The 284,514-nt window shown below is 50.9% G+C and overlaps 7 protein-coding genes and 1 long non-coding RNA gene across 11 annotated transcripts in view; 1 reads left to right on the forward strand and 7 right to left on the reverse strand.

Moving 5' to 3' along the window:
• Positions 1 to 44,663: 44,663 nt before the first annotated feature.
• LOC128151086 (uncharacterized) lies at positions 44,664 to 50,112 on the reverse strand. Its single transcript, XR_008238277.1, has 3 exons — positions 49,891 to 50,112; positions 44,990 to 45,124; positions 44,664 to 44,740 (listed from the first exon to the last, which is right to left on the reverse strand). It is a non-coding gene; the product is annotated as an uncharacterized LOC128151086 (long non-coding RNA).
• Positions 50,113 to 56,065: 5,953 nt separating this feature from the next.
• PMP22 (peripheral myelin protein 22) lies at positions 56,066 to 75,966 on the reverse strand. Its single transcript, XM_052808102.1, has 5 exons — positions 75,839 to 75,966; positions 74,673 to 74,773; positions 73,394 to 73,484; positions 62,281 to 62,421; positions 56,066 to 57,663 (listed from the first exon to the last, which is right to left on the reverse strand). Exons 2-5 carry the CDS (start codon positions 74,748 to 74,750, stop codon positions 57,497 to 57,499), a joined length of 477 nt encoding a protein of 158 aa, XP_052664062.1. The 5' UTR covers positions 74,751 to 74,773; positions 75,839 to 75,966; the 3' UTR covers positions 56,066 to 57,496.
• Positions 75,967 to 83,202: 7,236 nt separating this feature from the next.
• Positions 83,203 to 135,393, reverse strand: TEKT3 (tektin 3). Of its 2 annotated transcripts, none has more exons than XM_052808094.1 (8): positions 135,269 to 135,393; positions 90,266 to 90,873; positions 89,628 to 89,711; positions 87,993 to 88,063; positions 87,600 to 87,743; positions 86,122 to 86,344; positions 85,033 to 85,187; positions 83,203 to 83,933 (listed from the first exon to the last, which is right to left on the reverse strand). In XM_052808094.1, exons 2-8 carry the CDS (start codon positions 90,842 to 90,844, stop codon positions 83,717 to 83,719), a joined length of 1,473 nt encoding a protein of 490 aa, XP_052664054.1. In that variant the 5' UTR covers positions 90,845 to 90,873; positions 135,269 to 135,393; the 3' UTR covers positions 83,203 to 83,716. The 2 variants fall into 2 exon arrangements, with proteins under 2 accessions (XP_052664054.1, XP_052664055.1); XM_052808095.1 differs by lacking the exon at positions 135,269 to 135,393 and adding an exon at positions 107,478 to 107,566.
• Positions 135,394 to 140,246: 4,853 nt separating this feature from the next.
• CDRT4 (CMT1A duplicated region transcript 4) lies at positions 140,247 to 168,335 on the reverse strand. Its single transcript, XM_052808101.1, has 2 exons — positions 168,227 to 168,335; positions 140,247 to 140,635 (listed from the first exon to the last, which is right to left on the reverse strand). The coding sequence occupies exons 1-2, from the start codon at positions 168,333 to 168,335 to the stop codon at positions 140,247 to 140,249; spliced, it is 498 nt and encodes a 165-aa protein (XP_052664061.1).
• Positions 168,336 to 190,419: 22,084 nt separating this feature from the next.
• Positions 190,420 to 197,044, reverse strand: TVP23C (trans-golgi network vesicle protein 23 homolog C). Of its 3 annotated transcripts, none has more exons than XM_052808099.1 (7): positions 196,934 to 197,044; positions 196,125 to 196,207; positions 195,094 to 195,238; positions 194,522 to 194,611; positions 193,104 to 193,235; positions 192,887 to 193,015; positions 190,420 to 191,902 (listed from the first exon to the last, which is right to left on the reverse strand). In XM_052808099.1, the coding sequence occupies exons 1-7, from the start codon at positions 196,934 to 196,936 to the stop codon at positions 191,870 to 191,872; spliced, it is 615 nt and encodes a 204-aa protein (XP_052664059.1). In that variant the 5' UTR covers positions 196,937 to 197,044; the 3' UTR covers positions 190,420 to 191,869. The 3 variants fall into 3 exon arrangements, with proteins under 3 accessions (XP_052664059.1, XP_052664058.1, XP_052664060.1); XM_052808098.1 differs by having other exon boundaries at positions 196,925 to 197,034; XM_052808100.1 differs by lacking the exons at positions 196,125 to 196,207; positions 196,934 to 197,044 and adding an exon at positions 195,560 to 196,113.
• A 4,938-nt stretch (positions 197,045 to 201,982) lies between these two features.
• On the reverse strand, positions 201,983 to 214,159 carry FBXW10B (F-box and WD repeat domain containing 10B). Its single transcript, XM_052808103.1, is given in 13 exon segments — positions 201,983 to 203,138; positions 204,670 to 204,855; positions 205,777 to 206,045; positions 206,936 to 207,094; positions 207,830 to 207,972; positions 208,918 to 209,066; positions 209,611 to 209,732; positions 211,316 to 211,519; positions 211,972 to 212,084; positions 212,634 to 212,756; positions 213,735 to 213,862; positions 213,963 to 214,076; positions 214,079 to 214,159. Coding segments are annotated over 13 exon segments (2,625 nt in total). The 5' UTR covers positions 214,107 to 214,159; the 3' UTR covers positions 201,983 to 202,251.
• Positions 214,160 to 234,202: 20,043 nt separating this feature from the next.
• On the forward strand, positions 234,203 to 264,172 carry ARHGAP44 (Rho GTPase activating protein 44). Its single transcript, XM_052808195.1, is given in 23 exon segments — positions 234,203 to 234,426; positions 246,146 to 246,185; positions 248,900 to 249,004; positions 249,086 to 249,162; positions 249,662 to 249,773; positions 250,541 to 250,617; positions 251,430 to 251,547; positions 253,035 to 253,103; positions 253,188 to 253,269; positions 254,107 to 254,234; positions 254,380 to 254,491; positions 256,251 to 256,332; positions 257,238 to 257,318; positions 257,404 to 257,517; positions 257,655 to 257,746; positions 258,039 to 258,219; positions 258,832 to 258,849; positions 259,138 to 259,359; positions 261,265 to 261,395; positions 261,498 to 261,586; positions 261,588 to 261,695; positions 261,697 to 261,865; positions 263,251 to 264,172. Coding segments are annotated over 23 exon segments (2,415 nt in total). The 5' UTR covers positions 234,203 to 234,373; the 3' UTR covers positions 263,406 to 264,172.
• A 1,932-nt stretch (positions 264,173 to 266,104) lies between these two features.
• Positions 266,105 to 284,514, reverse strand: part of USP43 (ubiquitin specific peptidase 43) — a 19,916-nt gene continuing 1,506 nt past the window's right edge. The window contains exons 3-16 of the mRNA XM_052807000.1: positions 281,467 to 281,607; positions 277,609 to 277,709; positions 273,627 to 273,719; positions 273,157 to 273,292; positions 272,944 to 273,067; positions 272,003 to 272,165; positions 271,776 to 271,887; positions 270,691 to 270,794; positions 270,242 to 270,319; positions 270,004 to 270,133; positions 269,450 to 269,798; positions 268,794 to 268,952; positions 267,559 to 267,696; positions 266,105 to 267,463 (exon numbers count right to left, since the gene is read on the reverse strand). Of these exons, the coding sequence (XP_052662960.1) occupies positions 266,748 to 267,463; positions 267,559 to 267,696; positions 268,794 to 268,952; positions 269,450 to 269,798; positions 270,004 to 270,133; positions 270,242 to 270,319; positions 270,691 to 270,794; positions 271,776 to 271,887; positions 272,003 to 272,165; positions 272,944 to 273,067; positions 273,157 to 273,292; positions 273,627 to 273,719; positions 277,609 to 277,709; positions 281,467 to 281,607 (2,544 nt within the window). The 3' untranslated portion in view covers positions 266,105 to 266,747. The remainder of the gene's footprint in view (positions 267,464 to 267,558; positions 267,697 to 268,793; positions 268,953 to 269,449; positions 269,799 to 270,003; positions 270,134 to 270,241; positions 270,320 to 270,690; positions 270,795 to 271,775; positions 271,888 to 272,002; positions 272,166 to 272,943; positions 273,068 to 273,156; positions 273,293 to 273,626; positions 273,720 to 277,608; positions 277,710 to 281,466; positions 281,608 to 284,514) is intronic.

Below are 284,514 nucleotides of genomic sequence, written 5' to 3' on the forward strand. Positions count from 1 at the left end.
CACATAGCACATTCACACTGCAGCAGTCAGCCCTGTAGAAATGCTAAGGAGTTAAAACTCTTTGCTCCATTTAATCTCCAGCCAGAAATACCTAGAGATCATGTGAGGGTTTTCTCTGGAAAGTACATACTGCTTTTGCTGTCCGCAACCCTGAATGAGGACATCTTGCTGTCAGCCCGGGCTGGACCAGTAGGTGATATTCTGGTTTGTGTGCGCTCCAGGGGCCACAGAGCTGTGACTGTTACCAGTAACAGCACTGGTGCATCCTGTTTCGACAGTGCCGTGGGAGCAGTGGTGCCTGTCTGAAGTAAAAGGGCATTGCCCACAGCATCCCACATGCCATGGCATTAGCATGAAAGACTGCAAAGGGTCATGCTGTATGGCATTTCCACGCATAGGTGCAGAGTTTTCCTAACTCCAGTAAAACCCATCTCTTTTTCCCAGGAAAACAATAATTGAAAATTTCTGATTTGACAGTGTCTGTGTGGGAAGCAGTGAAAGGCAGAGAGGGAGGAAAATAGCAAAAGTGTGCATTTCCCAATGGAAAATTTTGATTTTGCAAACAGGACACTTTCCTTTAGTTAATTATTCCAGTGGAAAAATCTCCAGCTTAGCTCTAGTACTTACCACAGTCCTGGCACTTAATGATATGGCTTATGGCAGCAATCACTTGTAACACCATGGCATGCTGTCGGAGGGGATTTTTATTGCTGTTTGTTGTAGCATGAATTACAGTGGAATAATATAATGTACTCTGAGCTAGTGCCCATTGCAGAAAATGAGATCTCCCATTTGGGATCAAGGTACAACGATATAAAACCAGGATAGCTCGCATTTTGCAAAAGCATAAAGCTCCAGCAAGGCAGCAGAGATTTCTCCTGGTGTAAGACAGACCAGAATCTTACCCTGCTTGAAAGAAACCCTGCTATGCATTTCACAGAATAAGCTTTTCCTACCTTCCCCACCTGTTTGAAAACATTCCTTTTGGGCTTCTCTAAATGAAAACTATACATGTGCAATATCCAATATATACAAATAACCCTGCTTGACATTGACCTGGCATTGAAATTTAAGCGGAGTTCCCATTGGGTTACAAGCAGCGTGGACTTTTCATGTGCTGTCTCTGGTCACGTTTAGACTCTAGAGCCAAAACAGCCTGAAAACCTTGTGGGAATTCGTTGCCCCCCTTGCCACTCCTTCCCCCTCTGCTGCTTTGGAAACCTCCCGGCTGGAGGCGTTTTGATAGAGCACAAGCGGGACTGACAGCCCTGCGCAGTTGTTCCAGCTGCTGGAACACACTCAGTAACCTTAGAAATGAGAGAAAACAAACCTGGGAGTCCCACAGAGCTGGTTTTAAGGTTCCCATTCATCCCCAAGCATAAAACTCACAAAATGCACTTTAAAAAACTCAGCCCCTCTTCCCGACCCCCCCACTCCCCCATCTGTCCAAATCGAGCTCTTGGGGCCAGATCCTGCGGCGTGCTTAGCATGGCCAAGCACCAGGCTCCTCTCCGCAGCTCTGCAAGGTGCTTGGCCATTGGGGAGGAGGCGCCGAGCCCCCCCAGGATCAGGCGCTGCCAAAAGACGGGAGGCAGAAGCGGTAGCACTAGCAACAGGGAGACAAAAGTCAATTGTTCACCAACAATTCAGAGGGAGGGAGCCCTGAAGTCCCTCCAAGCCACTTGATTTATGGCTTGCAATAATATGTGTTGGAGCACCACAACCCAGAGTGCTGTGCGGCATGACCTATAAAAATAAGTCTATTAACCCTAATCAATCTCCCATTATCCACCCTCGTCCACAATTTAGCCAGCAAAGGAGTCACCAAGGCCTCTCAACTCGGTTTGAACTAATCCCATTGTCTTTCCTAATCAGGGACCATGAAAGAGGAGCAGCTTCTTCGCCACGCAAAATTATCACTTGGTGTTTAAGGAAAAAAAAACGGGGGGGGGGACGGGACACACGAAGGCTCTCCTCTTTCATCTTTTAATGAGAAAATAGAGAATTGTTTTCATTCTAAATTGCCAGGGCTAATTGAAGCCCAGGGCTCTGGTCGGGTTGCGGGCCGGTGGGTATCGGTTCCCAGGGCCCGCAGGGAGCGCCGGGCACAGCAGTAGGTAAACTGCTCTGACAAAACTTCCTGTTGCAATTAGTAAAAGCATGTATTCAGATTAAGTGCTTTATTAGGGAAGCTAATTATGAAGTTTATCGGACATGGGGTGCGGGTTGGCTTGGTGCTGCGGCACACCTCCCCATGCGAAAGGGGAGAGCTGCTCTAGCCTTTGAAGGACAAAGGGATCTGGCTTGTCGCTTGTATGGACTAATGGTAATGGATTCAGCAGAAAATGTCACTTGAATCCAGACCAGGAAAACCAGGAATACAAAGCCTCTTTCTGACTGAGGTCTTTTCTTTCCTTCCCATCCCTTCCCCCCCAGGCTTTTAAAAAAAAAAAATAAATAAAAATTGGAGGTCCTATCAAACTGACTGTGCCCAAAATAGCAGTAAATTAGGAAACCCTGTGATGTCCCCTGTTGGTGTCTCATACAGCAGGATAATACTCAGCAATCAAAATGTGAAACATCCACTAAATTAGTCCAGTAGCAAGTTAATTTTCTTTTGCTCTTTTACGTTAATCAAAAAGGAAAAGACAAAGTGGGGACATTATCTTGCCAGAAATTAAAAAAATCCTTGCAAAATTTCCCCCTTTCACCATGAATTAGAGCAGAAGCAAACACACCACAGGGCTCCAGCAGATCTTTCAGGATTAATTATTATATTCACAGGATTAATTATTATATTCACTAGCAGTTCAGCAATTTCTTGTAAAATTAAATTTTTCAAAACCCTCTCTCGTGCGCGCACAAGCCTGTTGCCACCTTGCAGTGTCCCCACATGGCTTGAGGACGAGATCTCCCATGGCTTCAGGGTGTTTCTCTTTCAAGGGTGCATAAAAAACCTCAAGCAGCCTCAGAGCAGAGGGATGAACTTCCCAGATACCACCACTGTCAATGGAAGGCATCTCCATAAAACTGGTCAGCTGGAGTCAAGGCAGAAACTGAGTGTCGCAGGGACACCCTCCCCAAGGAAGCCCAAAGGGGCTCAGGAAGGTCTTCCAGCCCCAAGGACCACGGCAACAGCCTTGAATCTGCCCTTGCTCCAACCTCGACTCCAAGACAGGAACAAGCTCCCTCCAAAGCCACGATGGAACGATGCCCAGCCCGAGCATCCCCCTCCTCACTCCAGCATGCTGGTAGATGGGTTTCATCACGGCTTTGGGCGAGCATGAGTTATTGCACGGTGCAAGAGGGGAAAATCTCGTATGCACAAAAATACCCATGTATTTTTGTGTATAGCAGACAATTTGAAGTATGAAGGTTCCCAAATAGGAAGAAAGAGGGACAGATACAGCAATACTTGGTAACGCTCTTTCTCTCTCCAAAAGGAACAAGCTCGAAGTGAGTCATCTGGACTTCACAAGGCGTTAGAGGGCCCATGTCAGTGCACGAATGACTCCAGTTTGATCTGTTTGATTTAGGGACAGGCCTTCAGGCAACCAGTCGACATGAGAAATTGTACCTATTTATGGAGCTGTGGGGACAGGGGCTCTCCTGGAGTGACAGAAGATATCAGGTCTGGCCCACATATACTCCAGCACCCTCCCCACAGCACTGTGTGTGCTTCAGATACATGCATACACACACTTTGCTTTATATAGGTGGGGAGGTATAGATAATTATATCTGTGCCTATGCGATGCACTCAGCATATGCCTCAAAGGAGAGGAAAGCACTGACACCCTTTTTAGAAGGAGCATTGAAGATACTGTGTGTTATGGATTGGGTAAGCTATTAGATTTATTTAATGAATTAAGATCCTGACATGTTATTTACAGGTTGTCTTTGGAGATAGAGTTGTTACTCATGGCCTGCCATGGGAAATTCTCTGCACCAAGGCCTTGAGGAGAAAGCATTCATTTTTTTATGGTGTCTGTTGGGGAGGGAAATTAATGCTAAGAAGGCAGTGATAATTTGCTGCTTTATAGGACTGAATTATCACCCTGTCAGCACTGAGACGAGAACCCTGAGCCATGAACAAATATACCTTTGCACCTGAAGCTGGCTGGATCAGCTACCGTGAGCTCACATCACTTTGCATTGGCTCTGTTCTTCCAGTAATTAATTCTGAAGGCTCCTGGATTTCACCTTGTCCTTTCGTTTGCTGGGCATGCCTTAATTTGGCACTCCGGTATTCCATGCTCCTTCTCCAGGCTCATAAATCACACGCAAACCCTTCCTGAAAATAGAAAGGGGATCTGTTCTCCTCTCGATGCACATGCACAACTTCCCGGAGAGTTAATGTGAGTTTGGCATGTGCATGGGAGAGGTGGCTGAACCCCCTGGACCAAAAAGTCATTGACATAGAAAAATAATTGCAAGAGAAACAGCTGTCCAAAAAGCAGGAGTATTGTGATTTTGAATCAAAAACGTTATGCCGTATTATAAAATAGTTTTATTTAGCATTATCTGTTCTGCGTTTGCTGGAAGGTAGAGTCCTTACCTGTGGTCTACTTTTCCTTGCTCCATTTCTTACTGTCCCTTTTCCCCACTGCATTTATTGACATGGGGAAAGGCATGGATTTTTTTCTAATTGCTCCCAGATGTTGAAGAAAGGTCTTTTGTCCTGTAACCACACTGGGGTCAAAGGGATGTGGAACAAGAGATGGGGTGTTAAGGGACTCCCATTGGTGAGGAGGTGGTTATGGGCCTCAGTCTTCCTCAGGCTGAGCAGTCCCTACTGATGGGCTTGACCATTGCCTGAGGACTTCTGGACTTCTACTCTGGATTCCCAGCATGAAAAGGCATGGATTTATCCTAGAGGCAACGGACATCCCTCTTTCCTCCAGAAAAAGCTACAGCCGCTGTTCTTTTCTCTGAAACACGTCTGGCTCCTGGGCAAGAGCTTCTTCAGCACAGGCTCTAGGCTGTCTCCGACCTGGAGGGCAGATGCAGGTGGGGACAAACCAAGCTCAATTTTACTAGGATGCTGGGCGGGTAATTAATCTAATACAGTTAAAGCACCCACGTACATGCTCTCAGCACCCTCCCAATTATGTACAGAAGAGCAATCAATTTTGCTTTTCTGTCCAGAAGCACCATATCATTAAATAACAACATGCTCCCACATAGCACAGGGACCATGCTGGATGAGGACAAGGCACCCCTACACCGACATGCATTTACAATTTTCTATGTCCAGGTATAAGCCTGGCAGCCCAGCCGCCTACCAGCACATGGGATTTTCCAGTTGTCTGTATTGGCCTGACGTTGCTCCCACAGCAGGTAAATACTCAGGTCAGTGGTGTGTACTTTGGCCAATTGCACCTTCAACAGCAAAGAGACGTTTTACTTGAGCAGGCAGAGAATACAGCCCAGGATTATTGCTCTTCTTGTTTTTCAGGGCAGGAGGAGCAGGGACATCTCTGTCACTTTGCTGTTCTGCAAAGCCAACGGCTCTGCTAGAGCAAACTAGAGCTGATCAAACACTTTCTGATGACCTGAGTTGCACCTTTTTCCCATCCCCAAAATGCTCATTTGTCAAAAGTGCAAATTTTGCTAAACTGGGCCAGTTGCAACAAGCCAGGCAATGTTTAAGAAAAGGACTGTTGTGACATTTTCAAATTGCTTCACTCAACACAACTTAGTCTCAGACATCTCAGGCATTTCTACAGCAAATGGCTATGAAAAAAATAGGTTTAAAAGGTTTATTTTGATGAGTTATTTTTCATGTTTCAGGATATGAGTTGTATGTGCCCATTTGGAATTGGAGTCTTTTTCAAAATCCTGGAAATTCTTGTGTGTGTGGAGGGGGAAGCCATGTCCTCCCCAACCCTAACAGCAACAAGGAGGGATTTCAAAATGACCACGGAACTGGTGGAATGGCTACCCACTGCTTGGGGATCGGGGAACAATTGCACTTCATTCATCAATATTTGCAAAACGCTCTGGTATCCCTGGATTCATGCAGCTCTAGATGGGTCATGGGTAATTATTTGTATAAAAAGAACCAGTGGGACAATGTTGTTCAGCCCTGAAGTCATTGAAAGATGTTAGTGAGTTTCTCTTCGAGGGTGGTGGAGAGGGAGTGTGAAAGCCGATTATCCAGCTTGGATTCTCCCTTGAGTAATTTCCATCGTTGCCATTTAGCTTTTATTTGTTCTCTAGGAAGCCTGATTATAAATCAGATCCAGGCTGCCTTCAAACACATTTTCAGACAGCCTGCCTGCACCAACAGGACAAAACTCAGTAATTTATCTGTGCGGCTGGTAACCATGATATCATTTGCTACGTAAAATCCTTTTCTCCATATTGTACCTCTAAAAGGTTCTTGCTTTAGAAGGATTACTGTACAAAACAGGCATTTCATAGCAAAAACCCCATCTACATAAAGAGGCATTGCCCAGAACGCAGGAAACAACCCCTTATATCAGTGCTAATCCACCCTCTGCCCTATCCCTATGGATAACCAAACAGCCATAGAAAACAAGCGTTCATTAAATGCTAAAAAAAATTAACAGCACAAGATTACATTACCCCTTTCTGCAATTTTTAGTCTCACTCAATAATTACTGCATTGACTGAATGTAGTGCACAGAGGCAGATGTAGCTATTCAGGGAGGCATTTCATTTTACATCTTGGCCCCTATGCAGTCACTGGTAAATTTTCTAAGAATTTCAACAGGGATAGTATTTATCGTTATCCTTATTTCACCGCAATACAAAAGTAGTCACATTGCTTTCATAGCTGCATCTGCAAAGCTGAAGGAAAACCCAGCTTGGTCTCAGAGATGCAGGAAGCAAGCTGGATAAACCATGCCACCCTTCCACCATCACTTTTCTGCCCATCATTTATTCCAGCAGTCAGATCTCACTGCATCACAAGACCAAGAAATTCCTATATATCCCAGCAGAAACTCAAGAAAAAGGGAAAAAGCAGTTGCTGCTCCATAAGAAGGTCAAGGTCTGACTACCCTTCAGCTACACGTCCCATTCATCATCAATCCTTGCCCAGCACAACATTCGCGTTCTCTATCTGATCACCTTTCATGCTGGAAAAAATAAAGCGGCATCCACGAGAACAAGGAAATGGTGATTGGAGGGGGTTATCCGGACAGAAATACCGCATCCATCCATCATGAAGACAAGAATAACTCTGGCACTCCATGTCACGGTGGCTGCAGGCAGGAGGCTGTTGGGAGTTTTGGGGTTGCTCTGCAGAGGAGCAGTGGCTGGCTGCACAGCTGTGGCACCCCAAAACCACCCAAGCACACAGCAATCTGCCCTTTCAGGTGTCAGCAGGGACCTGATCCGCTGGCCTAAATCTGAGGCAGGGCTTCCATATGCTTTCTGTGGGCTGCCTGAACACTGATGTGTCTGTAATGCAGCAGCACAATGTCATGAAACCTCTATTCTCTGTTTCACTAAAGGATTTTGAAAGCATTTGTGCTACTGACTGTCCCAAAGTTCTGCAGAGCTAATCTGTTTTTCACACATCATCAGGATGGAGAAACCAAGGCACAGCTACAAGACAGGCTTCCAAAGCACCTCACTATGTACAACCCAGATGGTCCCTCTCTAACCTGCAAGAGCCCAGCACTTCTTCAAATTTCTGGGCAATTCCTTTCTCTGAGGCCCAGGGCTGCCCTTTAAATGCAGAGCTCGCTCTGTGGTAGTGAAACAGTTCCCATTGAGTGGGAGATTGACTGGAAAATGGTCTGGGTTCAGGGTAACAGCAGCCCTGAGCATTGCTGCAACAGAGTAATTCATCTCAGAGACATTTTTCTCTGTCAGAATAAATGTAATTATGTATGTGATATAAAGGAACAGCTCCCCAAGCGGAGAAACCAGTTAAACCTGACTTGTGTCCCCAAGGATGAGTTTCCCTGTGAAGTTTCTGGTGTCTACTAATTAAAGACGGAGCCTCTGCTGGTTTTCTCCTAGTAGGGCCATTGCTAGTGTCTCTCTTCTGTCTACCTGCTTATTCTCACACAACAGAAACTCTGTATCTCGGGGCCTCCCACCTCTCTGACATATGTTACAAGGGAGATTACCATTGCCAATGGCTTCCAAAAATCCTGGGGAAAAGGATAGTGCTTTCTGTCTGAAATCCCTGGGGTGCTGCCATGCTCCCCTTCAACCCTCTCCCCCTCCCCCCCCAAAAAAAGAAAAAAAAATAAAATAGAAACATAGGAAAGGTAGTGTAGCAGATCAGTCTTCCTGCATCTAAGACATGGGGGATACAGAAGACTTGTATTCTGCTGTCTTTTTCGATCTAAGGCCCAGGATTTGGCTAGGACACAGAAAAACTTGCTGAAAACCACACAGAAAGGGCTTCTATCCGCCAGGGCAGACTCTAGATCAGGGCTGTCCAACTCCTTGGGCAAGGATCCTGTTAGATTTTCAGCAAAGAAGCAAAAATCAATGAGCACAAGACAAATTTTGCAGCCTTGTCCAGCTACAGCTAACGATACTTATTGAATATACGGACACTGAACGCCCTAATTGGCACCACTTCCCATACTCACACAACATTCCCTCTCATTCCTTCCCATGCTTTTTTCTACTCCCATCCCTTGCAGGGCAGGACAGGACAGAGCATGGAGAATCAATTCTCTGAGCCTGAAGTGGAGGGTTTGAGGAAGAGGATTATAGGAGATGCCTGCTCCTAATGGAGCATCAACAGAGGGAGGAAAAGGAAATCACCTCCAGACTGGTATGGCAGAGCCAGAGGTACCAAAAATCACTGTTGTGGGTACAAGCTCCCTTTGCAGCTTCTCCCACTCCCAGCTACTCCATATAGCCACGGAAGGAGAAAAACATCCTGAATATTGGACTCCTAGTTCACACAAGGATGGCTCAGCCCTGCATGAACGCCATGGGAGATGATATACCACGGTGTCCTCCCCAGCAGAGGAGAAAACTGAGTGCAGACAACCTCTAATGGAGCCAGTTTCCTGAAATTCCCAGAGAAGAAAAATAACTCATAGAAAGTCCTCAGTGACTCCTTAGGTCTTGCTAATTTTGAAAGATATATGCCCAGATCTTCAGCCCTAGACATCACTAGGTCTTTGCTGGACCTGGCATCCCCTACCCCAGCACAGGACTCACCCCTCGCTGCAGCGGGGGGGGCCCGGGTGTGCATGCAATTGACTGCAAGATCAAAGCCCAAGTCAGAGAGCGCTCTGTGGTATGAGGCTGTCTGGCCAGCTGATGCTAACCACATGTGTAAAGCCCAGCAAAAATGCCTATGACAATAACCTATTTGCTATAACTTGCTTCTCTGAACTTTGAATTCTCCTTTGTTCCTTTGTTTTGGTTTTGCAGCTTGGCCTGACAGCTTGGGTGACTGGCTTAAAGCCTGCCTTTGGGCTGCATTTTCTTTCACTAAAATCCCACCTACCTTGTCTCATGTGTTCCTCCCTCCTGCTTTGACCCCCTTTAGAAGTGTCAATTCCTTGTGGGATAAGGGATTCGCTGGGACGTGCTTGTTTAAAATGCAAACAAAGAATTATGAGAATTGCATTTCTTACAGTCTATAATGTTAATTTGATCCTAAACCTTGGCCAGGTTGGCTACAACTGTTTTGTACTTGGCTTGTGTTTTTCCCAATGGACCAAATTACCTGAAAGGGGGAAAGCAGAGTGAATGCCTGTCCAGCACCTCTCCGTCAGAGCTTGGACTCTGTGGAGTCCCCATGGGAGCCACACGGTCCCTGCCAGAAATGGTGATGTCCCTCTCTGCCATGCAGCCTGAGGTGGGGCAACAGGCAGGAATGCTCTCCCCGAAGCTCTCCCCAGCATCCTGTGGCTCGAGTCTAAGAAAAGAATCACATTCTAGCCATAAACTACAAATGATAAAAATGACCTCCCAGCACAACACAACTTCCAGATGGAGGACCAGAGATACCAGTGCATCTTACTGCTGTGGGCACGTTGCTAGCCTTCCTGGTACCAAACCACAGAAGTTCTGAGCTGTAACAGTACATCTTCCCAACATCTTTAATTTCTGCTTTTAGCTCTAAGGTGCACGATGCCACTCAAGAGGGGACAACACTTACAGTGATACAGAGGATACCAATGGGAAGAATGCTGCCCTTCCAAAGAGCACAGCCTTGTGAGGTTTGCGCCTGGTGTTACATATTTCTGGGAACGGTCAAACATCTCCAGTGACATTATAGTTTGATGGATATAGCACTCAATAGTTAACCTTCTCCTACATGGACAGGGATGCCGCCTTTCTGCATGACCCACAGCAACACTTGTAGCTCTAGGCACAACCCTGCTCACGGCCAGGACCAGCCAGGCTGCCTCATTGCACCAGTGACATGCTGGCCAAGTTAGGAAGTCAGGTGTTTCTTTCTCCAGTCACTGCTGGGTATCTACAACTTTTATGAATTAATGAGTCCGAAAAAACCCAAACTGGGCCCAGCCTTCAGTTCGTGTAAATCAGCGTGTACAGTATAAATCACTACAGAGCAACGCTACATACTTCTCTGGTAACCTTAATTACCAGGGTGGGATTTCATTAGCATAAATGAAAGGCATTTACCATTAGGTCTTCCTAGCTTCTGAATCCATCAATATCATCATGCATACATTGATTTTAGGCACAGATAAAGAGGCCAAAACTTCTCCACCAGATGTCTGATGGGCATTATTTTTCTATTAAATAATGATACGGTTTAGGGAGGGACGCACTGTGCAGCATTACCACATCCAGGCCTTTTGGGATGTAGGGACTCAGTGAAGATTCAATTAGAGCACCTCTGTGGGTCTGGGAATACTTACTGCTGATCTGCCACAGACTACTCTAATTGTCTTGTTCATGCCAAAAAATTCACCAGTTCTGCTTGTTAACACAGCAGCTGCACCTTTTACCTTCCTAAGGGAGAAAGCACAGGGAACAGAGACATCCTAACCAATTGCATTCACCCGGGAGCATTTGAGGTAGGCAGCTCCTTTGAGTGGGTCAGCGAGCACCTGATCCAAAGCATATTGAAGGAAATGAGAATTTTTCTGGAGACCTCAAGGGATTGACACGAGGTCCCAAGGCAACAGTCCACATTAACCTGATCTTGCATGAACTGTCTGTGGCTTGAAGCTGGAAAGACATGGTCTGGCCCTTCCTTTTCCTGTATCTTTGGAGTCTTTCCTTTCCAAAGTGAGCTGGCATTGACTGAACTATCCAGAGGCTCTACAAGTTTTCCTGATAGCCATAAAGCCCAGGATACCTACACAGGCACCTGAGGACCTGAAATACAGTCCATATTCTTCAGAAGTGTCTGGTAGGATTAAAGCTAAACCAGCAATGTTATTCCTGCTAAAAAAGTGACCAACAAACAGGATCTACCAAGAAAAGCCCAAATTAATTGCAGTCTAATGCTAATGAAGAAGCTGGATTGGTTTTCCACAGTTTTCCTGTGTTAGCTTCACTGTGCCATCCATCTGTAGAGCTCTCGTGCGCATGTCCCACTGGACAGCACTGCTACTTATTGCTGGCAGGAACAGAGACATCCTTCAGAATTAAAAGATCTGGCCTATCACAAAAGATGTGTTTTCATTTTTGACAGTCAAAATCAAGGCAAAAACATTGGCCCAAATTTACTGAAAACTAGGTCTAAAACATTTCAGCCAAATGCTTATTTTGCTTATTGGCTTATTTGCTTCCAGTCATCTTTTACAAGGGGAGGGGGGGGGAGGAAAAAAAAAAAAGAAAAAAAAGGAAAAAAAGGAAAAAAAGGAAAAGGAAAAAAAGGGAAAAAAGGAAAAAAGGAAAAAAGGAAAAAGGAAAAAGGAAAAAGGAAAAAGGAAAAAAGGAAAAAAGGAAAAAAGGAAAAAGAAAAAAGAAAAAAGGAAAAAGGAAAAAGGAAAAAGGAAAAAAGGAAAAAAGGAAAAAAGGAAAAAAGGAAAAAGGAAAAAGAAAAAAAAAAAGAAAAAAAAAGAAAAAAGAAAAAAGCCTAAACCCCACTCAATTTCCAGGAAAAATCTTAGTTTCTTCGTCAGAACTTTCCATCACAAAAAAAGTTTCAGGCACTTTACAACCAACCAACATGTGAATCAGGGCATAACCTCTCACATCACCCAAAGAGCTTCCCTAAACACATCTGATTCATAATGCTTCTACTTCTAAACTTCATCCATTACTCTGAGACTGGTAGCTTTCTTCCATTGGCAGCAAATGAGGGCATCACCTTGCTTGTGTCTTCTGTGCTGTGACGGAGGGATCAGAGGACAGTAACGGCTCAGGGCACCACTTAGTCACCACAGGCAGTGGAAGGGGCAACCTCAAAACACAATGGGCTCTTCTTAAGGGAAAAGAATAAATTATATCATGGAGAAGAGTCAATGTCTCCTCCGGGACACAGGACACCAAACCTTTGACCCTCCAGGTCACCTTTCAAAGCCTTGGGCCAGGAACTGCTGAATGCCATTACCAGGAGCCATCTCCATGCACGGGGTGAATGGTGACCCCTCTCTAGCTCATAGGTGCGCTGGTGACTATGTTCAAGGACGACTCTGGTGGTAGACACCAGCCCATTCTCACCAAATGCTGCAATGTTAGCAAACCCCCTCACTGGGGACCTGGAGAATGGCTGTGTCCAGGTATCACCTTCATGGACATTGAACACAAAAGGACAAAGTGGTATTTTACTTCCTTCTTTCCTAAAAATATGTCTGTATACACCCACGCACAAATGAAGTCAGGGTCTGTCAGGGCTGTTGACAAATACTGATCCCACTCTGATTTAGGTCCTTGTCAGTTTTAAGGAAGCTCCTTGGGCAACTTTAGGTTCCTGAATGTTATTTCAAAACAAAGACAGTTTCCAGAGGCAACTGTGCCATGTAGACACCTGATTGCTACAGAAAAGCTATGGGATTTGGGCACATTGCCATCTCTAGTGTCCATGAATGCTTCCTGCTTAGTAGCCTGCAGAGACCTGCTTTAAAACACACAGCTTTTCTGTCATCTCAGGCTTCACCAAAAAACGAACACGAGTGTGGTACCTTTTTGCTTCCAGCTCTCTGAACATCAGCAATGCTCAGTCCCTTCATAGCCAGCTTTGGTGAGACAGCTGTTGAAAACCCCAAGGCCATTTTCAAGTCAAACTCTTGCAAATCCCCAAAGGCTCTGTTTGCATCATTGGCCTCCTAAATCTGTTTGCAGCTACTTAAGTCACTTTATAATGAGACTGAGAACATAGGAAGATGTTCTTCCTTTCTCTTCTCCTGCAGTCCCAGGGCATTTCTTTCCCCCTATCAGCTCTGTTGGGACAGACAGGGTTTGTCTTCCTGCCCTGCAAACTGAGAACCAGCAACCAAACATTATATTTCTGAAACCATTGCTTACTACTGCCACCATGGACTGAAACATGGAGGAAAAAGGAAGAAGTTCAGAAGAGGCCCAAAATAAAAAATAATTTAGATTATTATGGAGATGGAAAAAAAACCCAATTGGTTTAAAACCAGATGAGCTGCAAAGGGGAAATATTAACTGGCTAAACAGGGAGTGAGGGCTGAGAGGAGGGGAAGATGTCCCTGCTTAATATTGGAGGTGCTTTGAATGAAACAAGAAAGCAGCAGAGGCTGGGAGAGAAAAACATCTCTCTGAGCCGGGCCCTTTAAGAACAGTTGCAACTGAAGTGGAAGAATTAAGAGCACAGCAGCTGAGGGCTGGAATAAGATTGATTTAAGACTAGATACAATTTAAAGGCAAGACAGAGGTGGAAGCAGAGGCTGGAATGAAATCAATTTACACCAAGATGTGATTTAAACTGATGAACTCAGGATGTGGGAACTGGATCTGTGGGCGGGGGGGGAGTCAGGAACTTCAGGATACACGTGGTATGAACCTGCTGCAAAGGTGCTGGGGAGGGAACCAGTGGGTCTGGGTGCTGCTTTTGCTGGAGGACAAAGGGCTGGTCCTGAAAACCTACACAAACCCAAAATTTGGTAGGTAGGAGACAAGACAGCCTGCAAGGGCTGTCTGCCCTCATGAACTTGAATAGGCACAAAAGGACGGTGTTTAACTAATCCCAGCTGGCCTGGTGATGCCCAAAGTGTTCCTTATCCTAAACTATGATTATCATTTAATAGTGATACAGGACTTTAAACACATTGATGTGTGTGAGATGGGTGAACTTGGGCAAGCAACCAAAAAGACCTCCATCTCAAGGAGCCCAGCACCTAACAGCACAGGTCACAGCTTTCCCTAAGATCTTTTCTAAAATCAGGGGGTTTGATAGGACATTGCTCAATTGTTCTTAAATTAGGACTCAGCTGAACATGTTTGCAAAGACCTAATTTTGAGGTTCCTTTAAAAACAAAGAAGTGTGCATCCACTATGAAGGGACTAGTTTTTGCCACTTATTTCTACTCTCTGTTGCCATTCCTATGCCAAAGTTTGTCCACATAAAGGGAAGTGCTACAAGGACCAAATTCAACCAAGATTTAGTGATTTTCCAGGCAAACTGAAAAAACCCAGCGATTCAACACGAGGATCAACCGTATGTTTTCCAGGCTTCTGCAAGATGGCTTCTGCAGGTACCTAGCTGCATTCTTGCTTGAAGGCTGCCAGTTGCTTTTGAGGAGTCATAGGGCATCCAGCCCTGTCTGCACCAGCAAGTCCCACCTCTGGACCATTCCCACCCTCACCACCCCAATGTCACCGTGTGGGACGCACACTGGGTGGCTGGGTGCTCTTGGTGCTTTCTGGGCACCTGCAGCAGGTTTGGCAGAGAAGAGCACCACAGGTAAAAACCTCAGAGAGTGGGTCTGGGTACAGCACTGGAGCACATCCACACTACTGCTTCACCTGCTTGATCCCAGGTGGGAGCACAGGCTGGGTGCTCATAACTGATGTGCGAGAAGAAGGTCTCCAAATTCCTGCAATGGGTAGGAAGCCATAAAGCAAGGGGCAGCTTGTGTCTGCAACGGCCTGAACCCATAGAGGCTTTTGTGTGATCTGAATCAAAATACATTCAGAAATATCAGTGGATTTGCAAGGGAACACAGGAGGCAGGATTAAGACCATGGTTGCACCATATTAAATGGCTTTGCTTAAAAATTCAAGCCAGCCTGTTGTACCACCATAGATCAGGAAAGCGCCATTGGAATCTGCATTGGTGCAGAGATGTAAAAGAAGCCTGGCTAGACACAGATACTGGATGTGGAACAGCAAAAGCCAGCCTGGGATGAGACGACTCTAGATCCAGTGGGTACAACAAGGACAGACCCTTGTTCTGCCCTTTCCCATGGCACCTCCCTGGGCTTCCCACCTGCTTGAAAATAATAGCTAAAAGGCCTGATCCTCCTCTTACTTACAGAGGGGTAATTCAGGAGTATCTACACCTTCCAGCCAATGAAAAGGAGACTTAGAAAATAAATTGTGCCTACCCTTTCTTGCCAGGATGTTTCTGGATTAGTCCTTTCCTCTCCTTCTCCCATTAACAGAGGGGGAAAAAGGACAACTATGTGTTTCCACATTTATCTCCTATGATGATTTTTTTCTTTTTATATATACACCCCAGACTTTTCCTTTCTAGTTACTATTGATTTTGTTGCAGCTTTTTTTGTTGGTTTTGGGGGTTTTTTTGTTGTTGTTGTTGGGGCTGTAACAGCTCCAGGGTGGCAAAAGGGGAGCTATACATGACAGAATAATTGCAGTGTTTTAGAAGGTCCCTCTGTAGAGCACATCTGCAAGCAGGAAGAAGTGTGGGTGTGTAATGTACTGGAGATGCCCTGTAAATAAAGCAGGGGATTGCCTGGAGGAAGAACAGGGAACAACAAAGGCTGCACAAAATAAAGTGGCTGCAGAACATAACACACTAAACCTGAAACTCAGCAGAGAAGGGACTGGATGTGGAAAAAAAAAATAAAGACAAAGAAACCTTAATACCTTAGGGAGGGGAGATGTTTACATTGCTAAGTCATTTATGGAAACAGAAAAATTTATTTTAAGTCAAGGCAGGAATAATTACTGGTCCATCTAAATGCTCACTGGGCAATCTGGATGTAGTTCAGGAAGAGCAGCGGATGCCGTGTGTTATTCTTGTCAAGATCTAAATTTATTCCCTTTATGTACATTTCAACCAACAATGCTGTAATTAAATGAATGGGTTGGTGGCAGTGTGTGTGGGGACATATTGGCCTTTCCACAGAGAGGCAAACACTCAGATAAGTACTGTACGTTATAAACTTTATCCCTCAGGTCACTGGAAGTTTTGGGGCCCTGGTAATAAGAGACATCACCTCTTCCCTCCATGTTATTCATTGTGATTTGATTCTGGCAAACAGACCAGACAGTTTCTAGGCCAACATGAAATATGGTGGTGAGCATCCATTTCATTGCTGTAGAGGGACAGCAGTACCACCCCAATGGCACCATGACTGGCTCCAAGGGCTGATGTTGACGTACAACTCTGAGTAAGGCATCCTGGATCCCACGGGATGAAGCACACATCACACGACTGACCTGCGGGACTTGGGCACTGGCACGTGAGAAAGGGAAGATCGGTCTCACACAGGAAAGCCCAGCTATGGCCAAGGCCAACTTGTGTGCAAGGTGCCAAGTGAGAGGCAAAGAAAACCAAGAGGGAGAGAAGATCCAACTGGCTCAGAAGAGCTACAAGAGTAATGTTCAAGTGGGAGTTCCCATATCACCTTGATATTTAGGGACCTCCTTGAGATGCCTCAATTGGAGCCTGATGCCTGAGGTATCTTTCTTAGTCAGCTGAAAGTCACCCAATATTACCTTCCTTGGAACTTTCTGCTGAGGAATGAGAACACAGCTGGATGTGTCCCATTTGTCCCTGGCAATGCAATTGGGCTCTTAAGTGTCTTAGCAGGTGACATGGATTGAAACAAAAAACCAAGATGGTGCAAGTACCATTTCTTTGGCATTGTAGCACATCAGCTGAGAAACAGAGCCCACAGCTCAGGTCTTCAAGGAGCAGTAAATATCTCCTGGAGAAGGCAGAAAGACAGGCACTTTAGCAGTGGAAGGGACTAGATGGTGCCCTTGGCCTCTCCAAGTCCACTGCTGCACAGCCCAGGGGCCATGGAAAGGACAGCCAGAAAGCTTCGTCTACTTCTCACCAGCTCCCAAAGGGTGGAGAATAGATTTGCTCTAAAAAGGTCCCGTGCCTCAGGCTCCCAAAAAAGCCATTTCACATCTTTGCAGGGAGAGAGGCAATAAAGGTAAGACAGCAGTTTGCACAGGGCTCAGCAGCCATGCCTGAAATACACTCACTGGGGGCTGCGGGTGCGTCAGCACACGTGCATAAATACCCACTGTTTGCCATATCCCAACTCCAGTAAATCTATCACCAATCCATGAAGTCGCCGCGCCACTAAGTCTAATAGTCTAGACTAAACAGAAAAAAACACGGAGGAGTTTAGCCCTACACACTTCCCAAAGGATTAACTGACTCTACAGCGGGTAAGTTTGAGCTAATGCAGATATATGGAGTGTAGCGCGAACAACTGGTGTCAGCCAGCAAAGCGTTGATGTGGAGAGAGAGCACTGCCAGCTTCCCAGCCCAGACACTCCCCACGGGATGGTGTTTGAGCATATTCCTGAGATCACAGGCTTGCTTTCATAGATGCTGTGAACACCTCTGTGCATGGGGGTGCACCCTCATCCCATCACCCAGGCAGGGAAAGCCAGTCACCATTGCACAGCTCATGGGGCAACTGCCTATATACCTGGATGACAGGGGGGTTTGTATCAAATTGTTTCAATACTGCCCCCACCCCTCCCCAGCATCCCATAAATAAAAAAGAACCTTTTTTCAGCACTTTCAAAATAAAGCATTTTGATTTTTTTAGTCCATCAGCTTTTTGTTGCCATATCTACTCTTCTTGCCTTTAAAAAGGTATTTAGCAAATTCAATAGTGATATAAAAATCTCTTTATTTCATAACCATCCCCCTAGCCAGGTAGATTCATGGACCAAGCACTTGCTGCTAAAGGTGAATCCTTCAAATTCTCATTAAAAAAAAAAGATGAAAGCAAAGGAGTTACCTTACTCAGTATGAAACAAAGATCAGTTCTCACCACCCTAGCAGATTGAACCAACTGCTGTTCCCCTCCTGCCAACCAAACCCCAATGCTCCCTAGGACTCCCTAAAATAGGATCTCCTCCCTGAGGTTTCCATGGTCCACAGGTGACCACACGTGGTGGTAGATAGCCTGCACCTGCTTCCCAGCAGCCTACCCCCATCCGGGTGTTTTCACTTAGTATCATGATGAAGAGAGTGCAAAGTTGTCTGCAAGAAATGCTGGCAGCTGACAGTATTAGGAGATTTCAGGTGTTCCCCATCTTTGCTGGCAATTAGCAGATCAAACATTTAATACCAGACTACAGAAAGGGGCCAAAAAGCCCCAGGAACATCTGGAAATGGTGGAGCTCCAGCTTTGGGCTGTCCCTACCTGGCTTTGTGTTTGCTGAGTGTCCTGGGGGAACTGGCACTTGTTAGCACCTGGCTGGTTTGGGGTCACTGTATTTCCTCAAGTCCATCTCATTCTCTTTTCAGGACTTGCCTCAAGCGTCCACTCAGCTTTCAATGCATTTTAAACTCGCCCTAAAACGATCAGTCTTGTGGAGACCAATCACTAAACATAGGTCTAACACGTAAAGAAACCACCTCTGTCCCTCCACAGTGATCTGACACAGTTGCTCAAAAATCCCTGTCCACAAGTGAGCATCAGCAACGTGCGAAGGAATCCCTCTCCCTCATGTCCCTTTTCTCAGCTTGCGAATGCAAAGCACTTTTCTTGTCCTTTGTTGTTAGCTTGATTTTGAACAGGCTGAGAATGAAAGAAAACCAGACATTTCCAGTACTTTTAAGCCCCATTTGGTCTGATTAAAGAAGTCTTTAAAAAAAGAGAAAGGAGGGGGAAAGCAATAACTTTTTAAAACTTGTTCTGAATGCAAAGGAAAATGGAGTCCACTGTATGAGTAATTCAGGATTAATTGTAGAATTACGTTATTCATGCAATGCTGGTTGAGGGAAAGAATAAGCACTCTTGAAGTCATTAAAGAAAATCCCAGTAAAATATTACTTAGCTGATGTGTGTAGTCTTATTGGCCCTTAAGGGAATGTGTGCAGCAGAAATGTCCAATTTATAGCTCAGCGTCTGTCCATAAATATGTAGTCCAAAGCTACCTCTCTTTGTAGATCCAAGGAGGGGGGAAAATGTTTATCTGCAGGATATTATGGCTGACCTAAGACCATGTTTCAGGAAAGCATCGCTATTCAGGAAAGCATGGGGCACGTAATTAATTTAAAGTCACTGAGATTGAACTGAGGCTTCAGACCACAAGCAGTTTCTTTCTTCTCCAGCAATTGCTTATTTGCCTGCGTGACATTTTTTACACAAAAGTGATGTAAAGATGTCTGAAAGTCACCCTGCTATGAGCATAGTGCTATGAGCATTGGGGACAGCATCATTGCACTGACACACCTTCCCTCCTGGATCTTCTGCCTGCAGCAACAATGGGGTTTTCTCAGTCAGGTCACATCACTTTAGGCATGGGGAAGGGACTTCTGATCTGCAGTGAAACTGGAAAGCAGTTTGACTGTGTACAGGGCAGATTTCATCACACGCAAGAAGGGCCTGGGGAGGTGGAGGAAGGGAGTTGTGCCCAGACATGTTGCTGGGGGGGTCCCTGGGGGGCCAGGCTGAGCAGGGCAAGGGCTGGGTGATGCTTCTGCTGGGCTGGAGCCTGCTGCCAGGGCCGAAATTGCAGCCTCTGCTTCAGTAGGAACAGCAGTCCCTGTCCTCCAGCTTTACCTACACTCTCCGCTCCCCTCTTCAGGTGGCAGTGGGTCCTTGTCCAGCTTTGTGGGAAAGAGGTCTAGTTTTGGCTACTCTCCTCCTCTTGCTATTTCTCCTTATGTTTGTCATCTGTGATTTTTCCTCCTGATAGTTCAAAACACAGAGTTGTTGCCACATAAATAAATAGAAAAAGAAAACAGGAAATAGAAAAAGACAGCGCTTGCAGTACTATCAAGCTGAAATAACATTTAATCCTAACACTGGGGTGAAATCAAAAGCATTTATGCCAATACATCCCAGTATCAGCAATTGTGCAAACAAGAGCTCGAAATCAGATGGTTGCAGTAGCTGCAGACCCAGCTTCACGTGTTTTGGCAGAGATGGGTGATGGCTGGAGGAGCTCCCTGAGCTGTGGCTCTGGACCGATGGGCACTAGCAGAGTGTGCAGGAGACCAGTCAGCCCTGCAGCCCCAGGACATATGTGGGGAGTGTGGGGTAGGGGCACAGCCTCCGTCCGACCACAAGCAAAAAGAAAATTCCCATGCAATTGGCCAGGCTCTTTTCGGTCCCAATGTATCTTAACAAATTTGAGCATACTGAAAATATATTATGTCACGGTATGGAATGGATTTTAAACGCAGCAATTGGCTCACTCTGTAACATTTTAAATACCTGTTAGAGTGCTGCCACATGGCCCGGCAGGGTGTAACTGTGGGTAATGAGATGAAATTGAGCAAAGGAAAATTAAGGCCAAATAACAGGAGCAAATTCCTCAAGAATGAGGTCTCCCGTTCCCAGACCACATCCAGGCTGGAAAGCCGGACTGGGACAGCTGAACTTCAGGGAGGGCATTTCAGTGCACCCCAGTGCCAAGCACACCCATCCCAGCACAGCACCCACAGCCCCACATGCACTGCGGGCTCCTAATGTGGAAAGTCAGCAGGGCCCCTGCACGAGCCCAGAGCTGGCTGAGCGCAACACTGCGTGCAGCACCCCAGGATAAGCTGTATCACTGGGACCCCCATTATTTTACTGGCAACTCCCTTGAGTCCCAGTTCATGCCTGCAAACCAGAGGCCAGGAGAACTTGGCACTTTTTCAAGAAAGCCCTTCAACAGAGCATTTTGCAGCTTATGGTGGTGCTGTGTGAGGGCTGGGGAAGATCAGTAGTCTGTCTGAATGGAAAGTAACACAAAAGGAGATGCAGAAATGCTAGCAAACCAGTTATAGAGCCTCACTTCTCTTTACCAGTACTTCTAGGACCATCTGACTATGAGGAGCCACCCACATCGTGCAGTCTGGACCTCCATCCTCACCTGTAGCCATGGAGAAGATGTTTAGACCTGATGGGTCCGACCTTCAGGATTCAGCAACTAATAGCAAATTTGAGATCGCAGATCAAAAGCTGTAAAAGCAGCATGCTACACACAGGCAGGCATATGCACTATATGGGCAACTTCAGGCCCTATCCCATTATCCACTGACTTCTCTTGTATCCCCCTCAGCTATTGTCCCACAGTTCCCTTGCTGTTCCCTTCACCAGATGTCCACCGTCACAGCAGGCAAAATTTCTTGCTCGTGAGTCAGGGACCCTGATGGAGCATTTCTGTCCTTCCTCTGACTTCACACCCTTTTCTGCCAAAGCTTGTTTCTGCTTTCTCAGGTGTATGAGGGAACAGCCCATACCTAATTTCCATTTGGGATTGACTCCCGGAGTCAATTTTAACAAATATGGACACTTTTGCCAGACTGCCATGGTACAGTGCAAAGCATGACAGCATCTGGAGAGGCAACCTGTGTCCTGCAGAGATGGGGCAGGCAGAGGTGTCCTGGGGTTTGCATCTCATCCAGTGATGTTGGAGTGAAACACGCACAAGCTGCACAGGGCTTTTTTGGAGTAGGAATGTTGCCTCCAGGCCTGGATGGTGCTGAGCAGTTTCATCACCTGTTAAGCCCTTCTCAAAGCCCAGCCATGTATTTTAATGAGCGTTCCAGTTGTGCTATAGAAAACCTTTGTAAAACTCTGGCCAGCTGCCTAGAAAATGACTGAATGAGAAACCTCTGTTTTCTGGCTGTGGAGTCATCGGTTACCTGGCTATCTTTGACTGCTCCACTGCATGTCATCGAAGGACAATTCATTCATTCATTCATTCATTCATTCATTCATTCATTCACCACAAACTCCATTAACCTCCTAGATGAGCCAAAAGGGTTCTGAATCTTGAAGATGCCCCATGAGTCTCTCCATGACACCAGCTAATTATCTCCTCATTAACAACAACATTAGCATTCCATTTCATATATACAAGTTAATTTGTTAATTGTACTTTAATTACAAAGTTATTAAGAGCTCAGAGGCATTCAACAGAAGATTGCAATTAACACAAGCTGCAAAATTGCTCCCAGCAATTTGGAGATGTTATCGGAAACTGATTCTCTGCATTCAACTGAAGATGGAAAAGAGACAGGAGATTTATGGGCTGACATCATGAATTCCCTCTGCTCCCTCTGAAGATGCTTTCCCTCGCACCCTGGGAAGCACCAGGAGCTGCCATGTTGAGATACTCTTCATATAACTGATTTCTCTGGCTCATGTTTCGGAAGCTCCACTCCTTGCTGTGCACCCAGCAGAGGAGGGAGGGACGGAGGAAGGAGCATCTCATCCAGGGGCTGAGCGGACTCAATAACTCACATGAAGGATTTGCATCTCGCAGATCAGGCCTGCACATAGACACAAACCTGCAGGTGCTGCCTTCTGTTGTGGAGAGCCTATAGTAAGATCTTACTCCTCTCCAGTGTTGAATCATGCCTACACATGACATGGGTTATCACCCGCACTGCTGGAGATGGCTGAACACCTCCCGGCCATCAGTTCAGCAGAGTGACTCGCATCTGCTCCATGCAGCTTCCTCACTCAGCCTCCTCCCAGAGCTCCTGTGTCAGGGAAGGCTCTGTTTTGTCTTATTAAATGTCCACACAGGTCGTGTCTGGGCAGTTAGCCTTGGACTTGGGTGCACTTGGGTGAAAAGTGGAGACTACGGATCTCCCACCAGGCAGCTCCACCATAACTGCAGAGGTCTCCCAGGGATGAGGCGACATCTGGCGATGCTCCATCCCGGCGATGCTCCATCCCAACCCCATGTGCACCGGCATCTCTTAGATAGGTTGCCTCCAAACCACTGAACTCTGAATGACGGAGACCAAGCTCTCCAACCCTTGCAGCTACAATGATTAAAAAGAAAACAACCTGGTGTAACCAGGCGTCATGCACCGTATAAAATTAAGGCTTTGTCTGCTCCTTCCTAATGTGCTGGTGTTCATGACTAATGCCATGATCTGCCTTGTGCCTCCTGAAGAAAACCAGGCAGTGGAGGTTCCCCTGGGCTTGATGAGATTTCCCGTTCTCTTTTCTTTCTTTCCATTTATCTGAAGTGTCCTACTGCGACATCATTCTTTAGATTAGCTGTCAGATCTGCTGGAAAAATGCACCGGTGAATATGGCCATTATCCACCCAACCAGGCAGACCAGAGCTCTGTCACTCCTGCATAAAAGGGGCACTGTGGACAGGGAAAAGCAGGACATTGGCCGTAGTGCATGCCAGAGCCAGAAATAAATGATAAATATAGAGGATTTACAAATGGATTTAAAATAAAATTTCATTTTCCTACTGGCCTTACTAATGATGAATTTCTTAAATGCTTTCATTTCGTACCTTATGAAACACTGTGAGTTATGAAATGCCAATGGCACTTTATTAAAAAGGCCCCAAAGAAATTTTCTAACTTCTTTGAAAAAGTACTTGTAGGGAATAATCACCAGCCCAAGGATTAGGACATCCTAAAGAATGGGGGGGGGGGGGGGGGGGAAGAGAATTACATACCTGCTAGAGAAATCTATAAAATAGTGTTCAGAAACCATGCAGATACAGAAAGGAATTTATTCCCTATAAATTATATATAGGTAGGCTCATTTCTACAGATCTGTATTATGCTCATTTCAGCTGGTCTCTATTCCTTTCATCCCAGTCTGGTTTTATTGCACTGTTACCTTTGGGAATCCATCCCACTTTTGCAATATAAAACACATCTCTGGGAGTACTGAGTTTTCCTCACTCAGACAGTCCCTGTCGTTACCTCTGGATCTGAGTGTTTTTCCTGTTACACTGCTATCACCCCTTTTTGTTCAGATTCCCTCTACCTTCAGCTTAACTATGCTGACATGTGCCAGCTAAAGACTGGCTTGGTGAAAGCTGAGTTGCATCAGGATAATTTACTTGATTTCATCCAACCTTACGTTTCATAGCCATCATCATCACTTTTCTCCTCATGGTGACTCTCACCCACCTTTTCCAGGGGGGAAACTTAGGAGGACTTTGGAGATGTGAGGAGGTAAAAAGGATTCTAGTTTTTTGGTCTATCTTTCCAGATAACTGTTATAGGAGTTTCCTAACAGCCAGATCAAAACTCAGCTAAGTGTAATAGGAAATACAGCAGTCCAAATGGTGACTTCTAGGGAGAAATGTGCCAGTCTTGAAAATGCCATTTTCCTCATCATATTCCCTTCTTATACCTCTTTTAATACACTGTTTGGCTTTGCCAGAGCAAGAGCGGGCTGTTATGGGGTTTGTGTGCCAGCCAGGCAATGCACACACCCCGTGCTCTCGAACTACATGAACTCCCTGTGCAGCACTACAGCAATTACTGCGATGCACCACGGCACACCAGCTAGACAAGATTTAATGTCAGAATGATCCAAACTGAAATACTTAAGTCTGAGTTTCCTAGCAGCAAATCAAAATGTGTCAGCAAGAGTCAAATCCCTAAATTAATTGTGTACAAATTGGAGAATTAAAAAGTGATTCCTCCTGTTTGGCCCATGGTTAGAGCAGGAATAAAACAAATTATAAATAAAAATTAGCTCATAAGCAAAACCCTAAATAAGAAAAAGTTCTCATACTCATTTCAGTGAAGCTACAGCTCCTCAGACTTCTGATGCTAAAGCACTGGTGGGCAGCGCAGGGGGAAAGCAGTTCCCAGAGGGGAGGACTCAGTTAATTTTGCTTTGCATTTCACTGTGCTAAAGGAATCTCATTCCAACTAGTATGAAGTTATCAAAGCTGGAAATAATATAGAAGAGATTGTAATAATAATAATTATTACGATTTTGAAAAAGAGCTAATTCCAGCAGAAATGTGTCTTTGATGAATTAAAAAACTATTCTTGCATTCATCAAATATTTCTATCCAAAGGAGGGGAAATATATTCCTAAAATTATGATGTTTCAAAGAATCGTCTAGACCTCCTTGGACAGGTGCTCACTGATTTTGATGAAAACTGGGGGGAAATTTAAGCAAACAGAGGCCAGAGGGGTTCCTGGACCTCCGCTCAGTAAAACCATAACCATCATGCACTGAGGGCACTCTGTTCCTTTGCCATAGGCCAGACTCCCTGCAGGCAGCCTGCACACACGTGATGAATAGAATAGAATAGAATGTTTTGGTTAGAAGGGAAACTACAACTATCATCTAGTCCAACAGCCTGACTATTTCAGGGCAAATACAAATAGAGAAGAAAGGATGCTGACAAAAATTCAAAATAGTGGGTAAAAAAGGGATAGTTCAGGATAAGAGGTCACCAAAGGTAAGGACTGCATGGAGTTGGTGGGAGACAATTGGGGGATTCCACACCTAGGGAAGGGGAAAGAGGCCCATAGAGATACCTTCTCTCCCTTCTTCAGCTAATCAGACATGCTGCCATGCCATGGGAAGGGGACATATGTCTGTGGGAGCCCTAGGATGAAGCATGGCCCTAAGCATGATGGAGTGAAGCAGGAAATAATGGCATGGTGGGGAAGAGGAGGATGCCAAGAGCCTCTGGTGTGGAGAGGACAAAAGTCTGAAGTCATAAGAAAGATAAGGGACCAGCGTGGAGGAAGGGGTGGGAGGATGCTGGGGGGTCAGAGGCTGGCATGAATGGAGGTAGATAGGGAGAGCATGATGTGCGAGCAAGTCTTTGGGCTCAGCATCCTGGGAAAATTCATTTCTTTAATTAGTGTATTCAGCAGGAAACTGAGACCAGCCTTTTTATGTTGGCATCTCTGCAAGGCCGGGGGCTCCTCCTTGTCCATACGTGGGTGTCTTTCTGCAAAGCACCCTAGTGCAGTGGTCCAAAGCTGTTGCTCTCACACCTTCCCTCGAATTTTGCAGCAGGTAAACAGAGCTGTCGGACACCAGGACTCTATTCACACTAAATATTAAGTGTGAATATTAAGTGCCCCAGACTTCCCATGCGCTGGCTGGAAAAAATAATGCCAGTGTTAAATAGTTTGGCACTGCCTCTGAGGGCTGCATTTGAGTCTCCAGAAAAAAAAAAAAAAAACCAACTCCCAAAAAAACACCCTTGAAACTGGCAAAACTTGCCTGTTTGCAGGGAGATTTAAACACAACCTCAGCTGCCTGAGGTACACAAGCTGTTCTGAGGAAAAAGGCATGGGATTGAGTAAACCTGAGAGAAGTCTGGATTTCAAGCAGCAATGATGTTTAGCCTGGAGAAGAGAAGGCTCTGGGGAAACTTTATAGCAGCCATCCAGTACCTAAAGGGGGCCTACAGGAAAGATGGGGAGGGACTTTTTACAAGGGCGTGTAGTGACACGACAAGGGGTAATGGCTTTAAACTGAAAGAAGGTAGATTTACATTAGATGTAAAGAAGAAATTCTTCACTGTGAGGGTGGTGAGGCACTGGAACAGGTTGCCCAGAGAAGTTGTGGATGCCCCATCCCTGGAACTGTTCAAGGCCAGGCTGGATGGGGCTTTGAGCAACCTGGTCTAGTGGAAGGTGTCCCTGCCCATGGCAGGGGCGTTGGAACTAGATGATCTTTAAGATCCCCTCCAACCCAAACCATTCTATGATTCTATGAAACCCAGCACCTGGTCTGCCAGCTGGAGCTGGTCAAAACTTTCAATTCAAGGCATTTTTAAACCACACTCATTTGACCCAATGGAACTGCTCATCCTGATGATATTCTGAGGGTTTTCTATCAAAGCACAAATCTTTCAGGACTTTGACAGCAGAAAAATGAAATATGCCTATCAATCAAAGGAAAAACTCAGTAAATCCCATCTATTTTGACCATGCAGCTAATACTCTTCTATTTGAATTGCCAAAGAACTGCTTGAAATATTTAACTTGTCAGCTGACAAAACCCAGGAATATTTGGTCTCTAGCATTCAGACAAAACTCAACTAATTTTATCTACAATTGATCAACTTTTTGTCCCCCAGAAATTGTCTTAATCTCGTCCATTCTGAATTGAGCTGGGGTGACTGCATCTGCTGGAGACTGCAAAGGCTTTAATATTTGTTGTTTGCAGAGGACAGCAGCTAGCACAGAGCAGATCCTTCCCGCACAACCTGGGCCTCCTGAGTAGACAGAAACGTATGTGCAACGTGACCCTGTTCGTAGCAAAAAGCAGGATAAAAGTGAGTTTTTCAGGTGAATGGCATTGACAGGACATCAGCCATGGACATGTGCTTAGGGGGGTTGTGTCCAGGAAACTGGGATACAAAAATTGCTTGGAAACCTGGTAGGATGGTTGAACATATGAGGATGCTTTGCTGATTTTCAGCACAAAGATGAAACTACCGACCCTGCTGCTGTCTGGCCCAAATAAAATCAAATTATCAACATCACATGAAACATCACCAGAAAGTAAGAAATAGGGGCAAGCATTTGCAGCACTGACTCAGTGTCAAGACACCCAGGGTCAAGCCTAGAGATCAAACCAAACAAAGGACAGAGCTGAGTTTACCTCCTCAGATCCCACAAGGTGCCCTATGTGTTCAGCCCCAGGGAATTTGCTATTCAAGCAAAAGAGCTTGAAAAATCTTTTCAAGTTTTTCAAGACCAGCTAAATTCCCATTACTGTTTCTGCTCCGGTTAAAAAGCAAGCTTCCAATCTCCATCCTGGGCCTCTTTAACAAAACACTCTGTCCATGCTTTTGTGCCCAGGTCTTTCGGAGTCAGCAGGAGCCTTCACCTGCTGAAGGACAGGACCACGTTGGGCTAATGGAGACCATCAAGGCCAGATTGCTTGCCATGGAGGCTCTTGGAGTGGTCTGCTGTAAAAAGGCAGGCAGTGACTTCTTGCCTCCTCCAAACAAGCTCTGCAATGGCCAGCCCCCCCCGCAATGCTTCCACTTTGGCTGAACCAGCTTTCTAAAATTCGGTCGTGTGAGCATCTTGTCTCAGCAGCAAGACCCTGTTCTGCTTCTGAAGCTGCCCTGGTCTTTCACTCCGGCCTTCTTCTCCAGAAGAAGGAGGGACGGTTCAGCCTAACGATGCAGCTGCTGTTTGGCCGACGCAAGCTGGTTCCTGGGGAGGGGAGCGACTCGGAGCTCACCCGAGCTCCCTGCACAGAGCTTGCGGAGGAATGTGGTCGAAAGCCAAAGAGTTGTCAGGCTCTCTCCCACTGCAGATTTGCCAGGAGGTCTATAAAAATGTCATTGTCTCTCAGCTGCTGGTGATTATATTCCCCGTTACTGTGGCTGCTGGTAATATGTATGTGTATATATAAGGGGGAATATCATTTCTGCACAGTGCTGGCCTCCCCCTGGCCTTTTTCAAACAATAATAGACTAAATATAAGGAGACAGAAGCCGTTACTTGGCTCTTTAGCTGGTGCCAAGGAAAATGAATAATTAAGAGCATATTACTTGCAATGAATTTATACTGATGCTTTCAAGTTAGGACCCACTAAGATCTTTTTTAAAATACATCATTCCCCCTTCATGTTTCATACAGATTTCATATTCCAACCTAATGCTTTATAGCAGCTACTGTTTAGATCTGAGTTACAAAAAGGCAGGCTTTAGGTTTCCATTACAAGTCAGGAAAGAGCTTGGGCGTAAAGGAATGAGGCAGTTAATGTTTTGTCTGTATTTTACCTGCCTGCAACTTCACATCTCATCAGCCAGAAAGGATCACTTTGGGATCTTCAGTGCAAGTTGCCAGAAATGTGGTCCTAAAGAGGGAAGGAATTGAAGCCCCCACTAGCAAAACTCACTTACATTGACGCTGGTCCCAAAGACAAAGGTGCTGGGGAGCCCCTGGTCCCAGAAGAGTGCACAGAGGCTATGAGCTCAGCTGATGTCTTCCTCCACACACGCTTTTTGGGGGGGAATATCTCAGTGTGAATTCAGCAGATACCCAATTCAATGAGGTTTTTTGGAGAACAGGTACATCACTCTCCTCTTCTGATGCCCAGTCAAGGTTAGTACTAGCAGCAAACCTGCCAGGGAATAGCCTGGCCACAGAGGGACACTGTCCCTGTGCCTTTTCTGCTGTAAGACCAAGGCTGCAGCATGCCGGTCGAGCAGCCTGGAAAAAGAGTTTGATGGCTGGGGAACCCCAGGGGACCTTGTTTAGTGGAGGGCTGTAGTCTTTGGGGCCACCCATTTGGAACCAACACAGAATTAATTTCTCAAGGGGAGAAATTGGTACTGTGTATTAAGGAAAAAAATAACCCCCTCTGCCACCTTCCACTAATTGGATGGTCAGATGAGGATTTGGTAGGCAGCTGTCCAGTGTGGGAAGCTTTGTGATGTGAAACAGAGATGACAGCAAAGGACCAACAGTGAGAGGTTTTGGATGCTCTGTTTACTGACCTTATTCAAGAAAAGATCAGAGAAGTGACTTGATCACAAAACCTCCAGAGAAGGCTCTGAAACCAAGAGGCAAAGATGCAGCAAGGTTTAATGGCTGTCAAGGAAAAGTTAAACAAAACTGTCCAGAAATAAGTACAAATTCAGAAATCTTAGCTAGCCGTCTCTACACCTGTGTTCAATCCTGCATGAGCACCTTAACACAGAAATAATTTGTGGGAATCTCAGACCTGAATTATGCAGAAAGTCAGACTGGATCATCCCCAGGGTCCGTTCTGGCCTTGCACGGTGGGTTTTTGCAAAAGGCACCAGGTTAGGTTTATTCCAAATGTGAGAACCCAGCTGTAAGGTCTCCAATCAGTGACAAAAACACAAGGCAAATACGTAGAAGTTAGTGGCAATGTAAAGCCATGGCCTACACTTCCGTTCAATTGACTACTCGGCATTAACGATATGCCAGTAAGAGTATCTGACCATTTTGAAAGGAAGTGCCTTTCAGCTGGCTGCACGCCTTCTCAAACTCACATGTTTGCCCAGGCCATTGAAGGTATGGAAAAAGACTGTAGGAAGTGCAAAAAGGACAGAAAAGTCCCTTTTTCACAGTCATTTCAGCAGCAGGCCCTTGTGATTGGTGCACTGTGGTGCAGTTATAAACATGTAACTGCCATTAATTACGAGGCCTTTGTGGTATTTCTCTGGGTAACTCCCTTGCTATGCTCTAAGAAGGTACATGTAAATAGCCATCGTTAGAGAAAGCCACAGAAAGCTGTAAAGTTACAGTGGATTTGTACTGACAATCCACCAGATCTAAGATAATAAGTTTTCATGGGATCCAAAAAACCTTCCAAACTTTTCCCTTTGAAGTCTACTACAAGGCTAATAAAGAGACTGCTCTGCTACTGAGATTTGTACTTTCAAATGTGTGGTGACTTAGCTTACATAAATGATAAAGAAAATACAAATTACAGCAGCCCTTCCAGAACAGCAATAAAATTGTTCCAAATTACATTTGTTTTCATTTGAAGAAACATTTGTGGAGCATCGTAGGTGACCACCAGAGATCTCCCACTCACAGCTGCTTTTTGGCAGCTCCGCGACAGCAGCCAGCAAGTCCATACATTTAATGGATCTGAGTCCAGCAGGTCTCATGAATCAAAGGTTTCTCATGAATCAGCCTCTTGTTGGAAAACACAAGTTCATTAAGCCCCCAAATGTTTTGTCTAAAACATCTCCCCTTTGAAAGAGCTCTCATTGAGCTTTCTTTCCTTCCATTCAGCTCCACCTTTCTTTCATCTCCATTCAGCCCTGGGAAGTGCCTGCACTAGAGTGATGCTTCCCAGGCTATTGATTGGGTAGGTCTAACCTAAATTCTTATTATTTTTTGCCATCATCCCAAGGAGAACCTGTCCTACAAAAGGCCGGACAAACAGGGGTATCCCACTCATGTGGGACACTGGTAAGAGCAGGGGACTGAAAGGGACACATCTGGGTTTGATACTAGCTTGGTGCTCTTTAAAATGTTGATCTTCCTGTAGCTCAGTTTTCCCTGATGAAAATAGAGTTGAAAACAGGAAAAACTTCAGCCAAATTCTCCCACAGCCTAAACTGCACTGAAGATCTTTGCTCTTCAGGTCCCACAAACTTCTGAGGTATCATCTGTGCCCAGGAGGGATGTGGAGACTGGCTCAGCCTCCCAAGAAAGTGGTGCTTAGCATGAAGAATTAACCCTCTCCTCATCCCTGAGACAGGCGATCTTGTGGCTCTTGACCTCCCCCCAGAATCAGCAGATTAGTGGGGTAATGCAGGGAAAGCAAACCCATTGCTGCTCAGAGCGCCCCAAATCTACTGAGGGGAAAGCATGCTCAGGGTGTAAACAACACACTGCTGAACTCCAACAGTTGCAATTTTTTTTTTCTTTTTTTTTCCCAAAGCAACTTCATAATAAATGAGGTCTTAAACTGAAATTGCTCTTTTGAGAAAGGAATTTCCACTGGGTGAGTTCGACACACAGGAGCAGTATTTGCAGGCACTCGATGGCTCTGATCCCAGAGGCGTTAACCACACAACCAGTACCCAGGCAATTTTAAATTTCTGTTTGAATATTCCTACAAGTGCCACTCCTGAGTTGATTTAACACCACGGCTGTGGTGTCTAATAGCTCTCCAGTGATTAATAACAGCCATTTGTTCAAAGCTAACAGCCCCAGTGTGACAGTAACAGATAAATTAGCAACATTAAAAATATGCTAAAGAAAACATTTATGTACTGGATCAGTGTAGTGTGTGATAGTAATACACATCAGTAGTGCCAATAACAAGCTATTAATGATGAGTGCTATATGTTTAAGCATTTTTTGTCCAGTTCTCCTGTAATTGTTCTGACATTGTTCATATTTAGCTTGATGAGATGGGCCAGTTCTTATGGACATTAATGTTTTTTATGTGCTCAGGCATGAATATTGGAAGCAGATGGTGGGAGGAGCAAGAAGAAGGTATGGCATTGTATCTCTATCAGTTCCGTTTGTCACGGAGGAGCCAATGTGCCAAGTAATATTTGGGCATAAATTACAAGGCTGTTTACCAAATTACATCGCCAGCATTAGATGTCATGCAAAACATTTTAATAATGCAAATTAAAATTCTTCTGTTCAACAGATCCCGAGACGCTACACTTGCCTACCAGAAATCACTGCAACACACTGCTGTCCCCAGGGATGACCAGCAGCCAGCTGAGGGGAGCCAAGCCCACACCTTGCATCGCAGCCCTACTCCCAGCCATATTCCAGCCCAGCAAAAAGCTAGTTATCCTAAGGTTTAATGGAAGCCTGAAGCTGGCTTGAGCCATGCCCTCAGGGCAGGTTGAGAAAAGCAATCTGACACATCTCCACTTGATCGTCTGGAGCCTGCAGAAATAATCCCAGGGCATCACAGCACCCATCACGTAAAGAAACTGCCAACCCAGCTGGGTGCACCCATTTTGCTCTTATTGTCTGCTCATGACACTAAAGGAAAACATCAGACTATCACGTTTTGATCAGCTGTTGAGGCAAGAAAGGAAGGTCCTTTTGTTTAAATTACACATTGCAGTACCAAGCCCCTGAAGAAATTTGTGTATTATTAGGATGGGTTGGCTTTTGTTTCTTTTATTTCTTTTGTTTTCACCACTGATATTCAGGTGCATGCCATGGGACGGCACAATCTACAATTTTCCCTGTACATATAATTCACAGCATGCAATAGATGCTGCCAGTTGCCTTGGTTTTGGTGCAAACAAAAATGAGTGCTGTTCAGGTGACAATATTCCTCAGGAAATCTTGCAAGGCAAGCACAAAACCTTAAATTTAGGACTAAGCAGTAGAAAACCTTGAAAACAGTCCAAACCCCGTTCCCAGATCTGTACATACAGGCTCCAACCATGCGAGCAATGACTGCTCATGTAGTCTGAGAGCAAAATCTACCTGCAATGTGCAATTCTGCATGGCCCCTCAGGAGATGTGTCTCCAAACGGCTCCAAGTATGGGACCGCGCTGTCAGCATGCACACATGCGTGCGGAAGTTGGACACGGAGGCCGTGCTGACAGATACATGATCTCATCATTTTGAGCAAGTTGTTATAGAGTTCAGCCTCTGCTCAACAGGCCCATTGCAACTGAGATGTTCAGGAACTATTTATCTCTCTTGTCAAAAAGTAATGGACCAGTATGATTATGCTTGTTTAATTTCATCTAAACACTGCTTCCAAGTTATGTCTTGCTTTTAGGTGTTTGTTTAAACGCTCCCATTTTCCATTTTGAAATTTTTTTGGAAAAAAACCCAAACCATTTTCAACCATAAGCTTCCCACTTAGCTGATAATTAATTTCTTATTTAAAAAAAAAATATTACTTTAGTGAAAAATTTCCAACTACCTTCGATGTTCTCCTCCTTGGGTCTCTGGTGTCTTTTGCAAGGGAAGGATTCAGCTGGGGCTGGCAAGGAGCACAGCCTGCAGCCCATCCACACCACCGCTGTCGAACAGAGCCACCTGCTCCCCGTGAGCCTCGCCAACCCGGCCGAGTGTGAGCTCATGGGACAAACATCCCCTTTCAAGCATGACCTCACGGCTTAACAGCTCCTTGGCTTCAGCATGTGGGAAAATGTGAGAGTTTCCCTCTGCTCCTCATTTTTAAAGTCACAGTTCTCAGTCTTCCCCAGGAGCCAAAACCACCCCTGATGACTACCAAGGAAGTAGTATGGTCTGGTGGACAGAGAGACAAAGACCTTCACCTGGGTTTGCTGTGATTTATAGCAAGGAGCTTCCTAACCCAACCCTGATTTTCCCCACTGGTCGCAATAGAAGCTTCTCCACAAAGACTTTGCAGCCTTGCCCTGCATAATGCCTCAATACTGTTATTTACAGGTGCGACCGGTTGTCACTGCCTGTTCCAAGGCTGTTTCTGCAGACACATGGAGATGTCACCTGAAACTCACTCTTGAGTTACACATTATAAAATCTGGGATCTGCTGTCCCACAAACACCAGCTTACAGCCCTGGAGCAGCAGAGGAATAATAATGAGTCACATCAGTGTCAATGCCTGCATCCTTTCTATAAACTGTCATACAAGCAGGAGAATCATATCTGAGAAGATCTGATTTGAGGCAGAAAAAGGCAAGGAAATATATTTACCTAAGGAGAGAGCATGGGAACAATAGGCCAAACAACAGCTGGGTAAATGAACATTTACAAATTACTGGGTTACCCAGTTTTAGTCTTGCAAACGCGGTTAGACAGTTCTTCTTCTCGATTACATGACTCCAAGTCTCTTTGAAACCAGTGGTTCTGCAGCTTTGTTTTCCACCTAGGGTTTCTGCCCAGACACAATCCAGCATGTCGAGATTTTGCAGTGTGCCAATAGTTTGCCATCTACCTAGCAAAACCTCCGCAATTCCCCACCCCTCCCCAGCGCTGAAAGGGGATGCCCTGTGATTCAGCATCTCTGTTTGCTGTCATGGAAACTTGCCTTCTGCTCCCATATTTCACCCCACCCCAGGCTGTTTGTGTGCAGTAGAAACGTGTCGGGCTTTTTTTGCTTGAAAGATACCTCCTTAGCAATGCATCCCTGCAAGTCCTGAGCTGCAGGGAACTTTCTGACACATCTCACAAAATGCCTTTTACGGATTAATGCGGGGCACACGTTTTGGCTGAGGTCATTTGTTTGCTGTGGCAGATTTGTGGGAAGGGCAGCTGTGATCAAAAGGATTTGGAGGGGGTATAGTAGCAGTTGCAGAACCTTCTCCAGATTTAATGGACATGAGGAACTGCACTGAAACTTGGCAGTTTGGTTTTGCTTTGAAGGCATGAGTTATGGCTTGTTCCCAAACAAGCAGGGGCAAATGTATCTCTAGATGCAGATGGTGCCAGAACTCAAGCCTAAATAACTCATTGCTGTTGCTGACCATGGCTTTAGCTGACTGACATTGGGAAGAGAAGGGCCAGAAGTCCCTGGAGGTCACTGCTGTGCAAGCGAGACAGGCACGGACTCAGATGGCAGATGTCTACCTGGCTCTCAGAAGCCTAGTCCTGCTATGCCTTTATTTTGTCTCTATCAACCCAGCCAGAAGCTGTGGTTGGCTGTGCTGCTGCTCAGAAGAGAATTACAGATTTCATTCATTCAAGCCAAATCTCAACCTGGGTAAGAAAACACGGAGCAATGCAGATCAGGCCTATCAATCACTTGGATTGGCTTTCACATTTCATGCAGGCAGCAAAAACCTTAATAAATATCAACTGCTGGAGATTTCTGACATTGCTGGAGAAGTTTTCCAGGTTGCTGATGGAGCAGAAGTTAACCAGAACCCAGTGTGTATGCTGGAGCCCCAGGGCTAAGGAATGGAGGGGACCACAGGGAACTGAGTAGCAGCCAAGTGTGCATAAACCACCCAGAGACTCGTGGTGTGCAGGAAGGGAGAGGAAAGCAAATAGCTAAAAAGGCTGGAAAAAGCAGCCCAAGGAATTGCCTGGTGGCATTGGAGGACAATAAAATCCAAAATGTGCTGTTCAGAGTCAAGTTAACTCTTCATTGCAAAGAAGATGGAGTCAAACTTCTCCTGCCTTCAAGAGGAGTCTGTCCTTTAACCCTGAGCCCCTGAATGGTGAATTTAAGCTTCTACAAGTAGCGAACTCTAGTGACCCTAGAAGCAGCTCACTGGACCCAAGCACAGACTCAAAGCACATATCTGTGCACCTGGCCAGAAGGGATTTTATGCCAAGACTGTTCAAGCTGAAGCATGTTGCCTAAAAAACAAGGGAGACCTAAGGCACACCTGTAGTGTTGCCAAAGCTCAAACACATGCATGAGCAAGAGCTGTAGCTGGAAAACTTGGGCTGGAGGAGCTTCTGCTGCAGCAGCCCCTTGCCACCCCTAGCAGCCCAGTCTCCATTCTTTTGGTTCACACATAGGAATTGTAACACGGCTGATCAGCAAATGCCCAGATATTTCCTTTAGCGTTATTAGACAGGAAATCTGCCTACATTAGTGATGCCAGCTCATGTTGCAGACCTTTGCCCTGATGGTGTGAACATTGCACTTTCCCTCTTTCCCCATCACTAGCTCCGCTCCGCATGTGAGTTGGTGCAAGATGCTTATTCTTTTCTGGCTTATTTCAGACCAAGACTCATTTGCAAGAGCCCAACTGTCATCACATTTATTTTTCTTCCTCATGCTTTTCTTGGCTTGGTGTGCTGGGCAGTGACGGTATGTGGACCCATGGGACCCCAGATGTGCTATGAAATGATGCAGAAGCATCAATATTTTCACTTTGAACGGATGGGGTTTTCTGCTGATTGCCAACTCGTTGCAGTCAAGGTTGTTTAAGGGCTTGGACAAGAAGAAAAGCACTGATGGAAACAAAGGAGGGAAGAAATGCTTGAATGCAATGGTCTAGGGGAGATGACTTGGTTTTAATAGGGCTGATTACGATGCAGAAACGGAGTTGCTGAAAACCAGCTCCCCTGACTTCGCTGCTGATAAATGTGCTTCACTATGAATGACGCAGGCAGCAAATCTGACAGAGGCACGTTCCTTACAGCTTTGTTTTAAAGGCATTGCTTCTACAAAGTGCGCTCTGAAGGCTCCGCGAAGATGGGGCTCGATCCTGCCAAAACAGATTCCTGTGCCGAGCTGTGACCCTGTGACTACCCCCACAGGGGATGCAGATGAGTGTTTTCTGGTACAGAGCCAGAGGTGGTATGTTAAAGTGAAAAGGAGACAAGGGTGGGAGGCTCAGGGGCAGGTCTGGAGCTCAGGTAGCCCAGTGGTGCGAAGACCAATGGCAGCAGCTGCTCAAACTTTGTAAAGAAGATAAAATCATTCCCTCTCACAGTATTGATGGATTGACCAGAATAAAAGCAGAGTAAGCAAGTCCTGAAAACTCCTCAGGGTTACAGTCACACTAACCGCCTTGTTTATGATGAGACTAGTTTGGTTCAGCTAAGGTAAGGCGCAGCTGTGCTAGGTCCTGTGCAGACACACCAGGACCCATCCTGCCCCAGCTAATTTATGCCATCAAGACAGAAACGAGGTGGGAGAGAACACTTACCCTCCCAGGTGACTTGGAGGCATGCGAAGTCTTTCCCATGCCTCAGTTTCTCATTTAGAAAATGAAGATAGCAATACCCACCAATTTTTAGCAGATACCAAAAAGCACTGTGCCATATTCATGTGTTTTTATCGTTAGCACAATATTGGCACATTCTGGTTCAAACTGTGGGAAAACAGCTATGCTGTAATTAAAGCAAAATTAAGTATAGCTTTGATATAGCTATAGAAGATATAGGCATTCTCTCTTGAAAGAGGAATTGATGTTCACATAATATGGCCCTGCTGATCTTCCAGGAGCTCTCAACAGCACAGGGGAACTTCGAGTGAGCCATGTGATGCTTTCCATCTCCAGCACTCCTCGGGTTTTAAACCAAGCACCCTCGGTGTGATTTCTTTTGATTTACTTATTATAGAAGTTTTTTTAAAAAACTCTGATCATCTGGTTTTCATACATTGTGTGACACTGGGGAAGAGAAATTGGGGCTGTGCAGCATACTTCTAATGCAGTTCCAGGACACATTAATACCAAAGGCAGGAAAGCATTCCTAAGCAGTAATAATTGTTAAATAAAAAGAAGAGAAATGCCAGCCAGAAAATGGAGAAACAGAAGTCTATCAAAAATATCATTAATAAAGGAGAACAAATACACTAAACAGACTCTTTCAAATGGAAAAGCCACAGACACTGTGAGGCACTTTGCCTGCTTGCAAAAAATGGAAGGTGTCATGAATTGCTACATGCCATCAAGGAGAGCAGGGCAGCGTGAAAACACTGGAGTGCAGTGAAAGAAGGCTTATGCCCAGAGCCAGGTGCTTTCAACAAATGTTTATAATTTCTCATTCATTGTTAAATTTCTCCATTTCTCCCTGCGCTGACAAGGACTTCTATGGGAACAGACCAAACTTCACCCACTTTGCAGATGGTCTCTGAAAGAAACTTCCCCTTCCCAATCAGAGGCTTTAAAAAAAATAATAATAAAAATAAAAATCAAATAAGAAATAAATACAGCTTTCTTGTTGAGAACAAAAAGGTATTTTGAGCTCCCACCTGTAGACAGGAGACCAGCAGTCCTGTGAACAGCAAAGCAAACGTACTCTGTTTTCCTACGGATGTGTGTCTCTCCTTTGACTGATTTCATAACTGAATTAGGCTAAGATTTCTGTCATCTCTGCCCATGCCTATAAAATTCCTCTCTTGTTCCTTTTGCAACTCCCCTCGCAGGACAAGTTGGCTGTGACACGTCAGCTGCCGTGCTCGGCTGTGGGAATCGGGCCAAAGCCATTAGAGCAAAATTGAGGCTGTCCAAACCTCAACAGGGTTTGGGTTTTTTTCCTCCTCAGCAGCCACTTTTCCATATAGGTACACAGATTTGTTATTTAGATATTTACCTTCCTGTCAAATTCAGTTGAAATCAGGCAGGGCATTTGAGCATGAGAAGGGGCATGAGGACAGACAGAAATACATGTCCGTCGACCAACCGACTGCCTGGACACTCTTTCCCTTTCCCCAGGCAGACTCGAAACATGATTTTCTCCTGATATAGGGAGAAATTTTTGCAGGAAGGTCTTTGGTCTCACAGACAAAACTCTGACAGTTGTAAGCATCCCTCCTGGAACTGCAAGGGGTGCTCCCTTGGCTCCCAATGTCTGCAACATCTTCAGACTTTGTGGTAAAATGCTTTTTATCTGCAAACAGCATTTCCCAGAGAAGAGACAGTTTCAAAGACCTTGTTTTTTCCCAAATGATGAGAATATAGCATGCAGGGCAGACAAGACACCTCATGTGCACCCAGGGCCCATCCCACCCTGTATGCAGTGTCCATCAGTGCCCAATGCCTGCACCTAGGAAAGGTTTATAGGAAGCAAACCAAGAATACAGCCCTGCCTCTCCTGGACAGCCCTGGACTCCCAGTTGTCACCAGGATGGGAATTTGTGGAGCTGGAGGCTGTCTCTGAGCCTCAGCCCCTGCATAGGAAGAACCCTAGAAGCTGGGTTGCTCCCCTTGCTACAGGAAGAGGCAAACAGCTCTTATCTCGCTTGCCAATGTGACTGGGGAGATGGGGATGGGAAGGACCCTTCCCAAAGCCAGATTTGATGTCTGGTTTCAGCAAGCATCCAAACAACGCTCCCAACCGCACTGCTTACGCACCATAACTCACAATACAAGGTTTTCATTGACAATGTATTCTTTGCCCTGCAACATCATTTTGCGTAACTCTAGCTTAATCTTCTTGACCAAAAATGGAAGTGGGAAAAGAAAAGCTTCCTCTTTGAATGAGTGGCTCATGCCTGGCTTACCAAAAAGCGTATTGCAATCCAGTAATATTCATCACAAAACTGTAGGGAAGGAAGTGGGAAGGAACTTGGGGATATCGTTCCTCAAATATTTTAAGCCAAAGGTTCATGTCACTTCCATGAGAATAAAAGAAGCTATTGACCATTTGATGGTTCCTCTTTATAATCAATTCAGAATTAGGCTTTGAATATTCATTTGTTATTTCTGCTCCCCACATTTCGCTTGCTTGAATGGAAATGCATAGAGAGGACTTCTGTGTTGATTTGCTGTCCCTTCACAAAGCACCTTCTGAAACCCTACGACCAGGAGGTAGCCAGGGACCACCAGACTGAAAATACCTGAACCAGTCTGTTCTCCCTTGTTGCAGCCCAGGACTGACTTAGTATAACCCATTCCTGACAATTATAAAAAAAAAAATAAAAAAAAAATCCCCCAATGCCAGTTGCTGGTGGGTATGTGCAACTTCTTGTTTCCCAGCTATTCAGCCAAACAGCCCTTTCCATAGTCTCAGGCTGGAACAAGTCCTGAGCAGCCAGTTTCTTTTTTGTGTGGCAAGAAGAAACATCATTTTTTAAATCATGCAAATGAAGAACAAGATCCATGTATAAAATAAACAGACAACCCATTTTTCACCTATAATTGTTTCTTTGCCACATTAATAAAAATATGGTGTGTATTATGGTTAATGAATATGTAAATGAGAGATGATTAATAACTCATTTGGAAAGAAATGGGAAGATTCATTTACCTTCTGTAATTCCTCTGTGCTTCCCATCTTCTGTTCGATGTCCTTCCAGCTCCCGTCTCTTAATGCCTGAACGGGGTCCCTTTGACACAACAAAACAGTAGAAACAATATTGCTTGTATTAAACTCGAGACCATGCCCAAAGCATTTGTTTTTTTCATCTCTTTGAGGGCAGCGATACCATGCATGGAATAAAATTCCAGTCACCCAAAAACACTTGAGCTAAACAACCTGGCCTAGACATAAAGGTTTAGGATCTGCATTCCAGCTGGATAAATAAACCCCCTTGCCAAGGTGTCCTCCCGCGGGAGAACCATGGGGTGTGAGTGTGGGCTGGGCAAAGGTTTTTCACCGAAAAGCTCCTTTGATAGGTGCCTTTTTCCACCCTTTATGACATCCTTGTCTATGGGCAATACCCCTTTTTTTGACAACATGATGGGATTTTGGTTTTAATCTGGAAGTTTTCTCTAGAAAATGTCTAATGGTGACACATTTCCCTCTTTCCCGCCCCATTTTTTACAAAGTACCTCCTGTCTGTGCTGCCTGTCCTGCACAGACCCCATTCAACCTTGTTCCATACTCTCTGGCACTGCAACCACAGTACAGACCCCACCAAAACCCTCAGCCTTCGCCCTGAAAACACTAATTTCCTGAGAGCTGGGGGTGAGATCTGTCTGAGCCCCTGGCATGAAGTTTGCTTCCCTGGGCACCAGCTCGCATTTCTCGGGCAGCTGAAAGCCCAAAGGAGTGTCTAGCTTGGCGGGGGGGGGGGGACGGGGACGGGGGGGGGGGGGGACACACGACACTCCCCTCCTGCTCATTATCATCTCATATGTGAGGCCGCTTGGGCTGGAGTCCATTCGCAGAGTCTCCCACATCCTCCCAGCATCACTTCTTTACCTTTTCTTTCGTAGAGGAGTGAGAGTCCATTTGCCTGCTGCTCTAAGAACAAACAATGCAGCTCGGCAGGCAAATCAGGCTACTGAGTCTGTAGGAGGCATCTGTCATCAGCTCGTGATCAGGAACGCAGCACGGTCGTGTCTGCTCCCAGACATCTTCAAGCTGGCAAGGCTGTGCAGGAGGAGGCCCTTGGAGTCTGTGTAACAGAAAAAATGCAAACCACTTCTCAGGGGAAATGCTGTGAATTTTTTTAAAAGCTAAATGCTTCTTTTCTTTCTTCTTCCTAAATTTCCCTTGCTTTCCAGGCTATATTTTAAAGGAAAAGTTGAATGATCAGGAAAAAGCGCTGCTTGCTTCTCAGCAGAACTCTTGCAGCTTGTGACGATGCACAACTGCACACAGGGCATCTTCCAGGATCACAGCAGCCCACCCATTGCAGAAGAGGTCCCTTCTCTCTACATTTAAGCAGAGCTGTTACAAAAAGCCAATTGTCCCCCTGAATTACCAAGATTTCACCTGAACTGTAGATTATCCCCTAGCTTTTACCAGCCTACAAAATTCAGGGTCAGCACATGCTGGGACAGTTGCAGCACACCCAGGGCTTGACTCCGGAGCCATCAGAGTGAGCAGGAATCACACAAGCTGGTGCCTCCTCCGCAGCACGGGGCTGCTAGAATCAGCAAAGACTATTTTTGGGGGCCACAGTGTCGAGCTGGGATGTAGCAGAAGCAGGCACAGGACTGTTTGCAAAGTCCTTTGGCGATGCCCAAGGCCTACACAGGGAAGCCAAACTCCTCTGAGCACTGGTGCATGCTGCAAGTTTGCCGTGCTTGGCCAGTCTCATACATCAGTGCACCAACCTCACAGCTATGCAGGACAGAGGAAACAGTCCCTCCAGTTTTCTGCTCCAGCATTCCTGTTTGTTCAGTGTTTGCAGCATTTAGCAGTCACCCCGTTAACACACGCTTTTCTGTTGGAATAAAACATCCACACTGGGACCGCCCTGAACTGCTCGGTACAAACCAGTCAAGTGCAGGCACCGGGGTCAAAGGATTTCTCCTTTGTTTCACTACAGTTTGGTAGGTTAAACTGGACTGAAACTGGTGCTTGGCAGTGATTTTTTTTTTTTTCTTTCTTTCTTTCTCACATTAACTGACTGACTCTACAGAGCTCTAAGAGGCAACTGAGCTGGTTGGGGTCTTGAATTTCCTCCCAGCTCCTCAGGACACACAGACCTTGGCTGCACAGCATTTCCGAGGACCTTGCACTAATTCCTTTGGATGCTCTTTCTGCACGCTGCAAGCTCGACTACAAGGACACACGCACCCTCTCGTGGCAGCACTTTCACTTTCAAAGAGCCCAGGCTCTGCTTTTGTACCGGCTTCGGTGTCTCCTTGATGCTACATCTGCAAATGAGGAAGGGCACCAGCGTGGGACAGACCTGCCGTATCTGTCATGCTCATCCTTCCCTGTGTTCCCGCAGCCCCGAGACCCTTTGCAAAATTAGGAAAGTCTTCCTGCAGCTGCTGGGAATAGCTTGTTTGGGCTGTGTGGTCTTTCGGGGGAGTTGCTGAATGGGGTGTGTGTTACCTGAAGGACTGGGGGTGCTTCATTTCTGTAGAATTCAGGGTTTGATTCTGTTTTGGAAAGAAGCCTTCCAGTGCATATTCACATCTACCCCTTTCCTCCTAATCCCCAGGAGGCCGCTCATCCCTACGGAGCCTTCAGCCCTTTCCCAACCGTCTCCCACTTCTATAGCCAATGCTGTGGGCCTATCACAGGCCTCCTAATAAGTGCTTTCTTCAGCTTCCAGAAACAGGTAACTCCCCAAGAACCTCAGCTTTCCAGAAACACACAAAACTCATTTTTAGCTCTCGTAGTTATTGGAAAACACAACCCAAAAGGCAGCTCCCAAACGTCGCTTGGATAACTGCCATTTGCCTGGGCAGAGGTGATGGCACCAGCCCTCCCTGCAACTCCTGGGCTTGCTGCAGTGTTCCCAGCTCCCGGACAGCAGGACATGCCCAAGGTCACAGGGGGAGAGCAGAGGGAAGACTCAAAATATCAGCTCCAAAGCCCTCCACCTGATTCCCTGCAAGGCACTCGTCCCTCTGTCCCACCGCCCTTCCCTGGTGACACATCTCCCTTTTGCTCCTGTGAGGGAAGGGGGAGGACTGTCATCCCGCTATTTCATGAGGGTTTCTGCCCAGCAGCAATCAAAAGGTCCCACACAATCAATGGAGATTAAAAGCATAAATAGATGCGATGGGAAGGTTTCTCCCAAAACTCGATTTAAGGTTCTCAGAGATACACATACAGATACAAGCCCATGTCAGGGCTTATTAACAGCTTGGGGCGGGGGGGGGGGGGGGGGATGGACACAGCTTTTCCCACCCAGCTCCATCCGTAATGGACGAGGCTTCAAAAGCCCACGAGGAGCCTAGAAGGCAGCTGCTGCGAATCCCTGCTCCTGTGCCGCTGGCAAAGGAAGCAAATGATCCAAGGACAGGAAGGAAACAGGTCTTTTGTCCATCCCCTTTCAAGGGGGATTCCCTTTGAAGTGAAAAAAAATAATTATAATAAATAAATGGATTTCTAACAGCAGCCTGGTTCAGTATTGTGCTACACTTACTTGTCCATGTGTGCTTTCCCCGGCGAGCCATGCTCCCACACGCTCGGCTTGAACACGCTGCGCTGTATGGCCAGATATTTTTAGTTGGAACAAGCAGGCGCAGGCCATCCCTTGTGTAATTGCTTGCACCCTGCTGAGCCAAGCAACCTGCAGTGTCGCAGATTGAACCCGGACATCACCTGATTTCGTGGGTGAGCCCAGGCAGGCAGAAACTCAGAGGCAGAGCTGGCTGTGCACTCGCCATCAAAATGGAAATTTGGCCGGAGACATGTCACTGGAAATTAAAATTTTTGCAGGGAAAAAAAAAATAAAAAAGGAAAAACTATGATTAATCATTTGTTCCAATTTTTCATTAAAAGCAAGAATTTTCCTTAAAGTAAATGCTGGTTACAGAAAAGCAGCTGTTTGTTTTGTTTTCTATAACCAAAACCAGAAGATTGGTCTTGAAAAAGTTTTTGAAAACCAGCTGCTTTGGTCAGTAAAGCTAAAACAAAAGGAAACTGTTGCAACAACTAAAATAAATGTTTTTCTCTGAACTTCCAAGAATATAAAGAAAAGACATGATTCAATTGATTGTAGTCAGTATTTGAGTCACTTGACGCTGTTGCAGATGATGAGTATTTGCTGCCTGCAGCATCACAGACCTCCACAACCCCTTCCTGCTCCGGGGGTGCCAGTCTCAGCAGGACGGGATAACAGCTCTCTGCTAGCAAAAAAAAAAAAAAATTCCTGTGCCCAGGCTTTCAAGGACCAAACCCCCCTCGGGACAGTAATTGGCTTGTGCAGGTATTAGACCTGAAGCCCTTCTAGGCAGTCACCCAGCGCTATGTGCATGGGGAACGTTTGCATTGCTGCTGGGTGCAGAAGGGACCCTTGGAGCCCCAAGCCCGGCTGTGGTCGGGCACAGCTAGTGGGGACACATTGGAGAAGAGGCTTTGCAATAGCCGTTTGCAATCACTTTGCGTTTTCTTAGCTACCTGGATCAGTGCTTCCATGTCCCCCACCTTGAGCATGGCTTTGTCTTTCCGAGGCAGATGTTGTTAAGCAGATCACTCTGATAGACTTGTCTCTGGCTTACTTGGACCATTTCAGCTACTAGGAAAAGAAAATAAAATTAAAAAAAAAAAATCAAGATGTCTCTCTGGATCTTAGGTTATGTATTGATTTTTCAATGTGGGCAAACGAAGCGTCATTCAAAACCAAACATCCTCATTAATGCACCTTTGCTGAATCAAGTTGTATAGCAATCAATTAACACATAAATAATTAAAACAACATTTTAGAATAAAATGTTCTGTCCATAAGAAGGCCTGCAGTTGTGAATTACAGGGCATTAATTCATACCTAGTTTTCTTAATGGACCTCGACCTTCAGCCTCATGTCTACCAACAATGAAGTGTGAATTAATCCACCGTATTTCACGCACTGTCAACTCATCCCATCTAAATGGAGTTCAGCCCCCTGGAAGGTCACCTGAATCTGTGGGGAGAGCAGATGTGGATGGTGTCAGCTTTACTGCAGCCCTTGAAAAGCTTTGGGGTCTGCTGCATGGCGTGCCCCAAGGCTCCAGTGGCACCAGGCAAAGCCTGTGATCCTCTCCCCTGCACAGCCCTGGGCTTTATTTAACTGAACACCAGGGCATACGGGCTTGGGACCCTCTTGCAGGGTAAAAATGCCATCAGCCCTCCTATTGCTTAGGCAGAAGCTTGCCTAATGCTTTAGCCTGGCCTCTCTGGAGCCCTGCAGGATCCAGGCATGGGCTACTCTTCGGGGGTCTCCCACCCCATGCCAGCCCCACCACCCAGGGCTTCACATCCCTTGAGGGCTGGGTGAGCAGCAGCCACCCTTTTGCTCTGCATCCCATGCACTGGGTCCATGGCCATCATGGGAGGAGCAGAGGTCCAGAGCTCAGACCTCCGGTCCCTAGAAAGCCCGCAGCTTAGAGGACACTGGCCCCATGGTCCTCTCCGGGCAGCAGGTTCACTCTGCCTTGTTGGAGGGATGCTTCAAAGTAAGGATGCAAATTCTATTACCCATCCCTCAAGGTTTCCTCTGTTAAAAATCAAATCCGGGCTGGGAACATGTCTGTGCTCCTGCACTTTGAGATGAGCTTTAATTAAGAGGTAAAATTATTAAAGCTGCAAGTTATTATAGCCTCAGGACCCCGGCCCAGTGATATGAAGCAGATGGTCCAGGGGCAAGCGAAAGCCCTTTAATAAAGAAGCGTTTGCAATTCATGAGCATTAATTATGTCCACTTCTCTCATTTTAAAATGTTATGCTTGTCAGCCCTGGTATTGTGTGGAAAGCAAGCATGATGAATTAAGCAAACCCCTTCTGGTTCAGGACATATTCTTTGTGTGACGAAAATTAAAAGTATTATCTCCCAGAAGATAGAGTGATTAGAATATTTAAGTGCTAGGGGTTGCCCACCCTTCCTCAACCTTTCTCCCCACTGCCTCAGCTTCCCTTTCTGGGTTTTGGAGGGTGCTGCTGGGACCCAGCCATCCCCGGGAGACAGCGGGGGATGCATCACCCCGGTCCCTGGGATGTGTCACCCCAGTCCCTGGGATGTTGACTGAGGGCACTGGGGTGCTCCAAACAGCTCTTTAACAGGGAACCAGTACCATCCTGGGCAAGTCACTTATCCTTTTGCTTCGCCCCCTGCCACCCCATCTATTTTTTATAATAAGACTGTAGCACATCAAACAAAGGGTGAAGGAGAGGGTTGATCCACTGAATTCCCTGCTCTGCTGCAGTTTGCCATGATCACCAACATGCTTTTTCACCTGATTTCCACGGGTGTGAAGTGCCACACTGCAGTCAGTACCTGCTTGCCAGATGCTCTGTCCTGCCACCAGATCCCTGGCTGGAGCTGCAGCATTTCCACGGGACCGTGCACAGCCAGAGACAGCCCTGCCTGCTGGGGAAACCAAGGTGACACCATATGGTATAGCAGTCAGGAGGCTAAGATCCCAGCCTGGACCTCCTAAATCCCCACCCACAGTTGCAGTGCCCACCTACACTGCTCACCTGGGTGGTACAACAGCTTCAGGGCTAAAGGCAGAGCACCTGGGGGCTGTTAGGAGAGGGCAGCATCCAGGATCCAAATGCATGGACAGCCTTGAGTAAGAGCAGCTCTGCAGCAATTGCTGTCACTCTGCTTTTTGCAATGAGAGCCATACCTTAAGCTTTTGCTGGTCCAGGGGCAGGGCATGCCCTGACATCCCTGTAACAGCAACTGAGTCTCCAAATCCCAGCACACCTGCACTGCTTGGGAGAGGAGGCCAGAGCTTCATGCAGCACTGCCCTCAGGCCAGTCCAACTCCATTTGCTGCAGGCACAGCCTCTGGCAGTTGAGTAATCCCAGATTTTGGCCTCTCAGAAAGGGAGGAAATATTGAATGTGTGCTCTTTTTTTCAGAGAACAGCCATGGCTGTGTGAATTCAGGTAAATGCATATATGAGACCCTCATTCAGGATGCAACAGATAGAGGAATCTTGCTGTCCTGCTGGGATGAAGCTCTGCCTGAATGCCTGGACCTGTGCCAGGTGGGCTCTGGTTGCTCCTCACAGTTATTGATAGACTGAGAGAGTTGAATCTATTTGTCTTGGTGGTAAAAGGTAGGTTTGAGACTGGTTTGGGCTGGAAGAGATGGATCAAGGAGGTGTGGGAAGCACAGGGAGTGCTTTGGAAAAACAAGTCGAATGCTCAGCCACCAACAGCACTGGCCATGAGCACATGAAGCTCGAAAACATGGCATGAATAACTGGTCACCCTGGCACATCAGGAAACCCTGCAAAGCCGTGTGAAAATGCCAGTCTTTCTTATTCTTGTCCTTTGCTTTCTCCCCTCATCTCTTTTTCCACTGAGCGCTTGAAGCATTCAGTAAGACCACTTAAAACATAACAGCAAATAATTCCTCCTACCACCCTCAGCAATGAGAATTTCCTTTTCGTTTTCACAACTAAAAAGCCTCTCCTTGCATTTTCCTAGGTAAAAACTCAGGCTTTCCATGCAGGGGAGGTCTCGCGCCATGCCTGATATTACAAGCCTGGTGGGAAAGGGCAAGGGATATTAACTTGCTCAGACTGCTCCCCAGCCCCGGAGGGCATCAGATAACCCAGTCTGACCTTACAGTGTGAAGCTGCCTGCCCTCCCCGTAATAGCTTCACCCACTACACAGCCTCGTTTAAAGATGACATCGTTTACATTCATAGAGATTTATTGGCTCTTCCTTTTGCCCTGAATTAAACTCCATTGTGGGACCATTTGATTTTTCCAGCCTTTCGTCAGAGAAGCCCAGGACTGGAGGAAATCATCTGTGCAAGTCCCTCACAGAGTCCCAGCAAGGGCTGAGAACCAGGCTTCGGGAGAGTGTGCATCCACTCTGAAAATGGACCAATTCATCCCAAAAAGTGATCCCACACACTGTGCTGACCACTGCTAAGCACCAGTCTGAGCTGGTCTGTGTTGAAATGACTCCGCAGCCTAGAGCCAGAAAGTTGACGCTTCAAAGTAAAATTGGTCCTGCCTGTGAATCCTTACACACAATAAGCAGAACCAAATGCTTAGGTTTGGCTCTATTCAGCCAGCCCAGAGGAGGAGGAGGAGGATGCTACGGGTGCTTGTTCAGTACAGCGATGGCTCAGTGCAATGGGTGGCTCATACCTCGGTGCCTCTGCATTGTGCCAGAGCCTGGGTCAGCCTCGTGACACCCTTTGCCTCCCCCACGCAGGGATCCTGGGGGGCAAGCCCAGGCTCCCACCATGCAACACAGGCTGACAGGTACACACTGCTCCTACCTGTGCTTTGCAAGTGAGGAAACAGAGGCAGCACCACAGAAATGCATTGCACAGCACTGTTTTTAGATTGACTTTGTCAAATGGATCCACAAGACCGTGTGGATGCTCAGCTCCACTCCAAGATGAGCTCTCTCAGGACAGGAGCTCCCTAGGACCCTGAACCCAGTAGCCTGCTGCAAGTGCTGCAGGAACCTACCGCCCCCTCCTGCAGAGATCGGGGATTTTGTTTGTTTGCCTGTCAGCTTCATGGGGTTTTATTTTTGCTTCATGATTTAATTTGGCCGTGATTTATTTATAGCCACGCTTATAAAATATGCGGCCCCTTCTGAAACCTCTGTCCACATGAATGCTTGCAGGCACCGAAATAATTGCCATGTACGCTGCCAGGCAAGAGCGGCCCCAGTGGTAATGCTCCCGGGCTGCTGCAAGACTGCAGAGCATCCTCTCCTAGACCAGGACATTCAGTCATGCAGCCCTTTGGCATTAACAGAAAGTGTCACGCTTGTGTTCCCATCCCTTCACTGGCCACGTCCACACACTTCTGGTCACTCCCTGCCAGAAGAAACACAGCTGTTGCCACCTTCTGAGTTCAAAGCTCTTTGGAGACTACTGCCACTGCATGAAGACAGCTCAGCACAATCACAATTGTCCCAAGGAGGTCCCCGAGGTTTGCTCTGAGACCTCTCAGGAAAAGGGGTGGCTGACCTTGCTGCAGGTTTCTCTAGTGAACCCCAAAATGGTGTCAGCGGCTCAGGGGCATTCAAACAGGCCTTAAGGGCAGGTGTGGGAAGCATCTAATGCAAACTCCTCTCTGGCACAGATCCTGCCCAAAGGGCCGTGAGCTAAACCTGCTAGGAGCACCCGGGCAGAGCTCAGCCCCGGTGTTTGCTCCCTGCTCTCTCCTGGGAGGGACCAGTCCTGCAGCCATCCTTCAAAGGGCACTGAATGTCCCTGGAGAAGCAGCTAACAGACCATGCCCAGCAGACACCCAGGGCTCGGTGCAGACTCAAGGCTCATCCTGGTGCCCAAGATCCAGCCAGGGCTAGGATATGTGACTCGGGACCTCCAGGAGGGCAGTGCATTTTTGGAGCAGCAGCTGGAAGCCAGGTAGGGCTCCCCGTAGTGACTGGAGCCAGCCCACAGCACAACTCCCCTAGCACCAAAGCATGGGCCTCCAGCTGCTGAAGGATAAATCAAATATACAGTTACCTCCTGCCACTGGTAGGTTATTTGCATATGCAATGCTTTCCTTGCATGTGCATGCATATAATTTGCACATGCAGTTATCCCTTGACATGGGTATCTCTCAACTGCCATGCTGTGAGCCTGCCTAGCAGGACACAGGAGCCAAAGGAGGCTCAAATCCCCCCAACAGTCATTTCCCCCTCACACACAAAAAAAACCCCACCACCTTTTTTGACTGAGTTAAACACCAGCATACCTCATCCCAGTTCATGGCCAAATTCAGCTGGTTCCTTGACTCCCGGGTCAGGCACGCAAAGGGCTGCGCAGGGCATTAGGAAAGCACACCCCACAGAGATTTAATAACTGTCAGGGCTCGGGAACCTCCTGCTCCACCTGCTCCTCAGCTGCAAAGAGGTCAGGTGCAGCTCCACCTCCACCAGCACAGCCGGGGGCACCGGGGCAATGCTGGGGTGCCCCTGGGCTCAGGGGGTCTCTCATTAAAAGGGAATAAGAAAAAAAAAACCAAAATTAGATACTGAACACAAGAAAAGGGAGGTGGAAGGTAATTCATTATCCCAGCTTACTCCCAGGCCTATTAAATACTACCCATCCCCTTGGTGTGGGCGGTAGGAAATCCTGCCCTGCACAAGGGCAGATGGGATCGCCTCCAAATCACCCCCAGGTGTTTCACGGTCAATTAGAGGCGAGCGTGGAGCAAGGGAGAGGGGTTAAAGATTACGCAAAGGGCCAGGCCAGTGACACAGCAGGGAGCTCCTCTGCTCATCTATATCATAGACACTAATTTGGTTTAATTTACTTCAAAGACTTTCCTGTAGGCTGTGGCATACGCAGGGTTGGGATCTATTTTTCTCAAAAGAGGTTCGAAAGGGGGCAGGGGCCTTTCTCTTGAAAGCATCCCAGGGAGAGTGCTTTGGGTTTTGATTTTTTTTTTTTTTTTTTTTTACAAGGACTGTCTCCAAAGGCAGATAAGAGGGAGCCATGGGAAATGAAAGCCAAAAAAGTATGTATGAAAGGAAACACAACCGACAAAGACTGAAATGAAGCAGTTAAAGCACTTTAAAATAAAGCCTCTCCCCACCCAGTGCCTGCAGAGAGGCAATAAAACCGTCCTGCAAGTGCTAGCCAAAGATTCCCCCAGGAAAGCACACCCTTTGGGGAAAGTTAAAGATGTTGAATTATCCCCCAGGAAGCGAATAAACCAGGGACAACTCGGTGCTTTTATCCTTTCATCAGTCCAGGAATAAGTGGCTTGTTAATGCTGGGAGGCTTAAGGAGAATGTAAACCTAAGTGAACAGCCATGGGGCTGCAGGGCACGGAGCAGGACGGCCCCTTGGCAGGCAGGGAAGAAAGCGGGAACACCGGGTCCTGGGCCGCAACCACCGACCTGCTCCCTCCCACGTTGTGGACGAGGCAGAGACCAGAGCCTGGGAGCTCCGCCAGCTCTCAGCCCAGCTCTGAGCATCTTTCTGCAGTTTTGGGCAATCACAGCCGCCCTTTCTCCATCCCGTTCCAGGGAAGGGTCAGCACCCTGTTGGGTGGAGGCAATGCCGGACCCAGCGAGGGCTCAGGGGTACCAAACCACACCGGGGACAGACCCTGCGGGAGCATCCCCAGAGTTGTACACTTTCAGCCCCAGCATAGATTATCCTTGGCTGAAATCAGGGTTAGACCCCCCCCCTAAACACTTTTGGGTGTCTCTGCATCATCTCAGGCACCTCCTAACTTTAAGGCAGGGGACTTCAGTGCTTGCACACACTGATTCGGTGCTCAGCATGTGGGCTAAAACGGCACCTCCTGACCGCAGCCCCTGATGGGCCTGTCCCTGCGAGGGGAGAGGGGAGCTGCAGCAGAGGAAGCACTCCATAAATCACCGCAAAAAGGTTGTGTTCAGGGAAGCATCAATAATCACGTTAAATAATTACGGGGGGAAAAGTTGACCAAGTGAGAATAGGAGGGCTGCAGGGTCAGCGCCGGAGGGCAGAGACAGGAGGGAGAGGTTTGAGGGCAGGCTGGAGGATGAGGACAGCGGAGGGACAGGAGGGCTCAGGGGGTGGCTAATGGGATGCAAAGAAAAAGCGTTGCTAGACTCGGAAAGCAGGCTGAGACTACTCCAGTCAAGTCCTGAATAGATCTAATTACACATTCACTAACTGTACCCCAGCTCCAACCCATCCGGGGAAAATCCAGCCCTCAGCACCCCTGTACGTGGGAGAGTTTGGCAGGGGAGGTCTGGAGTGGATGGTTTTACTCAAAGCCCAGTCATAGTGGTGGTGGTGTTATAACATTTGTTTTTACTAACCTGATTACAAAGTAGCAATAAAACCTGTTCAAATCAAGTGTGGTTTGAGTCCCTTCTTCTGCTAGTCTTGAACAGGGCTGAAGTGGGCAGCTTTGGAGCCCTCCATCCAGGACAGGTTATCTGACACCATTTGTGTCACCTAAAAATATAGAAACAGTAGAAAATAAATTGCCACCCAGCTCAGTTCTTGCTGAATGGCAGCAACAAATTGAATGTGGATGTGGTTCATCTTATTTAGTTAATAAAAACAGACTAAGCAGCCAAGGTAGAAAAGAAAATGAAAACAATGATTTGTATCAGGGCTGTTCAATTTACAGTGCCAGGGTCACTTGCCCACACTACTTCCTCCATGCTGATTGTGTAGGATAATTAATTGCATCTTGCTAACAAACTTTGCCACTTTGCTAATTGACTTGAATTTGTCATGAGGATGTCTGATGCTTTCTGCAAGGTATTGGCTCTTGACATGGACTTATACTTACAGATGCTGGATTTGCTTCAGGTGTCTTCCTTGTTCATTAACAGATTCCAGCCAGGAGGATGAGAAGGGACTGGAGCATCTTTAGCTGATTTTGAAATGCCCCCAAGAGCCTGGGTCTCTGCAAAGAACGATGCTCGCTCCCATTCAGTTCATCTTCCTGCACCTACAGCTGAGCACTCCCTGGCTGAGTCACTCTGGAATGAGCTAACTTGTTCACCCCTCTTGCTCCTTGTCAGCCACTACAGGCTGAAGGAAACCTTCCCAGCGTGAATTAATGCAACATTGACCAAAGAAGTCAAGCCAGAATTAAGTAGCTGGCACTTAGTGACAGCTGTAGCAGTTGGATTTCCCAGGTGTGGTCAGCATGCTAGCACCTGCCTTATCTACACATGCAGAGACCATGTTGGTGCCAGAAGAAAGAGGCCTTCCCAACAGCAGCCCAAGAGCAGCAATGGCTAACGTGCCCTGGAGGGATGCCCAGGAGGGGAGCACTGCCGCAGGCTTTGTAAGGAGACTCGGCTGACACCCTGGTCAAGGAGACCCGGTTGACAACCTGGCCAGTCCCGCCTGGATCCGTAGTGTGGCCAAGCCTGGTCCAACCACCCTCTGCTCAGGGCTGCAGGGAAACCCGGCTGCTTTGCCAACTGCTCCCGCCCGGGCTCAGCTGCTCCTGCCTGCACGGGTTTTCGAGCTAGGTCCTGCACAGGGACCGTCTCCCACTGCACCTCCGAGGGACACACGTCCCTCGGGGCAGGGTCGGTGGCAGCAGCAGGGCTCGGGGTCCGCCGCTCTCCCCTCCCCGAGCCCGGGAGGGCTCCGGGAAACGCGGCCCGGAGCTGCCCCCGCCCGGCTGCAGCCGGGAGCCGCACCGGGCTGAGCGGGGAAAGGGGGCTGCGACCAAAACAGCTGCTCCCAGGCACCGAGGGGTTTTTTATTCCTACCATAATTTTTCAATTTACAAGGCAGTAAATGAAAGAGGAAGATGAGATTTGCTCAGCGCATTTTTCAGAAGTATTTACTGCTGAGAGCACTAGAAAAGCCATTTAAACAATTGCTTTTATGATACAACACACATTAAAGAAACTTCCCTAATATTTTTTTCATCCCTCTGCCACTTCATACCACACTGCTGCTGTTTTGTTCAGCTAGCTGTTTTATGGGCTGCCTTGATTTTAATTGGGCTGTAGCCCCAGGGTGCACTGAAATTTTTGAGTCTCATTTAGCTCCAAGTGTGCTTACTGCTGATCAGGCAGAAATGCTGAGTCCGGCCTCAATGTCTTCTGTCATCTTGTGAGTGGTGTGTGGGAATGGAGCACCCAGTGTGTGTGACGTACCTCTAGCCCAAGTGCTGGTGGTCCCCACATCCCTTGTGGAGCTGGGTTCCTTGGCCGGGGTTTAGAGGATGGTCACTGTGGCCATTTGATGTAATGAGGGGCAGATTAAGGCCTGGGAAGTTTAGGCTGATGTTTAGGAAAGGCTTTTTCACTAGGAAGGGAGTGTCAGGGACTCTCTACCCCTGGAGGTTTTCAAGGCTTGGCTAAACAAAGCCCAGCCCAGTCTATCATTGGTGACGGTCCCACCCCAGGCAGGAGCCAGGACTAGAGACCTCTGGAGCTCCCTCCACTTTTACTATTAATTATTTGCACTTTAATCAGCCGTTCCCGGTGGGCAGTAAGAGATACCGGGGCGGGGGCAGCCCTCCATGCTGCTAAGGCAAGGGCTGGGACCTGCACCCCATCGCCCACCGGGTGATGCTCCCACCCCGGCGGGGGGGTGACCCCTTCAGCCCTGTCCCCAGTGGGACACCCTGACCGTCTGCCTTAAGAAATCTCCCCCGCCCCAAGCGGAGAGCGGGGTGACCCCCTGCTGCCGGGGTGCACGGTGGGGGGGTCCCTTGCAGAAGTCGGGGCCGTGTCCCGCCGTGCCGCCGGCAGCCACCGGGCGGCGACCGCGCACCGCGATCGGGGCTGGGGCCGCGGGTCCCCCCGCCTTCCCCCCGCCCCCGGCTGGCACCGGAGAGGCCCGGGTTGACTGAATTAAGGCAAAAAAAACGTCAAAAGAGCCCGTTCGAGGTCAGCGCGGTGCTGCGAAAGGGACCTCGGGGGAGGGAGCAGGCGCAGGTGCCAGGTCTTGGCCAGCAGCTGCCGTCCCCACAGGCCCCCGAGGAGTGGGGCACATCTGCGGGCATGGTTGAGAGCCGGGGTAAGAGGTGCTGGTGACCTCCAACCCAACGGAGTCAACCCAAATGAGACAGCTGGGGGGGGGACATGGACGACATTGACTCTGGTGTGCATGGGTGGCAGTTCCCCTTGGGAGCCTTTCCAAAAGGGATTCAAACCTTCACGTTGTTTCCACTTCAAAAGTCATCTTGTTCTGCTGCTTTCAAAAATGCATCCCCAGCACGAAGCAACTATGCAACACTGAGTTGTGGACACGAACTGATGCCGCTCACTTGTTTACGCCTTGAGCGGACGAAGAGCACTGTGCTGAGACACAAAAATGAAGCAGTCAGTTTTTTGGTGCCTTCTGAGATGCTGATCCAAAATGAGAAAACCCATCTTTAATTTTCCCACAGGAGTGGCAAAAACCACCTGTGTTCCTACCTGCTCCTCAGAAGGGAAATATTTGTCCCCTTTGCCAGGTACGCGGTGCCAAGCCCGGCAGGACCCGGGATGACCACATACCCCAGTGCTGCAGCTTACGGGGGCTCAAATGCTGCTTCAGCAAGCAAGATACCCTCCTGGGCTTAGTTGGAACTCAGCAAAGTGAGCCCATGGGGAAATACTCCCAGCTGGAAGACCATGACCAGAAGCCTCAGCCATCAAGTGAGGTGCCAGGGTGGCCACTCTGCGCTGCCCAGGCTCTGTGCTGAGCGGCCAAGATGATGCGAGACAGCTCCTGCTCCTTCCCTTTGGGATGTGGCTGGGTTGAGGGCTTTGGGATCTGGCCTGATGTTAATAACTGGCTTCAACAAGCGACCTTGCAAGAGCCATTGTGTTTCTGCCAGCACCGGTTGCTACATCAGCTCGGATATTTAATAGCCAAATGAACGAGCAAACGGAAGTGCGGACGCTTCTGTGCCAGCCATTAAGGCTGCGCATACTGCGCACAATGTGCTAATCCCCCCGGCTGTAATTGCACCCCCAGGCTCTGGGTGTTTCGGCGCACAGGACAAAAGTCTTCTGCTGTTTGTGCCGGGTGGCAGAGCCGGCCGGATCCCCCTGGGGCAGCTGATGCTGACCTGAACCGTCCCTGCTCAGGAGACTGGCAGTGGAGAAGTGCTGTCCTGCCAGCTGCTGCCTGGCTGCTGTCTTTGGGAAGTTGGTGGTCACACCCCGGGAGTATCTTAGGACAGAGGCAGAAAGATGAGCACACACCAGCACGACGACATGGGCCCTGAGCTCAGTTCCTGGCCCCAGCACTAACTCTGGTGCAGTCTTACCCCTCCGGCACAGGTACATCTGCCACGCAGGCAGCCCAGCAAGCTCAGAGCCTCTCTCAGCAGCATGAATTATCCCACAGATCTGCTACATGGCGTCACGGAGACCTTCTGTGGGATGGCCGTGCAGGCAGGCTGGTGGAGTGCAGCCTGGCTCTAACCCGCAAAAACGCCAAAAAGCAGAAGCAACTGAGTTATTCTGACTTTTATTTCATTGCTTCTTAGTCCACACAGTCGGTATAAAATCAGAAAAGCAAAGCAAAAAAAAAAAAAAGAACCAAAAAAAACCCCAAAACGAAACAAAAACGACAACAGCAACACAGTGTCTGGAGTCCTCAGAAGGCAGCCTGGGGTCTGCACAGGTGCCCATTCAATTCATGGCCAGACACATCGCTGACGCACAGACAGAGGACAGACATCTCGCTCTGGCAGCAAAGACCGACAGGGCTCCACCCAGAGCTGTTTCTGTTCCTCTTGACCACGGGGGGAAAAAAGGAACCTCAGTTATAAATGCTTTATTAAAAATAATAGTAAGAGCAAGTCTAAGTACAAAAGCAGTTATAGCTCATTTATATTACACAGAATTATTTCTCATTTCTAGCTTTGTTGTTTACCTCACGATTGTTAACTGAATTTCCAGTGAATAAGGTTAAATGGCTAGCAATATAAGGAATGGTAAATAGATAGCACCATTTCATATATCTGGTATTTGATTTCATAGATATACTGGGTTTGCTTCTTTCTCATCGGTAGTTTAGCTCCACGGCAAGGAAAAAGCACGTTTCACGGTTGGGAGCATCAGTGCCCCGGCTGCTCGGCACGGCACGGCACGCACCCCAGCCCTGCTGGCACAGGGGGCACCCCCAGAGCCCGCCCGGGCGAAGGAGGACAGCCCTTGCTGGATTGCAAGTCAACCTAAGTGATTTAAAAGCCCAAATTCCCAGCGGGTGTGGTGGCAAGGCAATGGGACTTAGGCACATAAGTCATTTAGGCACTTGGGGCAATCAAAGCCTTTGCTCCGAAATCCTTCAAACCTTTCGGAAGCATCTCCCGTCAGATCTGGACGTGCACTTTGGTTACCAGGATCACAGCACATGGCAGGAGCGGGGACCAACCCTCCAGCTGGCATAAACAGACACAACTCCAATTTACGCCAGCCTAAAACCAGTCAGAGCTGGGGTTTTCTGAAGGTTCGATACAGGCTGGGATGGGGAAGGAGAGTTCAGCTCAAAGAGGATTTTGCATGAGAGAAAAATCACCGCGCTCTTGTTACACTGTTAGGAGTAATAGTTCCTTAGGCACTTGCTTTAGGCTTTAAAACATAGCGTATGGTCAACAAAAGCAAACAATACTATGTACATATATGTAAAAAGTGTTATAAATAGGTTTTTTAAACCATAGATACTATATACATCTTCAATTAACAAGTAACCCTTTGAGTGTTTCCTTTTGGGGTCGGTTGGGTTTGGTTTTGGTTTTGCTGGGAGGGTTTATTCCTTTTTTTTCTTTTTTTTTTTTTTGGTTAATTTTCTTTTCCGTTTTCTCGTCTATTTTCCCCCGCCTCCGTCTCCTCCGTGGACGTCATGAGTGCCCTTGTCACGCCACGCCGCCTCCCGCGGCATCACTCGCGCTTCCGTAGGATGACATAGACGATGCCACTGGCGAGGGCCAGGGGGAACGCCAGCCATGCCAGGATATAGGCGAAGCCGTAGGAGGTGTCTTCTGAGGCTTGGTGCCAGTCCGTGTGCCTCACTGTGAAGATGGCCGCGGCACTCATCACGCAGAGCCCTGCCAGGGAAGCGCATATAGGAAGGGGTTAGAGATGCCACGCAAGGAGCAGTTCCCTGCTGGAAACCCAGAGCCAGAGAGGATAATAGCCAATACCAGCATAGGAAACTGTTTTAATTTTTGCCCCCTTGTATCCCATCTCCTGGAAAACTATGGTAGGATTTGGGGGGGGGGGGGGGGGGTGGTCTCTGCCCTGGCTGCAGGTGAGTGGGGATATCTCTGCCAGGCTCTGAGCAAGCAAAGCCAGAGCCCGTGGGGCAAGCAAAGCAGGAGCCCCTGGAGCAATCAAAGCCAGAGCATCACCTGGGCTAACCCATCCCTCAGGCAAGCATCGGGCATCCCCCAGCTCTGGGCTGCTGCTCCGGACCAGCCCCACTCGTTTAAAACCCAGACTGTAGCCTGAACCACCCTACCAGAGATGCTGCAAGAGGTCAGACACAAAACCCCATTTTTTTTTTGAAGCACAAAAGTTTCTTTATCACCTGCCCAGGCAAACACAGCTGGGGGCCACAAACGCTCTGGCCAGGCAGGGTCTGTGCCCTGCAATCCCCCGTCCTCCTCCCAGGCTGCACAAGGAGCTCAGCTGCAAACCCTGCTCTCTGCAAGCCCTGCTGTGCCCAGGGCTTGTCCCTCTTCCCCGGCTCCCGGCGTCCACCCTCGCCTGCCAGGGGCCAGCGCAGGTCCCCGAGGGCTGTCCGGCCGGGCCCAGCTCCGGTAGGCAGCGTTTAAGCTTTGTTGCAAAAACAACCCATCAGCATTGGGGACTGCCCAGAGCTAACACAAAGCCACCTCTATTTCTGCCTGAAAACAAGCTCTTTCAGTCAATCCCAGCAGTTCTATTATACAGTCGTGGGGCTGTTGTCGGAGCTGAGTTCCAAATCCCCTGCACGGACCTCGGGACCACCTACATTTAACCACCGTGATATTTGAGCTGTAATTCCACTTGACACTGCTCCTTTGTTCTGGGAAAGTGCAGAAGTGGGAATATGTTTCATTAACGCGTCGCTGGTGCAGTTTACATTCTCTAAGCAAGAGAACCAACTCCCACTGCCCCAGCCCATGCAAAGAGAGCACAACAATTGTCTGCCGATGCTGGTGGGACAGAGAACAGGCGTGCAGCCACGCTGGTCACCTACAGACAGCAGAAAATACAGCCGCTATTGTCCACATAAGGAATTTGGCAAAATGGAGGCAACTGTTACGACTGCACTTCTGCAGCATCTGCACTGGTTTTGGCCTGGAGAACATGCTTGGGAAGTGAAGGACAGTTGCATTCAGCTGCTTGCACCAATGTAAGCAGTAATGCATCACCACTTTAGAGCCTGATTTTAAGAACACGCTCTAGTCTTGCTTTGACAGGCCAGGAGGGCAAATGCTACCTCATCTCTGTTCCTGCAGGTTTGCACATGCTGCCCCAGCCCTGCAGACGAACCAGGCTGGGTGCTGGTGCATGCTCAACGTTAGCTCTCCAATGCAGGTTTTTGCAAATAGCTGTGGGATATGTGGAAGGCACAGCCCTTGAGGCTGAGCCCACCCTCTCCAGCCCATGGGGACAGCAGCTCTAGGGCGGGAGGGATGAGAGATGAGGGATAAGTGATGCTGATGCTGGAGAGAGTGATGGAAAAGTTGGGTCAAACCCTGAGAGGCCCAAACCAACGTCTCTGTCATGCTCGGCTGTCATGGTTTAACCCCAGCCAGCAACTAAACACCACGCAGCCGCTCACTCACTCCCCCCCACCCAGTGGGATGGGGGAGGAAATCGGGAAAAGAAGCAAAACCCGTGGGTTGAGATAAGAACGGTTTAATAGAACAGAAGAAACTAATAATGATAATGATAACACTAATAAAATGACAACAGCAATAATGAAAGGATTGGAATGTACAAAAGATGCGCAGTGCAATTGCTCACCACCCGCCGACCGACACCCAGCCAGTCCCCCCGAGCGGCAATATCCCTGCCCCCACTTCCCCGTTCCTATACTAGATGGGACGTCACATGGTATGGAATACACCGTTGGCCAGTTTGGGTCAGGTGCCCTGGCTGTGTCCTGTGCCAACTTCTTGTGCCCCTCCAGCTTTCTCGCTGGCTGGGCATGAGAAGCTGAAAAATCCTTGACATTAGTCTAAACACTACTGAGCAACAACTGAAAACATCAGTGTTATCAACATTCTTCGCATACTGAACTCAAAACATAGCACTGTACCAGCTACTAGGAAGACAGTTAACTCTATCCCAGCTGAAACCAGGACATTGGCTTACACAGCTAGGAGAAGTTACCCCTGGATGTGATGGACGCAGCAAGGATGGAGCAGAGCTGTTGAGGGCCTTTTGATGCCTTCGCGATGGCTGAAATCCCCTCAGAGCAAATTCAACTAGACTTCGGGGCATGTTTCCAAGCAGTGTGGAGAAGGTGCTGGGGATGCATCCTGCCCTGCTGCTACACAACAGACCCAACCGACCTCGTGCATCTCCTCTTGCCCTTACCGCTGCTCCCCAGTTCCCCTGAGCCACAGCTGAAGTCGTACTGGAGACGAGCCCCTGCCCCTCAGGCACCGCTGCCCGGTTCTACCACCCAACCCCTAGCACCCGCTGGTTCAGGTCCAGCATTGCTGTTGCTCAGGCTCCAAAACTGGAGACCCTGAGCTTTGCCAAGCTGCATCACCCCAGGAGGAGTTGCAGGGTGATGGAGAGCTTCAAGAAGAGCCTTCTCATCCCCTCCCAGAAGGAGGGAGGTCCTCTCCAGCTCTGCTGGAGACAAGAACAAAGCACTCAAGCAGGTAAGACCCCGTCCCTGGCAGACCTGCAGCAGGACTTTGTGGTGCTGGGGCTTTGCAAGGTGTGGAGGAACACCTGCAAAGCCTGAATGCCACAGGAATTTCCTCCATTGGCTTTAGACAGCAGTGGCCTTCCACAGCAAGCTGCAAGGAAACCACATCAGGTTCAGCTCCTTTGACCAGAGCCATCCATACCTCCAGGTGGGATATCCTGGCAGCGCTGGCACAGCCATGTTGTGTTTCCTACCAACCACCCTGAAATTTAGGGTCACAAAGACCACAACTGCCCTGAGCCCCCTCCTCCAGCCCTGGCCAGGGACAACAGCAAGGATGGCCACCAGTGCCCACCTCTGCATGGTCCATCTGGACTCAGACCTCTGCCTATGGGTCCCCCAGGCCATGAGGAAGCTTCAGGGGGATCAGGTCACACTTTTCCTGTCCTTCATACTAGTGGGGGATGGATTTGACCCATGTCTCAAGCCCAACAAGGAAAGAGATGGTAGGTCTATGGCCTGACCCTCCATCCCCTTAGGACACCCAGCACAGCATGGACAGGAGGGTTGCAATCCCATTTTCTCTTCCTCTGAGAATGAGGAATCACCAACAATCACTCAGGAGAGAGAAGCCTTCTGCTCCCAGATCTATTAGACAAGCTCTCAGGCAGATAATTGCATTATTAATGCCCATTTCCCCTCCTTGACTCCATGGCTGTAATGGATTTCTACACAGCTATCTTTCCAGAGACAGTGAACTGATCTGAACTCATCACCTGCATTATGGCCAAGCAAATACACTTACAATAGATTTCATGCCACACTTGCTAAGAAAGGTTAGCTCTAAACTTTTCCAAGGTTTGTGAAGGCCAGTCACTTAGAGGATGCTCAGAAACTCTGTCTGAATTCAGTGGATGAGTTTTTCCACAGATTCAGTGGCAGGACTGAGGGTGGCTTTTAGTTTAACATCTAAAGCTCTAGTAAACAATTAGTCTCCTTCCCAGACAGTCTGTCATAATTTAGCCAGAACCTCATTGCACAATTTAATTTTTCTAGTCCGAATGCTTGAAAATCCTCTCCACTGTTTTCATACGTGGAAACGTAAATGGAGGCAGTGGCTTTACAGCATCTATATTTGGAGAACTGCAACGTAGGACACGAACCATGGCTCATTTCCAGGGCTGAGTTCTTTAAGAGTTAAAAATAGTAGCTGACAGTTCAAAGTCAGCTGGCTCACCCTGCACGCACCAGTGGCTCTTTGCTGATGTGGAAAGCACCAGGCCCCCTTATGGCAAGTTTATAAATAATCCTCGGATCCTCTTTCACCAAAAGAGGATCGTCACTACTTCCCCCACCCCGCCTGCAGCTGCGGAAACCTCGCCCAGCCCAGTGCAGGTGGGTCCCAAAGCCAGCGCAGCCACTCTGGACCCTCAGCGCTCCACCCCGAGCCACGGGAAGAGCGGGCAGAGCCCCCGGTCTGGCAGCCCCCGCACCCTGCCTGCCCCACCGCCCTGGACCGCTGGCACAGCTCTGCCTCCGGCGGGTCTGGCACTGCCCCTCCAACACCTCCCCGGCCGGGGCAGCTACCCTCTTGCACCTTCCATGATGCAAGGGCAGAAGAGCTTGGACGCCTAACGCCCTGACAGACAGATCCCATCCCAGGGCATGCGAGACCTCAACAGACACAAATTATTCACCCCCTCTTCCCTTCACTGAGCCACGCGGGAGCCAACTCCGTGATCCTCCTGCTTCGGTACCCAAGAGCGTGCTCATTTCTACCATTGGCCTCTCCTCTGCTTGAAAGCCCTTTCCCCACTGGTGACAGCCCCATCAATCAGCCCCCACTTACCGGCAAGGATTTGGAAGATTCCAGTAACATAAAACCGCCCGCCCTTGGTGAGCGTGAACAGCTGGCAAAAGAACAGGAACAGGGACAAGACGCTGAAGATGATGGAAAGGATCATCATCGCTTGGACAGACTGCAGCCATTCTGGGGAAAGACAGACAGACAGAAACCTCAGTGTGGGCACCACAGACAGCAAGCCCCCACCACAGCCCGTGGCCTCGGCATCATCCCCCGTGCCACCATCCCACCCCTGGTTCCCATTAAGTTTCTTAACAGCTGGGGGATGTGGCCACATCCAGCAGGTGAGGTCCTCAGCATGGGCACGATGCTGCCCAGGATTTAGGATGACGTGTGCATGGACCAGCATGCTGGGGTAAAACGAATTGCAGGGCCACATGCTTTCTCAGGGAGCATTTATAATAAAATATGAGCAGCAATATCAGTCCCAATCTGAAGTCTGCAGAAACCAAGACAAAGCCTCTCCCCCAGCTTCATGTCAGGCCCTGGGAGTTCAGCTGTACTGGAAACACAAAAGCCATGTGCAACAAGCCATGAGACATCGAGCTGGCCAAGCTCAGAGGTAAAATAAATACATAGCTAGTGAAAACACCCTCTGCCCTTGTGGAGTCAAACTTTTTGGAAAGAGCCTTCACCAGCTGCCAAACACAGCTGCCTCCCAGAGCAGAGCAGACCAGTTAAACCAGCCCCTGCATGAGTCACTGCCCAGCTATTTCCAGGCTTCGTGGGTGTGTAACTCCCCGCGTTAAAAAAAAATATAAATAAACAAGCAAAATGCAGCTCCATCCCATGAGCTTGACAGAAAGAGGCAGTGCCTCACAGCAGCGGGAAGGGGCTGTGCTTACAAGTACCTCTGCCCTTCCCTTTCCTTATAAAGTTTGAGATCAAAAGGAGTATTCGCAGCTTTCCTCGAGAGGTCTTTAAGGACGTGACATCAATTAATTCACCACGAAAGCCAGGCAGGACTTGGCAGAGGTAAAGTGAGGCACAAACCGCCCAGTAAAAGGCAGAAAAATCATGCTTTGGACTGGATCCTCAGACAGGCAAGAATTAGGCAGCACTGAAGTCTCAGTCCCAGTCCCATGCTCGCACTGCAGTTTTACTACCACCAGCTTCGCTCTCCTGGCTGCACACTGCAAGAAACAGCTTTCTGCAGCAAATAGCTGAAACATAGCAAAACTTCCAAATAAAGCTACACTTCAGCTTAGCAACCTTCAATACTTGGTGCAGCCAGTGAGGCCATTTGGGACTGCCCAGAGCAGCGTCTGCTCCCAGAGAAGCGATCACACTTCCCCACCAAATCCTCACAAGCTGCAATCATGGAGGTGAGAGAGGAATTTGAACCGGAGAGTGAGGTACGGCCTTCAACTAGGACGGCAATGACGATCCACGCCTGTGCCTTTCCAGCAAATCCATGCCTGCGGAAAACATCCTGTGCAATTTAGTAACGTCTGGTGTGTTTGACTTCGGACCGTCAATTCTACCTCTTGTCTTTGCATCTTGCCTCCGGACATTCACGCAACGGAGCAAATTCAGGCCCTGCTCACCAAAGCAGACTGAAACCAGCCAGAGAGGCCTCTGCTCATTGCAGACAGCTTTTTCCTTCCCCTCCTTTTCACACCTCCCATGCCAAACTACTCTGCAGCATTAATGCACCCTGCTAAAGAGCTGCTGCGCTTCACTCGTTTCGGCACCACCAGGTTTACATCCATGCGCACCAGTTGCTGCCACTCCTTAGGAAGGAGCAGCTATCACTGCTGTCACCTCCAGGAAATCCCAGTGTGGTTTTCACACTGATGTGCACACAAAACATCCCTTATGTTTCACCTATCTCAGCTAGCCAGGCAGGGAAACCCCCCTGCCTCGACCCCACCTGACCCTTCAGCTCTGGCCATGCTCGACCACTGTGCAACAGAGGAGATAAAGCAGCTCAAGCGCTGCTAAAAATCAAGTCATAAATCATTGCTCAGGTGGGGTCATAGAAGTATGGTTAGAAGACGTCCAGCTGCTGAACTGCAATCTCCTTCCATGCTTCAGCACACAAAGGGCTCCCATCAAAGGTCTGGGAATTTGAGCTTTCAGCTCACGCCTTCCCAAGCCCTAAAGCTGTGTCCAGCTCCGTGCACCAGCTGAGCCAAAGCCTGCCCGGCCCCAAGACCTGCAGTTCGGTCCAGGACCCAGGAAGCCAAGTCTTTTGTGATTTCAAAGGCCACGGAATCCGGCCCAGAGAGGAGCCCTTTCTGCTCGGAGGTGGATGCTCCAAGTGCCAGTTATTTTAAGAGAAGGCTGTCTAGACGGAAAGCTGAGCTGAGCTGCCCTTTTAATTGCATCCGCCTCCCCGTGCCTCTTTTTTGGTTCTGAATGCAAATGATTTATACTGGCTTTGCAAAATTCCATTGTAATAAAAAGCCATGTCAGAGGAATATAAAGGCAGGCACTGAGAGAGAGGGGAAAGCCCTCGGTGACCGGAGGGGTTTCGGCAGCCAGCCGCACTGCCCCGCTGCAGCCAGAGAGCAGCAGCGGCACGAAATTGTGAGTAGGGAAATCAAGAGATGATCGCACAGACCAGAGCTCCGGGCCTGCTCACATCCAGCCCTTTGCTGACTTTTATCAGCCTCCTTTGTAAAAACAAGGGGCAGGATCCCCAGCTCATGACTCAGAGACCCACAAGTGCAAGCTGCTATACTCCCATTAAATCCAAGTCCAGCTGCCCACAGACTTCAGCTGTATTAGGATAGCTAATTGCCTTTAATTCATTTGAAAACACACTATAACTGCAGATAGTATTGCTACCTCCTCAACCCCATATGCTTTTAGGTCCTTTGCTATTAGTGCTGTGTCCTACCTACAGGCTTTTAAAAATAAAGCGCATTTCCCACAGGGAAGTCTGGGCCCTGTGAGTTGTATCGCAGGGCTGTCAGCACTGTTTACTCCCAGACTGTTATTTGTGGTTTCCCCTGGGCAGCAAGTCAGTTATTCCATTTTTCTGCTGCATCTCTTCAGCTCCGTGTTTATATCTTTGTTCTTCAGGAGGAGGAAGAAAAGGAAACAGAGTGGAAAGGACAGATAACACCCTGCATACCGCTTCCGGAGCGGACCCATTGGGAGTGTTTTTAGAGCCCTTTCAGGCAGTCAGAAACAGAGTAAGAAGTTTTTACAGAACAAATTTGAAAACTTCCCTAAGCTCTGCAAGTCCTGATGTGCTCACGCTACCACTTAAAACAACAGGGAAAAGACTTCACCCCTGGGATGGTGAAGACCACATTTCACTGCCCTGAAGTCTAACATGAAAGAAAGAAACCCAGAGCAGAAATTGAAACCTAGAGCAGGAATTGCAGCTGAACCCCCCCAGAAAGACAATAGCTAACCCAACCCCTTCCAGCAAAGCCCCAGCCCTGTTTGCAGGAGGGGGTTTATACCCAGACAATGGGTGCAGCTGAGCAGGATTGATGGGGCAGGCACAAACATGTCCTTGGCCACGAGCAGAGGGCCTTAAAGGACAGGCATTGGCTCCCCAGGGTTTCATTCACTGCTCTGTTGCAGACACCCTATCCTCTTTTGACCCAGCCAAGGAGAAAGAATAAAGTACAAACTGAAAAGAAACTTATCTGAGCAATCAGCTTATACACTCGCTGTAAGGCATCACTAAATTAGTGCTATGCATTAAAAACACCTGTGTGCTGTGACCTGCAGCTGATGGTAACGTTTTGCGCATATAGCTTTCCCTTTGCAAAATGCATATGCACTGTACACTTAAAAAGCAACCACTTCTGGGGAAGAAAACATCCACTAAGGAGGTAACTGTAGCATATAATATCTACAAAACTAAAGGGAGGAGAAATTCATGACCACATCTGCATGGTAAAACCTGCTCCTTCAATGCTGCAAACTAAATATCAGCAGGGTCAGGAACAGCATGTGCATCTACAGGCAGAAAGGTACCAGCCCAGGTCTGCCAGGAAAAGACGTATTTTCTGAGCAGAGTTTTTCCAAAGCAGACTCTCGGCCTTCAAGGTCTGACCAAGAACCTGAACCCAACTTGCATCCTCGCCTATGAAGCAGACAGGTCACATCACAAGCACTGGGGCTTGCAATGATTTTAAACCTTGATATTCAAACACCCCTTAAGAGGATTGAAAAAGGGTGAAATGAAGATGCAGAAATATTAGCTCAATTGCGTCATTCTTCTGGGCCTGAACTTCAGGCTGCTGCCCCTTGGCAACTCACTGTAGCAACCCAGAAAGGCAAAAAAGCTCAGCTACCTGCAGAGCTATTCCTGAGCAGCACAGACGACCTCCCCCGCGACCACCCACAGCCCCACCGCTCAAAGTGAACATATCTCCTGTTGAAGAGAACAGCCTCACAGTTCGTCAGCCGCACGCAGCAGACCCGCTAAGCTCTCCTAAGGAAAGAAGAGCTCCGTGACATTGCAACTTTCTTCTGCTTCAGTCCCAGACCTCCCACCAGCCTGAAGTCAAACCTTCCCAGACCACGCTCTGGGCTGCTGGATGCTCAAGCTGGGAAAAAGCAGGTTTTTCACCCAACAGTTGTTCCTTTCCTGTCCTCCTATGTCTACTCCCTGGAGAGACTGTAGGGTGTTGGATCAAGGTATTCCTGGGAATCCCACCAGAAAAGGGGGATTTTAAAGAGCTGCCAAGGTATTTGTGAGGGCCAGGGGATGCGCAGGTGGGAAACACCTGAGGTGTGGGGAGGCGGTGAATGAAGACGATGCTGCAATTCCTGCCCGAGACTTCCTGGTCCTCTTCTGTAGCTCCCTTCAGAAGGAGATGAAACCCTCAAAGCCCCCTTTTCTCCTCTTGTCCTCTTTTCCTCTCAGCTGTCCTCCCTTCTGCCTTCTCCTCGAAGCTCCATCCAAGAAGTCCCTGAGGCCAGGAGGTCCGTAGCTCTTCAGAGCTGCCACATTCAGACGTCCCATCAGACCGTCAAAGCTCACGTCACACAGAGGCAACTGCTGCTGCTGCTGAGGCAGCAGAAAGCTGCTGGCACCATGAAAAACACCTTCCAACAGCTCCACAATGCCCAAGCCAGCTCCTCTGCAAGACCCTCGGCATGGTGGCTCTGACCTCCTTTTGGTTTGTGTGTCAGAGCAAGCTAAGGTGGTAGATATATCATTTCAGACTTAAGTCCTCCAAAGGGCTTGGGTATCACCTCACACTGATTTCAAGTCCAGGCACCAGGAACAGGGATGGGGAGCAGTGGTGCCCTGACCCACAGGCATGTCACAGGGGTACACTCAGCCTGTGGCCACAGGGACACCCAAGAGTCTCATCAAGGCCAAAAAAAATGTTGGATTAAGAGTTTTCCAGCACTGCACTCTACAGTGGACTTCCCCACCCATTCTTCTGGTTTTGCAGTCATAGTTTGCCCGTAGGGTTGCATTCTTCCTTCCTTTTGGTCCTCTCCTATGGGCCAAAGCTCCCCACCCAGCAGGGAAGGTTGGCTGACCCCCCCTTAGGCAGAAATAGGGGAGCCAAAGAGCTCTGGAGCAGCCGAGAGCAGGGAAAACAGCACTGGTTCCCTACCTTTCCTTATCAGATGCTCTTTGTGAGAAGAACAAGCAACAACACAAACCTGGTTTTAAGCAGAGGAAATCCCTTTCATATCACAGGGGACATGGTTATGGCAGAAACTGGTCTGAAGTACAAAATATTCTCCTGGAATACCCCACAGTTTATTTTAGACAACTAAGGGGCAAGCTACAGTCACCCACAAGCTGGCAGAGAGGGGTCCAACCCTGCCCGAGTTAAGCCAATGTTATCTGTCATTAATGACAAAGCGGGTGCCACAGACCCACAAACCACTGAGGTTAAAAGCTGGCTCTTTGCTACTCTGCTGCAAACTGTAAAGACTCTGAAAAACCAGAGATGTCTCCAAATCAGGATATCTGTACACGTGGTCCATAAGCTGAATGGGGCCAGCTGATGGCTAGAACCTCAAATACGAAGGCTATGCACTATCACACAAAGAAGCTATGCATTATTTACCGCGTGGCTTCATTATAACAGATTCAGCATCCTTAAATACGGGTAATTTCTTGCTCATTTGCAGCTGCCCAGCAGAAATAAAGCAAACAGCTGCAACAGCGCTGTGCCCGCAGACTCAGCAAGACCCACAGCATAAGGGCAGAAGGTAACTTTTGCATTCAATAAAAGGCTGACATCATGTTCTAAATCTTTGAATCTTTAAATCTTTGAACTTCTAATTTGCAGGGGTGACTGGACTATCTCCTCCATCTCACTCTCCTGCGCTAGGAAGTGTTCCCTCACCAGTGACAAATTCTCCAAGTCTTGACCTAATTGGTGCAGTCTTGGTTCTTCCAGTGGGCTGGAGGGGAATTTGCCCCCATCTCTTTTTGTTCAAGTACTCTATACTCACTATCCATAATGGAATTAGACATCGAGAAATAATTTTCCTCAGTGCAAGGCTTCAATGCAGCCTTGCAACATCATTTTCAGCCACAAAAAGGATTACAGCAAGTTAAATGGCACCTCCATCTCTCCATACCCTTTCTATGTCATGCAAGTCCATCATTGCTGGAAGAAAGAGTCTGAAAGAATAAGGGCAGCAAAGCCACTCGGGGGGGCTGACAGAGGAAAAGCAATCGGTTCAGATGTTTCAGTTATACATTTTAAAGTGGAGAAGCAGCAGTGCAGTTCCTCCTGGGAACAGCTGATGGGTCAGGGCACAGACGCCCCTGCCTTGTGCCAGGGACGAAGATTTTTCCTGCCTCCTCCAGCACAAAGAAAATGCATTTCAAGCACCAGCAGTGCTGCTTAGGGTCCCATCTGCCAGAGCAAAGGGGCTCTGGAAGAGGGAAGGTCAGTGTGCAGAAGAGCAGAGCAATCCCCCACTGCATGGCAGTGCCTGCCCCATTGATGGGAGGTCCATCCCTGCCCACCCGGGTGGTCCAGGGCAGATCTTTGCTCTGGACGACCCACCTGGGCTTTGCTTGTGGCCACCAGATCAGCAAATCATCAGGATCATACAGCTCACGGCACTTAGTAATCCTGTGGATTGGCAGCCTGCGCATTTCCCAAGGTTTGGGGTTTTCTTTTCCCTTTAAAAAAGCCAAAAAACATCAGCCTGCCTGTGAACAAGCCAGTCATGCAAAAGCCACAGAGCAGCCACAGGAGAAACAGTAGGAAGACAACAGGAAAAATGTCTCCTGACGTTACAGAAGGATGTAGGGATCTCCACGAAGGTCCCCACTGCTTCCCCGAATTCAGCATTCCCACCAAAATCAGAGGAAGAGCAGTAGAAAGTAGCAGAAAAAAATCTCCTTGCCTGCACAAGAAAATCAGTTGTGGAGAGAAAAGGCCATTTTTGGAGGAAAAAAATATCGCTGTCTGGAAATTTGGGGTGGAATCTACTCAAGAGCACTTGAGCAGCTCAGGTCCGGCCATGTGCCCCGTGTCTGCAGTGGGATCACACAGCTGGGGGCTGGCGCACAGCCGTGCCGACACACAATTCTGGGATTCAGAGCTAAATTCTTGAGATAAGTCTTTTCCAGGAATGTCTGACAGCGCAAACGAAGCAAAGATTGCAACATTTTTTCCATAGTTGTCGACCTCTTGAAAAAAAAAGTCATTATCTAACAAGAAAATGCAGAAATCAAAGCAACAAGCAGGCAGTTGTAAAAGGCAAAGAAGTGGGCATCTGCCCCCGACCTGGCGTTTCCTCCTCCCTCCCAGCGCTTGCTCCCATCAGGACCACTCAGCCCTCACATACACAGGGGGTTCAAGCCGTGCCAAGAGGCATTTGGGAGGTGTGAGGGGTTCAAGCCGTGCCAAGAGGCATTTGGGAGGTGTGAGTTCAGCCTCCGCTGAGGCCAGCTCCATCCTGTGCCCGAGGTCTGCTAATGTCCCAGGGAGCCATGGTCCAACAGTCCTCCTGCGGTCAACCCTTGAGTTGTTTTGCTGCTTATTCCACCCCCATGGGGTAATCTATAAGGTTAGAAGCACGGTCCCAAACCTGCCCCAGCATTAAACACAAGCAAATCTTGCTGGCACCTGGTTGTAGCAAGTTCAGCTTCTTGTTGGGCATCCACGTATGGGTCATGTAAACAAAAGGGTCCCTGGGTGGCAGGACAGCAGGCAAGAGGAGGTTCATCCATCTTCACCATGCTGAGACCAAGGGGAGCATCTCAGCACAACAAACCCACCGCTCTGGTGCTACGGCAAAGCCCCCACCCATGCTGAAAACACGAGACCCAACCCTACCTGATTCCACATATTCCGAGTACTGAGTACCACTCCTTTTCAAAAAGAGAAGAAAAAATAACTGCACTACAGCAGCTGCTGCGATGGCCGGAAGAAAAACTGCCTCTACGTAAAGATCGAATTCTGCCAAAATTCCCGAACGAGGATTTCTTGCTCTTAGCCCAGAGCAGACCTTGGCACTCTGCGATTAACCGTTAAGCACTGTCCTTGGCACAGGCACAGAGAAACAAATTCTTAAGGCTTTCTACAACCCAGCGTAGCATGTACAGCCTGTGTTTTGAGAGAGATTTAAATGAGAACGGTTTGTGGTATTTGGTATAGGATCTTTCATATTTTTGAAAGTAAGCATATTCCTAGCAAAGAGAGTTTGAGGAGAATAACAAGGACCAGGCAGGGGACGAGCATAAGCCTTGGAGCTGGCCCTGCCACAGCATCCTTTCCCCACGTCCCCACTATCGCTCCAAATAGTGGTCGACCGCAGCTCCCCTGGCAGCGCAGGGGCAGTGGGACCAAGGGGCTCAGAGACGGGCAGCGGGGAGGGAGGGTGCAGGGATCCACTGGGAATGATGCTGCGTGATATTTTTATTCTGTTTTTACAAACAGATTTTAAAAGCCTTGCGTAAGCCTAGGAAATATCTTTTGATTTTGTGTTCCTACAGCACCGGTGAGCTCTGGATCCTGCATCCAGGATCCCACCAGATGAAGACTGGTCCTCAGCAGCACTGCTCCCACACCCCTGCCATGGGGTGGATGGGGCAGAAGCTTTTGCCCAAGCAAAACCCTCTTCTCCTGATGCCAGAGCAAGGCCTTCATATAAATAAGAGCTGGCAGAGAGCTCTTTGAGACTTGAGCACAACGCACCTCTACTCAAAGAGCAGCCCACTGGGGCACCTTATCAACCAAACTCAGTTGCTCGACCGCATTTTTAGCAGGGCCATCTTGACTACAGCCCCTTTAATGTTAAAAAATCATTGCTGGAAGGGATCCGGAGGGAAGCCCCTCTTTGAGCAGCTTCTGGGAACGGGGCAATATAGACTCACAACACCCAGCAGGACAGTCAGACACGGAGGAAACCATCCCAGCCGCATTTTGGACAAGCCCCTCTCAACACTGACAACTCCCCAACATACAGCATCCTGCAAACACCCAGAAAAAGCGGTGCAGGTTTGAAAAGCAAAAGATTTGGGGAGGCTTTACAGCCCTCAGCTCTGGGACTCTGGAGGGGCAATCGCTGCCTTTTATTTCAAAGCGCAAGGTCAGCAGTTTTGGAGCATGCATGAATGGCCGTGAAGCAGCCTGCCTACGCTGCAGATAGCCAGCACCGGCCAACTGCTGATGAAGGACATGGCTCCAGAAGGCTCCTCGGCTGGGATGGGATCCAACCGCTTCCCGGCCGGCCCGGACACCACCAGGCGTCAGCAGAGACCCGCAGCGGTGGCTTCGCTCCCACCGAAACCAGAGCCTGGGCCCCTGCAGGGAAACACGCCACTGATTTCAGCCCAGGGAAGATAAGAGTTTTGCACCCAGCGGGCTGGGGACTAGGGTGACCTGAACCTCCAAAAACCTCTGACAGTCTCCCATCACCACGAGACCCTTTGAAATGATTTAGTGCTCTCCACTGCAGTCATTCCTGCCTTGCCAAGACCACGTGGCATCGGTTTGCTCCTACTCCAGGACCACATTTCCAGGGTAGTATGACCGTGCTCCCAGTGACATCGGTATGATTCACAACTGGTTTCACTGGGGGTTACACCAGAAGAATCTGTTTCCACAGGAAAGCAAAAACCAGGCTAACTGAAAATAAACGCTGGACACAGCACTGCTGGCATTAGCCCCATCTTCTGGGGAAACTGAGGCACAGGCTTGCCTGACTCCCTGAGCACAGATTTCGTGTTACTGGTACCACCAGGTGCCCTGGAAACTCTGTGTAACGGCTTCTTAGCAGCACTCCTCCCCTGCTGACCTCAGCAAACAGCTTGCTGGGTGATGTCACCCAGCGTGACATCAGCCTTCACCCAGCTTAGTCCAGAGGTAGGTGTTCAGCCAGCCCAGATGTGCAGGTGCCACGGGGGCCATTTCAGCAGCAGAACAAAGAAGGACCCGAGCACTCTGCACATCCCACACGCGGTGCTCGGCAGCAAACCACAGGGCGAGCAGTGTGCCCGAAAACTCAGCCTGTCACAGCAGCAAAAAGCATGGCAGATCTCTAGACAGGGGACAGGGTGTCCTCCAGAGACACGCCATCCTCGGGGCACCATGTGCATCTTTAAAACCCTCTCACAACCACAGCAAGAGGGACGTGAGCTGAAAATGGCCTGTCCACTCCCAGCACTGCAACAGCCACCCAGCAAACCCTGCTCCAAGGGCTGCCCTGCATTTGTACATCCAAGTGTAATCAAAATGAGCTAATAACAGGAGACTGCCAAAAAGCGCTTGAACCGGTCAGCTCCGCTGCAGCTGAGTGTGCCAAACCCCCTGCCACAGTGCCACTGGGAGCTGCCCCACAGCTCAAGGGCAACAGGGCAGAGCAATGGGCATTGGGTCTGGTACCCACGCAAAGCTGCATCGCAACTTCGGGGACTGCCAAGGCCGGGGGGGCAATCCCCCTGCTGCTGGGCCAGCCCTGTGTCCCCCCGCCAGGACACTGGGAATGCAGCGGAGTGCTGCCCCTCCATGTGGGGACGGAGCAGATGAGGCAAGGGGAAGGGGTGGAAGGGAACAACTTGGGGGCAGTGCAGGGAAAAGCAAGAGGGAACCACAAATAACCTGTACAAGCAAATCTCCCTTGATTTCATAAGTCTGGGGAGAAGAATAAAAGCATGAGGCAGCAGCAGCCCTGATTCCCGGGGAGCACTCACCATTCGTGGATGATGTCAGGCAGTGGAAGACGCTACCGGAGGTGCAGTTCTGCCAGAGGTCCGCCGTGTGCCCGCCGTTCACCAGCCATTGCTGCAAAGAGATGCAGCCCTGTGAGCAGGGCCCTAGCAGGAGATGGCAGGCAGCTGCGTGCCCTCCCCCAAGGATTCGGCACCGAGAGGCCCCAGTGCGTACCAGCACGCGTGTGCCCGGCCGGGCGCTCCCAGGCACACGCTTTTCTTTAGAAAGTGGTTTGGAAAGTAAATACTGGTATTTGCTTTCAGCTGCTTTCACCTCAACGGCAGAAAAACAGAAGCTCTTTATTCTCTTTAAGCATGCACCAAGTCCCACGGGGGACGTGCACTTCCCTCCCCTCTGCCGTCCTCGCCTGGTGCCTGGCCGGGCTATTTGAATGCTTCCACGTGATTTCTAACAACTCGGAAGATTTTTGTAACGTCTTCTACTACTATTACCACGCCAAAAAAAGAAGGAAAAAAAAATACGGGAGAAGAACCTGGTGAAGCAAGCCTGGAACTCACCAGCTCCACACAACTGCTGCCTTGAAACCAAGTCCAACCTCTTCCTAAGTAGATGACGTGTTAACTGGGCTCTAGACCAAGGACAGTGCTGGGAACCCTCTGTGCAGCATGCAGCTCTCAATATTCCCCCTGCTTGCAAAGCTTAAGCCTTGAAAATTGCCCATCCAGGTTAGGAGACAGAGGCTGTGTCTAATTCATACCCTCAAAGGAGCAGAGCTGGAGAGCAAAACTGCTGGTGCTGAGGAGCCAGTGCCCAAACCAGCCCCTTTTCAAGGGGTTTTGCTCAGACTGGCTGTACTGGTCCTGGGGGCTGAAGCCCGTTAGCAGGTGGAGCTCCTTTCGGAAAGGGGAGCGCAGTGTCACCCCCACGGAGGGTGTTTTGGGTGCTCTGAGGCTGCTCCCTGATGTGAACCAGCATGGGGATGATGAGGAGACGGGCTTCAACAACGCTCTCCTCTGTGCGAACAGGGATGCCCTGAGCATCTGCTACAGCACACAACCCGGCGACCCTCCAGTTACACCTGACCGCACAAATACGGGGAGAGCTTTCTGTGCAAAATGCTCCAAACCCCCACTGTTAGCAAGACTTGTAAACGGCAAGTAAAGGTTCCCTGCTAAAAGCTAGGCTAGAAAATAAAACCCAAATAAAAATAACACCTTCTGGTCTTGTCATGCCATGCCACGCCACCGGCTGCTCCCTGCCTTGCCGGTACCCCGGTGCCAGAGGGAAGTCCGTACTTACGCTAACGATGGTGGAGACGAAGAGGAGCACCAGCACGGTGACGTGGAGCACGATGATCCCCAGCAGCAAAAGCAGCATCTTGGCGGTGGTGGAGGGCAGAACTGGAGGGGGAGAGGGATGCTGCTGAGTGTGCCTGTGCGTGTGCCTGTCTGCCTGTGAAGCCCGGCCCCGGGGGCAGCAGGAGGCGCTCCGGGGGCGGCAGGGGCGCGCCCGGCTCCGGGCGATGGTTGGGCAGCGCCCAGCTCCCGGGCTTCTTCCCTCCGGCCCCACCGACGGAGCGGGGGGGGGGTGTGTCCCTGCCTTCTGCCCGGACCCACTCCCGGACACCCCCGGGGGGTCCGCCGAGCCCTTCCCCTGAGCCTGCTTCCCCAAGCCCTCTCACCGAGGGGGCTTCCCGGGTCCCCTCCGCTGGGGACCCCCGGGGGGGGGGCTTCCCCCAGGCGGTCCCCCAGCCCGTCTCCTCCGGGGGGGGGGGGGTCCGATCCCTCTCCCCGGGGGAAGCGTGCGCTCCTCGGCACCCCCGGGGGAGGGGTCTATCCCGGCACATCTCACCCAAGAGGGCTGCCCCGGCCCCTCTCCGCCGGCAGGGGGGTTCCCCTGCCCACCTACCCACGGGACCACCGGGGATGACTCTGTCGGCCCCTCTCCCCATGGGAGGTTTCCCCGGCCCATCTCCCCTGGCGACCCCCGATTGGGGATGGGGGGCGTCTAACTCGGCCCAGCTCACCCGACGGAGCTACCTCGGCCCCTTTTTTCCGGGGGTTTCCTCGACCCATCTCCCCTCGGCATCCTCAGCAAAGGCTCTCTTGGACCCTCTCCCCCGGGGAGGGCGGGGGGGGTGGTGCTTTCCCCAGCCCATCTCCCCTCGGGACTGCCAGAGAAGGAGGGAGGGGTTGCCCTGACGCCTTCTCCCTAGAGGACCCCCGAAGCGGTGGTGGTGGCGGTGGTGGCGGCGGGGGGGTGTCCCCCCGTCCCTCTCCCCTGCGGACCCCCGGAGGGTCTCTCCGGCCCCTCTCCCCCTCGGGTGGCTGCTCCTCTCCCCGGGAGAGCGCTCAGCGGCTGCGGCCCCCCCATCAGCCACCCCCCACCGCCCCCCTCCCTCCCTCCTTCCCTCCCTCCCCAGCCGGGCTGGCGGAGCGGCGCGGCCCGGCCCGGCCCGTACTCACGTCGCGGCGGAGCCGAGGGGCGCCGGGCGGCGGGAGCGGAGCGGGCGGCGGGAGCGGGCGGCGGCGCTGTCAAGTTTCCCCTTTAACCGGGGCCACCGCCCCGCTTGCGTCTGCGGGACGGGGAGGGCCCCGCGCCGGCGCCCGGCCGCTCCTCCTATAAAGGCGGCAGCGCCCGGGCCCCGCTCCCGGCCCCGGCCCCCCCCCGAGCCGAGAGTCCCTCCTGGCCCCATCCCCATCCCCAGCACACACGCACGGCCGCGCCCGCCGGGCAGCGGGGAGATTTTGGGCGGGGGGTGCCTGCTTGTCTGTCTGTCTATCTATCTATCTGTATGTCTCTCTCGGAGCGGTTGCCGCAGCGGAGTGCGAGGCTGTAGGAAGCCGGGACGCTTCCCTGGGCAGGATCCGGCCCCTGTCCCGCGGCTGCAGCGCTGGCAGCTGGGTGTTTTCCTAAGCAGATAAGTAACGCCGGGGTGAGGGCTGGCAGGGAGCTTCCCTCTCCCAGGGCTGCATGGGGACGGGGCGGGGGCATCGTCAGCAACGAGGTTACGGGGAGAGGACAGAGAGCTCTGCTGCATCGGGGGGCTCCCCTCGCCCCGGCGGAGGCAGGTGGTGTAGCCCCGGACTGGGATCCGTGGGACAGGATTTGGGGAAGTCGAGGGGAACATCGTCTCCGATTTACGCTGCACGGCTGCGTCCAGGAAAGTGACACCTTTGCAACTTGCTCCTGCGATGGCAACGTGATTCTGGCTCTTGGGCTGGAGATTTTAGCACTTGAAAGCCAAATTCTGTGGAACTGAGCAACTTCACACTAAATGGAGGGTGAGATTTTCCAAAATCTTAGGTGCTCAGAGAGGAAGGGCTGGCTGCACTCCAGTACGGCAGCCTTCACTCATGCCTCAACCACAGCTAATCTGTTGAAATAAACCTCCCCCCCCCCCCCGCGCCAATAGTCCCCACAGGAGACCTGCACGCTCCTGGGAGTCTTAAGCACTAGCACCAACCTCCCCATCACCTCTCCCCTCTTCACGCACCAGCTCCAAACTAGTCCTGCTTTGTTGCAGAGACGAGGGAGTTCGGCATCCAGCCACCAAAACTGTAAATCTTGGGAGAAAAGAGGGAGAGAAGCGTGCTTGGCTCCTTCCTCCTGGCAAGCACAGGCGTGTTCCCTGCAGCACGGGCGCTGGCTCCTCCGCACTGGTGTAAGTGGTCCCATCACATGCATTAGCCAGCAAGTGGGAGTTCAGAGCACTCTCTGGGGGTGTGGGGGGGAGATGGGCCAGCAGCTGAAACGAAGCCCCTGGCCTCACACCCTGCTCAAGCCCCTGTTTCAGTACATGCCTGCACGCCCCGTCGCCACACTGCCGAGCCAAACTCTACTCCAGCAGCCCCGGCTCTGCCTCACGCAGGTTTGCCCAGCCTGGTTTCAAAGGATGCCATTTGCCCTCCCCTCCAAAAAATACCCACCCATTTCTCTGCTGCTGCCACCCCCCTGCCCCCTGTGACGCTGCTGCCTGCCGCTGCACGTGCTGTCGGGAGCCAGTGCCATCCGTGACTGCAAGCCCCAGAGGACTAAAACATCTGGACCGGCATCAGTACATTCCTCACTAATGAGGCTATTTTGGGCTGTCTTGCCTCTGTGGGTTGAGCGCCTGTGCTGCTTGCAGAGCAGAAGGAGCCACCATGCTCGGGGCTGCGCAAACGCAGAGTGAGAAGGGTCTTGTCTCCAAGGACTGCGATCTAGCCTGCCGTTAGAGACAATCTTCTGATTGAAGTTTGTAGGTCTGAGATCTCAGCTGCTGCATCTCTGAATAAATTATCTGACTCATTCCCCCAAAACGGAGCGGGGAGGTGTAGGGGTTGCATACTGCACCCGAGCTCCTCTGCGAATGTGGGAGAGCAAAACCACCTCGGCTCCAGTTCTGAAAACCGTGCCAAAAGCAGCTTTTTAAGCACGGGAGAAATATCTGAAACTCAAATCAGGGCAAAGAGTAGCCTGAGGGTAATGAAGCCTGTTTTGGCTGAGAGTTGCAGATTAGAAACGGTGGAAGAAGCCTGGAGAGAAGAGCACATCACTCCCATGCTCCTCAGACACTTCTCTTCTTGGAAAGGTGCAACATCCAAACAGAGCAGGGCTTTGGAAAAACACGTGCTATCACGGCAGCTCTGCTGACGGGGGACCATGCTGCCCCAGGGAGCACAGTGAGTTCTTGTGATAGCACTGGAGACAAAGCTCCTCTCTGCGCCTTCCATCAACCGGAGGTGCCGGATGGCAACTGTTCAGGCCAGGAGAAGAGGAGGTGAGAAAGTGAAGATGTTCGCAGCAGAGCCCTTGAGGTTTTGCTGGAGAGACGGCATCACCGCCCGACCTGGCGCAGGCCGGAGAATTGCACAGTGCTCCCATCAAGGGGCTCGAAAGCTGCCCGGCTGCCCCAGCTCAGTCTCCATACGAGTGTGGCTAGCAGTGGTTGTCACAGCCTAAATAAAAGCAGGCGCCACAATAAATTTGAAAAATGTTTTGTGTACAAACAAGATTCGCCACAGGCTGTGCTGGGAATACTGTAAGATTGATGGGTTGTATAAACACTGGGTAAAAAAATGTGGATTTCTCCCTTTGAATCTATTCCATGGGATCACTTAAAACTGTAATGATGCTTCAGCTTGAATTTCTAGAATAAAATAACCAGAATTCAGGAGGGAAGGTGGGGTTTATATCACTTCAAGGGGCTCAGATGCTAATCTGACAAGGCAGTGACGACTTTGAGGACTTTGCTGAAAAGGGTCTAGGCCTCATTTGACTGTGTCTGTGGCATCACCTGAACCAGCACATCATGGGCCCTGCTGCCATCGGTCTAGCATACATGTACACCATCTCCTTCCTGGTGTTAGCCCCAGGCCAGGTGAATGAAACCACTCTTAGAACAAGCATTTTCAAGCTACACAAAAAGACAAGATTTTCTCTGTATGTCTTCTTGTGGATGAACTTGTTTAACCCCAAGATTTTGCTCTGTCACCACAATTTTAGGGAGTCGCTTCCTGTTCCCTACCCTGGTGATGGACACCATTAGCAACGGAGGATTTGAAATGCAAAGAGGAAGGGGCAGAAATCTGCACTGCCATCAGTGAGCCTGCAGCTCACGTCGGGCTGGGAACAGAACAATGGGGGAAGAAATCCTGGTTTCAAACAACTGTTCAACTAGGGAAAGGAGAAGAGCAACATACAGTTTGACTCGCATTTTATGGAGAACTTACAGTGCTCCCCCAAACAACACACATGCACATATATATAAAAATACACACACCCACAGAGAAATAACCATCTAAAGAAGTATTTCCAGCTGAAGGGTTGGGGGAAGGCTCTCCATCTTGAGAGCACGTCCTCAGCTGGCAGCGAGAGCGGGGCCCAGAGGGCTGCCAGGATCTTGCCCTTTCCCCAGCACATGGAGGGATGTGCACCGAGCGCGGCTGGGTCTCAGCCAGGCGGCCGGGGAGGAGGCGGACGCCGTGCCCCGGGAAGAGGGGCTGCTGCGGGTTACTGAGCCACACAGCTACTCCACGGCAGGGCTGCAAAAGGAACAGGCCTTTTCTCCAGTGTAAAATGCTGTTTGTATCAAAATGCACTGAGAGGGTTTTTTACCTTTTCTGATAAAACTGGTGGAATGGCTATTTGAAAAGCCATTTCAAGCAGAAAAAAAACCAGAAGGGGAGACATTTAAATTCATCAGACTTCTAAAACAAGAGGTCTAATACATCTTGGAGACATTTACTTACTTTTCCTGACATTTGTTTTCCACCAAACCAAGAAGAATTTATAAAATATTTTAGTCCTGGCTGCATTCATGCCCAAAAACCAACTTCGTCCAACTTTTTACTTTCAACTCCAAGCCAGTTGTCATCACTGATAGAGTCGGGCTGAAATCACTGGAGAAAATCCCACTGGCTTCAATGAACCCAAAATTTACCCAGAATCCAAAAATCAAACAAAACCCCTATGGAGCTTCCCAGCCGGGACATGACTCGGTGTCAACATATTCAGATACTTTGAGAAATTGTGATTCATGCTCATCTCCTGCATGCTGGCAGCATATGAAAGGACCCAACCTGTCGTGAGCTCCTGTGTTGAACCTACAGAGGATACAGATCTAAACCACCTTTGAGCCACCTTTTTGCCCAAGCTATTGAGTTCAACACCTTTGGCTTCAGCAGTCCTAGGTCTGGCCCCTTTTTCAGTCTCCTGCAGGGTCCCAAGAGTGGCCACTGATGCTCTGAGGCTGACGATGCTCCGTCCCCTGCAGCTCCCGGCTGAGGGACACAGCGGATACTGCAAGTCTGCACGGGCTCAAAGAACGACTGGAACAAGACCATGTGAAACAAATCCATCGGGGGATATTAAATTCAAGGACAGCCCTGTCAGCTCAGGAAGTCCTTGAGATACTAATTGCTGGAAGCTGGGAAAGTAGACTGGGAAAGTATCACAGGGTGCTTGCCTTGTTCTGGTGCTTTTATCTAAGCATCTCCTGTTGGGTCTGTCAGAGGCTGAATCTGGGCCTTGCTGGACTTTGGTCTGAGCCAGCACAGCCATTTCTATGATCCCACACTGCCCAAATTTTCCTTAGCATTTTGCCAAAGTTCCCCCCCTTTTTTTTTTCTTTTCATAATAGCAATGAGCTTGGGTTTTTTTCTGACTGCTGATGCTGTTTTGGGAATTCTCTCTCCCTCGAGCATAATAATCTGCATTAGTTATGCAATATGCTGTTAACATGTTTTTTGGCAAGCTCTCATTTCACCCAAATTCATATCAGATTCCTCCAGGACATTCAGTGATTTTTCTTTTCTTAGACAACAAAAACACCCAAGCCTCCTTTCTGAATAGCTTCTTGACAGACTGGCCTTGACTGTTCAACTGGATCCTGGACAGACATGAAGCTTAACTTGCACGAAGCAATGCTGTCCTGGTTTTATTAATTTATTTTCTTTCCTCCAATCAGTAAACAATTAGTTTACAAACCCAGCTCTGCAGGGTTTATTGGAATGATGCAGGAGGGTGGGAATATGGCTATGGGATGCTAAGGAATTTCCACAAACTTCCACTTTCCAGCAACTTGGCTGATAAAGCCAGCAATAAGCAGCAATAAAACCAGGCACATCGTTCTTTAGATCGAAGGCATTTAAAGAAAGGAAACATCACATCAGTGCGGAAAGGCAGCCAAGGCAGGCGGGGATACTCTTTAGAAGTGATCTATGAAGGCAAATCATTTAATGGTACGAAAGCAAAGGCATCTCACACATCAGAAGCAGGAAGGCAGGACAGTTGTTTAATGCACCTGGTATACATCAAAGATAGAGGCTGTTCGGCTGCAACCCCAAAACCAGCCCTGCAGTGATCGAACCGAGCAGCTTTACTCATCAGCAGCTCAGTCATGGGAGGCAAACCCAGCCCTTTGCAGGAGACCCTGCCACAAACCACGTGTCTATTGGAATTTCACCCAACCTCCTCTCCCTAGGGACCCATTTTACAGGAGTTTTGTGGCAGGGCTGGCTCCCGTCATGGGATGTGCGTAGGACACACTGTGAGAGGGGAAAAAAAAAAGACTCAAACTGAAGCACACACAGGATTAGACAAAGTGCTTGGGGAGGATTTCAGAGTATCGGCTACCAGAAGAAGTAACATCAATATCATCAAGTTATGGAAAACTGGTGTGGAGAGAATGAAATCCCAGAGGGACCTGGGAATTCTCTAATGTCTGGGAAATCTGCTGCAAGAAAGCGGAAAGTATTTGTGAAAGAAACTAGAGAAGCTGCAACTGAAATTCCTCTGGGCATGGCTCAAACAGAGGAAAGAAATGCATTGCCAATATCGTGTAAAGGAGCATTGAGAGGGTAGGACAGCAACATAAAATTTAGTCTCAGATAATTGCAACACCACATAAACACTGTCAATTAGGAGAAAGCCTTAGAGGAGTTGGGCTGGTGGGAAAGATGAGTGTTTGGGCTACTCTGAAAGCAAAATTGGAGAAAATAGACTTTGGGTGCTGACTGTTATTGGTGTGCCCTCATAGTAAAACGGAGCTCAGATATTTTTTTTATGTGACTCAAAAATGAAGGTGGAAGTGAAATGGATGTGAAGCTGTTGCTGATGCCAGGACTTTGCTGAAGTTACTTAAAAGCCTGAGCCTTTCGGAAAGGGACTGTGGGTGCCCCACTTCCCAGCACTCAGCTGGGGACAAATTCATGGGGCTCATTTCTCAAAAAATTAAACAGGCAGCTTTGCCTGAAAACCAGCCATCTGGAGCGGGGCTTCAAAACAGCAGAGCAGCCAAAATCACCAGGGTTTGTGGAAGCCTTCAGTAAAGGAACATTGGGAGAGTAACAGCACAAAGCAGCACAAATGCTAGCGAGGATGCTAACAAAACTGGAAGTCCCTATGAGTTCAACATGCCACTGGCTTATTTTGGGGTGGGAGATACATGGAGAAAGGGAAGGCATGATAAGTTAGACAGTTTTTCCTTCTGATGGTTGTATCTTCTCTTTAGAAAGGGTGGCTGCTGTCTCCGACAGGCTCCGGCTCCAAGATACACACAAAGTAGAGGAAATCTATTTTTAGTCTCCATGAGACAAAAGTGCTAGTAAAAAAAAGGTTAAAAAGACAATTGCTTCCTGTTTAGGGCTGCTGCTGTGAAGAGAGATCCTGCCAAGATGCTGAGGCTGGGGCAGGACCTCGGCACAGGTTATGGCTCTTGGGGGCTGCCCCGGGGACAGTCGGGAGGGCAGGCAGGTCTGTCTGGACCTGTGCTGTGAGATGGAGTCCTCTGGGGATGCAAGACAAGAAAAGATGCTCTCAGCTCCTGAGAGCCCCCATGCTGGGCCAGGAGGTCCATGCCCTGGATTCCCGAGGGAGAAGAGCTTTGGCTCTTTTGGGGTTCTTGGTGCCTACAGGCTTTAGGCTGAGCTCAACTCTGCTTAAGTTAAATGATTCAAGAGTGTCTAAGTGACACGTGAGTCTAAGGAGACAATTTGCAAAGTGACTTTCACACTGAACCTCAGATTGATTAAAGACTTATCCCTCTGAAAATTCAAACATTTGGCAAAATAGGTCTGATTTACAGCAAGAAAGCAGATAGTACAGCAGTCAGGATGGCTGACTCAAGGACTGATTCATTTTTTTACCTTTAAAGTGCTTTGGTTCTTCCACCAACAAACTACATGCAAGAGGTTAAATTAGGAACCAATCCATACTCACCAAAATTAAACCCACAGCATTTTCTTCAATTAACTAGTCAAAAGTATTTCCTCGGTTTAAGACCCCAGCACTGACATTTTAGATGACATTTAAAAATTATCAAAAGCAAGAAAACTATCATTAGAAATCAGCTTAAAATGCAAGTTTTTCTATTTAGGAACAGAACATGCTGCAACGGTTTACAGGATAGTTTGTGTTTCTGCTGCTGTACCACTAAAAATACCTTATGGATGTCAACAGCTAATTACTCTGACAACTAGCTTTAGTTCCCCTTGTGCTTTTTCCACATCAGACAGACTCAAAAGGAGGAAGACACAACAGTTTTTCTCCTAAAGTCACAGACTGAAAGGGTAGGAATGAATCCCCGTGGGTGGATTTACTCTTAGTCACATACAGGATATTTTCAGCTACTTTCTGGCACACCGTGAAAGAGCAGTGGAAAGAGAAAAACCAAAGGAAGAAAAAGTCCTGGTAGACCAAGTAACACACAAAGTGATCATTTAATTTCTACTCAGGGCTTTCATCAGGAAGTGAAAGCCTAATCATGTATTTTCAAAGCATCTTAGCAAAACTGGGAATGCATCCTAGCAAAACTGAGAATACCTCCTGCAGCAGATACCGTGAGTTCAGCTGACCCCAGCCTAAACGTAACCCACCAGCCGCGCAGTGCTGGGAAAGGTCTTGCGCATCCCCATGCACTTCTCCTGGTCAATGAAGAGTGAGTTGGCTTTGACGGTCAGGTCATGTTCCAAGACTGACTTGGCACGAACCAGCATTTGCAGCGTGTCCTCGGCGTCTCTCAGCCGCTGCTGAAGGCTCTGGATCGTCTCATCAATTTCATGGACCTCATTGACAAGGCTGGAAAACAGCAAGAAACCCCCGTTAACAGTCCCGTCACGGGGTGTTTTCTAGCATGGTGTTGCTGACATGCCCCTTGGGCACAGGATTTCCCCCTTCACAGTGCTCAGACTAACTCAGACGCCCCATTTCTGGCAAATGCATGGGAAATCCAAGGGCAGAGCTCCTCCAGACCTCAGTGGGGAGGCATAGTTAAGTTTGCTCTAAGGCTTTAGCAATGTGCAGCCACATCTCCTGGGGCAGCTCTCGCCACCGGGAAGAGGGATGAGCAGCTGTGGTTTCCTGTTCCTCTTTGGTTTTGCGGGTTTGTTGGTTCACCCTCATGGATTTCCCTGTGCAGGCGTCCTCCCCACGCCCACGGATGCACACACAGCAAAACAGGACAGCTGGGAGAGGCTAAAAGTGAATGTGAAACAAGTGGAGTATGGAAAAAACAATGGTATGCGAGATGCTAAACAGGCTCTGGGGCTGGCTTTAAATTGCTTTTAAAAGACTTCACATGGAATCGTGCCCAGAGGGCTCCCAGGAGGGGATGTGAGGTGCGGGGTGCCTCACAGGGAGTGCTGCTGGGCACTCAGGGCAGCCTGCTCCTCCACAGCCCCTTGGGGTGCAATCCCAAAGAGCGCACTACCTCCTTCAAAGGATTTCCAGGGTCCCCAGGGGAAGGGAGGACAGCCCTTACTGCTTCTCCATATGGTGCATCCTTTCTTGCAGTTACCCAAGAGGAAGGAACTAAGTGCTGTCAGTGCAAGCCAGTCAGAGAGTAAAGGGCTTATCCTTCAAAACTGAGCACATCCAGCCACCGGGAAGCAGGCAGGAGAGAAGGTGAGGTTTACCCAAGTGGGAAAAATCCAGCCCCTCATGGGGTGGTATCAGGCTGTACCCAGCCATAGTGTACAGCCTCCTTTGCAGGTGCAGAGCTCTCCCAGCACCCAAAGGCTGGGATACCTGCTCTTTGCTTTTGATTATATCAGTGCACTAATGGAAGGACTATTTAGAAAAAAACAAACCATGATTAATTTTGTCATCCAGTGATGCTCCCGAGTGCAACCACCAGTGACTCCTCAAGGACCCTGCCAGCCCTGCGCTCCTGCCTTACCGGAGCTGGGCAGTGTCCCGGCACAGCTCCACATTTGGTCTCCGCGTGCGCTCATCCAGCCGGGTCTGAGCCACCTTTAACGGAGGCCCTTTGTCCCTAATGGCTTTTCGGATGGCTTCTATGTTCATCTCAATCTGGAAGATTTCCTGCAGTGTCTGGCGTGAAAAAGAAACACATGCATAAATTAAAAAGATATTGCCAAGTGACCACATCATTTCCCTTTTCTCCTGTCTGTTTGCAGAAATAACCAAGTTCAATAAGCAGACCCTGGGCTCAGACCACTGTCACTCTGCCACATATTGAGGCACAGATCCAGCAGATATTTCTCTTCAGGGAAAAGCCTCTCTCTGCTGCTGCTGCTGTCACATCAGAGGAGGTTTTGGAGCAGTGATGGATCTATTGAATTACCAGCTTCCCAAAATTACTGCTTTCAGTAACTGATCATCCATCAATAGCAACTAATAGAGGGAAAGTTTTTAATGGATCCTCATTTAAGGACATGGCATCAGCCTGCAGTGCTGCAAGCCCAGTCTCCGCTCAGTTAATCAATACTGTGTCGAGCACTTTTCAGGAAGCTTTCCATGAGACCCACCGGTCCGAGCCAGGTGCCCATCGCTGATCTCCACTTCCTCTGCTTGGCAGAGCAATGCAGGAAACACACGGGTAACCGTGTAGCAAACACAGACCGCTGAGACTGAAAGCACGTCCTTGGAGGAGAATCGGGCCTGCCAACCCCCCGGCAGGCACCCCAGCAGAGGCCCAGCAAAGACTTTCTGCAGGGCAGCCAGCATTTCTGAAGTAACTACCAGGAGATGCAACCAGCATTTACATTTTCTGCTGGAAATCCCTGTGCTGCCAGGCTGTCAGCTGGGATGCACTAGCAAAATACAGTATCCCTTGAGATGAAGTTAGAGTGCCAACTCATCCTGCTCCAAGAAGAAAGTCCCCAGTACTTTGAGTTTCAAACAGGAAACAATACTATAACCAGCATCTTGCGGCGACCGTTCCTCTTCTTGGGCCGGGTCTGCATGGAGGGTGGCGTCACCGGGAAGTGACGGTGTCACACCGAAAGGGAAGGGTTCAGGCTACCTTGGCCAGGTGGGTCTGAATCTTGCTCTTGGCGTCGGCTGTCTCGGCGATGCGGTTAGTGAGGGCGATGTTCACCGCGTTGAACTGGCGCCACATCTCGTTGGCCGTCACCACCAGCAGGTTTTCGATGTTGTCCCGCAGCTTGGCGGAGGCTGCCCGTTCGCTCTGGGAGCGGAGGATGTTGTCATCTGTGAACTTGGCCCACGATTCCGGCACCGAGATCCTGGGAGGGGGGAAGGAGAGGCCCCCGGTAAGCCCGTGCTGCTAAAGCTGGCTGTGGGCAGGCAAGCACCCTGCCAGGGAGCAGCATGGATTAAATGTAGATTAAATCTATGCTCTTAATTTGACCACATGAAAGTGAAACATCTGGACACCATTTGTTCAGTAACGCTTATCAAATGATGACATGTTCGTGAAGACAACTGTGATACTTATGAAAGCTCAGACAAACAAAAGATTCCCCCAGAAAAACAGATTTTAATCAGACCTCATATTTAGACGTTCAAGGCATTTAAGTGCCAAGTGATTCACAGCTTCACGACAACACGCAGATTGCAGTCAATTCATTTTGCTCATAACTTATTTCAGTTTCATATGAAACTGAATGAGCATTAGATAATATTCAATTCCCTGTCTGTGCATTCAGGATGAAGTTCACGCCTGTGCAGTAGTCCAGAACAAGGTCAACAAAAGACTTAAATACCACATAAGCTCCATTTAAAACATGCTGATCCTCGGCACATTTTACCCCCCTCTGAATTTTAGTGTCAATCCTTTGCAATTCATTTGCCTGTCTAAATATGTCTGAGCTCTACTGTGAATAATTATTCAAACATTAGAAAAATTGAATCAATCTATGCCCCTCCATTAGCTGCATGCAGCTGTGTGAGCAGTAGATTTATTCCCTCAGCCCTTTGCCACTTAGGGCATATCTCTGCAAGTGCCGGTTTAGGTCACCATTCATTTACTGCAGAGCCAAAGCCGAATTCCTGGCACCCAAAAGCAGCTGAACTCTGTCCCAGGACCATGCTCTCTATATCTTCTGTGCCATTTCGGCTCCTTGCCAGGCCCTCTCCACGCAGGGGTGAACCCCCCAGACTTTACGTCAATGAAGAGCACTCAGGCAAGCACTGACACATCTTTGAAAATATGCATAAACTTAATGAGCTGTGCAGAGGTGCTGGACTGAATTCATTTTCAGGCTGATCTCTGAACCCTGATATAATGTTTAATTAGGTGGGACTCGCTTTCGCCCGCTGGATGTTTGGCATCCAGCTAAAAGCAGAGGGTTGTTCTCCCTTTATGGTGAGCGGAGAGAAATGGCCCTTCCGAGGTGGGCGTCTCCACGCAGGATGGATGTGCCATGCAGAGACACATGCCTTTACAGTGGGCTGGGGAAAACCAGCTCCCTGCCAGGGAGAGGCACCATGCATCCCGGGGACGGCTCGGTGCTCGTGTGCTGCCCAGCGTGCACTCACGTGGCATCAACCCGCTCCACCCCTCGGTAGTAGCTGATGCCATCAGAGGTGTTCCTCAGGTGGTGGCACTTGTCATCGATGCGGTGGGCCACCTGCTTGTTGGCCAGGTCCCTCTCCAGCTCATGCTGGGCTGCCCTGTTGGACCTTCAACACACAAACAACAGCCATCAGTGGGGATGTACGGGTGGAATGGTTTCCTCCCCATCCTGCTTGCCCACAGCTCCCATCTGGGCAGCCATGTGCTCCCACGAGCATCGCTGCCCACTTCCCATGGAGCCTGCACAGGTTTTATGCCAGCAGGCTCTGGGTGGAGGTAGGGGTCTGCTGGGGGTTCACATTACAACTGCAAACACACATCAGCCCTACAGCATGAGATAAGAGGCTCCTCCTTACGCGAGCTGGGCTTTCGCCTTATCCAGGTACCGCTGCATCCTCTCCTGGCAGGACCTGACGACGTCAACTTCCTGGGCAAAGGCAAAGCATGACCCCATCAGTGTCCATACTCAGTCATCCTGGTCACACTCAGCCCCTCGGGCCTCTCCAACTTTGCACATAGCAAGAACTTGCCTGCTTGTCTTTCTGCCCAAGGCAAACAGAGAGTGGAGAAAGTGCCCCCCAAGCCCAGCGCACTTGCTCGTGCAGCTGAGCCAGCGCGCAGTGACCGGGAGGGGACAGAAGGGTGCTGTGGCCACAGCCATGGCCTCTGAATTCACTTTCAGAGTGGGTCGCCAAGCGTTTTTTCATCTTGACATCAATGTCAAGTGCTGGGCAGTTCCACTATAGGGAGACAGGGACAGATCCTGATCAGATACAGACAGACACAGTGGTTCCCTGGACCAGCAGCGCCACACATCCCCACCCCCAATCAGCATCTCCCCTTTTACTCCCAAAATGTTTTCCTCCCCAGGGAGAAATCTCATCTATATGGGACAAGAGGAGACAGACTTGACTTTGGTGTAAATCCCCAGTCATTTCTAAGAAACATTCAGCTCCACCAGAGGAAGGCGTGTTGCTCTCAGCTCACTTCACTTCAGCACAAATCTATTGCATTTGTGAAGCCCCAGCTACTGGAGGCAGGTGATTAGTGCTCCAAACCCAGTAATTTTTAAGCCCTTCTGTCTGCAGGAGCCAGCTGAAAAGCACGGCCTAAATGTGTCCCAAACACTTAAAATCCAAAATGCCATTATGGAGATACCAGCTCTGATTATTTTCCTAAAATCTCATGACCTTTAAACTAATCTTTTAATTTTTTAGGGCCTGACTCATAAGAAAAAATATTCTAACAGAGCAGTGGCTTCACAGTCCCAGGGGCTGCAATTTCCTTCCCAGTTTCATGATGCCTTTGCAGTGATTGTATTTCTCTGTACCCTGTGTTAGGATCCCATCTTCTGTGCCAACTCTCATCATGTTTGCTTTTTATTCGTAATTTAAAGCAGACTATATAAAGGCAGGCAGGAGTGCACGTTTTTATGATTTCTATAAAATACATTGCCTAAGCACACATAGCAGCAGTCCTACTGCAGCCACGCTGCTCTGAGCAAAGCAGAGCTGGGGGTAGATGTAATATCTTTTATTAGACCAAGTAATATAGTTGGGAAAACTAGACAAGCTGTCGGGCACACGCTGCCTTCTCCATATCTGTGTGTGCATATGTGTGTAATATATATAGGTATGGGATATAGATACAGAGATACATCATACATATGTGACATAGATACATATAGATCCTGTTCTGGCAGGGCTCTGGAAGGCAGGACAGTCTCACAAACTCCTTGAAGAGGGACAAAGGACCCCGATATGCTACATAAACACTGGTTTTCAGCTATTCCTTCCTCTGTAAGGGCAAGTCTTACCCACACCGTGTGGGCATGCTGCTGCGGGGGGGAATGCCATCCCCTGGCCCAGGAGGTTTTGGGGGTTTGCAGAGTTTAGCACCTTACCAGCTCTAAGGAGCCAGTGAGGGAAACGGGCTGCAAAACCTGGTTAGGGTAGTTTAGGTTAACACCTGATCTGTGTTGCCAAACTTACTGTGAAGAGCTGTTTCTCCACGTCATCATGGACTAGGTCAATGCCCATCCTCTTCTCCCGGTGAAGCAAGCACTCCTGAGCGACCTGTTGGGGACATGGCATAACTGCTGGCTGCAGGGTCAGGGTTCCCTACAGGGATGGTCCCCATGTCACGTAACGTAAGAAAAGAAATTATAGGTGGGCACAGAGATGACAGCATGGGAAAAAAGCACCCAGGGCAGCTGGTTTAGCTGACAACGAGCAGCCGAGCTGCAACATCAGCATTAAATCAACATGAGGGAGCACACGTGTCCCTGGTGCAACCACAGCTGAATGCAGGGACCTGTGTCAGCCTTGATGCTGACCTCACCTGAGCCTCGTAGTAAGACATGGGCTTTTGTCTCCCAAACCAGGATTTTGGATATACCGCTTACAAAAATATTTAGTTAAGCAAATACTGTTCTGATGTGCTCAGCATGTGCTGATAGGGGATGCAGCAGATGGCCAGGGATTTGTTTATTACTAACTTAACTAATGGTCTCTTAATAAAAACTTTCTAGACATTACGGAGCTGTAATGAAACTTAATTAGACGTTTGAATGGCTGCAGATGTTTCAGCAGCAGGCTACAGCTTGCAGCCCACTGGACAGCGTGCTTACCTGGAGAGGGGCCTCTGTCTCAGCCAAGGCTCTCTCCAGTCGTTTCTTCATGTCTGTGAGTGCATTGGTCTCCCCGATCATCTCATCCAGCTCACGGCAGAGCTCTGACTTCCAAAATTCTATATCATTGACACGCTCTCCCAGGTTTTTTGTGCTTTCTACTTGGGTTTTCTTTGTCTGCTGATATTTATCCTGAATCATGCGGGAGGTATCGACTCTCAGACGCTCTGCATTGTGCCGGGAAGTCTCCGACACTTTGTAGTTGGTCAGGTTGGACCTATACCAGTCATCAGGGGTGTACCGGGTAAAGAGGGTTGTTCTGTTGGAAACAAAAGGAAGCATCTTGCTGGGGGTTAACACCTGGGAGCTTTTGGAAAAGGGAGCCAAAGTTGGGTTGATGGCAGCTGTTTTATAGTAGGCACTGGGCATCCAGGGGAGGCTGAAGCTCTGAGGCAAGGGGTAGTAAGGAAAACGGTTCTTATAGCTTGAAGCCATGGTGCTGATGGCAGGCAGAAACTTGGTAGGTGTGGATCTTGGATGGGCATATGTTGCTGTTAAGGGAGAGCCAACCAGCTCCATTCCTGAACGCTGCTATTCAGGTACGTGTCCTGCACAAAGGACACAGAAGAAGACAATCTCACTCAGTAGGCTCCTGCACTTGCCTTACTTCTTACAGCAACACATGCAACTTATAATACAAACAGTGATGCACACAGCACCCACACATTGCCTGTACAGGCCTAAAACTCTTGAAAGCAAATCCCTTCTGACAGCATCCCAAGCATATGTATATATAAGGATTTGACTTTGTTGTTAGTATCTAGCATCAGCTCTTGAAATGCAGAGAGAAACAAATCATGGCTGCTAAGGAGAATGACAGATATTATGCCTTCATTTTCCTTAAGTCTGTCAATCCAGTGAAACTGTAGTAGCTGATTCTCTGCTGTTCATTTGTTTCTTTTGGCTGGCATATCTGCTGATCTTATAATACTTCAGATACAATTTTCTCTTTAAAAGTTCCATTACCAGCCCCATAGCTTTGGACACACAGCTGCTACCACCTCAGCACCATTTGTGGGCAAGGGACTCCATCCTCATCATCTCTATCTTCATTTGCATTAAATGCTCAAGTGATGAGTCTGCAGGTGAGCCTAGCTTTGCAGGACTATATCCAAATTTGAAAAAAACCCATCTATTTCAACCTAAAAAGAACAGCCATGTCTTGACTTGCAAAGGAAGAAAAATGCCTATGGCTCACACGATATAAAATAAATGTGCTTAGACAGGAGATATCCCACAAAGTCTTTTCAGAGTGGCTCATAAACGCCAGCCTTACAGTAACCCTAGGAGGAATGGCCACACAGGAAGATTTTGCTACCAATAACTGCATACGGCACTGTGGGTGCTATTCTCTTTTCAGATTGAGGTTATCCATCAATTATTATCAGAAATATAATGCAGAGGGCCACCAAAGGTACCTAACACACCTAATCTGAGGTATGTTGTGCTCAGTGTGAAGTTGTTGTGTGGGGTGTCACAACAAGACAGAATAAGTCCCCATGGCTGTTCTAGCCAGCTGCCATGTTGCAGGGACCTGTCCTTCCCCTAAAACCATCCTGTCCCCACTGCTCCCAGCCCAGCTTAAAGCCCCAGTGAAAGGTTAGGACACTGGTGTGCCACAACAAGATCCCTGCATGGGAGGGGGGTTTGACATGAAGCGTGTGCTAAATCCTATTTGTTACAGCATGAAATCAACTTTATTCCTTTAAAAATGTTCACATGATGTTCACATGAAATAAACTCACTTTTACTCTAGAAAAAGTATCCACAGAAGCAATCACATGACTAGAGGTTTAATTGCTCCTCCTGGGCTACCCTGATCACTTTGCACATGTAGGCAAGCTGATAGAGACTGGCTTATTTTTAAAATCATAAAACCCTTGGGAAAGAGAGTTTCTTTCCTTTTACTCACCTGTGCAACAAAGAATGCCTCTTTCTGGACAAGGGCAGGACCAAGGATTCACACTTTCCTACTGGAAAGCTTAAAAGGCGATAGATGGGAGACACACAGAAACAGGCAGGCTCTGCCTGTGAGCTGCTGTTACTGTACACCGATGGTAACCCTCTTTAATACCAGATGCTCGCAACCCGTTGACTCTCTTGGAGCCATGCCCATTTACACCGGGTGATGAGCAGACAACTCATTAAACTGCACGTTTTTCAACATCCAGGTATGGGGACAGGTGACCTAGAGACATTTTGCGTCACCGGTGCCTGTAACTGTTTGATGCATTCAGATGAACAGTGTCTTGAAATGCAGCTGTTAAATAAACGAATGGCAAATGCAGGAGAATAACAGGTCCTTTAGCTAGGGCAAATTGGAGAAAAATAGGGATGAGTCAGAGGGGAAAAGTGCACAGCCTGCAGCTGGGAAATCACTGAACTTTGAGGACTGTATTTTCAAGCCTTGCCCAATTTTGGCCATGCTGGCATGGGCTGCCCCAGTACCTGACTTGAGAGCAGCATAGCTGTGGGCACTGAGTCTCGCCCCAGGATCCAGCCTGGCCGAAGAGGCTGTGGGATAGGCAGCGGGAAACTCACACCCTCAAATTTAGCAAAAAAACTTTCACAAACACGACCCTCTGAGCCAGTTTGGCAGAATCGAGGACAAAATGTCTGTGCTCAGGTCCAACAAAAACCACTGTGTGTGCCGGTTCCCACAAATCAGTCATTTCAGCCCTTTTGTCCCTGCTAGGGATAAATGACTGTGCTTTCCCTAGCTCCACACCACTTATTTATACCTGAGAAACAGCATTCAGAGAGTGAGAGACGGCTTCCCTGGCTCTCACCCCTGCAAATAAATTATTCTCTTTCAGATGCTGACAGACACACGTTTAAGAAAGGGAGGAAAAAACCTTGGGAATGGACTGGAGTTACTTTTCCCTGCATTTCCAGCTGAAATAAATGCCCCTGCATCCCCCTCAGGATAAGCCATCCCAGGGTGACACTTTCTACCTCCCCTGAACATGGACACACGCTGGGAGCCGCCGAACACCTAGTTTGGGTATGTTTGGATGATGTAAGAGATATAGGGGGATGGGGAGGGGATTAGGAGAAATACCTGCTTTTTTAGTCCTCCCCTCCCAGTTAAGGCACACACTCACCCTTAGCTGCCTAGATGGAGGGTGCGCTCCGGAGACTTGGGGGTGCCCGGGGGGGCTGCTACTCACCACTGTGCTGTCGGTCTCGGTGGCAGTACTGCCAGGTGCTGCAGCATCCCCGGTGCCTGTGTCAGTGACACAGGGGAGTGTTGCCACGGGCACAGGGTGCTCAGTGACCGGGTTCTGCCTGGGCAACTCCCCGCAGCTGCTATGGCAACCTGATGCAGCCATTGGGCAACCCAGTGCTCTTGATGGGCAACCCAGGGCCACTCTTGGGCAAGAAAATGCCCTCACATAGCATCTTAGTTCCCGCCCTGGACAACCTACTGCCCTCGCTGGGCAACTTTGTGCAGCCCCTGGGCAACCAGGTGCAGCTGTTGGGCAACTCTTGAGCAGCTGGACAACACACCTAGTCATATGGTTTAGTTTTAGGTAGTCCGGCAAGGAGTAGAGAGTTGGGCTCAATGATCCTCATGGGTCCCTTTCAGCTTGAGACATTCTATGATCCTGTGAACTCAGTGCCCTCAGTGGGCAACCCAGTACCACCCCTGGGCAACTCAGTGCAGGCTCTGTGCAACCTAGTGCCTTTGCTGGGCAACTTGATCCCATTCCCAGACAAACCCTGGTGCCATCAGTGGGCAACCCAGTACAGTCCTTGAGCATCCTAGTGTCACACCTGGGCAACTGAGTGCCACCCATAGGCAAACCAGTGCCCTCATTGGGCAACCTGGTGCCAGCACTGGTGCTCCTGGGCCAGCCTGTGGCCAAGCAGAGGCCTTGCTGGGGTGGGTGGGTGAACCAGGGTGGGGGTGCTGGCACCCCAGGTGAGGAGATGCACGGTGTCCCCAGGAGCCTCACCACGGCACAGCCTGATGCAGGACCAGGGCATCGTGCACCAGTCACCCAGCAACATCGGTAATGTCTCCTGGGAGAGGGTCCTTCCCCATTTATTTCAGGCTTTAGCCTGAGAAAAGGCACTGGAACAGGAGGAGCCCAGTAGTGCCGGTGGTGGTTAGCACAGCCACTCCAGCTAACCCACGGGGGTTTCTCTCCAGCTTGTGAAAACACCCATCAGGTCTGCTGTGAGGACCTCTGTGTCCCACTTTATCCAGAGGAAAGATTGTCGTTTGCTTCATTTTACTGCTTTAGATTAACTGTGAGCTGTGTGGATGGCTCATCAAATACTCAGGCTGATACATCTGTCTTCTCATAGCCTTTTTCAATTTCCTCTCCTTTTCCCAGCTATCACAGCTGCGGACTGAGACTGTACCAAAATGTTTTACAGCTTCTTGTGAGGGCAGTGACACCCTGCCCCACTGCTTTCTGTGCACACACACACACAGAGCTGGCCTCCATGAGAAAGCCATGCCTCTGTTGCCAAAGATCTGAAATAAAAAATAACTCAAACTGTTTTGTGTATACAAAGTTTAGCACACTTTGATTTCTCTTTAAACACGCATCTTGCTTTAGCCGGCTGAAGAATCAGCTTAACCAAACTGAAATAAAAAGTTCAGCACACAAGTTGCTTTTCTATAGCTAAACCAGATAAAATAATTTCAATCAAAGCAAGCCAACCTCTGCCCCTTGGCAGGACACGCACACACCCTCGGACCAGTCCTGCTCTCTGGTCCTTGCACACTCCCAGCCTCCATCTACACCCGCTCTCGCTCCCTGCCTGGAGCTAATTTTGTTCAGATGAATCACTGCACGATGAGGGACACCACTAATTGTTGTAGGCAACCACATGGTTTTTAAAGTATTTGCTAAATTAAGCAATAATAATTAGATAATATTGTAAGTGGCCCACGGGTGCTCTGCAAAGCACACAGACCAGGACTTTCTGGGGAAGCACCCACAAGCACCACGATGCAGAGGGACAGCAGGGGACATCAAAATGGATGAAGCTTTGGTCCCACCATAGCACTTGGAGTGCCTTTTCAAGTGAAGGGCTAATGACATACCTAAAAGCTACAAAGTCAAGGAGGATTACCACGGGTAAAACAGTCAAATTTGCAAGCTAACTGACTCAAGCAAGAAGTTATCAACTGCACACAGTAAGCTGTCCCCAAACCCTCGTGCTCTGGGTACCACACCGAATTAAGTAGACTATTCACATCCCCTCCATTTATTCAAGTAATTAATCTGCATTCCTTAATTGTGACTACAACTCCAACAGCAGGAAATTCACTAAAATTGCAAATCTGCCACTCCTGGTTCTGGTGGGGCATATCCAGTTTTGATGGACATGTGAGAACACAGTTTGTCCCAAAGCCTTGACCATTTTAGCTCAGAGTCAAAAAAGAAAAACAAGGGTGAAAACGTGAGGCTGATGTTAAGCAGGGGTGCCAATTTTCAGCACGTCAGCTCAGGTTTGCCTAGTTGACTAAACTGGAATTTCAAGGGATACATTTAGATACCTAAGTACAAAATCTACTGCCAAAAGCTGTCAATCTTTCTGTCACAGCTCTACATTCTCGCTGCCTATTAATATAGCATTATGCTGGATCATAAGCTGCCCTTCTGAAAATAACCAGATCCAGATCTTTTATAGCATCCGTCATGAGTCTACATGTACCCATAACATTGCCCAGTCACAGTTTAACACCACTTTTGAATATTCCTCTCTCTCCTACAAACATTATACCTGCCTGAAAGGGATCAATTGTCTATTCAATAGCAGAGTAATTTTCAAAAGTCACATTAATTCATGGAGGATTAAAAGAAAATTAAACTGTGTGGTGCATCCCATGCTGTCATGCTGAAGGACAAGGATGCTCACAGGCAGCACACGCTCCCATCTGGCCCAGGGCTACTTCAGGGATTCAAACAGGTTTCAAGATTTTATCTATTTATGAAACCAAGGCTGGCTCCTAGGGACAAGCTGCACATACATGGGCATGGTCCTGCAGCAGGCTCCATCTGGCTGGGAAACACATGAGACTTTCCAGGGTTTTACTGGGTTTCCTGCATTCTGGTGAAAATTATGAGTTGATCATAAAACACAGAGTGCCAAGGACTCTTGAGGTGAGGCCTGGGCTGCTTTGATCTCTGCACATGGCCGGTGGAAAAAGATGGTTATGGCCATCACTGAGCCCCCCACTGCTACACCAGAGGCTGGGACTGGCAGGAGGAGGGCTGGGGGGTTCGACACTGAACCTGGAGGAGAGGGAGAGGAGGCTGAGCAGGTTGGCAAGGAGAAAGAACCAGCTTTGGACATGGGCAGCCACTGGAGATCATGTGGGGCTCTCCCTTTCTCTGCCAACTGCCTCTAGAAGAGCTCGCATCCTTTTTCCATGGTTGGAGAAGCTCAGGTGTTTGTGCCAGCTCCTCCACAGCCCCATGCAGCACTTGGAAGTGCCACCATCCTGCTGGTTGGACTTCTTAGAAAACCCAGCTCCCCAGTCTGCTGGCAGTCACCTCTCTGTGCTCTGCAGGCAGACAGCTGAGCCCCAGCAGGGCAAATACCCATGTATAAATAAGGGGCAATACCAAATTCAAATTTGTGGTTAATTCCAACTCATTTGAGTCACTTCCTCGGTATCCTTGAATGGCTACAAAAATGCAGTTCATCAACAGGTTGCCCCAGCAGGACCTGACTCCTCTCCCTTGCTCTGGTTTAAGGTGGGATGACCTCTGCAACATCCATAAGCCTGTAGTGGAGTAAATATAGAATCATAGAATGGTTTGGGTTGGAAGGGACCTTAGAGATCATCTAGTTCCAACCCCCCTGCCATGGGCAGGGACACCTTCCACTAGACCAGGTTGCTCAAAGCCCCATCCAACCTGGCCTTGAACCCTTCCAGGGATGGGGCACCCATGGCTTCTCTGTTCCAGTGCCTCACCACCCTCATAGTGAAGAACTTCATCCTAATATCTAATCTAAATGTACCCTCTTTCAGTTTAAAGCCATTATCCCTTGTCCTGTCACTACATGCCCTTGTAAAAAGTCCTTGTAAATATAGTATAAGGTAGGAAGGAATCAACCCACAGTTAATGCTGCAATGCAGCCGGAACTGTCTGCACGTGTTGGCAAAGGCTTGAGAAACCACCTTGTGCTGTCAGCACATCAGTATGTGCATTCCCATCCTGCACTCAGTTCTGACACAGGAGCTATTAATAGAAAAACTATTAAAAATGTGTGTTGTGAAACCTTTCCTTTCCCTGAGGTGGAAGCATGCTGTATGTATCCTGCTGCCCTGAAAGAGGCATGAGCAACAAACAGTCCAACTATTTTGCACAAATCAGTGACAGTTGGCTAAGCGTATCATTCCTTAAGTATGTGTTTCATGTGCTTTTTTTTTTTTTTTAACATTCTTGAGGGGTTTAGTGATTGTTTTCCCAGAACCTGCATATTCTGCCGAAGTTCACATCTCCTTTTCCGCCCTGACTTTTCTATCAATAAACTAAGGGGATATGTTTAAGCCAACTGCAAGTGCACAAGGGCAGGCTGCAGTGAGGGGAGGCAAAGCAAAACCTCTGCCCTGTCCTGCCCACCACCTCCTCATTTGCCAGGTGCAAAGGCAGGGGTGGCCATTCCCACCCCTCTCATACCCTCATCCTGATGGAGCAAATACATCCCACCTCCGGCCCTGCCTCAGAGCTGAGGGATTGGCTCTCATCTACAGGAAAATATTTCACCAAATTTCTCAAAGACACTGGGAAAATGATGGAGTTAAACCAGCGAGACCCGCCACGTGGAGACGCAAATGCCACTTTACCCTGACATACCTCTGTCCTCACACAAAATTTCCCTGGAGCTCAGGAGCTACACATGACATTTAATAGGAGCCCACTTGCCCCAGTTTGGCCTGTGGGGGACATGCTGAACAGGAGTCACCTCACCTAAGTTTAGACATTGCAACCTAAAAAATTTTCCTTTACAGTCAGTAGGAAGAAATAGGCCTCTCCAGAGGCCATTATCTGTATTATCTTAGATGACTTTTTTTACAATTAGGCAAACAGTGCAAGAGAAGGTGCATTTCTTCCATGTCCCATAAGAGATACACAGTGATACCTAGACTTGGACGTCTAACTGACCCAAGGCAGATGAACCGAGACTCTCTCAAAAACATCCTTAGTCCTTCACCAAGGCCAGACCTACTGAAAATCTTCCCTTGAAGTTTTGGTTTCCAAAGATAGAAAGCTTGGAAAATTGCCTCTAGACTAAAACGATCTTCACCTCCAAACATGAGGCTCTTAAAGAGAGAAACCAATGAAGAGATCAAAAGCAGACTGGCAGATGAATTATTCAGTCTAACCATAGTAGCATTTGATTGAGCTTTCCAAACAATAAATGTGGCATGAATAAATCATTACAAATCTCTCCTTGAGCTCTCATGATGAGTCACAACCACCAAACCACAGATGCTCAGGGCAGGCTGCTCTGCACATCCACAAGGTTAAGACACAGATAACTCATGTAATCACAGCAGTCGTGATCTCAGAAGATGTACTAATTTACTGGTGATATTCTCAGCAGTGCCCAAGGAACTATCGGAAATAAAACCCAGTGATTTTGGGGAGACCGTCTGTGTAGCCACTTCAATACACCATGGGCTTTGGCAGGGGGGAGTCTGGATTTTCCTCTGTACATTGGCCTCACCACGAAGTCCAAGGCTGTAGGGAGGGTGTGCTTTAAATTGCATCCAGCAAGCAAAGAGGTTGCTCACACCATAACATTCAATCAACTACACAAACAAATGGGCATACAAGCAAGTAGGAGACAGTCCAGACCCACTGAATCACAGTCATATAAAAGATCTAGACATTGGCATGAAAAAAGATGAACGCATGCCCAGAGCAGAGAATGCAGAGCATCACACTACATCTCTGGCTCCCTGGGACCTGCCAGGAGCCTGACGGGAGTTTTGTTCTTCCAAGCAAGTTCACACGAGGTCACATTTTGGGGTCACCTCCTCGGCACACAGAAAAGACCTTATGAAACCGTCCCCAGCTAGTTTTCCTTTGTATATCCCATCTTGCTGAAGCCCTTGATTTATCAAAGGTGAAACCTTCAAACCACCCCAGGGGCTGACTTCTTTCCAAGGAGGCGGCCAAGCAAAAACTGTTCAGAGCTGACAGCACTGTGGTCCGATAACTGATGGAGGGGGAAAAAGGGAAATGAAACCAGTTTCTCTATATTCACCTTGAAATATCCCACCCGTGAAAGCATTGGACCATGCGCTGTTTATTAACATCGCAACCAACCCCATTATTTAAACACGAACTTAAAATTGAGCCCCAGCATCTGAGATCTGCTGAGTAGAAATAGATGGCTCACGTGGTTGATGCTACGCACATGCTTTTGTGCTTAGCTGAAGTGAGTTATTGGTGGCCTCTCCATGCTCGTATACACTCCTCATTTCTGAGCCAGATGTGAAAGCAATTAGCACAATGGGATGACTATCTTTAAGTCTGTGGGGCTTTTTATAGGTTAGTGTTTATTTTTGGACCTACTTTCTTGAGGTGAATTTTGGCAGGCTGCTCAAGGACTGGTTTATGTCATGACTGGCTATTGTTTAAAGGTTTTTATTGCTTTGGCAAGGGCTTGGGTTGGAAAGGGAAGGGGAGAGTTATTGTATTTTTTTTTCTCTGTCATCATATTCAGGCTACTATTTCACAGACAGCAAAAGGATGACAAAGTCTGCAGAGCCGATAGGAACGACCTCAGCTTCTACCTCCTCAGGAAATAGTGAGGGCTGAATACAGTCCCGTTGCGGAAGTGCCCAGAAAGCTCATGTGGAAAAAAAAGCAGCCTTCATGGAAATTGCTTTTAAAAGGAAAGAAAAAAAAAAATACCTCTCTCCTCACTTTTCAGTTCCCCTTGCAGCACTGCCAGGGTGCTCTTTCCATGGTCATATAAAGACTCTTCCCAGTGGCAGTAAACTTTCACATTCCTCCGCACTGTCCTGCGGCACAAGGCCTTGGTCATCTTTTGCTGCTGTTCAGAAGGACATGGCCAGAGAGGAGCCTTTGCTGCAGAAAAGCCCCTGATTCCTGGGCTGTAGGGCTTGCCTACATGGGGAAATAATACCAAATAATCCCAACAGACCAGCTACTCCCGAGACTGCTGGAACTCCTGAAGAGAAAGGTCTGTGTAGCAGTTCCATCAGTGCAGCGTGGTGCTAGCAAGGCACTGGGGAGGTCTGTGGTACCCTTCCCTGCTGCTATCACACTTGTCCAGCTCAGGGGGAAGAAAAACATCTCCCAGTGCACAGTCACCTCAGTAAATACTCAGCAAATGTTCCTTGCAGGAATGGTTGCAGCAAACCTGCTGGGCACAGCATTGAGAGCCACTTGATGTTGCATTTAAGCTCCCAGAGTGCATCCGTTCTCTTTCTGCAGCAGCAATACCCCACGGCTGAGCCGTGAGCAAGGCTCTGCTGTGATACACGTGATACAGCTAGGTTTGGAAAAACACAGCCAGCTCAGGGAAAAAATATTCTAGATAAATAAGGCAAGACGTGGGTGTGCGGTGACCTGACTCCCCCCAGGCCAGGGGAGAAGTTGGCCAGTGCTCACCCCATCCTTTCTCCCGTGCCCTCTCTCTCAATGGGCTCAGGATACAACCAGCTCTTTGGGCTTGAGTGCGCAGATGAGAAAAAGCAGAGGGAACACCTGCTCTGCTCCATCCCCATACATCTGCCCAGGGGACCTCAGAGGCTGCAGCCAAAACACAACAATTTAGATGCTAGTTGCTTTTATTTGAACTTTCCAAAATACAAGTGGCCTTGGCTGGTCTGTCCCTAACATACACTCAAAATACGCTAAGTGCTTGTGACTACAATTTATTTTAAAACACCACCCAGACTGTGCTTGACTGATTTTAACACTTCTGCAAAGAGATCACCTACAGTGTTACTTCTGCTAAAAATGAAGCAATAATTCCACGTTTCAGTATCACTTATTATTCAGGACACTCAAGGGATTGTCTAACTCCAGGTGAAATTTCCTTTTATCAGATTTGGCCACTGAGAGCTCTGATCAGCATAAAGTGTGTGCTTAAGAGCCATTTCAATACGCGATATGAAAAACTCCAACTACATTTAATTGCTGGATAAGGACAACAAAGTAGTCTACCTTGCTTGGCCAATATTAGGCTGGAATTGGAGCCTGAATGAATCTGAACCATCTTTTCCTTTCAGAAAATTTGGCTTTCTTACCACATTTGTGACTGGCCCTTGTAGCTGTCCCAGCCCAAGCCAGGATGCCAGAGATGGATCTGCCAGCAAAGTATGGGATGAATTTGGATCCACTCCCAGTTGCAGCTTGTGACACTCAGGGCCCTCAGTGGTTTAGGTCAGCATCGCTCTCTGGTTTCCATACATCAGCAGCCGCTGGGGTTTGAGGATTACAGAGAATGTTTACTACTTCAAAACAAAGGGAAACCATGTCCATATAAAGCTGACAAATAATTAAGACAGCTGCAATCAGATTAGATCCTGTAAATTACTTGATATCATTTGGTAGATTTTTTTTTTTTGCTAGAAAGGGCAGATCAAATTTCCTAATAAAAACCCCTTTTTTCCTACCCCTGTGAGTGTCTTTCGTTGTGCATCTGTCCGCCCCTGTGACAAGCCAGCAAGAGGAGCATTTCTTTTCTGCCATGCCCTGCCACAGACCTTTAGAACTACCATTACGATTTCATTACATAAATATTTTGCCTGATTCTTTATCTCATATTACATGTAATTTTTATCCTTGGAACACTGTGGTCCACTTAGTCAGATGGAGTACACAGTGCCTGCTAAAGAAAATGGAAAAACAAGGTTGAATTGATGGGTTTCTTCCCCTGCAAGTGGCAAATATTTTCAAGCAATTTAAGCAAAAGGTGTTTTCTGATTGTATCCTGAGCAGCCTTCAGAAAAAGGTTAATTCTGGCATGCTTTGGAGAGATGAATGGTGCTGAGACTAATAGGTAAGAGGATGAAAGTCGTTGGGGTCTCTGCACACAGAACCCTCATAAAGGTTTGCTCCAAAACGCACTTACGGGCCGTTTTGGTTTGGGGTTTGAGTCAACAGCCGGGATTTTCACCTGCATCCCCAAAAGTGATGTGCCAACCTCTCAGTTTTCCTCTAAATCTCATGGCTTCTTCCTGAATCTTGCCTTACACAATTACAATACAAGGCACAAAGGCTTTGCATCAGTCCTGGGACACAGAGAGGGGTGAAGAGCAGTTGGGGAATAAGCAGCCTCCTCAGAGACGCAGCCCACAGGCTTTACACACAGGTACCACAAACCTGAGGACAGGACTCCTTATTACCACAAATTCCTCAAAGCCACCTCTCTGTTGGCCTGTGGGTATGCAGTAGGATTTGTTCTGCCACAGCTGCAGGGAGCTCTGCAAAACCCATCCCCGGGGTAAATTCCTTTGGATAACTGGCTGGTGCATGAAAAGATCTACAATGACCCCAAAGCCCCTTCCTCCATGTACCTCCCCAAGGCAGATGGGGGAAGCTGTGCCCCGTATCTGCACACCATAGGGGAATCATGAGGCTGTCCTCATGGAGACAGGCTCCAATTCTGGTGCTGGAGCCTCAGCAGTGTACCTGCTGCACAGGTCCTTCAGTCCTCACTGCTCAACTAAACAGAGATTTGCAAGCTGGGACTTGTACCCGACCCAACACAGACGGGCTATATGGTAGACCACCCATTCTGTACTTCAACCATTTTTTTTCCTAACCTGTATTAAAAAACTGCACATAAATGCTTTCTGCCTGAAACCATACAGCACTAACAGAAGTACAAGTCTTTCCCAGTAGCAAGACACTGATAACTGATGTTGACAAGAGCATTCTGCAGCCTCTTCCTTACTGTTTTGCACCTACTCCACAGCAGCTTTTCCTGTGACCTGAGAGCCAGGCTGGGCTTTCCCAGTGTCACCAACGGTGCTGAGAAAGAAAGAGTTGGACAGAGATGTGCCTGCACTCAGAAACTCATCATACAAGTGAACCTGAGGGTGGGCAGGAGGGACGCTGGTGCTGGTGAGCTGGAGGCAGAACATGGTCTACCTTCGCCCGTCAGTCATATGAAACAAAACAAACCACCCTGATTTCACCTTAGAACAATGAAAATAGATAAAAACTGATAAAGATAATGACACAAATAACAACCAGAAGAGATTTGCAATAAATCACGAAAGCCAGAAAAGTATGCCAGGAAACCTGCATTTTCCCACTCTTTGCCGAGAAATGATTTCACAATGTGCTTGCCCTGATCGTCCGCAATCACTAACACCTATAGGAGCTAGAGCACCTATGGAGATCAGTAACACTTGAGAAAGCAGTCACAAAACTCAGGGCTTTCAGTGGGGCCACTACTCGTCTGAGCACAGCGAGACCTGTGGGAGGTTTCTCAGCAATGCCGGCTTAGCAGCAATACCTGCTGGGGCTGGAGCTACGGGCAGTGACTCCTTAAAAAGAGATTTCTAGGCTAAAACAAAAAAAAAATGTTTATCCTGAGCCAAGTAGCTATAAAAACCCAGCACAGGAGTGTGGGGTCACACGCTTTGTTTGGAGGAGCCCTTCACACCCCCTTTTCAGGGACAAAATATAAGAAAGAGAGGCACAAATACTGGAAAAATGAATAATTTATCTATTGTGTTGCAGGCTACAGCTCTGCATGCAGATGGGCTCGTGTGAGGCTGGAGACCACGAGCACCGTGTTATCCCACCCTGGGGGGGCAAGGAGGGATATTTTCAGGAGCTCAGGAGAGCAGAGAGATTCCCGAGTACAACAGAGGCATTGGTGAATAAAACCTGGGCTCAGAGCGGGGGAAAAATAAATGGTGCGTGGCTGGGTGACAGCAAGAGCCAGGCATACGTGCTGTGGCCACTCCTCTGCTGTACAGCTCTGCTCCCTCTGACCGTATGTGCTGGGCCTGGTTTTTTTATTTTGTCTCCTGGGGGATCTGCAAGGGAGAAGTACGGAGGTAAAACTGACTGATCTCCTGCAGATGATTCCAAAAATACAGAAAAGAAGGGGACGGAGGGGATCAAAGGAGATAACCTGACACTTTCATGTCTTTGTTCTCCCAAACACACTTCAGCAGCTAGGCCTGAAAACAAGGGCAGGAGCATCACATGGATCAAAAACCTTTAGCTGCTTCTATCATAGAATGGTTTGGGTTGGAAGGGACCTTAGAGATCATCTAGTTCCAACCCCTCTGCCATGGGCAGGGACACCTTCCACTAGACCAGGTTGCTCAAAGCCCCATCCAACCTGGCCTTGAACACTGCCAGGGATGGGGCAACCACAACTTCTCTGGGCAACCTGTTCTAGTGTCTCACCACCCTCACAGTGAAGAACTTCTTCCTTACATCTAATCTAAATCTACCTTCTTTCAGTTTAAAGCCATTACCCCTTGTCCTGTCACTACATGCCCTTGTAAGAAGTCCCTCTCAGCTTTCTTGTAGGCCCCCTTTAGGTACTGGAAGGCTGCTATAGGGTTTTTCCCAGAGCCTTCTCTTCTCCAGGCTGGACAATCCCAACTCTCTCAACCTGTCTTCATAGGAGAGGTGCTCCAGCCCTCTGATCATCTTCATGGCCCTCCTCTGGACTCGCTCCAACAGGTCCATGTCCTTCTTATGTTGGGGGCCCAGAGCTGAACGCAGTACTGCAGGTGGGGTCTCACGAGAGCAGAGTAGAGGGGGAGAATCCCCTCCCTCGACCTGCTGGTCACGCTTCTTTTGATGCAGCCCGGGATACGGTTGGCTTTCTGGGCTGTGAGCACACACTAGCGGGTCATGTGGAGCTTCTCATCAACCGACACCCCTAGGTCCTTCTCCTCAGGGCTGCTCTCAATCCACTCATAGCCCAGCCCGTATTTGTGCTTGGGATTGCCCTGACCCACGTGCAGGACCTTGCACTTGGCCTTGTTGACCTTCCTGAGGTTTGTGCGGGCCCACCTCTCAAGCCTGTCAAGGTCCCTCTGGATGGCATCCCTTCCCTCCAGCATGTTGACCGCACCACACAGCTTGGTGTTGTTGGCAAACTTGGTGAGGGTGCACTAAATCCCGCTGTCCATGTCGCCGACAAAGATGTTAAACAGTGCCGGTCCCAAGACCGATGACCCCTGAGGAACGCCACTCATCACTGCTCTCCACTTGGACATCGAGCTGTTGAGTGCAGCTCTTTGAGTGCGACCATCCAGCCAATTCCTTATCCACTGAGGGGTCCATCTGTCAAATCCATGTCTCTCCAACTTAGAGACAAGGATGTCATGTGGGACAGCGTCAAATGCTTTGCACAAGTCCAGGTAGATGATGTCAGCTGCTCTTCCCTTGTCCACCAATGCTGTAACCCCATCATAGAAGGCCACCAAATTCGTCAGGCATGATTTGCCCTTACTGAATTGATATTGGCTGTCACCAATCACCTCCTTATTCTCCATGTGCCTTAGCATAGTTTCCAGGATAGCACTTATTCCTTTGGCACAGCAAACTCCAGCTGGCATCGCCCTCGCCAGCAGCACCCTGAGCAAAGATGCCCAAAAGGGCCATTTTTGTCACTAAAATGAGACCTTTGCATCCACACAGAGCAGAGAGCTGCAGCTCCAGGACCTATCGTTGAAGGTGGACCTCCTCCGCTGACGGGCACACAGCATGGACTCACAGAGGCATGTTTGAAGCTGTATCTCGGAGGAAGGGTTTTTTCCTCTCTCATCTCTGCAGAGGGTTTATTCCTTGGTGTGTGTGAGCAGCAGGAAGGAGGCAGCTCAGGCTGGACCAGCCCTTTCCGCAGCAGAAAGTTTGGCAGGAGCTCAGCTCCTTGGCTTGATTTTTCACAAACAAGCACCAAAGGGTTTCAGGTTTGCAGCCTGGTGGAGCTCACATTTTTCCACCTTATTATTTTTCCCTCTTTCCGGACCACGAGATTCAGCTCCTGGGGGCTTTTCAGGGTTTGTGCAAGCTATCTTTCAGATTTGGGTTTTTGTGGTTTCGTTACACCCACCTTGAGTTTTATTTGAGAAGGGCCCAAAATACAAAGCAAGTAATTGGCCAAACCCAGCGGGTTTTGCCTGGTTTTAGGCCAACATTTTTCAAACCCACCTGAATACATAAATCATCTCAGTTGTAAAGCTAGGCTATAAAAGTAGAAGCAGTTCATTCACTTTCTTATACCTTTAATACCATCACAGCAGGGAGTGATTCTGCCCCAAAATCACCTTTTTCTGTCCACTTAGTGCCAAGGGAGTCTACACAACCAGCTTGCATGGAGACACTTGCCCTAGATATGAACTAGGACAAATGACACCCTCCACCAAGCACATTGCAGCCCTCAGAATATTGTTTTTAAACTAAAGGTGCGATTCTGTAAAGCCAGTATCATGATATTTAAGGTCTGACACACGCTCCTGAAAAACTTGGGATTGTGCTATGTAGTGTTGAGTATCACCTGAGTCTGGTTATTGACTTCTGGGGGAAAAGCTCAATTCAAACACAACACCAGTGCCGCACAGAGAAAAGCTTCAAACACAGCTCCTGGAGGGGTATACCAGGAATAGGTATAATATATAGGAACGGGGAAGATGCAGCTTGCACCTCCGAGAGATGTTAAGCTCTCAGAATCTGAGGGTGTTTATAACTTGTGAGATTTAAATTCCACTGCCAGCATTGAAAGAAAGGAAATGAGGGCAGAAGGACTTGCCTGTGCCGTCAGTTTTTATTGTTTCGTTAGGACTTCCATGAGAATCAGTATTTTTCTTAAAGCCACAATTCCTGGTGTCGTAAGGCTATATGAGAAACTCATCTCTCGCTCCAAGATTCCTCTCTAAACCTCATATTTGCATAGAAAATGTGACCCCCAAAAGGGGAATATTAAAGTCAAAACTGTTCAAGTGATGCAAACCTATACTGTCTAGGGAAAAGGGGGTGGGACTACAGACTCCATCCATTCAATCTCTTTTGAACTTCATGGGACTTGGGGTATTCCAGCATTATTGCACTTTAAACCCAAAGAGACAGGAACAAAAGTCCTCCCTACCCCAGACATGCACAGCCGCACACAAAAGCCTTCCAGCTTGGTAGCCCCTGAATATAGGATAACTCACAGTGGAAGAGACTTCAGTAGGTCATGCCGCCCAACCTAATTTTTTCCATGGGACACCTTCGCTTCTCTCTGCCAGGACACGCCGAGCACAGCTGGGGCATCCTCTCCTTGCTCCAGGACGCAGCACTGTGGGTGTGCACCCTCCCCAGCTGGACGATGGGCTCTGACAGCAGCAGGGTGGAGGATGCCAACGCGTGTCCACTGCAGGATGGCTGGCAGGTCTCTAAGGAACAGCTCCATCAACCCAAGGAGCCGGTGAGCTGCTCTGGTCCCTGTCCAAGGGGCCGTTGGCAGCTCCAAGCCACCTCAACTCTCTTGGATGCGCCAGGGGCAATCACCCGCAGTCAGAGTTGAAACCCATCACTTTGCAATTACAGTCTGGCTATTTAGGGAAAGCACTTCTTGTTTCCCCCGACCCTTTTTCCTCCTGACGGCATCCTGCCCCGCAATGGGGAAGGGCTATTCTTAGAGATGTCTATTTTGGGTTGGAATGCTGGAATTAAGATCCTTCCTTCCTTTAAAGAAAACATGCCAAACGATATTTAGAAAGCTTCACCCCAGTTTGAAGGCTATATTCTGGCTGCTGAGTAAAGCAGATTTATTTGTTAGCTTAACATTTACCAGGGGCTGTGACGTGCCCTGCCCCACTGCCCCAGCACCAGGACCACCCAACCACTCTCCTGAGGCTCTGGGAAGTTGGGTGATATGTCCTTTAATGTGCCGAGTAGCTGCCACAGGGTTTATTCATTCCCTCTTTCTTGGCAATGCTTTATATCAGCTTCAAATAGGTTTAGTAAAATATTTTCCATCAAAACCTTTTTTGACAGAAAACAGCTTTTGGACACAATGGAAACTTTTGTGGAGAAGAAAAATTAAAATAAAACCTGCTCAGCTGATGTTGGAGACCTTTATTAGAAACTCAAAATTGTTTTCCTCCTTGAAAAGTTTTTGGGAAGGTACTGCTGATACAAAAGAGGCTATTTTTTCAAGGTGACTACAAGTTTGTTGTGGAATTACCAGAACAGTTCTCATGCAATTATCACTCCTGGACCAGGAATCACTTGTGAGTGGGTGAATCTGATAGCAGCAGCTCCCAGGCAGAGCTGGGAGCGGACCCTGGGGACGTCTCTTGGCTTTACAGCAGTGTTTGCTGCCCCAGCACAGGTCCCCTGCCCTCTGCAGAGATCAGGCAGGAGGCTGGAGGAAAGAGTCCCACCAACTGCTTTTCCCTCCAGGCTGGACCATGCTGTCACAGGCTCAGGCACTGCAGCCTCCAGGCTCTCCTACCCCATCCTGGGGCAATAAGGCAACTCTGTTCCTTCTGCATAACACCACTCAAAGCTTAAACCGAGGATGAAATGCACGTTTCCTCCCTAATGCAGGTTGCCCCCAGGGCTACAGGTTGCCACAGGGCTGCATCCTAGATGCTCAAAGGTGTCTCGAATGCCAAAATAAACGTGGCTTTTCACAGATAACAATGCAATAAGATTTCTGGAAAACTGCATAAAATAATATGTATTCACCTTGCCTTTCAAGTCTATTATTCCGAGGACCTGGAAAGGTCGCTAGTTTTATACAGCAGCTGAGATGCTGAGGTAGCCACAGGACTCCCAGATCCTGGGACTTGAAAGAAACAAACCCAAACATCTCAGTGCTTACCATAAAATCAAATTAGCTGGTAATGAAACCTTCCTTTGAAATAGCTAGAAGAAATTACATGGCAGAAACTTGGAGGCAGCAAGTTTTGGACCAAGGAAGCAGCTCTGTTTGCACAGGGACTGTATCAAACTGCCATGTTTCCTTCACAGAAGCCTCCTCTGGTCCCCGTGCAGCTGGCTCAGCACCCATCCTGTAACGTGGCAGCTGGGGCTTGCCTGGCCCCAGCAAAGCCCTGGCCCTGTGCAGTACTGGGGGACCCTGGGCTCTCACTCCTACCCTCCTCCACATTTTCCCTTTCCAACAGCAATGCCAGTGCAGCAATTTTTCTGGAAACCTTGAAAATAAATTCTTGCTACTGCCTCTTTCTCACCAGGTGCTGGCGAGACCCAGTGCAGGACAAGCACACTGAGGCTGTGGGTGCCTCCTGCATGCTCCCCGTCACCGGACAACGTTCAGCCGAGATGAGTAACCACCACACACATCTTCCCAGGGGTCCCCCGTGCAAACCAGCATGAACTGCTGCTACCTCACTTGTACGCACGCACACTCTACAAGGATTTCAGTATTTTGCTAAACGAAGCAAACGAAAGCTGATTCTGGCTTCTGGCAGCAACAGCACCGTTATTACTTTAGCAGCCGCAGGCTGAACATTTGCAAGGCAGAGCCAAGAGCCACGACGAGCTGTTGGGCTCTTCAGCCCACGTCAGGGTTTTGTAGCGTTCAAACTGGGCCTCTACGAACACACAGAGCTACGGCGTCCTCCAGCCCCGCAGGGTCCGAGACACCCACCGCCCCCTCCACCAGCAGACCATGACCGTCCATCCCCAGGCACTGTGAGACGGGCATCCTCCTTTGCTCCACGTCCAGCCTGGGGATGTGACATGACATTAAAGCAGTGGTGTTATCCCAGGTTTCCTCTAAGTTATCTCCTATTATATCTGACTCTGATGAATAATTAACACAGACTACATCCTGAGCAGAGCTGGCCGGGAACTGCAATTTCCATTACTTGGGAAATCCCGACATTAAGGGAGAGATTGATTCTGATTCTGCATAAAAAGCTAGAATTCTTGTGTTTGCCAAGAAACAACACTTCCTCCCAGCAATCAATTTAGGGCCATTACAGTGTGAAACTTCAGTGACTCTCTTCATTATGCCTTTTGTTCCTATGCATTTCTTAAATTATGCACTACATGCGTGTGGAATTATACAATCTATAAAGACAATACAGTATTAAAATTTACGGCCTACATTACATGAAATTAATTTAAGTGACAGAACAGAAACATTCTGCTTCTGCTGGAGTTTTGATACTGTCCAAACAAAATATTTCAACTTCTTTTTTGCTGCTGGAAAATGTTGTTGGAATCAGCACATTTCTACTACATGGCTCAAGTTCAATTAACCTGCTTTTTCATATGGAAAGTTAGACTGAGAATAATTTTTCAGTGGCTTTAGTAACTGAGATACTCCCATCCTACTCATCCCCAAAACACCCTCACCTATCTTTTATTTGTTGATGTTAAAATGCTGTGCCAACAGGTAAGCAATGAAGGCAGAAACTGATACCATGTTTTTCCAGCCTTATACTCCAATCCTTAAAGGTGGCACAAAAAGGCTACTGAGAGGCTCAGAGCAATTTCATCCCCATTCATTTCTCCATAGGCTACTCTAGATTAAATAACTAACTTCTGCTAGGTCTGACGGGCAAAATCTCTACTTCTCTATGCCAACAAAACATGCAATAGGCCTTTTACGTGACTTGACTGTACTGGATGCAATGTGATGAGAAATATGTATGTATCGACATATAGATAGATATACATACCCACAAGATCTTTTGAATACTTTGATTTCACAAGGAGACATGGGGGGAAAAGGGAGTGCAGAAAGAGCAGAGTCATTGAGGGGGATTTGCTGCACTTTGGGATCCTGAGGATACAAAAGATGATGAAAGCCACCTCTGAATGGAGTGGGACTGCAGGCTAATTAGTTGCAGTGACTGAAAATGCTACTTCTGTTTGCTCTACAGCACCTGGTGCTTGGTGCTCGCTCTGCCTTCAAAGGGTTTTCAGTAGCAAATGCCACTTTGTCAGAAACACTCCATGGACAAGAGGGGAGGGCAAATCTTTTGAGGGCACCAGGAGGTATCTCGGTGTCTCCTTCAGGGCTCAGGTGGGCCCCTGGGGCTCGTTTCTGCAGGACAGCACAGGTCTTCCTGCCCCTGCCCTCTGCCATGAGGGCCTTAACATCCCACACCGACCTATGCATTACAGGCCTTTTTACAACAACAAAAATGCTCTTTTTTTCCAGCAACTATTGATATTTGGCACTCAGAGAGCTACATTTTTCACCACCTCCAAAACAAGCTGCCTTTCAAGTAATGCTCTTGGTATTTTACCCCTGGCAGCCCATTGCCCATGACCGCAACATGGGCCTCATCTGCAATGAGAAGACCCACTACCCCTAAAAACCAAGAATGATGTTTCCAAAAGCACCTGTGCAACAGCTGGTGCGCAGGATGGGGTAAGCCACAAGGCAGATCTGCACCCTCCCCTGGGCTACTCTAGGGCAGATGGGATTTTGCCAGAGGATGCCAGACCCCGGGCCCCTGCATCGAGCATCACCGAGCCAGCCAGGCACCAATGGTGCAGAGTTCAGCAGAGGCATTGCACTGGGACCCTCTCACCAGCTAACATGCTACATGGTCTCCGCAGGCTTGACGGCTCAATAGTGACCTGTGTGTCTGTCTGTCAGCCTCAGCCATTTGTAAAGCTCCCTAGTAGCAAGATCCAGACATTGCACTTAAAAAAAAATTACATTAGGCTGGATTTGTCAGGGTCAGGTTGAGCGAAGCCAGGCCAGGCTGGTGCCTTCCAGGAACCACCCTGCAGCACAACCCATCCATCCATCCCACTGACGTGCCTGCTTTGCCCCTTCCCCAGCCACGGGAGATCTTCCTTCTCAGCCTGCGGCTAAATCTTTATCTTTTGCAGGAACCAAGTATGGGTTTGGTTTTCTGCAACTTATTGCAGCTGCTGACAGATATTCCTGCATTAATCCTAGGGAATGGAGAACTGGGAGCCACTCTCCAAGGTTGGGTTGATTTGGGTGCAGCCCAAACACAGCAGCACTATGCCAGCTCACAGGGACACATTGCCCGCGTAGATTAGCTTGGTGACCAGCCAGCCTGAAAATGGAGACAAGGATGGAGTGCAAGGCAGGGCCCAATCCTGCACTGCCTCTAGGAAAATCACATTTTGCAGCAAAGGCAGGATAAAAGCAGCCTCTGCCTTTCTGCACATGGAAAGATGCCTGCAGCCCCCAAAGCAACAAACAGCACAGCCCCAGCAGGGCAGCACTGTGAACCCAGGCATAGCTCTTAACCAGGTGAGGAGCGCAATGTCCAAGGGTTTTTATAAGCAACCTATGAAAATAGAAACATTGGCACAGAGCTTCACTCGGACGCAGTCAGGCCTGCACACTGCGGTGCCAGGGAGCTTGCTGAAAGGCAATGTGGTCGGATGTACAAGAGGCAGTGGCCCAGCCTTGCTCATCCCAACAGCTAAACCCTTCCCTGGAAAGCTTCCAAAAAGAGAAAAGGGAGCTGACACACAGCATGAAAAATGTAAAAGCTAATGGCCACGCTTTGGCAACATTATAATCAAATAAAAACATGATGGACATTGTTAGGCAAACACAGCCAGAGACATTGCTATGAGCCCCACCTGCAATAAAGCCTAATCTCAGGACTAGAGAGAGCTTATTTTGAGGGCTCATAAAGTGCCAGCGTATGTACAAAACACACTGTAAGGGCTTGGGAGCAATGCCAGAGCCAATGTCACTTTTACCTTTTGTGCAGAGAGGAGTTTTGCCCCGCTGAGTTCCCCTCTGCCTGCTCAGCGTGCTCTTCAGGAACGACAGAAAAACACTTCCAGCAGAGCACTCCCCACGCTGTGGCTGCCTGGCCCCTGCTTTGGCTTGATGGATTTTTAAACATAGAAACAAAAGAGCGCATCACCCTGACCCTCCCTCCTCCCCACGGTGAGGACACATGTCCTAGTGAAGGGGACCGCAGCGAGAGGTTTACGCGGGGCTCTCACGTTCAGATCTCAGCAGCCCATCTCTGCGCAGAGGCGGTTTTTAATAACTGAAGCAGCATCTAGGGGCTCTGAGAGCCCCAGCATGGTCAGTCTGGCACAGAGCGAGCTCATCCATATCAAGAAGTTCTCTGCTGTTGTCTAAGCCCAGCCACCTCCGCAGAGACCCCTCTGCCCGCATGACACAGCCACCCCTTTCCCGTCCCCTCGCAGTAGACCTGCAGGCGTGGGCGCACCCAGCCAAGCCACCAGACCACGTACCCATGGGCTGGCTCTCTGGTTCTTGCACACACTCACTTTATTTCCATATATGTGGCTTTCTGCAGCCAATGCCTTCCACTTCTTGAACCACAATGCAAAAACCTGAGTGTTTGCGAAGGGAGCCACTTCCAACATGCTTGGCACAAACTTCCCAGAGTGACTTAAACTGTCCTTGCCACAACCTGCACGTGATTTTGCTCCTTTTCCCTGGGAAAAGCCGCTGCATTACCCTAACTTCTTTTTGCATCCTTTAATTTCCAGAAAGCTGCCACTAAGTTGTTTCCTGCTGCTCCAAGTAGCGGTGTTTGGGGATTAAAACAGGCTGCTGAAGTGTTCCACAGTCCTGGTGAAGTCACAGCACATGGCTGTGGGATGCTTGTGCCATTGCTCAGGCCATCCACAGCAGTACTCTGCTATGTATGATCTCCACTGGGCCACGGAGCCAGGAGGAAGATCACAGCAACCTGCCCAAATGCGCTGGCACAGAGATAAAGGAAATAATGCTGCCTCAGCAAAAACTGTAGGTAAAAAAAAAAAAAATCTCAGAGCAAGGAGTGCTGCTGAATCATCAGACACCGGGGAGCCTGGTAAACATGACAGCAGTAGATAGCTGGTGAGCACAGGGTATTTTTGCTTAAGAAAACTCCTTGGAATTTCAGGTAGCATTATTCAAGGTAGACTTGAGTGAACAGCCCTCTGTATTTGAGAAGGGGAGGAGGAGGAAATGCTTTTTCCAGGCAAGCTCTTGGCATGCCCCAAATATGCCTTTTAAGTAGAACAGCACGAGAAAAGATAAATCTAAGTCCTTTGCAAATATGCTAGGAGTGTCTGCAGAGCACACAGCAGAAACCGCTGGGAGCGTTTGCATGGGGCCTGGGAAGGATCAGCACAGCCGTGCACAGCACCGCACAGAAGCAGCTTTTGTTGCAGCAGCAATTAGCGCATTCCTGCAGAGCCCCGGGGCCCAAAAGAAGAGGCATCCCTTGTCCCAGCCTCCAGCCCCATACTCCTGCTGAAAAAGCTAAGCCAGTGTGGGGGGATGATGGATGGCATTCCAAAAGCAGGCTCAGGATGCTGCCTCTGCCAGTGAAACAACTCTGGGAACATGAGGAGGACACAGCGACAAAGCATGGGGGAGCATCCACAGCTGTGCTGGGGAGGGAGGGATGACACGGGGCTCCATAGGGACAGAGCCCTGCCTAGCCAGCCCTTGATGGAAAAGTGGGGTTCCCCTCTCCTACCTTGGGCCACCTGCAGTGAAGTCTCACGTGTCAGCTGGTGGCCCAGTCCCCAACGTCTCCCATCCTGGTAGTGTCCACCAGGAGACACTTGGTAGGTGTCTAAGAAATGGATAGAGGTACCGGTCTCCTTCCAGTGACTATAAAGTGAGTCCAGAAGGGTAGCGTGGATGAGACATCCAGCTCTGAGGTAGCTAAATCAGAAATACTTCATCCCTCTGTGCATTTAATGTCATCATATAAGGCAGCACCCTCCCACAAGCACAGTGCACTGCTTTATCTGATGGGTGCAGGAGGTCCCAGTCCTGCCATGCACTCAACACATCTATTTGACAACAAACACAGCGGGACTCCCACTGTGCCCAGCAGAACCAGTCTCTGGTGTAAGTGGAGCTGCTTGCAGAGATGAGATCAGGCAAAGGGCCGGGGGGTTCTGAGCTGCTAACGCAGAGCCCTGCCTCCAGAGGCTGGAGAGAGATCGTCTGCAGAACGTTTAGGAATCCCCAATGGAAAGCATGTAGAAATGCACTTCAGGGTGGAAAATATTATGAAGCCCAAACTCCTAGTGTAACTGAAGATGCTCTGGTTAAAAAGACACATATTTGGCTTCTACTTACCTACAGTATTAGTGAAAAAGGGGGGTTTTCTTCCGCTGGGAGGTGCAAACCCTGTACCACCCTCCCCTCTGACACGCACACAGCCAAGTGCCAAGCGCCAAGCATGCATCCACCCACTCGACCCACCCGAAAACACAGACACTGGTAAACTCTGTGTCATTCCTTGCCCGTGCTTCTCAGCAGCAGACCCTCCAGCAAATCAGTAGCACAATTCCCACTTTATATGGGGAGAGATCTCTGTCTCCAGAGCAAAAGCAGACACATTTTGCATTGAAACAGATTCTTCAAGGTACTCAGGTGTACTATGTCAGCCGGGTCAGGGCACAGGGAGCAGGGCTCACAGCTCCACCCCGGGAGCCCCACATGGTGGGTCACCTTGGCTTCCAGCCACGACCTTCTCCAGGGATGACTGTGGTGTGTAACAAGCAAAATAAGAGAAAGTAAGGGCAAGGCCCTCAGTAACGCTCACAGAGATGCACCCCGGCTGTCCCTATGTGATTCGCATGTCCCTCCATGGCACAGAGATAGGCTGAAAGGTCTCTGCCAACCCAAGGTAGCACTGAGGTCAACCTGGATAGGTGAGCTCAGCACCTGGGCTGTGCCAAGTGGTCCCTAACACTGGTCTTTCATAGGAAGAATGAAAGCAGCCCCTGGATGCTGCCCAGCACACATCTGCCACAGCTGCAGCCCTGAAGTGTCACCCACATTTCAACCAGCTACATGGGAGCATCACTTTAACGCTGTTGTCTCTAACATGCCTTTAAAGCCTTCGCTGCACCAAAGCTTAACCACCGTCACCACCAGGAAGCTGAAGGCCATTTCAGAGGGGTTTGGACTTTCCCAGGCTTTGGGAACTTTACAGGTCCTGTGTAGCTACTGCTGCCTGGGGTCACAGCCATCACTCCTGACTGAATCCCACGCATGGCATAAGAAACACATTGACCTTAAAACAGTTGTCAAGGAGGGAAGTTCATCTAATACTGATGTATGGGAAACAGAAGAACAATGCTGTCCCCATAGGCATGTCTCAGGTGTTGGCACAGTGGGTGACACCTGAAGGTAAGGCTGGGGATCCACGCGTGGAGCTATTCAGTCATGTAACAGGATTTCCCTGTTTAGGGAAAAAAATTAAGCTACCTTTATAGGAAAGTGGTCTGTGATGGCCATAGCATACATGTGCACACCCCTTTTTGCAACCTCGTTTTTCAGGTAGGTTCTTGTGTGCTCACAAAAAGGGGCTGAGCACCCAAAGCATGGCCTTAGGATGCAGATTGGCATCCAGAACTCCATTCACACAGAACAGATCTAATTATGCCACTGATTTTATTTAATTATATTCTTGCTTTCCCTAATTCACTTACACTCTACTTTGCTATCCATCACAGGGCTGCAATTGCAGCAGGCAGTGCCCTGGCAGGCAGCAGGCTGCCTGCAATTAGTATCTGAATCAATGCTATTCGAAGCTGCCTGTGGGTGTTGTACTGCCAGCAAGCAGATTTTTGTGCAAGCCCTTTCTAGCTGACCAAAATGCAAATGAGGGCAGAGACAAGTCCAGAAGTAAGAGGAACCCAGTCCCAAAAGCTGCTGCAGATTCAGAAACAGCTTGCTGAACTCTGTGCATTTTGCACCAGTGGTTTCTGTCAAAATTGAGTTTAGCTCCAAGGTTGTCAGCGAGCATCAGTCTGGGTCTTGTGGAGGGGAAAAGGCTCTAATAAGAATTGGCAGAGTTGCCTTAGGCCCAGCCTTGCACCATCAGAGTCAATACCAGGGATTTTCAGCTAACTGCACCAGGGCTTTCTAGAGTGGCCTTTATACAACACAGTGAAAACACCTTTAAAAAACCTCCACAGATAAACAGGCAAGGAAAAAACACACAGAGAAAGAACTTTCTTCTGACCTAAACCTTGTATCTCTTCAGCCCCCCCCTCAAATAATTTTTTATGAAAACCTTTTTGAATGGAATAATAGTCACATTTAACTAGCTCTGAATTTTCTGTAGCCAATAATGATATTTTGAATAGCTGAATCAAATTATTTTCATCTCTGTATAGAAGCAGCACAATAATAGCACGCATGCCATCTATGGGATCAGTACCCCAAAACCAACAGAAACCTCCTAGATAGAAAGGTTTGGGGAGGGAAGGGACAGACACTTGCAGTCTTTACAAGGCCGATACCAATAGATAAGCGATTTATTGGGATAATCAGAGACGGAGCCCCAGCATAAAGCCCAGCCCCTCCTGAGTATCACCAGGAGAGCGCAGCCAGCGCGGTGACGCTCCCGGCGCACCCCGACGGAAGGGCGCGGGTTGCACCGACGGCGCTGACACTCCCCGGGGAGCATCCCTGCATTACCCTCGGTGACACGAACCCCACTGCTCCCAGCAAGGACCAGCCCATGCACAGCCGCCCGTTCGCCAGGGCGGTGCACAGCCTTGGCTGGTCCCTCCAGACCCCCCCTGCCTGGGAGGGAAGCATCTAAATATTTTACCTTTAGTTGATTAGCCCTAAAACACTGTCTTGAGGCGTAGGCAGCATTATAAAAGTCTTAGTCATGCAGCATCTCGGGGAGGCTCCCAGCTCATACTGACAGACCTCTGTTTCTTGAAACAAGTGCGAGTTGTCCCCATTACCCCATCCCTGGTGCTGCGGGGTAGGGGCATGGGGGATGCCGCATCCGCCCCACAAAGGGCTGCAAGAAGATTATGGATGGGAACTCTGAATGTCATTATTAAAGTTAAGGTGTCTTATTTTTGCACCGTGCAGGGCAGAGGAAGCTAGGACAGGTGGGATTTCTCTGGAGGAGGTTTCTGTTCTCGCAGCATTGGATAGATGAAATACTTTCCTCTTACAGCTCCTTGTGCTCAGGCATCCCAAAGTCACAGGGCAGCCACGCACAGCGATAGGGGTTGGGGAAAGGACGCTGTTATGGGCTTCTGCTGTCCCATACTGTGATAACAGGGCTTAGAGTAGTAATGACAACAACTGTTTACAAAAGGATTTGATCCTATCCACATGGACAGGACCCAGCTTTGTTACAAACTGGGGGTCATGAGAAATTACGACTTTTTTTGTGTTTGCTACCAAGAAACACTTAGCGTGGCTTTGTAGCTATTGCACAGCGATAGCCTGTGGGCAAAGGCTCCCTCCTGAGCAGAGGGCAAACACCACATCCTGGCTGCGGGGTTTGGCAGTGGTGGACCTCGAGGCATGAGGAACCCCAGCTTTGGAGACAAGGTCTCCCTTGGAGGAGGTGGCTTGGTGCTGGCCTCTGTCTGAATTTCAGAGCTGGCAGAGCACAGCAAACACCAGTGAGCTGGTTCCTTTGCTTATTGTTATTTTGACCAGGTTTTTATTAAGGTTAAAGATCAAGGCCCTGCTGACCCTTTGGGCTGAGCAGTTCACATCTGAGAACATATTCAGGAAGGCTGGAGGGCCGGCACCCGCAGGCAACTGCCAAAACAAATCATTGTATTATCCAACAGTTTCCTCCCCTGAGACACGATTCATGAAAGAAAAAAATCAAAGCCAAGAAGTCTTAGGTGTGGAGCAACAGCCCTAAAAAAAAAAAAAAAAAAAAAAAATATGCAGGGGGGGCATGAATTAGGCTGTGATACATCACACCTCTGGTTGTTTTCTTCATCACATGCATGCAGTTAAAAACACATGCATGGTGAAATGCAGGTTTCTGGAGGAAAATGAGATTTACCATGGGGAAGAGGAAACAAAAATATACCAGGGTGGGGGAGTCCCAAGGTGACTGCAGATGGAGTCCTGGTCTTCAGGGCTGCCCTCCCCACTCAGCCAAGCATGCTGCGGCCACCTCTCCCATCATGCCTGCTTACGCCAGCTCCCCCCAGCACCGATGCTCCAGTCTGGTGCATCCCACACCCATGCAGCCCCCACGGGAGCTCATGGTCCACTTCCCACCGCCTGCACGCTCGAGTGACTTCCTCACATCTCTGTACTTGCAAAGAAACCCCACACATCAAAACTAGCTGCCTGCAAGAGTGAGGTGGTGAGATTGGCTGGCATTCAAATGTTATGACAGCAGTCCAACACCAGTTGGGAGATGCTTTCATTTCAACAGAGGGATGATGGGACTAATGTATTAAGTGTTGGTTCTTCTGTAGTGCATGGCAACATCTTCTAAATGCTTTGTGCTAATTGTTTCAGTCACTTGTTCTCCTGCAGAGATGAAAATGAAACTGCACTGAGGCAAAAGCAAAAGATTTCGCATTTCTAGAGAGAACCTGGACTCGCAGCATGTTTTGGGCCAAGAAAATCATCTCGCTTCTGCTTGCCCTTTTCTGCTCAGAGGGCCACAACAGGATCCTGAGGAGTTGCCTACAGGCAGCACTGCCCACTACAACACACTTTCCCTGCCTGCCAGCCAGGCTGGGCATGGAGCACAGTGCCAGGTACAGCATCTCCATCCTGCACCAGTGTGGGGGTTCCCCCCAAGATGGATTTTTTCCAAACCTCTTTGCTGTCAGACCAACCCTTTCACTTGACATAAGGAAGCCAGGGCAGGAACTGGAGCAGCACATGTGGGCGATACATATGGGAAGTCCTCAGTGAATCACTTGCTCCTGTCCATGAAAATCCCCCACCACTGTCATTTACATAATTAATGCCTCTCATCCCAAAGGTTCCATTGCTTGAAAGATACTGAATATAGTATCTCACCTGCAACAATCACACAGTGCTAAAGAAAGCACAGCCATCTCTAGGGAAGAAGTAGCAGATGTTATAATGCTGCAGGACACCAATAGCTGGGACCAAAGTTACTAGGAAGGTGTACAAGCATTTGGCCATAAAAATGCTCTTAAAATCTCTATTCTTGCAAAAAGCATCTTAGAATTTTTAAGGGTTGCAAGGACTTTGATTTTATCTCATCTGAAAGACGGTACCTCCCCCTAGCTCCATGCCGAGGAACTGGTTCAGTAATGGCTGTCAAAACATCTCCCACTTTGAGCTCCCCTGAAGCATCTGGGGACTTCTCCAGACCCCCCATACCATGCTGGGATATTTCCAGCTGATCCCCTCAAAACTTTTTATAGGAAAAAAGGAAGAGAAACCAGATGAAAAGGTTTAGTGGAGCATAGCAGGACAACACGCCCTTGGATACCACGAATGAAGAGACACAAATAAGAAGTGGGTCTCAACTTCTAAGGCTCAGTCCCTGTCCTTCAGCATCCCTCTGAACATCTACACATCCCTTCCTCAGATCACCCAGGTCCTAAGCAAAAACAGAGCTCAAAAGTGATGGGATGGAAAGACAAAGCACAGTTCAGAGAAGGCTGGATTTGTCAAGAATGGCCCCAGAGGCACAACCTGCCCACTGGAAATCCCACAACACTGGAGACAACAATGTCCTTAGCTTCAGACTACTGAAAAGAGACCTTTTCCAAAATTTACATTGCAAGTGAAAAGCACTGATTTAATTTTAAAAAAAGTATCTTTCACTTCCACCCCAGACTTTACCAAGGGCTGCATCCACACAGATTTGCCCTTATGCTCAAGAACCACACATTTTCATTCAACATTACACCTTCCAGTCTCTCCAAACTCACCAAGTGACACAAGCTTTCATAGTGCTTGTTATTCACTTCTCCTCCCCTTCTTCAGAAGGAGAAAAATCAAATAGGTGAACAAGAGTGTGAGTATACTGTATTTTATAACAGCTGTAACTGCCATTATTGCAAACCAGGGGCTCAGCTTGTGTGGAACCAGTCTTTGAAGCCTTTGCCTTCAAGAGCAGATGCAGCAATGAGGGGCCACCTGCAAGCTGAGGGCACAGCCTGTACTGATTCAGGGTCTCAAAGAGGAAAAGAGCAAAAGGGTGAAGAGCATCCACCCTGTTCCCTGTGTGCATCTTGAATAACCAGTATTTATTGTCTAAATAAATTATTGTATCCCATGCATTACCCAGGTTTTCCAGCTGGAAGCCCAGTCAGTCCTATGCAGCACGTTGCTGTATGACCCAGCTATACCAACTGATACCCATATTTCTCAAACATTTAGTTGGTATCTTTTCCATTTGACTGTCACTTGAATTTTCCACATGCTCTCTGGTTTAGGGACTGATTTTAGACCAATGGCCTCCAGCCCATGGTGGCATTCGCTAGCAGAGGAGACAGGCATGAAGGCAGGTTCACACGGGAGCAAGCAATGGCACTACACAGCTAGGCTACCGCTGGTGGTGCTCAGGGGATGTAACCAAGGCCATAGCTGGAGGCAAATTACTCTCACAAAATCTCTGCTGCAGACTTCTATCTTTCTGTAGGAAGGAGACACGTGGCTTAGCAAGACTGAGAATTATTTTTGAGTGAAAAGCCTGTGCAGAAACGCACAAGATGCACAGCATTCTGCATTTCCCAGCAAACAACTTGCACCATAATCTCTCACCCCAACTGGCCCTGGCCCCGTGCAGGATGCACACATAAATCCTGTGCTGCCAGACATGAGGTTTCCCTCTGCCGTGCTTGCAGTAGCAGGAACAGAGAGGCCAGGAACAGCAAGAGCTCCCGGAGGTGTCCGGGGGTTTGAGGCTAGAAGGCACAGTGCACGCTGGAGTGTCAGCAGGGCATGCCATTCCCCGCAGGGCATCGCTGCCCACCCACAAAGCCTCCTCAAAGGTCACATCTCCCTGCGATGGATGGCGACAGTTAAATTCATTCCACGCAAAGGGCCGGGTGGTGATTCATGAAGCTGTGCCTTGGGTTGTGCTGGCAGGACACAGCTGGAACAATAGCTGCAAGCAAAGTACAGCATGCTCCAGGGAACGGGTGAGCAGAGGGATACATGCCACCACTGAGAGGTCACAGCTGGGGAAAAGAGGTGTCAAAGAGGGTCTGCAAAGGAGAAGTGAGAAAAACCTGCCACCATAGCACCTCCATGTCCTGCCAGCCCAGGGAGAAACAAGAGCCGAGACAGTGAGAAGGTGAGAGGATGCTGTGGCATCCCTTGGGGCAGGGCATTACCCATGAAGCTGCCAGGCTGCTCCAGGAGACTCTCCTACTTGGGCAATCCCCATCTTTCCCCAGCACTGTGGACCAGGGGGATCTACAGTCCTTCCCTCCTGAGCCTGGTCATCTCATGGTGTTGCAGCTCTGACAGCTTGAGAAACAGTAATCTGTGGGAACAAAATGAGGTTCCCAGGCTTGGTTTTGTTTGGGGCGGTGGGGGGGTGAAATATGGGACATCTTTTACCCTTTTCAGGCCTCCTCACCATCCCTCCCAGGAACACCTAAGGGCAATGTGGACATCTCACAAAGGTGGGCATGGCAGACCTCAGCTCAAAGGACACAGAGCTGGGTATACCCGGGTGCAGCTCCTGTCCCAAGGCCAGTCTGACCAGTGGGTGTCCATCTCTCCCTCTCAGACAGTCTATTCTGAAACTCGGAAACCTTCTGGATAAAAACATTTCCAGGTCAGAGAGATTTCAAGAAACTGACATTTTCCAAAGGGGTAAAAAAAATCCTAGCAAACTTTTTCAACAATTCAACTTCAGATTTTTGGGGGGGGCTTATTTCTAAGAGACACCCCTAGTTTAAATACATGGGAATTCATAGGACTCAGCAAGGCATCCCACCACTCTTTGGAAGACATGACGCGTATTCCTATATTCTCCCTTGCTATTTCTACCAACGGACCTCACTCCGTATCCTCCCTCTTCCTTACATGTTCTGCCTTATTAATAGTGTGCCTGCTGTCCCCACTCCAGCTCACCAAGGCCATCTTGAGATGGCAGGGGCTCACACAGCTGGGGGGCTGGGGAGTCCTGAGGGCTCTCCATCACCTTCCCAGAGCTCATCCACAACACATGAACATGTGCATCTGCAAATACCTCTGCAATAGACAAACATCAGCAGGTGGGAAGGGAAAGAGGGAGGCATCAGAAGCTGCAGAGAAGCTGTGACAAAGTGTCCCACACAGGTAGGGGCCCCTTCTGCCCATAAATACCCTGCAGATGCAGTCAAATCTGGACCAGCAATGTCTCATGCCCAGGGAAGCACGGCTGGAGAATATCCACCCAGGAGTACCTCTGAGGGTCTCTGCTTATGTCACACTTGAAGTTTGGTCTTAAATGACTCAGTGGGCCAGATTTATCTTGCCTAACTTTAGGCGCTCTGCTAAATAAGGAGACACGTCCCCTGGGGAGTTGGTGGTGAGAGCACAGGAGTCAAACACAGACAGACACAGCCCCAACAGCCTTCGTTCCCTCTGATGCACACACGCTCCTTTTGCACTGCCACGTACATCCCTTCTCCTCATCCTCTGCTCCATTTATAAAGGAAAAGAAACATCCCTCCAGCAAAGTCAGGAGCTACGTTGTGGTTTTAATTTCACTACAGGCTTTTTATAGCTTCCAGGGAAAAAAAGCCCTGTAATGTGAGAAGGTCGGGGTAACGCGACCAGCGTGCTCAGCGCTGCCAGGGCCAGAGGCAAATGCTGCCGAGAGCAGCTAAGCTCAGAAACGCAAACCTGCCATCAGCAAACCAGGTTGGCACGGCCCCAGCAGTCCCCTGCACGATGCAGAGCCCACCGCCTCGGGGGAAAGGCACTTGTTTCTCATGTTGATGTGTCAACCTCGCTCAGCTGATGAGTGCCATTACACAAGGAGCCCTGATGACCTATTCTGACACTGGGCTGGTGTTCAGTAGCTTCAGGATCATGCACTTGAGTAGCTGCTCACAAGTATCAGGGCAGGACACAGGGTCTAGTCCTTCATTTTAACACTGCAAAGCACTTTGAAGGAGCTGTTGGCTCCGCAGGTCTTTACATTGGATTGCAGAGAGCATATTTGTGCTTAAGTCAATATGAAACTAATTGTTTGGGAAAGTAAAGAATTCAGACCCCAGATTCTGTTCCCCTTAACACGAGGAAACTTTGGTGAAAAAAAAGTCTGGAAAAAAAAATTCATCCAAGTTGGTTGGAACCTGAAAGCAAAACTGTAGAGGCATGAGGTCAAAGCCCAAAAAGTCAGAAACAAACTGGAGAGACCCCCCTGAGCATCAGAAGAGCTGCTCAGGAGCAGCCTGGGACTGGAACAGCGGGGAGGCTGCGGTCAGGGGCCACGGGGCTGGCAGGGCTGCGGGGGAGGCAGCAGGACACCCGCCCACGCTACGTGTGTGCGTGCAGCCCACCCGGGCTCTCCCGCCCTCCCGTTCCTTACCAAAGTGCTCATTCACAAGGTCTGCAGCCCAAACTGCCCTTGCTGCCGCAGCAAGGAGCACTTCAGGGAGTCTAAAAGCATAACAGGAAAAAGAGCAAAGGCTGCGCAGAGCCGCGCGCGGCAGCTACGCACCGACAGCACCACCCACCAGCTTGCTCGCTCGCCCTCTTGGATGTTTATGTAGCGTCATAAAATCCTATATAACCCAATGGGGCTTTGCTGGTTTCTGAAACGTTTGTGTCGTAACAGAGCCTCATTCATCAAACATGTTGCTAATGAATTTTCCACTGAGCAAAACAGGGGATGCTCTCGGGGACAGCTCTTGAAACGGAGCCTGTGTTTGCATCCAACCACTGGCCAAAATTGGGTTCCTTGTTTCAGATCAGGTTAAAAAAAAGTCAACCACAACATCCAAGTGGGGCATTCATCCCCAGCTTCAACCCCTTCCAAAGACAAGTCATTTTTACCTCAGAGCAGAGGCGCACGCTCTCCCTCTCTGCGGAGCCACCCAAGACTTGCAGACAGCCAAAGGAAAGGAATAGAGGTCACCCCACCAGCGACAGTAGAACCCCAGACCCACTTTCAGAAGGGATTAAGGCACTAAGGAGCCTGTTTTTGAGATTTAGACACACATTTTTCTTTCAAATTAATACAAAGTGGGAGTCCAGACTGTTTGGTGCAGAAATCTCTTCACCAAAGCAGGACCTCAGCCAGGGCAAGGACAGAGGAGAATATACTTGGTAAGTCCACAGCATTTGCCCCTTTTCCTCTTCTGCTCACAGCCTGCTCCCCAGCCCACTGCCTAGATCAAACCCTGCCATTTGGCAGGTCACAGCAGGAAAACCAATCCCCCATCGCACAAACCACATTTCATAAGGAGATTGCATTTCAGAGAGAAAACCTCTGGCATTTGGCTCCGTGACCCTACGGTGCATGAACCGTGTGGGCTGGGTGCTCGTAGAGACCCGTCCAGCCCAGCAGAGAGGGATGTATCCACACACACAGCCCAGCATCCTCACCGCTGCTCCCCATGGGAAGGCAGCTCAGTGGGACTTGCAAATATTTTGTGTTCAAGAAGAGCGAGTACTTGCCAGGAGTTCCCATGAAGGCTACAGCACGTTGGGTTCAGTTCCCAGTTAACGGTCCAAAATATCCCTTAACATTAACGCCCAAGGCATGCTGCAAAAAACCAATTATCTGCTGGGACTTGCAGCAGGGACTGACTCCCTGGGAGTGTTTTCCTGCCCATTTTTAGCCTCTGTAGGATTAGAGCTCTATTGCTCTATAGATATTCTGCTTTACCCTGCTGCTTAATACAATGCCCATTACATCTTTTGGGGAAAACTGCACGTAGATGTTTAATGACTGCTTTTTCTAAAGGCCTGGATTATGTCCTTGCAAGCTTTCCTCAGCTGGGAGTCACCCTTTTAGATCTCAGATGCAAAAAAAATATAAAAACAAAGAAGCAAAAGTAAAAGAAAAGGGAGGAAAGGCAGAGAGCTGGAGCCTGAAAGGCCCAGGAAACACCAACAACCTTACAAGCCAACCAGCCCTAGCAAAGTTTCTACAAGTACCTCGGTGTCATGCCTGGACAACAGCAGAGTGGGATGCTGCAAATGGGAGGCAGAGACCCTCCTTAATGGCCAGAGGTTACATATGGGCAGATATTCAGTCATCCTGGAGGGCCAAGGAAAAGCCCTGGGCAGGAGAAGTTGGTCTTGATGCTGTTGGGATACCCACGCCCTCACCGACATCAACAGGGAACCCCTGATTTATCACAAAGGAAAGGAGCAGGTGTCACAACCCCATCTAAGATGACCTCAGGCAAATTATAAAAGAATCTGCACTCAGCATCACTCCAACTTGTTACCAGCCACAAGATCAGAGGTGCAACCCCACCAAGAGAAATATTAGAAAACATGCAGTGGCTTTCAGCTGGGAGCTTGCAGAGGGTCCTGCTGCCCGGGGTGAGGCACCCATAGCCCCCAGGAGACTTCTGTCCCCAAGAAAAGCTGTGTCAGCCCCAGGCAATAGTGCACAGAAGGGATGGGGAGGGAAGGCGAGGTGGCTCGCCTGGAATTCAGGCAATGCAGCCATTAGTCTTGAAGGACTGTGCTGCTACAGGGAGGGGGAGGAAGAGTTTTCTAGGGCAAAAAGTGCTTATTCATCACCAGAACTCATTTGGAGATTGTCCAAAACCCGGCTGTTTGAAGAAGTGAAACTTCTCCTCAGCATGTCCCTCTTCTGACATAACTTTGAAGAAAGGTTTCTCCTCCCTGCAGGAGGTGGGATCGGGGGCAGAAGTTCACTCTGGGACTGTCCCTCCCAGGCAGGGCTCCCTCTCTGCTTCTTGGCTCTGCTTCTTCGTCAGAAAACTTGTACCAGTCTCAGCCTGTCCTACTGCAGGAAGAGAAACTGAGTTGTCGGGAAATACAGTAGTTGGGAAAAATCTCTTCCTATGTAACCCTAGTCCCTGTCCTGGGAGCACAGCACAAGGAGCATCTTAGACACTCAGAACTGTCACCGAGTTGCTCCCAGGAGTGCCACCAGCACCTGCAGAGCTGTGGGAGCATGAGCACAGGCTTGGGCAAGCCTCAGGGCAGTGGGATCGAGGGATCTGTATGAAAACAAAAGAGAGAGTGAAAGACTGGCTGGGAGAGCAGCAGGAAACTGCAGGAGAGAAAAGAACTCATGGACAAGTCCAGGCAGGAGAGGGACCATAGTACGGTGTTAGGGGCTGTCCTGGAGAGCCCATTGCTGTGTTCCTGCCTGTAGCAATAGGGGCACATGTGGGAGAAACTGAGGCTTATAGGAGTAGCTGAGCTGTTGCAATGAATTTCGTATTTATGTATCACAAACTTTTACAGGTATTGCTCTGAAGTGATATAAGGTCTCATCCCCAGATGCTCCTCACGTCCCAACCCTCACACCTGCATTGCACTGTTGAGCAGCGTTGGCCAAAGGAAAGAGCAGGCAGAGAGAGGTGTGACAGCCCCCGCTTCACACCACCCATCTCAGCAAGGCCAGATCCAGCAGTCCAGGAGTCCCATCCTGCTGCTGGGGCAGCTGCACCCTGCAGGACATGGGCTTCTTTCCACACCTTGGAAAAAAATCCCCACAGCTACAAATGCAGTATAAATGCTGGCAGATATACAGATAGAAGAGGCACCAAGAGCTGCTGTGACTGTCAGAAATGAGCGCTTCCCATATGCATTAACTTAGTGCATCTTGGAGCACCAAAATGAAACTGCATAGCTCCTGCCAGGTGTCTGCTCGATGGCACAGCCTGCACATCCTGACCTTTAAGACAGAACAAATAAAATTAGTTTCTTTGGGCAGGGGAAGTAATAAAAGATAATTAAAAATGAAATATAAACATCTTAAATTTCACTTATTGCCTGGCCCCCTGTTAATCCCAGGTGCACAGGCAGAGGCTGACCACCGAGCTGACCTGGGGTTTAGCCCCACACCAACCTCCACCGCACGGGTCACTACCCAGATCATTCCACTACGTGAAGCCATGAAAGCCCAATGGTGCAAGTGCCTCCTCCAGTCCTTGCGTTTGCAAATCTCAGGCTCTGAAAAGCTGACCTCCAAGTGCAGGAGCTCATCTTCCTGCCCAGCCCTCACCTGCTCCTGCTCTGAGCCCCAAGAGGTGCTGGCAGCCTCAAGAAATTGAGGGATTTCCCTTGTGGAGAATATGGTTTGTCCCTGCTCTTTCATCTTTTATTAGATACCCCTCAGCCCTCATTATCTCTTTGCCTTCTTTCACAAAGTTAATTTATGCCAGCCTAAGACCAGGGAGCAAACAAGCTGCTTTCACAAGGCAAATGCAGTCAAGGAAGGGTTAAACACAGTTTTTCCTATTCTGTCCTATCCTCAACCACAGGCTCTGGTTCTTCCTCCACCCACCTCTGGTCTTTTCTCAGTTTCACAAGGCTATGGCTGGGTTTTACTGACTGTATAGCCAACATCTCAACAGCATTAACATGCAGCAACCTTGATGTCCCCAGCCTGGGACATCTCAAGTTCTCTATGTGAACCAACCAAGCAGACCCCAGCCCAACCCTTGGGTCTGGGGGAGCTCAGCCTTAGTGTGAACCAGGCTGCAGGGTCAGGCCCAAGGGGGTTTGACACCAAAGCAAATACATCAGCACAACCCCCTTGCTCCAGGCTGTATAGCAGGATGCTTTTATCCCAGAGGGAGTCCATAGCACAGAGCACATTGGCTCCAGTGCAAGCTGAGAGGCTGGAACAAAGCCAGGGAGCCATAATTTTTACCTTCTGTTACAGAATAATTGATCTGCCTCATTTGCAGTGCTGGAAGAAAAGGGTCTGGCCAAATTTTGGAACGAAGTTCACTTCTGCATGAAGACTCACTCTCCACCTTCTTCAAATCCCACCTCTCAACCCCTGGCTGGAGACACTGCTGCCATGTCTGCCTGCCAGCTCTGCCTGCTTAGCCCTGGGCCAGCCTGCCTGCAGACAGCAAAGCTGAAGGCTGGATCAGAAGTTGATGGGTCCTCATCAGCTTGGTAAATGGAGCTGTTTAAGGTTAAAGTCAGCACAAAGGCAAGTGAGACCTAGAGCTGTTCCACATGACCAAGCTGAGCATGACCACACCAGCAATGTCACTAGAGAAGTAATGGCCATCTGCGGTGAGGAGTATCCTACTGAGCTTCGGCTTTAATTAAAACTGGTTTGGTTTTCCCCCATAAAACACATATTTACGTCAAAAATTGCATTTTGTTAGATGTTACGTTCTTGTACCAATAGCACTCCAATGAGGAGTTGGAAATGACACCCAGGATGTGTCCCAGGCTTTGGGGTACCTCATGGTTTCACATCAAGCCCCAGACTGATGGCCCTTCCTTCAGTTTGGGCCTGACCATTTTCCCAGGAGGCACCAAACCACTGTGTCTGCTCATGTCCCAGCAAAGACTCTTGCACCAGGGACAGACCAAATGCCACCGACCTCCACGAAGCCCAGGGTCATCTCAGCCCAGCTATGCTCACACCAGATGAACTAACTGACTCTGTTGCAGGGGCAGGAACAGGCTCGGGTTCCTCAGCTGCCTGCCTTCACCACAAAACATCTTTCACAGGTGGAAATCAGTTTTAAAAGACAGGAAAGCATGAATCTTCACCCACCCTACTGCATCATTACAGGGAAAGCAGAGTTTGCATGGCTACAAGCACAAAACTCTCTACGGAATCTCCCTATCCCGCTGACTAGATGCTCTTCAGGGGTCCACTTGGACCAGCCTGTCCAAGCAGGGTGCATTTTTCCATGCTAAGCTATGGCCAAAGCCCTACGCAAAACAGAGCATCGTACACTGGAATCTGCAAGCCTTTCCCATAACAATCAAAGCAAGCAATAACCTCCACTCCCTGGGGAGCGACGCGACCTCTGCTCGCTCCCACTTGACAAGCAAACAGCACTTTCCAATCACACCATTGTGCAGACAGGCAAACCACCACAACTACTGTTACCTGGTTTCAAGGTCACCATTACAACACATCTCCTCTAACTCCTGCATCACCTAGGTTTTATAAAGGCTCACCCTCTCATTTCTGCACCGTTACGCTACAAGATCCTCGAGGGAGGAGAGTTTCTAGTGGAAGTGCTGACATACAGCCACGTAGCCACACTGCAAACTGCCCAGATTTTCACAGCAGTACCTTTCCCTGCACACCCTGCTTCGTCTAGACACTGGAGCATGGGCAGAGCATCCCTGTTTATCCATTAGAGAGTGAATCAGCAAGTCTAGAGCCCTGCTCACTGTGGATTAGCTCTCCATTGGAAAGGATAGCTCTTGTTATCGTCATTGTACTTTGCCATTAATCTGTCCAAAGGAGTCTGGCCAGCAGCCCAGAACGGCTGGGGCAGCCACAGAGAGTTTCTGTTCCCTGAGCATATTTTCATCTCCACCATGCTGAGCTCCCTATGGCCTTGCTAACAGCCTCAGCTAATAGCAGAGCCCACTTCCAGCTCAGAGAGATCAATGGTAATTTAATTGCTGGAACATCTTCCAGGAAATGTGCTGATGGATCCATGCATGGTTAAAGGGAAAATAGAGAGGAGTGACATGGTGAGCATCAGAGCAGGGCTTGCCTAGGCTGTCACCATGCTATAAAGAACCCCAAATTCAGGCACGACCCCTCTGAGAGAAGAAATTCTCAGTCTAGGTGATTGCTAGCTGTGGTTGCTGCTGCCCATGGCTGCCAGCAGCAGTGCAGACCCACATGGTTCACCGCCTTGGTGCGGAGATACAAAGAGATCCTGATGCACACGGGGACTGCTTAATAAGCACGGCTGGCAGCTCCCCAGCAGTTTATACCATGTTTTGATGAGTTTACTGAGCTTGTAGAGCAGGGCTGTAAATTGAGAGCAGCAGGATCTATTCCCCTTAAACCTCCAGCATGCCATCAGACAGCAACTTCTAAGAAGGGCCTGGGTGTCTTGCTACCTCTGCTGAATTTTGCGAGCAAGATCAGCAACATTTTCTCTTTTTAAAGTGTTTCATAAGCTCTTGGAGGTCCAACATAGTCAAACAAGCAAGAAAGAGCAGCCTTAGGGGAAGACCATGAAGGGACAAAGCATCTTGCACAGACATAACATATGATGAACTCTTTTCTGCATTGCAGCCCCAAGCGTAAGATGCAATGGCAGACAGGCACATGACTGACTTATAAAGTCCCCAGTCTTCTGGGTGCCTGTAGCTGACATGATTTCTGTGGGTGGCTGGAATGCCATCTATCTCCTGAGGCTGCTACAAGGGAGCCCAGGATGCCAGCACCAAGGGGAAAAAATCTTGTGACCTCAGAGGAGCTGCAGCAGACTGGCTTTCCACAGACCCCACCAAAAGGCTGACAGGTCCTCATGTGAGGTCTGGGCACAACCAGCCCTCCCCAAAGTAGGAGTCCTGCAAGAATTGTCAACCCTGACTGCAAATCAGGAGCCTGGCTGCTTCCTTTTGTGCCATCCTCCATCACTGCTTTAGCATCTCATTAGCATTTAGGGAGTTATGTTTGGAGAGCAACAGGTCTGATTCTGGCTCCTGATGACTGTAAAGAGTCATCTGTCATATATGGAGAGGACCATGGGCTAAAACATAACTGCCACCAATCTTCTTCCTGCATGTGCAGCCTTTGCTAGTCCCTGGCATACAGTCGCTGCGGTCAAGCAGAGAGCATCAAGGCAGATGGGGAAAGGTGGAACCACAGTTCCCCATAAGGGCAGTTGGTCCAACCTCGGTAGGCAAGCACCAAGTGATCTGGTGGCCTCCTCCCTCTCACTGCTGGTGTTTTAAGCTCCAAAACCCATCAGCAGTTTTAAGCTCCAGTCCCCCACAGCAGCGCCCCACTTCTGTGCGGGGAATAAGCAACTGGTACCTCCTCAGCCCGTGGCAGTCCGACCAGCACACCCCATCTCAGAGGATGCTACTGCATTGTACCAAATCAGTCTGTTCATCTCTAGCTTTACCACTACAGCAGACCCATCTTCCCTGCTCCCAGCAGAGCAAATGTTAACAGCTGCTGCGAAAGGAAAGGACCATGGGGTAGGCAGCCCCTTCTGCAGCTTTGACCTGGACAGCCACATGTACATGCCTCCAAACAAGGCTTGCCACAAACCTTCAGCTGAACCTGCTCACGCATTACCCTGATCATCAGCATTTGAAGGGGAAAAAAAAAAAAAAAAAAAAAGTGCAACAATATTGGAGTGAGAGCTTTCCCCCAAGCAATGACTGCAGTCCTGGAACAGGTTCACAGCCTGTGCTCCTTCAGCTCAACAGATGATCTGCATTTTCTAAAGGAGGCATTACTTATTTTCAATGCTATTCTTCCTAAACAGATAATGCAGAGTCTCATACCAGCACAGATAAAGATCTAGGAGAAAGTCTAGCACTCCTTCCCCAGGCTTATTGGGAAGAGATTTTATCTATCTATTTAAAAACTAAAAATCAGTGGTCAAAACCAATCCATAATCAGTTTGTGGTTTTCAGATTTCTAAAAAGAAACTGCAACATCTTTAAAAAAGCATCTACTGTGCATTAAGAAAACTTTAAAAAAGCATCTAACAGTTTTGTTTAGCTAGTAAGAAGTTTCCATTATGAGAAAAGTGGAAAAATCCCTTGTTCAGCCCAAACTGCACACTCAGAATTACCACTGCAGGACTAAGGTTGGACTCAAAGAAGAAGATGCCACCCACTGAAGACAGGGATTAAAGGCGGCTATCCTTGGAGTTTTGTGAGAATGAGGTGCAGGGATCCACCTTTATATCTGAGCCAGGGGAATCCCATCCAGCCTTTAAGCTTTGCTCCTGTCCTTGCTGTGCTAACAAGCAGCTCAGCTGAAAGATGGAAATAGGGAGAACAGGGAGAGAGAAGAAACATAAGAATGATCAGTCTGGAAAGACTGAAATTACAGCCTTTGGGCTCTCTTTCCCATGATCCCCTTCCATGCTATGATATCCAGGTGAGCCTTGAACACAAATAAAAGCAGGAACACAGCAAAATCCCTGTAAGTGTTGGTTTCACTGGAACAGATGGGGTTTGGGGGTGGAACCACATTTCCAAGCTACCCCTCAGTACCCACGGACTGCAAACATCTGTGACCCACCCAGATGGTTTTCCTGCACCCAGAGCTTACAGCTTGGTGCAGAGCTCAGGCCTGAGCAGTTCAGGAAATCCAAACAGGGCTGGTGTACTAAACCTTTCTGGACTTTGCCTTTGCATTTGCAGGGGAGGAATCAAAATGCCATTGCTGATGCAGCAGAGGCACTCACTGCTTGAGCAGGGCAGGGATGCACGAGCGAGGAAGGCAGCGCCGACCTCAGAGCTTGCAGCAAGCTTGCAGGCGCCGCGTGGGGAACCTGATGACCTGGCACATAGCTAGGCAGTGTGAGACAAGCCATAGGAATGGAGTTTATTGTTCCACTTAAGCAGCTTGGAGAGCAGGCCAGAGATCAGACCAAGGTTTAATGAAAAATAGTTTGAGGTGAGATCGAGATCTCTGGCAACATTTTGGAGGCACACCCTCAGAGCCACATGTTACAGTGAGCACGACAGAGCATGCCAGGCTTTAAGCCCATTGCTCATCAGGATTATTCTTCCTGCCTTTAAGGCTCTAAGGTGCAAAAGTTAAATCCCCCTGGATCCTAGAAGACTGATCCTGCAAGGCAGTGAATGCTATCCACCTGCGGAGATTCTCACATCTAGACATTATCAGCCCCACCCTTCTGCCCACACATCTTTTTCATATCACAAAGACCTGGGAGTTTTACTCCCACAGAAGTCAGTGTTAACCCTCCACCATGCTGCTATTCAAAAGTATCACAGCAGATCCATAAATACATATAAACCCCAGCCACTCAGGCGAGCATCACACGATGAAGCCCTCCAGGGCACCATCTCTCTGCAGTTCAGATTGCAGAGTGCAGTGAAGAGCATTGCCAAAAATAACCAGCGCTTCTTGCAGAGTGGCAGCAGGACAGTCTTCCTGAAAAATACAGTTCACACAGTTTTTGAAGAGCCAGTGCTGGCCTTTGAAAACCTCCTCACCTGCCACCCACATATGACCTCCCATTCCTGCTGAAACAGTGGAGAAAACAGTAGCCAGAAAGCTTTAACACCACATGATGTTAACAGACCCAAAACTTCTTGCAAGCAAGGTCAGACCTTGAGAGGTGGTTCAGGTAGCATTGCTGTGAAAAAACACCCTGAAAAAGTCTCAAAGCACTTTAAACCGTGTGTTAAAGGCCATTATCCAAATTCCATAGATGGGGAAATGGAGGTAAAGTGAAATGTAGTGATTTGGACCTTCTGCACCCAGCAGTGAGTGGCCTGATAAAACCACCCTGATCACAGGCCTCATTATGCTTCAGGGTTAATCACAAAATTGAGGCTCAGACTCCAGTGTGCTGCATCCCCACCCTAGAGATGAGCCAGGACAGCTTGCTGCAAGGGATCCAAGCCCCTGAGCACCCCGAGATCTTTGCAGGTGCTTCATGCCTGGACTGGAAAACACTTCCAGCACTGTGTTGTGGTATGGGGAGACAGGGGATCCCACTGCAAGAAGGTCAAAGCTGCCTAGACCAGTCCTGAGGCTAAAAGCGTGAGGGTCCAAGGAGGTAATGTGCTGTGTTGCAATTAGTAGTGGATTCACAAAGAGAGCTTGTGTTTATGCACCGAGCTATAAATATTCCTTTTTGAAAAGGCATAACTGGAAAAATGTCTAAATGTCTATTTTTGCCTCCTCTGCTTCACCCACTCGAAACATTGACATCATACCAAGCTCCTACTGAGACAGAGCTATTCCCCGAGACCCAGAGCAGCACAACTGCACCCAGCGTAAATGCTGGGGAAAGGAAAAAAAAAAAGCATCTTTGTAGCCTGGGAGGACAGACAGACTAGCGCTTGGGGAGGGGGAATTCTTGTATGAAAATGGCAGGTTTTCCACTGCTCTTTGATTCCAATAAAAATGACTCAGCAAAGCCCAAGTCCAGGCTGTCATGGCTTTGCCTTAGGCTCATCTGAGGTCCAATACTACTCCAAGAGGCTTCCAGCTACCCAGGTTCAGCGTTACCAGCCAAACAGCAGGTAGTTCTCGCCAATCTCTCCCTCAATTTCACATAACCCCACAGAACCCACCCCAAGCTGCCACTAAGGAAGGAAAGCCACATCTCGGTGAGAATAAGACAGTTTGCAGCAGACCGTGACCCCCGTGGCACTCACCACAGGCTTTGTGAAGAGCTGCAAATGATCAGAGAGCAGCAGGCACTGGCAGCTCCATCACTCTGGCATCTGCAGCATCTCCCCTCTGCTTGCATGGGATGATGAGGACAGGTTGAGCACTGCTGGCAGTGTTTGGCATGAGCCAGGAACTACTAACTGTAATTGCTGGCAGCAGCTCAGTTCCTCCAGGGCTCAAACACGAGCACTTGCAGAGGGTAATGGCAGCGAGCACTTCCCTGCTTGGAGCTGCTGCTGGCACAGGCAGCTGCACAATGACAGATGAGTCAAGTGGTGAATGAAGACACAAAATTGCTGAGAAATGCTGTTTCAGAAACACCTTGGTGTTAGCTGGGCAGCTCTTAGCTCTATTCACAACCAACTCTAATTTCTACCTGCTGTGCTCATGATCATGGTAAAGCACTCTGAGATGAAAGGTTCTCAGTGACAAATCCTGCAATAAAAAGCTCTGCTTGTGAGGTTAAAATACTGGGCTAGAGGCACAGAGACACCCCACAGACCTGATCTAGGGACTAGACCGCAGCATCCTCCCAGAATCAGCACCATGTGCTGCTGAGGGTTTGTCACCTTTATGCCATGCTGTCAGATCCATGTGCCTTTCAGCAGGGCAGGTATCTCATCCAGAGACACTTTTCTAAACATCTATCAACACACTGGTGACATGCTCAGGGAACAGCTCTGGAGCACAGTAACTACCCCAAAACCCTCAGCAGGTTTGCATCCAGTCAATCCATCAGCCAAGTCCCAAAGCAATACTAAAAGCCTCACCAGGGGTCCCCAAGCCACAATGGCCACCATTCTCCCCAGCCTCCTCATCCCACTCTTGGGTGCTGGCATATATATGACCACAGTCACTCCTGCAGGAAATCAATTCATATTTTGCTTAAATAAGGCAGTCAGCACCTGGCTTATATCTATTTAATGACCTGAGCATCTGGTTTCAATACAGCAGACAAGGAGCAACCACAGCATAATAAGTCATTTAGAGCTGCAATTAGCTCTGGGCCCCCAGTTGTATATTACAGTAACAAAGTAGGTGCTGCTACATGTGTTGACAGATGCAGGGCAGCGGTGGCGAGGGGAGGCAGTGGTGTCAATTCCACTGAACCCCCAAGAGACACCCTACATCTCCCATCCTCAGATCCCCAATGTTCCCCTGTGCCACATCCAACGTTATGCTGCTGCCCTGCTCTAGCACCTTGCATGTGGGCAGGGATCCCTGTGCCTGCACCACACAGCAAACTCTTGCCTACCCAGCTCTGAAGCACTAGGCTACGGACCACAGGCAGGGCCCAGGACACCATTTCAGCCTCACCAGATGCATGTCTGGAGTACAGAGCTCACCAACATGATGAGCCTTCTTGGCATCCCCAATGCCACCTAGACCCTCTCCATCACAACCCTGGGCTCACTGACACCATGCATTGCTGTGCCTTGGGGCTCCAAAATAATTGCAATTGATTTCAGCTGGAGCTGAACAGAGCCCTCAAAGTATTTTATTAATGCTAATGGGCAGTACAAGCTGAAACATAGAATTACCATACTGTGAATTTGCAGCTCTGGAGAGGTCCCTTTTCTCCTCAGTGACAACAGAAAAGTCAAGATTTCCCATAAAATGAAGTTACTGAAAAACTCATTTTAAGAATTACCAAAGCCAACACGTTTGGTTTCTGGGTTGTTTTTTTTTTTTTCCGGGTTTTTTTTCCTACAAGTGCTTTTCACAACACTTGGTTTTGCCTGTTTCAGTTTTTACTTTAATTCATTATGGAGAGGCAGCACCTCAACCTTCTCTGAAGACATAATGCATTTTCAACTACTTTTAATGATAAAAATTCAATTCCTTGAAACTTTTATACCTCTGGCCATTTTGCCACAGAAAGCTGTACTGGTAGAACATTTTCAAGGCAGCTCTAACATGCCTGAACTCCAATACATATGCACAATCTAATCCAACTACATATTACTGTCCTTGGTGCAGAAATAGAGAAACTGAGACCAAAAAAAATAGCTAATGTATCCAGTGAAGAAAAGAGAAGAGCAAAGAGCAGCCCACGACACCTCTGCCAGTCCTCGACCTGACCATAGGACAGGGTTCCCCACCTGCAAAGACGCTGGTTGCAGGGGTGCCCTGGGACACCTTCCTGCAGTGAACTCTAATGCGTTCAAGCACATGTGCAAACATGCAAAAGAAAAACAAAAATGTTTTCTCAGTCACCTCAGCTACCATTTCAGGCTCTCTAGGGATGATTTCAACCTTTTCCTATACCATTTCTCACCACAGTACTGCCTATAAATAACTCTGGTCTTTCACCTGCAGAACGAGAAGGCCATTCCCCAAGGGAGGAGGTGTAATAGCGAAAATGGTTTAACACAGAGGTACAAACAAGATCCCAGCCCTGGTAAAGCCTCTGTGCAGCCGGAGGAAGGAAGGTGGGTGTTTTCCTTCTCACCATCCCCAAGCTGTGCAAGCACATACAATTCACACCTGCTTCAGCATCCTCTGCATAGGCAGGGCTGGCCTACAGCAAACCTAGAGAGCAATCAGTGCCTTACCCCACGCTTTGCTGGGAATACGTGATCACAGAACAAACCAGTAAACCTGAGAAGCTTGGACAGTGGTTCACAGCACATCTTACACCTCTACCACTTGCTTCAGTACTCCCCTGTGACACCATCCCAGTGCTAATGACATACATCAATGCTATTAAATAGAAGCCATCAACCCCCCTTACAGCTGGTGCCCCACACAGCCCATCCACACAGGAGGCTGGATGCCAAAGGGGTGCAGGGGGACAGCACCCACAGTCCCCCCAGCCACGATCGGGAAAGACACAGCCCCAGCTGGGTCTCCCAACTATTTCTGTAGTCATCGCGTCAGCAAAGAGATAAGAACATGACGTCACCACGTCCCTTTTCCAGGATCCCTCGCAGCAAACAGAAAAGTCAGAGGGAAGAGCTGGAAACTAAGGTTTATTTATTTCTTCCCAGTTCCATGGCTTGTGACCAAAGCCGCGGGTTGGCAGGCGAGTGACACTGCTAAACACGGGGCTTGTGACGTGCTGCATCTGCGCGTGCAGGCATGAGGGGTGTGAGTTACCCTGGGCTCTAAATAGGGCAGGGAACAAATTTATTTATACATCCATAGAAAGCAGTAATTTCTCTTTTTTTGTTGCATTTTCTAATTCTTTACATTTTTTTTCCTGCAGAGGCCCAACACTGTTTCCCAAAGCATTCAGTTGTCAAGTGGCACCGGTCCCATCTCAGCCAAAATCACATGAGCTGACAGCAGCAGTTGGGAACAGCACACTAGACACAACAGCAAATACTCCTGATTATTAGATAAGTTGTTTATAACTTTAGTAAAGTTTTCCAGGGCAAATGGCTTCCTCAAGCAAATTTAATGTTGATGGAAAAAAATTGACAATTTTTCTTTCACCATCACACTGAAAATACTTTCAAATGCATTAAATGTTGAAACGGTCTGACACCAGTTCAGTCCCTGCAGAAGTACAATCCAAAATTAGAAGGGATCACCCCTGTAGGAAGGGGTGTCTTTTGCTGTCTTCATAACAAAACTTCCCAACCATATTTGCCAGTTAGAAACTCCAGAAAAATGTGAGGTCACATCCCCAGCAGAGCCCTACCAGCCGGAGAGCACTCCAGGGATACAGGCACACACGGCTAAACTGGGCACCCTCCATCCCACCTCTCCAGAGCATCCTGCTCCCTTTTAGGTGCTCTCCTTACCAGTGCTCTTGCTGTAGAAGCCACCTCTCAGGTACGCTGGTATAGTCTTTAATCGAATAGCCATGTGGCATTTTGCCCAATTTGAACCCTGCCTCGCTCAATGCACAGGATGGACCTTTTGCGGCAGAGATGGACACACTGTCAGAGGTGCCTGCAGGCTCCGTTGTGCAAGTTGGAAGGCCTTAATGAAGGAAGGCGGCCATAGAGATGGTGCTAGAAAACTGGATTGTACCTCTGTCAGCCAAAGAATAATGAGGCGATGCCTTTGCAAGTGGTTTTAAAAAAATCTGGCAATATTCCTCAGCACCTAGGGTCTCAGCTGGCATGCACCAGCAGCTGGAGCCCCTAGGTATACACTTTCCAGTATCGCATAAGGCTAATGACTTGCAAAAAATCATGTCCCTGAGCAATTTTGACCTTAGCATCTCTGCTCATCTGTAAAAGCGAGAAAGGAGTAGCAGCTCATCTACCAGTGACTGATTAGCTTTGCTGCTACATTGCTTTTAATTGACCTGTGTGCATGAAAGTGTCATGTGCGTAGATTCATACATAAAGTCCAGTAAATGCAACTTGAACAGACCTCACACCCTAAGGACAAGCAGGCCAGGGGAAAAGGGATAAGAGTACAAGCAAATGCTCATTATAAACTCCTCTCCCTTCCAGTCCATGCTCCTTCAGCAAAATACAGCTTCAAGGAGAGGGGACACTGATTCCCATTGCACTTTTCCTCCAGTCACCCAACATCTCAAGTGGATGCAGATGCACAGAGTCCCCAGAGGCCATTCCCCTCAGCCAAATCCCCGCAACTGCTGCTGGCACTCAGCACCGATGCCAGCAGGGTCACAAGACACAGGAGAACAGAAAACTGGGCCCTGTGTGTGTGCTGGACTGCGTGGGCGTGCAGGCATCTGCATCTCCATACCATGCCTCTGCACTGCACCCTTTGTGGGGCATTTCCAAGAAGCAAAGCAGCAAACAGCTAGCAATGCATGTGAAGCAAGTTCACTAGGAAGAGGTTATGGTTTTGTCCAGACGTGAGAGCAGACAAGAACAAAATGCAATACCACCACCTTTTGTGCTTGTCTGCTTTCATTCAAAGGGGGCTTTTAGGAAAAGAGTCAAAGTTAAATGCCATTTTCATGTGTAGTTTCATGCACTCTGGAAAACACTTGAGAGCATCTTTTTCTTGTCTTCATTTCTAGCTGGAGACAGATCATTTCTTCTTGCTGGAACACACCAAGGAGCTACATGGTAGCACACGCAAGGGAGGTTTTCTTGCAAAAATAACCCTATTGCGAACACTAGGTGATGGCAAACTGGTCTCAGCTGTGGACGTTCCTACTGAGTCCTTCCCAGTCCCAGGGGTGCTGCTACCTCTGCTCAGCTTTGACAACACTCGGGTTTCCTCCTCAAAACCAGCTTCTTGAGGCTCTCTGTTTGGCTCTGTCTCTGCTGGGCAGTTGCATGCAGCCTTTCTCTGTTCATCTTGCTCAACAAGCATCTTGACCACAGGGGCCGTGTAAGTGGTATAGGCAGGCCGTGGGCGGTGGCACTGGATGAGGTGGCTGGGCAGACCCATGTTGGCCGAGGGCAGCACATACTCTGGAACCCAAAAAACAGACACCGTGAGAGCGCAGCTGGTTACCTCCTGGCTTCTTCACTCTCTGGCAAGGGTTAGAAAGAAGGATGCCTTTGATGACACCAAGGATGCTCTTTGGAGCCAAAGACCATGGCTGGTGTCAGTGATGGTTTCGCTATGGCCATGGAGGGCCAGGCAGCACTAAGGGACAGCAGTGCCATACCAGGTAGCTACTCTGCATCAAGATTCAAATAACCCATGCAAGAAATACAGATAATGTCCATCCTTTCTAGCCTTTGCGCCTTTATTTCTATACTTGAGCACAGGATGTGATTGCACTGACCAAGGAGGAGCTGCGGAAGGTCAGTATTACACCAAGAAGCACAGTGGGAAAGAAAAAAGGCAGGGAGGAAATCAACAGTTCTCATTTCTGCAGCACTGACCAATGGCCAAGATAGCACACAGCAGGACAAGATCACACTGAAGATCTTTCCAGTCTCAGCTTTCTGTCCTAAACCCCTTAATCACTCAAGTCTTGAACCTCAAACAAAGTCACAAGGTTGGTAGAAATGGCTGGAGGGATTAGACTGAGCCTACCTGGGAAGATGTCTGTCCAAGGCAAACTTCAAAGCAGAAAATCCAAAGAAAAAAATCATGCAGAAAAGGAAGATGCATTCAAATAGATCTTGGAAAATGAGATCATCAGTATTAGTATTTTTAGATACAAGGCTTTTCATAAAACCAGCTTGTTTTCACTTAGATGTCATTAGTCCTTTAAGAGTTATATATCACAGAAGCAGAGATTTTAATCTCAAATATTTTACTTTTTACTAACTTTGCCTAATGCAACGGTTAACTATGACTAGATAGTCCAAGTAGTAAAATGCAATCTTGCTTAGCACAAACAGCTTGGATAAGATGGTATGAAAGTCCTGCTGATAAAGGCTCCCCTGAAGGGCTGTTGCTGTCAAAGAGATGAACTTCCATGCTACAGCGTATTTAAAACTGGTGGGTAGCGAGCTCTGAACAGCAGGCAAGAAGGGAAGGAAGAACAGAAAGATGGAGCAACCATCCTGCAATCAGGCTTCTGCTTAAGATATCCATACTTCCAGTTTGAGAGTCCCCCATGCATGGTGGACACAGCAGTCCTAAGGAGAGGAGGTGAGGTGACCCAGTTGCCCTCAAAACAGGCAAGGACAAGAAGTGGCTGCGGTGGAGGTCAGCAGAGGCAGGACATGGTCCTATTAAAGAGCAAGGCTATTTGGTTTACAGATGTTGAAAGCTCGATCCACAAAGTGATGCTAAATCTTATTCCTTAGATGCTTTATGAACCATTTCACACATGAAGAAGTAGAGGCCAATAAACACTTGTCACCTCCATAGCCCTGTTCACCAGATGTCCCTGGAGGGCACAGCAGCCCTTGGTTACCACTCCCCAAGCTCAGCTGAGCCAGGAGCACAAAGGAGGGAGGCAAGCTGCTTCAGGTGGGATTTACCCGCCCACATCACACACACCTCCCTGTGCCTAAATCAGTCAGGTGTAGGTGGAAAGCCTGGTCCTTACCTCTCATTGTGCACTATTTTCTTTTCTTTTTTAAATTGGGAATAATTCTGCCTCTTGTCTTCCCCTCTCTCTTGCAGAGGGTCAGTCCTTTGTGACCAAGCGATGCATATCAGGGCAACACCCAGAACAAAAACACACTGAGCTTTGTTAGGGCTCTGATATTCAGCTGTGATACCCAGGGTCCTCATCAGAAAAGCACGCCAGCTTTGGGTGTTCATAGATGGGGACATGCAGGGACAGAGCTGCGAGCATTTCTCCCAAGGTCCCACCACGAGCTCCTGGTGGAAACTAAAAACAAAAACCCTGGAGCTCCGAGTTAGAGTTTTAGAGAAATTAGAGCATTTAAAGAAACATGCTGCTTCAGAGTATCTTTTGCTAAAGTTGTAGGGACAGAAGGAGGGAGGAAAAGTGCCTTTTCGGTGGCTTCTGCACCAAGCTGCATCCCGCAGGCTCCCAAGAACGTGCACCACGGCCACCACTCCTGCAGCCTCTGGCTGTGCCGCGGCTGGTGCCAGATGGGCCCCGGGTGTGCAAAGCGTCAGGAATTTGCTTTTTACGTCAGTTGTGCTCCTGCTCGCACTGCGGGAACGCGGCCGGCGCTGAGCTCTGCCTTCCCGTGCTTCCCCTGCTCGGCCCCTCTGCGGTCCCGGCTACAACCCGGCACTCGTGCTAACGCCCGCTGACAATAACTGTTTTTCATTGCATCCCAAGGGGGGGTGTTGGGGCTTTGCTCGCTTCCCCTGCATGAACTGTGCTCTCTAGAAACAGCCAGCCTCCCTCCCTGCGAGGGAGACATCAGCAGATCCAGCCAGGACAACCCCATGGAGCACTAGCTGACAGCCCAGCAGCAGGGTAGCAGCATATGGGGACGATCGGCCAACGGGCAGCCCAGGCTCTTCGCAAAGTTTATAAATAGAAACAGCCTGACGTGTTTTCAGAAAAAAGTTTCCATACCAAAAAAGTTTCTCTGCAATCATACTGCTGTAAAGTTAAGCCGTTCTGTACCTATGCTACACACGCACACACTCAGCTTTACGATCAGGAAAAGCCAAACCAAAAAAGTCTTCTTTTAAATTATGAGCTTTCAGACAGTGGCACACTCTGTGCTTAAACGAAATGTTGATTTTGACAAGCTGAGATAGTCCATGTCTCTTCAAATGCCTGTTCTGACTCACAATTTGGAGGTTTTAACCCTTGTTACAGAACTGGTTTACAATTCAGCTCGTCAGGCTAACGTGCAGCAAAACCCACTCCAAGAGTGTTAAAAATCTTGTTAAATGACAATTCAACTATTTTCCAAGTGTTTCTGATGACCAGGGAGTTCTGGCTCAGTCCATCCCCCAGAGAGCCAGGACAGACAGCAGGGCACCCAGCCTCTGCAGAAGGAAGCAGCACGCTGGGAGCTGCTCTGAGCAGCAGCCACAGAGGACTCATCGGCATGACGGCGAGCATGCATACGTGCAAGCTAAAGCACTGCAACCCAGTGAGTAAAACAGCAGGATCAGGCACCAAACAACACTAGCGAAGCACAAAAAGAGCTGACCCGGAGCCCTTTTCCCCACTTTTACAGGCCGTAGCTTAGGTCTTTGTAAAATGAATAAACACACCGACTGAAACTCGGGCACCCAGCCACCGCACAGGGCTGAGCTATAAATTTAATTCACCAGTAACAAAGCCTGTGGAAAGAACGCCGTGCGCCCCAGAGGCACGGCGAAACCTCCCCGCCTGTTCCCAGGCCGGACCCAAACAGCTGCGAGATGGGTGCCACAGGGTCAGGGAGGGTGACAGCGAGGGCCACAGCCAAACCAGCAGCACCAGCTCCTAACAAAGCAAACACAAACTTAACACGGGTGAGGACCACGCCGTGAGGAGATGGTGAGCTGTTTCTGCATATAGCCATGAAACAAAGTGTGCTGCATATGTTGCAGAGCAAACAAAAAGATCTAGCTGAGTCCATTGCCCAAACAATCAACTGCAATGCAAAGGCAAGGAATGAGCACAACGAGGTGGTGGAATAGGGAAGGACAAGGGTTACAGTGCTGAGATGTGGCTCCAGCCTGCACCTCTCACTTGCACGCCTGGTGTTTTTGTTGGAACATTTACCTTTGCTGCACCAAGCCAGATGTTCCCAGTGCAAAAAAGAATTCCCGATGTAAAAAGGCTAGCTAAGCTCACAAGTTCAGGACAGGAGGACATGTACATGTGCTAGGTGTGTCTCCTAATATTTCAGTGTTTGCACAGTATTATTTTGATCCTGGATAAATACTGCTACTTATGTGATATTTGTGTAGGCTGGGGTTTCAAAAGGGCCTTGGGCTCAGCTGTGTTGCCTAATTGCTACAGCATCATCTCACAGGGCAATAAAAGGGTTTTAGAATTTCCTAAATGGCGAGGGGAAAAAAAGCAGTGTGATGGACAGCAACCCCAGTTTGGATATTTGATGAGGTGGGAACATTGGGTGACAGGATAAAGTTTGGATAATCACCAGATGAATTTTCCTGCGTAGTTGTGGGTGCTTGAGTGCAAAGAACCTCAGATAAGGCCACAAGATCTGCCTTCCAAGTTGCCCATGTTGGAGTGCTGAGACAGAGGCTGATGCAAATCCCAGACATCTCTCCTCTGACCCTAGCTCTGGCCCTTTCTGAACCAGCAATGACTAGAGAAGTCCCAGGGAGAGAAGACACAAACATCACCCTGACCACAGAGCCTGGATCCCTGAGCTTTTCCTGCATTACATCCCTGTGGAGGCCACCACAGAAGCAACTCCTTCACACCAAGTGCGCACCAACAGCCTGACAGGAGACGGCCAGACGCCACAACAGCACTGGGAGCTGAAGATGGGAATGCAAAACACTGGAGAGAAGATGCCAAGGGAAAGCCCAGAGCTGACAACATCTCAGAGCAAAACGAGAGGGGATCATCAGCCATCATTTGTTATTTACAGCTTGTGCTTGGCTACTGGCCTGGAAGTGATTTCAGAGCCCAGGGAGAAAAGGCTTCGCAACATCCCTGGGAATCCTCTAAGCATATCGGCTCCTTTGCTTCATAAGCACCTGCTAGCGAGACCTGTCTCCAGGATTGTCCTGGTAAAGGCTTTCCAGAGCAGAATCAGGTCGACTTCCTCCCACTGCAGCAACAGGATTATTGCCTGCCATTGCCTCTGCAAACCCTGCCTGGGGTTTATCTGAAGCTGTCCACACAGAGATATCTGCTCATGAACTGCTCCAATGGGAAGTGCTCCAATACACTCCTATCCCAATGCCAGCTCAGGATCTCACCAGCATGCGCTGGGGAGCACCACAGTGGGATTTTCACATTCCCTCCAGACTGTGGTTTCCAGTGACAAACCTGACCCTAACAGTGTACCCTGATAACACAGGGACCAACTCAGCATCAGGTCTGGCCTGCCACATACCACCCGATGCAGCTGAGACAAGGCACACATCTTCCCAGCCCACTGTCACAAGCCATCAGCCCAGCTGCACAGCCACCTGCAGACTAACCCCCGGGGAAATACGGCTCCTCATGTAAAGTACAACCACCAGCCTGGCTGCTCCCTGCAGCCATGAGTGCCAAGATTTCCCCCCTCCAAAACCACACATTCCCCTCCCATCTCTGTTTCCACCTCACATTCTTCACCATCTGCTCTTGCTGTCCGTCCTTGGCAGTAGGGCACTGTGAGAAGATGCGATCAGATCGCACAAGGCTCTCCATCCACATCCCATCCTGCACTTCCGTTGGGTCTCAAACTCAGTACATGCCTGAATTCACTCATTACCTTCCCTGGGGTAAGTAGCCAATGCCAAATATAAAGGCAGAACCTGACGGAAGTAGCAAGATCAGACAATGGCTAAAAACAATTATGAGACCAAGGGCATTGGGGCACCTCCCCTGCTCAGGTGTAACTATAAAGCCAGCTTGGTATTGCCTTTCATTTGAGACAGCTGAGAGCACCTGAGATGAGAGCCAGGCCCCTACAGCACACAGACATTTCTGAAAAATTCAGTTTTGCAGTGTTGAACTTCATGCACCTTTGCTGAAAGTGCCAGCCCCAGAATATAAAGCCAAAAAAATCTCCCACCTGGAAGCTTTCCAAAGAGGGCCTTGAAGGATGTAATATCTAGAATGGGACTGTAAAAACACCCTGTGTTAGCTTAACTTTTTCCTCCTGAAATAAAACTCATCCAACCCAAAAATTCCTTATTGATTTCAGTGGGAGTGAATGTTTTTGAAAACCCCATCCACAAAAGCAGCATTGATCAACTCTGATTTTTATTTTTTTACTGTCATCAATGGAAGAGGATCTAAACGGAATATTTCAGGAGACTGACCTAACTCTCCTGAGCAATGGGCAACCCTCCAGCATTGCCCACCCAACCTGGCAGGGAGTAGCAACCTGTGACCAGCTATGCAGTGCGGGGGTCTCCGTCTTGCTCATGGGGTAGACTGCGCTGAGCAGCTCCCTTTAGGATGGGGGCCAAGTAGCACATCTACTACTCAAGGCAAGTAAAGACCTGCCATTCTCTATAGCAGATAAGGTTAACCCGTTTGCAAGGCAAGTGCAGTTTCAGATCAGATTGCAGCTTCCTAACTTCATAGCCGACCAGACTTCCAGCTTCATGTCAAGTGGAATTTATTCGAGGACAGCCTTAGGTTCAAGACACATGTATATACAGTGTGTGTTTTACAAGGATGCTGATTTTACACCTGTGACCATTCTTCCTGGAAATTTATTGTCTGGCAAACTTTTGCAAACCCTTCAATGTTAAGACCTCTCCAACCTGCTTTGGGGAGTCAGCCAGGCCACTTCACAGGGGCACTGCAGTCCTGATCTTTGAAAATCCTCTTAAACTCTGAAGTTCTGGTAGAGTTTCAGATCCAGAGATCTGTTTCCATTCTTTTCCAACACAAAGACACAGTTCCTGATTGTTCACATGCCACGTACATAGGGCCATGGCTGCAGCTAGATTTTTATATCCATCAAGTTACTGCAGAGGGAATTCACTGCACAGCATCCTCCAGACTCTCTGGGTCAACTTGTGACCAAGTATGAAAGCCAAGAGCTCTCTCTGGGCTCGGGTCTGGGTGGGAGCTGCCATAGTTCCCTGCACCAGAACACAGGATGGCAGAGGAGGACGGTGCCTCATACCTTCCCCACAGCCATACGAAGGCTCACCACCTTCACCCACAGAGAAGCAGCATTTCTGAGATGCATCCTGGCATTTGCAAATACATTCAGTCCAAAAAAACAAAATCAAAAAGCCTCCTTTGTACACAAGAAGTTGCCACCTCTATCCAGCTTTGCTGGATCAGCAGCAGCCAGACCAGAGCCATGGACCCAACTCAAGTCACTTCCCCCTGGTTTGGCAGCACGAGCCTCCAGCCTGCTCAGTTTAACCAGGCTATTAAGACAGATTCAGGTTGTTTGGATACCAGAGCAGCACCCTTCAGAGAGTGGAGTTTAAAAGACCCCTCCCTCAAACAATGATCCTTTTGAGACACTGAATGAAAACAGGCAATACCAGAACTTTAGCAAAGAAGTCACCGACAAGAACTATGATTCCTATGAGAACGGGGACACATGTGGCCAACTTTAAATCCAAATCAGATACTTCTGAGCTTCAAGACATTGGCAGTCAAAGGTCCAAATTTCTAACTGCATCCAAAAAAGCACCAAAGCCAGGCGCTTCCACAGGCAAAAGTGGAGATTGTATTCACAAACAGATACACAGAAGTAACATCACACAGTGAACACAGCTTTTCTTTATTAACCAGAAAATTAAAGCACATGCTAAGTTTTGTTCAGGCTGTCAATTAAAGCTTTCCCCAATTTTTGGATATTATCATCAATTCACTTAAAATTAGCAGGTTATACTGTATACCTGCCATCGTGTTATGCTTCATTTTGCTCATTTTCTTTATCTCTACAGGATGGGAAGAAAACGTTAGGCAAAGCTCTGTTGCTAAAACCCTTGGTCAATAAACATCTCCCTCATGATCTACAACTCTCTACTGATAGTACACAAGGGAGCTGGTAGCAGGGAAACAGTAAGGTAACGGCCACTGCTGTTTTGTTTTATTTTCTCCAACTACAGGTTGAGATATTCTGTGTAATAAAAGGAAAAATCATCCCAAGAGAGAGGAGGGAGGGTTGCTTTTTGTGAAAGACATTTAAGTCATAAAGCACCCAGCACTTTGCTTCATGCTACAACTCATGCAAGTTTTAATTCCAAGAGTTGCTGGCAGCAGGACAGTTTTCACACTCTTATATTTAGAGAGACCCGCCTGAAAAATAGCCAAAGCTGTCTCTTATAAATCAGGTTGTTCTGACAGTGCCCAGAGCAAGTAGTAAAAGCAAGTGGGGGGAAATGAAATTACATGCTGCAAAGGGAACTCTGAAATAAAAGCTTGTTATTTTGTGTTTTTAAAAGTTCACAATAATTAGAACTATTTTTTCCTCTGTTCTTTCATTTGTTTTTAAGCCAGCCCCTGCTGACAGACTCTGGGCCCCCAACCTCTGGTTCCCATTCATTTGGCTTTGGCCATGTGGTTCCCATATTCTTGGCTGGGGTACGCTGGCCTGCAGGAGCCGACATCTCCAAAGGCCGGGGTGGAGAAGATACAACACTTGGTTCACTCTGGACATGGGAACCCGTGCAGCACATCCCTTCTGAGCAGCTTGCAGGCATATGCGTTCCCGCAGCACAAGGCCAGTCCACAGGACACCCAAGTCGGTGGAAAGGGTCTTGCCTGCAGTGGGCTTGAGATGGAGATCATGTCATCTTCCACTGACATGGGATTTTTCATTTGAACTGGAACATCTATTTTTCTACAACCAAATAGAATTATAGCACTGAAAACTGCTGGTCTAAGTTGGGAATACATCAGCAGCTGATGTCCCTTTCTCATCCCCATGTCCTGGGGGAAGACCACATCTATTCTTCCAAGAAAGCAGACAAACACCACTGGGTGTATCTTAATGTTGTATTTTACAAGCTTCACTTAGCCTGCATTGCTGGGGGATCCTCAGGATGGGAATTTTCTGCCTCCAAGGTTCCTGTCCAAAGGTTTTACAACCTCTCAGTTTAAGCAACATGAAGAGAAGCGAGTGCTACTCTGCCAGAAGTCAACTTCAGACCTTACTAGTCCTACACAATTCAACAGCAGTTTGCTCTAATCTTCAGCAGGATTTTAATTTGACCCTCAGCAAGAAGCCAGATGGAATGGCAATTGCCAAACAAACTGCTGGGAACCAAATAAAGCTGATGAAAGGATAAGAGCAACAAAACTACCCTTTATTCATTCATTCATCTGATTTTACTGTTTGAAGTTCTCCATGAACTGCTTCCAACCCAAACTCCTCCCCATGCATGTGAACTGGGAAGCTGTGCGATAAAGATGGAAAGAGATGATCACAGGCTCTGAAACAGCTGGAGGAGGAAGAGATCAACAGAAGAGGCAGCAAGGCAGATTTGGGAACTCAGGATCCCCATGACAGATCCCAGGGAAGGGGAGAAATCCTGCCTGGGTGCTAGGGTCACAGTGAAAAGCTAATAGAAGAAACAAACAAATAGCTTGACAAGTGTTTTATTTCTGTTTATTCCAGAACAGGCTTGATCTAACATCAGGTAGAGTTGACAGATGCCCATCCATTGCCTTCAAGGGGCTTTGGATCCACTGGAAATTGAACCATGGGGTAAACTATGATGGCACAAGAGTAAATGGCCTAGATCCTGCCCCAGGCCAGGAGGTACCATCACATCACCCCGAATACTTCCAAACAGGTGCTGAGGTGAGGAGGTAAGGCATGAACCCATGTGGATCACATCCCCTCCACCACCTCTCCTCTCTCCAGAGCTCCCTTAGCAAGCACTGCCCTAACCCCAGGATCCACAGTCAGTTACCAGGACCAGCTTCCACCCCTGACAGCCCCAAGTTTTGAAAACTGACAGTGGAACAAAAGAAACAAAAATTAAGGTTTCTGCAGCAGCAGCACTTTGCAGGCACTGCATCCCCCAAGTTTCACGGGACGTGTTTTACAATGCACCCAGTGATATATCAGGTTACACAGCCAGGAACAGGAACACGGAGCAGCACATGTGTGTAGCACAGCTGAATGAACAATAACCACAGGAACGCTGCTGGCACTCACATTTTAGTCTAATTCATTTTTACTTTGCAGACACAACATTATAGCCCTTTTTTTGCTTCTATTTTTTCTGCTTATAAAAGGGAAGGGAACATGAGAGAAAAAAAAAAGGTGGACTCCAGCATAGAAGTCTTCAGTGTTACACCCAAGACACTCCAGTGTGTATGTGCAAACATCAATCAAAAAAGAAGGGGCAGCTTCTCAGCTGCTGCAATCTGTGTAGTGCTATTAATTTGACAGTCACTTAAACCAGGGGAACATCTGACCCCAAAGCAGGATGGGTGGGTGATGCCCTGGCAAGAGCAGAACAAGATACTGGGCCAGGCTGGCATAAAGAGGAATAGTTGTGCTCAGATCTGTAAGCAAGAGCTTGCCCCCTGCTATCAGACAAGCAGCTGTCCCTTGAATTAGAAGCAGCTCAAACTGTTCATTTCCTCCCAAACCCAGCTTTAGTCACTGCTCTGTCCCACATCCCCCCGAGCTAGTCCTGCATCTCTCCAGCCGCACAAGCCTGGCCGGGAGGTGAATGGGGGGGCCTGGGTTGTCCGTCCCGCAGGCACCACCGAACAGGGGGAATACCAAGCCGGGGGAACAGCCAGAGCACAGATATTCAGGAGAAAGTGCTTGTTTATGTGAAAACACAAGGAGGCAAATAGTTGACATTAAGATTTTGGGGAGGCTGTGGGACTGGGCTATTTCTTTCAGCCCTCACACAAAGGGACCTTTTTTGTCTTGCTGTAAAACAGAAACGATATTGAAGGGTCCGTGGAATTTCTGAGCATTTTTTCCCCCTCGGAGACGCAATGGCCCGCACTCTAAAGCGACAGATGAAGTAGGATGCAAAGGACAAGATGTTCATATGTGGCTCTGCATCCACCTCCTGCCCTGCTGCTGCCACAACCCCCCCACACCGCCAAACCCTTTACCCCTGAGAAGCCCTTACTGCTTGCAGAAGCCAGAGGGGCAGAGGTGCCCCACCAGGGACCAGGGCTCACGCAGCTGCACCCATGCCTGCAGGCACTGCAAATGCTGCAGGAAGCCATTTGCCAAATGCATCCCCTTTTGCAAAGGGGACTGCAGCTCCCACCCCCACTCTGCTGAGGATCTCCAGTCCATCATCTTGCATCCAGCTGATGTACCATGTTTCAGGCCACAGCCTGGGAGTCAGGACAGGTTGCCTTGAGCTCATCCCACACAAGTCTCCAGCTTCAGCCATCCCCAAGAGGGGCATCAAGCCCACACCAGCTTCCAGGCCAGCCCAGCTCCCCCTTCATGCATATGCTCCTGTCCTAGCAAGGACCAGGATACATGGGCTGCTGCTTCATCAGCGCTGTTCCCAACAGGGCTGAGGACACCTCTCAGCACTTTGTAGAAGTGTTACACAAGACAGTTTTGCCCCCAAATATTTCCCGGACCAGACCAGAAACAACCAAACACACAAGCAACTGCAGGCAGGGTGCCAATACAACACAGCAGAGCTCTTCTCCATCTCTTCTTGCCAAAAGTACAGAAATTTCTCCAAGTTCATAAAGGTACATGGATGCACCTGCTACCTGGCCCTCTGTGAACCCCTGCCACCTCAAAGACTGGAAGAGTTTGGCACAGACCCCACCACACCGCTCATCCTGAAGCTCCTCACACCCCTAAGGCACCTTCTGCCCACAGATGGTAGAGCTTGTCCTCTGCAGGCAGCCAAGCTACCATGGGTGCTGCTGGAAAGCAGTCGGGACAGGGAAAAAAGCTGACATCCATCATTGGCAAGAAAGCAACACCTCTGTGCAAGCAAAACACCAGATAAGCCCAACCCTGACACAGCAGCCACCATTCATGGGATGAAAGTCCCATTAACACCAGGGCATCATGCAACTCCTGCTGTTTACAGGCATTTCCCCACCTCACCCACTCAGTGGCAAGGGGATAACAGAGACCTTCCAAGTTCATTTGGAGATCCGCCACATTTTCCCCTTCCTGAACATGTATAGCACATGGCCAGGGCGGTAAGGTCATTTTAGGACAGCCCTGGTACAAACGGCTGAAGACACACAGAAAATAAACACACCATTCTCCTGCAGCGAGCGTGACCCCCCCATTGCCAGCAGAAAGCACATAATCCCACCGAGCACGGGGAGGGCAGATCCCGGGAACAGTGTGGCACTGTGCCGGCGGTGGAGCAGCCCAGCTCGTGCTGGCCAAGGGGTGCACGAGGACCTCGTGTTGGGGGGGAGCGGCAGAGGAGGTGGCAGAATAATATTTTCCCAGTTAACTGTGATACTCTGAGGGAGGAAAGCAAAAATACAGAGTGCATCTGCAGCCACATCTGCCAGAGGCATTCTAGAGAAGCAACCAGTCCCAGTCATGCTGGCACTCAGCATCAGCTCCTGTTTCACCAAGGCACCGGGCACAGCCTGCCCCAGCACCATCCAGCTCTGTTGCAGCTGCCTGCTCCACAGTTTCATGTGCTTTATTTCTCCCAGCTCACAGGCTTTTTTTTTTTTTTTTTTTTTCCATGGACACCCATTCCCTTTTAATTCTTGACCCCCTCTGAAAAGAAGCCCAGATGGAGACAAAAGCCACCTCCTCCGGGAAGCGAGAGGAGCCCTTCCTAGTCCCCAACATCTGGCCATAAGCCATCTCTCCAGCCGGATTTACACCTCTGATCCCTTTGGGACACTGTGCACCCTCAGGGAGCACTTAACCTCCTTGTCCACGGGGAACAAGGACACGATCAGTCAGTGGCCGCAGTCTCCACGGGGTGCGGAGGAGGAAGCAGTGCCGGGGCGAACAAAGGGCGCTTTGTCAGCCCGGGCGAGGGAGACACAACAGAGCAATAAAAGTTCCATGCTAAGCTGGTAGGACGGTTCAAACAGATCAGCCTGTTCGTCCTTTGCTTCCCAGAGGCCCCTGCAAGAAATTCTGGCATTGCCACTTCAAATCAGTGCTCAGCTTGAAGAAAACTCACTTCAAACCTCCGAGAAAGCTTTCCTACTGGTTGGAGCTCTCTTAATTCCCAGTCTGAGTTTCCCTAATAAATCCCAGATTGCTCAACTGCCATAACACTGGTCTATGAGCTCGGGCAGCAATTAACCCTTTGCAGCCCCAAACAAGGAGTGAATAACCTCCTTCTCCTGTTTTATTTGCCTTCAGTGCCTTTTTCAGGATAAGCTGCACACTAGGGAAGGGGGCCAAATACTCAAAGCCTGCAGGACTGCAGTATCTATCCCCATCCCAAATCCAATACCCCGCAATACAGCACACACTAATTTGTTGCTTGTGCAAACTGTACAAAGAACAGGGCTGTGAGGAATGAGTGCAAGGAATTCACATTTGTCTTTTGCGTGCTGTAACACCAGGCTACCACGCAGCAGCACCCACAGCTGTTTAGACCAACACACAACCTACCTAATTATTGCAATGTGAATGGATCAAATAGCAAGCTCTACAAAGTTTCATTAATATGCACAGTGCTTGTTTGGGAATGTTGCTATTGCACACTGAACCTCAGTGACCAAACAGGAAAGACAGGCAATATTCTTCATCCACAAAAACCTTTACCAGAAAAGGACTTTCAGAATAATTGGCAGTGTTATCAACACTGTCAGTGTTGATGTATATAAATATTCATGAGCACATTTACAAATATGTTTGTCACACAAGCATGTTTGTGCGATCAAGTCTGATTTTTTGCTTCCCAAAAGCATCTTTTAAAAAAAAAAAACTAAGAAATTTGTTTTCAAAGACAAAAACATGATACAGATTTCCACTAAGAGGTAGAACAATTCAGAAGTGTATTAACAACCCACCCAGTGCCCAACATTAAGGCAGCCTGTTTGTGGCAGGGAAGGGACACAACCAGCATCACATCCCCACATCTCTGACCTTCTACTGCACCTTCCAGCAGAGCTGCCTGGAACAGCTGTTGGCACAAGAAACTTAACTCTGACCACTGCAAAGCAGAGATAGCTACTGACAAGACAGCAGCGAGTGCTGTTCCAGAGCTCTCAAAGCACTGATGGCCATAAGTGTCTTCAAAACCTCTACAGAAACAGAGGCTCCTCAGTGTTTTCCTCTCCATCCAGGCTTCCCTCCAGTCTCTTTCCACTGCTGGTTGGACCAATGCAGTGGGCTTGACCTGGGAAGAGACTCCATTTGGCAACTCAGTGCTGAGGGAGGCTCCTACACCCCCCCAGACCACCCAGCTCTACCAGGGAAAAGCCACCACCATCACCACCCCACTGCAAGCTCAGGCAGGCCATTTCCTGAGGCCACAGTGACAAATCTGTCCCAACATAAGCATCCTCCTAAGCTGCATTTCCCCACCTGCCACCCCTCATATCTCAGATTGACCCCAACCCAGCAGCCTGGGGGCTTGCTATCAATGTTTCCACTTAACCCAAGTTGTGTTAAAAGCACCCCAGTGTTATCCTATACATGGCAGTCTTTCATACCCCCCCATTTCAATTCTGATGTTTGTAAACACCCTGGTAATAAAGATAAACCCACTGCAGTAGAGCCATACACCTCAAGTCACAGCTAGAGCAACCCCCTTGGAAGCCCCATGGGATGCTCTACTGTAGAGGCTAAGAGCCAGGATACCTCATGTGTTTATGAATAAATACATCTGTAAAAGACTGTATAGTTTGAGCTACACTTTGTGACTCAGTGTGATTTTTGCCTGGAAATGAGCTGGACTAGGTGCAGCTTCTGTTTTAATGACTCTTGCAAGACTCCCACAGCTCACACTGACTAAGCAATGCAGCAAACCTTGCTGTGAGTTGGATCTTCCACAAAGCTTAATCACACATGTAATTTCACCCATATAAATCTTCCCAGAGAAGTCAGAGACGCTATTCCCTGTGTTCAAAACAATGGAGCTTTCATAGTTTTCCTGCACTTCTTTCCTCCACCAACACGTTATGACACAGGCATGGGACACTCCTGTGGTAGGTTTGCTGGAAACCCCACCATAAATCCTGGTGTTTGTGGCTTTCAGGTCATAGTGGGTTATACTTTCTAATGTTGCCTCCAAATTAATCCCCCAGGAATGCCATGGCACCTTCCCAAGTGCTCTCACTGGTAACCCAGAGGTGCCAGAGCAGGGAGAACACCAGGACACATGGTGACAAGAGTAAGGCCACCCTGTGACCACTCTCAAGGTATGCCTTATTTCTGACATCCAAAGGCCATGCTTTGGAAAGCTTTCCAGAGAAAGTTTTTCACCTCCCAGCTCCCCAGACCCAAATTTCACTCTTTTGCTCATCAGCAACAAGCTGATAGAAGTCAATACAAGCTTTCTTGGTCCAGCATCACCCTGTTGTTTCTACTTCAGGTGTCTGACAGTGGGGAATAGCAGAGCTAAGTAGAGTCCCAGTGCTATCAAAGTACAAGTAACAACCACATTTTTCCTAGTAATCATTTTCCTAAGACATTAGCCAGTATGTCCCTGAAAGGATGGTCATTTTTCACTGCAAGATGACCAGTTCAATGCAACATTTTCCATCCAGATTTCTTCAGCAAACACACCCAGTCTCTTCTGCAGGGCTTACATGCACCTCAGTGGTGATGCTCCAAGTCTTGTAACCAGAGTAGAGCACAGACACGGGTCCTGTCCCGAGCACAGCTTGTGTACAAGACCCCAGCAGCTCTGAGCTAGCAGTGCAGACTCCTTCAAGCCTTCCCCAGGTAATCAGGTCAATATTTAGGCAGCAAACACTGAGCTTCCAGCTGTCACAGCCACATCGCAGGGCTCCTCTTACACAGGGAGCACAAGTATATGGAGTTAGTTTGCCTCAGGGACGCTGCAACATGCAGTCACCTGCAATGCCCTCCCAGGCATCCTGCTACAGCTCCAACACCTCCAGTACTCATACAAGCAGTAAAAATCCCAGTGCTGGTGGTTAAAACACACCATGGTTACTCCACACAGAGCAAGGACTAGATTTGGGATCAGATGAAATCACAAAAATGAAGGGAGAGAAACCATGCTGGCAGCACAGGCAGGGAGGGATAGCAGCTTTAAGTATTAGTCAGAAAGAGTCAAAAGTTCATGTTATTCCCACAGCAGAAAAGTGCTGCGAAGGCACTGCACTCAGGTTAAGGACTTAAACACAAGGGAAAGTGGATTTTCTCAGCAAGTGCTTCCCCCACACAACATACCACTTGCCCTCTCTCCACAGGTATGAAGCCCCAGACAAAACTTGACACAAGGCAAGCCAAAAACCAAAATCCAGGTAGAGATCAGCACCTCCCAGGTAGCTCTCCAGGTTGGGCTCTCAATCATCATGGCCAAAATACTCTACAGCAGCCCACTTAGTTTCACCATCCAACAGCATGCAAACAGGGTCATGCACCAAACCATTCACTGCCTCCAGAAAAGCTACGCCACATGTACTACACATAGCTGAGTTGAAGTCCAGGATGTGCCATGGGGATGAGAGTGCCTCAGGGCTAATGCTCTGAATCTGGAGGCTGAGCATAAAGCTGAGATGGGGTTGAAGACTAGGATGTTCCCCTGAAGTCCACTCTCATCCAGAGAAACAGCTCAGACCTGAGCTCAGATGGATGTTTGCAAACCTCAGGCTTGCTCATGATCTTGTGAAGCCTGGCTCTGCCAAGGCTAAAAAGGCTGTCACACAAGCAGGCAGGCTGCATAAGGACAGTCTCAGGCATAACTAGAGCTGACATCAGTCTGTTTCTCAGGTAGCAAATAGGAGTGATTAATTTGCTGCTGTGGAAGAGAGCAGCAAGCCCCAGGGCATGGCATGCACTGCTGCTCCCAGAGGTCCTTTCTACCTCCTTCCCTGGCAGCTGCCCACCCAGAGCATCTCTGCACCTGTGTCCTTTGTGACCACCCAGTACATTCTGGCTACGGTGAACATAAGCATTTTCTCTGCCCCAGGCATTTTCTCCCACATTTAACACAGATTCAGGTACAGGGAGATGCTGAAGCACAACAAAAACTAAAATCCAGGCACAGATCTGGCCTCATCTACTGACAAGCCTGTCTATAACAGAAAAAATAAAAACACTGACCCACGGGAAGGAAAAAAGCATTTTCTCCCTCCTCACAGCCTCCTTACTATTTGGTTGTCCTCAAACACCACCCCAGCAAGTGTCTGAACCATACAGGTTATACCAACACAGCAAGGAGACTTGGCCCCGATCCTCACCTGGCATAAATCAGTGCTGCATTAGTGGAGCCAGAGCTTTATGACAGCAGATCTGGCTCACGCTCAGCCCACAAAACCAGCTGCCATCAGACTAATGCAACACAAATTAAACATAAGGTTTTCCAATCAAGCTTCACATCAAAAGTAGAGCTATGTGATTCAAGTTGCAGGCACAGCTTCAAGCTAATATTTGTTTTACCTTAATTACTGTGCTATTAGCCTCTGCAGTAAACTTAACTTGATAGGCAAGATCCTGATGGCAGCCAACATTAACTGCTGAAGAGTCATTTCTACTGATGCTCACTCAGTTATCTAATGCCACAACCACAGTTAGCTCTATCTGGCCAATTAAATTCAGACCACCTTTCCTGTGAAAAAACTCCTGGATGGGATCACATGTATTCCACATCTGTGAAGCACACCACAGAGTACCTAGCAATGCCAAAGAGTCTACCCAGCTGTTTTGTGGTGTCTTTTTGTCATGTAAAACAGCCATAATGTTAACTTGAGCATTGCTGGGCTTGTGACTGTTCCTGCACCCCAAAGGAACAAGGAGGATGCTCTGGGCTCCCTCTTTCTCCCCCTCCCTGCACCTTTCTCCCTATTTTGCTATCTGTAGTCCCAACAGAGAAGCAGCAGATTACTCAGGGAAGCCACATATTTCCCCTTTACTGAGACATACTATAACATGACTCAGCAAAACACAAGAGTAAGACAGCACACGTGTGTAGCAATCTAGAAAGGATGGTGCAAGACGCCCAGGGTAGCTTGGACCCAGACTCCAAGTTCAGCTTGATAACCCCAGGGGAGCTCCCTGTGCTGGCTGGAGCACTCAGAGAGCTTGATGAGGAGAGCTCAAATTGTTCACACTGAATAGTGCATCAGCAACTCAAATATTGCCCTGGCAATTCCCCACTAACAGCTTGTGAATGGCTGCTGGAGAAACCATCTCCAATATTCTTTTGAATGGACATCCCCATTTCTGGCTGTGAATGGTTTCTCACTTGCAGGCTGAACAGAGAAGATCAGATCAAAAGTTAACACAGAAAACATCTCCTTTCTTACCCAGCAGCCTGGTCCAAAAGCCAGGGCGATACCTGCTCACTCCCAGAGGGACTGTGGGAGAGGCCACCTTTCCCTTTAGGGAATGCTTCCATCCATGTCAGTCAGCAACAGCCCTTCAGTGGTGTTGGCTGCTGTTACCCCACAACCAGGACATGGCACTGAAGGTGGAAGCATGAAGTGCTCTGTGGTCCTACACCAGAGACAGTCTGGTACCCAGACAGTGGGCTGAGCTACAGCATGCAGACCAGCTACAAGCAATCTGCCTGCTGGTCAAGGCATTGGGATAGAAATTTATCTCAAAGAGGAAGGGACCTCATGTAGCTGTGCAGTTTCCAGCAGGTGAGGACCAAGGGATGGAGCTACTTTTCCATGGATTTCCTGGAAGGCTGAGGCAGCCACAAAATATCAGCTTCTCTACAACTCCATGGCTAGAAGCAGGAGCCAAAGCTTTCAGCCAGTCTTTCTCCTCTCTTCCCTGCATACCCAGCCTGGAAGCAATTTGGAGCAAGAACTGCATTTAGCTAACAGACCCCAACCTCTGCAGCACATCTGACCTTGCCATGTAACAGTCCACTTTTTTCCAGATGGTTTTGGAAGTACCATGAAGGAGTTGTGTTTGCAAGCCACTATCTCTAGCAGTGGCCAGAAAGAATTTCACTGAGCAAGAGGTCAAGCGTCTGTGGTTTCCACTACTTCCCTTTCACAGGGCAGCCCCTAAATCTTAAAGCACATTGGTTTATTTGCAGTGGTTCACAGAACTGCTGAGGCTGGAGGCACCTCTGGAGATAATCTACTCCAACTTGCCTAGGACTGTCAGGTCAGACTTTGAATAACTCTGAGGATGGAGACTCTTCTGCTTTATGCTTTTTCTGCTTTTAACTAACATCCCACTCTTTAGTCATGGAAAAAAGAATTTTGTACAAAGGCATTCAGATCAGGCAACATCCAATCTCAACAGCAATAATGAGAGTTGAGCTGGCTGAAAATGAGTTGGGAAGAAAAAAGCTTCAGCTAGAAAATATTTTTCTGGAATAAATCTGCTTTTCAGAGTTGTTGACTTTTTGACAAGATAAAAAAACTCCAACTGGAAAATATCCACTTTGCATCAAAAACCTGCTCAGGAAACAGAACAGAAGACATTGCCTTTAGCTTAAAATGATCTCTCAAAATGGAAAATTTGTACTGTTTGTTTTCATTTTGTCATTAAATTCTCCTTAGCACAGGGAAACATTTCCCAGCCAACTCCACTGATCAGCAACTGGGCTGCTCTGCCAGCCTGAGAAGTGACACCATGCCTCAAGCACGGCATTCCTGCCACAGGGTGCTATATTGGCCCATGCTCTCCCAGACATGCCTTTACTCCTGGCTGGAGTTTCACATGGCCCCAGACTGCCTCCCACCGAGCAGCACTCCACTCCAGCTGGAGACCCACAGGACATGTCATTGCCCAAATATCTTCACAACTCCAAGCCAGCAGTATTGCTTTGTACACAAAAATCCTTGCTCCAGTGATGTCCAAGCCCTGCTTTTGGCTTTGCTGGACCCAAGGTTGCAAACCCCAACCCTTCAGGAGCAACCTGGCCCTTTGAAATGGAGCAGAAGTGGATGGACAACCTCATCTCACCACCCAACTACCTTAAACGTGCATGTTGTGAAAGCCCAGCACACATCCGCAATGCAGCGCGCATTCCCCGGAGATGCCATTCAGGAGGAGCAGGGTGTGTGCACACGCCTTTCTGTCCACAAGCTGTTCTGGATGCAGCATGCAACGTGAGCCAGGGGCTGAAATAGCATCTGTTTTTAGCAGGAAGATGCTGCAAGGCTCCGACACCCGCCTGCCACGCTAAAAATTCAGGGCAGGAACGTTCAGTATCCAGCCAAATTAGCCTTGAGAACAGAAATACCGGGTTCATACAATTAATCTTCCAGGGGAAGAGAACATCCCACTGGCCCGCCCTTAGGAAACCCAGGATGACCAGAGATGGAGCTCCCTGGTCCCTCACTCCGAAACAACAAACAAGAGAGAACAAAGGTGAGGGCATAAAAGGAAACCCTGCACGGACCTGCCACCAAATATAACTCAGGAAGGGGCCAGTGCAGACGAGCAGCAAGACCTCTCTTGCACATGGGCTGCTTAGTTTATCCACATGGATCATCACATTTACATACTCAAATGACTTTCTGAAGAGGTTTAGCTACAGCAGATTGCTGATTCTGGTTTTGTTTCCACCATACACCCCAACACAGCTTCCCCCCACCCAAGAGTCTGCAATGCTTCTGTTGGAGCATCAGTCTGCACACAAGGGTAATGGTTTTACAAGTCCAGGAAAGAAAATCCCTCAAGTAGTTGTGGTTGCTGAGTTATGGTGGGTTTTGTATCTTTTTGGGAGCTTCCTGGAATGACCCGAGTGATTGAGGTCACTTGAAGCAGCCTCTTGATGACTTCATCTTCCTACTTGTTAGCAAGCCCCTGGCCTGAACAGAACTGATGGATGCCACACACCACAGAACAATTTATCTTAAAAGGCAAAATACAGGCCCATATATCCATCAAGAATGCCACAGGAGCATAGCAGGACCCTCGCAAGAGAACTGGCTTTTGTGTTTGAGCAGCCCTTCTCTACCCAAACCTTTCCTTTGCGATCCAGAGCTGGGAAGTCAGTTTTAACAAATGAAGCTGTGAACAGCTTTGACAACAGGGAAAGAGTCAGAGCACTAATGTCATCACTTGTGTGACCCCTTCCATATCTGCCAGCTGGGATAGCTTTCTGTCAACCAACAATTTCACTCAGCACAGGAAATTCTCCCCATTTTTAGACCACCTATCATCAGAAGGGAAAGCAGCCCTCACCAAGTCCTACAAACAAGCCATGAAAAGCCAAACCCAGTGCTTTCTCAGGACACAAGGTCTGCTTGTGCTTCTTACCTTTCTCTTGCCTTCGGCTTGGTAACTATGCACACAAAGCTATAGAAGTCTGATGACTTTCCACAAATACAGACTTTCCTGTTACCAGTGGACCCCCTGCTCTCCCGCAGAGATCAGTTCTGGCTTGACTAAGACTCACTTGGAGCCCAGCTCTGAGGACCTTCCTTCACAGCTCTGATGCCCATGAACAAACCCAAAGCACACTTGAGCTTGATGTTCTGCAAAGCCAATGACTAAACCCCCAATCACTTTAGTGACACGCGGTCAAGCTTTTAGGCAGTTGGTTACCAATTCATTACCACTCAGCATTGCTTTTAACAATCCAGCAAGCTGGAGATTAGGCACAGGTTTTGCTCAGAAGAGCATGAAGAACATATCTAATCCCAAAGAGACCTTCACAGGCATCTGTGAACCAGGACACACTGACTCAGTGCATACCACCTCCACAGTTTTGTAGCTGTAAAGCAACCTTTTTGTGCCCTTTAGATGGCAGCAACTTTCTGAAAGCTGTGGAAACACATGGATATGGAAAAAAAGATTTAAGTCTGAAGGTCACGAGATGAATCTAGGTGAGAAGGAGGTCAGGGATAGAGCTAAGCATATTCACATACTCCACAGACTTGGAGGATGCACTGCTAGAGCTGGCCAGCAGTGCCAAATAAATATAAGGAGCACACCCGAAATGATCTGAAGAGCTTTGTGGTGATTTCTAGAGCAACTGCCAGGGAAACTGTTAATCCTTTTTTGCAGATGAATTACTGCATACAAGCTGCTCCATCAGCAGGACTCAGCCCTGGACGCATCTGGTGTGACAGGGGCCACCAGGCAGCTGCTCAGTGGGGACAGAGGTCCCAGTAGGACACACATTGAAGCCTTCAGATCAGTCATCCACAGTTAAAAAATTGTGCACTGCTTTTCTACAAGTATCCCCAAGGTATTTGCTTGCAAGTTTCCTGCATTCCTCACACATTCCTACAAGGAAGTTTTTGATACATTTTCCAAGGGAAACCAACACCAAAGCAGCCTGGACACCAGTAACACAAATTTCTTCAGAAATACGAGCACTTATCACTGAATTAATCACTTACAATGTTCTTTTTCCTAAGCTGCGATCAAGAAAATATTACTCTCCCTGGAGAACAGCTCAGCCCTCCGCAGTGCTCTGTTCAGCCTTACTACATACACCCTCTGCTTACTTCTGCCATTATCTCCATTTCATAGAAAATGAAAGTGAGAATCAGAACGCAATCTTCCCAGAGGTGCAAAGTAAGAGGGTAAAAGCCAAAAACAGAAGCAAGGAGTTGCTACTGCAAGTGTCCCACAAGGCTGCCCTTTCCCTGAGCTGGTAGGAAAGAGATGTTTCAGATAAACACTTTATAAAGCTGGTTGATTCAAAAAAAAAAAAGAGGCACCCTCAAATGAAAGTACAGACCACTATTTCCAAAAGCATCCAGAGATTTGTGTTGTCAACCATGACACACCCTGGGTTGGTGTGAGAAATGCACTCACGCTGAATTTCCTGAATTCTACAAGTTTATTATAGAACAAAGGCAAACAGCGCTGGGCGCATGGTCAAAACCAGAGGCGCGCCGGTTATACCCAAACTTGCCTTTTTATACACTGTGTTTGTGGTATTTCAAAGGGGTTATTTTAATATTTCAGGTATCTATTAACATAACTCCACCCCAGACCACCCCCCCTTGCGTGCGACTCTTGTGGTTCGGAGGGGCCTTCGGGGATCTGCAAGGGATGAAGTCAGTAGTCTTCCTCTGGCTGCACTTTTCACCCTGTCGTTTTCCTCCAGTCACACTTTTTAATATTTTCACATTAAACTCCTGGTTTTCCTTTGTTCTTCTCGTATCTTTCATGTCAAATAATCTTTGACCCCCAAAATGCTGTTCTCATGCTAACAAATCACTCCTTATGATCTTACTTGTGTTCTCAATTTTACTCGTCCTTGAGTCCATATGTCTGTTTTTCTATGTTTTCACAAATCTATCTACACATCCTTTAATTACTTGAGCTACAGGATGTCTTATCTCATCAAAAGAAACTACATATTCTGCTTGTGCCCATTTATTGCCTACAAACTATAAAATACAATTGATGCCTGGAATATATTAACTACATATTTCCCGTGTTAAGGCCTAATTTAGTGGCAGTGAGGCAAACATCCTTTCGGGATGTAGCTTATGCAGTAGTTAGGCAAATTTCAGTGTTCTCATTTTGCGAAAGCCAATATACATTTCACAGTTGGCATTTCCTTAGCAAAAGGTTAAGCCCCCTCTGAGATGCTGGGCTTCCAGAGTCAAGTCCCTTCTGAACCATCAGCCACATCCAGTCCATCACGTGTGGGACTCAACCCTATACCAGGGGCATTTAGCTCCCCAAATCACCCACTGGATTTCAGATACTCCATATTCAGAGGGGCCAAATCAGGGCATTTGGATCCAAGCAGTTTTCCTAATCTGCCCTGAAAGTCAGCCAGGGCAGAAGCTGTTCCAGCTGCACATATGGGTTAGAGCAGGAAAGGCACAAGTCCCTCGAAACATCCTCTCCAGCATGTATTTCACAATAGTGCTGTTCCTCACTCCAAAAGAAAAAAAAAATATCACTCCAGTACTATGAAGCTTTTCTTCTCAGCAAAACTGATCATGCCTCCCCTGTAGAATGTTTTTGTCTCCTCTCTCCAGCCACACTTTATCAAACCCCTTTGGAAATTTAACAGTCTATGGGCAAGACAGAATAAAATTAATTCCTTTTTTTTTTTTTTTTTTAAGAGCAAAGAAACTTCAGGCAGCAGAAAACCAGCAGGCTCACACAGACACCTCCCTATTCTGCAGCAAACCGTTCCTTTGCCACATCCGAGCTGCAGCCAGGAGCCAGAGCTGGGAGGAATGTCACACCCCGCCGAGGCAGACACAGGCACCAGTGTTCAGAGCCAGCACTGGGACCCTCGCCGCCTCGCACCAGCACCAACCCAGCTGGGCTGTAAACACACCCAAGGTCCCAGCACACTTGGAATCGCTAGATCTCATGTTTTGTGGAGGGAAAAGTTTCTTTGCCCGGTTTTACCAGCTCCTCCTCCTGTTATATTCATGCCCTGAGGTCAGCAAATGAAGGCAATCCAGACCCAAAAGCACAACGCTATTCCACTGCAGCCAGCAGACCCGGGCTGCACTCCTGTTTCAGTACACCCTGGGGCCAGGCCAGCTTACCTGCCCTGGCACAAGCACACCTGGGATGCTCAGGGCTGCATCAAAAGCAGGCACTGCTGTCCTGTGTCCAAAGCGGCCGTTACACACCACACAATCGCAGAAACACTGCCAGCACACCCAGGCGATGCGGCAGCCCAGACTGGTGCATGGCCCTGTATAGAGTTTAATTAGGACCCTCTTTCATAGTCCAGAGCAAGATACTACCCTTACTGCTCTGTTATCATGGTCTAGTGAGCAAGTATTAGGTGACACAGCAGAGGATAACACGATGGAAAAACATCAGATATCTCCTGCTCCTTTGCTAGTGGAAGTCAGGAAAGTTTGTGGAGCCCAGCCAATGATCTTGCCCATTTGGGTCTTTCCTTGGGTCTGAAGTTCAAATAGATCTGAAGATTTGGCCCAAACCCTCAGCTTTTGTCTAGCTCGGTGGGCAGACGGAAAAGGACCAGAGGCTAGCTCCTAAATCCAGATAACCAATGTTGGCCCCAAGTGGTGTTTAATAAGTGAGTGGGGATGGGTCTGGATGGGCAGGACAGACTATCAGAGGAGCGCCCAACACCCCAGCTACCTCCAGCTGGCCCATGCGCACCCCAGGATAACTTAGAGCAGCCTCCAGGCTACCTTAAGAATGGGGAAAAGGCAGCAGAGCATCTCAATTTCCTGATCATGCTTCAATTCCTATTTAAGATGATTTTGGAACTGTTTTTCTGCTATACAGACTTTAAAAAGAACAGACACTCCTTTCAGCTGAACCAGTCAGGGCTGTGCTGAACTCACCGAGCCTCCACAGAGTTACTAACTCCAGCTCTGTCCAAGCCAGACCACAGAGGCACAGGAGGAAGCGAGGGCCCATGGCTTATCCAGCAGGTCACCGATCCAACATCTGCTTTCCATGTTCCCCTGGGCAGGGCTCCAAGAGCATAACATATACATCTGCCTGTCTGTCTCCATACAGCACACGCCATTTGTCTCCAAGACTGCTGACCAGTGACCCCAGCAAGACTCGGTGGAGCAGAGTAAAAAGCAGCTCCCCGAGAAACACACCTGATCCCTTGGGACAAAGCAAGTCTACAAAATAAAAGCTACAAGTGGAGCAGCCGTGATCCCACCCATAAAGCGGGGCTGTAAAGCAGCTCAACCTCACCAAGTAAAAACTAGCAGAGCCATAAAGAGCATCCTTTCCCCACAGCAGCATTTCTGCAAGCCACAGCCTGAGCACAGCAGACAGCATTGTTGTAACCCTTCCACCTGGGTGGCAACAGAAACATCTGCAGGCTGGTGCATGGACAGGGCTGGAGGAACCAGGGGAAATAAGTGGTCAACAGGGAGCCAGTCCCACCCACCTCACCACGTCTGGAGCAGGACTGCACCTCAGCAAGTCGTTTGGCTTCAGGACAGCCCGAACCCTCCCTGAGCCCCAGCCTGGGGGAGCCCATGGGGTTGTGAAGTCACACACTAGTACTGATGAAAAACAGTTGATCCCCTTCAGGATGGCAGGTTTCTCACAGCCCAAGGCCCAGTGGACCAAGGTAGGGACACCCAAACCACTGGGCAGGGATCAAGCAATCAGCCAGTTGCGGTGACTTCAGCTCAGTAGCAGCCGCGCAGGCTCCAGGCTCACTGTCCCCAGGGCTCCCTGCACCAGCTGTGCTGCAGCAGCACTGGTGGCCTGCACTGCTGCAAGGGGTGCGCGGGGGGATGCAGGGACCACAGCAGCATCCCAGAGGTGACAGGCCTTGCCAGCGGGCAAGGGGGGATCTCAGCACAGCACACCACCCGGGGACACATCACCTGCAGCCCCCATAAGCCACCAACAGGTAACACAAGAGCTGATTACAGCTCCTTGAGCTATTTGCCTTCCACAGTTTATCTATCCACACAAGGCACAGGTGCAGAAATACTACTGCTCCTATTTTACAGAGGTGGCACAGAGAAGCTTGCTGTCCTGAGACACAGGGACATCAAGCCAGCTCCCTGTTGGAAGCCAAGATGACAATCATGGGCCATCTAAGCACCATTATGCAGCTATTTCATACTTTCTTTTGTTTGTATAATCTTGAAACTTTATTTGAAAGACCCATTCAAAAAAAAAACCCCAAAAACCTGGCTATTTGTGAATTAGAGAGCTAAGTAAAGCAACTACATACCCATTAGCCTGCAGGCAGAGAAAACGGCACCTAGCTTTTTAATCCAATATATCAACCTCTCCATCTGGAAATGCCCTTGTGCTGCAAACCCCTGCTTGGAAAAGCAGTCCTGCTTTTGCACTTGGCATGTGGTGGCTGCACACACGGAGTGGAAGATCACAGATAGGATTCATTACCCAGAGAGATGGCAGAAAACATTATAGGAAGGTCTTGAGAGCTGGAGAGAGCCACCGATCTATCTGAGATCACACTACAAGGCTGTGGCACAGTGAGGGTCACCTGCAGCATCAGGCACCCTCTTAGCTATAAAAGCACCTCTCCTCTACCTGCACATTAAAACCTACAGCCCAACATGCAGTCACAGAGCCTGTGCTAAGGCACACTCTCACCCCCAGGTAGGTCACAAGAGCAGGTAGTGATGTACCAGGTACATATAAATACATAACTGCAAGAAAGTAGAAAAGATCCAGGGAAATGCAAAACACCAAGAATTATCCTATAGACTCCATCATCACTTGTTGTTTGCTTCCTACAAGCAAGTGTGCACATTACACACCACAGGTATGTTCTCACGCCTCTGCAGAGGCTGGTTAAAACACACAAACTCAAGTTTAATGATCACCGTATTCATGCCGCATGTACCACACCAAGCTACACAGAAAATCATTTTTACATTACCTGCCACAAACACACGGTCCCTGCCCACCCCCCCCCCCCAGCTTGACATTGCACAGGCAGTGAAGCCTTGAAGAGCCACCCTGAAATGAGCCACTAACAGCTGTAATTAGCCACTAATCAAACCCAATTGCTGGGGATCAGTGAGGAGGAAATTTACACCTGGGGAAGCAACCTGCCACAAGCAACTTAAACGAGTCTCACTGTTCTGCTGAGCTGCCCATAACAAACCCCTAGTATTTCCAGATATTTCAGGGAATGCAACGCACATTTCCCTAAGGGGGTAACGCCTGACTTCACTGTGAGCTGCAAAGGGCCAGAGTGAGCTGAAAGTTTCCCCCAGTCCTGGAGGACATGCATCGTGAGCACTGACCCCAGCACAGCTAACGAACGTGTTCAAACATAACCTTAAACGTTCAAATTTAGCACGACATGGCTACAAGTTCCCAGCACATGGCCGTCTCGGCTTGGCCAGCTACAGACATCAAGGTGTAGCCTCACTAGTATTTCTACAGTCAAGTTTAAATTTCAACCCAGTGGATATTTAAGCTCATAAATAAAAAAAACAAAAGTTTTTGCAGGAAACCGGCATGAGGGAAATGCCCATACTGGAGGTGCATGCAGCGGGCATCCTCCAGCTTTCTCTGCTTTAACCCTGCCCATCACCCTAGCACGGGGCAGCCCCAGCCCTGAGCAGCCCTTACCTGTGCACAGGCTTCGGAAGGTGTCAATAGAAGGTGTTTCCATCCGTGTCAAGCGGTCAAATGTGTCCTGCTCTGAAGGCTCCAGGATTTCCTTTAAAAAAGCACCCATTTTTCTCACTGAATATATAGTAGGGGTACAAAACAAACAAACAAAATAGTATCACATGATGCTATGTGGCCAGAATTTTTTTTTTTTTCCCCTGGATGCCCAGGCCGGGAGCAGATTGCAGGAAGCTGCTCTGTTGCCAACAAACACTGTGTTACTATAGAGATATCACAGTACAGCCTCTTTCTGCTGCCTCACACACCATCCAGCTTGGGATTGCTCTGAAAGCCCCTGAAGTCAGTGCGAGCCTGACTGAAAGGATTTCAGTCTGGCTTTGGGTATTAGACACTTCACATAGAGCTCGATGCTTTTGAATAGCATTGGGCAGGTTGCAAAGTCATGCATTTTAAAGAAAACACCAGAATTGGAGTTGATGAGATAAATTTAAGTCCCCATCCTCCCCATGTTGCACATACATGGGCCAGTGGAGCTCTCATTACCCTGTTGCACACACTTTTCCACAATCCTCTCCCTTACCCGATGCACTTGCTTTTGCTTCACCAAAGCCCCAAGTGTATAAAGCATAGAACTTCTTTGCAAGAGCCCAGCCTCACCTGCTGCACAGTGGATACAGGCAGGGCTTGCAGACAGTCCTTGTTTTTCCCATCCGGTACCCACTCTCTCCCTGTGCTGCCAATTCCCTCAGCTCATCATTCCCCTCTCTAGGTCTCCTTCCCCATTTCCCACTCCTGCTTTCTCCTTCAGTCCCAACCTCACCCACCCCCATTTTTATAGCTCCCAGTCCCCAACCCTGCCTCTCCTGCCCTGCCACCACCCAGCCCCCAGTACCTGGATGCAGCAGCCAAGCAAGGAGCAGGGCAGCTTCTGCTTGAGTTGGGGCAGCCACTCAACACCAGGACACACTCAAAATCAGATCTACCTGTTACTAGGTGCTTATGACAGCATAAAGCACCTCAAGCACCCATTAAAATGAGAGGTGAAAAGCCAGCCCAGCTGGAGGTGCTTTTAACCCCCAAAGCCACCTCCTCAATCAGTGCTACCAGCTGAGCCCTACCTCAGCCACCACACTGCACACCCTGGGAAAGGGGCTTTTTAATATCACGGGGAATTTCTCCTTCTTTGATGAGTTTCAGCTGAACCAGCCAGCTGGTTTAAAAGCTACCGGGGAGAGGCAGGCACTCAGTATACTTACTTATATGGAGCTCATTTCTTTAGGAAACAAGCCTAAAATCAGCCTAGATGTCTCCAGTCATTCCTGTTGTCCTGTGTGTGGCCCTTGTACAGGCTCATCTCTCTCTCTCCAAATATTTCTTTGTCCTCTTGTTACCTACCCACAAGGGGATGCATTTTTCTGGGCAGCTGACACAAGTCCTATATGCACTCCTGTGATAGTAGTGGTACTGTATCACCATCCTCCTCCCACACCAGCTCTCCAGAAACTACATATCTTGGCTAGAAAAAGTCCTCCTGGTCACTTTGCTGATGTTCCCTCCATGACTCTGTCCCTGTAGCCTACATTGCACACACAGTTCAATTGATATCATCCTTCCCACAGTGTTAACAAAATACCCACATCCAGCCCTCTGAAAGAAACACCAGTTAAGTGCTTAAAACAACAGCTAGCCCCATGCACACCCTGGAGCAGATCACCAACCTATGGTACTTATTGCCCCACAGATAATGCAGATGAGTCTATCCAGTGGTTATCACACCCGCCTGGGTGTCCAAAGAGCTGGAATTAATCTCTCGCTCCATCCAGCAAACACGCTATTTTGCTGACAGATTGGGAAGTTTAATTAATAACAGGAACATATGTTAAGCCACTCCAACCAAACAGGCTTGGTTCATCAGATATGGTACATCCAGAAATAACTCTGAGATTTGAGGCAAAAAAAGAAACCCTAAAAAACCCAAAACGTTCTCCTGTTATGAACCCATGCCCAGGGACTGATGCTGCCCTATGCAACGCTGACCTAGCTCATTCCTTTGCTCACAGAAATGTGGGATTCCCATTAAACCCAGTGTTAACCAGAACCTGCTCATTAGACACCAGAATAAAAAGCAAATTTTGGCTCAGGTATTTCATGAATCCTAGGTGCTTTGGCTGGCAGTCATTTTCATGAACTTAATAAGTAAAAAAAAGAGAGAAAGGGGGGAAATTTCTTTTACAGGAAGAAAACCACTTTAAATACCTTGTTGTCCTCCCAGTGGTTCTTGGTTACCAGCAGCATCAAAGCCTGCCTTTAGCTGGGGAAGGATTGCTTCTGGGAAATGCTACTACAGTTGCTAAGTTCTCCAGAATTGTCTTGGGTCGTGCCTGTGCCAGGAAGAGAGGCTGTGACTCCCAGCCTAAAATCCCTTCATGGGCAGCCGATGAAAGCTGCTGGTGTCTGCTTGATTTGGATGGCGTGCTGTCACTTGCTGGATGCTGCCGGGCATCACCACTGTCCCCAGGATGAGTTTGCTGCTGAGCATCCCTTGCTGCAGGTGAAAGCCAGGGGCTGCGCCGAGCCCAAACCCAGGGGAGGGAGGGGGTCTTGCTTTTTTTTTTTTTTAATCATAGAATCATAAAATCATTTAGGTTGGAAAAGACCTTTAAGATCATTGAGTCCAACTGCAAACCTAACACTGCCAAGTCCACCACTAAACCATGTCCCTAAGCACCACATCTACACGTCTTTTAAATACCTCTAGGGATGGTGACTCAACCACTTCCCTGGGCGGCCAGTTCCGATGTTTGGCACCCGCTTTGTGGCACCCGCTTTGTGACACCCGCGCTCGGCCCCTGCAATGGCTGAAAGGTTGGGGACGGGTGCTACAGGGACCTGCGTGGGTGCTGCCTGTGGCTTTTGTATTCACATGTGATTTTTATCAAATTAGCTAGGCAGTTCCCATGCAGGGAATTTATAATCTAAGCAAAGGTATTAAGGAGCAAGTGAGAGAAGGGGATATTATTTTACTGACAGGCAAAGTAGTAGAAGAAGGTGGAAGGGTTGGGTACACAAGGGAATTTGCTGATGCTGATGTAAGAAAATCACTATAACCAGGAGAACATCCACACAGAAGCAAAGCTGATACACTTCCCTGCTATGTTTTGACCCTGGGACAAGACTAATTCTGTAGCCACAGGGAGCTGATCCTAGGTCCTATAAAAGCTGGCTACTGCTCTTAACCATTAAATAACAGCTCAGGTGGTGGTTTTAATATGTCTTTGCAACCCCAGCAAAGTGGACACTGATGTGCACATCCCTGCAGAGGGTGGCAAGCAGCACCACGCATCGGCACAGCCGCAGAGCATCGCCTGTGTACATGGCTTGGTGCCATCTGTGTATCAACTGACGGACCCTTAGGACTTCTCAATATTCTGCTTTTACCTCCGTATATTTCAATAATATCCCGCCAGGCACCAGGAGCTCCAGCCTGCTGAAGCAGGAGGTGGATTTCATGCCAGATTCTGCATCTACGCATTATACTGAAGAGACACAGAGGAAAAAGTTTTGCAATAGCAGGAGGAAGAATGGGCTGACTTCATAGATTATTTTCTACACAAAGCTTTGGGGAGCTTGTGATTCCTCCCAGAGCTTCCAGTTTGCTTCTTAGGACAAACTGCAGGAGAAGAAGAGAGAGACTGTGGGAGAAAGCTGGGCAAGAGCCTGATCACCAGGGAGTTACGGGGGTTTCAGCCTGTCCCTAATCGTCCTTCCCCGCTGCAGTGCCACGTTTTTGTGTGCTCTGAGCCCAGAGCTGCTGTGCTTCCCTCTCCTCATCCCTGCGTGGGGGACGGGGGACTGAGTCTGTGATGTCCCGCCAGGTCAGTCCCCACCACAGGTGCCTTTAGGCACAAAATAGATGTTTTCTAACTGAAACACAGAGCTCACACAGAAGGCAGTTGATTTGCACCTGCAGCAGGTGGGTGAGGACTCCCTGCGGGAAGCTGGGTGTAATTCCTTACCCGATTGCACATGGGAAAGGGATTCAGACACTCATCGTATGTCTGGGTTGAGTAATACCTCTGGCAAGAAGCAGACAAGTTTGGGAAGTGTGTAATGGTGCCTCTCGTGCCATGAGAGTCTCAGAGGGCTGCCTGTCCACGAAGGGGAGGGGTGGATTGACCACCCACGCAGGCAGAGCTGTGCAGGGTTGCCTGCTCCCCCCTGCCCGCCCTGGGGCTCTCCCGTGGGGCAGGAGCTGGTGGTACCGGGGCGCATCCTGCGCCGAAACCCGGGGAACCTGCCTCCCCCCTGCCAGCCTCCCCTCCCTCGGGGGTCACCCCTGGGCTGCCGGAGGAAGCGGTGTGGCCCCTCTGTGTCCTCAAATGAAGGGTGAAGGCTCGGCCGGCTGGGGAGGAGGGAGAGCACATCTTCATCTTATTTAGCAGCAGATTTTAACAATCACAACATTGGGGACTGCAGTCAGATAGCAGGAGGGGAACGCCCCCGGCGGAAGCAGAGGGTGGGAACTGGAAGGCACTGAAGTAAGAGGTGGGGCAAGACAGGGAGGATGCACCGAAAAAGACAGCAGGCAGAAACCAACAAATTCCACCCAAAATAACCCCGGGAGCGGGGATCAGGGCCTGTCATCGCCCCAGAGCTTCCCCTCTTGCGGATCGGGCAGTGTTTTGGGGCTATGCGAGCCATCACTTTCTCTGTCCCTGGTGACGGCATCTGGGCATGTTCTGGCACCTCCATCCCTCTCCCCAGCCAGGAGCAGGGAACCTGGGCGCTCCTGACAGTAACTGTTTTCACAGAGCATCGTAAATAAAGAGACATTTGGCAAACACACAACAGGCAGAGCCCTGCCTGCAGAGCCAGGAGTTTCAGCGCTGAGGTCACTTCTTCTGCTGTCCCAGCCCCAACATGTCCCAGCCCTGTGCTGGGAGGAGCAGGGACAGAGGGAGGGAGAGCTGGTGGGTGCACCCAGCTCCCCCCAAACCAGGGGAGAAAGGGAGAGGGGAGGAAAAGGGGTGAGAGCTGAGGACGATGTTATTCCACCTGAAAAAGCCACAAGTCACCTGCACCGTGGATAGTGGTCCCCCATCCCAGAGAGACAATAGCAGAGGGGTGGCTGAAGGAAGCAGCTCTCATTAGGAGCAACCAAGGGAGCCAAGGAAGGGAGATGTGATGGTAAACAAAACCAGGTCTCAGTCCTGCAAGGATGTATTAATGAAAGTAGGAGGATGCATGTTCAGAACTGAGGGGTTTTTTTCAGTGTGTAGTTATACTGCGACATGCCTTGGCACAGGTACTGCAGATGCTAAAAGTTTGTGCCGGTGTAAGGGGGAGCCAAGGAGTTCAGGGAAGAGGTATCCATCGAGGTTATTTATCCACACTCCTGGAAACCATCTGAGATCAAGCAGTCCCTGCCCTGGGAGAGACCAGCCTTGTGGAGGTGGTGTCACGAAGATTTGCAATCGCCTGCCTCTGGCCACTTTTGGAGAGTGACATTATCCCATTATTCCGTGCTATTCCAGGGATCAGCCTAGCCTAGAGCTGCCCAGGCAGCCCTGGTGGCACCAGGCAGCGATGCAGAAGGGCTCGCCAGCCCCTTCGGATGCAGGAGTTGCGGTACCGAGGAAACACATTGACATCAAGTATGAAGGAGGCTTCCAGGAGCTTTCTCTGGTTCAAATGTTCCTGGAAATGAATAATCGCTTCCTTTGGGAGCCCCCCTGCCCTGGGAAGAGGCACTCCAGCCTTGGTCTGAAAAAAGCAGCAAGAAGACAATCTGACCTGTTACAGCTCCGGGCTGGCCTCCGGCAGGGCAGGAAGCCAAAGCCATTGCTGGTGTGACACAGATCCGGCCTGTCCTGGCCAAACTCTGCCGCATCATTTATGCTAAAGCCCTGTCCCCGCAAAGCTGGATCCATCACGCAGCCTGACATACGGCACTGACCCGGCACCACCTTTCTCACCTGGGCTGTGGCCCTTTCCAGATGCCTTTGTGATGCACAAAGGAGACGTAACAATTTCCAGGATTTATTTTTTATAGTCAGAGGTGCTAATTCTGTGCACAGCAAGAGGGATCCAGCAAGGAAGTGCCTGTAGAGGCGCCTTCAAGTTATTCATCACCCAGGCTGGGTCCCTGCTCATTTCTCAGGCTCGGCATCATGTCCGAGCAGTCCCACCAGGCAAGCAAAAAGGGTGTGTGGGATGCTGGTGTGGTCCAGACTTGGGGAATGGAGGGGAAGCATGGTGCCAATGTGTACAGCACGACACTGTGCTTGTGAAAATACTCGTGTGAGGTAGATATACTGGTAGCCCTGTTTGGGGAAACAGAGGCAGGGAGCTGAGGCAGCCTAGTTACTCAGAAAGGGTTGATACTGAAGCTGTATTTAAAACCTGGAGATCTTGTTTCATGATCAGAGAAAGCTGCAAGTCAAAGGAGTCCAGCTGATATCCACAGTCCTAAAAAATCCCTTTCCATCCAGCCATCACCCACCTTCCTCTTCCTCTGTCTGGTTAAAAGACTCCTCTGGGCTGGGCTGACAAAAAGAAGAAGGTCTCCAGTCACAGGGAAGGACTGGAGTCCCACATTTGAAGGTGTTCCCAGCACAGGAACGTGCACACACGGTGTCAGAGACACCAGAGCTGCCCCCGGCTGGTGACACTGCCAGGTCAAGATGATACTTCATATGTGTTTGGGTTTTTTTTTTTTTTTTCTCCTAAATTTGTGCATTTTACTCATTTCTCACATGCCTTGCACTGTCTGGATCGTGCTTTTCTCCAACGCACTGGGAGTATTTGGAGCAACACTGTGGATAACTTCCTGATGTCCTTGTGACTGGTAAGAAACCGTCCCACCTTCTCGGGCAGGAGCGCAGTGGCCAGAGAATGGGGAGACCATGGCAGGGCTCCAGGTGGCAGGGAAGGCCAACAAGTGATGGCACGGAGAGCCCAAATGTCATGCAGGTCACATTACAGGGAGGAAAGAAAAGAACCAGCCACAGATTAAAAAAAAAAAACATTAAGCAGAATGCAAAATTCTGGCAATTGCCACAGATCCTGATATACAGCGAAGCCAGCTACAACCTGAGCTCTTCTATCAGCCCAGGGTCCTGCCGTCCTCCCTGTATTCGTTAGCACAGAGAGCAAACCTGACATCCAAGAAAATGAGAAAATAAGGGGCAATAGTATAATGATAATGGTCTTGGGTATCTACTTTGATTAACTGGGAGCAAGGAGGCTGCAGGAAGGAGTGCAGTGTTCACTGTGTGGTTGCACCTCCATCTCGGACCTCCAGCATCATCTCCTGTGCCCAAGAGAAGACGCTGCAGAGGTGCATGTAGGAAAGAGCAGCATGGTTTAAGTGAAGGTAGAAGTGCAGGCAGGAGCAAAGGGCTTCTCCACTCAGTGGGGCTGAAGCGCGAGCTGCAGGGAGGTGCAGATCTCCCTCCAGCCTTTGCCCATCCAGGAGCACTGGTGACACGAGAGCAGCTGGGGAGCAGGGAGGTGGGCAGTTGTGGCACCCAGGGAAGGATGCAAAGGTGGGGATATTGCATTTCTGATCCTGGCTTTCCCAGAGCTCCAGCAAACCCCTCAGCTTTGATTTGCACAGCATGATGGAAACATTTTTCCAAGGCAGGAGGAGGTGTCAGAAGTAATTTCTGCACTCCAGACTGCAAATGGAAGACTTGGAAGGAAGATCCACCTTTTAGAGGCAACTACCTATCAGTGGAGGCCTGGAAACCCTCCACAGCTCCACCAGCACCTCACTGGTAGCCTGGGTCGTGCAAGGGAGATGCAGGACAGCAATACTGGTTTGAGAAAAAGCAGGGAAAAGCCAGGTCTAACATCAAAGTAGACCCAAAAAGGTCTAACCTCAAAGTAGACCCAAAAATATAGCCCTGAGACACTTTCCCAGCTGCAGGCCGATGAGGTAGGATGGATCTGCTCCCCCCAGCAGCGGTGGACACGCTCTGCTCTTACAGCCAGACAGTTTATACTGATAACCCCAGCCACATACTTTGAGGGCTGCTTAAAAACCATGACCTGTTCCTCAGCTTTTGAAGAGGAGCTGGGAGATATAGGAGATGAGCGGCATTAGCGGCATCCTGCCCTGCATGTGGGCAGCATCTCTCCCACCTCCCTCGCTCCAAATCCTTCTGCCACCCCATTTGGCAAGAGAAGGAGGCATGACCCCGGTCACCCATGGGACAAGTGGGTGAGGAAGAAAAGGACCAAATAAGCTTTCATCCTAAGCCTCAGTCATCTCAACTGGAAGGATAGTTATGTGAGATCTCATTAGAAAGAGATGGGTAAGTTTCCTTGATTCCAGGATAGGCTGACTTCATAATTTCTAAGCATGAAGTGAAGGAGCAGCCGGGTGGGCTGGATCTGATGGACAAGCCAGACATGGTCTTCATGCTCATCTGCTGTCCAAGAGCATCAGGAGAGCTCTGGAGAACCCAGCTCCCCGTGCTCTGGCCATCCAGAGAGCATCTGGAGACCTCTCCAGCTTGACAAGCCAAAGCTGGCCCAAACCTGCCTCTTATGAACCTGAGCTATATCTTGCCCTACTGGAATTTCTGTGGGGACTAGGATCTTCATGAATGTATCAAACATTACATTTGGAAGTGCTGCATGTGTGTGTGAATATCAAGCAGCTAAGTCACACTTTCAGTAACTTCTGCATTATTAAAAGCCTTTTTTTTTTTTGCATATATGGAAAAAAAACCCCTAAAATTATGGAAACAAAGCTCTTAATAAGGTTGTAATAAGCATGTCTGTTCTTCTACCTGCTGTCTCTTCTGTGTGGCAAAATCACAGCTCTCTCTGCAGATGGGGGACTTTGAGAGGACAAAATCCCAGCAGCTGTGTATCACACGCAGCAGCTGGACAAGTCTGTCTGAAAATGCACTAAGCCCAGACTTTCTGATAAAAGCGTGCAAATGCCACTTGGCTCAGCCAAAGGATTGATTTCCACATTTTACTGTAGATGAGCTTTGCAGAGCAGCATGTAGATATGGGTGGGAGGGTGATACTGAAGTGAGAATACAGAGACAGGAGAAAACACATCGTTTAGAGGCTGGAAGAGGAAGATGAGGGATTTGGATATATCGCAGAGGCCAAGAAGCCCATCAGCTGTGTAATGCAGAGAGCTGAGTCTGCATCGAGATCCCCAGTGCATTTCAGATAAGAAACCAGATAAGAAAGACTTTCAAATGCTGCCACGTACGACTGGAGACCTGAATTTGTTCTCACTCATCCAATTGCCTCTCATCAACCACCCAAACTATCTAATTCCCCTCCCGTGTCTCTTCAAACCCCACTGAGATTCAGAAGAACAAACAAAACTGCTGGGAAAAATAACACATTTCGGATGTTTGGGACAAAAAGATAATTTTTTTTCTCTCTTCCTTTAGCTTTTTTTCCCCCAAAAGGAAAAGACAGCCTTCAAAGGCAGCAAATGGGGTGTCCAGGTGAGAGTGGTGCCGGGTGGCCATGGCCACATTGTGCCACAACACGAAGTGATGCTGGGTGAGGCTGGGGGCTGGGGGCTCCAAGGCAGGTATTTTGCTAATTGGGCCATTAAAAAGCAAAGAGCAGAAACCTGGAATCGGGAACTAAGGACAGGTTAATGCCATGAATGCAAAGGCGAACAGCAAAATGGTACGGCCCTACCAGAGCCACGACAGCTGCCCAGTGCCTGCCCTGCACACCCAGCTCTGCCTTCATTTAACTTTGATTAAAAGTGATGCCAGAGCATGTCATCGCATGTCATGATGCGCAGACATAATTGCCCCGTAGCTTTCGGAGGGGTTTGCTGAGGACTGTGTAGGATTATTTAGCCATGCCCAACTCTACCTGACCTTTCCTTGCTCGGTGATGCTGAGCTGGGGATGCAGACCTGCACCGAGCCTCCCTCCGAGCGCCCACCGGGCAGTGCAGCCCCGGGTGCACCGCAGCAGCCCCCAGCCCTCCCAGGAGCCGGGGCTCTGACAGCGGCTGCCAGGGTTTTCAAGCTCTCGGTGGGTGTGGGAGCTGCACAGCCAGGAAACTTCGAGCACCCTGTGAAAGGGCAGAGGGCAGCCTTTCCAGGGGCTGCTGCTTCGCCCTAGCTGCCGAACGAGCGCTGGGCAGGACGAGATAAGAGCATCTCCGGGAAATCTGAGTCACCCCCGCCTGTTCGGTGGGATGGGAGCGATGGAAATGCACGTCTCTCAATGAGCGCTTCAGACAGCCCCCAGCGCCTCTCCCGACACATCAAAACAACCTCCTGGTTTGCCAGGGGACGGGGGAAGTCAAGGGCCGTTTTTCCTGTCTGGGACCAACGTGCACTGCAGTAAACAAGCCGCCTTTCCAGCGTGATTTCCTCCCCTCCTCCTTGCGCTGCCTCATTTACTCCCTGTAGGAAACATCCCAATGTGAGCCAGCCCACCTCCCCTGTCCTGATTCATGGTTTGGACTTTTTTCTTTGGGGGAGGAAAGCTCCAGTCTGGGACTCATCACCTCATCCTGGCAGCATCTTCTCCAAAGAATGGGTTGGGAGAAGGTCTGGGAGGCTTAAACAAGGACCCCAGTGCCCATCAGCACACACGAGGAGTTTTGTCATCCGTGATGGTTGGCATGGCCCTACTGCTTCCACCCATGGCCATGTCAGCCCCTTGTCTTCTGTCTTCTACATCAAGGCAAAGTCTGTCCTTTCACCCCACATTTGGGCAGCACCCAGGATAAAAAGCTCCAGCCCAGTCTCTTTGGCGCCAGTCCAACACAACAAGCCCACGATGACCTTCAACAAAACAAGCCCATGATGATCTTCCTCATCACGGAAGTACGCAAATAGCCAGGGTCTTCCCCCCAAAAGCCCACCGCAGGGAGCAGAGGCAGGACCTTTCTTGGAAAGTCAGGACGTGCCCTGGTTTATTGGCACATCCCTGGGGTGCGCTTGTGTTGGGAGGAAGGAGAGGTGCAGTGAGGAGATGCACAGCTCCATCCTGAGTAATTAAATATTAAAATATTCTGTTCTATTCTATTCTAACTGGGGAGAAACAGGCTCTTTGGGAGGCGGTTTGTCTTGCCTTGAGTTGGACATCTCAAACCCATCTGCTCCTGGGGTGCTGTGACTCCTCGGGTCTCTTCCATGGGTGGGTGTCCCAAGAGATGCTCATGGGATCAAAATTAGGTGGGCTTGACTTCACCTATAATGAGTTGTTTTAAATTAAATGATTAAATTTTAAATCAGTTAATTTAAACTGGCCTCTCCAGTTGCTAATGACTGATACTGTTCAACTACCGGTGAATATATGTCATGAATTGCAATAAATTGCACGTCTTACTGTAGTTAAGCATCCAGCCAGAGCTTCAGTAGTTTTGTATCCATGTCCTGCATTTTAAATTCTCTCCAGACACTGAGATCGTTACTATTTCCCCTTGCAGCTGCTGTGTCCTACAGACTTGCAAGGTTTCAGCCCTTCAGTTGTGCTCATTTTCTTTTGCCCTTTCCTTGAAGGACTGGGACACATCCCCCAGCCATGTGTTTGCAGGGCTCAGCGGCTGCTCGCTGGACACACTTTTGCATTGCTAAATCATGTTTAAAGAAAATAGCTCGCAGCACCCTGACACACGTACTTAACGTCTCGCAGGGCTGTGAGCACCAGCCAGTATTTTGCTTTTTATTCTGAATGACACAGGAAAAACGGAATGTCTCACCTCTGACCCCGGGAAGGGTCACACAGATGGCTTCCAGGCCCGACAAAATTTTAGGACATGGGATGGGATAATTCCCATGCACATTAGCTATGCTGCTTCCTCTTGTATAACTACAAGATATTTGCAGCTGTAAGTCAGAGGTCCTGCGTGCTCAAACCACAAGAGCAGAGCCAGAGAGCTTTGCCAGGAGGGGTCTGAGCTGGAATTTCCTTCGAATACATATTTAGACTAGGAGAGACCTGAGCTGCAGAGTTCATATCTGGGTCTGAGGGTGCTCCCAGGCTGGGAGGAGGATGCTCAGGAGGCAGAGGTGGGCTGTGCCTGCGCACTGCAATTATCTACCCCAGCTGGGGCTTATAAGATCCCGGTGCCTCCACACCTTCGGCTATCACTGACCCAAAGTTAAGCAGTTGCTGAAGTTCAAAAATCCATGAAATCAGTACTGAATCCACGAGAGCTGCACAGGGCATGGCCACAAAACCCCTCTCACTCGGCAGCACCCAGGGAGTGAGTGGGTGAAAGTCCTTTGAAGTTGAAAAACAGCCTGATGAGAATGGCAGCAACCTGCATCCCAGCTTCCAGGACTTGCAAAAGGTGGAGGCTCCCTCAGCCTGGCTGGTGCTGAGCTCATCCTCTGCAGCTGGAGACTGTTACACCTCCCCGAGGATCCACTGACAGCCCAGAGCCCAGACCTTGCCTTTGGTTCAAAAATTCACAGCAGCCACAGCTGAGTGAAAAAATAACTGTGCTGCTGTGGAGAACAGATATGTGTGTGTGCACACGTGTGTGTGCACGCATGTGTGTGTGCATGCATGTGAGTGTGCATGCATGTGAGTGCACCCTGGCGCAGGGAAGCTGTGTTGGATGTGGGGTGCACACCCTGTACCCCAGCAGGGATCCATGCTGTGATGCTTTTTAGTGCCCAGTTATGCCTCTGTGCATCCATGCGTGTCCAACACCAGGCGTCTGGGCAGCGGGTGCTGTGTGGACACCTGCGCCGTCTGCTTGGACTTCCCCGTCCTGGCGTGCTCGGGGCTGCTGCTGTGTCCTTGCGTGCCTGAGAGTGTCTGTCCGTGGGTGTCAGGTATTACAGTTGCCACAAAAGCCATGAGGAGATGAATCAAGTGGCTTTTATCAAGTGCTGCAAGGGTCTGCACACCACCGGGAAGCTCCTGCTGTAGAGGGACAGTAGCACCAGAGCCCTGTTCCGTGGGGTGCCCTCTGCCTGGCTCTCCAAGCCCCAAACGGGCACGTATCCCCTGGACGACGTGTACTCCACCTTCTAAACGCCAGCATCCGAGGCAGAGACATGGACCTGTTCCCAAACCATCTTTCCCTGGGAGCAATTATGTACGCAGCGAGCTACAGCCGGGCGGGTGTGTGGGCAGGGAGGGGAGCGAGCACGGGGCCGAGCTGCTGCCGGAGCGGGGCAGCCGGTCATCGCGGTCGGTGTTTGGCACAGCCTCCTTTGGCACAGTGCACGCAGGAGACACAAGCAAATCGCTGGGCAGCCCTGCCCTCTGCCACTAGCAGGTATACCCAAGCACTGCCTGCAAAGAGGAGTTTCTGAGCTAGCAAATCTCTATCTGGACTGGGTGCACGTCCCTCCTGTGCATCGAAACATCAAGGGCTTTGCAATCCACCAGTTTAGCCGCAGGTGTGTTGCGCTGCTCTGACATGAAATCTCTCTGTCCTGCTCTCACGGAGAAGTACAGTCGGATGCGCTCTGCTCGTGCCTGCCCGATGGGACTGCCCTGGGGTGCCAGCTCCCCCATCCCCAAACCCCATGGAGATCCCAGCCCCTGAACATCTTGCTGCAGAGAAAGTGCAGAAAGTTGAATTTGTCTTGCTTACTGCTGCTGGAGTTTCCTGAGCACAGCCAATATTTTATAAGGGCTTTCTCAGCAGGAAATAAAAGGCAGATTTAGTGTTTTAGAAGCAGAGGACACCCTCTGTTTGCAATCCCACTGACTGTTGCAGTCCCCAGCACAGCACAAACCCTTTGAGCCAAAGCACCGCCACGGCGCTGGGTTGCTGCACGCTTTCCTCTCTGAGGTCTTCGGTTGGCAAAGGGCCATCAGAAAGCGGGGAAATTTTTATTTCCAAAGAAATCTGCCTTCACCCAACCAGATTTGCATAGGTCAAGGTGGAGCCAGGCAGCTACAGCCAAACTCCTTGCAGGCTCCTCACCCAGGCGCTTGTGTGGATCAGCCCATTCCTGCCTGCTCCCATTAGTCATTCCCTGCCTGGGCTTTTTTTTTTTTTTTGCAGAAATATTTGGAGGATGACTGCTCTTCCTACAAATGCCCATATTTGCTTGCAAACTTGAATGCAGATGTAAAATCCTCCCTTAGTCATTTGGACTCTCATTTTTAATGGACTTTTTGATTTGAGTACATTCATTTTAAGATGTCCCTAACACAAAATGATTAAGCAAGGAGGGGGTGATTCATGAGTATGCAAGCTTGGTTTGCCTGAAAGCAGAGGCTTGATTTATAGATCAGCTAGGTGACTTTTATGCTTGAGACACTTTTAATTTCAAGGACTCCATAACATGGTATTTTTGGCTCTGGTATGAGGCTCTGATTTTCCCGTATGAAAGGATCTCACTCAGTTGAGGGTAAAAAGCAGGATAACTGGCCACTGCACTATTCCCTCCCCAGGGGGGAATCAGGCTGTGAGCAGAGAATACCTGATGCTGCTGTGTGTTTTGGGGGAGGCAGTCAGGTGGGACATGCCTGAGCTCTCTAGTCATCACCTCTTTTAGAGAAAAAGCCCCCCTGATCCTTGTCAAGCCATTAAGTCACTGACTTCCAAGAAGAACAACCCTGAGGAAAGAGAGTCTGAATTTTTAATGTGGATACAAACCAACATTGCAAAAAGAAAGTCCTGTGAACTGCAGTCCTTGCAGGGCTCCTTCTTCCTGTCCAAATAACAAAGAATCACTTTCTGCTCTGGCCGTGAGCCATCTTTACTTTCAGTGTTTGTGGGGTGCCCACGTGCATTGTACAGGGCTATGGCTGGGGCTGGTAGGCACTACCACAGTGCTAATAAGCACTGAAAATTTGGGCACAGGCCAGCTTACCTTTAGCTTTGAGATGGGAATTCATTTGCTTTCTTTTGCCAGTGTTGTCCTATGGCCCTGCAGGTTGCCCTGTAGGACGTGTCCGTTGCGCTCCAGGTCTCAGCCTCCTCTGCAGTTTCCACCTCAGAGCCTGCAGCAGCTAAAGCAGCTGTAAGCTGGGGGCTGTCCCTGATGGTCATGACCTGGTGGTAAAGGTGCTGGTGAAGACATGACAGCAGGGATCCCAGCACACGGGGATTTCAGACGCAGAAGGTCCCAGGCTCCTCTCCACCAACCTTAGATCTATGCCAGCAAGCACATCATCCAGCCCAGAGATTGCAACTCCTTCCCTGCTCACCTGCCACGTCTCCTGGCTGGCTCCAGTCCCTTACCCAAGGCTCCACATAACATCAGTGCAAACACCCAATATCGCTAATGCTCAGCAAGGCCAGCGAGCCGTGGGACGGGCAGCAAGCTGCCTGTGGTGCTGACGTAAATTGGATGGAAAGCTTGCAAAGTCCTCTGCGACTAATGTAGTGTCACGCCTGCTAAATAAAGAGACCTCAAACTTGGGGCTGAAGACCAAGAATTCAGGGTTCACACCAGTTGCTGTAGTGGTGGGAGGAGGGCAGGGTACCGCTGTTTTCATCTGTGCTGGTATCCGCAGCCACCCGTGTGCCATGATGGCAACAGGTCACATAGGAGAAGAAATTATTTCTTGCTACTTTTAAGAAAAATATAAAAGCCCAAACCCTACCAAGCCCAACCCCTGCGTTACACACACACATCTACGTGTGGCCCCACGCCTGCAGAGAGACCTGAGTGAGCAGCAGCCACGAGGCACGCATGGGTCATGGTGTTTGCCACGCTGGTGGAGGATGAGGATGAGGGTGCTGCGGGGCTCTGCATGGATGGGGATGTCAGCCAGGCAAGGCTGCAGTGTGCAAGCTGCGGTCCCGCCTCATAAAAATGAAATCCAAGGCCTGGATAACAGGTTGGTTGTTTTGTGGATATCCTAAAATCACGTAAGAGCACTTCAAGGTCTTGTGGGAACGAAGGTAGGGGAAAGCAGCTAAATGTAATGACAAGTCCTGTTGATATATCTGAAGCCAGAAACTTTGACATTGCCAAAAATTACACTGGGGATGTTTGTACTTGACGTCTCTCGGTGAGACCACCCGAGCAGAGGGGTTGAACCATTTGCCTGGAGCACGAGGGATGAGGAGCAACTGAAAAACCAGGTCATGTTGGATTTGGGAGTTCATGGGTAGGAACCAGCTGTGGCAGGGGGATATCAAGACCTGATGAGGGGTGGGGCATTTGAAAGTGTGGCTCTGCACTGAAATGTCACTGAGCAGGTGACAGCTATTCCTCACCCACCACCAAAACCAGGCAGACCCAGTGCTGTGAGTGGGAGGCTTGGGAAGGAGCTGAGGCAGCTGAGACCTTCCCAAGGGCACGGGGGGGGGGGAATGTGGGCTCAGGGCTGTGCTGCAAAAAGGCACTCCAGCCCCATGGTTGTCAGCGGAGAAGAGCCTTTGAGCTGGGACAGACGTGCTGGGGAGCAGTGTTGCACCCCACAGCATCACCGCAGCAGGGGGCTGGCACACGGCATGGGCTGTGAGGGGTCCTGCCCCGGCTCTTCACTACCCCTCATCACCACCCATTCATGGATCACGGGATCACCTTCCCCATCCCCGCCCATGCAAAGTAAAGCTGAATCCACCCCCAAAAAATGGGGGTTGATCTGTTACTTTATACTGGACCAGGTTAAGCACACCCGCATGACGCTACTGCACTTTCCTGGTCTGGGCGCTGTGACCTGGCAGCCACTGGTGCCAGGTTGTGCTGTCCCCTGTGTCCTATCATCCCAAAACATCATCATTTGAATGGCAGGTAAAGCATTTAGCTGCTGCTTCAAAGCATCGACGATAGGTGGTTGAGCCTCGAAGCAGTAGACATGATTTTTATTGTAGTGTCCAACAATTAAACCTGGCAGCTCCCACTAAAACCAACAGTAAAATTTCCTTCTAGTTTCTGGGAGTAAAACTAAGCCAAGACAGTTTAGTTTTGCTAACCTCGGAAGGTACCAGAGTGCTGAACGGTGGTGGATGTGGAGCAGCTCTGCTCAGCTTTACGGGCCCCAATTCAATCCTTGCCAAGGTGCTTGCAAATAGGATAATCCCCAGGATCCGGAGCAAGAGGCTGCACTCTGAGCTAATGAACCAGGAGTGGGGGCTGGCAGGGCTGTCCATCCCTACGCCCCAAACCTAGCACATGCCACGGCACTGCTCCAGGGAACACCCAGCCCATGCCCCGGGGAGGGGTGCTGGACCCACGGGGGTGCAGCAGGGTGCAGCATGCCCCCTGACACACGGGCACCTGCTGCCGGGCACAGGGCTGAATCACTTCCTAGGAAGCATTTATTTGAATCGGAGTTTACTCCCCCAAATCAGGATGGTCCCAAGGTCTGTTTGAGGAGACAACTCAGCTGGCTGGTCCCACACACACACCCGGCTGGGAATACATTTTCTTTTTACTTACTTTTTCCAAGTCAAGTGGTTGCTCACACCACCCCGTAACATCAGGGCGGTGAAATCATGTTCCCGTTATATCCCCACTCAGCCCCAGAAAGCTCAGAGGGAACACTAACGGAAGGAGAGGTGGTTTTGGTTATTGTTTTCCTCTTTGTCACCCCTCTGCGAGGCGCGGGAGGACAGGCAGCCACAGCCAGGGGTGACGCCCGGGGAGGTGACACCCTTCCCACTGCGGTCCCACGCTCGCACGGGATGCACCGGGCTGGCAGGTTGCTCCTGGCGCTTCTCACATCACAGGATTGATCCTTAGAGGCGTTTCCAACAAGCCTTTCCAGAAAACTTTCTTTGCACCATTTTAAAAAAAATATATTTATTTAATTAATTAAAAAAAAAAAAAGCATGAGAGCTCCCTCTGCCGCCGTACAGGTTTAGACAGGAGATAGATAGACTGAAGTCTGTGCCATGCAGAGGCTGTCTGGGCTGGAGGGACCCAGCGGCAGGGTCAGCCCAGCGGTGCTGCTCCACATGTTTGCTGATGCTGCCCTTAAACACAAGGGCCATGGGGGATTAAGAGGGTTTGTCCAGGGGATCACTGGCCAGGTGCTACCGAAAAGGCTGGTTTAATGTCCCCTAAAGGCTGCCCCAGGGGATGCTGCACTCCCCATCCCACCACAAACAGAGAGAAAAAAAACACAGGGATGTTTCAGATCCTGCATTTTCCTCCCATTCTGCTGAGGCTGCTCTTGCAGCAGCCGGGAGCAGCGGGATTTGGGGTGTCCCACTCACAGCAGCTGTAGAAGAGCTCTGGGGCATCAACCCGAGCGTGGCTTGTGATGCCTGATGAAGGCACTGCACCCCAGGTGTCATTGCCAGATCCCCCAATCTGCAACCAGACCTGCGCCGCTCTCCTGCCCCAGCTACCGGCCAGACCCCACCTGCGATGATCTGGTCTCTGAGCTGGGGATGGAGCAGGATCCAAGCAAAGTCCCCATCCCCTCCTGTCTCCAGTCCAGATCCTCATTAAACCAAACTTCCAGGCATGACCCTGCAACTTAAAACATGAGAAATCAAGGGCTTACACACCCAAGAGCTGTGCAAAAGGGTGTTTACTTTCTTCCTCATCCAAAGAGATTTTAGGTGAGGTTTTGGGTTGGGACCTCAGCGCGCAGGTGTGTTCAGGCACCTCCAGCCCAGTGGGCTCTCAGATGCTGGGAAGCGGGTGTGGAAGTTCCCAAGACCAGAGGCAGTTTTGGTGGGCAATTCAAATTCCTTCTGAAACAGGGTCCAGATGCAAGGGAGGGTTCCAACAAAAGCAAAATATGGTCTGGCTACTGATTAAAAGAAACTTAAATGAAGTTTTAAATGTTACAGCAGGGGGGACAGATGACAAGCGTGGAAAGTCCTGCAGGGGAAGAGGATCTATCTAACAGGGGAGAAGCCATACAAACTGTCAAAAGAGAGCTGGACTCAACATCAGTATACTCAGTAGGAAATGGTGAGTAACCGTCTCAACAACTAAAACCCCCTTTAATCTGAAAACATAACAGCAAGAGCAAGTGAGTATGTCCTGTGGCAGAAAAGCTAAATGACTCATGTACTCCAGTGGTTACTATGGAGTTGTTTACACATTGCTTTGTGATTGAAAAAAAAAAAAGAGAGAAAAAAAATCTAAAAGAACTCACCCAAAATGAACTAAATAGGCGGTTTGCGCAAGCTAGCAACATGAAGAGGAATAACTCAGCAGGCCAAGGAGGTTTCCAGGAGGAGTCCAAAGGGCTCAGGGATGAACCCACCAAGCCACTAATCCCCCAACAAACCAAATGCTTGTCCTGGTGCCAGATGGGTGAAAGGTGGTAAGTGTGATACTGGGGGTTTGGGGGTTTTTTTAAGGATTCTGGGAAGAATATGAGGAATAACAGACCAGAAAATCCAACTCCTATATTGAGCAAACTGCTCAGACTTCTAAAGACTGGGATTCACAGGGATAGGAAACAGCTGAAGAGCATCAACGTGGCTTTTGCCGAGGGGAGTCCCACCTGGCAAATACTGAAGCTCTTTGAAATGTGTAGCAAGTAGCTAGGGGATGAGATGATCTGGCATTAATAGCCATTAATTGGATAATTTATAGATTAATACTTTGTGAAAGAATCCAAAACAAAGGGCATGTTTATCGGTGGAGCTCTCTGCTGCAGGACATTGCAGATACTAAAAGTCTGCATGGGCTCAGAAAGGAATCAGTCCAATTAATGGCAGCAAAATCCACCAGGTGACATAGAGGGAGCCACGAACCTGTGGAGGTACCAAAGGTGTTCCTGGAAGTGTGGCTGTATGTTTATGATTTCCATACAGTCTTTGCTAGGCACACAGAATTAGCTAGTGCTCAAGACAAATCTTGGGTTTGATGGGTTCCGTCTGACCCAGACGTTCTCACAGCTGCAAGAAACAGCTGGAAGCACATACACCTGCTGCAAGCTGAGGAAGAGGCTGTCCCCACAGCAGCACCCAAAGGCGATGCCTCCCCCTGAGAAACAGAAGTGAAATTCAAGCAGCTGAGCACTGCAGCCTGTGGCTGAGCAGCGGAAACCAGCGCAGCATGTCCTCGACGTCAGCTGCCCCGAGCCACATGCTGGCACCAGAGAGGATAGGAAGGAACTGGAATTGCGTTCAACACACCCAGTTTGCTTTCGGCACACACAGGCAGATAATGACGGGCCCACATGTCCTCTGTGGTATAAAAATGCTGCTATCAGTAAAAGAGAAATAGTGTTTCCTCTCTCTCTACCCTTCGCCTGTCTTATCAGGGCAGTGGGGAGGCTCTCGGTTTGCCGTGGGTTTGCAGGGTGGGAAGGGATGCCCGCTCCCAAATTGGGCTGTTTGCATGGAGGGAAGCCAGAAATACCTTCCTGCCAGGAGCCCTGGAAGTGGCGCTGGGTCCTGGCCAACATCCACCCTCCCCACCCGCATCCCTGCTCCCTTTGGTCTCCCCAAAGGTCACTCTCCATTAGACACTGCAGCTTTTTGTTTAGGAAATACCAGCTGGGATGTCCTGTCCCACGTGAGCAGGGCTGACGGTGGCCTCTGCCAAGCAACTACAATAGACCTTTCCCTGCAGCCCTCCAGGCCCGGCAAGACTCCCAAGAAATCTCTGGAGCAAAAGACAGACAGGTTCCACGTGCCCAGGGCAAGGTAGCCCATGCACACTCAGCATCCCTCCTTTGCCCTTCCCTGTCGTTCTCCCCCAAGGCAGGGGTGTAGAACAGAGGGAAGGGGAGATGCACTTGACAGGGGCAAACTGCCTCTAAAGCTTTTGGGTTTTGAGAATATTCGGAGCATCACGGTAATGCATGCACGGGGCCAGAAAAAGCATCACATCCCCCCTCCTGGGGACTCCAGCACCCAGCTGGCTGCACAGCGCAATGCAATGCCATGGTGGGTGACAAACCAAGGCTGGTCTGCAGCAGCAGCAGGGGACAGGTCCCCGCTGTGGCCAAAGAGCAACAGAGCAGCTCATCCCTAGGACAGAGGGGAAGGATGAGGCCTTGCGCACTCTAAAGCAGACAGCAAACGTCCCGCAGGGCCCATTCTGTCCCCAGCTCTACAAGCAAGCTCCCTGCTGGCCCAGGACACTATGCTCCAAGGACTCAAAATGGCTCTGCCTGTAAAATGAGGATGACTTCAAGCCCACCTTTCAGCTGTGCTTTCAACATCTGAGGCATACTTTGCTATTTCAGAGCAAGTAGTATTTTATTATTACTGCTCTTGGAGTATTTCTTCTTCTGTAAACCCTGAAAGTTCAGCCACCACCCAGGCCTGGAGGTCTTAGGTGGGGCCACCATTACACAGTTAATGCTCAAGAAACTGGCTTAGCGTGGATTCCCGAGGCTTGGCGAAAAAAGCACATTCAGAGAATTTCCCCATTCTGCAGCAACTCCCACTTCCTGCTTCACAGGAAACCCCAGCACACAGTGAGTAAAAATCAAACAAGACTCATGCCCAACAGGAGAAGCGATAAGAAATTTAGTTCTGATCCATGCTGTGGAGAAATGCAATAAAATGCCAGCTTCTCAGAAGCCAAAAGACTGAATGTTTGCCAAGAGGCTAAAAATAAGGCAGAGAGGGCTATATTTAAAGGCACATACTAAAAAATTCCTCTGTCCTTGATTAAATAAACTCCAACTTCCAGAAAAGCACTCTCTATTTTCCAGCAGTTTGGGGGGAGCTTTGGCAGCAGGAGAATAAACATTAAGTCCAAAACTTTCGACACATTTTAAAACAACTACCTCCTGGCTGGAGCTGTACCAGAGTCAGTGCTGTCCCTCCAACACCAGTGGCAAACTGGGAGCTTGTTGGACTGGAGCAGAAAGGATTTCCGTTCCATCGTGCTGTACCAGCCAGACGCTGCACTTGCACGTCCCCACGTGGCTGTAGAAGCACCTTTACTTCAGTGATTGACTTCATTTGGCCTGTTTACATTCACTCCTTAGAAATAAATCATCCCTTCCACGTAAATGGGGACTAGAACTTCCCGCTACGTGGTGGCACGAGCTTTTACGGTAGCACGCTGCCACCTGCCAGGAGCGAGCCAGGGACCTGGGCAGAGGGGCCCTCTGAGTGTGTCCTCAGAAGAAGCCTCTTAGCCACTCCAGCAGAGCCTTATAGAGCGACAATTACTTCAGCTCTGCAAGATAACCACTCCAGCACGCTTACAAAGAAAGCATTTGCACAGGGAAAACTGTCCGAGACCCCTGGTGACAGGAACTGTGCCAGAGCTCACTAAGCAGCACCATTTAAGTTGACAAGTAACCCCTGTTAAAACTACATTACATGAACACAGTGTATAAAAGAGCTCAGGCATGAATCATAGAAGGGATATCTGGTCTGGTTAAACAAAGCATTATTTTAATTTCAAGATTTTATAAATACATATTTACAAAAGGAAGGTATCAATTCAAAGAGTTAAACAAATGTACAGCTCCCAAGTATTGCTACAGTACAGGGAGAGAAATCATGTTAACGCAATCCCACAATTAACAATACCCATTATTCAAAAAGAAACCACATTCTTAATTTAAAATATCTCATCCAAAGTTTACAATATCCGCCGCTGCAAAAGCACAATCTGCCTTGAACAGAATTACATGACAAGAAGGAACTGATCCCTTTCATACAGCTTTTCACACAAAACACACCACTTTCTGTCATCTAAGTGAACACTGCCAGCCAACATTTCACCATCCTACAAAATGCTTTTTTTCCAGCCACAGACTCCTTGGGGAGCATGGCTTGAGGACAGCATACTGCATGGATTCAAGAAATGTAAAACCCTGTCGGTCCCGTTCCCTGCGACTCTGTGCCGAGGGGCTAGTGAGGAAACTGCAGATCACATCACCCTACACCCTCCTGGCCAGAGAAAAAGACCCACGGCACCAAACGCACACTACTGCGCAGCGCCGACACGACGCCAGATGGCATCACTTTAACAGCATTAGTCAGACGATGACTGCTCTCAGATTCGCTCTGTCTCTGAAATTGTCGCTGCAACCTTCCTCGTAACCTGGTTTTATTCTTGCTATACTCTCCATACAGACGCAGGCCTACAGGTAGAAGCGGGACTTCCCATAAATCCAGGGGCTTAAGATGTTACTGAGAGCTTAAGATGTTACTGAGACCTCCAAGAATGCTTCAGATAAATAAAAGACCAGAGCTGCTCAGAAGTCACTTTCCGCAGTTTTCACGAGACGTCAATGATCTTCTTACTAAGCCAACAGCAACATTTCCTTTAGATGCCCTTCACTGCAACCACCTCAGCACCATTCAAATCACAGAATGAGAGATGCGGAGCCAAAAGAGTACTATCTAAACTTCATAACAGAAGCAGCAATGACCTCCAATGACCTCCAAGAACAAAACACAGCAACGGCCACAACTGAAATTATTTGAGGCACCAACTGCTGGAGGAGTTGGGGGAGTTCTTGGACAACGGAAGTCTCGGCTTGTGCATGGCTTTTCTGAAGAAGGATGTCCAGCAATTTTCTCCCAGTTCATCCAGTAGTTCTAAACCTGTATGAGAGCCACCTAGGATATTTTTTAATTTAAAGTTTAGGCAAATTAATTTTAATTAATCAAACTAAAGAAAGGACTGAAACACAAACTGCTAGTGGAAAATCGAATATAAGTTGCTAGGAGTGTTAACCTGAAGTCTTGCACAATTTATTTACTTCTTTTAATTCACACCTCACGTATGCAGCTCCCAAATCTCATGGTCAGAGCAACATTCTCTGTTGTCCACTACTGTGAATCCAGTCTGGCTTGAGGCTTCTACCACTCTCAGGATGCTGTTTGGTCCTCTTTAGCCACAGTCTGCAGAAGGCAAAAAAGAAGAAAAGGACTACAGGAGAACTATGTGACTCACTGCCATGATTCTGGGGCAAGGCACTAATTCTGCCAGAGACTGAGAATGGTCTGGGCCTCTGGTTAACCACTGCAGTGGTAAAAGCATTCAGAAGCAAATCCAGCTACAGAAGAGCACAATCCCAGCACAGACTGCCAAGAAAGGTTTATCAGTGTTTGAACTTCTGATTACACTAATGAGAGTAATTCCAGCAAACATTTGTGAACCTGTGGCAGGCAAACCACTTGTCCTCGGAGTTGTCCACATAATATAGCACACTGAGGAAACTCCGTAAAAGCAGAAGTCAAATGACAGCCTAGAAGTGGAACAGGGGACGGTTGTGCCTACTGCTGCAGGGACATATGGAAGGAAGAAAACCCAGTGCTGGGGCAGAAAAGGACCTCCTGAAAAGAGCTGGTTGGAAGTGAAAAAGAACATAAAAGGCAATGGCAGCCTTTTCAGCTAAGAGCTATGCACGCTGCAGCTGTGCACTGAAGCACAAGGACCAATGCGACATCCCTCCAGGTGCATAGTTTTGTGGCTAGCACAACAGCACAAGAGGAAGCAGTGCAATGAAAGGAGTAATTTAGCAACACATTATCCAAGAGCCATAGTTTATCAAAAAACATTTCATTCTGTCACCACATTCACTGTGTTCCTTATTTCCAATATACCAGCCATATTCCAGTAACTTCTATGGCACCTGTCCATGGCACCAGCAAATAACATGAGCTCATGACATGCAAATGGAACTTGATGCCAATAATTAGCAAGTTACTCTGTGACTTTACTAAAGGGGCTCAAATTCACAAGGCAGCAAGGTGTGAAGGTTCCCTCTGCAGAACTACAAATAACAACTTTTTCAGTCTTTCTTTTCATGGCCCAGGCAGTAAGGAAGCTGATGGACAGAAACAAATATGACTGGAGGGTTTCCAAAACCCTGGAACACTTACCTGCCGCAAGAACTGCTTCCCAAGATAGTTGGTTGCCATGCTTGTCAAGTTCTTTCTACTGCCAACTTTACACCTGATGTAACCATAAAGGTTGGCTCCCTGAAGCACCACTCCCATCACAACCACTGCCTAAGACACAGGAAAATACAGTCATTGATTTACACTGCCTTGCCTGTAACATACAGGATCTATTACTGAGTTGAGGGAGTCCACTCACCAGCCATTTCACTTTGAAAGAAAAGAGAGCGCTGAAAGCAAATATCACCCAGATCATAGGACAGGTAATTAGACCTAACCAGAAAATTCGGGACTCTGCTTCTGATGAGGTTTTACTCCCTTGCGCCGATACCTAGAAACAGAAAGGAAATCGAGATTAACAGGGTGATCCACTGTATAGGTCACATTGTCATTAAAAACAGTCCAGAATCTACAAGCCCCCCGTTTTTCACCTCCACACAACAGTACTGGGTGCTTTCAAGATCAATTTCTACATCACCTAAAGATTTTTCTGCAGTAGCAGATGTTTCCATTTAAGGGACTCTTTTATCAGTTTTCTATCAGAAACAGTGGAGGTGGCAGCATCAAATCGCCTTGGAATCCTTGGGGATTAAAGGTTACATTTGGGAAACGTGACATTTACTGCATGGTTCAGTTACAATGCTTAGAAACAGCCAAACTGGTAATGTTTTCTACCTCCAAATCACTGCACAATCAGAATTTCACTAATCCTACCACTGGCAGAACTAAATAATGATACTTTTAGACATCAAAGTAGGGTAATTTTTTCTTTACACACACAGAGGTCTGATTCACACCACATTACTGATTTCATAAAGTCTTTACAGAGCAGAAGATCCCAAGCAAGCACTCACTTCTTCCTTCCTGTAACATTTAAAAAATCTGGACTGGGGTAAATTTACAGCATCACCAGCAGTTCGGCTACCTTTCCCCCTCCTCCACCAATATGATCTAGCTTTTCTAAACTAGCATTGTTTTGAGAAAGAATGTGCCTGTAGTTAAGGCACAAACTCAGCTGGAGAAAGGTTTAGGTTCAAGTCCCTACACCACTGCAGACACGTGACAGCACAAAATGATCTTTATCTCACTCCAGATCTGCATGCCAGAAGTGTCACTACCTCCATACAGAGATAAAAGATAGGGATCAAAAGGGTAAATACCGGAAGTGTTGTGAGGTGCCTGACAGATGCGATACTAGAGATACTACAGACTTAGCAGTAGTCATCAAGAACTCAAAGGCACAGTAATAGCCATGACAAATGCTATACGTATTTCTTCCTACTTCCAGTAGTTTTCTATAGGAGGTAAAAGCTCTGTCAGCTGTTCCAAGTTCACACCAGAAAACCTATAGGTTACTAGCACGGTATGGGAACCTTTACTGCATTCTATGTGGAACTTTTACATTACTTACGCAAAGCCAGATGAATACATCAAGAGAATTTTTAAATAATTCAACAATCACAAAGTTCACTCAGCAGCCTACATGAAACAAGCACTTGGTCAGAGATCTCTGGCTGGAAGTAAATATCTATGCTGTGCAATCTACCATTACAAGCATAACCACTAATTAATAGGGGTTTCATAAAACAGAAGCAACTAAAAAAAAAAAGAATTTACCTTCCTGGCTTCAAATACCCAGTGACTTCTACCATCATCATCCACCTGGTTCCACCAGCGAAGGCCAACCATCAGTCGCCCTGTGACATTCTGAAATAGAAGAAAAGCAATGAGCTTTATATCTTCTGCTAAAAGAAACCATTTGCCAAAGTTCAGCTGTTTGAGTTGCTATTTTCAATGCTGCTCATCTGCCTCACATTTGGGAAAACAAGATTACGTGGCTCTTATGTCCACAACAATCTATTTTCTAATATGTCCAGTACAATACCAAATTACTGTGAGGCATATTTCTGGTGATTCGAAAGTGATCTGATAATGAAGCCTCTGCTACCTTCACAGAAAACCTAATATATGTTCTCCATTTGATTTTCAAAAAGAAACCAGGTATACAGAGAATTAAGAGTTATTACTTCGTAACGCTTTGCAATACATCACAGTACTTGAGGGTATTTTGGGTATCATTTTGTGGGAAAGGTACAAACAAGTTACTTTTTTTGTGATGTGAATATCACTCTCTTCATTTATTCTTATATAGTAAGACGAAGATAACAAAAAGCATAAAAGGAACTTACCTTTACAGCCCAAAAGTCACAGGACAAGAGGAGGATAATTGTCACCATGCAGGCAATAAAGCTGCTAGTTAAGAGCTCACAGAGCAGATAGACAACTATCGCACTGACTCGGAAGAATAAGTGGAAAAATGATGCCACTGGATGCCTGGAATGAAGTACAGCACAGTCACAGCTCTTTCAGACAAGACTGAAGCAATTTCAGAGAAATGACACTGCCAAGTGATCTCCCGTCAACTCACAGGATAAGGATCAGCATCGTAACATGAACCCAGTGTGCAACAACTTCTGAAAATATGGGAAATAAACTGACTAGAAGCTCATCATAAGGAAGACACATTCTACATGCAGTGATATCCCACGTGCAGACAGAATTTAGGGTGGAAGGGGACAGGGAGTTTTACCTAGTGTTCAATGTAAGGCAATTTTTATGGGTTAAATTTAAAAAGGTTCTGACAGAGGAAATAACCTCTGAAGGAAAGATCAGACTTCTCAATACGGTGGACTTGTCCTTCTTTCTGATTTCTGCAGTTTCCCTGTCAGAAACGTGTAGTACAGAGCTGAGGTCACCACAGCACCTGTGCATGGACACTGCTCTGTGGCAGGAGTTTGGGCAGAACGAGGAAGGAGGTGGCTGGACCAACTACACCAGGACGTGACAGACAGCAGTGCAGCACCAAACATACTTGAGAACAAAGACTGGGGAAGAGATAGTGGACTAGCCCAGAACCAGCACTCAACAGGGTGAGAACCTCCCGTTACACAGAGTCATTGTATCAGTGTAGACTCCTTACACACAGGGACACAAACACATACTACATGTTAGGGCACCCAGAAGCATGAAGGCACAGATCTACAAATTCCAGTTGAGCTTCTGAAACTGGTGGTCTCAGTTATCCAGAAATTACTCTCCATTACTTCCAAATAAATAAAGAAGGTATTTGCCATTACATATTTTGATGTAACATGGCAGTCCTTCCTTCCTTGTGCTTCTGCCTAGAACTGACGTAGAAACTCTCTCTGTGGCCACCGACCTTATTTTTGACTTTTTTGATCTCCTGGATACATCATCATCTGCATCAAAGAGAGACACATCTTCAATGTCATCACTGCTGTCCTAAAGCGGGAACAGATGCAAAGAGTCACATGAGAAAAAAGAATCTGTTTTCAACTTCAAGCAGAGACAGTTTTGATTACTCAGAAGTATTACGGTGTCACCTTAAAATCAAGATGAATTTGGGAAGAACGTGAAAATTTAACCACATCCAAACCAAAAAAAGCAGCATTAAATGTTTCGATCTGTGCTTTGTGAAGACTACGTAAGCTCACAGTGTGAGTCCAAGGCTCCTTTCTGCACCCAGGCAGTTAACTTCACAGCCTCGTCTAGGGCCTTTTATTCTTAACCCCTTTCGGAGAGCCCAGCCCCTTGTACAAAAGCTATTCCTACGTCAGGCAGCAGGCCCGCGTCCTCCCGCCTTTCGGCGAATACACCGGTGACAGAATGAGAACTGGCTGTTTTCACAGACAGGCTGCACCTCTCCCGCAGGCCCCGCAGAAACGCGGCACCACCCGCCCCGGACCGGCCGAGCGCTCTCACCCGGACACCGGCCCTCCTCGGGGCTCTCCACCAGCACAGGTACGCGCCGCCCTGTACAACGACGAACCGTCCGGCTGGCGGCACAACCGCCGGGGGCCGCAGGCCTACGACAGCGGAAAGCGCCTGCCTGCCTCCCCCCCGCCCCGGTGCCCGGGCGCGGGCGCTGCCGCAGCCGCCCCGGCCCCGGCCCCGCTCCCGGCGCTGACCCCTGACCCCGCCCGGCGGGGGCCGCCTCACCTGCCCTACCATGGTCGGAGTCCCCTCACTTCCGCCTGCCGCGCCACGTCAGCGCCGCGGGCCAATCCCGGCACGCGCCGCCCCTCCTCCCCTCCGCGCGTGCGCGCCCGGCGCGACGGCGCGGCAGACGTGGCCGCGCTCCTCCTCCCCCCGCCCTCCTCTCCTGCCGGTGACGTCGCGGGGGGCGGCGCCAGGAGAGGCGGCCGTTGGGGCCGTTGGCGCCGTTGGCGGCGGCAGCTGAGGGGCTGGCCCCGGCCCCCACGTACTCGGGGGTCGGGCCGCTGAGGGGCCGGGCCTGGTCCCCGGCGGGGGGGGGGGTTCCTGCAGCGCTGGGCAGCCGGCCGGGGGCCCTGGGGTGCTCCCTCGTGAGCCGCGAACACGTAATACCCAGAGCCGGTGTCAAGTGGAGTTAGTGGGAGGGAGAGCTCTGAGAGGAAAAGCGGCTTCGCTGACGCCTCGCTTTTCCTCATCGCTGGCGTACCCGAAGAACGCCTTGAGGAGCATGCACCGTGCCGAGGCCGCGTTTCGGGTTTTTAGCCACCCTGTTCCCTCGCACGGGGCAGGGGAGCGTTCCTGTCGACTAACGCGCGCTGCCTGTGCGCACCACCCAGCTCTCGCTTCACTGCGCCCCTTCCCGGGTACCTCAGTAAAAATCTGCTCCTGGCAGAGGTAAAAAAAAAAAACCCAAAACAAAAAGCACCACCAAAAAAACCCAACTGGATGTCTAGAAAATGGGATAGAAAAAGCTCAAAATAAAGTAACACCCTCAGATCAGTATTTTTAGAACATAAAAGGCTGAGCAGACGCACTGAAAAGAAAGGGGAAACTTTAAGCTTTGATTTTTACAAAGTCTACAGGCAGGCACAGAGCTTTCAGGGAAAAAAGCACAGGGTGGCAGTGTCCTGATTTTAAAACTGCTCGTTACAGCCATCAGCGTGAGCATACACGAGGGACAAAACCCAAGGATCCATCAGCAGCTGCGAGCTCGCTCGCACTCCAAGGAAACCGTCCGCAAACAGCTCGTCTGAAACACGCTGCCCAACGTTTTTTGTACATGAACAATTAAGTCACAAAACATTCGTTAGGGAAGAAGTGAGTAAATTTCCGCTTCATTTATAAAGGAAGACAACAAAGTTAACTATACAGTTATTCCTTCCAGTTGTTCTTCCATCTATTTTGGCAAGTGCAATGGAACAGTTTGCCTTGCAATGAGGCACAACATTGTTTTATCACTTGCCACCTGTTTGAAGGATCACTGCTTGATCCTATTTGAAGCAAAAAGGGTCTCTCCCTGTCTGGGTCATTCTTACCATAGCCGGTTCCAGCCATAACTGCTTACCGGGTGGATCTGGCAGCTGCTGTATTCTAGAAGGACTACATGTTTAGTTCAGATTTAGTTATTTTGGGGACTAGCTCATCCACTAGTATATTCATATGCCTTAAAAGAGATTTCAGACCTGTAAGACTATAGCAAGTCATACATCAAAGCAAAGATGTAGAAATCCAGAGCTTTTTAAGGACAAAAAAGTCTCTAATTGGGCTGACCCAGGAGTGCTTTGAGCTGTTCTGGTACCTCATCTGCTTCACGTCTACCACACGCTGGTGGGAGAGGGGAGAGCAAGCAATGGGGCCGCATGTGAGCTCTCCTTTAGCACTAGCACACATCACTACCAGTAGTCCCGAGTTCTTAGTTAAAAATATAATCTTCTAAAGCAATAATGTGGAAGCATATGAAGTGCTTGTACCAATGAAGTATTCTTGTTGGACAATCTTCCCTGTGGTTTCTCTGCAAAAATCTAAAACCTGGTGGTGCTGCAGCGTAAGAGATATTGCAGAAATTACCATCAGTGTTGCTGCAACACAGTTTAAATTGTTGTTGTTGGAGAAATACAAAATTAATGGGACCCCTGAAGATACACAGCACCACTGCCTAACCTTTATGTTAAACTATCAAAAAGTAAAGCAAACCAAAAAAAGACATCCAAAAATTCTACTGAAAGACTTCTGAAGGAAACAGCCACCTGTTGGGGTTTTTTTGTCCTTTTTTTTAAAAGCATATGGCCAAACATTTGAGGACAAAGCAAAAAAAAATATTAATTGTACTTTATGCTTTATTATTTTGTGATCAATACAGCATTTTCACACACAGCATTTCCTCCCAGATGACCCCAAGGTGCTGGTCGATAGCGGGGACAGGACACACTCCAAGCTGGGGAGCAGGTCTCTGCTGCTTTCACCTTGTTCAGGCATTGGTGTTGGACAAAGCTGCCTTTGGCCCTCTGGCCGTTTCCACCCACCACCCAGGTACCTGCTGGCAGGGCAGCGAAGCGTCAGGCTCTTGTGTACGCTGCCCCAAAACGCAGCTGGGGCCCCACACCCCACAGTTAGAGCCATCCAGGAGGAAGATCAAGGTGTGGAGCTGCGGCTACAGGGAATATCCCCAGACATTCAGACTGTAACCCCAGGGCTCAGATTCACCCATGCTCCAGGGTTGATATCCCCACTCACTTACAAAGAGCTCTGGTATCTGCTAGTGCCGTAAGTGACACAGGCCTCCCTCTCATGACTTTCTCAAAAACTGTACTGAATTCAAATTAACACTTTATTTCTATATAACACCAGAAAAACCACAGCAGAGAAGCACAACAGAAGTAAGCATATTATGCAGCAAGTCAGCAGACTTAATGTTCATCATGTAAAGACTTGGCTGTTCAATGGTCTTTCTCACACATCTTTAATTTTTTTTTTTTTTTTAATTTAGAAAGGGCAGATGTAGAGTTATTAGAATCACTGCTATCTTAAATCTGATATACATGATCTAATCTGATGGTGTGTGATCCAGCCACAAACAAGTAAAATGTCCTTTTGCTTCAATACTGCCTGCATACAGTTTTGTTTTCACATCAATTTAAAGACAATATCAAAAAATCCATTTTGTTTACCCGGTTAACAAGTACACTTGCAATGCTTGCTTAAGTCAGCATGCCATTTCACAGGCAATCCAAAGCTATTACTGATAAATACAATACTATATAAAAACTTAATTTACTTTTTATATCTTTGCTGTTGCCTCTTTTTAATGCTCTCTTGCTCCGTTTCTATTCACTGTGTGAAGTATCAGGCACCATTCCTCTGCTGAAATACAAACACTTTCAGCTATAACGACCACACAGGTAAAAGCACATTTTGTTCAGAAATGCCTGTCGAGCTATACAGACAAAATTGCTGTGACATCAATACAGTATCATCATATCAGGATGATATTATTTACACTTTGTGGGTGACAAGTACAACACTACTGGCACCTAGCTACACCAAAACTCTTATCGAAACTATCTTGCCACTACTCTGCCTGGCTTTGTCTCTGCTTGCAGGTGCATCATGTCCTGCACAACAGCAGTGCTGCCCACAGCCCCCCCCCAGGCTGTCACCTCTGCACACAAAGGCCAGGTGCACAGAAAGGTCAATTTAATTCAGAAGTGAATTGTTAAGATAGTAAAACAACCTCCTCTTACTTACCTTCGTAAGTGACTTCATGTGCTGTATATGACATCTTCCCACACGTTAATTCCCTTCCAATGCATCTCTGACACCAAGCTCCCAGCTTTGCATCCCATGTGCTGAGCTAAAGCCGATCACAGAAGGACTTGGTCCAGCTCTGCCTTTGTAGGTGATTTCACACCACCTCTGTTGGCTGTAGCATTTTGCAAGTGCCTGAGCACCCACACCTGCAGCAAGATGCTGATTTATCGGTTCCAAATAGGAAGACAACACTGTAATCCTCCTCACTTCAGCATGACTAAAAAGGCGTCAGCCTTTCCGTGATGTTTTTCCATCGGGCTTCCTCTGTTAGATGCTTTTTTCCAGGGGGTGTGTGCCAAAGGGTCTCTGGCTGCAGCTGTGCTGGGCTTACGCCTGATTTCTTGTGAGAAAGTGCCATCCCGTGGCTGAGTGTGAAATCCTTGCTGCTTCGTGTCTGAAAACTAAGGTCAGGCAAAGCCACCTCAGACAACTATAATCCCTGTACCATAGCACAGATGTGCTGCAGTAAGGCCAATTGCCAACCTCCCATCCTCACTCAGCCCCAGCCTGCACGGCCTTTTGGCAGTAAATCTGAACTACAGCAGTCCAGCTCCCACATCTTCATTAGTTTCTGGCTTCCTCATAGTTTTACCTGGACACTTAGTTTTTATTACACCTGTTCATTATCATTCTTTGGGGGACAACTATTGTTATTTTTCACTGTTAGCAAGGTCTGGCTTAATCACGGGGTTTGGAAGTTGGAGATGACATTAAAATAAACAAACCAAAACTAGTCATCACCCTATTGTATGGAGAGTTTCACAGACTTTCATCTCAAACCAAAATTACTGCTGGAAGGACCCTTGACATAACCATGGGCAGGAATGTCCCGCCTCAAGCCTCTAATGCAAGAAAATAATGGAGATGTTTCTGGTACGCCACCCAGATACTCAAAGTTGGACAATTAGACAGGTTTTTGCTTTCCCAACTCAAGCCAAATTAGGTCCTGAGAGTTAATGGAAATCAAGCACATTTAGGCATTTTATCCACAAAACCAGAGAAATAGAAACCACTACCTTTATTTTTTCTTTAATACAAATTAAATTTTAAGCTGCTTTCCAGCTGGGTGGCCCCAGCATGTCCTGGTGCCTGGGGCTGTTCCTACCCAGAGGCAGGACTTGGCCTTCCCCTTGCTGAACTTCACGAGGTCTCTCTCAGCCCATTTCTCCAACCTGTCCAGGTCCCTCTGGATGGCAGCACGACCCTCTGGTGCACCAGCCACTGCTCCCAGTTTGGTGTCCTCTGCCAACTTGCTGAGGGTGCACCCTGCCCCATCGTCCATGTCATTAATGAAGGTGTTAATCAGGATCAGACCCAGTATTGACCTGTGGGTACATCACTAGTTACTGGCCTCCAGCTAGACTTCATGCCACTGATGGCCACCCTCTGGGCTCCGCTGCTCAGCCAGTTTTTGGTCCACACTTCTTCGGCTTACTCTAATCAATGCACACAAACTCTAATAAGATTTTTTTTTTATTAATCACACACAGTTGAGCCATATGTTGAACTATATTAGCATCAAACAGTGCTGTGTCTGTAGTAACAGCAGGTCCAGCAAGATAAATCCAGGAGAGGACTCAGTCCATTCACTGCCTTGAGAAACAGCTGAATACACCAATAATATCTCTTAGAAAAACTTAGAGTGGAGATGTCTTTTATACTTAGAAACCACGGGAATCTTGACATGGCAGACTCAGCTGGACACTGGAATCCTCAGATACTGGTTGTTGGGCTAAGGGGTTACCTCAGATAAATGTGTTAAGCCCAAGTTCAGGAGCAGCTATTTTCCCCTCCTCAGTAAAAGAGTCTATAGGTAAGCCTTTAATTTTCCTTAACCAGGCCTTCTTGCATGCTCTTTGCTGATCTTCCATGAGCTTTGTCTGGTGTGCCTGATACTGAGCTATGGTAGCTGCCTCATACGCCTCCTTCTGTTTTCCTGTCAGAAGCCTGAACCCATTGTCGCTCTGGGAAGGATCTGCAGCATATGGACCAAAGGGCTTTTTTCTCCTGGAAATCACTTCATTTTTCATTTGTGCAATCACACATGTTGATTTGATCAGTTCAGAAGAAGCTGTAAAGGAGTCGATAAGCTGAACCCCATCTTCAGGGAGAGGAATGACTTTACCGTGACGACTGTGAGCTTTCTCTTCTCGCAGCAAACCACAAGTCTTGGGACGTACAACGGAGGGAGCAGGGATGGAGGAATTCACAGTGGGTCCATGCAAAGAGTTTTTCAGCTTGAGCTGCAGCATTTTGGTTTCAAAAGGTATAGAAATTCTTTTCATAGTCAGAGAATCGCTGTGCAGTCTCACACGTTGGAGCTGGACTGTCTGATCCTTTTTGTGTTGCAGAGGGGTTTTGTATATTTGTACCTTTTCAGGGTGGTGTTGCCAATGTTCCCATGGAGGTTCCCATGCTTCCCTGACTTTTGCAGTGTGCTTAATAGTGGAGCTGACAGGGGCTGCCTTGCAGGCGTTCTGCAGCGTGCTGACGGTTAAGAGGAGCTTGTCAGGGGACATTGGACAACTTGGACCTCTTCTCTTTTCATGCTGCAAAGTGTCATGATGTGACACTTCTGCCCTGTCACGATGTGCAGATGCATAGAGAGAAGGGCCATGTTCAGATTTGCCATCTGTTTCCGAAAATAAAATACAGCTGAAGTCGAGGATAGTTTTTGTGATCATTGTTGGCAGGATAGTACTCTGAGTAAGACCAAGGATGGGTGCTGGATTGACAGGCATATGGACAGTCCGAGTTTATCTACAGAACAGGCAGTGTGGGAAGCTACAAGCCAATGGTGCCCATTTCAGTTTGCTCATCCTTGGCCTCACTAGTGATGCTGCCAACATTAGAGGAAACTCTGTCTTGGTTGCCTGAGAAGTGTTCTTGCCATAGCCTGTACAGGTCAGACTAAAGTCAGATTCTGTAATATACATTGTATTTGTGTGTGGATGGCTTGGTTTCTAAAAGGAAGGAGGTTCCCCACCACCTCTTCCCATGCACCCCTTTCTTGTCCTACAGTTCATGCGTTGGGAAAAGGCTTCAAGACAAGTCAGTTCCTGGTAGAAATCTTTGAAGTAGCCAACACCTGAGAACCACTTCAAGCCATTACTGCTCAGAGCTGCATTTGAATTGGAAATCACAAGACATGCTTCATAGCCTAGCTTTGCTGCCTCAGGGAGTGTAGGGAGTGACCTGTGCTGTATGACAGACATCAAGATGGACTGTGTGATTATGACCTTGACTAAGAACTAGATGGGGATTATGATATAGACCGTGTAAGACGCTCAGTCCCATGGCCTTGCCATAGCGATTAATTTGTCACTTTGTAATGTCATGCCATTCGCGTATCATTGCTTTGCAGTACGATTCTGTTTTTCCAGACTGGTTAACTGAAACTTCTGCCCTCTAGAGACGTATTTCAGAGAACATTAAGTTACAGTGCAGAAAGGCAGAATACAGCAAAACAAACTAATGAAAATTACTGCTTGTTCCTCATTCACAGAATTTAGAACTGTTTAATCTGCACATAACATATGACCCTGCATCTTAGTTACAAACAGTAGGAGTTTGAGGTTAAACACTTTCAATCAGTACAGCTCTTCTGAAGTAAGATGTCAGAGTATGTCTTAAACTTCAAGATCCCAACAGATTCTGAATATAAAACCTGACAAAAACTAACTTAAGGAGATAAATGCCAAATGGCCACAGAGCATGTTTGTGATCTCAGTACTATCTCATTTTCAAGTTTCAGGTTGCCACGTCTTTGCTGGCTGAGACAATTCACATATAATTTTTTAAAAACTCTTTTCTGAGCTACTGCTATTGATTAAATACCAAGTACTTGAATAAATTTTGTGCAGAATTCTCCTACACCTGATAAAGAAATCAAAAATAGAATAAGGGTACAATAAAGAAACCTAGATACCAGAGAATTAAGCCTTATAGCTAGAGCTGAGCACTTGTCCTGTTTATTTGATTGATCTAAAGCAGCTTCTGTAGCCATCACAGGCTCTGCAAGTGATCTATTTTACCACTGCAAACCTTTCATCCAGAATGGGCCTGGCTTCTAGAGATCCTTACCTTTTGTTTAATCCATTCATTTATCTTAGGTGCACTTGTTTGAAGAATTACTGTCCTACCTAGCTGTGAAGAGTCCTTACCAGTACGTGCCAGGATTCTTGCAGAATGTGCTTTTGCTGACTTTCCTGAGGCAAAGGCACAGGGCTGTGTGGTGCTGGGAATGAAAAGATTTTTCTGCTGCTCTGCCTGGATGCGAAGAGCCTTTTCGATCTTGAGAAAATGCTGCTGCTGCTGGCAAGCTGCTTTCATCAGTTCATAGCAGAGAGCTAGAAAACAGAAGAATAAGTCATCTCTAAACTTTGCTGTTGTTAAACTTTTTTTTTTAATTAAATAAAATCTTCATAACTGATGGGATTACAAGTCTTTGGTTACTGTTTTGCCTCTTATCGCAGTTTCTAAAGGTCTAGGTATTAGAAATAATAAAAAAAATTTGATTAGCAGAAAACCTCACAGAATTCAAAGACGAAAGCAAATGTTGATTCTTTAAAAAACATTATGTATACGCAACCCATACTTTTTTTGCCACTAAAATGAAAATATAGTGCACTCCCTGTTTGTTTCCCATTTCTACAAACTGTATGTCTTTCACCAAGTAGAGCTGCATCAAGGAGTTTAGCATCTGATAGCCTTAAAAGCTTGAAAGCTTTCTTAGCCCATCAGTTTATCTGCAATATACAGTTTGATTGTAGAGCTGGAAGAGTTGTGATACATAGTGTATTAAATAACTCTGATTTAAAAAAAATAACATCACCGTGTTACAATTTAATCGTGCCTGTTTATGTGCAGTTGCATTTCCCAGTGATGGCAGATCCTGAATGCAGGTGTCCTATGACTTTCTAGAGTATTTTAAAATAAATAATTCAAGCACTGAATCAGCAGCATGTTTCCATGCACGCCAGCTGTAAGAATGAATAATACTACTGATTTCTCTATTACTCAGTTGGAAAATGACAGTGCCTGTCTTGACAAACGTGTTGAATTTATACCAAACCTTTCTGAAAAGGTACAAAGGTTTTACAAAAGCCTAAAAACGGCAGAACCATTGAAATGCAACAGCATTTACCAGACTGCCCTTTAAAAAAAGCAGGGAGTCTGTATATTGATTAGGATGAAGGCAGTGGGTACTTGAAATTATTTCTAAGTCATTTTAGAAAATGCCAGCGTATTGCCGAGACTGTACGTAATACTTTGAGACGCTCCACAGCTTTTCGGTGACTGGCAGCAGATCCAGCAAGACAGCATGAGCTGGTCAGCATCTTGTGTCTCGAGAGCAAGCCCATGCAGCTGGCTGAGGTCGTGGCGTTTTGGTCGCTGGAGGTGAAGCCGTGTCCTGCTTGAAGTCCCCTTGTGCTGTTTTTTCTTCCCCACCTTCTCTCTGTCAGCATCTAAGGTATAGTCCCACCTGACATCCTCGAACTGGAACATCAACAGACTAGTTGGCAAATTAATCACCATCCTGGAGAAGGGAAGGTAAAGCTGATAAAAGCACAAATATCAATAACACAGCAGTTACTACCTAAGGGGCCTATTTGCTTCTGTGCAGTACAAAACTGGAGCTTCAACAGATCTGAGATAACCATCACTTGTTTAAGGAAGCTGTAGCAGTTAGTCCCATCAGTCAGACTCTGTACATTTTAACTCATACTCTGTATGAGCTCTGTGGGGCTCTTTTCATTCAGCTCTATGGCAAAATTAGTTTCAAAATTAATTAGGATGAAAATTGCCAACAGTGGACTGAGCTAGATCAGTGCAATGCCAAAAGAAACTGGAGATACCATATTATTAGGGACATTTAAACCTAAATTGGAGGGGTGTACCAGGTCTGGTTGGGATGGAGTTACTTTTCTTCATAGCAGCCCATATATTGCTTTGTTTTAGAGTTGTGACCAAAACAGCATTGGTAACACACCAGTGTTTTAGCTATTGCTTACACAGAAGCTGGGAACTAGCTTTAGTTTAGAGGTACAGAAGTGAATGAACCTGGAAAGATTTTCCATTATTGGCATTTATAAAGAGAGAGTAGATCAGGGAACAGGCAAAGGTTTTGTTAGGCCTTGGCTTGATTCTCCAACCTCTTAAGAAATTTGGGTTCTGAATTCAGCTTTACAGTTGGATCTGTACCTTAAGTTGTATAGAAACAGGAAATTGTACATTGCTGAATGGACTAGGAAAATCTCTTTTCAGCCATTGTTAACAAAACCAGATTATTAAAGCAGTCAATAGGCAGTAGAGCCCTTTAAAACTATCTGTGAGAAGGATGGTAAAAGGAAAAATACACAATTACTTAAATTACAATGTAATCTACCTAATTTGTTTCAGATACTGATGGCAGCTGTTGTCACCAACCTGTTTCCTGCAACATAGAAAGAAGATATGGGGTCCCCTCTGCTGCTGGCCATCAACACTTTCAGGCAGCTTCCAGTCAAGTAGTTAAATATGCGAATCTTTCCATCAGCACAGCCGCTGATGACCCTGAGATAGAGGAACTCCAGAGACAGAACTTCCCTGAAAACACAGCACGTAAGTGTTGGTACATTCACCATGCTTTCACATGGAGACATGATCAATTACCTCTTTTGTCTTGGAGGAGATGCAAAGGTCTGCCTCCACCAACAGGCTAAACAGAGGAGGTGATCAAGATATTTAAAATGTCTAATAGTGAAATCCTTTATAATCACTCCGTATCCAAACTAACCAACCAACCCACCCAGTGCATCCTCACAGCAATCAGTACGGTTATGGTCATCTGCTGCATTTTAAATTTCATTTTCATGTCTAGGAAAGTAAATGAAAAAAATATGATGTTACAGTTTTCACAGTTCTAATATACAATTAAAGTATTAGAAAATGGCATAACATACAGTTGGTAGGGTTCAGCATGTAACTCAGCCACCTCCAACATAGACAGTGTCTATTCTTGACCAGGTAGTGTGATACCCTGTTGCATACAGGTTGGGATCCTTGAAATATTGGACTATGCGCTATCAGTCTTAAGTTATCCCTGTTTGTGAACAAGTGCTTGCGTACTTGCATTTTAGGTTGTTCTAGGTCTTAACTGACAAACACTGGTTGCAACCACGTAGTGCCTGACGCTGTTTTTAAGATGAAGATTGTTGAAAGTGAGGATATTTCAAATACTAGGACTGATAATTAAGGCATCTTCTGTTCCTATAAGGGAGACATTTTCTTTACAGATTTAGTGGACTGTTGAATACAACTTGAAACACATTTGATTCCTACTTAGGGTGGCGGAAAGCTATTAGGCATCTCTTAAGGTTTCCCAACATGCTCCATCCCAGGACATATCCATCGGTGCTTCCTGTGACTAGGTGCCACTGATCAAAGGACAAGCACTTAACTGGGCCTTGGTGCCCCTCTAATGTCTGCAAAGTAAAAGAAATAGGTGCAACACTGTCAGTAAGCTGGATGGAAATACATCAAGATATCTTATGGCATTCACAATACCAGCCTTACGTACTATATTGTAGTTTTATCAGGTGTTATTATAATATACGAATACACCCTGTGGATTACTGTGTTAGTTTTATAGTTGCTGATGAGAAATATTCTGGGCATGTTGCTGATGATGAGCTACTAGCATGGAATTAACATCCATTTTCCATCCTTATTACATGCACCAAATAGATGTTACTGCACGAAGATGTTTGTGATCTAGTGAATGTTCGCCCAGGAGAGAAGAGAGTGGACTGCCCTGACTATAGTGGAAGGGGCAATTGCAAACTTAGCTCAGCTGGAACAGGGATAGCTTGCATCAGAGATGCATCTCAATTTGCAACTCTCTTCCTCACAGGTAGAAAGAGCTTCACTCCTCTCAGAGATCTGGACTAATACTAATTCTGGACACCTGCTAAGGTAATTACCAGGCTCTGGCCTCAATCTTTACGTTGCAGAGCAGCTATCCAGCTGCTCCAGCTTTATAAACTGGTTCTGAGAGCAAGGTTCATGTTTTGGGCTAACCCATGATACATCTGACCCAGAGAGCTGTTAGTCAAGCCCTCCCACCCTCTTCCCAGGTTCTGAATGTTTCTACAGGAGAAGAGATGAATGTATCTACAGAGAACAAGTAATGATGGGGGTTAAGCAAAGCAAGACAAACCCTGGGTTAAAATTGACAGTTGTTTGCAAGTCAGTTTTTATACCATTTGCTCACCAATAAATCTGCAGTTTATCAGTTTAAATGGCTTTTGGTTTTGTTTTTTGGATTTTTTTTTTTTAAACAAAGTCTTTGGCATAAGCAAAAAGCTCTAAAACTAGCACAGGAGATTTTTTGACAATTTAGCACAAAATTATCCACCTAAGAAACTTACTTTGATCAGAGTGCCCATATCAGCACACCAGACTTTCACCAGCCCTCGGTCACACCCACTGACAACATGGGTGCCATCCATTTTAACTACGCAAACAGCACTGTTGTGTTTCAGAGTCTTGAGACATTTCCCACTCTCCAGGTTCCACACTGTTAGGGGCAAAGGGGAGAAATATTAAATATGTATGCCCCAACAGCAAATTTTTCTGATTTAATTAAAAGAGACTATTGGAATTATAGTTGTGCCTTGTACCTGCAGCTCTACATGGAGCAGGTGTTGGCTTAAAGAGTGTAATTGCATGGCAAAATTTTTAAATGTGAGGTCCAGAAAATGTCACATCCTTTTCATCCTTATTCTATAAGCTAACAAGGAAATCTCTGGCAAAGCTGGAAGTTGATACCACTCTCCCAAGACTTGGTCTAGCCCTGTAGCCACAAAGCCATTAAAACTAAATAAAAGCAGAAATAATGAGAATTTATTCAATGACACAATCAGAGCCCTTGCGTGTGCATGTGTCACCTTAGGCTGTTCTGGAAGCAAAAGTATGAGACACTAAAATTCACCTTCCAATTTATAGACTTACTTTGCTGCTCACACACTGCCTGTGTCACACTCATCACAACTCCCACATACTCTGCCCATTGCTCACTACTGTTTGCCTTTGGCTGGGAAGCTGCTGGTCTTGGCTCTCACCTTTCACCATCCCATCTCTGGCTCCTGACACAAGCTGCTCTTCATGTAAATCCAAGCAGGTGATTGTCCCACAGTGACCATTAAAGATTTTCGTACAAGCACCACTGTATATATTCCAGCATCTACAAAGGACCAACCAAAAAGGGAATAGTGATTAACTTAATTGATGGCTTATTCATCTTATTTGTTATTTCCTACTTAATGGGCCCAGCTCTTCTCCCATACACACTGGGTTAAAATGAGGAGTCATTCCACTAAGGTGTCAGAGGATTTGGAATGATGAAGTCAGGCTTAGTATTAAATTTTTACCCATATACTTTGTTCTGCCTCCAAACTGCCTGGAAACATGTGGCTAGATTTTACCTTTGGCATGGTTACCTTCAGTTGACCTTAAAATGTAGAGCTTTACAAGATAAGGTTGTTTCTTTACTGGCTGGTGCCAAGAGGATTTCTTTTGACTTTATCTAGAGAACTCGAGCCTGCACTTAAAAAACCAGCCCTTTTGGAGCAGGGAAGACAGCCTGAATCCATGTAAACTCTTTCCCCTTTTGTTAAATGCTGCCTTTGATGAAGTTGTGCAATGGCCATGCCAGAGCCAGACAACCTGCTGCTCAACTTTTCACCCCTGTCCTGCTTTTGGCTGGGATAGAGTTAATTGTCTTCCTAGCAGCTGGTATAGTGTTATGTTTTGGGTTCAGTATGAGAAGAATGTTGATAACACACTGATGTTTTCAGTTGTTGCTAAGTAGTGTTTAGACTAAGTCAAGGATTTTTCAGCTTCTCATGCCCAGCCAGCAAAAGGCTGGAGGGGCACAAGAAGTTGCGAGGGGACACAGCCAGGGCAACTGACCCAAACTGGCCAAAGGGATATTCCATACCATGAGATGTCGTGCCCAGTTTATAAGCTGGGGGGAGTAGGGCTGGGGGGGTGGCTCGGGAACTAACTGGGCATTGGTCGGCGAGTGCTGAGCAGTTGTGTTGTACATCACTTCTTTTGTATATTCCAATCCTTTTATTATTATTGTAATTTTATTATTATTATCATTATTAGTTTCTTCCTTTCAGTTCTACTAAACTGTTCTTATCTCAACCTATGAGTTTTACCTTTTTTTCTTTCCCCCGCTTCTCTCCCTCATCCCACTGGGTGGGGAGGGAGTGAGTGAGTGGCTGCGTGGTCCTTAGTTACTGGCTGGGGTTAAACCATGACAACCCCTCATCATGATACTCTTGGGATTTAGTGATAAATGTGAGAGCTGATCATCTCCACCCCTTGTTTCAGGGTGCGGTACCTGGAAAGGAGCAGCTGTACAGCAGGTACCAGGGTGCTGAGCCTTCTTAGCACAACAGGCCTTCTAAAATGTCACAGAGAAACCCAGCCTCCCTGAATTTGATGCTAACATTAGCAAGGCCAGAATCTCACTGCAAGTGCTTATTTGAAACATATCTGGTGTTTTAAGGTACTTTATGAAAACCTGTGCATCACTGTATCTTCCTATTTTATCACACAGTACTGGGTGAAACTGGGAAACAGAAGCTGTCCTATGTGAGTGGGGGATGTGTTCCCTTATCTACTGTCCTTTCTTCATTACTCTAATGAAAGCGGTGGAAGGAGGATTCCTAAAGATTGGAGTGGAAGGATTAAAGTTTCATTTTTCCTAGATTTGCTGGGGCTGGTATCCCATGGCACAGTCCCAGCACTGCTCACCTGATGCTGAGATCGAAGCTTGCGCTGAGAACGAACCCTTTCTTCTCATTGAGGAAGAGTGCTTTAATGCTCCCAGCATGGCCAGAGAGCAGAGGTGGCACTTCTTTCATTTCTGACATACCAAGAAGCCTCACTTTTCGGTCTGCAGAGCCAATGGCTACCAAGTTCCCACCACTGTAATGGATTATTCTGCTTCGGTCTGATCTGGATAAGAAACAGTGACTGAGATGAGCTTTAGCCAGCTAGCAAGGTACAAGAGGTCTAAGACTGTGACAGACATTGCTCCAATGTTTAATGGTCCTCACTGAGCAACCTGATGGGCAATACTCTTAAGCAAGTGAATCCTTTGCAGGGCAACACAACCAAGGTCCCTAGTTCTGCATACCCAAGTTTGTATCTGGAAGGTAAGCTTAATGAGGGGAAAGGGCTCTTCCCGGCCCCATACCCCTTGTGGTACACTGTGGATCACTAACCCGTATGTCTTTAAAAATAGCTTATCTTGGTATCTTTATAAAAAAATGGATTTGACACTGAGGATTTCTTAACACTGATGCTGAGAGACCCTTCTCCAGCCATACATTCTCACAGAAGGATCGCAGGGAACGGACAGGTTTTCAGAAGCCGCTGTTGGCCCTGCAGCCGGGCAGTCTACTCACTGGTCCATGAGGATACGAATATTGTAGGAGCCACAGAAGACATTTCTCTCTTCCAGCTGGATTGTGTCAGTTTTCAGATCATGATAGGCTGCCTGCAGATTGTCTTCCTCCTCCTGATAGAAAGAAAAATAGGGACAAGTAACTCAGGGAGGGAGGAATGCAGCATTAATCCATAGTATTAAACATATCAGCTTGGTCCCCACTATAGCAATGAGACCAACAGAGACAGAAAGTGTTGGTAAGGAACACCCAGAGTGCAAGAACTTCCTGGTTAGTGCAGAAACAGGGGTTGTTTCTATGCTGTGTTCCCCAGCAAAAATGGAAGACCTGACAGCTGCACCCTTTATTCTTTGGGAAAAAGGCCGTGTCTTTGTGATGCTGCACAGCCCTGCCAGCACCCCTGGCCTCAAGGCTATGCATGTGACTGGGGGACACATTAGGACAAGGCAGGAGTTCAGGGGTGCAGGCTCCCTCCCATGCAAGAAGGTGCTGAGCAAGCACTGGTTCTTATGAACTGCTCACGATGGTGCAAGGCAGAAGCAGGAGTGGGAGAAGAGCAAAGCAACTCGGAATTCACTATCCTGTCTTCCAAGACTATGTCCTCCTTCCTCCCCAAATACTGAAATGCAGGATCCATGGAAGGCAAGCAACTTCCGATATACCTTTGTTTTACTTCCCCAGTTGTGGCCTTCCATTTCGATGACATCACCCTCTTCATTTAACTGCGGAACTGTCACATCAACTGTTTTAGCATAGTTTGAAACTGCTCCTCTAGGGCACAACCCCTGGAATAAACCAGCAGAGGCAACACAGTCACTGCAGAGCCCAGGCACACAAAGGATGCTGCTCATGTGCTGATGCTTTAGAATCCCATGGGATGCTGAAGTTACATGCAAAGCTGAGCTGCACACACTGGCTTGTTATTGTTTAAGAGACCTGGCTTGCATTTACCACTTTGTCGGTATAAGATTTAACTTCTTGTGAGAAATAATTGCTTTTTATTTTTTTCCAAACTCCAGTCTTAAGCTTTTAATAAGCTGCAAAATTTCAAAGCGCATCTCATCTTTGGTGAGCACTCAGTTGATTCAGAATCCAAACCCAGTGAGGTGAGAGGCTCTCAAAACATCTTCAATATTTAAGATTCATTTTTCATGTGTGAAACCTTCCATTAAGCCTTCTTTGAATGCTAGCACAGAGCTCAGATTTCTATGCTCTCTTCACAAATCAAAGCAAAGACTCCTAACTATCTCTTTGCGGATTTACCTTTACACTTAGCATGGTGTATGGCAGGTCTGTACTAACCAGGACAATCCTTTCGTAGAAGTTCTGCTTTACTGTGTCCCAACCACCAGCTCTGGCTTCTCACGAAGAAACCTAGCATTTCCATCTTCCTATGTGGAACAAATAAAGCTCTTTTTTGAGCTGCCTCAGGGAGCCATTGTAGCTCTGCCCAATTTCCACTAGCTCCTGGGAGTCCAGTATTTGCATTTGTGACCAAACTCTGCTTTCCTGATTACAAGAATGTTTTGATCCGTTTTTAGAGATACAGACCCTTTAGAGGTCAGTAAAAGCTATTCTGTTGTGCTTACTTTTGACAGTATGAACATCTAACTTGGCTTAGCTCTGCAGGTGGAGGAAGAAGGAACAGGGCGAAGTTGGGAGGTAGCCTGTAGTAAAAGCATCTCCACTAATGGCTTGGGCAGTAGCAGAAAGATACCCTCTTTTTAAAGTGCATAATGATAGCAGAAGCCCAGGCATCATACCTGCAAATACAGGATCTTCTCCTGTACTATGCTTTGACACACACGTTCCTTCTTGACTTCTTTGGCCAGAAAATCCCAGCATCTACTCACAGCAGCACATGCACTGAGGGATTTTTGATCCAAAAGCCCTGAGAAATTAAAGGGACAGATTGGCTTACCCCTCTCCACACTAGAGACCTTTCATTACCCTTAGGGGAAACCACCCTTGGAAAATCAGAGCAGCTTTACCCAGGATGTAGATGGACAGGTGAGGTGGCAGGCAGCGAATGAAGTCCTTGGACTGGTTGGCATTAGAGGGTGACTGGAGAGATGCAGGAGCCACAGTGACATCTTGATCAGCTAAGGACATAATAGGTGAGTTGTCCTCTGCATCAGGACCCTCCTGGATGAGGCACTCAGTGTTTTGGGGCCAGAAGCACATTGCTGGTGGTTGACCACCTAGAAGACAGGGGAATTTACAGTCTTGTGAGTGCTTGAGCTTTGGTGGCCATTAATAGTACCGTTGTTAGTAATGTACTGCAAGAGATCTTAATCTGATTCTTCTGCTAATCCCCTTGGCGCTGTACCATTCAAAGGAAAATGCTGAAAACACGCAGGGTCTTGCAGTACAGTTCACACCAGTGGGGTTTGAGGGCAGAGAATGACAGCTCTTCCCACTCACCACTGCCCTGAAGGGTAGCGAGGACTCTTCACGGCTGGAAAAAATCAGGTGATCAGAGGGGCCACGGGAGACCTTGGTGACAGTGAGCTTGGTGGGGACGCAGTGTGACAGTTTTCTCTTTACAAACACAAGGTGCTTTACCTCCTCCACCTCTATCTATAGCAGTCACCAGCACGGGAGGGTGACTGTCCCAGACTCTAAAGGGGAATACAAAAACAACCTCATGCCAAGGACATAGCACTTCTTTCCTGAAAAGAGTGAAAAACGTTCTCTTCCTTTAGCCATTAGATTTTCTTCAGTAAAAATATGACTTGGGTTATGACATTGTGGAAGGAAAAGAAAGGGGGACAAATTTCTTTGTCGTCCCTGAGATAACAAATGGGTAAACACAGCTGATGCCCTTCTCGCATTAGTTGGTTTTGCTGGTGTCCACATACACCTCTAGCATCTTTGCCAACCTTCAGGGCCTCCCCCAGTGTAAGGTTTTCCTTCCTTTTAGGCACAACACCAGCCACAGCGTTACGTTTTGGAATTCAGGTTGTGCTGGTGGAAGACCTTACACCTGGCAGAACGACATCTCAATCAGCAGAAGGGAAGACACTGTCTTTCATCTCTTCACTAAGAGCATACTGTCAACACCTCGGCAAATTTGGGAAGTGACTCAGAGCGAAGATAGGCATCTGTTGAATGGCATCACCTCCTCTTGCATGGCACTTTGAAATTTCCAGCTAGCTATTGCCATGCTCTGCCATGCTTTTTTTCCAAAATGACCCAGAACAGAACTGTTCCTTGGCAGTGCCAGTTGTTAGTGTCCTGGTATGAAACACCATTGATTTTTCCCCCCCCAGTATTAAATACTCAGGTAGTGGTACCCATCATACTAAGCTGGCCAGTTCTTGCAAATGAGGTTTTACTTTTAAGAGCTGCAGAAGAAGTGCTAGCAGACCATAGTGGAAATTGAATCTGGGCACTGGGCTGAGGACAGTTGTCTTCCTTGAAGCTGCTTTGGGATTCAGCAAATGATCCATGTACATCTTCATCTGGAAGAATTAAGCAAAGAGTCAAACCTCGAGAGTAGGCATCTTGGAGCTGAATTAGGGGATTACAGAAGTTAAAATAGTATATTAAGTATCTAATAAATAAATAATGCTATATTATTTATTCTGTCCTTTCCAGCTATGCAGAATTAGTCCCTTCAGTGCTTTCTTTAGTATGGTTTTCATTACTTAAAACATTCAATTCACAACCACGCCTCCAGAGATGTGTTGCCCAGAATTCATGAGGAAGTTTTTTTCATTACATTGTTGTCAACTATGCTCCATTATAAGCTATATTCCTCTTCCCTTTAATGATCACCTCGTTTACAGGGTTACTGCACACTGGTGCAGGCATACAGGCTGGCACTGAGGCAGAGCTGGCCCTGGGAGGCTGGTGCTGGGTCAGGATAAAGCTCCTAGCTCTGAGTCCCACTGGCCCCATCTCCTGCTGCCAGGAACACCACATTCCCTCCATGACTTGTGCTTTCCCCTGGCTTTGTCCACTCATTTCCTACAGCTGGAAGGATCAGAGACCCAAACGATACCAGATTTGCAGTATGAACGAGAAGGTTAATAGCATAAGGCAAATAAAGCTACAATTAACAGTTATGTTGGTTGGGCAGTTTCTTTTAGCAGTTACCCTTTGTACTGCCCGCATGGGGAGTTTTGCCACATGCAATAAAATACCCGCTAGAGAGGGGAACAGCCAGAGCAGCAGCATCATGAACGGCCAGCCTGCTGCAGGTGACCGAAAGGAACCTGGGTAATGTTATCTCCATCTGAGCATCACCCCTGGACTACAGGGCTCATACCCAAGAGGTGGCTCTGACACAGCCTGGGCATCTCCCCCGACTGTGGGCTGGCACAGAGCATGACCTGAGAAAGCTCAGGGGCAGATCTGGATCTCCAGGACAAACAGAGGGTGACTGCAGCCCTCCACACTCCCCAAAGCACAGGAGATACCTCCCGAACAGCTGATGATCCCAGCCCTACCACTCTGCAAACAAAAGCTCATTCCCTGGAAAAGGAAGAACACCAGCAAAGGCTGTGTGCTGGTCCCCTCTGCCACCAGCCCTGCAGGGAAGGCCTCTGTTAAAAGCCACACACCCTGGTCCTGGGTGACACCCTCCTGCCCGGTACACAGACAGTTACCGTCACTTTGTGTTCAACTTGGCCACCTTGCAAGTCTCAGCTGGGAGAAACCGAGAGGATTTTTGGAGCTCAGGGGAATCCGGCACAGCCCCAGCAAGGCAATACCTGCCTTTCCCATGCTGATAACCTCAAAAGGCACTAAAGGGAAAACCACCGCAGCACCAGCCCCCCAGACCCCGCCGGCCTGCCTGCCCTAGGTGTGAGGGTTTGGGTCCCCCGCTTTCTGCCTGATAAGCAGTACATGAAGCATCACCTGAAGATCTGTTCCGTGTCCCAGCATCCCCACTCCCGGGCGCAGACAAGACCATTTATCCCCCGCCACCGGCCCCGGGGATGCTGCCGGGCATGCCGGAGCCCCGGCCCCGCCGTTCGATACCGCCCGCCCATCCCCGCCGCGTCGCGGCTGCTAGGAGACACCCGCTACCGTAAACCTCCGCCCGCCCTACCGTATTGCTGCTAATAGCCGCCCCTCCCGCCCGCAAAGAGCCGCTAAACGGCACCCGGCGGGTTTCGGGGTGCCCGGGCAGCGAGGATGGGGAGCCCGCAGGCAGGGCAGAGGTCCCGCGGAGCCCCCGGAGCACAAGTCAGCCTGGAAAGCAAAGCAAACGGATGGAAAAAATCCCGGGAAAGTGGGAGAGCAGTTGGTCTTTGGACATCACAGCATTTGGGTTTTTAGACACAGAAACCAATAAATGTTAAGCCGGACAGCGCGGATCCAGGGGGTGTTTGGGAAGAGATTGTGCAAAGGTGCTTCACAATCAGCTTGCTTCAGTCTAACACACATTTTTTTACTTAGTTTCCCAAGTCCCAAGCTTCCCCAGGTTGAAAAAACAGAACTCATTTAGTCATCTAATGAGTCGAAAATGCATGTAGAATAAGAGTAAAGGCTGGTTAATCCATCATTTGGGAGAAGGTAGGAGGATTAACTAGGTCATAAAAAAAAAAAAACCAAACAAAAAACCCCACAAACTTTTGACAAGAAGAAAGAGCATTGCAGAACAGCAGAACGGGCAGGCAGCAACAAACCCATACCCTCTCATCCCTTGCACAGACAGGCACAAATGCATTAGCACAGCAGGGCCACATACCTGGATCTTGCTCTGTGCATGGCAGTTTTGGGGCTCTCACTGTGCTGGTTTGGGTCTTTCCCTTGTAGAAGGAGTGGAAAAGACAGCGCTGGATGGGAACACAACACACTCTGCCCTGCAGAGATTTCAGTGCTGCCGGTGCGGTGATTTCAAGTTTGGTGCATGCAAAACAAACATGCTGTGCGAAGCTGGCAGCCCTATGGGCTCAGGCACACAAGCCGCCATCCCACACACACCCCCATGCAGGATTTTAACACAACTCTTTGGCAGAAGGAGCAGCGAAAAGCAGGGCTCTAGCCTCAGCCATTCTTCTCCACAGGGTTGTTTTCCTGCCACAAAGAGCTACCTACAGCAAATCCACCCCTATTCATCAGTTCCAAACCCAGCTACAGGCTGCCTCTGTGTGCTTCCTTGTTTAATTAAATCAAACTTGGAGCTCCTCTCTGCAGAGATCACAACCCCTCCCAGAGATGCATTTCACCACCTAAGCACAGAAATGCTCCTCTCACAATGGTGTCTAGGAAATAATCTTTACTTGCAAAATGGTCCATTTGGGGTGGCAGCACCCACCATCGAGAAACTGCTGGCCCAGGGTGAAAGAAGTCTCCAACATCCCCCATCTCACCTACCTGCAGGAGGGCACAGGCACCTCTCCCCAGGGCAGGCTCCCTGCTGTCCCCCTCTCCATGCTTACAGGGTTGTGCAAGCATCCCAGCAAGCCAACACCCACCAAAACCAGCCCCGAGATCCCCCATATAACCCCAATTGCCTCCCTGCCCTCCAGTCCCAGGCTTCAGAGAGACCCCAAGCCCCACTGCTGAGACAATACCCTCTGCAACAAGCCTAACACCCTGGCCAGAGGGAACAGGAGGGCTGGGAGCATGTCCCACACCGCCAGCTCCTCTCACATAACCCCCAGAGTTACTTTACCAGCTGCACATAAGTACACAGAGCTGAACCAACACCTGAGGGTATTTACTAGAGGTAAACATTGACATGGAGCACAGCACAGCCTAGCAGCTGAGATAGCAAGCTGAATATTCTTATTTTTTTATTTCTGTTCTCCCACATAGTCTTCCTAAGCTACAGCTCTTCTGTGCTGCAACTCAGCCCTTTTATTGGAAACCTGTGCTCCTTCTCCAGCTGGAATAATTTTGCTGGACCTCAGGTGGCTCTGCCTGTCCCTGGTGCAGGCAGGGCTGCCTGCCTGGAGAGCCCTCCCCACGGTCAGAACCATGGGGATTAGTGTTTTGAAGCAAGCAATAAATTCCTGAGATGCGTAAGATTCATTTGAAGATTAAAGCTGTGGAGGCAAATCAGCTAAAACAAACTGAATGTTTTCCTGGCTCAATCTGTCCTGGGACACACAAAAACCTGGGAAAGATGAAGACACCCCAGGAACAGACATGGAGCTGAAGTCCCATATCTGGGAGGTTTGCACTGGGAAGCACTGGATGCAATGGGAAACATACTGGTTTTCCAAGACCTAGAGACACATTCAGCTGCCTGCTGGTGGAAGGAGGAGCCCAAGTCATCACTGAGGCTGGGCAGGGTGGGCATGTGTCTGGGTCATTTTTCCCTTGCACAGGTATTTAAAGAAAAAACCCTTTTCTTTAAAGTCCCAATATTTTGGAATAAAGGCTGGAGCATACCTGGGGGCTAGCAAGTAAATTCCTCTTCATGCAGGGGTGGTTAAAGCAGCGCAAGCACAGAAGGCATACTGAGCACCCTGAGAAGGAAGCAGTGACTTTGGTGGCAAAATACTTCTCGCTTCCCAAGCACGGCACCCCTCTCCTATAGCACATTCCCCCCCGCACATCAGTTTCTAACAGTTTGATGGCCTAAAGGTTGTTCACAAAGTCTTCATCCCTGTGCAATGGGATGCGGGGATGGGAGCGAGCGTGACTTGCAGCCGCAGACTTTCTGTAATGCTGGAGGGTACAGAGAGGGGGCAAAGCAGGGAAGCAGAAGCATTAGGTGCTTGTCACCTTGGCTGTTGTGGCTGGCTCGCACACCACCTGTGAAGGGCAGGGAAGCAGAAAGTACCTGCCCACCCTGCCACTCCTCCCCAGGAACAGGGACCCTACTCTGAGCCCAGCTGAGGAGCAATAGGGCAATAAGCCAGGGAATGACCCTGGTGTGTGCACAGTGTCCTTGAAAGGCTGAGGATCTTTACAGAAACTCAGAACAAAGCTGGAACTGACTAACTGGAATTAATACTGTCCTTGGACAAGAGGCTTAATAGTTGGAGGGACTTGCAGAGTGGGAAATGGGTGTGTGAGGTCTTGGGTGTTGAGTCCTTCACTGAACTCGAGCGTGGCCAGCTGCAGTCGGGCACTTTCTGCTCACCCAGAGAGCAATAGTGTCTGGAAGAAATCCAGACACCTACCGTAGTCTTTCGACAGCTGCACCAGAAGGGGTATTTCAGGTCTCCCTCCAAACTCCTCGTAGTGGCCCAGCAGAGCATCCTTCACCACCTCATACCCACAGAGCACCACCACCGGCTTCAGCCCCAGCCAGACAGTGAAGATGGGGCCATACCTGCTGCCGAGCTGGGGGAAGGACAGGAAAGCTGTGGGGAATGAGGGTCCCACACCCCAGCTGTTCATTTAATTTTAAATTAGGTCTCGTGGCCACAGTGCTGGTGAGTGCACGGGCAGGGAGGGGAAATGCCTCCCTCGAAGCTGGCGTCCTTGCCCTGCTCCCATCCCAGCCCTCTCTCTGGGGGGTTTCTGATCCCAATGCCACTTTGGGTGTTAGAAGCATGTGGTGGGTTGACCCTGGCTAGATGCCAGGTGCCCACCAAAGCCATTCTATCCCTCCCCTGCCTCAGCTGGACAGGGGAGAGAAAATATAACAAAGGGCTCATGGGTCGAGATAAGGACAGGGAGAGATCACTCAACCAATTACCATCATGGGCAAAACAGACTCAACTTGGGGAAAATTAACTTAATTTATTGCCAATCAACCAGAATAGGGTAATGAGAAATAAAACCAAATCTCAAAACACCTTCCCTCCACCCCTCCCTTCTTCCTGGGCACAGCTTCACTGCTGGATTCTCTACCTACCCCCCGCAGCAGCATAGGGGGACAGGGAATGGGGGTTACGGTCAGTTCGTCACACGTTGTCTCTGCCGCTTCATCCTCTTCAGGGGCAGGACTTATCACACTCTTCCCCTGCTCCGGCGTGGGGTCCCTCCCACGGGAGACAGTCCTTCATGGACTTCTCCAACGTGGGTCCTTCCCACGGGCTGCAGTTCTTCACGAACTGCTCCAGCATGCGTCCCTTCCACGGCGTGCAGTCCTTCAGGAGCACACTGCTCCAGTGTGGGTCCCCCACAGGGTCACAAGTCCTGCCAGAAAACCTGCTCCGTGGGCTCTTCTCTCCACAGATCCGCAGGTCCTGCCAGAAGCCTGCTCTAGTGTGGGCTTCCCACAGGGTCACAGTCTCCTTCGGGCACCCACCTGCTCCGTCGCGGGGTCCTCCATGGGCTGCAGGTGGATATCTGCTCCACCGTGGACCTCCATGGGCTGCAGGGGGACAGCCTGCCTCACCATGGTCTTCCCCACAGGCTGCAGGGGAATCTCTGCTCCGGCGCCTGGAGCATCTCCTCCCCCTCCTTCTTCACTGACCTGGGGGTCTGCAGGGTTGTTTCTCTTACATGTTCTCACTGGCTCTCTCTGGCTGCCATTTCTGTCTGTCCCAGCAACTTTTTTTCCTTCTTAAAAATGTTCTGCCAGAGGCGCTACCACTATTGCTGATGGGCTCGGCCTTGGCCGGTGGTGGATCCATCTTAGAGCCGGCTGGTATTGGCTCTGTTGGACATAGAGGAAGCTTCTAGAAGCTTCTCACAGAAGCCATCCCTGTAACCCCTCCCACTACCAAAACCTTGCCACTTAAACCCAATATAGCCTGCCTGCACGTCTACCTTCACTTAAACCACGCTGCTCTTTCCTACATGCACCTCTGAAGTGTCTTCTCTTCTCTGGGAAGCAGCTCTGGATGGCAGCAGTGCTGCAGCCTGGAGAGGGGTTACTGTCACTGCAATGGGTCCATTACAGGAGAAGAAAGACTTCAATAACAGTATTGATTATGCTACCAGTAGCAGGGGTTTAGGCAATTCTGGCAGAGCAAAAGAAGAGGGAGGGGAAAAAGAGAAAAGAAAGGTAGGAAAAGAGCCACCTGCACGATTCCCCTTTTATTTTGACACGGGACATTCATGCTTTCTCTCCTGCCAGGGCTGGGAGTGGGTCTGGCACTGCCAGCTCCTCTCTTACCTTCTCATAGGTCCTGTAGAGGGGCAGGACGTCCTTTTGCCATAGGTTGCCCAGAATGGGCCATGGAGCCGGTCCAGGCAGCAGCTGGCTTCTCTTCTTATTGCTTCTCCAGACCAGGAACCACAGGATGGAGAGGAGGAAGAGGATAATGAGCACCCCAGCCAATCCAGGATCCATTCTCGCCCATGCTGCCAAGCAGGGAAAAAAACCCAAGAATTTCCTCCTCCAGGGAGAAAATCACAACTGAACAGTGAGCAGAGAGGAGCTGAAACGTGCTGCCTCTGCCCTTCCTTGTGCTTTATATAGGCAGAGCCCTTCCTACATCCCCAGGGTCATCCCCTGCGTCCCTCGCAATCCCCAGGCGGTCAGTGACACAAACACTGGTTTCTCCCAGCCAAGCACACGCCTGGCCCCAGCGTGTTGTAACACGGCTCTCAAAGAGCTGACATAGGGTGCTGGAAGCATTGCAAACCCCCACAGGCATGCTGGGGGAGGCAGCGGCTCTCCCCTCCCCACGTTGCTAAGTCACTTTTGCTCGGTGCTCCCTTTCAGTGGTATGTGATGGAAGAAGTTGTCACCATCCTGGCAAAACCTCGCATGTCACCGTCAGGTCATTGCTTGTTTTGTTGTTGCCTTGCTTACCAGTGCAGTGACCCAGGAGGGAATATTCTTGTAAACAGAAACTGAGGGAGCCTGGGAGTGGGGCATGTGCGGCTGGTCAGGTACCTGTTGGGTGATCAAACTCCTTTCTGATGGAAAATGGATCAGAAAATAGGAAACCCACTTTTTTTTTTCTGAAATAATTTGGTGTTCTGCTTGGGTTTTGAAGGAACCTCAACCCAAGGTGTTGCGATTGTTGCAGGTGTGGGGTTAACTCTTTCCTGGGCTCCTCCAGCCTCTTCAGGGCTCCTCTGATGTTTTTGAGCGTCTCGCTCTGAGCACCAGTACATCTGGCTGCACGTGAGCACATCTGGCACTGCCTCAGCCACCACGCCTCTGGTCAAGAGCGCTCACAGCCCTTGGCTGAGCAAGCTGGTCCCAAGCCAGTTCTCAGCAAAGCATGCGATTTCTCCTGGAGGAGAGGGCTGGAGGAAAAGAGAGGAGGTTTGATTTCATGCTAGTCCCTGCAGTGGAAGGAGACCCTCAGCAGAGGGCATTAAACGGTATTTGCTGAGAGGAGCCTGAATTATAACGCCCACCCAGAGCAGAGCATCTCCTGGCATCCAGACACAGGATGAATGGCTGGGAGCCAGGTTTGCATTTGGGCAGGGCTGATAGAAACAGCCAGGACCTCTGCACTTGCACCCTTTTTTGGCCACATAGTAGGGCAGTTCACAGGTGTCAGGCCAGGGATGCTCAGCACTGCCAGCCAGGCTTGTCCCAGCCAGGCTCTGAGGGTTGCTTTCCTGTGGCCGTGGTGCAATTCCTTACACGTACGCACCAAATCTCTCTCAAATCACCAAAAAGTGACTGGCAATGAACATCCTGCAGCCCTGGGACTGCTCTGTTTCAATATTTGTATTTTTTTCCCCCATGCCCCGTGCTGCTGGGGGCTGGAGCGGGCTCCTGCCTCGACCAACACTGCAAATGCACTCAGCAAAAGGGGTTTTCAGGGGAGAGGGTCATGGTGGCTGGATGGGCAGCCCCACAGCAGTGCCAGGAGCCCCGTAGCTGGGACCCACTGGGGCTGAGGCCAGGAGGCTGCTGTGACTCACTTGTTTACCCTGTCCCATCCCATCCCATCCTTGCTCTTCCCACGGTTTGCTCTAAATTCTTGGCTTGGGTGCTTGCAAGGGGGGAACTTTGCTTGGGGAGGTGATGTAGTGACTGAGATTTTGGCAGGGGGGTGAACAGCCTCTCGGTGACTGACACCATTTTATTCCATGGCAGCCAAACAATACAAAGGAATCACTCAAACAACAGGAAAATAAACAGCCGTGGGGATTAATTTGAGCTGCAAAGTTTAAATCCGATGGAAAATTCCCTCTTCTGCGGGCGAGCTCAGGCAGAGCCCGTGGCCGCCTGCCTGGACACTGATAGCATTTCAGTGCAACACTCATTGCTACAGCAGGTTTTTTGAAAGGTGAATGTCTCCAATGCAACAAAAAAGCATTATTATATCACATTTTATTAACAAAATAGAGAAAACAAACTAATCACCGTGGAATTTGTGAGTCCAGATCACCAGACAAGAAGTTTAACAAGAAATAACTCCCAGGATGATGAAATTTTGCATTTGTCTTCTTGAACTGCTTGATGAAATTTTGCTTCAAGTTTCTCTTCATAATCTAGAGAATAAATCAAACCAAAAGACCCAAAATGTAGTGTCCATGTAGTATCTCTTGTCAAGTGTGCAGAAAAAAAGGGAAAGGTAGAAGCTGTCGACTAATCTTTTAGTAGCTGAACGCCACTTTGCCTGAAGACAGCTCAGGAGGGAAGAGCACAGATGGGCTTTGGTGCAGCTGCTTTGTCACTTTGTAGGGCTGGGACCTAAAGTGAGCCCAAACTGCTTCATATGGACCCAAAAACATTCGTACATTGTCCATCTTTCTGCTGATTTTCTTATAAGGGCTTTTGGAGAGCAAGGGTCTGTAGAGAAGCAGGCTGCTGCAAGGCTTTGGGATCCCTTCAGGAGCAGTTGGTGAGACCTTTCTGCCCCAAAAACTAAAATAGCAGGGAAGGGTCAGCTAAAAACCCACATGGAAAGACCCATGTGCCATGAACAAAAAAAGGGAGAATATTTTGACTTCTAAAAAAATTAAAAATCCATTTACAGATTGCCACGGCCTTTGGATTTTAATTCAAAGTCATGTTTTGGGGCTAAACACATGCAGAAATAACATGTAAAAGCAATCGGGGAGCAGAGCAGCCCCTGCCTGCCCCATACTGTCTGGATGCTCCTAGGGCACAGGGGGGACGTCTGGTCCTGGCCATGCCTGGTCCCGGTGCCAGGATGGAGCCCGGCTCCTGCCTGCCACACTGCGGCTCTGCAAGGGATGGGGAAAAGCATTGCTCAATTAAATGGTCATGTTGCTGGATCAGACCCAGAATATATCAGAGGGGTAGGTTCAACAAGTTAGAAGAAATGATGCTCATGGGGTATTTTTTGGTGTAGACATGTATTTGGAAAAGCTGCAAGGCAAACACGGCAGTGCAGAAGTGAGAGAAGATTACTCCAGTTAACTAAAGAAGTCAATAAACTGTCTGGGTTATTAGATCTAGGAAGATCTGCCGGAGGAAATCATAATGGTTGTTCCTGTCTCTCAGCTAGCGCTTCTCTGTAGTCGATGTCAAAAAACCTTGGCAAGGGTCAGGACATGTCCCACGTCACGGGGAGGAGGATGGAGAGCAGAGCCACGGCATGGCATGGCACAGCCGGGAATAGGGTCTGACTAGGGGCTCGCAGCCACAGAAACACCGAGTCGCCGGGGCTGGAGGCACCTCTGGAGGTCATCTCCTCCAACCTCCTGGTCCAGCAGGACCAGTGGGAGGAGGCTGCTCCAGTCTGTGTCTAGTTGGGCTTTGAATATCTCCAAGGATGGAGACTCCACAACCTCTCTACGCAATCTCTTCCCATGTTTGAGCATCCTCACAGTAAGATAGTATTTTCTTATGTTTAAGGAGAATTTCCTATATTTCAATTTATGCCCATTGCCTCTTGTCACCTTGGAGAAGCATCTGGCCCTGTCTCCTTTACCCCTCTCCATCAAGCATTTATCCACATGGATAAGATCTCCCTGAACCCTCTCCTCTCCAGGCTGAACCATCCCAGCGCTCTCAGCCTCTCCTCATCGGAGAGATGCTCCAGGCCCTTAGCCTTTGCTGAACTGACTCCACCGTGTCCATATCTCTCTTGTACCGGGGAGCCCAATGTGGTACACGACACACCAGTGCTGAGCAGAGGGGCAGAATCTGCTCCTTGAAGTGCTGGCGATGCTCTGCCTGATGCAGCTCAGGAAGCTGGTGGTCTTCTTTGCTGTGAGAGTGAGTGCATTGCTGGCCCACAGTCAGCTCGGTCTCCTCCAGGACCCCCAGGGCCATCTCTGCCAAGCTGCTTTCCAGCTGGGTGGCCCCAGCATGTCCTGGTGCCTGGGGCTGTTCCTACCCAAGGGCAAGACTTGGCCCTTCCCCTTGCTGAACTTCACGAGGTCTCTCTCAGCCCATTTCTCCAACCTGTCCAGGTCCCTCTGGATGGCAGCACGACCCTCTGGTGCACCAGCCACTGCTCCCAGTTTGGTGTCCTCTGCCAACTTGCTGAGGGTGCACCCTGCCCCATCGTCCACGTCATTAGTTAATGAAGATGTCAGCATTTCTGGAGACTACTGGTCCACCGGCTTTCAAACACAGCCTGCATGGCAGCACCAAAGGGTAGCTGTTACACTGTGTGAGGCTTCAACCTGGGCTTTGCGAAGCCCACCCTACCTCCATGCCCTCCTCCTCGCACCCTTCGCATTGAAGCCATTTTTCAAGATCCCACCTTGGGTATGAAGCAAAGCTCCGCCTGTGGGTTCCCCTGATCTCGTGCTTTGCTTCAGCTCTGCTGGCTTAGAGTAAGCTGTTACACTTATGCTAAGGCAATTAATATTATCCTAATGCAATTTTCCCCCTTCAGTAGCCCAAAGCCTCTTGAGGTGCTCTGCTCACCCCAGGACCTCGACCGCACAGAACAAAGGATGCGTAAAAATAGCTGCAAACCATTCTAATCTCTCCCCCTTTCCCCTCTGCAAGCACGGGGGTGAGACAGCCCCAGCGGCCGCTCGCTGCGTAGCCCAGGCCAACTAATGACTAAGCTGGGAGTATTTTTGGTTGCTCTTAATAATGCAGCAGTACTCACTGCATCGGAGTCTGGCCGTAATTATAGGGCAAGTGTCATTTGTCATCGCTGTCATCTCCTCTCTCTGGGATGTAGCTCCATGGCAGCATGATGCTAAAGCGCCTTTCACACTCCTGGGGGGTCATTTCTGGGGTTTGCTATGGGATCCCTCAAGAAAATCCAGTTTTACACCACTGACCAACCCAGACCTGCCCCAGCCTGCGGGAGAGGCACGGTTTGGTTTGTCTCGGTAATAAAAATGTCCCAGGGCTTTCTTTGGTGTGAGGCAGGCAAAGTGGTGGAGCAGCCCCCATTTATCCGCTCACCATCCTCATGCTGTTAGTCCTTGCCTGCGTGTCTCAGCTGAGGTCCTCGGCTGAGCCACCCGCCATGGTGGATGCTCGTTGGAGATGGACAACATCAGGATGTTGTGGCCTTAGCTCCTGGTGATCAGCCTGGCAGCATGGGCACTGAGCAGGGCGTTGGGCTTTAAGATACCTGCGGGCCCAACCCTGCACCCTCTGGGGGTTCAGCACCGGAGACGCGTCGGGTCCTTCCTTCATCCATCTACACGGTGCAGTTAAACCAAGCAGACAGCTTGGTCTGGTTTTCCATGGCTTGCTCATCCCATGAGGAGGACGAGGCTTTCTCCAGTGCCACCACATTTCTCCTGGTCCACAAAATATCTCACAGGTCTCCGGGACCCTGGGGATGGGTCCTACTGCAAGTGCGAGGGGCAGGCAGGTAGTCCTGTGTCCTGTCTTCCCAAGCAGGAAGACATAATTCAAACAGGAAGATGAAGCAATTCCTATATGCATTCAATAAATGTCATCAAAAGTTTGCTTCTAGTCTGCCATGGTTTTAATTTTAACAGAGCGCCAACAGCAGATGACCTGCATGGTGGTGGCAAAGGAGAGCAGAGCATGATCCTGGCATTGGGAACAGCCGTGGAAAGGGTAATGGTTAATCAGGGGCTGCCAGCCTTTGTTTTGATTCCTTCAGTGGTCAGGAAAAAAAAAGAGACAGACATTTTGCCCATTAATCAGAGTTTGCACAGGAGGCAAACGAAGGCAGACTGTGTTTGAAGTGCCTGCAGGATCAATTCTGCTCCAAAGCAATGCACATCAAAGGCGGGCATGCCCTGAAGGTCACTCAGCCTGGGAGAGCCGGGTGTGAAGACAGCCCAAATATCTATTAATATTTGGCCAGAGACACGCACTGACAGAGCATGGTCCTGGTCTGTGAGTACACGTACCCCCCTGCCGCCGCACCGTAAATCAAATCAGCCGCGTGAATCACCAGCGGGTGGAAATTCATCACCACCGTGGGAAATGATCTCAAGCGCCACATTTGTGATTGAACCAAAAAATATGATTAAAATTTCCTATAGCATTTTAATTTTTAATCTTCCCCCCACTTCCTCATACCGCTTGGTCAATGTGTGTCAGCCGCGGCCAGGCATGAGGAGTGAGGGGTGGCTGTGGTGGATTTACAGCCACACCAGGCGCTTCCCATACAGCCTCTGCTTGCTTAATTACACAACATTAATCCCTCCCTGTAATTCCCTGGAGAGCAAGGCTGGCTGCAGCAGAGGGGATCAGTTTGTGCTGCTTGTAGTGGGTCTGGATTTTGAACAAAAGGTGCAGTTCCGTGCTCTGAATCACTCCAGAAAACGAGCCCGCTGCTCTCCCTGAACCCTTGCTCCTAACAGGACCAGGGTCCTGCTCCCAGTTCTCGGTAAACATGGCTCTATTTTTAAACAATGTTTGAAGAGGGCAAACCTTGCGCTGTGCACGTGGAAAATTAGCTGAGCCTTATGTCTCCCATTTTCCGTTAGTGAGGTGGGCATCCCAGCGGGGATGTTAGTGAGTTGTTATGAAAATCATTTAAAGGATGTAAAATACATGGGATTTCTTAGAACAGCTTCACTGCCCTGAAGCCTTCCCATCCTGCTGTTCACTGTTCCTGCAATAATTATGGAGAGGAGAAAAAAATCCCCCCCCTTCTCCTCTGCCACCTTGCAAACACACCACGTCCTTATCCAGGGCACGCTGTTCCTTTGCTCTGTGCGTGTATGTATTTACATCTATAAACCTCATTAAAATATGTTAATTCCAAGAAGGGGAAAAAATAGCACTTGCACTTGATGCAACTGAGCACGATGCTCACACCCGCCCAAGCACGTCTGGGAGAGATGTCCCGGGAACTGGGCTGGTGACCTGGCACCGGCACCGTGTCCCTGCAGATGGGACAGCATGTTCCCTGGGGACAGGGAGAAATTCTGGCGGGGGCTTTCTGGCTGGAAGTACAAACACTGTCCTCTGTGTTTCTGTAATAGGTAACAGGTCCTGGGTTTTGGGCTCAGGGCTCCTTGCCCCTTCCCTCCACCCAGGGAGCACAGAGTGGGGCTCGGTGTGCCCTGCGCACCCATACGACTGGCCCTTGGGGCTTTGGGTTGGGTACAAGGGGCTCTGGCCATGTCTGTATGTCGGCCAGCTCCCCTCTCCCAGGGGATTTAACCCCTGGCATCTGTATCCTCTCTGGCCACAGGGGAGGCAGGGAGGGATCCCTGCAGAGTGGAAGCAGGAGGGAGCTGGGAGCCGGACCCTCCGCGGGAGCCAGACCCTCCGCGGGAGCCACCAGCACAGCCCCGAGCAGCAGCATCACTCGTTACCCATCCAAAAAGGGGCAGCTCCGATGCCATATGTGACGCGGCAGGACAGGCGCCGCTGAGCCAGGTAAGCAGATGGCAGGTGGAGCAGAGCTGCCCTTCCCTGGGCGAGTGGCTTCAGGGCCACGGCAGTGTGCCAGGCGGCAGCGGCCAAATCTGAGCGGGCATGGGGAGGAGAGGGATGCTGCACAGTTGCCCAGGCATGGCATTGCAGCAAAGCCCTGCTGCTTGGGAATTTACTCCTTCATTGCTTCTTAGTGCCCAAGTGATTATTTACACTTGCACAAGAATAAACCAGAGAGCAGAGAGCCTGGTGCCTCCTGGTTTTTGGGGAATGGTGTCCTGCAGAGGATGAAGGCTTGTGCTCCAGCAGCAGCTTGGCCAGGACAGAGCAGGGATTTGGTGGTGGTCGCAGGACAGTGGGTGCCACCCGGGGTTCGGCCAGGCTCTCCCGCAGCAGACGGGTGCCCGCTAAGCAAATGACAAGGGATGGGACTTTACCGCAAGCTCTCTGGCCGCCTCCCCTGCTCCCCGTCTCCCTTTCCTCCTGCTTTCCTGCTGTGGGGATTGCACAGGCGCCACTTCCATCATGCTCTTCATTACCTCTGCCTCCTGGAACAGAAACCAGGGAAATATGATTAAAGCCCTTTCGCAGGCAAACTTATCAGCCTGCGGAAAGGACATTAGCTTCATTGCTGCTGGGAGAAAGTATCCTTGGTGCTCGCAGGGGTGTCACCAACACAGTAGGGGCTATTGCTCATGGTATATTCACACCACGTAGCCCAAGCACGGCACCCACCAAAGTCTGAGAAGAGGCACAGTGGGATGTGATATTTGCTTGTGAGGTGTTTTGGGAGCAGGTCAGGTCACCGAGGGATGGATGTGGGTCAGGAGGAGCCTGCGCTGGACCTGCGGGTAGGGGCAACTGGGCCAGTGCCCGGTTCACGTCAGGGCTGTTAACTATCATATGGTTTTCCACTAAAATGCGTTGCTTTGATGCTAATTTGCTTTGACCCATCTGGGCCGATGCTATCTGATCTTGGAGATTCAACAGTGCCGAGATGATGGGGGGGTGGATGGCAGGGACAGCTCAGTCACCATGTGTACGAGGCAAGAGGGTTAAAGTCAGAAGCAAGCTGGGGTGGTCAGATTGACCTTATTGGCACCACTGCATTGGTGAAGACAAGAATAATCTGCCCCGAGACAGTGTTTTGAAGCTGCTTTTGGGCCAGGAGAAGGTGGGCACCGTTACTGAGTCCTACAGGGTTTTTCACAGGGTTGTGTCCATGAGTTTTACCCTTCCTGCTCCAGTGAAAGGTTGTAAACCATCTCGCCAGCAATGTCTCAAAACATCACATGGTGGGAACCACAGCTCTGAACTATGCAGCCTCTTCAAAGGAGCCAAAATTCCCTGTATCCACCCCCAGACACCCCATAAAAATGTCTCTTTTTGCCATCCTGCAGTAGCGGTGCAATTAAGAGTGGAAAAATAGAGAGAGGAAGTGCTGAGCCTGCACCAGCTGATGCCAGGGGAGATGCCAAGAGCTCCCTGGCTGCAAAATGTTCCTGGATCCTAAGACAGGTTGTGTCCTGTGATGCACCAAAAGCATCACAGCAGCACAGGGCGGAAAGGCACCCCTGGATGTAGCCTCCTGCCCTGCTCCTGTGGGCACAGTCCCAGGGGAAAAGCCCATGCTGGGGCACCGTCAGAGGCTTTGGGTTGCTGCAGCGGGAGCCCCAGTCCCTCACCCCCACCCTGCCTGACGGAGGTGCTCAGGAGTGGCGGAGCAGAGCTGGAGCTGCTGCTGGGACTGCTCCTGGTGTGTCCCAGCCTGGCTGGGGAGCTCGGCCGACTTCCCCTCTACCACAGCGAGCCTGCGGTACCAGATCTCAGCCTTTGCATGACAACAGCTAAATTTAGTGGCAGATGCATGCGGGAGTTCTGGAGTGTCCTCCTCGCTGCCGGCCCCAGGGCTCCCCAGCACAGATTCCCCACCAGCAGACCAGACCCCCCACCAGCCACCTGCATGCCCCGAAATCGGTCCTTGCCCTCCTGCACCGAGGGGGTCCCTGCGTGACCTGCCCAGGCACAGGGGTTGACAGACCCAAACCTCAGCCCTGTGGTGCCGCAAACTCCCCTGGACTGGGAGACGCTGGGCTGGAGCTTCACCTCCTGGGGCAGCCTGGTGCAACCCCGCAGCGGGTGCAGTGCAGGGGAGGGAGCTGTGTTGTAGCACGGAGGAAAGCGGGGGCACAAAATCGGGCTGGGTTTGAGCTCAAGCCTGGGGCTACTATGAGCGATGCTGTTCTCAGCGATATTACTCTTGCTTTGTCACCTCCTGGCAGTCTCAGCGGGGTTTCAGTCACTTAAGATGCCCATCATCGCTCCTCGGTGCTTAATATTAACTGAGAGCATCCTCGCTCTTCCCCAAACAGCCCAAGGGGGATTATTATGGGTTTGCCCAGGAACAGCCTGATTTTGTAAGCCCGGTGCGTTAGACCCCCAGTAAAACATCCCTGGGAGCTGCCTGGTTTGAGGAGCTTGTGAGAGAGGCAGCGCAGGCAGCTGCCTAAACATCATGGTGTGGTGCTGCCTGCGGGCACAGGGAGTGGGCATGGGTTTTGCAAGAAAATGGTAACAGGGAGGAAGGACCATTATTTTACAAGTAATATAAAAACCAAAAAAGTCTTGGAATGTCCTCAGATGGCACCGAGCAGAGGGGGAGGAGAGGGGCTTCTGCGTGGCCCCCAGCACAGCACAACCTGGGGAGCAAATAAGCACTACCCCCAGCACTGCCCTCCCAGGGCAGCTTTTGCTCTCCATTAATGCAAAATTTCTTGGCTTTTTCCATTAGATGAGCATTGATTTATTTTTTTCCTGGGTTTTCGGAGAGCTGGAAGGAGCACCGCTGGGGCTTGATTTTTTTTTTTTTTTTTTAGGAATTGTGCTCCTTGAATGCCCACGTGCCCGGCGTGCATCAGCACCCTTCTGTGTGCCTGGCAGGCAGCACACCCTGCCTGCACTGAGCATCGCCCTAGAGCTGGCAGGGGAAATGCTATTTCAGGGGTTTGTTTGGACTGACCGAAACAGCAGCTGCAGCATCCCCTCGTCTTATTTTGGGGGATGATCGACAGTGCACCTAGAAGCTCGTGGGAACTGCTGACTACTGGAAAATCCTGTCTACAGCCCCTAAAAGAGGCTGTAAAAATCCTGGGACCACCTTTCTAGCCCCATTTTACAGATGGGAAGACTGAGGCCAAGGGCTGTGGGGCTGTGACGGAGCAGATGCTTTGCAGGATCCAACAGTGAGCGTGGGTTACCTGACGCTGTTTTAGCAGAGTGAAACACGGACATATGGAAAATGTCTGGGGGTAATGGGATTTCAAAGTGGAGCTCTCAGGCCAGTGCAGGGGCTGCCCAAGTGCTCTGCTGCCCAAGCCCAGCTGCTGCCATGGGAGAGAGTGGCTGCTTGCACAGCCCTGCTGGTGCGGGGCTGAGCCTGTGGGCAGCTCTACCCTCTGAGCATGTCTCCAAGGGTCGGATCCAGATGCAGGATGGGAAAAGTGGGATGAAGAGTCTGTGGGTGTGCTCAGAGAGCATCACCAGGGCTTTTCCTAAGGAGGTTTCATGTTGTCACAGGGATCAGTACCTTAGAGTTTTTTTATTCGAGGCCAAGAAGCTACAGAGCAGTTAAATCAATCAAGTGTCCTTCAGACCGGGAGCAATGCCAGCGTGGGCAGGGCAGCCCTTTCAGGGCTCAGCACCCGTGCAGGCCCTGGGCAGGCAGCTGGGGTGGTGGTACGGGGGTGAGCATCGCCCCACCATCTCCCCTGGGGTCTGCAGAGCTTGGGCAGCACAGGGGAGCTGGGCAGTGAGGTCCCTGTCCCAGCTGGGACCAGCTCCTGCTGCCCTGCCTGGAGGCTGCAGGCAGGCTCCTGCTCCAGCTCATCCGGCGCTGCCCAGGGATGCGCAGCAGCAAGATGTTGTTTAAACCTGCCACAGCCCCGAGTGCCCCAAATCCCTGGGGCTCTGGAGAGCAGAGATGGATGATGCTGGGGGGGGATGCCGGGGCATGGCAAGGGGATCCTGGGGGAATGTCAGGGGTGTGCTAGGGGGATGCTGGGGGATGCCAAGGAATGCCAGGGGGTGCCGGAGGGATGCTGGGGCCATGCCAAGGGATGCCAGGGTGATGTCGGGGGGATGCTGGGGGATGCCAAGGAATGCCAGGGGGTGCCGGAGGGATGCTGGGGCCATGCCAAGGGATGCCAGGGTGATGTGATGTCGGGGGGATGCCAAGGGATGCCAGGGGATGCTGGAGGGATGCTGAGGCCACGTCAAGGGATGCTGAGAGGTGCCAAGGGATGCCAGGTGATGCTGGGGCATGCCAGAGGGATGCCGGGGGGATGCCAGGTGATGCTGAGGCCATGTCAAGGGATGCTGAGGGATGCCGGGGGGATGCCAGGGGACGCTGGGGCCACGCCAAGGGGTGCCGGGGGGCGATGTCGGGGAATGCCGGGGGCTGCCCGGGGCCAGCTCCAAGGCTCCCCCTGCCCGGCAGAGCCCGCCGGGGCGGGCGGCCCCGGACTACATTTCCCATCGCCGCCGCGGCCGGGGGCGGTGCGGGGCGGTGCGGCGCGGAGCGGAGCGGAGCGGGGCGGGGGGCGCGGAGCGCGGCGGGGCCCGCGCAGGCGGAGGCGCGGAGCCGCGCAGGGGCGGCGGGCCCGCTCGGCTCGGCCCGGCCCGGCCTGGCCCGGCCCGGCTCGGCTAGGCTCGGCCCGGCTCGGCTCGGCTCGGCCCGGTTCGGCTCGGTTCGGCGCGGCCCGGTTCGGCTCGGCCCGGCCTGACTGCGCGCCGGGCGAGGATGCGGGAGGGGCGGCCCGCGGCCCCCCGCTACCCGCCCGCCCTGCCCGCGTAAGGGGCGCCCGCGCTGCCGCCACCATGAAGAAGCAATTCAACCGCATGCGCCAGCTCGCCAACCAGACCGTGGGCAGGTAGGGATGGGGACGGGCCCTGCCCGCGCCCTGCCCGCCTCACAGCCCCGATCCCGCGCCCTGCCTGCTCCCTGCCTGCCCCGCCGCCCCCATCCCACACTCCACCTGCATCCTGCCCGCTCCCTGCCTGCCCTGCTGCCCTGAGCCTGCGCCCCACCTGCGTCCTGCCTGCCCCACTGCCACTCCGCAATGCCCCCTCCCTACCTGCCCCACCGCCCCTGCTCCCTGCCTGCTCCCCTGCCTGAGCCCTGCTTGCTCCGCAGCCCCTAATCCCACACCTTGCCTGCTCCCCTGCCTGCTCCCTGCCTGCCCCGCTGCCCCTGACTGCTCCCCGCTCCCCTGCCTGCCTCACTGCTCTGATCCTGTACCTTGTCTGCACGCTGCCTGCCTCGCTGCCCCTGCCCATCCCCTGCCCGCCTACTTGGCTGCTTCCTGCCAGCCCCACTGCTCCTGCTCCCTTCCTTACCCTGCCTGCTCCCTGCCCTCTGCCTGTTGCCCTTGTTCCTGCCCACGTTCTGCCCACCCGACTGCCCCGGCTCCCCAGCTTGCAGCCTGCCTGCCCCACTGCCTGTGCTGCCAGCCCTCAACCTTCCTGCTCCCTGTATGCCCCTTGCCCTGCTGCCCGCACCCTGCCTGTTCCATGGCTGCAGCCCGACCACCCCTCTGCCCACACCGTGCCTGCTCCCTGCCTGCCCCGGTGCCTGCATCCTACCTGCCCCACTGCCCCAGTGCCCACACCTTGCCTCCTCCCTGCCCATTCCCTGCCTCCTCCCCTGCCTGCAGCCCCAGCCTGCACCCTGCCTGCTTGTTAACCCCTGCCTGTCCCCCTGCACGCACCCTGCCCCACTGCCCGCCTTTCCCCTGCCCCGCACCCTGCCCCCTTCGTCCACTATTTCCCTGCCTGCCCCTGCCCTCACCCTGCCTGCCCCACTGCCCCTGCCCGTTCCCTGTGTCCCAGGGCTGGGCCACGCAGACACCTGCTGTCCAGGCACCCCAGCCCTGATGCTGTGGGGTGCCCCACTAGCCTGCTCCCCCCGGCACCCGTGGGTGGCCCCGGCTGGCTGTGGGGAAGGGGAGCAGGCAGGGTGCAGGGGGACACGTCAGGGCGCGGGTGAAGGGGCCGTGCCTGCGGGGATGCCCATGCGCACCGACGCAGGGCCAGGCCCGGGGTTTGGTGGTGGCTGTTGTGTAATTCCCGGAGATTTTGCAGCTTGGGGGGGGGGGGGGGTGTATTTATTTTTTCCTTCCCAACACGGCGCTGGGGCACTGGCACCAGCACGGCTGGGGCGTTGGGCTCAGCATCCCCTCCCGGAGCCGAGGGCTTGGACTTCCACTGGCATCCCCCACGTCCCCCCTCGCCATGTCCCCCATGGCGATGGGGGTCGCCCCACCGGCTCTGGGTCCTCGGCCGGGCTGGAGGTGGTCGGTGGCGATGGCTCCTGCCTCGGCCGCGGTGCTGCCGCACGGCCCCGGCGTACAGGCACAGGGCCGGGATGGCAGCAGGGCACCGTCTTGGGGCTGTGGCGGCTGTGCAGGAGCACGGTGTGGGAATGTGGTGGCAGGAACACGGTGCAAGCATACGATGCTGGAACACAGTTTGGGAGCGTGCTGCAGGAATCCGGTGCGGGAGCATGATGCAGGAACATGGTGTGGGAGCGAGCGCGGTGTGGGAATGGTGTACAGGAGCATGAAGTGGGAGCACGGTGGCAGGAACGCGGTGCAAGAATGCGGTGCGGGAATGCGGTTTGGGAGCGTGCTGCAGGAACGCGGTGCGGGAGAGCGATGTGGGAATCTGGTAGAGGAGTGCGGTGTGGGAACGTGGTGCAGGAACACGCTGCAAGAACATAGTGCAGGAGCGTGGTGTGGGAACGTGGTGTGGGAGCACGGTGCAGGAATGCGGTGCAGGAACGTGGTGCAAGAACGTGGTGCGGGAGTGTGGTGTGGGAGTGCGGTGTAGGAACGTGGTGTGGGAGTGCAGCGTGGGAGTGCGGTACAAGAGTGTGGTGTGGGAGCGTGGTACAGGGAATGTGGTGTGGGAATGCGGTGCGGGAGCACGGTACAGGAAATGCGGTACAGGAACGCGGTGCGGGATTGTTGGGAGACTGGTGCTTGCCTCCGTTGAGGAAGCAGCAGGAGGAGGCTGTTTTGAGGACAGAGCGTGTGATTTTCTTGCATCTGTGCCAGGCCGGGTTTGCTCTCCGGATGCACCGAGAAGGTTTGACACATCTCCCACCCGCGGCTGGGTGGCTGCAGGGGAGGGGTGTCCCTAGGTCCCACCACCACCACGTGGGAGACGTGAGCCGGGCACCGCACGCATGCCTGGCTTCAAAATGGTGCTGCTGACAAGGCGAGCATCCTCCTTCCCACATCCCCTGGGAGCGCGGGGCCATGCTGGGCTCCCCGCAGCGCCCGACTCGCAGCCTGGGGAGCGGGGATGGCGGCCGCGGGGCTTGGAGCTGCTAAACCCCTAATCCTCTTAGGGGCTCGCTGCGACGCCAGCTCATGATGGGCAGCTGGGAGGCTCCATCGGTATACCCCAGCACGTCTGCTGCCTGCAGAGCTGCCTGTGCTGCCAGGCTCTTTGGGTTTAATGGGGGGGGCGTATGTGGCCCCCTCTTTGCTTAGCGCTGGGACGGGGCGGCTGGAGCCGCTGCAGGGCTCAGCAGGAGCTTGGGGACCAGCCCCTTCCTTGACCTGGCCCCTTTGGTTCCCCATCTCAAGCGTGGGCTGATGTTTTATCCCTCTTCCCCACTGTGGAGCCCTGAGCAGCCCTCTCCAGCCAGCTGGAAATAAGGAATACTAGATGGAAATAAGGAATAATAGATGGAAATAAGGCATAATAAATGGAAATAGGGAATAATAAATGGAAATAGGGAATAATACATGGAAATGAGAAATAATTAATGGCAATAAGGAATAATAAATGGAAATGAAGAATAATACATGGAAATGAGGAATAATAAATGGAAATAAGGAATAATAAGTGGAAATAAGGAATAATAATAGAAACCTGGTGTTTTGTCTCCCCTGGGAGATGCTTACCTGGGTATATGCACCGTAACCCTCTGCGGTCTGAGGGCTGTCCCCTCCCACTTGTCACCAAGCCCCAGTGGGCCACCATCACCCTGCAGTGCCAGCACCCCCGAGTCCGGGGCTGGGGACCGCTGGGCTGGATGCTGCCCCGGGGCTGGGGTCTGCACTGCACGTGGAGGTTGTCCCTTGGGGGGAGACAGGCGCGTTGGGGACAGTTTGCATGTGGCGGTGGCAGTGGTGGCATCCAGATGGTGTCACTCCTGCCAGCAGCACCTGGCCCAGAAGATCCCACTGCTGCGGGGGTGGCTGCACTCCCCCCACCAACACAGCGGGGGGCTGGACCAGGGCTTCGTCCTGTGGGACCGGGTGGGACAGCGGTGACATCTCCCCGGCCACCCTGCAGGGTGTGCAGAGGGAGGTGCAGTGGGGGGGTCCCAGCCCCTGGTGGCTTTTCCTGCTTTTGGTGGTGTGTTTTCCTTAAAAAAAAAAAAGGAAGAAAAAGGCAGCCAAAGGGGAAAACCCCATCTGTGGGTCTGCCAGCAGCTGCCAGAAGTACCCCGGCAGGGGACAGGCAGGAGCAGCCCTTTGTCCCTGTGAGGTGGCCGCAGCTGGCACTCGTGTGGGGGGAGTGTGCGGCTGGGGCTGTCCCGCATGGGGAGCGGGCAGGGATGTGTCAGGGTCAGGGTTAACGTTAGGGTCAAGGTCAGGATAAGGGTTAGGGTCAGGATTAGGGTTAGGGTCAAGGTTAGGGTTAGGGTCAGGGTCAGGGGTTAGGTGAGGATGCTGAGTGCATTTCCTTACCTTTCCAAATACATCTTCAGCTCCTTTTCCCGGGGCTGTCACATTCCTTTGCAGCTCCACTTGCAATGCTGGGGGCAAGCGGGGACCTGCTGGGTTCCCTGGGGAGGGCAGCAGTACCTGCAGGCACTGGGGTGCCCTGTCTGTGAGTGTGATGGGGCCAACCAGCACAGACCACGCTCTGCTGTGCCCTGAGCACGTTATTTGTTTTGTTTTATTTTATTTTATTTTTTATTTATTTTATTTACTTTATTGATTTTATTTAGGTAATTTCATTAGACAGATAGAAAGAATTGGGGATGCTCATCCCAGCCCAGACCCGCGCTTGGTACCCAACCTTCAGGAGAATAACTGCACCCAGTCTGTAAAGGGCCATAATATTTATCTCCGCAGGGTGGAAAAAGGGAAGAGAAATCAATAAGTGGCTGTAAAACATTTTGAAGATGCTTTCTGCAAAGCACTTTTTCTTTTATTTTTATTTATTTATCCATTTCATCAGCGGCTGAGCCAGCGGGAACTCGTGCCCTCACCTCGAGGTCACGGGATGATAGGCACGAGCATGCCGCAACACTCGTTCCGGCAGCCGAAACAGCTCTGTGAATTTTCCAGAATTGGTTCAATATGGGTTTTTCTCCATTGGGAATAAAACAGGCGCTCACAGCCGCCTGCAGAATGGCACGGCTGGGTTCCCGAATGGCGCAGCAGGTGATGGGGGGACTCTGGGGAGGGCGGTGTCAGCTTGGGGGGGATTGTTTTTTTCCTCCTGGTCCTTTCCGAGCATCCCAAGATGTATGCCCCATCCCGGGGGACAGCGGTGGCATTTTGGGCTGGACATCGCTTTGGTGGCTTTCGGGGCAGATGCTCTTCCAAGCACCAGAAAGTCTGCACAGAAATATAAAGCCTTTAAACACTGAGGTTTTATTCTCTGTGCAGCAACAATATTCTGCAAGAAATAAGGACGTTTTCTTCTGTGTGTATGAAATAAGGACGGAGGGAGTAAAAGCACCACCTGGGATTTTTCCGATGGGATTTGCAGGAGGGAACAACACACTTTAAATAGCTGGGTTCCACGTCTGCACTTTGAGGTTCCGGTGGCTCGCTGTTGGCAGACCCCCCTGGGATTTTGGCTTTGCCAAGCGATGCCGCGCCCCTCAGAAGGTGCCGGCAGCATCCCTGCAACCCTGGGGATATTTTTATCCTCCTCGCAAGGCGGCAGCGCTGACAAACTGAAATATTCATGGAGCGGGCTGAAGGTTTTGTCCCCGCGTCCAGCAGCCTCGGGGCCCTGCGCTTTGCAGGGACTTCTCTATGATTTTCAAATCAGGACTGAAGTGTGGTCATGATGCGACCCCGGGGGGGGTGTTCCTCTGATAGGGATGTGCCGGCAGCAAGGAGCAAAGGGCCCTGTGCATCCCTTGCTGAAGGGATGCCGATGGAGAGAGCTCGCAACCAGGAAAGGGACAGGAGATGAGGAAAAGAGGCTTTCCTGTCTTTAAAACGCTGTCCCCCATTTTGCTTTGATTCCTTTGGTTTTCCCAGCAGTGGGCAGAAGGACGGAGGAAAGCTGGACCAGCCTTCCCCACTCATTTCATCCCACTTTTCCAGCCTGGCTGAGCTGAAGGCGGGTGAGCTGCTGGGGCCTGAGCCCTGGTACCAGACCCACTGGGTGGGCATCACTGCCCTTAGCTGCAGGTTTGGGACATGGGGACCGTCACTCCGGGTCACCCCCTGGGGCAGGATGAGCCCAGGATGCACTGGAGGAGGCGCTGGCGGGGCCATCTCACCGCGTCTCGCTGGATGTTGCAGCTCGGAGTCATCTCCCTGGGGCATTTGAGCAGCGATTTGAGGATATAAATATTTGATGTTTTGCTTCTTGCCTGCTAAAAAGGCACTGGGAAAAATCCGCAGCTCCGTTTGGCCTCAGCCGGATCCCGGTTACAAGCCGTCGGGCTGCGTGTCCCTGGGGATGCAGTGGCGAGGAGAGCTCAGGTGACGGCAGAAGCTGGGGACGGCGTGGTCCTTGGACCAGCATCCAGCCTGAACCGCGATGCCCAGTGCTTCCAGGGGTTGTCTGGATGAGATCTGAGGGGCTTTCTCCTCCCTCCAGCACACATGACGGATGCTCAGCACCTTATCTGAGTTGCATGGTTGAACCTCACCTTATCGACCTCACCTTTGAGCTTTGGGGGCTCGAGGACCTTGAATTTTCCCATGGGTACCAGCCCCCAGGCACGTGCGGCAGCACCGGAGGGAGATGCGGGCAGGACCGGGATGGAGCCGGGCACCCTCCCCGAGCCCATGTGGGATGGCAAGGCAGACCCATCCGTGGGAGTTAACACTGCTGGCGCGGGATGGCCTTGGCTGGGTATTCGTGCCTCCCTCTGCCTGCGCTCAGCCGGGAGGCTATTTTTAGGCTGGAGCAAACAGAAATCAGGGGAACCGGCCGGTGTCAGTAATTAAATAGGGATGAAATATTTATGGGCATACTGCAGCAAGGGGATGGCCAGGGATGGGGTTGAAAGGGGTATTTTGGGCAGGAGGTGTGGGCAAGGGGGTCCTCAGGGCATCACGGACATGCTCTGCCTCCAGAGACGAATCCTCGCTCCTGCCCAACCCCACACTGGGTGAAGCGCTGCCTGCCAGCCACTCGTGATGGTTTTCCCATTCAGAGAGAATATTGTCACGAAATTATCATTGTGCTTTGAGTTTTGCTGGCGCAGGGTCAAATGCAAGGCCAAGGGCTCCTTGTCTTGGGTGGTTTGAGCATCAGAGGGGGACAGTGGTGGGGACATGGGGCAGGCACTGATGATGGATGGTCCAGCCAGATGGACATGTCTGGCATCAGGAGATGCTCCAGGGAAGCACCAGCTTTGCTGTAGCTCCTCACATCAAGGCACTGGAAGCCACAGGGTTTATTTGGAAATCAACTTAGTTTGCTTGATTGGTGTTGATTTCTGCCTGCAGCAATTAGTTTTTGCAGAAGCGAACACCTGACCAAGTTGTCGCTGCATCTCCTGCTCATTTGCTTTTAACTCTCCATATTAATTGTGCCTTTTCTCCCAGTTGTTTGCAGGGATGCGAGTGTCTGGGTGCTGACTGAGGCTGAGGATTGCCTGGATTTGTGCTGAGAAAATCAGCTTCAGGGTGGAAATCTGGAGGGGAAGGGGAGGAGTGGGTTTTTATTTGCCTAAGGGAAAGATGAAAGAAAGCGTTGAAAGCTGGTAATCCTGGCTGCCTCTCCAAGGGATGCTCCCGCAGGATGCATGTAACTTGTAAGGCATGAAGTCTGGGGGGATTAGGGACAAGCCAGGGAAACTGGGGGGTCCCTGCACCCCTCTTTTGGGTGCTGTTGTTTGCTGAGGCCACCTTGCATGAGCAAAAACCACTGTCTCTGGTTCCCTGGGGCAGGTCATGTCTGAGCGTGGGAACCCTGGCTGCATCTGCTTTGTGAGACATGGGGATAGAAATACGCACGTAAAAATGAATGGGTGAAGAGAATTGCCGAAAGCCGATACTGGCTTAAACTGGTGCGTAGAGGAGATGCTTTGCTGGTGCCACCAGTTGCCTGCTCTGATGGTTGGGCCATGGGATGCTCCAGCCACTGGATAGCCGATTCCCGGGGCTCTGCTGCACGTGTCAGACCCTTGAACATCGTTCATGTGTCAGGAGTTATGGGCTAAGCACAGATGGGCCCTGAACCCCGACAGGGCGTGAGGAAGGGGGAAATGATGTAGCCCCCCCAGCTGCTCCAGGGCACGGGAGCCTGTGTCCCTCTGCCCCCCCACCACGGGGGCCCTGGCACCCCCAGGAATTCCTTCAGGCACAGTGGTGATTTGGGAAGGAGACGGGTTTGTGCAGGCAGGAGCTCGGCTGCCTCCCGCGTGCGGCTGGAGCAGCACGGGCAGGGAGCAGGTCCTGGGGTCCCCTGGGCTTGGGACGGCCGTCAGTGCTATGGCAGAGGCAGAATTCGGGGTCTGTGCGACCCCCCTAGGCAGCTTCATCACCACTCGGCTCTGCTTGTACGGAACCAGCAGTGGAGCAAGGAGGGGGACTGGGGGTGCCAGGAGGGGGTGGGGGTGCTGGAGTGGATTGGGGGTGCTGGGGAGGAACTGGGGGTGTCAAGAGAGGCTGGGGGATGATGGGGATGGATGGGGTCAGTGCTGGGGCTGAACTGGGGGGTGCTGGGGATGGACTGGAGGAGCTGGGGGATTGCTTGGATGGGAGCAAGATGCCAGGCTGGAACAGGGAAAGCATCTCTGCTGGAGCCAGACAAGTTTTCCAGCATCAGTCGCATCCAAACTGGTTCCTCTTGATGCTGTTAATGGATTTCTGTAGGGTTGCAGTTTTGGAAGTACCTTTATGGTCTGAGCTCCAAAGTTCCACGTGGTCTGAACTAAGCACTTGAGAGCAAACTGGGAGCTGGGGCTCCTGAATCCCAGGGGGTTTCGGCAAGTGGTTCTCTCTGGGGATGGGAAGCCAAGGCGAGAGAGCTTGGGGAGGCATGGGGACCCACACCCGTCCTCGAGTGGCATGCTAATTGGAGCACAATATTGCGAGGGAGAAGAAAGCACAAACCAAAAATGTTTGTTGAAGAGGAAGGGGTGAGCAGAGATGCTCAGGGCTGAGCCTGCTGAAGATGCTTTGCTGAAGATCCTCAGAGAGATGCTGCCATCCCACTCCCAGAAAAGGCAGCGGGATAATATTTCTCCATCCCCACTGAGTGCCCTGGGGAAATCCCTGGGTACTGGGGAGGTGGCATTGGGGCACCAGGGTCTCCTTGAGCATCTCTGAGTGCCGACAAGGGCGCAGCACCCAAAAAATACCCCCCCCAGGCACGATGGAGCCCGGGGCGTACAGGAGAGCGTCCATCTTCCTGGCTGCTCCCTGGCAGGATGTGCATTTTGCCATGAAGCATTTCTTGCTGCAGGTTCACAGGATGGCTCATAAAACCATATAAGCTCCTGTAAAACCGTATTAACTTTAGGCTGAGACTTTAGAAACATAACGGATATAATGGGATTTTTCCTGGTGGCATTAGCAGCACAGAGCTGTAATGCAATGCGATGTCAGTGGAGTAGGATGATGTTATTTTTTAGTCTTTACATGTAAAATGGCCATGTGGAGTGGCTTGGGCTGGGCTTTCTGTGGGTTTGGAGGCACCGCTCGGTTCTCGCACTCCTGGATATAATTTGCCAGTGGGAGCAAGTACAGAGACAAGGGGAATTATTTGTATTTTTTTGGTGCATTCTGGAAAAATAATAAGGAGCTTTAGGTGGGGTGGCAGGACAGCAGCAGAGTCACATTGTCAGCAGGACTGTGCATATGTACAGGAGCAGGATCTGTCCCACTTGCAGCTGATAAACCGCATTTGACGGAGCTGCAGCCGGGTTGCTGCCCCAGTACATCCACGGGGCTGGGCTCTCCTGTGGGAGCTCTTTGCTGTGGCTGCTGGTGGCATCACCTGTAGAGTCCAGGTGTCCTGAGGCAGGAGACTTGTCCCCTGCTTTGGCTTTGCAAAAACACCCCATGGTGGCTTCTGGGGACACGTTTTACCCCATTCTGCAAGCCAAGGTGTGGGAGCAGGGTGCTGGCACTCGGCGCTGGCAGGACGTGGTGGTACCTGGGTCCCACCACCATGAGCGACGCCAGTCCGACGCAGCCCTGCCACATGCCTGTGCCACCACCGGTGGCTGCAGCGTGTCCCCAAGGCCACGCAGAGACCCCCATCCCCATTGCAAGCCAGAAGGGAGGAGAAAGCATCCCAGCTCCCACAGATGCCAATGCCAGGTGGGGAAACGCATACTCCCATGGCATGCCCATCACTCTGCTGCATCCCTGGGCAGCTGTGTCGAGCAACTCCAACAGCCTCTTTGCTTATTCCTATCCATAAAATGCTGCAGCCTTTCCCCCCTTCCTTTTTAAAGCCAAATTAGTCACTGGCAGGGTCCCCTACCTGCTTGAGCATCCCAGGATGTGGCAGGGCTGGCACGGGTGTCTGTGCCGGAGCTGTGGCTGGGGGATGGTCTCTCTTAAAGCCACTGAAGTTTCTTGCGCTGAGGCTATGCTTAAAAGCAGAGCAAGGCCAGATTTTTGTTATCCTGTTTGACACATTGTTTTCTGCTTCCCAAATGCACGTCAGAACGTAGCACGTGTTGGTTTGTGGCTGCTGGGAGAGAGACCTGCCAGCATGGGACCATGGGGTGTGCAAAACTCATCTATCAGCCTGGCTGGAAGAGGAGAAAACACCCTAAAAACATCACTTTGGGGGGAGCATTTTCCCAATGGTACAAGGACAGGAGGGACTTCTTTCTCCCCCAACCTTTTTTTAAAGTTTGGAGATGATTTCTGGGGTGCACAGCGAGCGGCAGGGATGTGCACTGGCGGTGCCTGCACGTGAGTGCATGATGCTCGCCTGCATCCGTGCCACCTCCTTCTCCTTTGGGATGCTAAATATATCCTGAGCCAGGGCAGGGAAGTGGGGACGGCTGTTGTGTCTGTGCCAGTGGATATTTGCTGCTTTCTTCCCCGTTTGTGCTAATTCTGCAGCGTTTCCAACCCTGTCCATAAATGATAGCGAAGGTGATTTGGAGAAGAGGAGGAGAACCTGAGCAGCCCTTGCTCCCGGGCGACCAGTGCATCGCTTGCATTTCATATAGAAGATATTATAATGCGTTCATTTAAATTCCCTTTTTTAAAAATTAAAATAAATAGGGTTTGGGTTTTTTTGTTTTTAAAACCAACTTAAATCAGACACTGGGACAACTTTCATACACAAACCACATTTAATGCAGTTAATTTGCACTTTTTAAAAGTCTTTGGACGTGGTGTATTTGCAGATGAGCCCATAGACCAAGCCCTGCCCTAGCTGGTGCTGCTGCCATGCTGTGCTCGCTCTTTGAACCTTGCTCTGCCGGTGCTTATTCCTTATTTCCGCTTTTTCAATACTTCACTCAGTCTCTCAAAGCTGAGAAACCAGCTTGGATAGCAGAAAGCAACCAGGGCTCAGGCAATAAAGGTATTTTTTTAAGAAGGATAAGGGCGCCGAGCTTTTGTTGTTAACAAACCTTTAGGGACTAATTGGCTAAATCACAACTCTGCCCACGTGCATTTTGAAGGAGGTCATTTTTCAAAGAGAGATGATGCACTGAAGTTGTAAAAAACCCTGAAGAAAATGAATAAATGATCCAGAGTGTGATGGTTTAAATAAGCCTGAGCAGACCTGGTGAGGAGCGGCCACAGGGGCTTTGCAGGCAGGGATGCTGTGGGTCCGTGCGTGGCTGAGGAGGGTCTTGCAGCGGGTTTGTGTCTCCTTCTGCATCCCCGGCGCTCCTCGCTAGCAAAGACGGCAGATGACACGCGCTCTGGAGCGGTAAATCCGGCTCCGACGAGCAGCGGGGAGGGTTACAGCAAAGCCGCGGGCAGCAGCTGCCGCTGCAGATTCAGTCGGCTGCGTTGGACCGAGGAGGCTCAGTCGTGCGGACGGGTTGTGTCCTTGAAATCCACGGCACTGAGGGTGTGCCAGAGCCCGGCACGGCCCAGGGAGCTGTTTTCTTGCATAGACGCACCGCCTCCATGCGCAGCACTGCCCACATCCTCCTGGGAATTTAGCGTCCCTGTTTTGCTGTGGATAATGGACAAATAAGGGGGAGACCAGGACCCTAAATTGGTGTGGGACATGGCACGCTCACAGTGAGCCGTGAAGATGCTCCATGCTTTGCTTATTTAGGAGATGAGGTAATGGCTGGTGGGACCGGGGAGCCTTAAATCACCGGCTGCATCCCAATGGAAAAGCATGTTCAGCCGTGCCCAGTACCACGGCGTGCAGCCCTGTCTCTGCCACATGTGCCGGACCCTTTGCCAGCACTTTATGTTCTTTCTTGTCTTGCAGGGCTGAGAAGACGGAGGTTTTGAGTGAAGATCTCCTGCAGGTGAGGTCCTCTGCAGCTGGTCTGATCCACACCCAGGGTGCCTGTGGGTGCCCAGGCACCCACCCATGGGTGCTGGATGTGGCAGCAGCAGCTCCCTGCCGGTCGGTGCCGCAGTGTCCTGCGGTGATGAGACGGGCTGGGAGGAGGAGAGGGTTGGAAGCGTGGGAAGCGGCATCGTCTCCCTCCCGCGCACCCTCCCAGCCCTTTCCCAGCCTGGTTTTCAGGTCAACTGGAATCGGATCCAGTCTTGTCTCCGCCAGGATGGCAACCTGATACGGCCAGCCGGATTGCGGACACCTGCATCTCCCCTCTCTGCTGCAAAACCTGCCCTGGGGACAGGCCACGTGACAGCAGGGGACAGTCCCCAAAGCTGATGGGTTGGACAACTTCAGCAAAAGAGCCCTGAGCCAAAAACCTCACGTGGTGCCTTGGAGCATCGGCTGTGATGCTCGGGTCACAGTCTCTCAGGGACATCTCATCTTGGTGCTTTTTGCTCCCAGAGCAGGGCTTCCTGCACACCCCAGGGAGGGAAGCGGCTGAGGAATTGCCAGCAAAGGGACGTAAATTCACAAATCCATCACTGAATTCATAAGGTTTCTAACTCACACATTCTCTAAATCGTCACACTTGGGCACTGAGGAGCAAAACAGCTGCCCAGCTCCTCCTCCATCACAGTGAGGGCATCCCCTGGCGTCAGCCAGTCCGGCTGCTGTTGGAGCCACTTCAAAACCTCTTTCGGGTGTAAGCTGATGTATTTATACCTTCCAGCTTGGGAATTTGGTCTGTGCCATTGCTATCAGTTAGCAGATTCTGCAGAAACAGCCAGAGAACTGGTGTGCAAGGATGCTGGTGGCAGGAGGCAACAACCTGCAGGTGACAGTGGCTGCAGAGTGACCTTTAGCTCTTTCTGGCCACCGTGTCCTGCCTACATGTTGCCCTCACTTGCCCCTAATGACGCTGCTCCCTGCACACATCAGGCTTTAGCAAGAGCCGTGTGTTAGCCAAAAATTGGAGCAGGGTTTGAGTGAGGAAGTAAGGAAACTGTGCTGGAAGAGAGTGAAATGAAGCTGTTTGCAAACATCCCTGCTGGGCACAGAGGGCAGCCACCTGCATCAGTTAATCCTTTTGCACTGGCACCAGTGAGAAATGGCTGGTGGAAGCGGCCGTACAGGCTCCTGGGGTGTTGGTGGGTTTGTTTGCTGTTCAACAGCGCCGTCCTTGCAGTATGCACCCCTGCGAGTCAGTCTCCAGCCTTCGGGATTTGGGTTTTTTTTCCCTTTTTTCACTACCAGTGCTGGTGGCAGGGATGGGAAGGGTGTGGTGGTGATGTGCTCTGCTGTCCCCAGGAATGGGCAGCCCCTGTAGGATGGGGCGGAGGGGAGCTGAGGGCTCCCTGCCACCAGCAGCCAGAGGGAACATCAATAATGAACCTTTTTTCTTTCTATTTTAACTTCTGGTGTTTCTCCTTGCAAGCTCTGAGGTCTCCATGGCCCCTTGGCACTGAGACCAAGACCCTGCTCTTAGAGCCATCCGATGACATCCCGGCACTAGGTAGCATCTGTGCCAGCACCGTTGAGGGCACACCTGGCATTGCATGGGGGATTTTTACACCTTTTGGAGATAATTCAGTGGGGAGGATGGTCAGTGCCACCTCGTGTGGGTGTCTCCCAAAGAGTCAGTCAAGTTCATGGGCGTCTGTCTCCAGGGATGGTGGGGAACCCAAAACCAAACCCTTCCCAGCGTTGTATCTAATTGCCTCCAGTTTGGCTCATGTAGATGGGTGTGCACCCACATACATGCCCTTCTGAACATCGTACCCCTTCCTTTCAACATACACACGGACGTGTGTGTGTGTATATATATATATAATTTGTATAATTTTTATATACATAATTAATATATATACACACACGTCCATGTATACATTGAAAGGAGCATGTATATGTTGCAGGGATGGCAGATGCTGGTCTACCTCAGCCAAGCATCATGAAGATCTATTTTTTTAAAATACATATATATATATATTATTAGTAATATATATATTATTATAGTGGTGAAGGGCAGCTCAGCTTGAGTATCAGGCTCCCGTGATATGCCTCCTGCCTCACAGGCTCGCTGCAGGCTCAGTGCTTCTCCCAGGCAGGGAGTATTTCTTTTTTTTCCCCAGATAATTTCCCAAGATTTTCAGCTTTAGGGAATATTTCTCTTTTTCCAGATTATTTCCCCAAATTTGGAGATGTCCATGTTTTCCCTGCGTCTCTGCGCTTTGGTTTTCAGCAGATCTTGGTTGCTTACATTTAATGACTCATCTCACTGAGTTTTGGGATTAACTGCTTAATTTAATCAATACAGAGGCAAATAAGGGAATTTTCAGCCTCGGGTTAGAGTATCGGCCAGTTTGGTTTGTGGCAGGGCTCAGCTGGGGCCAGACACCTCCTGCCCTCACCCAGGGACACAAGGGCTTTGGAGGCTGGTCTGGATCCAGCCCTCAGCCTTGCTTGGGGGGTTAAGATGGGGCAGCACCAGCCTGGTGAAACCTTCTCTTGCTTCATGCACCCCTGCCCTGGGAAGGGGTTGGGCTCCGGGGCTGTTGCGTCCTATGCAGCGGCAATTAAACTTGCTTTGACTGAAAAGCGAGAAGTCCCTTAGGTCCCTGCATGGTGGGTGCGGGACCAGGCGGGATACCCCGGTGATGGGCACCACTGCATCCGCAGGTGGAGAAGCGTCTGGAGCTGGTGAAGCAGGTCTCCCACAGCACCCACAAGAAGCTGACGGCATGTCTGCAGGGCCAGCAAGGTGTGGACGCCGACAAGCGCTCGGTGAGGCTTTGGCAGGGCTCTGAGGATGCCGGGCGGGCTGCTGGCGGCGGCAGGGTGGGAAACGCAGCCCTCTCTTTGCAGAAGAAGCTGCCGCTGACGACGCTGGCGCAGTGCTTGATGGAGGGATCGGCTGTGCTGGGGGATGACTCCCTGCTGGGGTAAGGGGGGCCCGGGTCTCCCCGGGCGCTCTGCCACTGCCGGGATGCTGCAGGGATGCCAGGATGCCACTGCTGGGAATTGCTGCAGTTCCTTATCTATGATGCCAGATAATGGCGGCGGGGTGTTGGAAGGGCTGGGATGCTCGCGTGATGTCAGTAGTCCAGGGGTTTCCCTTATTATTCTCCTTGTGATGAGCTGGGGTCCTTCAGTCATGCAGTGTACAATGTAAACTATATCCCTCTCTTAAGAAAGTCCATACAATTTCAGACTATAATTGGTACAATAGTTAGGGAATGAGATTTTCCTAACACCCGGAGTGCCCACAGTCCCCGGGCTGCCGCCCTCCCTCCAGCCCTCTGCCAGGGAAGGGCTGCCCCATGCCGCTGCTGAGACCCCCAGGGGTTTTGGGTGACCATCGCCCACCCCCGTGGGTGCAGGATGGCTGCCCGTGGCTCTCCCCCAGCCCCCCGGTGCCCAGCCCTGCCGGTACCCTTGCAGGAAGATGCTGCGGCTGTGCGGAGAGGCAGAGGACAAGCTGGCTCAGGAGCTCATCCACTTCGAGCTGCAGGTGGAGAGGGACGTCATCGAGCCCCTCTTCGTGCTGGCTGAGGTGAGCGGGGACGTTGGGGGTGTCACCGTGCCGGGGACTCACATCTGAAACAAGCCCTGGAGGAAAGCAGGGTTTCACCGCTTAGGCGGCGTATTTGGTTCCTGGCCCCTGCAAGGGACCTTCCATCTTTGAGATGTTTGCTAATTGCTTTAACTGGCAGGCGGTATTTGCACGTTCAGCTGGGCTGGCTGCTGGGGCCATGGTCCTGCCAGGCTCCTTTGCCTGCTCGTGCTGCTCTTGCTCTTTTCTGCCTTTCCTGAATGCAGAGGTGTTAACATGCTCATTTCTGACCCATTTTTCCAAGCTCCAAACACATACCATTGTTGTTTGGGATTTTTTTTTTCCTCCTTTTCCCCACTGCTGCCAACTTTGGTTTTCAATTTTACCCGTTTTTTTCCCCCCCTTTTTACATCTAGCAAAATGTCCTGGCCTTGGTTCTGATTTTATCTTCCCCAGCCGAAACAAGAGCCTTATCACACTGCTGGTGTTCGGGGCTTTCAGCTGTTACCAAATCCTTTGGCAAACGGTGCCGTGCGTGGGAGGCTTTGCATTGCCATCCCCAAAAGCCCTTTTCCTGCCTTCATCCAGCTCCCCAATGCAGGGAGCTTTGATCCACCAAGGATGCTCCTCTCAGGGATGTGGGTTCAGCAGTCGGGGCTGGCAGGGGGTGGCACAGCCCAGGTGGGGACACAGAGGAGGGACGAGCTGTCCCATCTCCCTAATGATGTTAAAATAAGGAGTTGCATCCTTATCTGCCCGCCTTGCAGGTGGAAATCCCGAATATCCAAAAGCAGAGGAAGCACTTGGCAAAGCTCGTGCTGGACATGGACTCCTCCAGGACGCGGTAGGGAGCGGCTTCAAAGCTGCTTTGCAAAAAATAAAAATTCCCAAGTGATAGGTAGCACTGTGGAGGACACGTCCCAGAGCCCTGGTACTGTGGCTCCCTTGGGACAGTAAGTCTCAGTCATGTCACTGTGTGCCTTGAAGTCAAGCTCTGCAATGACCCACAATTTCTGCTTGTCTGCAGAATCTGTAGAGCCCTTTTCCTTGCCTGCCCTCTGCAGAAAGGAGTATTTTTTTCTGGCACAAATCTTTATTGTTTTCCTCTTTTCCCTAACTTTCTGAGTTCTTATGTGATTGCAAAGAGCCAGGTGCTCCTGCCGCTGTAGAGTAGTGCTGGGGTGGAGCTGGGATGACCCTGGGGATCATCCTGTGTCCCAGACGCTGCGGTGGGACCCGGCAGGCTGCACTTGGGGTTTTGCCTGGGGCCGTTGAGTTGGCCAAGCCCCACACATCGCAGCGTGCCCTGCGGAGAGGTTTGGCAGGTGTCTGTAGTCCCCAACGTCATATCCAGGCTCTCCCATCGCCTTCCTCTCTCCTGTCACCTGGATGAGGCTCGTTCTCCTGCTGAAAATAATTGCTTAATTAGAGCCTAGTGTGTGCAGCCGATTGTGGGGACTGGGGATGTTCAGGGTTTGGAGTGGATGCTGCATCCCAGCCTGGGTTGGGACCATCTCCATGGTGCTCAGCCCTGGGGACCATGGTGGGCTTGGCTGAGGGAAGTCCCTGGGCTGCCCTCCAAGTCCACTGGGATCCAGCCACTGGTCTGTGCTCTTCCCCATCCCTCCCCATGACAGCTCTGCCCTCTCTCTGCAGGTGGCAGCAGTCCGCGAAGTCCTCGGGTTTGGCCAGCAACCTGCAGCCCTCAGGTGCCAAAGCCGATGCTCTCAGGGAGGAGATGGAGGAGGCGGCCAACAGAGTGGAGATCTGCAGGGTACTTGGGGGTCCCGGGGGGATCGCTGGGGCAGGGGGACCTTGACATCCCAGGCACCATCGAAAACCTGCAGCCTTTCCTCTTACCCCGTTCTTCACCCTCTTCTTACCCCATTGCCTGTGATAAACCCTCCTCTGGCTGGTCCCCATGCCCAAACGCAGCCTGGTGGCAGTGGGTGATGCTCACCAGCCAAGCAGGACGTCCCCAGTTCCCCTATCCCCATCCTCCATATCCCGCTGGAGCCGGAGAGCATCCCGTTCCCAGGGGACCCATCCTGGCAGAAGCCAGCGAGCTCAGCACCAAGTAAACTCATCCCTGGCACAGAGACCTGCGGGAAGCGCCAGCACGTGCCAAGCCCATGTGTACCACCCAGCCATGTCACCCCCCACCATCCCTCAGGAGCATGACCCACCCAGCTGGTCATGTTGGGTGGGAAAAGTGTCTGAGTGAGGCGGGATGCTGCTGTCAGAACCTTCCTCATGGGCTGCAGTATTCAGCGATGAAATCTGCAGGCAATTTTGCATGGCTTTAAATTCCCCAGAGGCAGAAAATGCAAATGGCTGAGTGAACCTTGCGCAATAGGTTTTGGGCAGGAGCTGGAGCTGGGTGTGTGTCTCAAATCCTGGCTCTTTTCTCCAGGGACACAACCAGAACCTGTGTAGCCTTTAAAATCCGGTCTCAAACTCATGCTGTCTCCCCTCATCTTAGAGCATGGCAGCTCCACACGCCCAGCAATTCCCAGCAAACCAGCTGGGCCAGGAGCTGACCCCCAGTATATTCACCATACTGATGGTGGATGTTGCAACCGGGATGTGCACGCAACATTTTAAAAGCCTGCTGGTTTTCTTCCAGTTGAGTTACCCAAGGGGATTTTCCAAAAGGAGCAATTGGGGAAGCAGCAATGTCTGTTTTGCGAGCGTGAGGACAGAGAGACACGTGTCCTGGTGCTGAGGGGCTCGTTGCAATTCAGAGCAAGAAGCACCCGATGCTCCATCAGCCTGGTCCGCAAAAGAGCGGTTGGGATGCTACCCGCGGCAGCCAAGTCGTGCACGCTGCTTTGCTGCCCTGTGGTTAATGAGCCACTTGCAATGCAGCATGGGGCAGGGACGGGCAAACTTGGGGTTTAATTTGGCCTGGATTTGTGCCATTCAGCCCGCTGGGATGTGCAGCCTTTGGCTGATAGGTTGTTTCCAAGTAACTCTCGCTTCCAGAGAGCTCGTTGCAAGGTGCCAGCTAATTGTGGGCTCTGGAAGGAGGTGGGGGGGCGAGGGTGGAACCATTTGCACAGCAGCAGAGAGCAAACCCCCGCAGTGCTGCTGTATATTCGACATCCCAAGCACATCTCAAGCGGGTGCTGCAACGTGCCACGTTGCTTGCTGGCTCCTGGTGTGACCAAGCTGGTCCCTCCCAGTGGCCTCCGAAAGGGCCGTCATGGTGGCATCAGGGCAGCACGAGTGGGATGATGACTAATTCTCTGCTCTCTGCAGGACCAGCTCTCGGCTGACATGTACAATTTTGTGGCCAAAGAAGTAGACTATGCAAACTATTTTCAAACCGTAAGTGCCACCCATCCCCACGGGACTCCTCTGTCCCCATCCCCGGCCGTAGCGGTGACAGCCGGTGCCATCTCTCCCTCCCAGCTGATCGAGGTGCAGGCAGAGTACCATCGGAAATCCTTAGCGCTTTTGCAGAATGTCCTGCCTCAAATTAAAGCCCAGCAGGGTAAGTGGCCGCGGGGTCTGTCCCGCTCCTGCATGTGATGCCAAGGGCTCTGCGTCACGCCAGAGCCATGCGGGGCTTTGCCACAGTGATGAGCCGGCTCCGGCGTGACCCCGCAGCGTGGTGCTGGGTTTGTGGCTGAGCATCCTCCCTCTGCTCACCCCGTCTGCATCCCGCCTGCCCCAGCGCTGGGGAGGGCATCCCCATCCCACGTGGTCACAAGGGGCAGGATCCGGCCAGCTTCATGGAGGAGGGGGGGGAACCTGCCCGAATATCCCCATTGAGCACAGCACCGGGGGTGGGAACCCAGCACCAAGGCAGGGGGGGTCTTGGGGCTTTGCTTTGCGTTGTGCAACCTCTGTAGGAGCTGGGCTGGGAGACCGAGGTGGGGGAAAGCCCCGCGTGATGGCCCCGAGAGCAGCGCATTCCCCGGGGCAGGGCTCGGGGTGCTGCCATCGCTGCAGCGGGGCAGGGAGTGATTTGTATTTTATTTTTTTCTCTCGATCCCACAAAATATTCCTGCCTCAAACTGTGATGGAAGAAGGGGGAATATATTGCAAAGGTTTGCCCGTGATTGCTCCCCCCGGAAAACATTATCCAGCCCCTTTGAAATGTCCCGTGTGATGATTGGAAAACATTTTGTTTGGATTTCATCTTTAAAAAGCACTTCCCGAGCTGCCCAGGACAGAGGTGCGGGGTCCTGTTATTTTAGCAACACCCAAATGGAATATTTTGCTGCCAAAACGTTGTGATCCAAGGGCCTTTCGGGGAGGGGATGCTGGATCTGGCACCGTCCCTGCCATGTCCTCCCCCTCCTCTCACCCCCTCTGCCCGTCACAGAGGCGTGGATGGAGAAGCCCTCCTTCGGGAAGCCTTTGGAGGAGCACCTGGCCGTCAGCGGGCGGGAGATCGCCTTCCCCGTGGAGGCGTGCGTGACGATGCTGCTGGAGTGCGGCATGCAGGAGGAGGTGGGTCCCACGTCCTGCCACCCCTGGTTGGGCATGATGGAAGGGGACATGGGTGCTTCCAGGACAGGGACGAGGAACTGGGGGAGCTTTGGGCACATTGCCGGCCCCAAAGCTTGTCTGATGCTCTCCCTTGTCCTCTGTGAAGGGTCTCTTCCGAGTGGCTCCCTCGGCCTCCAAGCTGAAGAAGCTCAAGGCCGCCCTGGACTGCTGTGTGGTGGACGTGCAGGAGTACTCGGCCGACCCGCACGCCATAGCAGGTAGAGGCTGCCTCGGGGCAGGGGAGTTGGTGGTGTGCGGGATGGCCCATCCAGCTCCCAAGCACCAACCATGGGCACCCGGAGGGCGATCATCAGTGGCATGAATTCTAGCTGGAGGCCAGTAACTAGTGGTGTAGTCCAGGGGTCAATACTGGGTCCGATCCTGATTAACACCTTCATTAATGACATGGATGATGGGGCAGGGTGCACCCTCAGCAAGTTGGCAGAGGACACCAAACTGGGAGCAGTGGCTGATGCACCAGAGGGTCGTGCTGCCATCCAGAGGGACCTGGACAGGTTGGAGAAATGGACTGAGAGAGACCTCGTGAAGTTCAGCAAGGGGAAGGGCCAAGTCCTGCCCTTGGGTAGGAACAGCCCCAGGCACCAGGACATGGAACATGCCCTTGTGGCACGCTGAAGGCGAATGGTGTCCTGGGGTGCACTGGGAGGAGTGATGCCAGCGGGTCACGGGAGGTGATCCTTCCAGTCCTGGGCACTACAAGAGAGACACGGACATACTGGAGAGAGCCCAGATGAAGGGCCTGGAGCATCTCTCCTAGGAGGAAAGGCTGAAGGAGCTGGGACTGTTCAGCCTGGAGAGGAGAGGGTTCAGGGAGACCTCATCAATGGATAAAAGTACCTGCAGGGAAGGTGCAAAGAAGACAGAGCTCTTTCAAGTGGTGGCCAGTGTCAGGACTGGAGGCAATGGGCACAAACTGGAACACAGGAGGTTCCCTCTGAACATCAGGAGACACTTTCTCACTGTGTGGGTGACCAAGCACTGGCACAGGTTGCCCAAGGAGGTGGTGAAGTCTCCATCCTTGGAGATACTCAAAAGCCATCAGGACACAGTCATGGGCAACCAGCTCTGGTGGTCCTGCTGGAGCAGGAGTTGGAACAGATGACCTCCAGAGGTCCCTTCCAACCTCAACCCTTCTGTGATTTGCCCCAAAGCCTTTGAACAGCAAAGACAGAATATACGGGGTGACAAATGCAGCATTTGGTGGAAGTAGGGGCATTTAGGAGTTGCCATCCACCAAGGAGCACAAACCTCGACCTACATGTCCCGTCCCCGGCTAAAGGCTCAAGCAGCACTTTTAGTCACAGGCAAGGAAGAAAGCAGGGATGCAATCATAATCCAAGGCGGTGGCAGGGCCCTGGTGACACTAATGTGGGTGATGCTGATCAGGAGAGGCTCTGCAGGAGCAGGGAGCAGTTGGGAAGATTCACACGTGTTACCATCAAGCTTGCCATCGTCTCTCTACCTCTTCTGGGGTGAAGATCCTCTCCAAGCACAGATCCAAACCCCTGGGGCTGCTATTAAGCATTAATTGGGGTTAAATGCCCATCAGCTCCTCCCCTCCTGGGCTGGGCTCTCTGGCGGGCGCAGGATTGGACCCTGGTTTCCTATTGACTGCAATGGGAACCTTTTCCCGGCACAAGGAGCTGTGAATGTCCTAGGCAAAAACGAGTGATGGAGAGCTGGGTGAACACTTGATGGAGGCAAAAATGGTGGAAGGAATTGGGGAGGTGCTAGGAGGGACTAGGTGGAGGTGGCAAGGTGGTTGCTGGGGGTCAGGGGATGGTACGGGCTTCACCAAGCTGGAGGGACTAATGGGTGCTTTGGGGTGCATTGGAGGGGAGGTTGGGAGGGATGTGAGTCAAAATGCTGAGGAGGGAAATGGCTCTGTGCCTGGTGGCTGGTGCCACCTGTGGCACCTCCTGCGGTGCTGAGCCCCGTGTCCCTTGTGTGCCACAGGAGCCCTCAAGTCCTACCTGCGAGAGCTGCCAGAGCCGCTCATGACGTTCGAGCTGTACGAGGAGTGGATCCAGGCCTCCAAGTGAGTTTGGAGCATCCCCCCCATTCCTCTGTGGCACGGATGGTGGCATCTTGGGTCCCCATGGATGGTTTGGGGGTCATGAGTTATTTCTGATGTGGATCACAGCATTTGGGGTGTTGCCTCCAGGATCTGAGAGCCAGGAGGGTTCCCCTGATGCTCCTTGAGCATCATGGGTCCCGGCAGTGAGGCTGGTCCTGATGTCCCCTGACCCTGATGTCTCCAGCGTGGTCCAGAGCACCCAGCATCTTTCAACAAGCCCTTGGGTGCTGGGCATTGGTGCCATTTCTGGACAGGTGTGCAGACCCCAGGGGAACAGCTGGCCGAGGGAGCTCCCACCTGCGTTGCTGGTGTGCTCTGCACCATGGAACCCCCAAACCCAGCAGGACTGGGCCAGCTGAGGTGGCAGCAGCCTGCCTGCTCCACCATGGGAGGTGTTCGGGGTAGAGGAGTGTCAGGCAGAGGGAGGTGGGAGAAGGAGCATCTCCTTTTGGGGTGGGAACCACCTCGGTGGTGCCTGAATAAAGGTCTGACCACGTCCCCTACCTGCCCTGGGAACGTTGGAGCACGGCAGGGACGTGGCGGTGGCTTGCTGGAGGGGATGGTCCCCAAGGGTGGGGAGCGGGCTGTTGTTTTGGGGGGCTGTTTGCAGTAATTTCCCCTTCCAAAGCAAACACATCCCCAAAACACAAACCTCGGGGGGGCTGCACAGAGGTGGAGAGAGGACCAGCATCCAACCTGCCGCCAAAAGGTTTCCTTCTCATTTTGGCCAGGCTTTTGGGGTTAATTTACTTATATAATATTGGCAGCAGCCCGAGGGTCTCACGGGGTCCCCGAGGGCAGAGCTGGTGGGGTGGAAAGCCCTGGGGTGGGGAGGGGGGATAACCCTCTCACCCTCCTCCCCGCAGCATCCCGGAGCAGGAGAAGCGGCTGCAGGCTCTCTGGAGCGCCTGCGAGAAGCTGCCCAAAGCCAACTACAACAACATCAGGTGAGCCCGGGGCCAGCGGGACCCGGTGAGGGGACGGAGAGGGTGGGATCCCGATACACCGACACGGCTTGGCTCTGCTTTCCAGGTACCTGATTAAATTCCTGGCTAAGCTGACTGAGTACCAGGACACGAATAAAATGACGCCGAGCAACGTGGCCATCGTGCTGGGGCCCAACCTCCTCTGGCCGCAGGCGGATGGGTAAGGTATCTGGGTGGAAAGCAAGCAAGGCAGAGGGATGCTGGGGAGGGGGGTGAGGGGGGTCCGGGGCCAAAATCCCTCTAGGAATAAGGCCGGGCGGCGGTGGCATTGCTGAGCCGCTGCCTGCCGCCTTGCAGGAACATGACGGAGATGATGACAACTGTCTCGCTGCAGATCGTGGGGATCATCGAGCCGCTCATCCAGCATGCCGACTGGTTCTTCCCCGGAGGTAGGCTGTGCCCCACAGCCATGGTGGGGTGGGATGGGCTTTGTGGGACCTCCCGGCCCGCCCTGGGGAATGGGGTGCTGAGCTCCCATATTTATTTTGCTGGCCTCCTCCACTTGCCTTGGCTTGGACCTGGGCGGGGGAGCTCAGGCAGGCAAGACTCATCACAGCTGTGAGCCCAACCCAGTCACTCCAGGACCCTCTGAGCATTCCTGCAGTGCCAATGCCCCATCCCACCCCTCGCTGAGGACACGCAACCCCATGTCCTCCCCCTTCTCCTTCCCCCCTGTCCCAGACATCGAGTTCAATGTGACAGGCAACTACGGCAGCCCCATGCACGTCAACCACAACGCCAACTACAGCTCCATGCCCTCCCCGGACATGGACCACGCGGACCGCCGGCAGCACGACCAGGCACGGCGGCCCCTCAGCGTGGCCACGGACAACATGATGCTGGAGTTTTACAAGAAGGATGGGTAGGGTCTTTGCAGTGCCAGGGTTTGGGGAGAGGGAGGTGGTGGCATTGCCATCATCCTGCGGGGGTTTGTGGCACTGAGCTGGTGGAGGTTGGGTGTTCCTGGGGTGGGAGGACCCCCTGCTCTCCATGCTGGGCTCTTGGGGGTGCTCAGGTGAGCCCGGGGTTTGATGCCTTCCCCCAGCCTGCTGGAGATGCAAGCGGGGTGGCCCGTGCCGTGGCACGGGGACTGTGCCATGATGGGGTCAGGTGCCCGGGTGTCCCCAAAGTGTGCGGGCTCTGCTCCAGGGGAAAGCTCCCCACTCCCAGCCTGTGCATGCCTCCCCCCCAGTGCCACCTCACAGGGACCGCAGCCACTTGGGTCAGCTCCAGAAAACACCCACAGGGCTTTCCCCATCCCCCAGAAATGTCCCCAGGGCTCTCCCCATCTCCAAAAATCATCCTGAGCTCTCCCCTTCACAGTGTAGCCTGGTCCCTGCTGTGCCCCTCCTGCCCCCTCTTTTGAAGCCCTTAACCTCACAGCTCCTTTTTTGAGCAGCAGGCACTGCACCCTGTGCACTGTTGAGTTTTAGGGGTTTTTTGCACTAATAATCGTGTGTTTCTGCCCATGCAGCCTTAGGAAAATCCAAAGGTACTGTATCCTCTGCAGCGGTGCTGGGAGGATGCTGGGTGGTTGCTGGGCGGATGCTGGGAGGGTGCTGGTGCCTGCTTGTACCTGGGGAAGGGGGAGGTGGCTGGTGGGTGACACAAGCGCGTCCCACAGCCACTCCTGCCCTATTGCCATGGAGGTTCATTCCCAGCAGCTTCCCGATGGAAGAGGCATTTTTAGGGACCAGGTACCCCAAAGGAGCCACAACATGGTGCCGGCAGTCCCCTCCCGCCGGGTGGGTGCTAAGAGCCTGTCTCTGTGTTCCTCCAGCATGGGCGTCAGGGTGATGGACACCTCGTGGGTGGCTCGCCGAGGCACCTCAGTGGTGCGCAAGACGTCTTCCACCCCGCCGGCCGCTCAGCCCCCCGTGCCACCCACCGAGCTCCCTGCCACCCCCCACTCACCCATTCCTGAGCAATCGCCAGATATTTCAGCTACCCCTTCCCCACCTCCCACCAGCTTTGGCTTCCCCCCGGGAGCTGAGCGGACAAGGTAAGGCCACCGGCACCTCCGTGTCCCCAACCCGGGCATCATCCCCATGTGTGAATCCAGCAGCAAAACAACCCCACTGCAGCGCCAGAGGCAGTGGGAGGAGAGTATGCTCAGCATCCCTGGGAGAGGAGCAGCATCCTGGGAGCAGCGGGAGGAGAGGATGCTCAGCATCACCACGGCAACCGCAACATCCCCATCCTGCCGGCCCTGTGGGGACCGTGCAGCCTTTGGGGATTTTTCCTGCGGGTCCCTTGCCGGCTCGCAGTGGGTGTCGCTGGGCTGTAGCGAAATTTGGGCTGGTGGTGCAAGGAAGGTGCAAGGAAAAGCCTAGAGGAGCCCTGCGTTCCCCGAGCCCTTCCTCTGCCTGAGGTCTGTGTCCAGCTTTAGTTTGCATGGGCCAGGTGGGAGAAAGCACCTAAATTCCACTTTTTTGCCCCCAAAAGGGAAGCTGAGCTTTGCAGCCACCTGCGAGCCGTGCCATGCCCCGGGGTGCACCCGTGGGTGGGGGTGGCAGCCCCGGGTGGGTCGTGCCGTGGGGCCGGATCCTGGTGTGGTGGGATGAGGCCGGGGGGGGGCTTTGGCACGACGAGGGCTCCCCCGCCGCTCTCCCCTGTCCCCTGCCACCAATGCTTCTGCTCTTTTTATTTTTTCCTCCGTTTTACAATTTTTTTGGCTTTTTTATGGTGTTTGTGGACATTTTGCAGCAGGGGTAACCTGGCGTGTGCCTGGCCGAATGGCGGCTCCAGCCCCCCCCGCCCCGAGGACGAGCGGGTCCCCTTGTTCCCCAGCTCCTGGCCCTGTCCCCACCCTTGGGCGCAGCCCCTCTGGCCGGGCTGCAGCCGGAGCCTTCCTCCCCCCTCGTCCTCCTCCTTCTCCTCCTCGCTGCTCGCCCTTCACCCCGGCGCCAAGCCTTGCTCCCTTCGCCGCTCCCTCCCCCCGTGGCACTGCCCCCCAAGCGGCCCCCCCCCGCCCCGCAGCCCCGCCGCTCCCCCGGGGCAGCCGCCCGCCCGCCCGAGCCGCAGGATCCGGCCCGGCGAGGTAACCGCGGGAACCCCAGACCGGGGCGGGGGGGGGCGCCGGTGGTGGGGGGGGAGCTCGGTGACCCCTCAGCGCCGGCCCTGGGGGGCGGGGGGGGCGGGGGTCCCGCGGGCTGGGGGCTGAGAAACACCTGCCGAGGTGGGAGTCGGCCCCCCGGGCCAGCCCGGGGCTGCGCGCTGGTTGTGCTGCGGGGCGGGGGGGGGGGGGGGGGGGGGCGGGAAGGACCTCACGGCTCTCCCTTCTTCGTCCTTCTGCTTCTTAATTTTCCTTCTTATTTTTCATCTTTACTTTTAATTTTTAAATCGTATTTTATTTTTCATTCATTTTTTATTTTAATTTTTCTTTTTTTTTCATATTATTTGGGGGTTTATTTTACTTTTTAAATTTTTTTTAATTTCCATTATTTGGGGGTTTTGTTTTTATTTCAATTTTTAATTTACTTTTATTATTTCATTCTATTTTCTTTTGGTTTTTATTTTTACTTGAATTCTTTGCCTTTTTTGTTTTTCTTTCGCATTATTATTTGATTTTTATTTTTATTTTTCATTTATTTTCATTTTTATCTTATTTTCTTTAATTTTCCGGTTTATTTTGATTTGAATTCTTTGCATTTCTCATTTTTCTTTTGCATTATTATTTGATTTTATTGCTCTTTTTCGTTCATTTTCATTTTATTTTCTTTAATTTTCCGTTTTAATTCTTTGCATTTTTTTTCTTTTGCATTTTTATTTTTGATTTTATTTCTCTTTTTCATTCATTTTCATTTTTATTTTCTTTAATTTTCCGTTTTATTTTTCATTCTTTTCTTTTACATGCTTTTCTCTTTTCATTTCCCTTCTTTTCCCATTTATACACCCCCCCCCCCAGCACTTTAAAACCCAAGGAGCTCTCCCCCGGGGCCGGCCAGCCCCGCGGCAGCCCCGGCCCGGGCAGCGGGCACCAGCCGCCCGCCGCGGCCCCCCCGCCCGCCGAGCAGAGCCCGCACGCCCTGCGCAAAGGTAGGAGCGGGGCGGGGGTCGACGGGGGGGGGGGGGTCCCCCAGCACCCTGACACCCCCCCCCAGCACCCTGACACCCCCCCCCCTTATCTCTGTCTCGCAGTGGCCAAGAAGCTGGCGCCCATCCCGCCCCGGGCGGCCGCGGGGGAGCAGGGGGGGGGCCAGCCCTCCCCCGCCAGCCTCTCCCCCACCCCCCCCCAGCACCCCCTCCCCCTACGGCCCCGCCGCCCCCCCGGGGCCCTGCCTGCCCGCCGGCCAGCCCTCGCCCCCGCCGCCGCCTCCCCCGCCCCCCCCCGCGCTGCCCCCCCCCCGCCGCCGCCGCCGCCCCCAAGTCCCGCCCCACCCCCAAGCCGCGGCCGCGCCCCGCGCTGCCCCCCCCGCCCCAGCCCCCCCCGGCCGCCGCCGGCCCCCCCCAGCCCCCGGAGCTGCCCCGCCGGGACAACGCGGGCCCCGGGGACGGAGCGCTGGCAGGTAAGGTCGGGCGGGGGGCGGGGGGGGGACACGACACACGCCGGCTGCCGTCCCAGGGTCGGGGGGGGGGAGGTCCGGGAAGGTGGCGATGGCCCCGGGAACGCGGCAGTGTGGCCCCGGGAAGGTGGCAGTGTCCCTAGGCAGGTGGAACTGTCCCCGGGAGGGTGGCAACCTCCCTGGGAGGGTGACAGTGCACTCGGGGAGGTGGCGGTGGCGTCTCTGGAAAAGTGGAACTGTCCCCAGGAAGGTGACAATGTCCGTGGCAAGGTAGAACTCTTCTCAGGAGGGTGACAATGTACTCGGGAAGGTGACAACATCCTTGCAAAGTCAGCTGCGTCCCCGAGAAGGTGGAACTGTCACTGGAAAGGTGTCAGCATCCTTGGGAAGGTGGTGATGTCCCCAGGAAGGTGACAACGTCCCTGGGAAGCACCACGAGCCTGTGCTGCTGTTCTGACCTCCCTGTCCCTGGGTTGTTGGTGTCCCCCCACCCCGGTGTCCCAGAGGGGGACGGTCAGGGCGATGCTTTGGAAGTGCCAGTGGCATCGGGGACACCTGGGGACACAGGGGCGGGGCACTTCTGGAAGCCCCCCGGCTCTGGCCTGGCTGGCCACAGGGCCCCACAGGGCGGAGGGCTCTGCTCCTCTGTGTGCCCGTCCTGCCTGCGACGGGTGGGGGGACAGCATGGGCAGCAACTAGCCTCCGGGCACCCTGCAGAGCAAGGCTAGGTGTTCCCCAGGCGGGCCACCTTCCTTTGGTGCGGCACTGGCACCGGTGCAGCCCCGGCATTGCACGCTGGCATCGCAGCCAGACATCAGTGCGGCCCTGACGTCACACCGAGACATCGCACCCTGGCACCAGTGCGGCCCTGGCATGGCACCCACCGGTGAAGCTCTGGCGTTGCACGCAGGTGTCGGTGCAGCCCTGGCACCCTGGCATTGCCTCTGGGCATGGGTGCAGCCCCGGCACTGCACCCTGGCACGTGTGCAGGTCCCCCGCCATGTGCCCGTGGGAGCCGCTGCCCGTTTTGGGACCCCACGATGGCGGCAGGGCCTGGCAGGCGCAGGCAGAAGTGTTTTATCCACCTGGGGGTGGGTTGCTCTGCTCTCGGCAAGGGACAGCGGTGACACCGCCTGCGTCGGGCTGTGGGCCACCCTCTGTCATTGCACGTGTGCTGGCTCGCCTTGCAGGTCCCTTGAGAGAGGGGACAGCGCTGTCACCTGCACTCAGTGGGAGCAGGACATCGGGGGGGACATGGGGGCTGGTGTCACAGGCTCTGGCTAGGGTGGGGTGGCACAGAGCAGGGACCGGTGGTGACATCCCTGGTGGTGGCACTAACACGGTGCCAGCCCCAGCGAGGTGTCCCCCATCACTCTGTCCTCCCACAGGTCTGCTCCGTTTTGAGGTCCCCTCCCTCCATGTCCCCCCGGATGCCGCCCTGTGCCGGGACCCGCCGGAGGCACCGCAGAGACTCTCGGGGCTGGGCCCAGCTGCCCGGCAGGAGGAGGAGGAGGAGGAGGAATCAGAGAGCACAGCCCTATGACAGTGTCCCTGTCCCCAAGCTCATCCTTGCAGCACCCAGGGGCCAGCACCAGCCACCGGCACTGAGGGCCACCGGCACGCCAGTTTTGGGTGGCAAAGCACCCGGTTTGGGGGGTGGTCGCTGTTGTTTATTTTCATTTTTTTTCGCCTTATCCAGACTTTGCCTTTTGACCGGGTGCCTGCGCCCCCCTGCACCCCGCAGCACCCACGGTCCTGGGGCGATGCCACCACCTCCTCCGTGCCCCGACAGCAGGTGCCACTGGCTACCGGCCAGGTGACAACAAGCTCGCCGGCGCTTTGCAGCGGGATTTCATTTCTTCGGCTTCTTCCCCCTCCGCTTGTTTGCCGGAGCAGGATGGGACCTGACCAGCAATAACCTGGGGATGCGGCACCCCCGGGCTCTCGGGGTGCTGGCGGGCAAGGGCGCGCATCCCTCAGCACCCGCTGTCCCCATGGGTTGGTGGCTTTGGTCGTGCATGCGAAGACAAATTAACCTTTTATCCTTTCCAGAGAGATAAGAGAGATTATATATATATATCGGCAGAGATATATATATATTATATATTTGTATATATATATAGAAAAAATATATAGAGATTTGTTTTATTTGGAGCCATTCCCACCCACCTGGTGCACAGAGGGAGGATGGAAATGGCAGCGCTTTGCCCCCCCCCACCCCGCTCGCGCCGTGCCCCTCGCCCCAGGCGGGCACCCGGGGGCACCAGCACCCCAAAGCAATCAATAAATCCATGTGCCACTCGCTGTGAACTGCCCGGCAGCGCTGGCGTTTGGTTAATGCCTGTTGGCACCAGCAGTGCCGTGCCCGGCCGCGCTGGCGGTGGTGGGGGGTGTTTGGTGGGGGGATGTGGGGTTGGATGAGGTTTAGGGGGTAAAATGGTGGGGTTGGGTTGGTGCGGGATGTTGGGGTCCTGGTCCCTTGGGATGGGGCAGTGCCAGGCATGGGGTGGTCCCAGCCCGGGTTTGGGATGGTCCCAGCCCACACTGGTGCCCACTGATGAGTTAGGACACATTTGGAAGGTACTTTGCTATAAGAAATGGGCCTTAATGAGGGTTTGGGTGATAAAATGGTTTTTGCTCTGTGTGGGCTGCCATGGTCCCGAGGGATGGGGCAGCATCAGGCCTAGGGTGGTCCCAGCCTGGATTTGGGGTGGTCCCAAACTCGGGGTGGGCACCAACCCAGTTGTGGGGGGTCCTTGCCTGTGTTTTGGGACCAAGCAGCATGTATGTGGAGGGGAATATCGCGTGGCAGTGGAGGATGGGCAGCAGAGGGGTTGTATGGCACCGGGGGCTTCCCCAGCCTGGTGGGATGGGGTGGGGGACGGGACCCTGCTTTGCACAGTATGGAGGGGCAATGGGGAGAGGATGCCCCACGGGATGCCGCTGCATGGGGAGGCATGGAGGTACTTCTGGGCCATCACGCCTGCGGGCAGACATGGGTGCCAGGGAAGGTATGGTCCTCTGCCCGCACGGGGTACGTCATTGCGGGGGTCCCCAGCCTGGCCATGCCACATCCTTCACCCCATTCCCCATGGGATGCCGGGGACCATGCGGGGGGATGCCACCCCTGCAGTGTGACAGTGCCAAGCCTCAGACCCAGCCACGCAGACGCCCACCGGGGCAAGACAGCACCCAAGGGTGGAGGAACTGAGTGCCCCAGGGCTCAGCAGGCCCCCAGCCTCAAGGGCCCCCAGGCAGAGGGAGCAGCCCAGGGTGCTGGGGTGGCAGGTCCCTGGGGTCCCCTGCAGTGCATCTGCACCCTACCAAGGTCCCCCCCAGCTGCTGGGCCAAGGCAGGGTCCTTGCAAGGGAGGTGGGCATGGGGTCCCTGAGGCCTGGCACAGGGATGGCCACTCATATCGGGGCTCTCACCCCCTTGCAGCCTCAGTTGTGGGATGTGGAGCAGTGGCAGCCCTGCCCATGCCACTGCCAGCACCCATGGGTGCCCTGGGAAACCTGCCATGCCCAGGGCTGCTGCTTGCCTGGGTGACACATGGGTGACAAACCCACATTTGTCACCTGCTGCAAAACAGGGTCACAGCCATGGCACCAGCAGTGGCACTGCAAGCTGGGAGGTGGCCTAGAGCAGCCCACCACCAAGGGTCTCCTCCACCTTCATCTCCTCCTCCACTTCAACCCAATCCTGCTTCCATCTCGCCTTCCATCTCCCCCACTTCTGTCCCAGTCTCCTCCATCACCTCCACCCCCATCCCACCTCGTCCACCTCTATCTCCTCCACTTCCACCTTCGTCTCCTCCACCACCACCCCAATCCCACTTCCTCTACACTCATCTCCATGTCTACCTCCAGCATCCTCTTCCTCTCTTCCACCTCCATCTTCATCTCCACCTTGATCCCACCTCATCCACCTCCATCCCTGCCTCCTGCTGTGGCTGCACCAAGTTTCTCCAGACATCCCCTTCCTCTGCCCTGGCAGAGGTACCATCACTGGTGCTCCTGGTGCTGCCACCACCTCCCGGACCTCCCACCAGGCACACAACCACCACGCCGGGACAGGATCTGGCTACCACTGACCCCCACCAAGCCCCACTCCCAGGCTGATCCCCACCACCCCGATCCACAGCACACACCACAGCACTGGGACCACCACCAATGGGACATGAAGCCCTTCCCACCCCTGGATATGTCCCCTGGGATGGACACTGGCCCCCCCCAGGCACTGCACTGGGCTCCTTTCACGTGTCTTTAATAGAAACCGCCGGCGGTGGGGGCTGCACCCCCGCGTACAAAAGCTGGCTGGAGGAATCGCGTATTGCATAGATCTTGGTGTGGGGGACCCGCCCGCCCGCCCCCCCAAAATAGTCGCCTTTTAGAAAACAAAAAGCATCTCTGAATAAAACTCTCCTGGTACAATAAATACTCTCACGTCTTCGAGCTGGCGGAGCCCGTGCCCGCCTGCCTGCTTCCGGGGAAGGGGCATGGGGAGGTGAGTGGGTGATGCCCCCAGTTCAGGATGCCCCTGGGGCAGGATGCCCTGGGACTGGATGCCCTGATTTAGGAGCTTCTGGTTTGGGGTGCTCCCGGTTTGGGATACCCCCGGTTCAGGAGCCCCAGGTTTGGGATGACCCAGCTTCGGGATACCTGAATGCCTCCAGTTTGGGGATGCCCTGGTTTGGGATGCCCCCAGGTTAGGATGTTCCTGGTTCAGGATGACCCTGCTTTAGGATGCCCTTGATTGGGATCCCCTGGTTCAGGAGCCCTTGGGTTGAGACACCCCCAGTTTGGGATAGCCCCAGTTTGGCAGCCCCCAGTTCAGGAGCCCCTCGTTTGAGCTGCCCCGGGTGGGGATGCCCGCCGGCCCTGGCTCAGAAGCTGGACTCGGGCACGGCCGGGCGGCACAGCGAGCCCATGGGCTGCCGTCCCTGCTGCAGCACGGTCCCAAGGGGGCCCCGGGCAGGCAGCGGGGGCCCCCCCGCGCCCCTGCCCAGCGAGGCCGAGCGCCGCAGGCCCCCCTTGGGACGCGGGGGCAGGCTGGCCGAGCTCTGTGAGCGCGCCATGGCTGCCGGGCCGGGGGACAGCCGTGCCAGAGGGACACCCGCGTCCCCCTCCGGCTGCGGCAGCCCGGGGCGGCGGAGCCCCCCCGTCCCCTCCCCGCTCCGCCCCGGGCTGCTCTGGCTTTTGGGGGGCAGGCGCAGGGACCCCTCGGCACCGGCGCTGGCGGCTCGCCGCAGCGTTGGCATGCGGAGGGGTTGGCGGGGGGCTCGGGGGTTGCCCGCCTCCTCCTGCCCCTTGTCGGGCTGTTTCGGAGGGCCGGCTGGCGCGGGGCTGGGGGCCGGGGGGGTGTCGGAGCCGCTCTCCCCACCTGTGCCGAGCGGGAGGAGGGAGCGGCGGGTGCAGCGGGGCCGGCGCCCCGATTCCAGGTAGGCCACCAGCTCCCCCGGGACCCCCGGCCGGCCCCGCTCCTTGCCGGCAAAGGACCAACGCGGGGGCACGGCCCTGGGGTGGCCACCGGTGGGCGAGACCTTGACGCTGAGGCTGCGGCCCTGGACGCTGCGCACCAAGGGTCTGGCCTCGAAGCCACCTGCAATTAAAAAAAAAAAAAAAAAAACCAAATAAGTGGGAGGATCTGGGAGCGACGCCAGGGTGCTGGGGTGGGGAGGGGGTGCTCAGCATCACCCTTCTCCAGGGCGGCGGTGGCATCGGGGGTGCCAGGCGGGGAGGACCGGGTGGCCGAGGGCTGCGAGGCCGCGGTGTCCCACGTGCTGCCGCCCAGGCGGGCCAGCCAGTGATCGGCGAGCGAGGCGGCGGTGGAGCCTGCGGGGAGCGGGAGGCTGAGCCGGGCTGCGGGGCGAGGGGTGCTGCCGTGCCCGCACCCCAGAGCGCTCGGCCACGGGGGGAGCGCGGGGCTGCGAGCAGCTGCGCGCGCGTCGCTGTGCGGGTGTGCGCGCACCAGCGCGTGGCGAGCATGAGCACGCCGTGCCGCGTGGCTGCAGTTGCAAGCAGACGGGGTGCGCGCGCACCTGCGATGCCGCACACGCCAGCTGTGCTGTGTGACCGCGTGCCCACCACGCTGTGCACCGGCACACACATGTGTGCGCCCTTGGCTGGGCTGTGTGACTGTGTGCACACGTGCCTGTTCATGCATGTGTGCAAGGGTGTGCACGTGGCTGCGCTGTACGTGCGCAACACCACGTCGATGTGCACAGCATTCACGTGCACACTTGGCTATGCTGTATGTGTGCGTGCACCTGCCCGCTGTACTGCCCACGCACTGGCGTGCATGCATGTTCCCGTACATGCAGCTGTGCTGTGTGCACACACCATGCTGCCTGTGCGTGTGCTGAACATACACGCATGTGGCTCTGCTGCATATGCACGTACCATATCGTGTGCAGGCATGTGCACTCAGCTGTGCCACGTGAGTGACTGTGCACGTGCACCCACCGCACTGTTCATGCGCCTGCCTGCAAGTGTGTGCATTTGGCTGTGCTGTGTGTGCACAACGCTGTGTGCCAGTGTGCACAGGCATGCATGTGCACGTGTGCACGCTTAGCTATGCTGTGTGCCTATGTGCCTACCATACTGTCCATGCACGGGTGTGCATGCATGTCTTTGCGTGCATGCAGCTGTGCTCCGTGTGGGTGTACGTGCCCGCCTGCCATGGTGTCCACGCATGGGCGTGCATGCATGTCCACATGCATGCGTGCGTATGCAGCTGTGCTCTGTGCGCACACCCCACGCTGTGTGTGCATGTGCTGAACGCACACGCGTTTGGCTCTGCTGCACGTGCGTGTACCATACTCTGCGTGCCCGTGCGTGCGCTCGGCCGTGCCTTGCGTGCCCGGGGCGGTGACGTCGGGGTGCCCGGGCGCTGTTGGGGTGCAGGCGGGCAGGGAGGTGGGGGTGCTCACCCCTGACGGAGCTGCTGGCCGACCATGCGGGCACGGCGTTGCGGCGCTGGTAGAAGAGGATGTAGGCGCTGCGGGTGCTCACCTCCGCCTCCTGCACCCCCTCCACCCTGCTGTCGTCGTAGCTGTACCACCGCCCATCCAGGGCATTGCAGCAGTAGGCTGGGGACAGTGGGGGGGGACGGACACAGGGGGTGAGGTGGGGCCCCGGGCTCTGCCCTAGGCCCCCCAACCCCAGGGTGCAGCGGGGAGCATGAGCCCCATGGTGTGGGGACAGCCTGGGGGTGCAGGATGCTGTTGGGGGGCACGCCCCAGTGCCACGCCTGCCCTGGCGTGGCTGCAACGCCATCCTGCGTGTCCCCTGCGCACCGGGTCTCCTGTGCTGTGCCCCACGGCATACCCCCTGCACTTGCCTCCACAGCCCCATGCCTTGCCCCATATCATAACCCTCTGCAATGCTCTATGCACCCCATGCTGTGCCCCATGGCACATCCCCCTCCAGTGCCCCCCAACCTCATGCTGTACCCCATGGCATACCCCCTGCAGTGCCCCTAAGCTCCATACTGTGCCCCACAGCACACCCCCCACATCTTGCCCCATGGCATACCCCCATCCTGCTTCCACACCCCGAGCCCCCCCCACACACCCCCAACGCTCACCAGTGTAGTGGCCGCCCTGCATGCTGCCGTGGTGGTTGCAGACGGCGTAGAGGTCGTAGAGGTAGTCGCGGGGGCAGCTCGGGGGCAGGCAGAGGGGGGGCTGCCAGGGCGCCCAGCGCCCCATCAGCTGCCCGCCGGCCTGGCCCCGCTGCGCCACGTGGGGGGCCATATCGAGACCCCGCAGGGGGAACTTCACCAGCGTGGTGAGTTTGTGCCGGTGCTCAGCCACCTGGCGAAAGCGCTTGAGGTGGATGATGAGGATGTCGGGCAGCGTCCAGAGGCTCAGCTTCACCGTGCCCTGCTGGGGCACCTTGCAGTGCGGGCAGCGCCAGGCGTCATCCGGGGCCAGCTGGGGACACCACGGGCCATGGCCACCTCCCTCCACAACACCCCCCTGCCACCTCTAAAGCCACCCCCAGCACCGCAAAAGCCAACAGCTGCCGTGCCGTGGGCAGAGCTTGCCCTCGGCAGCGGCTCTGCCGGGTGAGGGCAGGGTGCGGGCAGGGTGCGGGCAGGGTGCCCGCTGCCCACGCGGCTGGCGGGGTGCTCGGTACCTGCTCCTCCTTGGTGTAGAGCTGGAAACACTCGTCCAGCGTGCAGCTGTGCTGCTGCCGGTGTGCTTGCTGCTGCAGCCGCACGCTCTCTGCGTCCTGCACCACCTCCTCCTGGATGTTGCCGAAAAGGCTGCGGCAGGGCGGGAGGGCAGTGACATGACACCGTGGGGGTGGGGGTCAGGGAGGGTGACCTGAGTACTGGGGTGTCCCCACCCACCCCTGGGTGCACGGGACTCACCGCTCTTTGGTGCTCGCGTCCCACTCCACCGTCAGCTTCACGTGGGGAGGGCCACCTGTCCCGCTCAGCTGCAGGGCTCTGGGGAGGCAAGGATGAGGTGAGATGAACCCCCTGTCCCTGTGGGGCCACCCCCTTGCCACCCTGCGGTGCCAGGCATGGACAGCCACCACCTCCCCATGTAGCACCCACGGCAGGGACACGGGGCTGGGGACCCACCAATCCCAGGGACCCTCCCACCACCGTGGCCACCCATGGTGACACCACTGGCCACCCCCATGGCCACGTCCCCAGCCACAGGGACACCTTTGGCCACCCATGGTGCCAACGCAACCACACACAGGGACACCACAGCCACCCACAGGAACACTGTGACCACGGTGTCACCACTGGCCACCCCCAGGGAACAAGGGGACAGTCTGGGGACAATCCTGCCCCTGCAGTGCCCTTACCTGTCAATGGCGGGGTGGCAGAGAGGGCGGGGGTCCTGCGGGGACAGGTAGGTGCAGGGGGCCGAGCCCCCGGCCAGGCAGATGCGGAAGAGGGCTCCCGCGCCCTGCAAGGGGAGAGGGGGCTGTGGGGCTGGTTGGGGGGCAGAGCCCCCTCTGCTCTCCAGCAGCACCTGGGGGGAGCCGTGCATTGTGACAGAGGACAAAAAAAAGCCCCCAAAATCAGATTTCTTTGGTCCCCGTGGCCAGGCTGCCAGGGGACACCCGTGGGGACGGGGACACAGGGCTGGGGGATGACCCATCCCGCTGGCTGTGGTGTGGCTGGGGGGGGCAAAGGGGCAGCATGGGGACCCCAGCGCCTGTGGGATGGTGGCACCTGCGTACTGGGGAGGGTGGCTGGGCTGGGGCGGCTCTGCCGTGGGAGCCGGGTGGCACTGTGGCCATCCACGGTGACGCTGTGGCCACCCATGGTGACACCATTGGCCACCTGCAATGACAACATGACCACCCACAGGGACACCACTGCCAGCCACAGTGACACTGTGGCCACCCATGGTGACACCGCTGGCTGCCTGCAGTGTGAATATGACTGCCCACAGGGCCAGCATAGCCATGCCCCGTGACCCATCAGCCACCAGCATCAACACAGCCACCCCCAGGGCCACCACAACCACCCGCAGTGACACCGTTGGCTACCCACAGTGACCCTGCAACCAAGCACAGCTCCACCATGGTCACCCATGGTGCCACCACAGCCAGTGATGGTGCCACCACAGCCACCCATGGCTCCACCGTGGCCATCCAGGAGACACCGTGGCCACCCAGGAGACACCGTGGCCACCCACGGCTCCACCGTGGCCATCCAGAAGACACCGTGGCCACCCATGGCTCCACCGTGGCCATCCAGGAGACACTGTGGCCACCCATGGGGACACCGCGGCCACCCATGGCTCCACTGTGGCCACCCATGGGGACACTGCGGCCACCCATGGCTCCACCCCCCCCACGGCCGCGGTGGCAGCAGCTGCCAGCAGCCCCGGCCGAGCGCGTCCCCGGGAGGGGACAGTGGCGTCCCCCCTCCAGCTCACCTGCGCCTGCACCTCGCCCCGCAGCAGCGCCCGCAGCTGAGCCAGGATGCTCTGCTGGAGCTGCTCCCAGGAGACGCCCCGCTCCTCCCGCAGCACCAGCGGCGGCCCGAACCTGGGGACAGCGGGGGGACACCTGGCTGACGGGGGACACCCCCGCGCCTCCTCCCACGGGGGGGAAGGAAGGGAGGGCGGCGCGCAGGCAAAGCGTGGGCAGGGCGGGCAGGTACCTGGCGAGCCGTGGCCCGGCGCCCGCCGTGTTGCAGAGCAGCAGCAGGATGCGGCCGCCCGCCCCGCGGTGCAGGCAGTCGGAGGAGCGGGCAGCGGCGGGCAGCAGGCGCTGCCCATCCGGGTGGGCCGCCCCGGGGGAGGCGGGCAGGCTGCGGGGGCACCCTGCGGGCAGGGCGGGGGTCATCAAGGGGCTCCGGTTCAGCACCATGGGGCGCCCTGCCTGCTGCCGGGAGCTGCCGGTGCTCCCCTGCCTGCAGCACCGCCTCCCGCACCCCCTGCTTCCCACCAACCACAGCCCAGGGGACACGGCCTCACCAATCACAGCGGCGCACACCTGCCTCCAACCAATCACAGAGGAGCACACCTGCCTCCAACCAATCGCAGCAGAGCACACCTGCCTCCAACCAACTGCAGCAGAGCACATCTGCCTCCAACCAATCGCAGCAGAGCACACCCACTTCCAACCAATCACAGCAGTGCACACCTGCCTCCAACCAACTGCAGCAGAGCACACCTGCTTCTAACCAATCACAGCAGAGCACACACACCTCCAACCAACCACAGCAGAGCACACCTGCCTCCAACTGCAGCAGAGCACACCTGCTTCCAACCAATCGCAGCAGAGCACACCTGTTTCCAACCTATCACAGTAGAGCACACCTGCCTCCAACCAATCACAGCAGAGCACACCTGCTTCCAACCGATCATGGGGCTGGGGGGAAGGGAGAACAAGGCTCCCACCAATCACAGCAGAGCACACCTGCCTGCCACCAATCACAGCGAGGGGTACCACCACCTCCCACCAATCCCGGGGATGCTCCTGCCTCCCCCAGCACTGCTCCCATCCCGCCACTCCCAGCCCCGCAGGAGTCGCTCCCAACCAATCAGGGCTGCGCAGGTAGCCAGCTGCCAGCCAATCGGGAGGGGAGGGGGGCGGTACCTGCGCGGCGGGCAGGGGGGGGCTGGAAGGCGTAGAGGGGAGCCCCCTCCCCGGCAGCACCCAGCTCCTCCGCGTCACCCAGGGAGCGCAGGAAGCCCCGCGGGGACACCTCGGCCAGGATCACCTGCAGGACGGCACCCGGCACCCTCAGCGTCCCTGAGGGGGGGGGTCTTGTTGTCCCCCACCCCGTGTCCCCCCGCCCCTGCCCGTTACCTGCTCCGGGGGGATGCGTCCCTCCCGCGCCACCATCTCCCGCAGCTCAGCCACGGTGCCCAGCAGGGGCACGGCCAGCCCCACCCGCACGAACCGCCGGCGCTCGCACTGCAGCACCAGGGTGACGTTGAGAGCCCTGGGGACACCGGGGGATACACACAGACACACACACACCCCCCTCAGCGGGGAAAGCCACCGCGCGCCACGCTGAGACCCGACACCGCTCGTGACCATGCTGGATGGACCCACGTCCTGGTGCAGTGGCTCCGACTCCAGGGTAGCAAACACCCATCGGACACAGCTCCGGTGGCGGTGGCCGTCACCCATCCCAATGCTGCCACCACCTCCCTCGTTAATTATCTACCCCAAAAGATGCGAATCACTCTGGTTGGAGCCGACACCTTGCTGGGCGGTGGATGTGCCTCTTGCCGCGCCAACGAGCGGCTGGGGAGGTGCGGGGCCAGGCTCACCTGGTCTGGCGCAGCGGGATGGGCAGGGAGATGCACAGGAAGGGGTCGAAGGTGTTGCTCTGCTTCAGGCAGTGAGGGCACGTCAGGGAGGACCTGTGAAACACGGCCGGGACGTGTCACCCGTGCAGGGACAGCACCCCCAGAGTCCCCACCCTGGGGCTGCAGCGCCCTGACACTGGTACCGCATCCCACAGGGCTGAGATGGCCCCAGCATCACACAAGGTTTGCACAACCTCCTGCCATGGCGAGGCACCAGAGCTGGTACCCGCCTGCCCAGTCCAATGGTCTGTTCACTCTGAAACCTAACAAGGGCGCCCACAGTAACTGGTGCTAGAGAAGCCAGAGTGAAATCCCAGGGCTGGGGGGTTTCCCACTCCCATGCGTAGCTGTGGCCCCGAAACCCCCCCAAATCCTGCTCCCCCTCCCAAGGGCTCGCAGAGCCCAGGGTGGCTTCTGGCTCCTGGAGGCTTTGGGGTGACCCCAGCCCACCCCGGTGGGGCTTAAGCAGGGACAACGCCTGGGGAGGCTGGGAGGGGACAGGAGCCCTCCCGAAAAGCAGGGCTGTGGCTGGGCTGCAGGGAGGAGGCAGTGACGGGCAGCAAAAGGGCAGCTGGCTGCAGCCCCATGACAAGCCCCAGTGTGTTCCCTGGGGAGGTACCACTGCCCCTTGCCCGCCCTGGCACTCACGGCCAGAGGCAGAGGCAGTGGTGGCACCGGCTGGGGACCGTCCCACCGGCAAGCTGCACCCAGGGGACACCACGGTCCTGCTGCACTCCCCATCCACCTGCTGGGAACCAGCTGCCTGCCACCACCGCAGGGCCAGATCCTGCACCCGACGGGGTGGTAGCCCCATCACTACCGCAGGGACAGATCCTGCACCCACCCTGCCTGCGCTCCCAGCACTCCCATTCCCAGCCTGCCAGCATGGAGCCGGGGCAGTATCCAGCCCTGCTGCCGGGACACAGACTGTGCCGCATGGACACCGCCAGCTACCCTGGTGCTGCTGGCTCAGCCTGCCCGGTCCCTGCCGTGGCACAGCCACCGGCTCCAGGGGAGCCCTGGGGACAGTGAGGGGGGACCCGTCTGCTCTGCTGGGGGGCATGGGGCCACCAGGGAGGACCAGGTCCCCCTGCCAGCAGGGAGGCTTCCCCATCTCCCACAGCATCTCCCAGGAGATGCTCCACCAAAGCCTGGCTTAAATGAACCTTTAATCATAGAATCATAGAATCATAGAATCATTTAAGTTGGAAAAGACCTTCAAGATCAAGTCCAACTTTCAACCATGCCCACTAAACCATGTCCTGAAGTGCCTTGCCTATGCGCTTTTTGAATACCTCCAGGGATGGTGACTCAACCACTTCCCTGGGCAGCCTATTTCAATATCTGACAACCTTCTCAGTAAAAAATTTTTTCCTAATATCTAACCTAAATCTCCCTTGCCTCAACTTGAGGCCATTTACTCTCGTCCTATCTCCAGCCACCTGATAGAAGAGACCAGTGCGCACCTCACTACAACCCCCTTTCAGGTAGTTGTAGAGAGCGATAAGGTCTCCCCTCAGCCTCCTCTTCTCCAGACTGAACAGCCCCAGCTCCCTCAGCTGCTCCTCATAAGACTTGTGCTCCAGGCCCCTCACCAACTTGGTTGCAATGCCAACACCTTACCTCTGGTTTCTTTTTAATTCTGTCTTTTTTATTTCTTTTTTTTCCTCCTTTTTATTCAACAAAAAGGGGAAAAACAAATTAAAAACCAAATCAAAATCCTGAGTCCTTGTTATTTGTCACCTCAAAGAGCCACCGAGCTCCCTGGGAAGCAGCCGCACAAATTAATAAATCCTTTTGCACACAGACGGGCTCTGGCACGTGGAGGGGGTGGATAATTAAAGCGCCTTTTTTTCATACAGGGCGAGGGATTAATTGAGACAGGAGGAAGGACTTGTGATGCCAGATGTGTCCCCTCACACCTGCAATGCCGTGGCATGGGGATGGGGTGGCCAGATGCTGGCCCACCCGAGCATCCCGTGAGTCTCAGCCAGATGAACATGTGGGGTGTCCCATTGCCTGCGTGTGGGAGCATCCCCATGCTGTCCTCTGGGACAGGCTTGGGACAACCTGGATCCTGACTCCTGTGATAGAACCACTGAATGGTTTGGGTTGTGAGGCACCTTCAGAGACCATCCCGTCCAACCCCCCTGCCATGGGCAGGGACACCTTCCACTAGACCAGGTTGCTCAAAGCCCCATCCAACCTGGCCTTGAACACTTCCAGGGATGGGGCATCCACAACCTCTCTGGGCAACCTGTTCTAGTGCCTCACAACTCCCATCGTAAAAAATTTCTTCTTTATGTCCAACCTAACCCTGTCCTCTTGCAGTTTAAAACAGTTGCCCCTTTTCCTGTCACTACAGACCCTGGCAAAAAGTCTCTCTCCATCTTTCTTGGAAGCCCCCTTTCTATATTGAAAGGCCACTCTAAGGTCTCCCCGGAGCCTTCTCTTCTCCAGCCTGTCTTCACAGGAGAGGTGCTCCAGCCCTCTGATCATTTCTTCTCTGGACCCGCTCCAACAGGTCCATGTCTTTCCTGTGCTGAGGACCCCAGAGCTGGACGCAGTACTGCAGGTGGGGTCTCACCAAAGCAGAGTAGAGGGGAGAAGCCCCTCCCTCGACCTGCTGGCCTCGCTTCTTGTCATGCAGCCCAGGATATGGTTGGCTTTCTGGGCTGCGAGCGCACGTTGCCTGCTCACATCCCATTTTTCATCCACCAGTATCCCCAAGTCCTTCTCCATTCACCACCCAGTCTGTACCTGGCCTGCTTGAACTTGCACTTGGCCAGGTTGAACTTCATGAGGTTCAAATAGGCCAACTCCTCCAGCCCAACAAGGCCCCCCTGGATGGCATCCCCTCCCTCCAGTGATGAATGGCACCGCTCAGCTTGCTGTCACCTGCCAACTCGCTGAGGCTGCACTCAATCCCACCATGCCATTGATGAAGATTTTAAATTGTACTGGTCCCAGTAGGGACCCTTGAGGGACACCAAGCCTTACTGGGTTGCTCTACCACCCACCACCACCAACCCAGCAGCAGTGATGGAGAACAACCAGGGCATCCCCTGCCCAACCCCTGCCTGCAGCCCTGCCTGTCTCCCCAGGCTGAGCCTTCCCAGCCCTGCCGGCTCAGCAGCCGCCTTGCTTTTGCCAGCCAACTGCTGTTGGAGTGCAAAACCAGCTGTCCCAGCAAAAGCCATCTCCTGGTAGCTCTCCCCACCCTGGGGCGGTGATAATGAACAGAAGAGCTCAAGGCTTCATTAAGGCCAAGGAGAGGCGGGCGGTGGGGTCTCTGAAGGCTGGGGGTATGAAATGCCCAGGGGCAGGGCTGGGGTCTGCCTGTGTCCATCTCCATGCCAGGAGGTGACACTGGATGTGGCTGATGTCACCCTCTGTGCCCTCACTCCCACGGACCAGGCACCCATCCGCACCAAAACCCGACCCCAGGGATGCGGTTCAGACCCTGCTCTGGATCAGTCCTTAACAAAACAATTCACGCTCTCTGGCCAAGAGCTGCCTGGCCCATCACCCCCATCCTGCTGCACTCACACACCCTGGACAATGCCACCAGCATTGCACTGTGCAAATAAAACATACCTTCATCTTAATTCTGCTGCTCCCCATGCTTCTGAGCTAATTACCAGGAGCCCCGGGGCTGCGACAGGGGTGGGGAATGGGCAGAACACCCCACTCGCTGCCACAGGGAATTGGGCTCTGACCCTCCCCGTGTCCTCTTCAGCACTTGCAAAAGTATTTGCTGGCATTAAAGTGGAGCAAGAAACGTCTGGATGGATGGAGCGTCTCTGCAGGGCTGCTCCCCGGCTCATCCCTTCCCTGGGCTCACAGAGTCTGGCTGCCCACTAGCAAAGCCCCTCCAGCACTGCCCAGGGCTCGCAGGAGAGTGAAGCCCCCGGCTGGGCAGGATCTGGCCCTCCCCGCTCACCTGTACTGCGCCTGGAAGTGGCTCTGCACGAAGCTCTGCCCGCAGGGATGCTGGGCGGCCGGTGGGGAGCTGCTGGCACTGTCGCTCCCATCCTTGCTGGGCTGCGGGGACAAGAGACGAGAGGGGTGAGAGAGGTGTCAGGGTGACCCCAAGCCCTTGAGGGGTTGGGGACACATCCCAGCGAGCCAAGCCCAGCTTCGGTGTCCCCACTGCATGAGGACAGGCTGAAGGTGATGCCAAAGTGACCCCTGCCCAGCACCTGCCGGCCCAGTACTGCCATGCCCTCCAGGGTCCCTGTGTGCCTTCTCCTGGGGAAATTTTGGGGTATGCCCCATCCGATCAGCCGCAGCCCCGGTGTCCGGAGCTTCTGGGCACTGAGGAATTGGAGCTGGAAACATATTTGATCCCGGCTGAAATGCTCCAGGAGGGAAATCCTGGGCGAGTCGGCTGGGCTGGCTTATCCACACTGCAGCATGGGCACCTCCGGCAGGGGAAAGCTTGGAGGAGGGGGGGAAGCTGATCCCCCAGCAACGTCCCCCCCGCCAAGGAGCCCCAGCACCCGTGGGCACATGCCTGCAGGGTTGGCAGCCATGGCAGGGAGGTGCCCACGGCACCCTGGCACCCACCGTGCTGGCAAATGCACCCATGGGTGCTGGGACCGGCTGTGCTGCAAGGAGCTGGGGGTGTGGGTGGGTGAGACGGTGGGATGCTGCAGCGGGCAGGTGTCCACGTGTCTGTGTGCGTGTCCATGTGTCTGTGTGCGTGTCCATGTGTCTGCGAGGAGAGCTCCTGGAGCGGGTGTGCACGTTCCTATGCTCACACCCGCCTGAGGCAAACACGGCTGTGTGCAAATTAACCGCATGCAAATCACCAGAACTGGGGAGCTAAAAAAAGCCCCGGCTGGCGTGATGCCCTCCCAGGCAGGTGTGCCAGCGTGGGGCTGCAGAGCTGCCCAGAAAAGCAGCCCCGCTGCTGCGTGTTTCCCCAGCGCCTTTACCAGCAGCAAGCCCAGGCACGGCACCCGGCATGCCAAGCCCAGGCACAGGACCTGGCACAGCACCCAGCATGCCGAACCCAGCCATGGCACCTGGCACGGCACCCAGCACCCCGACTCACTGCCCCAGAGCTAGGCTTTCAGGGGCCACGTGTCCGGGGCAGGCGGTGGGAGCAGTGCCATTCCACCAGCATCCCCCGAGCTGGCAGGGGAGGCAGCCATGGGGAGTGCTTACTCCACTGCCGACCCATCCCTTGGCCACCTCCCCACATCACCATCTCGGCCCCGGACGGCGGGGCGACTGCCTCTCCCCCCACACTGCAGACACTTGACCTCTCTCCAGGTGTGATCCAGCAGCTCCCAGCACCCTGAGCCACTGCAGCGAGCCGTGCTCCCCATCCGGCTGCCCGCACCCGTTCTCCCTGGCAAGCCCGTGTCACATCCCTGAGCAACAGCAGGAGCAGCACTGGGCCCCCTTCCTCGAGAGAAACCGGTTCCTCTGTTGGCCGGACGCTGCCTCAGGATGGGCAAGGAGCCCTGCACAAGGGAGCCCTCTCTCCATCCCCCCTGCTTGGTGCATGGGGAAACTGAGGCACGGCCTCTGCTCTCCCTGCTCTTGGCAGGGACTGACACTGCGGATGGTACTGGCTGGCTGCCTGTGTCCCTGCTGCTCGCTCCCGGGGCCGGCACAGGATCCTTTCCTCCATCCCAAGGAAAGGCAGGACGCCTGGCCGGGGAGGCAGCCTTCTTTGCTGAATTTGGGGGATGCCAGCACCGGCTGCGGGAGGTGAGACATGCCCCGCACCCAGGACACCCTGAGAGGAGCCAGGTCCTCTGCTCCACTCTGTAGGGAATGGGGACACTGGGACATGACCATGTTACACAGCCAAACCTGCCTCGTTAGGAGACACCTCCTTGCCTGCATCCTGCCTGCTGTCTCCCTGCCTGCCTGCTGCCCTGGGAGCCACAGGGAGCCCCCATCCCTGCACAGGGGCCAGGAGCCACCGGCTTCACCCCCTGCTATGGAGCCCGATGGCAGAAGAGACGTCACAGAAAGGAGCCTCAGTAGCTTGGGGAAGGACTGGGCTGTTTGGGCTAAGAAGAGGAGTTTTTGGTGTCACGATGAGCAAGACTGAAAACCAATGAGGTATTTGGCCAGGAGGCGGATTTTCCTCGTGCCATCTGCTGGCACTGGGTCCTGCTGTGCCTGACGTGTCCTTACGGTCTGCCCAGGGCTGGGGTCCATCTGGTGTGGCACAGAAGGGACCTGGACTCTGTCTGTGCCCCATACAGCCCCCAGAATCCCCCTGAAACCCAAGGGGACACCTCCTCCTCCTCCAGCCCTCCGGGCAGCCAAGCCTTGGTCCCCACCTGGGTGGCCCCAGAGTCCGCTGGGTGCCACAGCAGACACCTTGTGGGAAACCATCAGCCAGCCAGGACAGTATTTCCACCCCTCCGGTCTGCCCGGCTCCGTGCCCTGGACCACCAAACTCCTTGTTTTCTGCTTTCCACCAGCTGAGCTCCCCCGGTCCCTGAGCCTTGGCATGGGCTTGACCAGGAGCGAACTGTCCCCACCACCCCCAACCTTCAGCACCTGCACAAACCCTCCTCCCCCAGCCTACGCTACCCAAAACCAGGACAGGCGCTTGTGTGCTCAGCTCCATCCAGACACTTCAAAGCTGTTTATTCAGGCTCATGACCCCTCAGGGGGCACCCCCTCCCGAGGGACATGGGCACATGGGTGCTGCTCAGGTGGCACCCCCCAAAAGGGGCTGAGACCGTGGTGAGGGGCTGGGGGAGGCTGAGCAAAACCGAGGATGCTGGGGGGGGACACAAAGGGTCGCATCCCTGGAGCCAGGCAGGCGCCCCGGGCATTGCCACAGCACTGGCTCCAGCGCAGGCAGCCGAGGGCACCGCCAGCATCACGCCACAGCCCACGGTACGCGTTGGCACCTGGCATTTACCAAGCGAGCAATGGGAGCTGCCCGTTGCCAGGCTCTCCCAAACAGCCTGTGGGATCTAAATGCCTCGGGGCAAAGGCAGGCAGGGCTGAGGCCGGCTCAGCTCAGTACACAGATGGCTGCAGCCCACCGGCGAAGTAGGGCTGGAAGCCACAGGGCTGTCCCGGCCAGGGGCTTTGGAGACAGGCACTGCAGCCGAGCTCTCCCATGCGGGACAGAGCTGTGCCCATGCAACGCTGGCGGCCGGGCAGGGGGTGCCTGCACCCCTCGGCCGCAGCCACGATTCCCCACGCTGGCGACAGGGAGGATGACGCTGCTCCCAGGACCCCTGTGCCCAAGACAGGCATCACCCCCAAAGCGAGGACAGCACGCTGCTGAGCCGAGCTGACGCGGCAAACGCACAAATCCATCCGCTGCAACAGGCAGCGCCCGGCAGGCGGGCAGGCAGGCAGCCAGCAGGCAGGGCCAGGGGGATGCCATGAGCGCAGATGGATGGAAGGAGACTTAATTACTCCTTTTGCCAGCAGCAAAGCCTCTGAGTGCTGTAATTACGGCGGGCTTAGCTGGAGGTGGGGAGGGACGGGGAGGGGCTGGATCTCCTCCTGACTGAGCAACCCCAAGAACCAGGGTGCCCACCAGAACCGGAGTGCTCAACTGGACGGGCTCCTGCCAACACCCTCACACACTCCCAGCACCCCAACCACCCTGCCCAGCCCCGCAGCACCCGGACCCCGCCAGCCTCCCCCCCACGCACCTGCCAAACCACACCACCCGCATCCCCATCCCATACTGACGTGGGGGAGACAACTCCAGTCTGCCGTCTCGGCTTCCCCGGTCCCACACGCAGCGTGGACATCCCCACCCGAGCCAGGGTGTGCAGCCACCCCGGCGGGGGCCACCCACCTCCTCGGGGACACGGGTCTGCTGGGCGGGGGAGGCAGCGCCCAGGTCCTCGTGCATGCGGTCCAGCAGCCAGAGCAGGAACTCGAGGGCGTCGTGCTGCGCATTGCCCCGAAACTGCGAGCTGTGCTTGGAGACGATGTTCTGCAAGAGATGGGCAGGGAGGGCGCTGAGCCTCGGGCCACGCTGCCTGGCACTAATGAACGGCTGGTTCATTAGCACCCATAGCAAAAACCCATCCCTGCTTCCTGCCTGCACCAGCGTCTGCCCTTGTCCTGCCTCTGCAGGGACATCGCGGCCACCCTGGGGACAGCACAGCACTGGGGACATGGGCACAAGTGGCCGAGACAGCAGTTCTGTGGCCCGTCACTGTGGTGTCCCGGCTTTCAGCTGCCAGGATGAGGCCAGGAGGGGACAGCTTGCTGCGGGCAAGGGGACAGGGCACACCCCAACAAACCCATATGGGCAAGCCCAACCCATGGAGACCCACCAGCGTCACCTGCCTCATGCACTCCAATGGCATCAACTCGGTGTAACAGCCAGGGGAAGGCGATTCCCAGCGTTGGGATGCCCCAGCAGGCAGCAGCTCTTCCCCAGGCCCTGCTTGCACGTGCCACCCCATCACCAGCAGCCAGCCCAGTGCCTCCCCGTGCCTCAGCGTCCCCAGCCAGGTGATGCTGGCGATGCCAGCCCAGCCACACAAGTCCCCAGAAGGGATGAGGGCTGTTCATAGTCAAGCAAATGTGTGGCCCGTGGGCAAGGGAGCTGCCAGCCCTGCCTGCACAGGCAGGAGGAAAGCCCCTGAGCAAACTTCCTGCATCCCAAAACCAGGGATGCTCAGCCCATCGCAGCCTGGCTCTCAGCACCCTCCAGCTGAAGCGGAGCAGGTGAGACCAGGGAGGGGGACCAGAGATGTCCCTGATGGAGCCATATGCCAGGGGGGTCCTGACAGCCCCCTGCAAGGTCAGTGCTGGGGAGGGGGTGCTGCCTGCCCTGCCAGGCTCTGCCCCTCCATCCAAAGCCCTGCCAGCTCCCCCTGCCCGGGGCTGCCCTCCACTCACCCACTCTCCTCCTTCCCCCTGGCCCTGCAGGGAGTCCGCAGGAGGTGCTCACAGGGCTCCCTGGGGTATCCCCCCCATCTCCCCCTCGCCTCGCCTCCCCCCCAGGACATGCAGCTCCATGCACAGCGCAGGAATTGGGCCCTGAGCAGCCACGGGGGCAATGAAACCACCGTGATGCTCCCTCTGGGCACCCTGCCCCAAAAGCCCAGGTCCCCATGCCACCAATGGCAGCAGCCCCTGCCCCATCAAACAGAGCATCCCCGTGCCCCACAACTTCACCCGTGCCTGGATCAGGCCCTAATGCTATGTGCTTTCTGCCTGCCCCCCACCAAGCCATCAGCCACGCTGCAGCATTTTGGCTAATTAGCATTAATTTTGCTGTTAGGCGAGCGGCGCGATGCCCTTACAGGCGGTTCCCCTCTCACCGGGGGCCACGGTGGGAATAACGGGGCTGGGAATGCCGTGGGGCCGAGGCAGTGCCCAGGGAGGATAAGCCCATCGGGGTGCCATCAGGCCACCAAGCCAGCGCCGAAGCCGGCTCCCTTGCCGAGCTGGTCGAGGTCCCAGCGGTGCTACGTGCCTGGGTTTCGGGTGGCCCCGGGGGCTCAGCCCGGGGTATGTGCTGTCAGCCCATGAGAGCTGTGTAAGCAGCTCCCGGGGGAGCGGTGTGAGCCAGGATGGGTCCCTGACCCCAAAAAAGCAGGAGGATGCATGGGGCTGGGAATCCCACTCCCTTGAGGGAGCCCAAGGAGGGGGCCCAGGGAGCACCCCAAAAGGCAGAACTGGGGATCCCCAAGGACTCATCTCTAAGCCTGGGCCAGTGGTGGCTGCTCAGAGCCAGGAAAGGACAATTTTAGGAGCCCAGCCCCAAAACCAGCACCGGGAGGGAGAAACCCCAACCATCCATGTTGGTTTTAACCAGCTGATGCAGTTAAACCCCAACCATCCGTGCTGATTTTAACCAGCATGCCAGGACCTACCGGGACAGGGATCAGACCACCAGCATCACCGGGAAACACCCCGAGCCCCCCTCTGGCCCCCCACCACACTGGCCCTGCACTCAGCAGTACAGGCATCCTGGTACAAGCAGAGGGAGCAAGGCCACCGCGGATGGGCTTCAAGCAAAATGAGTCGCAGACTGGGCTCTTATATTAAAAATCTTATTTAGGCATATTTAAAAAAAAAATAAGGTGGAAATTCATGGAAGATGCAGATAACCACCCCGAGGGAGGAAATTCAAAGCAAAAGCTGGAAGTTTTGGGGTTTTTTTTTGCTCTGTGCCTAAGGAATGTGTGTGTTTGGGACCTGAGGGCATGGAATATTGTGCCCAGCGCTGCAAGAGCTGGTTACTTTGCTACAAGGAAACGAAAGGCAATGAGCTCCCGCAGGAGCACCCATTGCACCCTGGCCGTCCTGGTGGGGTGTGTGCTGCCACCCTCCAGGCAGGGAAAGGAGGCAGGCAGGTCCCCCTGTGAAAGGGGGGGCAGAGAAACGGGTACCCCGGCCCCTGCCCGCACAGGACCAGCCCAGCTACTGCCACAGGAGCCGGCAGGGCTGCCAGAAACCCCAACCCGGGAAGGGGCCTGGCTTCCCAGCAGCTCCTCTGTGCGCTTCACAAAGTTTAATTGCAGCAGCAGTTTAATTGCAGCACCAGGTCCTGCTGAAATGTCACCGGCGGACACGTGTCCCTGAGCGTGGGGAGCTGCGATGCCAGGCTTGAAGCTCTGCCCTGTGCCCGACACTCTGTCCCTTGTCCCCACGCCGGGCGCAGGCCTGCAGCACGCTGGCACGTGCCCGGCGGGGATGTGACACGCACTCAGTGACGGGGGCTGAGGCCACTGACTTGGGCTCCTGGGGCACCATCCCGCCTTACCCCACCATCGCGGCCAGCATCCCGCTCACCCTTACGGCTCCGTGGGGTGGCCGGGACCGGGAGCTCGCCCGCCCAAGGAGGGTCAGAGCTCAGGGGAAGGCAGCCCGGCCAGAGGTG

Source organism: Harpia harpyja, chromosome 14, assembly GCF_026419915.1.
Source record: "Harpia harpyja isolate bHarHar1 chromosome 14, bHarHar1 primary haplotype, whole genome shotgun sequence".
Lineage (NCBI taxonomy): Eukaryota > Metazoa > Chordata > Aves > Accipitriformes > Accipitridae > Harpia > Harpia harpyja.

Coding starts and splice junctions, on each gene's coding strand:
- PMP22 (XM_052808102.1), bottom strand. CDS start 74,750: ATGCTGCTTTTGCTGCTGGGGATCATCGTGCTCCACGTCACCGTGCTG. Junction 73,485..74,672: donor TCGTCTCCACCATCGTTAGC/GTAAGTACGGAC, acceptor ATCTCTTTGCAG/CAATGGCTGGTGAACGGCGG. Junction 62,422..73,393: donor CCTGACATCATCCACGAATG/GTGAGTGCTCCC, acceptor GTCTTTCCCCAG/AATGGCTGCAGTCTGTCCAA.
- TEKT3 (XM_052808094.1), bottom strand. CDS start 90,844: ATGGAGCTGGTTGGCTCTCCCTTAACAGCAACATATGCCCATCCAAGA. Junction 89,712..90,265: donor AGACAGAGGCCCCTCTCCAG/GTAAGCACGCTG, acceptor TGTCCCCAACAG/GTCGCTCAGGAGTGCTTGCT. Junction 86,345..87,599: donor GTGGAGCGGGTTGATGCCAC/GTGAGTGCACGC, acceptor CCCCCCTCCCAG/GATCTCGGTGCCGGAATCGT.
- CDRT4 (XM_052808101.1), bottom strand. CDS start 168,335: ATGGGTGCTTTTTTAAAGGAAATCCTGGAGCCTTCAGAGCAGGACACA. Junction 140,636..168,226: donor CTTCCGAAGCCTGTGCACAG/GTAAGGGCTGCT, acceptor TTTGGGTTCCAG/AGTATGTGCTGCCCTCGGCC.
- TVP23C (XM_052808098.1), bottom strand. Junction 194,612..195,093: donor GTGACTTTTGGGCTGTAAAG/GTAAGTTCCTTT, acceptor CTTCTATTTCAG/AATGTCACAGGGCGACTGAT. Junction 193,016..193,103: donor CTTTCAAAGTGAAATGGCTG/GTGAGTGGACTC, acceptor CCTGTGTCTTAG/GCAGTGGTTGTGATGGGAGT.